The sequence below is a fragment of the Chiloscyllium punctatum genome, chromosome 5, assembly GCF_047496795.1.
Source record: "Chiloscyllium punctatum isolate Juve2018m chromosome 5, sChiPun1.3, whole genome shotgun sequence".
Classification (NCBI taxonomy): Eukaryota; Metazoa; Chordata; class Chondrichthyes; order Orectolobiformes; family Hemiscylliidae; genus Chiloscyllium; species Chiloscyllium punctatum.
This window is the reverse complement of record NC_092743.1, coordinates 127,022,957-127,282,630: the sequence shown is the minus strand read 5'-3', so window position 1 is coordinate 127,282,630 and position 259,674 is coordinate 127,022,957. Positions and strand designations below refer to the sequence as shown.

The following is a 259,674-nucleotide window of genomic DNA, read 5'->3' as shown; positions in this document are numbered from 1 at the left end:
GATATGGCATCAAGGAGCCTAAGCAGAATTGGTAAGCAGCAAGGAAAGTGTTCCATTGGTTGGATTTATACCTAGCCCAAGGGGAAGTGTTTGTGTCAGCATCCGTGGAGAGAAAGCAGGGTGAACATTTGGGGTTCAGTATCCCTTCTTCAGATACTTTTCAGCTGTGAGACAGAAGCAGGATACAAGTCAGATCCTTAAGAATGGTCACTGGACTCAAAACATTGAGTCTGCTTTCTCTCCACAGATGCTGCCAGATCTGCTGAGCTTTTCCAGCAATTCCTGGTTTTGTTTCTGCACCTGCGGCTCTGTAGTTTTTTTTTTAAACGTGGTTATGGCCATTCAAAGTCAATTACTGGTGTCCCAAAACATTATTGCAGATGTCCTCAATCTTCATCTGCTTCTTCAATGACCTACCCTCCATTAAACATAAGAAGTGGGGATGTTCAGTGATGATAGCATGATGTTCAGCACCACTTGTAAGTCCTTAGGCATCAGCAAGACTTGGCCGACATTCGGGTTGGATTGGTAAGCAGCAAGTAACATTAACAACATTCAATGCCGGGAAATGACCACCTTCAGCAAGAGAGAATCCAACCATACCCTCTTTAATATTATTGAAAGGCATTGCCATCACTGAATCCCTCACGATCAACATCTTAGTTTTACCATTGATGAAAAACTGAACTGGATTAGCCACATCAATTCTGGGCTACAAGAGCAGGTCAGACACTGGGAGTTCCTTGATAAGCAACTCATATCCAGGCAAAGCATAAGTCAGGATTATGAGGGATTATTCCCCACTTGGTTGGATGAGTGCAACACCAACAACTCTGAAGAAACTCAATGCCGATCAGGACAAAATAACCCACTTGCTTGGCATCACATTAATCACTTTCAGCACTCACTCCCTTTATCACCAATGCACAATGGCAGCAGTGTGTACCAGCTACATGATGCACTACAGACATTTACCATGTCTCCATCAACTGCAATTTCTAAACCCAGGAACTCAACTACCTAAAGATATAACAGCAGCAGATGCTTGGGGACACTATCACCTGCAAATTTCCCTCCAAGCCATACACTATTCTGACTTGGAGCTACACAACCGTTCTGCATTGTTGCTTTGTCAAGATGCTGGAACTCCCTTCCTGGCAACACTATGAATGTGCCTACACCCCAAGGAACACAGCAAGAAGACAGATCACCACCACCTTCACATGAGCAATCATTGCTCCACTAGCAAGTGATGTCCAAGTGCCCTTAAAAGAAAAAAATAACATCTATATGGAAATGAGCAAAAGAAAAAATATAAAGATGTGAGGATTTAGCATGAAATTATTCCTCCCATGTGGGGAAAAAGACCAACAGGAGAAGAGGAAAAGGAATTAAATGTGCAACATGAAAATATTTGGCAAAGGAACATCAGAGAAGCAGACATAATGGAATTAGGTTTTTATTGTCATTCTCACTCGTGTTTTGGGATTGAGAATAATCTGAATGTGAGTTTTATAATAAAATGAAAGGACGTTAAGAAACAACAATGTAGCAAACTGCACAGTTTACCCTGCCTTTGTGTCGTCTTTGAAATCAAAAATGACCAGTCATTTGTTATTAATTTTCCAGACATGTATCTATGATCCACTTCTCCAGTGAATCAGAAATCTGTCTAGTTCCTTTCAAAAAATTTAACTGATGCATTACTATGAATCTATGAAGGGCTCATGCCCGAAACGTCGATTATCCTGCTCCTTGGATGCTGCCTGACCTGCTACGCTTTTCCAGCAACACATTTTCAGCTATGAATCTAAGTAGCAGTTTATTCAAAAGTCAAAGAATTCCAAATATAGAATTTTGCTTCTTCAGATAAGACTAATCAGAGTTTTTTTCTGTTGGATACTCGTGTGCCAAGATTTTGTTATTCTGTTTTTAGCTAATTATTTCTTTACATGCCTATTTAACTTGTTTCTTTGTATGGGATAACTGTATCTTGTAATGACCTTTCCTATTTTCTGAGAAGATCAAAAGATGACTTGGTGTTTTTAAATTCTGAATTGCAATGAGGAAGGGTACAGGATTAAGTTTATCCTTTGATTAAATAATAGAAGAGCAAACCAGGAAGCCTAAAAGTAGGATTTTTTTCGAATGAATATGTCACACATTCTAAAAAAAAGCATTGATCAAGTATATAAAAATAGAATTGTGTACGTATTTGGCTGAGATACAGCTTACATATATATATAAAGAATGCCAAAGATGATTAAATGCTGTGTGAAACATGTGGTTCATTTGCCTCTGGCAGAAGTGATACACCTAAGTTGGCCAGTGGAGTTAGTAAACTTAGATACTCTGGAGTTCAGCTTGATTCCCCTCAGGCAGGAGGGCACTTTCTAAGAATTTTACTGTTTATAAGATTACATTATTTGAGAACTTCGCTGGGAATATTGATTGAGTTGGACACAATCCATGACCAGCCAAGTTGTGCATGATTCATTGAAGGAATATATTTGATGGTCAACCTTTATATGCCTTTCCTCTTGTGATCACTTTCTTTATCTTCCCAATTGTTAGAATCTGGACTGAGTCATCTTATTGATGATATGTTCTTCATTGTAGAATATTTGATATTTTTTAAGATCAACATGTACTGCCCTGTATTTCTTGATACTTAACACAAGGTGTAAATTATCTTCCCTTTCCATGCCTTTTCTCGCAACAAATTGATTAATTTGTAAACTTAAACAATTTACTCAACACAAACATTTTAAACTGTAATTTGAATAGCAGAGACTCAATTTTGACACTTTATCTTGCTGGTTGTTCATCAATCTTGTGCATTTTGACCTCCAGCTAATTTTTATCCAACCTTCAAATTCTTCCTTTAAGTTCAGGGTTTTAGTTCAAGCCATAAACCTTCTAACTAGCTTTATAAAATATATTTTTAAAGTTCAACTATATCTATTCTACCAGATTATATACTTCTGCTTCTTTTTTTAATGAATAGATTTCTGTCTTGACCTTCTTTTATAAAGTCAGGTTAATTTGTAATTATTTTAATGTTACATCTTAGAAAATTATCCGAATATTTTAAAAACCGTAAATTTCTATTTTTCTCAAATTTGTGTTTCCAATCTTTTATTTTTACACTAAAATGTTAATTATATTCCTCATCTAACTGAATGCATGTATTGGATAATACGATGTCTGAGTCAATAAAGTGTGATGCTGGAAAAAGCACAACAGGTCAGGCAGCATCTGAGGAGCAGGAGAGTTGACGTTTCGGGTATTACCCTTCATTGGGACTGATGAAGCATTATGTCCAAAATGTTGACTCTCTTGCTCCTCAGATGCTGCCAGACCTGCTGTGCTTTTTCCAACGCCACACTTTATTGACTCTACTTCTCCAGCATCTACAGTCCTCACTATTTCCAAATTTCTTACAACTAATAAAATAAATCAGATAACAAGAAAGGCAATGAAGGCAGGTCTTTCTCATACCCCTGTATTTATATATAGTGATTTCAGGATTTCAATATCTAGGAAAGAAGATCATTTACAATATCAGTACCTTATAAGGCTTATTTTCATTTACAACATCAAAAAATCTGGAAATCACAGTAGGTCAGGCAGAATTGTGGAGAGAGAGCGAGCTAACTTTTCAAGTTTAGATGACTCCTCATCAGTGCAGCTCATTCAGTATAGATTCCAGCATCTGCAGGAATTTGCTCTTTTTTTTAACTTTTATATAATTTTTAATTATGTACTGTCAAGGCTGATTTTGTCAGCTTTATCAAAGTTGTCTGTGACATCCAATGCGTAACAACTTGGAGAATCTGTTCTGTATCTGCTTCAAATGGGCCAGTGTTATGTGAAGTTGCCACTGTCTTAAAATATTATGTGTCAGATTACCTGTTGATTAGTCAAAATTGTACCTTCTCATCTCAGAAGTGATTTGTTATCAAAGTAACTTCGTAGAAAATTTATGAAAGTGTCAGTCCTCCCTCTTGACCTAAGAGGGGATTGATCACTTCAGAATCATCTGGCACAAGGTATTAGTTTGTTTATGACTTTAACTTTCAATGGCTTGGACCATTTCATCTTCACAGCTCTAGTACAGATTTGATTCTTTAATCATGTTTGTTCTCATCTGGTCAAGATATGTTTGTTGTCCGAATCAACCACAACAGTCTTTTGTTTATAAGAGAAACTATGTCATTCAAACGTGTTCTCCCTTGGGGTCACTCCTCATTCCTTGGTGTCAGCATATTATGGTTCTTTTCCTTAGTTGTTGATCTTTGTGTTACTGTTTACGATGCAATATCCTTTATTGTTAGGTTTATTGAGAAATCATTCATACTTCTAACATTGTTTTAAAATCAAACATTCCATATAGCTGATAAATTTGTCTTTGATGAACTGTATTTCAATAGTATACTCAACTGAACGCAAATGACGCAATGTTCTGTTTCTCAAATTGGTTCAAACAGTTCCTTCAATTATTGTTACATTGTAAATTTTATGAAACCATTTTATTGCATGGGATGACAAGAATGCATAGGAAGGATTTTTTTCACTTTATGTAAATTGGTTTGAAACAGCATCCTCAATGTCTTTCTGCCCTAAAAATGCATTAATCTTAAAAAAATAGTTAAGTAACTTGAACAAAATTAAGACAGGAGTAAAATAGAAGTACAGAGAGAAGAAGAAAGGAATAAGAGAATTGTTTCTCCATAGAATATATTTGGTCCACGATGTTGTGCCGAACATAATGCCCAATCTCCCTTCTGTCTGCCCTTGGTCCATATCCCTCTATTCCTTCCACATTCATATGCTTATATAAAAGTCTCTTAAACACCCTATCGTATCTGCCTCCACCACCATCCATGGCAGTGTGTCCATTGTCCTGCCAGTCTCTGTGTAAAAAACCTGACCCTCACATCTTGTATGAACTTTCCCCCTCTCGCCTTAAATACATGAACCCTAGTTTTAGACATTTCAACTCTGGGAGAAAGGTTCTGACCGTCAACCCTTATCTATGTATCTCATAATTTTGTAAACTTCGATCAAGTCGCCTCTCAGACTCCGCCACTCCAGAGAAAACAACCGGAATTTTTCTAGCCTCTCCTTATGGTTCATAGCCTCTAATCCAGGCAGCATCCTGGTAAACCTCTTCTGCATCCTGTCCAAAGCCTTCACATCCTTCCAGTACTGTGCTGACCAGAATTGAATGTAGTACTCTAAGTGTGGCCTAACCAATATCTTATAAAGCTGCAACATGATATCCTGACTGTTCTACTGAATTTACTGAAGCATGTCATATACCTTCATCACTGCCCTATCTACCTGCGTGGCCACTTTCAGGGAACTATGGATTTGAACCCCAAGCTCCCTCTGTACATCAATGCTGTGCAGGGCCCTGCCATTAATTGTATACATTTCCTTAACATTTGATCTCCCAAAGTGCAGCACCTCACACTTTTAGGGATTAAACTCCATTTGCCATTTTTCTGCCCATATCTGCAACTGATCTATATCTCGCTGTATCCTTTAACAACTTTCTACACTATCCAAAACTCCACCAGTCTTTGTATCATTTGCAAATTTAATAACACACCCATATACATCTTCATCCAAATCATTTTTATATATCACAAACATAAAGGTCCAAGTACAGATCCCCGTAGAACACCACAAGTCAGGGACCTCCAGCCGGAAAACAACCTTCCACCACTACCCTCTTTCTTCTATGGGAAAGCCAATTCTGAATAAGCATGGCCAAGTCACACTGGATCCCGTGCATCTCAATCTTCTGGATGTGCCAACAATGAAGGACCTTGTTGAAAGCCTTACTAAAATCCATATGGACAACATCCACTGCTCTACCCTGATCGATCACCTTCGCCACCTCCTCAAGAAATTCAATTGAGTTAGTAAGATATGACCTGCCTCACACAAAGCCATGCTGACTGTCCCTAATTAGGCCACTCTTTCCCAAATACACAAAAATCCTATCCATAAGAATTCTATCGATCTTGGTCAAGGCCCGCAAGCAATCTCCTTTGTTACCTCTCTCAGTAACTTGTGTAGATTTCATCGAGCCCTGGAGACTTATCCACCTTAATGCTCTTCAAGATACTCAACATCACGTCTAACAGTGTTTAGCAAATTTAATGAAAAATATAAAAATGCAATGAAAAAAAGTCAAAAGGGGAATGGAGTTTCCATTTTGAAATTCATTGAGATGATAAAATAGTCATAGAGTCATACAGCATGGAAAAAGACCCTTTGGTTCAACTTGTCTGAGCTGACCAGACATCCCAATCTGATGAGGTCCCATTTGCCAGTATTTGGCCCATATCCCTTTAAACCTTTCCTATTCATAAACCCATCCAGATGTCTTTTAAATGTTGTAATTGTACCCGCCTCCACCACTTCCCCTGGCAGTTTGTTCCATACACGCACCGTTCTCTGAGTGAAAAAGCTAGCCCTTGGGTCTTTTTTAAATCTATCCCCTCTCACCATAAATCTGTCCCACCTCAGGGAAAAAAACTTTGGTCATTGACCCTAGCCATGTCCCTCCTGATTTTATAAACATCCATGAGTTCATCCCTTAGTGGAATGGGAAATGTGAAATTTTGTGAGGGAGATCAGGCAACATTATGGGTTAATCATAGTTTGTGAAGAGCAACAAGGAATGTATTGTGGAAAATAAGCCTGAAGTATATCAATTAAGAGTATTTGGGTCCAGGAGGATTAGGTCCAGAATCAAGCAATTTTTTAAAACTGGAATAAATTATCTTGGTTGTGAGTTGGAAGTAGGAAGGAAACTAAGCTCAGAATTAAAAATTGATTTGAATCAAAATGAATATCAGTGCCTAACTGAAATTTCTGGATGAGGAATGGGAGGATCTACAATAGATGCCAGTCAGAGGAAATTGCACAACACATACTGTGAAACATAAAATATTCTCTGCCTTTGTGATTTGGATGCATCTTAAACCTCTGTTCCCTTCAACATCTCAAAAACAGTATTGTGGCATAAAGGAGCCTGAGTGTGAGCAGAATAGAGCTTCTTTTCTGCTATCAACTGTCTGAGTGACATTACTACATGAGAAAGCTGGCAGTGGAAAATGTATACTACCCTAAATCATGTCTTCAAAATGATTATTCCGCTAAGACTGGGGTGGAAAGGGACTCTGATTTCCAGACAATTGTGGGGACATTATTTTCAGGAAAATGAGACAGCAGGCACAATGATATCATTAACAAATTTGAATCCAGATGTAATCCAGATGTTTGTTATACCATCATTGGAAATGCATAGAAACACTTGGTTGAGCAATGGATAGCATTCTCTGATGTGCCAACCTATATCCCTGAGTCCTCAGATGATAATAACAATGGAAAAATTACTTTATCGAGGTCAGGTCAATGCAGAGAATACCAGCAGCTCCCAATCAGCATAAAAATGAAGCATGCAATGATTGTAATCGTTGGATGTGACTTGATGCTTTTCTTGCTTCAGTACTGCAGTAGAATGGGGTGTCACATCTAAGGCTGGTCACATTAACATAAATATTATCATCCAGAATAGTAGAACACGGGTGGACACTTCAAATCTTGGTTATATTTTCATGGCACCAGTCTAGGGGACCTGGCTGGGATCACCAAACCATTTCCAGAAGTGAGATTTCTCTAAAATGGCCCAGCACATTAATCAATTGTAAACAAAGACAATGAAGTACAATGCAAAGAAAAAATAAGAAGAAAATGCAGGTCCTGGACCTCCTCCATCCCCAAACCCTTACCACGGGACCCAGCAACAACACGGGATCAATGTGAATTTCACCAGTTTCCTCATTTCCCCTCCCCCTACATTATCCTAATCCCAAGCCTCCAAACTCACACTGTCCTCCTGACCTGTCCATCACTTTTCCCATCTATCTGCTCCACCCTCCTCTCCGACCTATCACCTTCTCCCCCACCTTCATCGACCTATCGCACTCTCAGCTACCTCCCCCCCCCCCCAACCCCACCCCCCTCCCATTTCTCTCTCAGCCCACAAACCTTGTTTCTGATGAAGGGCTTAGGTCTGGAGTGTTAATTCTCCTGCTCCTCAAATGCTGCCTGACCTGCTGTGCGTTTCCAGCACCACACTCTCAACTAAGAAAAAACAGTCAAACAGGTTTATCAGCAACATTATGCTGGGCCAAACTCTGTTTAGTTTGTTAAGTAACCCCTGTTAAGTCATCCCCGTTGACTTCTGGTAACTGGTACCCAGTCTGACGGAGCTGTCCCAAGGATCAGCCAAGCAACAGTCTGGTTCTCACAGAGGAATGTATATAAACCAACACCTCAGTCTCCTCCACTACCATCCCTGATTATACTCTGCCCAATCAGAACTGGGGATATTGTAGCATAGCAAAAATTTTTTAAAAACTTGAATTTAAATAAGCAACTTTTGTGCCCTCAGAGATTCTAAAGAACTTTACCGGCAGTCAAGTACATTTGTAATATAGTAATATGGTTGTAATATAGAAAGTGCAGCAGCCAATATGCACATATCCACATCCCTGATAGGATATGTCACTGTCAGCTTTCTCCCAAATAGCAGAGGATTATCAAGAATAAAATTTGTTCCCTGAGTACATGTTTACTACAGCTCATTACAAATTCCAGATGAAGAATTGGACTCTAATCCTTGCTGCAGCTTTTATCCATTGTGCACACCAGACCTGAAAGACAGATGAAAGGCCAGTTTAGCATCCCTCATATCAATGCAATATTCAAAAGACAAAGGCACCCGGAAGTCTGTGGAAAATCTCGATTAATATTGATCCCAGAAGTGGCATAATAAGTTACAAAGAAAAAGCCTGGAAGCTCAATATTTCCAAAAATAAACATAAACTGACCAGCAACTACCCAACCATATATTAAGAAAAGATTCTGTCAAGAATAAGGAAAATCTTCTGTTACCGGAATTGCTTTCATTACACAGACAGCGGCTCATGATTTCAGTGGTGTCTGACAGTCTCAGGTCATTATTGCATTATTGCAGGAGAACTTCAAGGTAGATTTTTTTGGACTCAACATCTTTCAGCTGTTTCATCAACACCCTTCACCCCATCATCAGATGAAGCATGGGGCTGTTTACCGAGGATGCCAGTGTTCAGCTTGTTTGTAACTCTTGTTACAATGAAGCAAGGCAGGCCAGCTCACAGTAAAAGATGGACTACATCCAGGTTAGGCTGGTTCAGGAAGCAATGCACTCAGCAGACTGCCAGACACCTGCTCAACCCCAGACAATCCCATGATTCCAGCCATTAATGACTTTGTCAAATTGCACAGGCAGGTTTGCCAGAGCACCTGATAAGCTGGATTGAAAGATGGAGGAGTCCATCAACATTATCAGTCCTGTGCAGTCTCTGGTATGCATGCATTTGGCTGCCTCAAAGGACAGGCTGGCCTCCAAGTCCTGGGAATGTAATGTCTGCCGATATGCGGATGTACCTGTGCTCTCGCCATTGTTTGTCAGCATTAACAGTAGGGGAACAGGGACATCGACCTCACTCCAGATGCCCCTTCTTCTCAGGGAGAGCACGTATGCCAGCAGACACCTAAGGAGAAGAGCAACCAAATGCCAGATCCCCAAAAACTTCTTCTAAGGAAACTCTAGTGTTGTACATCCTGTCCACCTCCTCAACTCCCTATTGCCTGACATCCTAAAGCTTGCAGAAATCCAGGCAAAGGATTATGCATCTGCGCCTGGGCAGGACACCCTCAGCGTGCCTGGGCCCCCTTGCCCCAAGAGAAAACCAGCCAAGTCTTCCAGGCTAATGGGCCATCTACAGGACAGACCGTCCAGCCTAGCAGAAGAACTGAAGACTTGCACTTTGAAAATATTTACTCTATTGACACTGATGCTGACAAACCAACCTAAATCGTACCCGTTTGAGAGCTGAGTAGTCTTTCAGCTATCCCAAGGAAGAAAGAATTTCTAATGGCCAAGCATTGCTCTTCTCTCACAAGTCCAACTCCTTAACAGCTGACATCATGGACTTTGAACCGCTGCATTGAAGACTGTAGCCTGGGCCTTACTCTTTAATGTGGCAACACTAAGGCTAAAAGAAACATTCAGGGAATGTGATAGGACTTGACTTTCACAAATCACCCTCAAGAACCAAAGAGGACATGTATGTGCGGAACTGCAGGAGATGGGTGATGTTTTCAATGAATATTCCTCCTCTGTGTTTACCATAGAAGAAGACAAGAAGACTTGGGAACTTGGGGAAGTTAGTGGTGATATCTTAGGGACAGTCCATATCACAGTGAAAGAGGTGTTGGATGTATTAGAATGTGTGAAGATGGATAAATCTCCTGGTCCTGACCAGATATGTCTAAGAACCCTGCAAGAAGCTATATATCTAAGAACCCTGAGGGGACCCTGGCTGATATTTTTGCATCATCATTAGCCACGGGTGAGGTCCTGGAAGACTGGAGGGTAGCGGATGTTATGCCATTATTCAAGAAGGGCTGCAAAGAAAAGCCCAGGAACTATAGGCCAGTAAGCTTAACATCTGCGTTGGGTAAGTTACTTGAGAGGATTCTGAGAGATAAGATATGCATACATTTGGAAAACAGGGTTTGATTAGTAGTAGTCAGCATGGCTTTGTGAGTGGGAGATCATGCCTCACAAATTTATTAGAGTTATTTGCTGAAGTGACCAGGAAGGTTGACTAGGGCAGGACAGTAGACGTAGTTTATATAGATTTCAGTCAAGCCTTTGATTAGGTTCCACATGGTAGGCTGATCTGGAAGGTGAGATTGCATGGAGTCCAGGGGGACATTGCAAATTGGAAACAAAATTGGCTTGATGGTTAGAAGCAGAGGGTAATAGTGAAAGGATGCTTGTCAGACTGCAGACCCGTGACTAGTGGAATTTCTCAGGGGTCGGTGCTGATTAGTAAGTTTGCTGATGATACTAAAATGGGCAGTATCATGGACAGTGAGGAAGGTTATCAGAAATTGCACAGGTCCTTGATCAGCTAAGGAATTGAATTGAATTTATTGTTACGTGTACCGAGGCACAGTGAAAAGCTTTGTCTTGCAAACAATACAGACAGAGCACATAAGTAACATAGATAAGTAAATAATAGGTAAACAGCAGCAAACACAAAAACATATGCATGGGCAAATGTTAAGAGTTTGCGAGTCCATTCAGTATTCTAACAACAGTAGGGTAGAAATTGTTTCGAAACCGGCTGGTGTGTATGTTCAGGCTTCTGTACCTTCTCCCCGATGGTAGAGGTTGTAGAAAAACATTGCCAAAGTGGGATGGATCTTTGAGAATGCTGGCAGCCTTTCTTTGACAGCGGGCCTGGTAGATGGATTCTATAGATGGGAGATTGGTCTTTGTGATTGTCCAGGCCAAGTTCACCACTCTTTGTAACCGTCTCCAATCTTGAATGGTACAGTTGCCATACCAGGTAGTTATACATCCAGACAGAATGCTCTTGATGGCACACCTGTAAAAGTTGGCAAGGGTATTCTCCATCGTGCCAAATTTCCTCAGCTGCCTGAGGAAGAAGAGACGTTGTTGGGCCTTTGTAACCAGTGTGTCCACATGAAGAGTCCAAGAAAGCTTGTTATGAATGACTACTCCCAGGAGCTTGACACTCTCCACTCATTCCACCTCTGTGCTGCTAATGTGTAAGGGGACAAGAGTAACATCCTATCAAAAGTGGGCTGAGAAATAACAAACAAAGTTTACTATCGATAAGTGTGAGGTTTTGCATTTTGGAAAGTCAAATCAAGGTAGGAGTTTCATGGTGAATGGCAAGGCCTTAAGGAGTGTAGTGGAAAAGAGGGATCTTGGTGTTCAGGTTCACAGTTCTCTGAAAGTGGAGTCACAGGTAGACAGGGCAGTGAAGAAGGATTTTGGCACACTGGCCTTCAACAGTCAAGGCACTGAGTATAGACGTTGGGAAGTTATGTTGCAGTTATACTGGACATTGGTGAGGCTGCATTGAGAGTATTGTGTTTAGTTTTGGTCACCTTGTTATCGGAAGGATATTATTAAACTGGAAAGAGTGGAAAAGAAATTTACAAAGATGTTGCCTAGTCTTAATGGTCTGAGTTATAGGGAGAGGTTGGACAAGCTTGGACTTTTTTCTTTAGAGCTTAGGAGACTGAGGGGGGATCTTATCAAGGTGTATAAGATCCTGTGCAGCATGGATAGGGTGAATGCACCCAATCTTTTTCCCAGGATTGGGAAATCAAGGATGAGAGGGTATCAGTTTAACATTAGAGGGGAAAGAATAAAAGGGAACCTGAGGGGAAACTGTTTTTACACAGAGGGTGGTACACATATGGAATGTGCTGCCACAGAAGTGGTTGAGGGGTGCATATTAATAACATTTAAAAGGCATTTGGACAAATAAATGGGGAGGAAAGGATTAGAAGGATATGGGACAAAGTGTAGTGAAATGGGGGTAATATGGATAGATATTTTTAGTTGGCATGGACCAGTTTGAGCCAAAGGGCCTGTCTCAATGCTGTAGGACTCTCTGGCTCAATGACTTATACCCAACTTGTCAGTGAGAGTATGGGATCAGTAATGACTCCACACGTCTCTGCAAGCAAGTTGTATTCTACCTTTCAGTTTTTCAAGGGAATGCACTGCCTTTCGAGGCTGGGAGATATATAATGGGAATTTCCATTTCCATTCTCCTTCGCAGCCCCAGTGACCCGCTGAGGGAAGCTACACACAGTGCTAGCCCTCTCAGGTTGAGGGCTCAGAATGCTTGAGCATGTTCGGATCATTTGGAAGTCACTCGTCGCAAACTCTGAAATGTTGATAACTAATTAATAATGGAAAGGTGGAAAGGAGGAAGTTGTGATTGTCTCAGCCTGTTGCCTGTCATGAGAGGCTGCACTTCACAACACTATACACTGACTGAAGCTTTAAAACCTATCTAACCTCAGTGCCGTACAATGTTACTGCCCTATGTTACTGACTGCTGCTTTCTCCCTGAAGGCAAGGAGAAATTCAAGTCTCAATACTTTAAGTTGCAATCAGCTATTGGTACTGTGCGTACAACCATATGGATAAGAACACATTTATTTAATGACAGAAAACTTTAAGGAGAGCAGAAACAACCAAGTGCCTCACACATGAGACTGTCAACGAACTCCTTGCCTTATAACCAACAGGAAGTCACGCAATGAAAGGAAGCTTTAATTCAAATCTTTCACCTGTGAGGAAGGTCTTCAGTTAGGTTCGTCTGATTTCTCATGCTCAACAATACATTGTACCATCATGCTGTCTTGGATGTTCTTTCTCATTTAATATCCAGATCCTGATCCTCATCTTCATCTTTCGAAGATTTCTGTTCATCTCCCAATTCCCTGATATCCAGGATGTCCCTCTTTCATTGCTTCCAGTTGTGAAGGGCACAACATGCCAGAAAGATGACCCATCCTGTTTAGGTGACAATGTGATGCTCCACTGGAGTGGTCCAGTCATTGAAACTTCACCTTGGGGAGATGTGTGATCTATTCGATTATGGTCTTGTTGGAAACATGGTTGACTGATGTACTCTGATTGATGTAGTCTCAACTTTGGACTATTTGTACTTGACCTGCAGGACTGACTGTGCCTCAATTCCTGGAATGAAAGATCATGGATTTCTGGACTCTGGCAGTGGTCAATCCTTTGGGCTGGAATTGGATGATCCTCTTGACTGAGAGTGGAGTCATCCTATGAGTAACGATAGTCCCCCGTAGGCACACCAAGGACTGGCCCTCTTTGATTTTCAGAGATGGCGTGCGGTTGAAGAACATGCAGTGTGTTTGCCTTGTGAGCTGTTGGACATGTTGTAGGTGTGACACTGACATACTTTGGTGCTATCAAGAACACAGCCACCACCTTTGACTATTCAATATTCCCAACCATGACAAGCAGCCTGCCATTCCCTCTGAACTAGCAAGCAATGTTGACCACAGAGGCTGGAAATCTCCAAATAAAGACAAAGTGAGTGACTGCTAAGAAAATAAGTGAACATCCATAAGAAATATCTTGTGCATAAGATGCATGCGTGAATGGCAAAGATATGCAAGTCATAAATGCCCCTGAGCTCCAACATGAAGACGTGAGAGGTGAACTTGTTTGTGAGTTGTTTCAAGAGCAGCATTTTGGGAACTGAGGCCATCTAGTTTGTTAGGAAAGGAGACAAATTGTGATCTGCACAGGAATGAGGGGAAGTTAGCTATTAATGTGTTGAAGTTGCTGCTCAATAGCAGGATATAATTATAAAATAATATAATAATATTATAAATGCACAATTATTATTATAGTATAGCAATGATACAATAAATAATGTAATTATGAAATAAATGATCATAAAGATAACGAAGAGTAGACATACTCTTGCAAATCTTAGCAGGACTTATACAGGACTTAAGGTCCTAGAGATTGTTGCTGAACAAAGAAATCTTGGAGTGCAGATTCATAACTTCTTGAAAGTGGAGTCACAGGTAGATAGGATAGTGAAGTAGGCATTTAGTATACTTTACTTTATTGGTCAGAGTATTGAGTACAGGAGTTGGGAGGTCATGTTGCGGCTGTACAGGTCATTGCTGAGGCCACTGTTGGAATATTGCGTTCAATTCTGGTCTCCTTCCTGTCGGAAAGATGATGTGAAACTTGAAAGGGTTCAGAAAAGATTTACAAGGATGTTGCCAGGGTTGGAGGATTTGAGCTATGGGGAGAGGTTGAATAGGCTAGAACTGTTTTCCCTGGAGCGTCAGAGACTATGGGGTGACCTTATGGATATGTGTGGATAGGATAAATAGACAAAGTCTTTTCCCTGGTGTGGGGGAGTCCAGACCTAGAGGGCATAGGTTTAGGGTGAGAGGGGAAAGAAAAAAAGAGACCTAAGGGGCAACGTTTTTACTCAGAGGGTGGTACATGTCTGGAATTAGCTGCCAGAGGAAGTGGTGGGGGCTGGTATCATTGCAAGATTAAAAAGGCATCTGGATGGGTATATGAATAGGAAGGATTTGGAGGGATATGGGCTGGGTGATGGCAGGTGGGACTAGATTGTGTTGGGATATCTGGTCGGCATGGACAAGTTGGACCGAAGGGTCTGTTTCCGTGCTGTACATCTCTATGCCTCTATAGCATCGAGGGAATGGAAAATTGCACCCAAAATATTTGGTCGTACTCTTCAGTATTCACCATCAGCTCAGTGTGGATGAAGTACAACTGCAGAAATTCAACCCAGATGTATACTTTCACCCATCAACCAACTCTCACTGAGAACATGCAGAGGAACATTGTCATCTCATAATTCTTCACCAACTCATATTATTTTATTTGAATACAGGTCAATGTCATGTTGTTGCTCATCTTGTTGCTCATCAAAATTCTGGAAAACCATTTTGGAAGGAGAATCACCACAAGAACTGTTGCACTTGAAGTAAAAAAACTGACCAACGTCTTCACAGCTAATGATGCACAATTATTCAATCTTGTCAGTATCATTCATATCCAGTTAATAAAAATAGAGTGGCTGCTGATGTAACCTGTTGTATTCTTGACTTCTTTGATTCAGCAGTGCACCCTCCAATGAATCTAACAATTTGCTGCTTCAAGGAGGTTCCCTTTGTTCTAAAGATAAAATTCAATGGAAGCATCAACTACTAAGGAACAAACAGCCATTACTCATTGTGTCTGTGAACACTTTTTTTTCTGAGCCATTTCATTCCCTTTAATGCGAAAAAGAATGGGGAAGAAATCCTCTGGCTGTGAGATGTCTATGGAGACAACTGTTATGAAAAATAAAGTTTAAACTCCACAAAGGTTCCATGTAAGTTCATCAAAACTTTAACACTGAGGAGATGCAAGATGGCAGTGATCCAGTAGGTCTGCCCAAGAACCCAGACAAAGTGATGCATTCACCCTCCCTTTCTACCCATTGTGGTGCAATTCGCTGATTCTAGACCCCTAGAACTGCCATTTACTAGTTTCAGGAGTTTTCTTTTCAAAAGGAAGGGGAAAAAAATGACTAAGGGCAAAGGACCATGAGGATTGAAACAAGCAGAGCATTCCCCTGCAGTACAGGGTACACCCGTGGCTGAGGCATCAGCCTCCACAAATGCTCCCGAGGGCTTAACTGTTGAGCAGAGCCTGGTCTCAGAGTTCGTAAAACTCCAAGAGAAGATCAATTCAGCAATGGAGGAGACCCTGGCCAGGCTGGAACCGATCTCGGCCATGCTGCAGACGCATGACCTGGAGAGCCAGCATCTCGGGCAGCGCTTTGTGAAGATGGAGCAGCGGGCCATGTCTTCCGAAACCGCGGTGGAATCCAGGTCCAGGCCCTGGAATGGCAAATATGGGCCTTAGTTAAGTAGGTCGATGACCTCAAAATTTGAGGCTGTCGCCAGAATATTTGCGTTAATCTTTTTGGGTTCTTATGCCTGCCTGACCCCACCCCCTCCCGGGGCAATAATATTGGGGTCCCTCCGGATATCCTCTGCCAACGGCTCAATCACCAATGTAAATAGCAACGGCCTTGTCGGCTGCCTCTGTCAGTACTAAAATTGTTAGACCTTATACCATGAGTGAGAACCATTGCTTTAGGGTCACTATATAACACTGTCACCCACCTGGGAAACACCCCTCCAAGACAAACCGTTCCAGGACAAGGAAGAGGCATGGTCACTCTCCTTGGTCAAACACTTTCTCTGCATCCAGGGAGACTATCAAGCCCAGAATTGACCCTTACTGGCACATCTGGACCATATTTAGCATTCTCCTAATATTATTAGAGGACCTGCAACCCCTAATAAAACCTGTCTAGTCCTCCTTTACGATAGAGGGCAAGACACTCTCCAGCCTCAATGCCAGCATTTTTGACAAAGTTTTAAAGTCCACGTTTAATAACAAAATGTGCACATATGAAGTGCAATCCTCCGGGGTATTCCCTCTCTTGAGAATAAGAGAAATATTTACTTCTCTCAGAAAGGATGGGAGGCAATCCTGGTTGTACATGTAATTGTACTTATCCAACATTGGTCTGGCCAACATGTCTATAAAATCCTTATAAAACTCACTCCAAAATCCATCTGGGCTGGACGCTTTACCGCTCTGGAGCTGCCTCACCACTTCTTGTATTTCTTGGATTGTCAGAGGGGCATTCAAAAGAGATGCCTGCTTTGAAGTTACACCTGGTTTAATTTAGTTTCTTTTTGTTTTGATTTAGTTATTCATTGATTTGTAGTCTGTGTAGAGTCTTTGTTTCTCCTAAATTGTTGGTGGAGTAGTAGTTTACTTACTGTTATTGTTGTTATATTGCAAGATTGTTCTATTCTTTTGTCGTAATTTTATATTTTTTGTAAAAAATTCAAAATCTTCTTCTCAATAAAAATATTCACTCAAAAATTAACACTGGTTGGATCAGATAAATCAAGCATTTTGTGGTTGATTTGTACAGGTTTAGATAAAGGACAGATTGCAAACTTGTTGCAACTGAATCAGAGCATCAGCAGGAATACAAATGACACTTTGATGTAACCAGGATTTTACTGGTTAAATCTTAGTGACTCTTTTGGAATCTTGTTCTCTCGTTTCCAAGTCATCGTACACCATCCGAACGTGAACATCTGTTCTTGTCTGGAGAGAGGCAAACAGACAAGCTGCTCATTTGTTTCCATCTGCCCATGAAGAGCTAGCTCATCTTAACTCACTCATCATCTATCCATTCATAAAGTTACAGGCTGAAATCTGTGAATTCCATTTTCAATTTCAAGATCAAATTTTTTATGTTGGCCATTTAAAAAAGTGAGATGATGTGATGAGGCAGATATCCAACAATCCCAAGTGTAATGCCCCTGAGCAACTAAATAGAATTACTTCCTTTAATTGTTTGAAGTTTTAATTTAATGACTTTTGAATTGAGAAGCCAAGTTAATGAGCAAAGGCCAAAAGTATCAAAACCAATCTATAAATTAATTAAAATGTGAAAATAATTTTAAAATAATTATTTCAGTAATTGCTATAAACAGATCTTCTTCCACAGTTTCTTGGGATGAAAAATGACTTGCTTCCACTTCAATTTGATTAATTCAGTTATTACTGATACATTCAGTGTGTGATTTGCAAACTCTGTCACATGTGGGTTGTTTGAACAGTTGGGTAAAAAGGTCGTTTGGATGTTTGTTCATACCCTCTGAAACCTCTAATTCATCTCTGCCTTTCCCAACAAAATCTCTCAGTACCCAAGGTTCCTGCTGCATATTCCAGGTGAGGTAGCCATTTACCTGCACTTCACTCAATCTAATCTACAGTATTCACTGCTCACAATGTGGTCTCCCCTGCACTGAGAAAGTGAAATGCAGACTGGACACTTTGTAGAATGACCCTGAATTTTCCAGTTGTCAGCCTTTTCAACACACCACCGTGTTCCTTAGTCAACATTTCTGTCTCAAGTCCACTGCAACACTTTTAAATTAAATTACTTACAGTGTGGAAAAAGACCCTTCGGCCCAACAAGTCCATACTGACCCTCCGAAGAGCAACCCACCCAGACCCATTCCCCTACATTTACCCCATTACCTAACACTACGTGCAATTTAGCATGGCCAATTCACCTAACCTGCACAGTTTTTGGACTGTGGGAGGAAACCAGAGAAAACCCACGCAGACACGGGGAGAATGTGCAAACTCCACACAGACAGTTGCCTGAGGCAGGAATTAACCCGGACCTCTGGCGCTGTGAGGCAGCAGTACTAACCAGTGTGCCACCGTGCTGCCCAACACTCTAGTGAAGCTCAGTTCAAACTGGAAGAACAGCATCTCATTTTCCAATTGGCCACCCTGCAGCCTTCAGGACTCAATATCGAGTTCAATAATATTTGAATCTGAACATCTCCTTCCATGTCCCTTATCTACCCCCACACCCCTGGCTCTGTCATTGCACGGGCTGCTTTCAACACAGCCAGCCCATTTTCACCTACTAATGGTCACCGTTAGCAACTTCTCTTTCTTCCTAGCTTACCATTATCCACCTCTTTGTCTGCTTAATTAAGGGCTATGGGGAGAATGCGGGTAAGTGGAGTTGAAGTGCCCAGCAGCCATGATTGAATGGCGGAGTGGACTCGATGGGCCGAATGGCCTTACTTCCACTCCTATGTCTTATGGTCTTAATTGGCTTTATATCCCTTTGGGCTCCATTTCCACCTGTTGCTTATGCCTCAACACCTTCAACCTTTGTCTTCAGCGTGTATACCATCTTTTCCTAGCCACTACAAGTTCGGAAAAAGGGTCACTGGATCCTACACTTTGGAACGTTACAGCGCAGTACAGGTCCTTTAGCCCTCGATGTTGCGGCGACCAGTGAAAATAATCTGATGCCCATCTAACCATTCCATTATTATTCATATGTGTGTCCAATGCGCATTTAAATGCCCTTAATGTTGGCGAGTCTACTGTTGCAGGCCGTTCCAAACCCCATACTACTCTCTGAGTGAAGAAACTACCCCTGGTATCTGTCCTAAATCTATCACCCCTCAGTGTAAAGCTATGTCCCCTAGTGTTAGTCTTTGCTATTCGAGGAAAAAGGCTCTCGCTGTCCCCCATATCTAATTGTCTAATTATCTTATAAGTCTTGATTAAGTCACCTCTCAACCTTCTTCTCTCCAACAAAACAGCCTCAGTTCCCAACTCTGTTTTCTCTGCACAAATGCTACAAAGTGTGCTGAGTTTCTCTAGCTGAGTTTATCTGTTTTTGTACCCTCTCAGAATGTTCGGCACCTTCACAAATGCAGCTTCTCTATTTTCAAAAGTCAGCTGGTATCCTTGATCTCTTCAGGGATGCTTTGAGAACATGCTTGAAATGTTTCTGCCATTCTCCTGGAAGTCTCCTTAGTATTAAAAGATAATAATGCCTTTATTTGTGAGACTACACACAAGATGATAATAATAGATAAGAGCAAATTACTGCAGATGCTGGAAACTGAAACCGAAAGAGAAAATGCTGGAAAATTTCAGCAGGTCTGGCAGCATCTGCATGATAATAATAGCACTTGGTGGATGAATAGATATATGTTTGAGAGAACATAGAACAAAAACAGATGTAAAAATCCAAGGAAGTCTGGAACTTAAGTTTTGGATCTTTTGTTCATGTCACATTGTTTAGCTGTACTGTAAACAACCATCAAAACATCCCCCAAATTCCACTTCAGGAAAGTAAATTTGGCTTTGGCCTATTTAAGCTTTTAAGACACTGAATCAATAAAACTTATTATAGAGCTTGCAGTTGACTGGGGAGGCCTCTGCCCCCTCTATGTTCAACAATCACAAAATATTTCATGATCGAATCAATGATTGCCTCTTGATTGCAATGATGTAAGGACAAAAATGAACAATGGTAATATTTTGGATGTGCTGGTGCTGTCTTTAAGGATGTGAATAACAGAGTTAGTTTTTTAAAAAAACTGAACTGTAAGAACTGAGATAAATTTGTGGATAAAAGTGGAATTGACAATTAGGATGCTGGGGCCAGTCTATGAGATGAAGGAATTATTGAAATTATCCCCTTCTTCTGTCATCACAAGTTTTGTGAATAATGATAACTGTCCCCTTTGAATTATGAAACCTCTTAGCTGAACAAATCATGTCCAGTTGGACAGCAAAAAGATAAAGTTGGGGGCAAAATTGCACCAGATCATGGGATGTTTTACTAATTATTTCTGTCCTAAAAGCATAAGAAATAAACTGACAGAAATTCTTATGAAGAGAAGTATATGCTGCAACTGAAAACTCTGACCTCACAGACACTGGAACAAATCACATTTCTCCATCAAACTTTCTTAATATGTACAAGGGCTATGTTTGTTCACATGGTGTCGGAGCAAAGGATTAGCAGTGGAAATTGTTATTTGTCCCCTCAATGATGAACCTTCATTCTGGAAGGTAGTTGAGCTGTTTAATCTCAATCAAATAAATTTTGCCCAACAAGTTTTGTACAAATAATTGTTCTAGTTATTTATAACCAAAGATCCAGAACATTGGTTTTTAAGAAGAGTCATAACAGACTGGAAATAGTAACTTTATTCTCTATTCACACAGACCTATTGTATCTCTCCAGTACTTTATATATTCATTTCAGGAATTGTACCCTCAGGAGTTATAGCCTGTGCACTTTTCAACTAATCTGAGACCTGACTGAAGCCTGCAGCCAAAAGGGATATGGAATACTTCAGGTAGCCCCATGGTTCAGTAATGTCTTCATGCAGACTCTCCTCTGGGCTCTAGAACAAGGCTAGAAGTGCTGTTCTCCTCAATGGGCAGATAAGACTGACCTGCTTGACCAAGCAAGAAGCCTAAATTGAGTTTTTCAAGGAAGTCAGCAGCCGTAGTATTACCCGATGAACCTGGATCCAGCACCACGATTGGGTGTTAGTTTACACCACCTGAAACAGGACTGCATCTCAAAGAGAGGCACCCAATTGTCATTTCTGACCAAGACAACATCAGTTGAGGGCAGCCATATTCATAGACTTCTGGGTCCTCATCAGTTTAAGTTCACCATGTGGGGAAACTAACTTCTCTTTGGTGGCTTGCAAGGGAAGAAGCCACATCTAGTAAAAGAAAGAAGCAATACAAGGATAGAGGGTAGCATGCATCCACATCCTGAGCCTCATGTAGGGGAGGTGTTGTGAAAGTGGCAGAGAACAGAGGTGGTTACTTCATTCCGAATGATGAAGCAATAGTGTCAACACAAGTGAGTGACTGAGCAAGTGGAGGGAAAAAAGATGTGCTTCTGGTGCATACAAGGCAGAGTGCCAATATGTTCATTGGACAACAGAGCTTCACAGTAGGGATCCTTCAACTTATATGTTCTCTCATGCAGGTCAGGGTCACATTGAGGATCATAGACATGGGGAGACAAGGAGATTGTGGACTAAACAAAGGTGAACATGAGAATGAGCAGATTGGAAACAGAAGAATTCCAAGGAGGTGAAAGAGAGATCCTCGGAAGGTGGGATGTCACTTCATTCTTTCACACTTTCCACCAGTGCAGGGACTGTCAGGTCAGTGGGCACGTGTTTGATGTCAAACTCAAGTCTCCAAGCTGGTGAGCACACCATGGAGGCACACAAACAACTGACCAAGGTTGTGACAGCTGAGATCATTGACTACAGGTTGTGGAATGATTAGCCCATGTTGAATTCCAGGATGATGATGGGGTTATCTCCAATGAAACTACAGCTGTAGTGAAAAATATGAGAACATCTGGCAAAGGTGTCAGAGGTGCTATGTGGATCATGGAAGAATGCACTCAGGTGATAAATATTGTCATATCTCTGTCGTTTACATGCACAACTCCCTCCAACATAAAGTTGACGAATTTCATACAGAATCCAATCCAGCAGACCACTCAATGGACCTCGGGTCTGAGTATAGACCTGCATTCCATTGCCATGCTTTGTCTTTCATATTGGTTGAAATGCAAGTAGTCTGCAAGTAGTTTGAGTTCTATATAAAATTGACTAACATCAACATTTCACAACTAAGTTGCATACAATTTTATTACACTGTGACAATGGAATGATTTGTAACATTAGGCAGATATCAGGCAATGTTGGCCTGGTATCCACTGGATGATGTTTGAGCCATTTTAGAGGCTGTGCATCATTTCCATATTTCCAGTTGGTTATAAATTTTAGTTCCACCACTAATAGGGAATTTACAAATGTGGATAAGAAGTGGTAAATATTCAGATTTTTCTGATGCAAATCAAAGGCATTCATTTTCTCATTGTGGATGGAGAATTCTTCTGAGAGGCAGGTGGGGAGGAGTGGTATCCTAGAATGTGTGTGGAGGGAGAATGGCCTGTAGAAGGCTTGGCAGCAAGCTGGAAAATATTCAGAAGATAATTTTTTTAAAACTCAAGCCTTTTCAAGAATGACCTGCAGAACTAATGTCACACATCAATGGAACAGGCTTATGGGAGAGGGCAATACACACCTCATCAGCATCCTAACGTTGTGTGGGGGTCTTATTTATGTAATAGGAACTCATTAATACAGGGATTATTACAATTTTTTTTTCAATATGCACAATCCAGTGGGACAGTAAGTGGAGAGATCACTTTCCTCAGTCTTTTTCTGTCTCTATTGCTTGCCTTCCATTGTTAAATTATCAATGTTCAGAGAGCAACTGGTATATAAGACAATACAATTCCTGATGAAGGGCTTATGCCCAAAACATCAATTCTCCTGCTCCTCGAATGCTGCCTGACCTACTGTGCTTTTCCAGCACCACGCTCTCGACTATAAAACAAAACAGCAAGTTTTGGCAAGACAGCCATTTTACAGAACTTGTTATTTGGCCCAAGTATGACCAACACAACAAAAATCTACTTTTCAAATATTCGGTCACATCCAAAACAAAGAAGATCCATTCCAAAAACTGATTCAGACTTTAAACTAATGCAAGTCAGTAGTCTGAGTAATCTAAGGTGGACAATTGGCACCAGCAAAGACCTGTCGTAATGCTTCAGCTTACTGCCACCATGTTTTAAACGCTTTGAAATACCAATCAGCCCTTTAATCCTCACCCCTCACCACACATACTCTCCATGCCTCATCCATGCCTACTCCTTCCACTTCATGCACCCACCCACCCTCCCACAGCCAATGTCCCCCATGATAACCTGTGTCTCTGTACCCAATCCCCTTGACATTTTAAAATCCATGTCTATCACGGCACTATCCAACAAACATGGTCTTTTAAACCACCACACCAACTTAGTATTACTTCATGTTAACATATGCACCTTAACTACCACCCATTGCCCTTACATCTACCATGCCACGTTAACATTTGGATACTTTAGGACTTATGCAGAGATGAAATAAAATGAAACTTTTATGTTTTATTTTGAAGAACTTACTATTTACCAAAAAATATTCTAATTGATAAAATCCACTTCCTAAACATAATTTCTTTTTAGTACTTTATAAAAACAAACATTGGGATTCATAGTCCTGCTTTAAATTATTTATAACCCCTTGGACCTGTTAACCATACAGTAAAATGACAGGTAACTCACTGTGAGGATGGAAGCTTGTGAAACCAGTGATGCAGCAATAATCCTATAATAATGACATTAGACAATATGGCAACAGGCAATGTGAAATGGCAAGCACTGATTCCTTTTAGCATAGCAGGAGTTCTCAAGTCTTTATAACTTGTCAGTTTGCTTTGAAATTGCCAGGTCGTATCCTCTACCTGTCCTCACCTATCCTCACTTCATCATCCTGCTGCTGCCACCCTCTTTATTTGCAGCTCCCCTTAAATCACCCCCAGTCCTGAAGAAGGGTTACACCCAAAATGTTGATTTCTCCACCTCCCGATGCTGTCTGGCTTGCTGTATTCTTCCAGCCTCCTGCTTGAAATTGCCTTTTGACAATACCCTTTGATAGCTCCTTTTGACATCTCCTTTTGACTGATCCTATGACAGTTTCTCATTGTCATTCCTTTTGACATTTGTGTTGATAATTTTACTTTGTTTGACAGTTCCATTGAGATGAATCCACCTTTCATGCATATTCATTTCCACTTTTAACAATCCCATAAGTCATCTTCCCTCTTTCAAAGGCACCTGACTCGTGCAAATGTTTCTTGGGACCATATCAAAAAGTATTTCTTATCTCTCTAACAGGATACCCCTCCTATCCAAGCAACTCTACAAAGTTTAACCTGTTTGTACCAGGTCTTTTCTGCATACTCTATATTTTCCACACCTTACCATTGGAGACATTTGCTGTTTCAAATGAACTGTAGCCTCCAGATTAGATTCATAGAATCTCTACAGTGTGGAAACAAGCCCTTTGCCCAACAAGTCCACATCGACCCTCTGAAGAGTAACCCACCCAGACTCACTCCCCCTACCCTATACTTACCCCTGACTAATGCACCTAACCTACGCACCCCTGAACACTATTGGCAATTTAGCACAGCCAGTTCACCTAAGTGGCACATCTTTGGATTGTGGGAGGAAACCCACGCACATCTGGGGAGAATGCGTACGCTCCACACAGAGAGAGTTACCTGAGGCTGGACTCGAACCTGGGTCCCTGGCACTATGAGGCAGCAGTGCTAATCACTGAGCCACCATACCCCCTGAATCTATGAATCCCCACTTTCTCATCATCTTTTTCCTCTCCTCTTCCCCCTTTGCTACCCTTCTCCCCGTTTTCCTTTTTGCCTCTGCTTCACCCATCCCCCCATCCCCCACATATTTTGTCACATCGCACTGGCTTCAGCCTTGGTCATTCATAACTCCTAATCTCCCTATAATCTCTCTATGCACTGTCATTATCACCTCTTTTTTGCTACCTTTGCTTCTGGAGCCATGACTCACCTTCTCTCAGCCTAGTATAAATACCTCCCTATTTCTTCTTTTTTTTAAGCTTTGACAAAGGGTCAGCTAGACTCGAAATGTCAGCTCTTTGCTCTCCTTACAGATGATGCCAGACCTGCTGAGATTTTCCAGCGTTTTCTCTTTTGGTTTCAGATTCCAGCATCCGCAGTAATTTGCTTTTATCCAGAGTAGAGGGCACACATTGGCACAGAACAAGATAATGAATTGGAGGTCAGACCATATAGTAATTTGTAAATCATTTGAGGATTTGGAATTTCAAGTATTGATGGTTGAAACCAAAAAATATGGGTGATAATATTACTGATGTAAAAACAGAATAAATCAAACAGGAAATGGCAACCGACTATTCTGGCCCCCAACCACAACTCCTTCTCTAATATATTGATTATATCATCATTGCAGCTTCCCCCTTTCATCCAAAATTGGAAAAGTTTATCAATTTTGTTTCCAAACCCCATCCTGCTGTCACCTTTACTTGGTTCATCTCTGACTCCTCCTTTCTCTTCCCTAACATCTCTGTTTCCATTTCTAGAGAAAGCATGGCCACCAATATCCACTGCAAAGCAACTGACTCCCACAGTTACCTTGACATATATCCTTATGTCCTGCTTCCTGTAAGGACCCTATTCCAGTCTCTTTGTTCCCCAGTCTCTGTTGCATCTGTTCTAATGATGCCAGATTTGATAAAGGGCCCCCGAAATGTCCACCTTCTTCTTCAACCAAGGATTTCCCAGCACCACGGTTGAGAGGGCCTGACCTGTCTCTCACACTTCAGCCCTTACCCTCTGCCTCCCCTTCCACAACAGCAAAAGGGATCCCCTTGTCCTCACCTAGATCCCACCAGCATCCACACCCAAAGGATCATTAACCATTTCCATCCCCTCCTGTGGAATGCCACTACCAGACATAGTCCCCTCTCTCACTTGTCAGCCTTCCACAAGGACTGTTTTCTCTGGGATACCCTGGTCTATCTCCTTCACTCTCAACATCTGCCCACAGCCCCATGGCACCTTCCCCTGTAACTGCAGAAGGTGTAACACTCACTTCCCCCCCCCCCCCCCGCCCCCAGCATCCAATGGCTCAAGCACTCAAGCACCTCTTACAGGTGAAGCATCACTTTACCTGCACTTCACTCAATCTAATCTACTGCATTTGCTGCACACAAGGTGGACTTCTCTAACTTAAGGAAAGAAAATATCGACTGGGTGACCACTTCACAGAATATCTATGTTCTGTCCGCAAAAAAGACCCTGATCATCCAGTTGCTTGCCACTTCAATATTTCACCATGTGCTCTGGTCAACATCTCTATCACAGGCTTCCTGCAATGCTCCAGCAAAACACAGTGCAAGCTGGAAGTGCAGCATCTTATTTTCCACTTGGGAACTCCAGAGCCTTCTGGCGTCAATATCAAGTTCAACAATGTTAGGTCTTGTGATATTTCCCAATCCCCTCACACCAGGCCTTGTTATCACATGGTCTGCTATTGACACTATTAACCACTGACCCATTATTAACCACTGACACACCCATTGGCAGCTATTCATTCTCCTAGTCTGACCGTTATCCTCTCCTTTGTCTGACTAACTGCTTTTCTCTCTCTTTGGACTCTATCTCCACCTATTGTTTACTTCCTACCCTCTCTCCCTACCCCATCTTCTGCATAAAAACTGACATTTTCCTAGCTACCATCAGTTCTGAAAAAGGTCACTGGACCCAAAATGCTAACTTGGATTTCTCTCCACAGATACTGCCAGACCTTTCCAGCAATTTCTATTCTGTTTCTGATTTCAGGATTCGCAGTTCTTTTAGGTTTTTAAAATAGAAATCAAATCTGGAGATAATAAACACATGGTTGATAATGTCAGTAAGGTGTTTATGATGCAAATGATTGAAGCAGAGCATTGATGACGGAAATAGGGGTCTCAGTTTGGATGTAGAATTGAAGTTTAGCAATTACTTATCGATTCTTTGACTTTCGTGAAATGTTGTTTGAAGTTAGTGAAGGCACTTTAGTCTACTGGTAGTCACATTGTGAGAACAGTTAAAATGTCAGCTTGTAAAATCATATACTTTGAACTGTCCATTTTGTTCCAGGCTAGGAATGAATTGGGTACTTCCACCTAAAACATGACCCATTTAATTCACATTAGCATGAGAAGGGTGTAGAGGAAATCATTGTAACAATCAGAGTTACAGTCTTTCCTCAAAACACACAGATTAAACAGACTTTGCCAGTTTCCTTCCAGATGAAGGGCTCTTGCCCGAAACGTAAATTCTCCTGCTCCTCAGACGCTGCCTGACCTGCTGTGCTATTCCAGCACCCCACTTTCGACTCTGATCTCCAGCATCTCCAGTCCTCACTTTCTCCAGGCTTTGCCAGTGTCAGGGAGAAAGAAGGAGTAGCTTGAGATTAAAAGTTTCTGTCATTCTGGAGTCAGAATGTAGGTGAACGCTAACATTCACAGTGAAAAGGCTCAGTTCATATGGAGTTAAAACAAGACTGCAAGATTTGCCTAGCTTGTGCTCGAGGGAGAATCTCCAGTAATACTGTCAATGTGAAGGACGTCTGGGACTAGAACTTACAGGTTGAGAACAGAAAAGGAGAGGGTTAACCCTTGGGAGGTAAAAATCAGTTTGGATTCATTGAATGCTTGCATAAAGGACAATGTAACATGCATTTGTGACATTAAATACATCATGATAATGTTTAATCAATAGCCTTTTGTAACAGTAAACATTTCAAGACAAACAAAATTTGTTGTGACTTCCTCGCAACTGTCAACAGGAAGTTCAACTTTCTTTTAAACTTTATTGGTCTTTATGGGGATCATAAAACAATTGCCTGTCTGTTCTTAATGTTTCAAATGTAGCATCCTCATTGTTTGCTAGTCCTTCAGGTTTGGCATCATCAGCAATTTTTTTGAAGTTCTAGTTTGTGTTCCAAGAACCAAGTTACTTATATATGGAAAAAAAAAGGTAGTCCAAGAACTCATCCTTGGGAAACACCATTGCCATCTTATTCCAGTCTGAAATATAGTTATTTACTATCACACAATGTTTTTTGTCCTTGAGCCAATTTTTAAAAATTCAATTGAACACTGACTATCCTATTTCATGATCCTCAAATTCGTTAATCAACCTCTTCGTCAAACACTTTCTTAAAATCAATGTAGATAATGTCTGCCACTTTCCCTCAAATTTATTTGTTATTTCTGCAAAGTGAGAAAATTAAAAGATGCAAGTCATCTTGAAAATAATTTTAGATACTCTTAGTGATTATTTTCTCTAAATATTCACAAGGCAAGACCTAAAGTGTCCCTAATGAAACATATTTTGTCTGTTGTGTGATGTGGAAGGATTAAAGCAAATAAATCCTCAGCATTCGGTCATATTTATTCTAAACTGATGAGAAAGATTCGTGAGAAGACTCACATCATCATCATCAATAGGATGTGAAATGACCCAAGAAAGGATGGATAAATAGGCACAGCAATTACAGACCTATTCAATTTACTTCAATCCCATGTGAAATAAAAATTATCAAGACTAAGTTTAATAGGCTTTAGATGAGAATAATCTGAAGTGACAAGTCTGATTTGAGGAAGTGACAAACCAACCTGATTGTGGTAAACCTGACGATACTGTTTGCTTAAACTTGCAAAAGGCATTTGACAAAGTTCCGTATGATAGATTACTGACTAAGTCCAAAGAAATGGGATGAAATGTAGAAAATAATGGAGCAGAGGGCTGTTAAAGTCTTTAGATCTAGCACTGATATAAATCTAAATTCGTAAAGCCTTATGTTCTGGAAATCAATGGAAATAAGTCAAGTTTGCAGATAAATGAGAGATACATGGAATTGAAGGAAAAAGCTTAGAAGCTATAGAATTATCTCAACAAAATATGTCTCACCAAGAGGAAATTGAATTCAAAACTGACAGACATTATATGTGAAAAGAAGAAATGGACAAGATTTATACTTTCTGAATGGTGTTGAAATGAGATAAAGCTGAAGTTGAAAGAGACACAAGAGTCTTCATGTGCTCAACCCTTAAATACACTGAAATTATCCAAAAGGACAATCAAAGGAACAAACACAACATTGAATTTTACATCAAAGAAAGTACAAAAAAAAGTCAAAAGAAGTTATAGAACATAGAACAATACAGCACAGAACAGGCCCTTCGGCCCACGATGTTGTGCCGAACTTCTATCCTAGATTAAGCACCCATCCATGTACCTATCCAAATGCCGCTTAAAGGTCGCCAATGAATCTGACTCTACCACTCCCTCGGGCAGCGCATTCCATGCCCCCACCACTCTCTGGGTAAAGAACCCACCCCTGAAGTGCCGGGTGTTCGGGACAGGCTAAAGCTTGTATGGTTGTCAAGAATCAAGAGAAACATTGAAGTGCTAGAAACAGGCGGAGAAGAGCGATGAAGCTGATCCCTTGAATATAGTGTCTCAGTTATTAGGGAAAACTGGAGAAACTTGAGATCAACAGCCTGAAAATAATTATTCGGGAGATGATCTCATTGAAGTGCACAAGTGGATTGGAAAAGTTTAATTTGGAAACAACTCTGTTAGATTGAATCAAAGGAGCAGGTCAATAGAAAGTATGATTAGTTACAATGTAAGGAGGCTTCTCTTCATCAAAAGGATTGATGAGCACATGGAAATAAAAGAACTGGTGTTGAATAGCCATCAACAACAATACCTTGTATAATATTCTAATATTATGACGACATTGAAAGACATAAATACCTTTCTCTCTTTTCACTGTTGAGGTTACTACAAGAAAGTTTTGAATGTTTAAAAAGATGCACTTTGTTCAATCCAGTAGGTATTTGACCATTTGTAATGTTATGAAGGACCGAGCTAGACGGATGTCATGAGTTAATCAGAATTAAGAAGTTGGTTTTATTGTAAAGTCACTTAGCAATAAAAATATTTATTATTTAAAAAAAGGTAAAACCCATCATGAATTCCATTACATATGTACACATACTGACATACAAGTAAACAGAATTTGTTACATGGTATGGGGAGGAGCTATTTAAGAATTGTAATTTAGATTAAGCTGAAGAATTAAACATTCTAATGTTGATCTTGAGTTTCTTGAGGGTTTTGGAAAACTGATTGTCCACCTAGAGATAATATTTTAAAGTGTGATCAGTCCTATTTCCAGTGTGAGTGTTGTAGTACTTGAAATTGCTTTTTAACTTTTAAATGATTCATCTCTGTGATGTCTTCTAAATTGTAACATGGACAGGGATCCAACTTGAGATTTACGGAGTGACAGGGATACAGGTGTTTTATTCAATAGGTTTTCTTGTCATTTTACTGCTTTTCTATGGGAATGTGCAGACTCTCCTGCCTGTTTCTCCCTTCTGTAGCAAAACCAAACTTGTAATCATTGCTTCTCACAGGAAGGCACTAGAGAGAGTTGCTGTGTGAATACTAGCTCATGACCCATGGTGGGCAAATTCAAAATTAACGAAGAGTTTTCTTGATAGTCCATTGTCAGTATTCCCCCATTATTCTTTAATATATAGAGGACTGCAATCGTTTCAATCTCCATCTTTGCATAACCAATTTTTGAGCAATTTCTTTATACTAGCAACACCTGTAGTCAAAAGGTGTCATCCTCAGGATGTTTGAAGATCGCATTGTGAGGAATATATTGCAGAAGAACCATTGTAATATCAAGGTGATCACCTTTACATAGCCTTTTCACTGTATATTAGACAGTTTCACTGTAGTAGACAGTCTTGGCCATTTGCCTGCAATTGTAATTCTTTCGCAGTGCTAGCTAGACCTGTAAATTCCAGCTGAATTTGGTAACTTTCAGGTCAAGTGACATTAGCAGCCATTTTCAAATGTCTCAGCTCATTTTTAACTGTTTTCTCACAAGACTCACCTCAATACTTTTGACAAAAACAGAACTTGATGGAAAAGCTCAGCAGGTCTGGCAGCATCAGAGAAGAGAAATCAGAGTTAACATTTCGGGTCCACTGACTCTTCCTCTGATTTCTCTTCATAGATGCTGCCAGACCTGCTGAGCTTTTCTAGTGTTATGAAGATATGGGTGTACTGTACCTTTAAGAGAGTTAAAAGCTAGCAATGGCAGCACCAAGTGTTCTCAATAAGATACAATGTATCATGTACTCTAGCTACTGAGGTAGCTAGGGTAGCTGGTTGCCTGGAAACAATTCAAATTAGACTAATCAGTTTAAATTATACGCTGAAAAATACCAAACTCCAATCCAGTTTGAATTTAGTATATTGACAATCTTAAAAGCTAATGACACAATCTAATGCTTTGGGGGTTATAAGATTGGGGAAAATTGAACAGTTTAGAGGACAATTGCCAAGCCACCAGCAAGGGAAAAGACTGCCTGAAAAATAGCTCTTTTAAAGGTACCTGTACCGATCAGTAAGCTGTGAAGCAAAATCCCCAAGAAGAAGAAAGAAAGACAGGAATACAGAGAAAACTGTAAGCTGCCTGATTTTGAGATAAAACATTTTATTTTGTAAGTCTTATCTGGGGTTTTATCAGACTAGTATTACAGAGGGGAAAGTAAAAGATAGGTCAGAGGAAGGAGTTGTAAATACTTGTTAGTTGATTATTCTCTGGAAGACTTTAAGAAATAAAGATATTAAGTTTTACTTTAAATAGTTCTTGACCTCTGAAATTTTCACAGATTACTGCACAGGATAAATCTTTTCTGTGTTGCTGGTTAAATAAGCAGGAGAGTTTACCCTGTGTCATAACAGCTTGGGGGCTTGTAGTTGGGATTTGAACTGATTTGGACAGATTTGAACAGATTTGGACAGAAATTTCAAGCAGATTGAAACATTTGTAGATTAGTGTCCTAAATCTTTAAATAAAATGTAGGTGAGGCAGTTTGATTACTTTTGGAGACTTTTGGGTGAGTAAATTAAAAGTGAGAGAAATGGCTCTTAAAATTGCTAAAGAGGTTCTGGGATTTGAAAACGATTCTCAAATTTGCCAAGAAAGTTTAGAAGGAAAGAAAAATACCATACTTTTAGTATTAGCAAATAAGTTAGATTTGGGTATAACCAAGGACAAAAGTAAAGCTGAAATTGTAATTGAGTTACTCAAACACTTAGGTGTGTCAGAGAAACAGACAAGTGCAGTAGAGGTAGAAAAACTGAAGTTACAATTGAGGAAAATATAGTTAGAAGATAAACAATGGGAGAGAGAAAGGGAAAAGAGAGAGAGAGGAGAGGGAGAGAGAGGAATGAGAGAGAGATGGTTCTTAGCTGAGCAAAAAGAGAGAATTTGAACTTGAGAAGTTGCAAATTAGTCAGCAAGGTCAAGTTCACAGGATGGAGATTAAAAGAGAAGGTAGTGATATATATATATAAATATGTTAAAACTCTGTCATATTTTGATGAGATAGACGTTGAAACCTTCTTTATTTCATTTGAAAAATTGTCAAGGCAGATGGAGTGGTCCAAGGACTTATGGGTAATGCTAGTTCTGACTAAACAGTTGTATTTGCTGCACTGTCAGATGAGGGCTCAAGAGGTTATGCAGAGGTTAAACAGCCTATTTTAGGTGCTTATGAATTGGTACAAGAAGCATATGGACAGCGGGTCAGAAATACAAAGAAGGAACCTGGTCACACTTATGTTGAGTTCAAAATTAAACATTGTCATTTTGATGGTTTGGTACACGCTTGGAAAATATATAAGACTTTTGAGGTGCTAAGAGAGATTATTCTGCTGGAGGAGTTTAAAAACTCACTTCCAGAGATGGTAAGAATTCCCATGGAGGAACATAAAGTTCAGGAAGTGAGAAGGGCAGCAGAATTAGCAGATGAGTAAATGTTGGTGCATCAGACAAGCCTCCGGCCAGAATTTCATCCTGTGAGGGATAGACTTTGGGAGAAGAGGAGATCCTGCACGACGAAACCAAGAGTAGAGAGCCTTGGTAAGAATTTATCATAGGATAAAAAAGAAGCCCAAGTGGGTGGAAAGGAAGCGAAAGGCCTCAGGTGTTTCCACTGCGGTAAAGTGGGACACATAAAGTCACAGTGCTGATTGTTAAAGAAAGGCGCTGTGGGAAAAGATGTGGTAAAAGAGGCTAAGCCAGTGGCATTAGTGAAGGTCGTACAGGAGACTACAAGAAGAGCCAAGGGGCTGCAGGAGAGTGCAAAGCCTAGGTAGGGGCTCGTATGCAATTAGTACCTGATCGCTACAAAGAATTCACCACCTTGGGTATTTACTCAGAAAGAACAGGGGGAGAAGGACAAAAAGTTATAATTTTGAGAGATACAGGAACTAACAAGTCGCTGGTAGTAAGAGATAAATGAATGTGCACGCTTTCTGATCTGTTACCTGAGAATGTGGTAATTTGTGGGATAGATGGACAGAAATTTAGCATTCCCTTATGTAAGATCAGGTTGGAGTACCAACTCAAGTCTTGGGAAGTTGCAGTGGGAGTGATTGACAGAGTGTCAGTTCTAGGAATTCAGTTTGTTCTCGGAAATGATTTGGCAGGATCCAAGGTGGGAGTGAACCCCTTGCTGTGGAGAAGCCCAAGGAAGACCAAGAAACTGAGGAGCTAGGACAGAAATATCCTGATATTTTCCCAGACTGTGTAGAACCAGAGCCTATTATCATAAGTTGCAACACGGAGCGAAATGTAAAGAGAAAGATGAAGGGGTTAAGGTTTAGTTAGTGGATACCCTGTTTGACATAATGTTGCAAGAAACACCTGAAAAGGCAAAGGGTCAGACAAAAGTGTTTAGTCCTGAAAGGCTAAGGACTTGCAACAACAAGAGAAGACAATATAAGATATGCAAGTGGATGCATACTCTGAAAAGAAGGCAGAGAATATTCTGGAGGGTTATCATCTGAAAGGTAGAATCCTAAGGTTGAAATGGAGACCATAGCAGGTTAGTGCAGAGGAGGAATAGGCTAAAGTGCACCAGATTTTGTTGCCGGTAGCAAACAGGCAGGAAGTGTTCCAGGTAGCACATGAACTATTTGTAGAAGATCACCTCGGAGTATGAAAGACTCAGGCTAAGGTACAAAAACATTTTTATTGGCCTGGAATGCACAACGATGTGGTAAGCTTTTGCTGTATGTGTCATACATGCCAAATGGTAGGTCAGCCACAAGCGGCAATAAAACCAGCACTTTTGTTGCCAATTCCTGCATTTGAAGAACCTTTCATGTGGGTTATAATTGATTGTGTAGGTCCCCTCCTGAGAGCTAAACGTGGGAACGAGTACTTGTTAACCATAATGGATGTGTCTACCAGATTTCCAGAGGCAATTTCATTACGGAGAATCAAGGCGAAAAAGATGGTAGAGGAGTTAGGAGCTTTCTTCACATAGTATGAGCTACCCGTAGAGATTCAGTCAGACCAAGGGTCAAATTTTACTGCTAGGCTGTTTAAAGAGGCTATGGATGGTTAAGGTATACAGCACTTTAAATCCAGTGCATGTCATCCTGAATCCCCAGAGAGCTTTCGAAAGGTGGCATCAGATCTTGAAGACCATGTTGAGAGCTTACTGTCAGGATTACCCGAATGATTGGGATAAAGATATCCCATTCGTATTGTTTGCCATTAGAGACGCCCCAAATGAATTGACACAGTCCACTCTCTTCGAGTTAATATTCGGGCATGAAGTGAGAAGCCCTTTGAAATTAATTAAAGAAAAATTGACAGGACCAAAGTTCCCAAACCAGACTGGACACAACGATTCTGTGTGGATTATCAGAAGGTCAACGCTGTTACAAAACCGGACTCGCATCCAATTCCTAGATTGGAGGACTGTATCGAGAAAGTCGGATAAGCCAGTTACATCACCAAGTTGGACTTAATGTGTGGTTACTGGCAGGTACCTTTATCACAGACAGCGAAATAAATTTCTGCATTTGTAACCCTAAATATGTCGTATCAGTTTAAAGTGATGCCCTTTGGAATGAAGAATGTACTCGCCACATTCCGAAGATACATGAACAGAGTTGTGATTGGGTTAACAAACTGTGCAGTCAATTTGGACGGTGGAGTGATCTTTAGTAAGTCCTGGAATGATCACGCGGTACAGTTGGCAGAGCTCTTTGAACAACTATGAGAAGCAAAACTGGTGATAAACTTAAATAAAAGGGAATTTGCGAAAGCAGAGTGACGTTCTTGGGACATAACATTGGTCATGGAAGTTTGAGCCCACGGAACACAAAGACGAAGACCATCAAGGAATTTCCATCACCAACCTTGAAGAAAGAGGAGCTTTATTTCTTCGGACTCAGCAGATTCTTTCGGAAGTTTGTTCCAAACTTCAATGGCACCATTACTGATTTGCTGAAGGAAAACACAAAGTTTCGGTGGACAGAACGATGCCTGGAGGCATTCGACCATTTGAAATTGACATTAACCACCAAACCACTTGCGGCTACACCAAACTTTTCAAAACCTTTGAAAGTTGCCATCAATGCTTGTGACGTTGGAGTTGGAGCTGTACCCCTACGGAAGATGAGGATGGGATGGAACTGGCAATTGGTAACTTTTTAAAGAAGATCAACATCCACCAGAGGAAATACTCCACAATCAAAAAAGAACTCTTGAGTTTGGTACTGGCCTTACAACATTTTAATGTGTATGTCACGAACAATCTGCCGGAAACGGCTGTGTACACGGATCATAATTTGTTTACATTCTTAGAATGCTTTAAAGACAAGAATATGAGACTATTTTGTTAGAGTCTTATGTTAGAGACTTTTAATTTAAAAATCATACACGTTGCAGGTTGGAAGAATGTAATCACAGATGTGTTATTGCGGATTTAACTGATAGAGTTAAATAAGATTTGTATTTATTTAATGCTATATGTATACAGATATATGGGAAGAAGTTAAGATTAGTTTAAGTTATATTAGGGTAATGTGTTTAACAAAAAGAGAAAAGTAAGAAGCAATCTTTTTGTTATGATGGTTAATTTTTTCTTAAAGAGGGAGATGTTATGAAGATGTGGGTGTACTGTACCTTTAAGAGAGTTAAAAGCTAGCAGTGAAAGCACCAAGTGTTCTCAATAAGATACAATGTAACATGTGCTCCAGCTACTGGCATAGCCAGGGTAGCTAGTTGCCTGGAAATGACCAAACAGATTCAAATTAAGCCAATCAGTTTAAATTATACCCCAAAAAATACCAAACTCTAATCCAGTTTGAATATAGCATACTAACAATCTTAAAAGCCAACAACACAGTCTGATGCTGGGAGTACATGACCGGGAAAATTGAACAGTTGAGAGGAGTACTGCCAAGCCAAGAGCATATAATGACTGCCCCAAAATAGCTCTTTTAAAGGTACCTTTATTGATCAGTAACCTGTGAAGCAGAATCCCCAAGAAGAAGAAAAGAAGACAGGAATACAGAGAAAACTGAAAGATGCCTGGTTTTGAGATAAGAAGTTTTGTTTTGTAAATCTTAATCTGGGGTTTTATTATAGAGGGGAAGGTAAAAGATAGTTTAGAGGAAGGAGTTGGAAATAGTTGTTAGTTAATTATTCTCTATTAAGAGAAACCCGATTATCTGAATATCAATTATCCGAAAATCGGATTATCCGAAGCAGATCTTGAGGTCCCGATGGAAACATTTCACCAAAGACGTGTTTCCAAAAGTAATCGCGTCTTTTGTTTACAATGATTAAACAGGCACCGTTTCCAAATGACTTTCTGCCCACCCTCTCTCCTTTCCCACATTTTCCCTGGAGTTCTACACATGGGTATACCCTAATCCTCACCTTCCAGATAATCTTTCCAACATTGTCCTGTAGAGGGCAAAGGTGGAACTGTCAAAAAGTTGCAGTAAAAAGCTGTGTGTGTGTGTGTGTGTCCGTGTGTGCTATTTTGAGACTTACCTCGCAAAGGCAACTGCAGCAGTCTTGTTGTTGGTGTCCAGTCCAGCTGCCCCAGAGAGGGGGCGAGTGACTTTGGGGTTTGGGGATGGACGGGGAGCAGTGTTGGACAGGGTTGGGGGAGGGGGCTGTTGCACGGGGTCAGGAGCGGGGGCGGGGGGGGAGGTGGGGTGCGGTGTTGCACCGGGTTGGGGCAGGGAGGTATGGGGGGCAGAGGATGGTGTTGCACGGGGTTGGGGGCAGGGATGGTGTTGGACGGGGTTGTGTTTGCGGGGTGTGTTGGGGGTGGGGAGCATGTTGCACGGAGCGGGGGGCAGTGATGAATGGGGTTGAGGGGTGGGGCGCATGTTGCACAGGAGCAGGGAGGCGGGGTTTGTGGGCGTTGGGGGGAGGTGGGGGGGGGGGGGGGGACACGGCTTGAACGCTGTGTGCTGCTGCTAGTCTCCTGAATGGGAAGTAGACTTTAAAAGCTCCGAGCCCCAGAGGAAAGTCATTTGATCAATTAACCAAATAATCGATTATCCGAACGAAATAGTGCCCACCCATCGAGTTCAGATAATTGAGGTTCCCTGTATACTTTAAGAAATAAAGGTATTAATTTTTACTTTAAATAGTTCTTGACCTCTCGAATTTTCACAGATTACTGCACGGGTTAAATCTTTTCTGTGTTGCTGGTTAAATAAACAGGAGGGTTTTCCCCATGTCGTAACACCAGCAACTTTTATTTGTGTGTCTGACTTACAGCGTCCGCAATTCTATTTAATGTTATTTAGTATCCAATGCATTTAAGTTAGTCGACAAGATGTAAGATTAATGGTCCATATTCTACATTATCATGACATCGTAAAATGTCCCAAGGTGATTCGCAGAAGAACTTTCAAACAAAATTTGACGCCACAACAGAGACTGAAGAACAGGTGTCCACAGGTATCTGTAAGTATTTTGGTGGGAGTGGTCTCTGAGTATACCAATCCCTCAGTGTGTCTTCAATGGAACATCATTTAAAATACAGCTGGGGGGAATTTGCTGACTCTGCTGGAGAAATCCTGCAAAAATTCCAGGCAATTGTGAAATTAATGTAAGCTTTTCATGCAAGTGACATGAGACCAGAAGATGGTGCTCTTGCAACTCGGAGCATTGTGTGGCCTTACAGCTCACGGAAAGTATCGATTCTATATTTTATTTCTTTCTGACTTTACATCTTGGGTTTTTGTTGATGGTTTGACTGTCAAATATATTTTCCCCATTTAAATTTTAAAGTGCCGAGATGATACAGAATTTATTTTCTGCCAGTTACAGAGTAACATGAAAGATTTGAAAATGTAAAAAAAAGACAAAGTAAATTGTTTCTTGATTATGGACTAGAGATTAAATAAATATTTGATTTAGATGCAGAAAAGCTCTTGAATCAGATGACTTCTGTTTGGGATTATAGAAGACTCAGCACACGAGAAGGCTGCTCAGACAATCATGCTGATGCTAGTTTTTAGTGGATTTATCTGATTGCATGTAATCCTCAAATAAACTTTGTCACGTTAATGTTATTTTGCTTGAATGTTACTTTTTTGTTGAACCTGTTTTCATGATATACATTTGACATTGTGCCCTGACTGGCACTACGTCATTCTGCGGAGTTAATTATCGTCAGGATTCAATAATCACCGTGACTTTTTTAAAAGGAGAATGTGAGCAACCAAGTAGCAAAATGAGAATCTGAGAGAGAAAGAGGGAAAGAAGAAGAGGAAAAAGGAAAGAGGCATGGAGGGAAATGAAAGAAAGAGTGAGTGAGAGAGAAATACACAAACAGCAGAAAAGGAGACAGACATTGAACTCAACGCTACTCAGGGCTTTAAATATGAGCGAGAAACACCCAGCAATGAGCCTGCTTTGATAAAGAGATCAAAGAAAGTGGTCAATCTGACAATGAAGTTGGAGGTATCTTCACATACACAGTTTTTTCCCCTTTGGGCAAGAGTGGAAAGGTAGTGACAGGATTCCTGGGCTGTAAGAATGTCATCAAAAGGGTCAGCATTTCAGTTATCTCCCATCATTTAAGAAACTGGGCATGGATATTTTGGCTATGGAAATTCTGAAAGAAATTTAACACAACTAACTATCATGTACAAACATTATATTCTACAGACAAATAAGTGATGGGGTTCACATTAAGTTGTTAGTTCACAACAAAGGATCATGCTCCCAGTAGAGTGATCTGAACTGAGATGGAATACAAGATCTGCTCCTATGATGCAGTAATATTATTGTGAACATGTCTCTAAAGGGCTTACTGACTATCAAACATGACACAGTAGGATGTGAACTTGCAGAATAAGCAGGTGAGAGTTTTCAGTCAGAAAGTTACAATGCTAATTGTGGATTATTTGAGCACTTCTCCAGCTTTAACATTGATTCCTGAGGTAACTCCCAATTTATGTCAAATATTTTCTCATAAACTAGTGATTCTCAGGAATGGAAGGACAACTTTAAGTGAGGACTACTGTCTATCCGAAAGAGCTGTGATCCCAATAGTGATTCCTGGGAATGCTGCTCTCCAACTTGCCTCAAGTTTGGATAAAATAACTGTTCACTATCATACATTGCTTTCCGTTACTTCGTCAATTTTAAGCCCTTTGAATTTTTGTTCTAGAGTAGGACATGCAGTGTTGGGCACCTTTCTGGGTCTCCCATCCCAAACTGCATCGCTGTCTGATGCTCAAGGTGATTTTTGATGGGTCGGTCAATTACTGATCAGGATTTGTGTCACCACCCAAATAAGGACAATGGGTGAGCTCATAAGGATAGAGAGTCAATACAGATAGTTCTTCTATCATGCGTTGGTTCCGTTCTTGTGCAACCCCGTGTTATAGAAAAATCACACTTTGGAAACAGAGCTTAAAGTGTTGGTGATATAATCGCATTACAGCCAACACACATTTTAAACGCTTGCACTGTACAAAACAGTACTCCCAATTCGTCAATTGCATTTCAGCGAATTCACGCTGATAAAATGTGCATTATAACAGAATGACTTGTAGAAGCTAATAATACTGACACCTTGGAAAGGCCTTCATCGGTGATCAATGTTGCTCATTGATTAAAGAGACAGTGCCTGAACAAATTTTAATTTGATGTTAAACATGCTGTACTTTTCCACTGTATGGTCAGCAGACACAGCTGTAGTGCAGGCCATATCGGATGCAGGGATGGAGGTTCGCAATTAGATGGACCATTGGTCTTCTCCGATCCATCGGTAGGAGGGCATTTGACCCCTCTATTCCATGGCTGTGTTTCAAGCCTCTGTGGTGACCAAGCATGCCAACTGGAAAATTGTCACTTGGAGACTGGCCTCATAGATCTTTTAACTAGCCTAATAAGCCACAAACACCTGAAAACGCATTTCTGTTATCTTCCAGTCCTCTTGGAATGAAATTGGCAGCCCATTTACCACTAAAACCACCCCATGATCATTTGAAAATTTGGCCCTATACCTCCATTGCCCTTTTAATTCCACAGGCTTTAATTTTGTCAGAAATTACTTAATGTGGAACATTGTCAAATATATTCTGAGAGTCGATCTAAACAATGCCAAATGCACTATCTACAACAATCCTCTCCACACTTCTTCAAAACACCCAAATCAAGTTTCTCAAATGCAATTTACCTTTAATACATCCTTGTTGACTTTTATATGTTGATTATCCTATCCCTAAACATAAGAATCTCTCAGTGTCTAGCCATCACTATACCTTGTGTCTTAATGTGATCAACGTCTCATTCTTTTAAATACCAGAGACAGTAGGTCCCATTCACTCAACTTCTCACCATTAGATGACCATCTCACCCCTGAAATCAAAGGATCGAATCTTCACTGTACTGCTTCCTTTTCAAGAAATATGAAAGCATTAACTGTAGAATTAACATTAATTCCAGGTCCGGTTTCACCATAGCCTGTACATTACTTGCAAGACTTCCTTATTCTTAACCCGAGACCATGTGCAACAAAGGCCAGTATTATGTTGACTGGATCTACATGCTGGCATTCTAAGATCCTTGTAGAGTACATCCAAGTCTCTCTGAACATCAACATTTAAATGTTTCACATCCTTTAAAAATATTCTTTTCTATTTTATTGTGACTGAAGCGAAATGCCTCATATATACCTAGATCATACTTTATCGGCTGTGACATTGCCTGCTCAGTTAATTTGTACACTTCCCTGTGCAGGGAACCTCTTTTTGTGCTCCTCCTATTTTATATACCCACCTAGCTTTTTGTTGTCAGAAAACCTCAATACTTTACTCTTGGTCTCTTCACTGAAATTATGTATATGTAATTAACATTAATTATAAACAATTCATGCAGATTGTAAGTGGTAGAGTGCCTAGCACTGATTATTGTCATGTTTCAGTTGATATGCCAACTTGAAAAGGATTTATTCCTATTTTATGCCTACTCTCTCCTCGCTGTCCCTTAAACAATTCTTCTTCCTAAACCATAGAATTTTACAGTACAGAAGGACATCTTTCAACCTATCAAGTCTGTCCCAATACTTGAAAGTACTATCCAGCTGTGCACTAATCTTTTTGTGTCATGTTTCATGGAAATCGAAATACTGTGTACCACAGCTGCTGGCTCATTTCTACTTATCTAATCGACTGGTTACATCCTCAAAAGCACTAAGAAATTTGACAAACATGATTCCCTTTTCTTAAAGCGATGCTGATATAAATATGCCATAATTGTCTAAGTGCACCGTTAAGACTTGCCTTCAAAATAGATTACAGCCCTCTTCTAGTTGATATCAAGCTAGCAGGCTTGTAGTTACTTGGTTTCTCTCTTCTTGACCTACAGGAATGTCTGAAAGTTTCTTCACAGTGACGTGAAGCAGACTGACCTTTAGCCGCCAAGCATATTCTGCTCCCTTTTCCCAAAGTGGTGGGTGACATTTTCAACTTTCTAGCCCTCTGGTACAATCTTCAAATCCATCATAGATTGAAAATTGCAGCTAGAGATCCCACACTTACTTTTGTGCATTTCTGAGGAATAATGCCTCAAGTGGGTGACTTTTCTATTTTGGAGAATGCCGAACTTTGGAATGCCTGCACTGTATCCTTTATTATTCTGTCCAGTGTTGCCACTGCATCAACCTTTATTACTGCATTGACAGTATACTCTTTCTATTGAAAACAGATGCAATGGGCACATTTAGCCTTGCATATCTCCAAATAATATCTCTATTTTAGACTCTAAATGACTTCTTTATCTGTATCAGAGGATGTGAGGACTGCAGATACTGGAGAGTCGGACTCGAAAAGTGTGGCACTGGAAAAGCACAGCAGGTCAGGCAGATTCTGAGGAGCAGGAGACTCGATGTTTCAGGCATAAGCCTTTCATCAGGAATCCTGTTTCAATTTCTTATAAGGCCTATTAACAACAATGACATGGGCAAGTTGGACAGAAGTGTCAGTTTCAGTGCTGTATCACTCTATGACTCGATAACTCTATATCTTGTGTTTATTTAGCGCCTTCACGATAGCCAAATGAGCTTAGGTACTTCACAGTCACATTATTAGACAAAATTTGACATAAGCCAATTAAAGAGACATTTTAGGAGAGGCAAAGAAGGTTGGTCAAAGTGATATTTTGTATTAAACGTCATAAAGAAAGCAAACAGATACAGAGAGAGAAACATACAGAGAGAGATACAGAGAGAGATACAGAGAGAGAGAGAGAGAAAAACCTAAAGCTCAGGGCAGCTGAAGGCAACATGGAGGAATTCAAATTGGTAATGTGTAAAAGTCTAGATTTGGGGAAGTATGGAAATTTCAAAGGATTGTGGAGTTGCAAGAGATGTAGGGATAGGGACTGGTCGCAGAAGGATTTGAAAACAAGCCCCTGAGAGTTTTATATCAGAGGAACTGATGAACCTCAGTGCTCAATGAGCATCAGGGCAATTGCTGAAAACAGTTCTATGCAGGTTAGAACATGGAGAGCAGAGTTTGGGATGAGTTCAAGTTTATGGAGTGTGAAATATGGGAGGCCAGCCAATAAAGCACTGGAAGTCAGCTCGAGAGATAGCAAAGTCATGGATAAATGCTCCCCCAGCAGATATGCTGAGGCAGGGACATAAATGAGAAATATTACGGAAGTGAAATAGGTGATCTTGGTGATGGAATTGATGTTGCTTGGAAGTTCATCTCAGAGTCAACTGAAATGACAACTTTGTGAATGGTCTTGTTCACAGGCATGATGGTGGAATGGGATGGTTTTAATGACTAAGGAACAGACTTTGTGGCAGGTATGAAAGATTGTGGTCTCTATCCTGGTTTGGAGTTTGCAATTATGAGAGGAATTAACTGATTTAAGTAAGTGGAAGTAAAATTGGGTTGCCCGTTTTCAGACATGTTCTCAAATCCAACAACATTCTGACATTCATTGCACATAGGTGAATAATTGTGCCTGTGAACAGATGCAGGATTCTTTCCTGGAGTTGACCATCTGAACTGAAGTTTAAGAGAATTATTTACATTTATGATTGGTACTCTTATATATGTACGTGCAAGGTTTTATCTGAGAACAAACAAAGTTCCCCTAGTTCTTTGAAGATGGTAAGGATTAACCATATTTCCCAGATACTAGTAGTCGTGATTTCGGCAGTGCTGTCAAACCACCATGAAGGAAGCACCTTCCAGGTTATTTTTGCAAAACAGATGTCTTTTCAAAAACAGCCAGCATGTGGAGCTATTTAGCTATTTTCTTGCTGCAAAGACAATTATCCATCACAGTTCTTATGTCTGCTTATTTTTATTGGCATGGGGGGATCAAGGGCATGAACGTGCTGATTGAAAAAAAATATTCCTCTGCAATGTAAGGATGAGTTTTGAGCATTTCACTCAGTATTGTTGTTATTCAATTATTCTTTATAACTATACACTTTATTGGTGAATGAACAATGTCAGTTAAAATGTTAATTATCTTGGTAGTTGTATACTGTGGATGATTTGTGATTTGATTTTACAAGTAACAAATTACAATTTCCTTGGAATTTTTCTGCAATTGTTTTAAATGTGTGGCATCTGCTTTAAGAATGGGACTTGCCTGTTTTTACAAGATAAAACAAGGTCAAATTAAGGCAAGGAAAATACTGTTTTGCACTGGATATCTATTTCACAAATGCCTCCACATTTTTGCATTTGGAAGAATACTGGAGGCATTTAAAAATGGTATGTGTGACCTGATTTTCGGATTTGAGCCTTTACCCTGGCACACCCAATGCTTGCTGGCACAGCTTTGGGTGTGGCTGGTGATCCCACACCCTGCACTAAAGAGACATAGACATAGGGAGGTACAGCATGGAAACAGACCCTTCAGTCCAACTCATCCATGCCAAGTTTGAATTTACCTTTTTGCCAAGGGGTGTGTTTGTGGGATGTTATTGTACTGGAAGTTAATTGGCAATAATTATTGTGTTGGGTCGGTTAAGTTTTCCAATAGCTAACTTATTCTAAATTCCACTTTCCTAGATACATTTAGTCCCATTTGCCAACATTTGGCCTTTATCCTTCTAAAGCCATTCTATTCATATACCCATCCAGATGCTTTTTAAATGTTGTAATTGTACCAGCCTTCACCACTTCCTCTGGCAGCTCATTCCATACACACCACACTCTGCATGAAAAGGTTGCTCCTCAGGTCCTATTTTTGACTTTCCCCTCCCACTTTAAACCTATGCCCTTTAGATTTGGACTTCCCCATCCCAAGGAAAAGACATTGCTTATTTACCCCATCTCTGCCCCCTGTGATTTTATAAACCTCTTTGATATACTAGGCCAGACCCCCCTCAAAATATTTCAAGAAAGTAGCTTCGACCCTAAATCTTTCTTATCTTGAAGGCAGATGTGAAGTGAGTGTTCCAGGTGTGATGCAGCTGGTCAAACACCCGGCTTTCAATAAAACAAAATTTATCTAAACTCTTCATTGGAAACATGAAGAAAAGAAAGCAGAATTTAGAATAATTTAATGATTGGAAAATTTAAGTGACCCAACACAGTAATTATTACCAATTAACTGTTCCAATACAGGAATATCCCATAAACACACTTCTTGGCGAAAAGATAAATTCAACACCGGTTCTTACAGGCAGGAGGGAACAGCATCCAGAGAGAGATTTCAGAGAATGTCAGAAGAATCTTTTACCTAAACTTCCAACTCGTCTGGACTCACACATCTTGTGACTGCTGCAGCTAAAAACAAACTAGAAAGCCTGAATTGGGAGAACTGGCCACTCCCTTTCCATTGTTAAACTGTTTTTAAAAGAATACCCCAAGGCTTCTTAAAAGCTAGACTCTTTGGTACCTCTGCCTTTACAACCTCTCTTAAAAAAAAAACCAAGGACAAAATAACCTTTTTAATGTGACAGCATCGTCACACCTCTCTAAGATCACCCCTCAGCCTCTGACGCTCCAGGGAAAATAGCTCCAGCCTATTCAGCCTCTCACTTTAACACAAGCTCTCCAAGCCTGGCAACATCCTCATAAATCTTTTCTGAACCCATTCAATTTCACAACACCCTTTCGATAGGAAGGAGACCAGAATTGCACGCAGTATTCCTAAAGTAGCTGAACCAAAGTCCATATAGCCGCAATATGACCTCCCAACTCCTATACTCAATGCACTGACGAATAAAGGCAAGCATATCTAATACCTTCTTCACTATCCTATCTACCAGAAACTTCACTTTCAATAAACTATGAACCCTCCCCAGGAACTTGCCATCAAGTGTATAAGTCCTGCACTGATTTGCCTTTCCAAGATGCAGCACCTCACATCAAAAAGTCCACCTGCCACTCCTCAGCCCATTGTATCATCTGATCAAGATCCCATTGTGCTCTGAGATAACCTTCTTCGCTGTCCACTACACCGCCAATTTTAGTGTCATCTGCAAACTTACTAACCATACCTCCTATGTTAGCATCCAAATCATTTATATAAATGGTCCTGGGTGGCTCCATTAAAGAGGTAGGTATCTTCCAGCTTTCAATAATTTTAATGGATTGAGGTCTGCTTCTCCAAAGACTTATGTTTCATGGATCTCAGAGAAGTTGTGAACTCTGTTCTATAATGAAGTTGATCTGAAAGGGTTAAGTCAGATGCTTTAGATGAGATACAACCCTTAGAATATATAGTGCCTCTGTATTGGAGCCAGTCAATGTTGTTCAGTCTGCTCCATTCTGTGGCCAGTCTCAGTCATCTGTAACCATATAGCTTAGACAAAGTCACTGTCACATGGATGACTGACTTGTAATATACTTATCTAGTCTTATTCCACTATAACTTGTTATCTTACCAGTACATAATGCATTTTTTGTTACTCAAGAATGTGGCACTTCTGCTGAGACTTACATGTGGTCATCTTTCACTACTTAATGGTCATAAGTCTTAGACCTGTAATACAAAAGTAGTAGCTTTTTACTCAATATCTTCATTTATCTTTAAGATGAATATCTATCAGAGCTCTCCCTTAGAACAAAGTACCAAATGTTGACATCTCTTACAACAAACACTAGTGTAGACTTGGGCACATTTTGAAAGCTAAGTTGAAAATGTCCCATGATCCCCATGTTCCCTTCTTGCCAACTTATGCCCTCCATCTACCTTTCTGGCTTCTTATAGCTCCCCGCCAACCCATGCCCCTGCCTCCAATAGTCCCTTGTACCTTCCATGCGCATTCACCCTGTGTACACTGCGTACAGAATCAATTCACTCTGTAGCAATAACAATATGTCTGAACCAGCTTAGGAAAGTAGCACCAATTTGGAACACTAATTCTTGAAAAGAACTGTTTATCCTATAATACTGTAGGTGATCTTTCATTGCCAATACCAGAAGATTTATGCAATTATCTTTTAAAAATCTTATCCAAATAAACATTGAAGCTTGTCAAAAGAGATCACAGAAGAGCTGACTGAATATAATCACATAAATATGTCCAGTAAACAAAGTCAATAGTTTTCTTCAGCTGCCTAAACAAGCTCACTCTCATAAACAAAATCAGAAAGTGCTGGAAATATATGACAGGTTGGGCAGCATCTGCGGAGAGAAAACGGAGTTAATGTTTTGGGTCCAGTGACACATCCTCAGAATTGGAGGGTGGGATGGGCTCTACTGCTCAGCCCATAAGGACTGACAAACGATAAAGCTGAAGTATTCACAGCAATATTCAGCCAGATGTACGGAGAGGATGATCCAAGTCAGCTTCCTCCAGTGGTCCCCAGCATTACTCGTCTTGAGCCAATTTGATTCAATCCCCATGATATCAAGAAACAGTGGGAAACACTGGATAGAATAGAATAGAATAGAGTAGAATCCCTACAGCGTTGAAACAAGCCATTTGGCCTAACCAGTCCACATCTACCCTCCGAATAGTAACCTACCAAGACCTATTGCCCTACCCTAATACTCCACATTTACCCCTGACTAATGCACTTAACCTGCACACCCCTATGGACTATTTAGCATGGCCAATTCAACCTAGCTGCACATCTTTGGATAGTGGGAGGAAACCAGGGCACATGGAGGAAGCCCACGCAGACAAGGGGAGAATGTGCAAACTCCACACAAACAGTCACCAGAGGCTGGAATTGAACTCAGGTTCCTGCTGTTGTGAGGCAGCAGTGCCAACCAATGAACCACCATGCCATAAAGTCAACAAGAAAATATCCCACCATAAAGTCAAGAATAAATGAGACAGTAGTATTACACATGAATGAATAACAAAATGAGTAAAATTGATAGAAAAAGGCATGCAACTAAATATATACATATTGAGAAGATGATCAAAAGAATACAAAATAATTCCAACAGACATAAAAAGGAATGCAGAGAGAAGCTAACAGCTAAATCTTATCATCTTTTTGCAACGTACAATTCTCATTGAGTTTCACTGATGGTTTCTGTCTTGAGGCTTATCATCCTGTATTTGCTTCATTAACTGCGTACCAAGTCCCTGTGGTGCACCTCTCATCCAAACCTAACTTAGTTTTCTCACTGGCTGTACACAGGGGTATTCACCACTGTCAGGATATCCTGGGATATCTGTTGCTGATGCCAACTATAAAATACCATTGTAAATCCAGTCAAGCATTGAGAGTCCGGACCTGCCCTCATGTCATTTAGCCGGATATGGTAGATAAGGGGAAATTGTCACCCCACTTTGCAGACAGAGACCCTGAGAGACTGACCTTACACTAACCTCACACACCCCTTTCTGAGACCTAACCCTGATTCCCCCTCATTGGCAAGATGTGACCTAATACCTCACATGCACATACTACTCACCTATACTGCTAAGGCCACTGCTATGAAAGAACTGTCAGAATGGAAATAATCCTGATCAGAATCTCTTCTTAGAAGTGCAGCGCTTTCTTTTTTTTTTAAACAATACAGCACAGAACAGGCCCTTCGGCCCACGATGTTGTGCCGAACTTCTAACCTAGATTAAGCACCCCTCCATGTACCTATCCAAATGCCGCTTAAAGGTCGCCAATGATTCTGACTCTACCACTCCCACGGGCAGCGCATTCCATGCCCCCACTACTCTCTGGGTAAAGAACCCACCCCTGACATCTCCCCTATACCTTCCACCCTTCACCTTAAATTTATGTCCCCTTGTAACACTCTGTTGTACCCGGGGAAAAAGTTTCTGACTGTCTACTCTATCTATTCCTCTGATCATCTTCTTTCTTTCAGAGAAATGGCTGGCGTGGCAATCTGCCTGAAATTGCCACTCCTGGAAAATTTGGGGCTTATCCTTTCTTAACCTAGATCCAAGTTAGCAGCACAGAAATAGGAAAAGGCAAATCAGGTTCCATTTGGACCGTGTCTAATCCATATCCTAATTCCAAAGAGCTCTCATACTTTGAAAATGCAGCTCCAATAAATCTACATAGAATGCAACATAGATAGCTTACTATCAAGGAACTCAGATAGTGAATTTTGATCATAATTGATCAGTATCTCAAATACTCTGCCTTCAAGCGATATTTCTTAATAAACTTCGGAAAGTACAGTAAAGGCAGTCAACCATTCAACTCCAATGTTGAATTATATACTAGCTGATTTGTATCTGCTTAGCCACCGTGCTTTGATAGCTCACAATACATAATTAACATGTAATTAAGAATTTAGATGGATTTTTCACTTTACCTCACCAAAAACTGCTTTCCCAGATTTTTCTCTCCACCCAATTTACTATTTTTTCTGTGTCTGTAGGGAAAACTTATAAGGGGAGGGGTTAGAGTTTTAACCAGTAGTTATTTTTTGATGGTTATTTACCTCTTGTTATGAAACGTAGTCATTACGAAGTTCAGAAAGCATGATGACCAGGCAGATACAAATCAGCTAGTATCTAGCCACAGTCCAAATGTCAACTTGGGTCTAAAAGATAGGCAAATTGTGAAATTTTGAGTACTTTGATAAAATTGTTAACTTTTGTGATGATTCTGGGAATAACAGGAGTGAATTTCCATTGTGCTACCCCAGTGAGGCGTGACAGAGTTAAGAGTGAGTACTTTGACATCAAGGTAACATTTATATAAAACTAAGAGCAAGAGAAAGTTATTTAGCCTGTCGAGCTGCTCCACCATTTGATATGATCATGGTTGATCTCACCTTGGCCCCAAATCCACTTTCCATAACCATTCAACCTGTTGTTAATTAAAAATCTCTCTGTCTCCTCCTTAAATTTATTCAATGTCCCAGCATCCATCACACTCTGGAGCAGTGAATTGCACAGATTAACAATCCTTTGAGAGAAGCAATTTCTCCTCATCGCTGTTTTGCAACTGCTGTCCCTTATCCCAAAACTATGACCTCTCATTCTAGATTGCCCCACACATGGAAACATCCTTTCGACAGCAACTTTATTGATCCCCTTTAGCACCTTAAATACTTCATTAGATCTCCTCACATTCTTCTAAACTCCAAACAGTATAGGCCTCAACTGCTCAATCTCTCTGTATAAGACAAACCCTGCATCGCAGGAATCAATCTGCATACAATCTTCTCTGAATTGCCTCCAATACAATTACATCTTTCATCAAGTTAGGAGACCAATCTTTTCTATAATACTCCAGGTGTGTCTCACTAATGCCTTGAACAATTGCAGCAACTTTTCCCTACTCTTAGAAATAAATGTCAAAATTCCTTTTTCTTTCCTTATTACCTGTGCACTACTTTTCTGTGACTCATGTACAAGGACACACCAAAGCATTCTGAAATTTCTAAACACTGAAAGAACTGCGAATGTCTGAAATTTCTCCTCATTTAGGTAATAACTTGCCTTTCTATGTCTCAAACAAAATGGGTAAGTTCACACTTTATCCACATTAAACTGCATTTGGAAAACTTTATCCAAAAGTGCTATTAGTGGAAATTAGGAGGATACTACTTCACTGCTTGGAGTCACACCTAGCACAAAGGAAATGGTTACATCATTAGACACCAATCATCTCAGCCATGATATTGCTGCAGGCATTCCTCATGGGCAGTGTTCAAGGACTAGCCCTCTTCAGCTACTTCAGTTATGTCATTTCCTCCATTCTAAGGTCAAACATGGGAATGGCTGCTCTTGATTACTCCATGTCCAATATCATTTGCAACTCTTCAGATACTGAAACAAATTGTGTCCATATTCGGTAAGTGATTAACATTTATGCCACACAAGTGCCTGGCAATGTCCATCTTCAATAAGAGAGAATCTAGCCATTTCTCCTTGATGTTCAATACCATGATCATCACTGAATTCCTAGTACAACCGCTCATGCCCGAAACGTCGATTCTCCTGCTCCTTGGATGCTGCCTGACCTGCTGAGCTTTTCCAGCAACACATTTTCAGCTCTGATCTCCAGCATCTGTAGTCCTCACTTTCTCCACCTGTCAGTACCCCTACATTCGAAAGACTGCAGCATTTCAAGAAGCCAGCTGACCACTCGCTTCTCCAGGGCAGTTTGGCTGGGCAATGGAGATTGGCTTTGTCCTCAGTGTGCACATGCCAGAGACAGAGTCAGAAAATTAGGAAGGCAGAGTTAATAAGGCTAGGCCAAGAAATGAGACTAGAAACAAAGAGAAAATTCACTGCAGTTCATTTCCAGAGGAATAGGATTGAAAAGCAGAGAAGTTCTGGTCAAGGTGGATGGAACATCAATGGGATTCCACGTAGGGTTGTGAAGAAGTTCTTGATCGAGAATGAAGACCATCCTCAGCAAACAGATTTTGACATTCTTGACAGTGTGGATGTGACTTTGAAAGCCATACAATTATTGTAATAGGGTCTCAAGGAACGTATAGCATAGGGAATTTAACCACTGTAAGCATTGCCTTCTTGGATTGAAGAAAAAGAAGCTTCAAGTTGACAAATGGTAGGGTAACAAAAAAGAGCTGAGTGGGAAGGGTGGAGGAGCAGGTGCTGCTGCCTTTGCCCACATGAAAGATGTGGAGTGCCAGTGTTGGACTGGGGTGAACAAAGTCACAAGTCACACAACACCAGGATATGGTCCAAAGGTTTATTTGAAATCACAAAGTTTTGCACCGTACCCCCTTCACCTGATGAAGGAGCAGTTGTCCGAAAGCTTGTGATTTCAAATAAACCTGTTGTAGGAACAAATTACTGCAGATGCTGGAATCTGTACTGAAAACAGCAAAGAATGGAAATTACAGTGGGTGAGGCAGCATCTATTGGGAAAGAGCAAGCTAACATTTCGATTCTGTGACCTGGAGGTGTCGGTGTTCAACTGAAGTGGGCAAAGTTAAAAACCACACAACACCAGGTTATAGTCCAACAGGTTTATTTGGAAGTACAAGCTTTCGGAGCGCTGCTCCTTCAGACCAGCAACCTGACTAAGGAGCAGTGCTCCGTAAGCTTGTAAATCCAAATAAACCTGTTGGACTCTGATCTCCAGCATCGACAGTCCTCATCCTCACTTTGTCCCTTTTGGAATATAACCTGGTGTTGTATCATTTAGGTTCTACAGTCACCTAGACTCGAAACATTAGGTAGCGCTCTCTATGAATACTGCTGGACCCACTGTGATTCTCCAGCATCTGTTGTTTTCAGGACTTGAAGCTGGCGTCTTGTGACTTCTGCCCACATCAAAGATGGCGACGGGAATTTGCCCAAATATGAAGGCGGGGGGTCTGCCCATATCAAAGATGGCGACGGGAATATGCCCATATTAAATATGAAGGCGGGGGGTCTGCCCATATCAAAGATGGCGGCGACATATTCCCCCTCCAGTTGAGGGGCCCCTAATGCACATGCGTCGTTTCGCTCTCCTCCCTGCCCCCCCCCCCCCCTCAGTAGTTCCCGGATTGTGAACAACACCGAGAGAGAGGGAAAAAAAAACCCGGTTTGATTAAATCTCCCCGGTACCGGCGGATTTCTGCCCCTAACCCCTGGGATTGCAGCCACCTCCCGCCTCGCCCAGGCCCCCGCTATGAGCGGCTCCAGGAATAACCGGGTGATGATGGAGGGGGTCGGGGCTCGAGTGGTGCGGGGCCCCGACTGGAAATGGGGCAAACAGGACGGCGGCGAGGGGCATGTGGGCACCGTGCGGAGCTTCGAGAGCCCCGAGGAGGTGGTGGTCGTCTGGGACAACGGCACCGCCGCCAACTACCGCTGCTCCGGGGCCTACGACCTGCGCATCCTGGACAGCGCGCCGACAGGTAAAGCGGAGCGAGGCCAGAGCCGGGCCCGGGGCCCGGGGCCCGAGCCTGGGCCTAGACCAGACCAGACCAGACAGAAGGCTGGCCGCCTCCCATTGTGTTCCTTTAGGCCTGTCTGAGGCGGTGGGCTGGGCAGGGGAGGGAGGGAGGGAGGGAGGGGATGATAAACTGGGTGCAGGCCCCCAATCCCGGGAAGGCAATCACCATCCGAGAGCGACACCGCCGATTGGGAATGAATCCGCTCATTCGGGAAAATGCCTCCCTGTTAACGGCACCGCAATTGACGCCTGGGCAAGTGGATCGTTGTTGTCAGGGGCTGCGTGATGGGCACTGGAGGGGCATCACCGTGTGAAGAGAGACCAGCGCTTTATCAAAATGCGACCTGGCTCATGGAATTGATTTGTCCAAATTATACGCGAGTTTTTTTGGCGATTAATTCAGTCACACGTAACCGTTTCCTATAATCGCTGCAGTTTTGTGCTGCCTCTCCCCCTATCCACTTCCTCCGTTAATCGTTTTCATCACATCGTCTCCGACAAATTGTTCATTTTTGTGTTGTGTGTAGCACAGATTCATTCACGTGTGTTGTGCTCATGTGTTTACAGGCGTGATTAGTTGCATCACTTGATGTAAACAACTGTTTCAATATGGAAAACAAGCTGTGATTGAACGTTATCATTTACTGATAGAAACGTACTCAAGGGAGATGCTTTCACCTACAGTTGTTACGGTTTAATGATCTTGGAATGTAGTGCACGCATGAGTTGAATATCTTGCACGTAATTTAAGCAGACGTTCAATTTTCTGGGCCATGCTACGGTTCTCATCTATATTCGTCTTGTGATTTACAGCAATGCTTGGTTATTCTGGATCAGATGTAATAACTGTCTAAGAAAGTCGTTATCTAGAGAATGTATTTAGTGATCATTGTTATTTACCTAAAGGTCAGTGCAACACATTATATATCCACACTACTTGCATGTTATTACTAGCATCTGATGCAATAAGAACTCTGCAAATAACTTGTAATCACTTGAACCCATTGGAAATGAAACTATTTCTACAATAAATTGTGGTCTCTGTTTGAATTGAAGATTGGAAACAACATTTTATTTTTTAAATTGTTTTTAATAATCAATACTTATGCACACACTTCTGTTTGAAATTTATTCATCTTTTTTCTATCAATTATATTTCGCTTTGAATATATAGCACAGGAATAATGTGCATTAAATTACTATGCATTGTTAAGATAATATGCAAAGATAATCACAAACCTTGTTCCTAGTTTCCTAAGTAAAATTTAATTCAGCTTTTAAACAAAACTTGATATTAATTTTTGAGTGTTTAGTTAAATTGATAAATAAACCTAAGCAAGAATGTTTCCAAGATTAGACTGTCTTGGAACAGCTGCTATTCTGATTCATGAATATATTGCTGAGACAATAGAAGTCATCTTGAACTTAACCTACCGTCTGCACTGCTACTTCTAATAACTGCAATGATACTTAAACCTTTATGCCAATGGCAGTCTGACAGTTTAGAAATGTAATTTTACCTTAGTTAGCTTGAATAGATTTCTGTTAAAACTAGGAGCTGTCAAAGTCAACTTCAGAAGATGCATATGTATGAGATACATTTACAGCTTTTTGCATTCGGCTTTCCAGTATTCTAATTGTTGCTGAAAACAAACTGCATTATAAACAGGCAAGAAGCATTTAGTTGAGCCTAGTATGCTTTGAACAGGTGACATCCATGCTGGGAATTGACTACGTTTCACCTTCCCTTAACAAAGTGTGCCCACTATAGACATCTGGAAAGTTCAATGGCTCAATCACATCAACATTGGTAGCACAAGCAGAAGAAATACTAAGTGTTCTGTACTGAGTGGCTCACCTGCTGAACTCTGAAAGCCTCTCCTCTATCTTGCGGTCAAAAGATAAAGGTGTTCTTGCCAGTTGCGTGTAAAGCTGCATCACTTGAATCTCAACAGAACATTTATCATTATTGCAGGATCCTGTCCCTGGATTCGAACCATCTCTTCCACCACTGGTGCACAAACATTGCAATATATAACATTTATAGGATGCATATCACTAACTGGCCTAGGTTTCTGTTAAAAAAGTTCCTTTTCCCTCATGACCCTTTTCCAGTTAGCAAGCTAGAAACTCTATGACATAGCAACACCATTTGCTCCAAGCTGTATATTAGAGGCACACTTTCTAAGGCAAGACATTGTCAGAGGCCAATAAATCTTTGAATTTATTACCTGACATTATGGAAAACTATAATCTCAAGAACAACACCAGCTCAAGGTGGCACACTACCAGAACTCCTTGGGAAGTGTGGAAAATTAGGCATTTCCCGTCATTGATCTTCTCAGAATAAAGGGTTTGTTACAGTTTTTGCACGGTATTTTGTAACTATCATTTACAAAATACCGTGGAAGAACTGTGACAAACAGGCAGAAAGCTAGCCACCAGGATACATGAACATCAACTAGCCACAAAATAACATGATCCTGTCTCACGAGTATCCTTATGTACAGATTAGGAAGGACACACTTTGACTGGGCAACACATTCATTCTAGGACAAGCCAAACAGAGACATGCACCTGAATTCCTAGAAGCATGGCATTCCAACAAACACATCGAGTTAGACCCCATCTACCACCCCTGAGAAAAGGAACAGGAAATAATATCACCAATCCAAGGCAACCCAAACATATAAATAGATAGCAGGGAACACCAGCAGTGCTTCGCCCGAAGGCTCACTGAAGATGTTACCTAGTATGGTGACAAAACATCTGAAAATGAGCCTTCCAGCTCAGCGAGCAAACCTATATCCAGAACCTCAATCTGAGCTACAAATCTTCTCAAAACTTACTTGAGATTCTTCAAGTTAAGAACGTACATTTCTGAAATGTCTTTTTGAAAATCTAGTCTGGCTACAGTATGTTTTGCTTTATTGTTGAAAGGAATCTCTGATGTTGCAGACAGCTTGATATTGGCCATGGTTTATATGATGTGGATTTTTATGTGTTTATGACAAGAGTGTAAATTGAGACACCACAGATCACTGAGAACCACAGCTTCAATTTGCAATATAAAGTGGCTTTAGCAATTTTACAATGCCTGTTCTAAAGATTAAATGGTGCTGGAGATGCAGCTTGCATCTTGTAAAGCAGAATGGTGGACGCTGCTTCATGCCTACTTTGGGGAATAGCTCATGCCAGCAATAATGCTGTGCTTGAAGGCCAGGAAAACTGAAAACAGTTGCAGGATTGCTCTCTGACATGTCCCGTCAATTGGTCATAAGAAGCTCTGAAACCGGTGATAATTTAGTCTTATTTCCCTAACTGTTTCCATATTTATGATGGTCAGTTATACTAGGACAACCAGAAAAGACTTGATAGTTGAATGGCTAATTGTTTTGTTAAATTTGCAATTGATTGGTACATTGGACAATTTGGGAGAGGTGTATTTGAGTCCAAAACATTTCCGGAACTAAATGACCTTAAAGTTATAATTAAGACACATTGTTAAATTGTTTAGTCTTGAACTCATCAGGACAAATGCAAGAATGCCAAATTTCAAAGCGAGCAACAACTTACGCTGCCTGAGAAAAAGGTGCTGATTTGTTGCCAAGTCTAATTTGGTGAATTGTTTCTATGGCGAGTGCACCAGGGAATATTTTTTTCCATGTAGCTTTTAATTCAAAAGTGATGTAATGACTGGACATTTTCCTTTTGCTCGCAAATGACAAGTTTCCACATATGAATTTATGTAGCTTCTAGCAAGTGAAAATAGATTAGATTGAGTGGTGGGTTTCAATCAGTGTAGGCTATTGGGGTGGGGGAATTGTCTGTTGAATTGAAGTTTGGTGTCGTGTCAGGTAAAAGGTTAGTTGGGAGTGTCATTGTAGGTTATTTAGGTTTCAGATTGAGTGCAGAGTGATGAGTTCATGTGAGTGGCAGGTTTGTTAGGATAGGTGTTGGGTGTCAGGGCAGTAGGTCAGCAGACCGTGTCAGGTTGGGTGACAGTGGATAATCAATGGTGAATTGAATAGAGATTTTGCGGTTGGGTCATCAGTCATGTCTGAGGATGGAGTGGGATGGTGGATATCAAATCAGGGAGGGGAATGGGGATGGATCACATTGAGGATGTGGATATTGGTTATTAAATTGGGTTTGAACGTTAGGTTGGCATCGGTTCAGACTTGGAGCTGGGTGTCACGGTGTCAGAAGAGTTTTAAAGTTAGGTTGGGGTTGGTTAAATGGATGGGTGTGGAGTTAGAGTGGGATTGGAGGTGGTGGGATAGTGTTTGATGCCTACTTGCCCAACAGTATGGAGTGATTGGGAGGGGAGCATTTGGGGCAGAATGTGGAGGCAGTTTGGTTATATTGGGGGCAAGTACTCGGCTGTCTGGTAGAGTATTTTGATTGTTGGGTTGTACGAGTTGGGGTAGCATGGGCGTCATGATTGGGGTGGAGGTTGTGTGCTGGGGTTATGGGGCATGTTGGGTTGAGAAATGTGGTCAGTGTTGGGGTGAGTGTGTTGGTGATGGATGGCTTGGGGTTAATGGGGGTTAGGTGCTGTGGTTAGTGTTTGAATGTTGTGTTGCAGGGCTGGTGTTTGGAGTATGAGTTGGATGTTACGTGGTTATGGGGTGGGGTCATGTCAGAGTTGGATGCAGGAGGCATTGGAAAGAATGCGGTTTGGGCATGGTGCTGCCTTTTGCTGTCAAGTCAGGGGTAGATTTTGGGTTGGAATTGGAGAATTGAATCAAGTTAGGACATGTGGGATGAATGCTTCATTGGGTCATTGCGTGAGTGTTAGATCGGGCCACCTGGATTTATTGGTGGATGGAGGTCAGTGGTTGGTCAGGAGTAACTGTAAGGTCAGGCTGGAGAAGTGGTCAGGTCATGAGTAGTTTAACAGTGGGTTGGGACTCAGGCTGAATTGGCTCAGAGATCGAATGGGCCAATATTGGATCAGAATGAGTTTCCAGGCAGGAGAATGTGGGTCTAGGGAGACCAAGGTGTTGGTATCAGATTGGAGTTGGTGTTGGATATTCCGCAGTTTCGGATCCACGTCCTTCTGGTAGTGTGGCAACCAGAACTATACGCATTTTCCAAATATGGCCTAACTAAACATTTATACAGCTGTAACATAATTTAGCAACTTTGAGGGATCTGTGGACCTGTACGCCAACATCCCTCTGTATGTCAGTGCTCCGAAGGGTTCCACCATTTGTTGTATAATTTGCGCCTGAATTTGATCTTCCAAAATGCATCACCTCGTATTTGTCTAGGTTAAACTCCATCAGCCATTGCTCTTCCCAAATCTGCAATGTATCTATACTCTGCTGTATCCTTTGACAATCCACCTCACTATCTGCAACTCTGCCAGTTTTGGTGTCATTTGCATGCTGACAAATCAGAGCATCTACATTTTTCGCCAGATCATTTTTACATATAAACAACAAAGGTCCCAGCAGTGACCTCTGGAACACTGCTAGTTACTGATCTCTATTTTGAAAAAAACCCGACTACTGCTACTCTTAGTCTTATATAACCAATCCAGTTCTCTATTCATTGAGCCATTAAACCCCAGATTGCGCGAGACTCTATGTTTTGTACCAGCCTACCATGAGGTACCATATTGAATGTCTTAGTAAAGATATGGACAACATCCACTGCTCTTCAGTCATTTTTGTCACCTCCTCAAAAGCTCTGATGTTTGTGAGATATAGCCTTCCCTCCACAAACCTATGCTGCCTGTCCCTAACAAGTCCATTTGCTTCCAAATGTGAATAAATCCTGTCTTTTAGTATCTTCTCTAACAGTTTCCCCACCACTGATGTCAGGCCTCCCCGTCTTTAATTAGCTGAATTATTTACGTTTCCTTTCTGAAACAAAGGAAGAACATTGGCCATTCTCCAGTCCTCTGGAACCTAGTCTGAGGCCAAAGAGCATGCAGTGATAGCTGTTGAGGCCCCAGCTACTTCCTCCCTTGCCTCCTTCAATATCCTGGGATAGATTCTAACTAGTCCTGGGTACTTGTCTACCTTAATGCATTTCAAGACACACAACACTTGCTCCATTATGTTGACTTGCCCAAGAGTATTCACCTTTCCCTAACCTTGGTATCCCTCACTTCTCTCTCTTGGTGAATACCGATGTATTAGAGTCATGGAGTCCGAGTCAGAGAGATGTACAGCACAGAAACAGACCCTTTGGTCCAACTCGTCCATGTCGACCAGATATCCCAACTCAATCTAGACCCACCTGCCAGCACCCAGCACATATCCGTTCAAACTCTTCCTATTCATATACCCATCCAAATGCCTTTTAAATGTTGCAATTATATTAGCCTGCGTCACTTCCTCTGGCAGCCCATTCCACACACTCACAACCCTCTGCGTGAAAAAGTTGCCCCTTAGGTCTTTTTTATATCTTGCCCCTCTCACCCTAAAACTCTTTCCTCTAGATCTGGACTCCCCCAGCCCAGGGAAAAGGCCCTGTCTATTTACCCTATCTCCATGACCCTCATGATTTTATAAACCAATGTAAGGTCACCCTCAGCCTCTGACACTCCAGGGAAAGCAGGCCCAGCCTGTTCAACCTCTTTCCTATAGCTCAAATCCGCCAACCCTGGCAACATCCTTCTTAATCTTTTCTGAACCCTTTCAAGTTTCACAATATCCTTCCAATAGGAAGGAGACCAGAAATGCATGCAATATTCCAAAAGTGGCCAAACCAATATCCTATACAGCTACAACATGACCTCCCCACTCCTGTACACAATACTCTGACCAATAAAGGTAAGCATAGCAAATGCCACCTTTACTATCCTATCTACCGTGACTCTACTTTCAAGGAGCTATGAACCTGCACTGCAAGGTCTCTTTGTTCAGCAACACTCCCTTGGACCTTACCATTAAGTGTTTAGGTCCTGCTAAGATTTGCTTTCCCAAAATGCAGCACCTCTCATTTACCTAAATTAAACTCCATCTGCCACTTCTTAGCCCATTGCCTTATCTGAGATCCCATTGTAATCTGAGGTAACCTTCTTCGCTGTCCACTACACCTCCAATTTTGGTGTTATCTGCAAATTTACTAACTGTACCTCTTAAGCTCACATCCAAATCATTTATATAAATGACAAGTAGTGGACCCAGCATCGATTCTTGTGGCATTCCACTGCTCACAGGCCTCCAGTCTGAAAAACAACCCTCCACCACCACCCTCTGCCTTCTACCTTTGAGCTAGTTCTGTATCCAAATGGCTAGTTCTCCCTGTATTCAATGAGATCTAACCTTGCTAACCAGTCTCCTTTGTCGAACGCTCTACTGAAGTCCATATGGATGACGTGTACCACTCTGCCCTCATCAATCCTCTTTGTTACTTCTTCAAAAACCTCAATCAAGTTTGTGAGACAAGATTTCCCACGCACAAAGCCATGTTGACTATCCTTAATCTGTCCTTTCCAAATACATGTACATCCTGTCCCTCATGATTCCCTCCAACAACTTGCCCACCACCGATGTCAGGCTCACTGGTCTATACTTCCCTGACTTGTCCTTATCATCCATCTTAAACAGTGGCACGATGTTAGCCAACCTCCAGTCTTCCAGCACCCTATCTGTGACTATCGATGATACAAATATCTCAGTAAAAGGCCCTGCAATCACTTCCCTTGTTTCCCACAGAGGTCTAGCATACACCTGATCAAGTCCTGGGGATTTATCCACTTATGTGTTTCAAACATCCAGCACTTTGTTTTTGGACATTTTGTAAGATGTCATAATCTATTTCCCTACATTCTATATCTCCATGTCTTCTCCACAGTAAACACTGATGCAAAATGCTCATTTAGTATCTCCCCCATCTCCTGTGGCTCCATACAAAGGCCGCCTTCCTGATTTTGAGGGGCCCTATTCTCTCCGTAGTTACCCTTTTGTCCTTAATGTATTTGTAAAACTCCTTTGCATTCTCCTTAACTGTATTTACCAAAACTGTCTCATGTCTCCTTTTTGCCCTTCTGATTTTCCCTTTTAAGTATACTCTTCTAAGGAATCACTTGATCTACCCTGTTGATACCTGACATCTGCTTCATTTTTCTTAACCAAACCTTCTGTTTCTTCCATCATCCAGTATTCCCTACACCTACCAGCCTTTCACCCCAACAGGCATATACTGTCTCTGCACTCTCGTTATCTCATTTCTGAAGGCTTCCCATTTTCCACCTGTCCCTTTACCTGTGAACATCTGCCCCCAATCAGCTTTTGAAAGTTCTTGCCTAATACCGTCAAAATTGGCCTTTCTCCAATTTAAAACTTTAACTTTTAGGTCTGGTTTATCTTTTTCCATCACAATTTTGAAATTATTAGAATTATAGTCACTGGCCCCAAAGTGCTCCCCCACTGATACCTCCATCACCTGCCCTGCCTTATTTCCCAAAAGTAGGTCAAGTTTTGCACTTTCTCTAGTAGGTATACCCATGTACTGAACCAGAAAATTTTCTTGTACATGTTTAACAAATTCCTCTTGATCTAAATCCTTAACACTATGACAGTTCCAGTCTGTATTTGGAAAGTTAAAATCCCCTACCATAACACACCCTATTATTCTTACAGATAACTGAGATCTCCTTACAAATTTGTTTCTCAATTTTCCTCTGACTATTAGGTGGTCTATAATACAATCCCAATGGAGTGATCATCCCTTTCTTTTTTCTCAGTTCCATCCAAATAACTTCCCTTAATGTATTTCCAGGAGTGTCCTCCCTCAGTACAGCTGCAATGCTATCCCTTATCAAAAATGCAACTCCCCCTCCTCTCTTGCCTCCTTTTCTATCCTTCCTGTAGCATTTGTATCCTGGAACATGAAGTTGCCAGTCCTGTCCATCCCTGAGCCACATTTCTGTAATTGCTATGATATCCCAGTCCCATGTTCCTAACTGTGCCCTGAGTTCATCTGTCTTCCATGTTAGGCCCCTTTGCATTGAAATAGATGCAGTTTAATTGATCAGTCCCACTTAATTCTCTGCTTTGTCCCTGCCTGCCTTGGCTGTTTGACTCGCTACTTTTCTCAACTGTACCAGTCTCAGATTGATCTCTTTCCTCACTATCTCCCTGGGTCCCAACCCCCCACTTAATAGTTTAAATCCTCCCGAGCGGCTCTAACAAATCTCCCTGCCAGTATATTAGTCCCTTTCCAATTTAGGTGTAATCCATCCTCCTTGTACTGGTCACTTCTACCCCAAAAGAGATTCCAATGATCCAAAAATGTGAATCCTTCTCCCATATACCAGCTCCTCAGCCATGCATTCATCTGTTCTATCTTCCAATTCCTGCCCTCACTAGCTCATAGCACCAGGAGTAATCCAGAATTACTATTCTTGAGGACCTCCTTTTTAAATTCCTGTCTAACTCTCTGTATTCTCCCTTCAGAGTCTCAACTTTTTCCCTTCCTATGTTGTTGGTTTGAATATGTACAAGAGCCCTCTTCCCCCTTGAGAACATTCTGCAGCCTCTCTGAGACATCCTTGATCCTGGCACCAGGGAAACAACACACCATTCTGTTTCTTTCGCTGTTGGCGCCAGCAACGTCTATCTGTGCCTCGGACTAGAGATTCCCCTCACACAATCAATCTCTTGGAACCCAATGTACCCCTCATTGCATTAGAGCCAGTCTCAATACCAGAAACTTGGCTGCTCACGCTCCGTTCCCCTGAGAATCCATCACCCCCTACATTTTCCAAAACAGCTTACTTGTTTGAAATGGGGATAGCCACAGAACACTCCTGCACTACCTGCCTACCTCTCTTATCTTTCCTGGAGTTAACCTATCTATGTGACTGTATCTGCGACTTTACACCCTTCATATAACTGCCATCCATCACACCCCCCTGCTTTTGTAGATTCCTCAGTGCCTCTAACTCATGCTCCAGCCATTCTATTCAATCTGACCGGATTCGCAACCAACGGCATTTGTTGCAGATATAATCCTCAGTAACATGTAAAGTCTCCCTAAACTCCCACGTCCGGCAAGAGCATGTCACTCTACTAAGGACCATTTTTGCTGCTTCCATCTGCAGAACTAGAAAATAGTCCCGTCTTATTCCTCGACAAAATAGCTCCAGGCTAACTTATTACTTATGGCTTATATTTTTAAGTTTAATCAAGAGATATACCTCAATAAAACATATAAACAAGAAAGGACCCATTCTATTCACTGCTGCAGACTTACAGCAAGGACTCAAGTCCACACTTGAAACTTATCTGCTTCTGTGCTGTAATCTCTCCCAAACAGGTTCCTCCAAGATCTGTTGTGAATTTCATTGTTTGTTAATTTTCCCAGATGCACTCCGATGTCCAGCGATACATGAATTCAACAGCAAAGGCAGTAATTTGCAGGTTCAGTACTGTGTCAATTAGCAGGGTGGGTTTCTTTCTCTTTTTCTCTCTTGCACTGACCTCACTATGTGCTGCCTTTGTCTATACCTCTCCCTTTTAAAACTGTTGTTGTTTTGACTTTTTTTTTCCCTCCGAAGTTCCAAAACAATGCAACAGCATATAAAACAGTAATTGCTGCTTCTGGAATTGGAGGAAATCACCTCCAACACCCAAAATACCTCAAAAAAGGAGCAGCATGTTGCAGTCAGAAATTTTTCCCATCCTCCATCTTGGATTTCCCAGATCTCACCCATTTCCTTTGGCTGCACACACAACCTCACTCCTTTTATCCTTGAGTGGACCTACTCTTTCCCAAGTTGCTCCTGATATATGTATAAAACGGCTTAACCTTGCTGTCCACGAACATCTCAAGGTCCTTTTAGCTGTCCTGCTGCTTTCTCTGTATTCTTCAAGCATTTTGTTTTTAGTTGTGTCGACCTTGCGTCTGCTTTTTTTTGACTAAGCTGACTATTTCCCCTGTCATCCAAGTTCCTAAATCCAGCCATTCCTGTCCTTCATTTTCATAAGAATGTGCTTGTCCTGCACTCTAATCAACTGGTCTGTAAAAGACTCCAAGAAGTGGATTTACCCTCAAACAGATGCTCCCAATCCATATTCTCCAATTCTTGCCTAATTTGGTTATAGTTAGCTTTCTCCCAATTTAACACCTTCATTCACAAGGTCTATCCTTGTCCTTATCCATAAATAATCAAAACATGCGGAATTATGGCCACTATTCTCAAATTGCTCCCGCACTGAAACTTTGATCACCTGACTGATTTCATTTCCAAATAGCAGCTCCAATCTGGCCCTTTCTGTCATTAGACTATTCACATACAGTTTCAAAAAAACCCTTCTGGGGACACAACAAATTGCTCCCCGTCCAAACCCCTGACACAAAGGGAGTTCCAGTCCACGTGGGGGGGGACATTAAAATCGCCCACCAGAACAATCCTGTTATTTTCACATCTTTCCAGAATCTAATTATACATACAGGGGAACCTCGATTATCCGAATACCAATTATCTGAAAATCGGATTATCTGAAGGAGATCTCTAGGTCCCGATGGAACCATTACATCAAAGATGTGTTTCCAACAGTGTTTGCGTCTTTTGTCTACAGTGATTAAACAGGCACTGTCTCCAAATGACTGGGCTCCCACCTTCTCCCTCTCTCTCTCCCCACACTTTCCCTGGAGTTCTACAGAGGGGTGTACCCTAAACCCCCCTTCCCCTGATAATCTCTCCAACATTGTTTTGTACATGGCAAAGGTGGAAACTGTCAAAACGTTGTGTGTGGCTGTGTGTGACTTACCCCACAAACACCGGGAGCAGTAGTCTTGTTGGTGTCCAGCCCAGCTGCCCTGGAGAGGGGACAGGGGTGTACTGGGTTGTGGGGTGGGGGTGTTGGATGGGGTTGGGAGCGGGGGGAGCGACGTTGGAAGGGTTGGAGGTGGGGGCGGTGTTGGACAGGGTTGGGGAGCTGAGGGGGTGGTGTTGGAGGGGTCAGGGGGCAGTGTTGGATGGGGTGAGGGGTTGGGTTTGGTGATGGATGGAGTTGGGGTGGAGGGGGGGGGCGGTGTTGGGTGTGGGGCCTTGCACGCTGTGTGCTGCTGCAGTCTCCTGAACTAGGAACAGACTTTTAAAACCCCGAGCCCCAGAGGAAAGGTATTTAATCGATTAACTGAATATTGATTATCCGAACGATATAGTGCCCGCCCATCACGTTCGGATAATCAAGGTTCCCCGTGTTGTCTTCTATCTCCCGCTGGGAAGTGTGTTGTCCAATCCCAGCGTAATGATTGCACCCTTCCTATTCTTGAGCTCTACCCATAATTCCTCGCTGCAAGATCCCTCCACAGTGACCTCCCTCATCACAATTGTGACACGGTCCCTTACGTGTAATGCAATTCCTGCACCTCTTTTGCTTCCTTCTCTGTCTCATCTAAAACATTGATATCCTTGAACATTAAGCTGCCAATACTGTCCCTCTTTCAATTGATTCCATGTCTGTGTGAGAGCAACAACAACATAATTGCAAGCATTAAACCAGGCTGACCGGTTATACCTTTTGCATTGAAGCAAATACCGTCCAAGCTTCCAGTTCTGCTGAGCTCAACAATGTCTCCCTGACCGCTCTTCCTGTTAGCTACATTTGTTTCAGTCTCAAGCTCTTCCCCAGTCTTTATACTTAGTGACCTCCTGTTACCCTTCCCGCCGCCGCCCCCCCGCCACGCTCGTTTAAACCCTCTTGAATTGTAGTGTCAAACCTCCCTGCCAGGATATTGGTGCTCCTCCAGTTTAGCTTCAAGCCGTCCTTCTGCTACAGGTCCCACCTTCCCTGGAAGGCATCCCATTACCGGAGGTCCTTCCCCCTACACCAGCTGTTTAGCCACATGTTCAATTACACTATGCCTCTGTTCCTCAACTCAGTAGCACATGGCACGGAAAACAAATCCTGAGATTGCTAGCCTAGAGGCCCTACTTTTTTGTTTACTGCCTAACTCCCTGAATTGTCATTGCAGGATCTTGTTACTCTTCCTACCTCTATCATTTGTCCCAAAATGGATCATGCCTTCCTTCTGTTTACCCTCCCGTTTCAGGATGCCCTCTACCAGCTTAGAGATATCCATGACCCTGCTATCCAGGAGGCAACATGCCATTCTGGAGTCTTTCTTGCTGCCACAGAAGTGCCTATATGTGCCCCTGACTATCACCTCTCCAATTACTGGTGGCCTATGCTTCGTCCCTCCCCTCTGTACAGGAGGGCCAGCCATGAGACCACTGCTCTAGCTGCTGTCACCTGATAGCAGTTCACCCCCCCCCCCCCCAAAAGATATTCAGTATCCAAAATGGAAAAGTTAGAGCAGGTATTTAATCTTCAGTTTTCCTGAGTAATAAGCTGAAATGAATTACACCTTGCTGACTTTGAGCTATATTGGAGGGTTCCAGACTCAGGGTATTGCTCATCAAAATTTTGAGTTTCCTGGGCAACTCCCATGTAGTTAATTGAATCTAGGTTTACAAATGGTCCTGATGTGCAATTCTAGTCTACCATCGTTGGAATATTTGGGCCAACAATTCAACTTTCATGAATGTGCAGTTTTAATAGTTAGATTAAACTGCTTTGCAATATTGACCTCAGTAGTTGCTGTCATACAGTATTCTCCAATTTTGCCCTACTCCATTAAATTGGATATTTAGTGTGAACAATCTCAAAATAGAAGTGTGACTACAAATAATTAGTGTTTGCATTAATTTTAGAAGTTTTGTTTCCTAAGACTGTAGACTTTCTTGTTCAGCTGAGGTGTGGTTTTTTTTTTGGTATTGTGTGTCTTGATTTGCCTTGTGCTTCAGAAATTGCTAGTGGCCCTGAGTTTCAGCTGTGGCAGATGTGACATGGAAATTTGATTATAACTGAAGTTAATACATTTGCAGCAGTAGTTGTGGTATGGCAGTGTCTTTTTTTTCCCCCAGGACATCTGGATCTTTTTTATTTTGGAAGGGAATGTATTAACGACAAGTCTAGTTCATGATCTGAAGAAATAAAGACAGTGTAGTCGTGTTGTTAAACTAAAGAACTTTTGGTTAGTGTAGGAATTTCAATTGATTCCATTCTCATAGAACTTGAAGAAAAATATTCAGCCCTGTAGCGTTTCAAGCCTTCTCATTCCAAGTTTAGTTTTGTAATTACTTTCTTCAACAAAGTCAATATCTGCAGATGAAGTTTGTAAGACAGGTGAAATTTCTTTACCCTTCCGTCTGAATACCTAATTGAGTGTAAAGTCCAGAGTTTGCATCTAACTTTACTCTTCCATTACTCTATCTGAAGATATGTTTTCCTGATCTTTTATCGTTACTGACTTCCAATTCATCAAAAGCTTTTGTAAACCACTTCATTGCCATGATATTCTGGATGGTATCAATGCAAAGAACTGCTTCCTGGAAAACCTACTTATAAAGTTTTGCATATTGTGGGAAATTTAGTCTGAGTTAGGATTTTCAAACTGCAATATTGTGCCTTGGTTGAAACTCTGTCCTTGGATGATATTTTCATTGGCTTCCTACCTAGATTGAGCAGGCTTTATGTTAATATCAATCCTCCGCACAGGGGGAAAAAGATTCTTGACTTGTGGACTAGAATCAGTAATTGATAACATGAGAGATATCAAACCTGCTTTTAGGTGGCGTTAACCAGAACTGCACTTCTGACTCCAGAAATGCATCCAATTTTAGTAATCTCTTATTCTGAAAACTACATTTATTTAAGTTGGAAGTGCAAAATTGTTTATTCCTCCATCCTCCCAAAGTTTCTTCTCATCTCCAACTTACCTCTAGTATTAATCAATTTGTTTGCTTTGCGATTAGAATTTAACTTAAATGAATTGTTTAATTTTTCATTATTGAAGTGTACTTTACAAAAATCTGGACAATTCTTTGTAAATAACATCTGAAAGAACTGGGTTGAGTTTCTGCAGTGGAAACAAACCCAGTTCACCACCACACTTTTCGTCGGATTCTGCATAACTAACTAATGTCTCAAATGGTATAACGTCAAACATGATTGGGCCTAAATCTGTGCTTTCTTATTTTTCTTTTTTTTGTTTGTGCAATCTTTGTGAAAGGTAGCTTGAAATAAGCAAGTGCTGTAATATATGGCTTGTGATTTAAATTCTACTTTTACTAGTTGGAGGGATTGGATAGTAATAGAAATAGAAATCCTGGGAACTGATATTCCCATGAGTTCTTTCTGGTTAATTTCCTTTCCATTCCATTCCTGGACTTGGTAAATGTTTTCAGTACAGACACCACTATTTAAGAAGGGTAAGAGATAAACTAATAAATTTATGGGCCTGTTTGATGAGGAGAAAATTGTGGGAAAGTTGCTAAGATGTTTTTATTTGGGACAGTGTGACTGAACAGACCATGACTACTTTTTTGAGGAGGTCAGCTGGTAAATGATAAAAGTACATTTGTCTGGATGCTGCAAATCTGAATCAAACAAGGAGAATGCTGGAGGAACTCAGCAGGTCTGGCTGAATCTATGGAGAGAAATAGTTACTATTTTGAACTGTTCTTCAGAACTGTTTACACTGTTAACACTACTGTTGTGACCCTGTTAACAAACAGTAGAGTATGTTGATTTGGGGTATCCTTTTGGTTCGGGGTGTGAAATTAGTGGGGGTTCAGCTGATAGAGTCGCAATAATGAGTATGTACTTAAATTATAGGATATAACTAATCATCCACCTAATGGTATGTTTTGGGACCAATGGTTTTTCTTATATTTGATTACTAAATATGAATTAGTTAGTTGTGTGATACAGTCAATAATGTACCAAGTATTGGAACATTCCATGGTGTGGTTGATAGATTAAGTGGACTGGCAGATGCAATTCCGTGCAAGCAAAATGTGTGATCAGTCACTTTGGACGCATCCTGACCAATACTTCTAAATAATGAGCAGATGCGAACTGAGGGTCCTTGAGATTGAGATGTTCATGTATAAAAGTCACCAAAAGCTATTGGACAGATTCCAAAACAGAAAGTTTAAAATGTTGTTGGACTGTTTGTGCTCATCTCATAAGGATCAGAATAAAAAAGGGATAGATGTTATGCTACAACGGTACTAGTCTCCGATCTTATCTGGAGTATTGTATTGCATTCTGGGTACTGCATCTCATAAAGGATTTACAAGTCTGTGTTGTGCAGAATGCAGTTGTGACAAGAAGGGTTAAGTTACGAGCATTGTCTTGTGTTCCTTGCTTATTGATGGAAGGATGATGAGCACAATTCTAATTGAATTAAAACCAATTCCTAGATTCTTTTTAGTTGAGGATGCTAAGGGTTGCAAAACATTTGAGATCCTTTCAGACCTTATTGAGTGGCTTGAAGGGCTCAATGAACTGCTTATTTTACTGTCGTCCTATTCATGAGGAGAACCATCAGGTCCAATAAAGTGTTTCTGGACACTTGGACATAGGACTAGACAAATTTTCTTAATTTACACTGAAATTTTGCTAACTTCCTTTTATTTCTTTTAAACAAAAGGGATCAAACATGATGGGACAATGTGTGATACGTGTCGTCAGCAACCAATTATTGGCATTCGTTGGAAGTGTGCAGAATGTACTAATTATGACCTTTGTACAGTTTGCTACCATGGCGATAAGCACCATCTGAGGCACAGGTTCTATAGGATCACCATTCCTGGTAGTGAGAGGTAAGTTTACAGAAGGATTATGGGTCCTTTACTGTAGGAACCTTTACTGTTTACTCTGATAATTTTCTTGCCATGCAATTCAGCATTCTGTAAACGTGGTTTGATGGTTAGATCATAGCATTATTTTTGTACTGAAATGAGTGGAATAGTTTGATTATTACTTGATGAGTTTATTTAGTGAGTGACTATTGTATACCAGTGTCCAAGGTTTGATCGCTGACATGTTAAGTTGGCAGACCTTAGTTGGTATTAAAGTTGGTGATTTGGCCCTTATATTCAGCTTTAGTGACCTTTGGTTAGGGGAGGGGAATACTGACCAAATATTTGTACACCTTGTCAACATTTATCCACTATATTTGTAGTATGCACATGTTGGATGAGACAGGTTTGAGGTCAACTCTGATGTGACCTTCCATTTCTTGTTGCATAAGTTGTCAATACTCATTAATTATGTTTGCATACAGATAATGTCTACTTAGGTATTTGATTCATTCAGGTATTGGGATGCCATTTATTGCCTATCCCTAATTGCTGTTGAGAAAGTGGTAGTAAGCTACATTCTTGAACTGCAGTCCATTTGCAATGGGTAAACCTGCAATGCCATTTGGGAAGGAATTCCAGGATTTTGATCCAGCAACTGTATCTGATGTGATGATGCTTAATGTGAAAGCTGTGTGTACTGTTGGTCAGAGTTATTAGTGCAACTGACTTCTCACCCAGGTGATGATCTGAAATATCAGCAGTAATTCATATTTTTAAAAAATTGTCCTTTTTCAGAAATTACTTGCATACATTGTCATTGTAGATCTTGGTATGTTGCTATCCTATTGTGGCATTCATTCTAAAATATATTGGTAAACCAACTGAAGTTTCATTTTAGTTGACATTGCTAAAAATGTGTGATATACTATGTTAAATTAACTTACCTAGTATCCATATAGAAGTTCTTCGTAATGAAGTGGGTACCTGCTTTTTAAATGAATTGTTATTGCCCCTGGCTAAGACTTAAAATTGGCCTGTCAACCTGTTCTGTGTACAAGAGTCCAGGATTAATGCATCCAGTCCATCACTTGTTGAAGAAATATGGTCCACTTGAGCACGTCATTTTATTTGGATTCAGGGGATCAGAGTTAATTCACCTTTTTAACACATTTTCATATTTCAAATTGATATGAAGTTATAGAACAACTGTCACCAAAAAGATCTGTTTTAATCTGAATGCGTAAGATTTAATGCATGCTTATGCCTGAGCAGTAAAAATAAAAAGCATTATCATTGCACCCTCGGTAAATGTAGTTATGATCTATATATTGTCTTGTCAGTGAATGCAATATATAATACAATTCCTGTGGTTGGACAATTCCCACTTTGATGCACAGCAAAGCCTTTGGAATCTGATTTCACCCATTTGTTACCTTGCTATTATTTGAATAACACATTGACGAAATATGCGATTTAATCTTAATGCCCAAGCCAGGTCAAATTTTCAATCTGTAGCTTCTCATGATCCAACTCTGATCAGCTCTGAATTGTTTTGTTGCTGATGGCTGGCAAAATCAAGGAAAGCATGGTGACCTTAGCATTCAGTTATTTTGTCTTAGCTCATATTCGCGTCTAGGTTTTTGAGATGTGACTGTCAAGGTGTCAGTATTTCCTAGTTTTTATACAACACGTCTGTTTTGACACCATGTTAATTTTTGCTGGATGACTTTTTTTTTAAATGATGTGGTGCCTTTCTAAACCAACTAGTTGATGTACATAGTTTGTAAAGGCCTCAACTCTAATTTCCTTCAAGTTGCACCTCAGCCACTGGAAAGTTTAAACTTCCAATGGGCAATTACCCAGCATCTGAAACCCTCTGAAACAGCCTCTCACCTGACTTAGGAGTTAAACACTTCAAAGGGTTTATACTCACATACGCTGGAAATGTTAGAGATTAAAACCTGTCGTAACTTCTGGCAACGATAAAACTAACCTTCCTGACTCACTCCTGACACATGCATACGCACATCCCTCCCCCTAGTGTATAATTGTGCAGTCTGACTCCTCCTTCTGCTCCCTGAACCCACCTGCCACAAAACCCAATCAATTACTGACCCACTCAACTTCTGTCTGTAATTTGTGAAAATGCTTCTGCTAACTTTAAACCCTGGAATACAGCAGCTACTGCTGTGAAAATAGAAAGGCTTCCAATGATGAATCTATACTGTGATTGAAAAATTGCATATTAAGTGCACTCCTCATTAATGGAGACACGTGGGTTGGAACTCCTACCTGCAAAAGCAGAGCTCCTGGGCAGGGTAAGAAACAAGTAATAAAGTGGTAGTTCAAATGTAAATGTCATTCCTTGAAATATTTGGCTGTTGGAGATACCAGAGGACTTGAACATGACTGTTGCATATGATCTTCCTTCTCTTTCAATGAATGGCTTTTAGGAAGCTGTGTAATAGCAAATTGCAAAGTAGTGTCAAAAAGGAAGGAAGTTTCACGGAAAAAATATCCTAGTTATAATATAGAACAGACAGTAGAGAAACCGGCCCTGACGCCATTCTAAACTAATCCCATCTGCCTGCACCTGGTCCACATCCCTCCATTTCCTTCCGGTTCATGTGTCTGTGTAAATGCCTCTAAACATTGCTATAGCCTTTGCTTCTCCCTCCTCCCCTGGCAGCACATTCCAGGCATCTGCCCACCTCCATGTGAAAAAGCTTTCCATGTACATCTCTTTGGGAATTCGTGTCTCTCAGACTCGCTTGAGGTTTCTGAGGACCTGTGCTGGGAGAATAATAAGGGCAGAACAGTAGGTGTTTGACAAGATTGTGCACGGGAGATTGGTTAGTAAAGTTGGTTCACATAGTATCGAGGGAGAGCTTGCCAATTGGATACAAAATTGGCTTGATGGTAGGAGGCTGGTGATGGAATATTGGGTTTTGGACTGGAGGCCTGTGACTCGCGATGTTCCGCAGAGATCGGTTGGGTGCACTGTTGTTTGCTATTTATATAAGCGATTTGGATGAGAATATAGGAAGCGTGTGGATGACACCAAGATTGGTGGTGTGATGGACAATGAAGAAGGTTATCTGAGAGTACAACGGGATCTTGATCACCAGCGCCAGTGAGCCAAGGAATGGCAGATGCAGTTTACTTGAGATAAATGTGAGATGTTGCACTTTGGTAAGACAAACCAGGGCAGGACTTAATTAGTGTCAGGGCCCTAGGGAGTGTTTTTATGCAGAGAGACCTAGAGGTTCAGGTATATAGTCCCTTGAAAGTGGTGTCACAGGTAGACAGGGTGATGAAGAAGGCGTTTGGCATGCTGCCTTCATTGGTCAGAGCACTGAGTGTAAGAGTTGGAATGTCATACTGCAGCTGTACAGAATGTTCGTGAGGTTGAGGGGTAACCTTATAGAGTTTTATAAAATCACGAGGGACATAAATAAGGTGAATAGTGAAGATTTTTTCCCAAGGGTGCAGGAGTTCAAAACTAGACGGCATAACTTTAAGATGAGAGGAGAAAGATTTAAAAGGGACCTCGGGCAGCTTTTTCTCTCTCACAGTGGTTTGTATGTGGAATGAATTGCCAGAGGAAGTGCTAGATGCAAGTATAGTTACCACATGGAAATGACATTGGCCAGATGTATTCGTAGTGTAGTGCATAGCAGGTCAGGCAGTATCCGAGAATCGACGATTCGGGCATACGCCCTTCATCAGGAATCTGAATCTCACTCTAAGGTCCAGCATCTGCAAACCTCACTTTCTCCAAGATGCATGCATAGGTAAGGCTTACAGGGATATGGGCCAAACGCAGGCAAATGGAACTAGTTTAGTTTGGAAAACTTGATCGGCATGGGTGAGTTGGACTGAAGGGTCTGATTCATGCTGTATAACTCTGACTCCTTTAAACCTGTCAATTTAAACCTATGCCACCTGGTATTTGACATTTCCAATCTTGGAAAAAGAGTCCCAACTATCCGCCCTATCCATGCCCCTCCTAATTTTACATACTACTGTCAGGTCGCCCCTCAGCCTCTGATGCTCAAGGGAAAGCAATCCAAGTTTGTCCAAACTCTCCTTAAAGCAAATACACTCCAATCCAGGCAACATCTTGATAAACCTCTTTTGCACCTTAACCAAATTCTCCACATTCTTCCTGCATTGTGGCAACCAGAACTGCACACGACTCAAAATGTGCCCTAACTAAAGTCTTATACAGCTGCAACATGACTTGCCCCAACTAATGAAACCAAGAATGTCATACTCCTTCACCTTGGTAAAAACAATGACTGCAGATGCTGGAAACCAGATTCTGGATTAGTGGTGCTGGAAGAGCACAGCAGTTCAGGCAGCATCTAAGGAGCTTCGAAATCGACGTTTCGGGCAAAAGCCCTTCATCCTGATGAAGGGCTTTTGCCTGAAACGTCGATTTCGCTGCTCCTTGAATGCTGCCTGAACTGCTGTGCTCTTCCAGCACCACTAATCCAGATACTCCTTCACCTTATCTACTTGTCTTGCCACTTTTAGGGAGATATGGACTTGAGCCCCTAGATCCATTTGTATATCAATACTCCACAGGTCCTGCCACTTACAGTATACTTTCCTCTTGCATTTGACTTCCTAAAATGCATAACCTCACGTTTGTCTAAATTAAGCTACATCTGCAATTTTTCTGCCCAACTTTACAGTAGATATATATCCTGCTGCATCCTTTGATAATCTGCCTCACGATCCATAACTCCACAAACTTTTACGTCATCTGCAAACTTGCTGTTGGGGATTTTCTGCATGGCAATATGCGGGGGAGGTCTTGTCTCATACTTGATTAAATTTTTTGAGGAAGTGACAAACTGATTGACGAGGATAGGACAGTGGATGTTGTTTACATAAACTTTGCAAAGCATTTGATATGGTAGGCACGTCCAGAAGATTGAGTTGTATAGAATCCATGGTGAAATGGCAAGTTAGATATAAAATTGGTTTGGACGTACACAGAGGGTAGTAAAGGGGTGTTTTTCTGACTTGTTTGAAAAAGGCATAGTTTAAGATGCCAAGGAAAGCTAAAATTAAGAGCCAGATATGACATTAATTTGGATTTGGCCTCATTGAACAGCATTTTAATTATGTTTGTGATCTCTGGAAACCTAAAGAGAAGACCTTGATAAATAATGGGGTGGCTTAGTAAGGCGAGTGGAGTAAGAAGGGATGGGTTGTATGGAGATCTATATACATTTTCTTAAGAATATGTAAATTTCTTAAGCATTTAATCTTCATTTTCCTTTTGATTAGAGTTTTGCTGGAATCTCGACGGAAGTCAAAGAAGATAACTGCAAGAGGGATTTTTGCAGGTGCACGAGTGGTACGTGGAGTGGATTGGCAGTGGGAGGACCAGGATGGGGGCAACGGACGTAGGGGAAAGGTGAGTGTTTGGATTGGGTGACTGCTCAACAGTTTGGATTATGTCAGTGTTGCAAGAATTATGTGCTTACTTGAAAGCGGCGTCATTTTTCTTGAAGAGTTAGTACTAGAGTTGGAGCAGAATGATTGTGGATATATCAGTTTGCTTGACGCTATGACATATTTTCCACATGTGGAAATCAATTGTAATGTAACTGATGAGAGCAGTTAAGATTTATGGTGGTACAACAAGCATTGCATGAATATGAATTGACTGAATATTTTTGGATGCATTCTCCTTGAACAGTTCTTGAAAAAAGAAACTAAGATATAGAAGTCAGGTTATGATTTGCTTTGTACCTTTTTTTATTGTTTGATTTCAGCGAGGTTCGAGGTGGTGACCGATAGGGGTTGTGATGTTACTCTTGCGAAATCAAACTGAAAATTTTCTTTACATTTCACAATATAACTGTCTTAAATCTTATCCAGAATATACCTGTCATATGCCTGTGACAAACGGTAGTTCACAGAATCTCACCTCAGATGTCACATTTCTGGGGCTAAAATATTACCTTTTTTGTCAACCTGTTCAGAAATGTTGTTACACACCTCTGGAGCAATTGGGACCTGAACTCAGTCAGGACACTACCAATGCACCACTAGAGCCCTTTCAAGCTATCTTCAATTACTTAGGAGTAAAGCAAAGTTAGGCTGAAAATTGTTTTCTCAGAGGATGAATCTTCAGGTGCCTGACACTTAATTTGGTGTATTTGCTTGAGCTTTATCTGTTGAATTGGCTATTGCCTTTTACTTGAAATGATTTTCATTCTTTTACGTTTGAGTAATTTAAGTAGTACCCATCTGCTATTCTTTCGCTGCGTGTACCGTCTCAGTTGGGGGGGGGGGGGTATCTGGCTTGACTTAATCTCTCAATGTTTTGGCCTCAGGTGTTTCAGAATCCTTTAGACTTTGGCCAACCATGGCACTTGCTTGTGCTGAGCTTCTGCTTGTGTTGTATCTATTTGTGGTTTTCTCCTCAGTTAGAGCAGAATACATAGATCTGGAGTACTTGTGATTAGGCTGAAAGTGTAATAGCTATCAATTTACAGGTAAAGAAATAATTTGTTTCAGAGCCAGTTGTGAGATGTTTGGATTGAATCCAGGTGTGTCATTGTAAAGATCTCCTGGTGTCAATTTTTCTGGCCTCTCTGCTTTCAATGTGCAGCCATTGCAAGTATTTCGTGACTCACCTATTTAACTTCCTCTTTGTCCAAATAGTTTTTCTGCTTGTTGCCTCAAGTGAATTATGACAGTTCTCTTTTCTTATTTGTTAATGAGGTGAGCGTTTGCTGGTGAAGCCGATAATTATTGCCCATCTCTAATTGCTCAAGAAGACGGTGGAAAGCCACCGTCCTGAACAGATGCACCATGTGTCGGGTACGTGCTGGTTGATTGCACAGTGGGGGCTGGTGAGGTGGAGGAAGGAGAGAGCAGAGAGAGTGTTTCAGCGTTGTAAGACCATCAGAAATAGGGAGAGGTGTAGGACATAAGATTCCTTGATCTGCTCTACTTTTCAGTAAGATCATGGTTAATCTTGGTCTCATGTACATTTTCCATGTCTTCCTGACAACTTTTGAGTCTATTCATAAGTCATAGATTTGTGATGCACAGTGAAAAGTTCCTTCTCAACACTGTCATAATTGGGCAGCTCCTTACTCTATGTCCTCTAAGTCTAGAGTGCCCCAGGAGGGGGAACAACCTCTCCCCATCAAGCTCCCTCAACTGCATTCTTTTTAAACTTCAAATGATGATGAGCTCAGCCTTTTCTCATAAGGCAGCTCTTTCCTCCTCTGAATTGTATCAGCGATCCTTTTCTGAACCACGTTTGATGTGATAACTCAGAGTTATAAGGGTTGTAAGTTTCATGATTAGAGTGGTGCTGGAAAAGCACAGCAGTTCAGGCAGCATCCTGCTCCTCGGATGCTGCCTGAATTACTGTGCTTTTCCAGCACTACTCTAATCTAGAATCTGGTTTCCAGCGTCTGCAGCCCTTGTTTTTTTACCTTGTAAGTTTCATGGTCCACAGGCAGAGAGAGACAGGGTGACTGCTGTACAGCCAGGCAGGAATGGATAAGGTAGGGGTCCCCAAATGCACTTCCCCCTCTAGCTGGTTTTCAGTTCTTAAGAAAATGATTTGATATGATAAAATTGATCAAGTAATAGCTCCTCAGGAAAAAGCAATCAGAGCCAAGTCAACAGCATAGTATAAAGTGGGGAGAGGAAGGTCAACAAGCAGCTATGTTATGGGATTGAGTAGTGATGGAAATAAACATGACTTGAGCATGGTACGTTCACTCCCTGATGTCAGGGCTGTCACGGAACGTATGCTGAATTTTCTTGGATTAAGGGCAGTGACAACACAAGGTCGTAGCCCATGTAGTACTAATGACATGGCTTGAAAGTGGGGTAAGGCCTTCCCTGCAGATTTCAAGGAGCTAGGAAAGAAATTGAAAATTAGCATCTCAAAGGCAGTATCTCTGAATTACACTTAGTGTCATGTGCAAATGAATACAACACAGAAGGACAGTGTGTGTGACTGAGTGGCATGGTGCCGCGGGAAGACCTTTCGATTTGAGGGGCTTTAAAACTAGTTTCAGCGAAGGTAGAACCTAACTGTACAGTTGTACTATTTGGAGTCCTATTCAGTAATTTGTGGTATACCTTGCAAGACAAGGAGTGGAGTGAGAAAGGCAGGTAAGCTGAGGTCACAGAGATAGGATATCAAGCAATCACAGCAAATTGACTGAAAGAAAAGGAAAGACATCTGAATATTACTGCTTACTGGGTTCCAGGTGGGATGGGTAGATTTCAATTTTACAAAGACGGGTGTGAGATTCTTACAACCTCAGTTGCATGAACAATTCCCAGTTGTAAGGGGAGTCATCAGCTGGAAGCAGCACCAAATGAAGCCTTAAATATTGAACTGAGGAACCAGGGATAATCCTATTGTTGGATACTGATGTACCTTTTAGGACCTCTGAACAGTTTGAGAAAGATAAAGAAAATATGATGGATAATTGCTGAGGCACAGAAAAAGGAGGGCAATAATTGAGGCTTTTTAACTAATCTAACAACTGATCATAAAAGGTAATGAGCTCACAGAATTCTTCATGTATTCAGAACGTTTATAGCCATTAGCTAAGTATAACAAATGGAGGGACTATTTTGGCCTTAGATTCAGGGAATTAATCAAAATCATAAATCAATCCTTTGCATTTGACAAAGGTAAATGTTCTCTCCTTCTACTGCTCAACCTGTCTGCAGACTTTAATGTGATTGACCACATCATCCTCCTGCAGCCTATCAGAGGAGCTAGGAGTATCATTGTTGGTCTGCAGACCACACTACAGGTTTAGATGAAGTGAATAGGAAAAACCAATTTGTTATTAGAGGGGGTCAGTAACTGAACTATAGGTGTATGAGATGAAAGTAAAGGTTTTTTTTCAGTCAAGGTGGTGAAGTTCTGGAACTTGATGAATCATAGAATCCCTAGATTCTGTGGAAACAGGCCGTTTGGCCCAACACTGTCCACACAGACCCTCTGAAGAGTATCCCACCCAGACCCATTCTGCTATTACTCTACATTTATCCCTGACTAATGCAACTAATCTACACATCCCTGAGCACTATGGCCAGTTCACCGAACCTGTACATCTTTGGATTGTGGGAAGAAGCCAGAGCACCCAGAGGAAATCCATGCAGATATGGAGACAATGTGCAAACTCCACAGTGACAGTTGCCTGAGGCGAGAATCGTGCCCGGGTCTCTGGTGCTGAGAGGCAGTAGTACTAACCACTGAGCCATCTTGCTGCATTTGCAATATGCCTTTGTTTGTGAGAAATGAAAATCCCCAGAAATTATTTTTAAAAATGGATATACTGCTTTAACTGAGAGAACTATGGATGAAGAGCTGGAAGATGCGGTTAAACTGATACACTTTTGTGACCATAGAAACTGTAAAAATGTTACAGCACAGAAGGGGGCAGTTTGGCCCACCTTGTCCATGCCAACCCATAGGCAGCTAGATGCCCTTTCTAATCCCATCTTCCTACATATTAACCATAGCTCTTCAGCTTACAGCTTTGAGGGCACAGTTCCAGGTACTATCTTTTTGAAAGAGTAGGGTTATTAACACTGCTTTGATTGGCTAATTGTTCTCATTCTGCATGCTTAATTATTCTGTACTTCTGATTGTATTTTGTTTTAAGCTTGAGTGCATTAATTTGGTGAGGGGGAAGTTCCTGTCTTGCAAAACATTGTGCCTGGATTTTCTCCAAAGTTCTCCAGCAATTTACCACTCGCCTCTTTAGATTACTGTCAGAATTTTGCCCCTTCTATAGTCAGACTGTAAAATCTGATCTCTAGAATTTAGGTCAAGCTTCAAAAAATTGTTTTCTCTTGAATTCCTCTGCTTAAACTTTATTTTGCTGTCATTAATTATAGCCAGAAGATGAAAGTGGATTTTGCACTATTGGAGGAGCAGAGTGATTTATATTCTTGCAGGAGAAAGTATGAGGATAATCGTCACAGTTAATTTGTTTTGGATTCATTGTGCTATCATTGCACATGAATATAATGTGATGATACTGTGGTTTTAACATGTGCATTCTGTCTTTTTTCTAACAATGCAAGGTTGAGTGATAATAAGCAGTCTGTTCAGAGCCAATAAAATAAACAACTTGTGAGGCCTTGGGTTTTTTTTAAGTTGGAACAATAGAAGCAGCCTGAATGGGCCAGCTCAAACTCCCACAGAATCAGGATTTTTAGTCTTACTGTTTCCAGCAGTAGTTGTTGCTGGGGTTTTGATGCTTGATTTGGAAGCTGTTTTTCCTTTGTCTGTTATGGCGAAAGGCAGGAGTTGTCTTCCTGCTGCTTAAATTGTATGTGAGACAAGCTAATTTACTGAATTTCCCTTTGCCAAGCATGTGATCATAGTGTGTTACTATATTGGAACAATTACTGTTTAATGGTTAAATAATCTTGTTATTCTGATAAGTTTTCCAATAGAATTAAGTTATTCCAATTTCTTTCTTCCTTTTGTTGTCTTTTAACTATACATGTGAATAAGGTGTGTTTTGCTTCAAGAAGAGTAGTTTGACCAATCGAATTACATGTGGAATGTGATGCCTGGCACTTTCCTTAGGAGCATAGTAGGCCATTTGGCTCCTCTAGTCTGTTGAATTGCTTTGTAAGGTAATGGCTGATCTGATTGTGGTAGGCAGGAATGCGGAATTGAAGCCAAAATGAAGTTGAAACCTTATTGTGGTTTTGACAATTAAGATTTCTTTCAATAGACTCAGATCCTTGTGAGCTAACTTTATATGAACATATTAAGCTCTTGCATATCCTTCACCATCACTCTCAATCATCAGCAATCTTCTTGCCATAAAGCATTTGAGCATAAGTATTATACATCTTTACTTCTGGCAACAGCAGAAAGGACATTACATTAATAACTATATGCTTCAGTTGTGCAAATTTGTCTGATGTGCATGTCTGAAGTGTGTCACAAACAGCAAGTTTATCTTATTGTGCCTCAGGGTTGAATTTGTTAACTTTGTGCAAATTTAATGAATGTATATTTACATGAACAAAAAGACTGGCTTTTCTCAATTCTTATGGTATATGGTATCCACATTTTTGAATGAAGATTTACAAAACCTCAGAATTGTTATATATACCGCTGTCAGTATATTGAATTAGGCATGAAAAGACATGAGATTTATAAAGGTTTTATTCATTTTGCCCTCTAGTTTTATTGTTTGCTCTGTGTGGAGCAACTTCTGAAAGCAGATGTCACTATGTTGTGCACGAGCAGTGAATGAGAAACCTTTGAGTGGCTGCTTGGCTGTGGAGTTTTGAGGGAGCATTGGATTTTATATATCTGTAGTCTTGAGCAAACATTAATTTCTGTTTTTCTCTTCCCTATCCAGAAGCACTCTGGGGTAAAATGCACTTTTAAATAGACTACGTATCACCAACTCTGTAAATTCTGTAGCTGATCTGTTTGACCCTTACAACTCTCACAGGCTCCCTTTCTTTTAAGAAAACAAGTTGTATTCATAAAAAATTCCATAGGTAGAAAAATCTCAAGGCGGAAGTTAATGTTTGTTCTAGACTACAGATTTATAAAAAAACAATGCTCTCTCTGAGCTGCACCGCCAGGCAGCCATTCAAAGGTTCCCCACACACTGTCGTGCGCAACATATTCCCACCAGTACATGATGAAACATCTTTCTTCGTGAACCTTCAGCAATTTTTCTGTTGAGACATTCCTCTTATTGAAGTGATCTGACAGCTGATGACTAGTGACTACCCACCCAACTTTCGTGGTTTTTCTCTCTCGAGCATCTGCTTTTTAAAAATATATTTTTATTGAAAAAATAGATTTTTTTAATATTACAAAAAGTACAAAACAGTACAATTTTAAACAGTGCAAAAAAACCCAAAATAAATCCCCAATCCACCCTCATGTACACATGTATAAACATATATAGAAAAGTATAGAATGAAAAAACCCCAAACTGGCTATTTAACTAATAAATAAATAAACAACAACAAACTAATAAATAGTAATAACTCAGCCCAGCCAAACAAAACACTCATACGTTCACAGTTCCTCCTCCCTAGATATTGGGCTCATAAAACACATTCGTTATGGCTACATAAAAGCCTTTTTTAGTGTGGCAGATAAATTTGTATCAAGGTATTCCAAAAAGTTTGGCTATGTCTTGTAAAAATTCTCAGTTTTGTGGTGTACCATATTTGTGAGAAAATCCAAAGGAATATGCTCCATAACAATCTTCCGCCAACCTGACAGGCCGGAGAATTTTTGGATATCCAAGACATTCTTTCTTGCACAGAACGCGAGGATATTGAAAAGTTTAAACTTATGCGTGTCTGCAGGAAATACAGTGGGCAAGCCTTCTCCACCCTCACACCCAAAATCCTTTCCATTGCGCCCACCACAGCACTCCAATATGTTTGAAGCCTATCGCAAGACCAGAGACAATGGGTAAGAGTGCCCGTGCAGACCTTGCGCTTGGGACCTGCTGAAGATACCCCTGCTTTAAATTTTGACAAACTGCCCAGAGCCAAGTGGACCCTGTGGAGAATCTTCAACTGTAAAGCATGGGTCCTATTGCAACTTGATATCTTCTTTGCATTATCTCAAATATCGTTCCTTGCCTCTGAGGAGACTTCAACACCCAGCTCTCACCCACATCCTGCAGAATCAATCAAACTCATCTGAGGTGGCACCCCCCAATTGATGATATAAAGTACTGACAGCAAGTGTACTCTTAGCACTTTGCATGTCGGATTTGTAGCGATCAGTCAAAAGTGTGACTTTTTTTTGAATAAGATCCCTAACTTGAAAAAAATGAAAGCGGTCTGTATTAGATAACTCGTACTTCTATTAACTGTTCGAAAGACATCATTACATCTCCCTCAAATAAGTCGCCTGTGCAAGGCACACCCGTAGCTGCCCAATGTTTAAATCCTGAATCTATCATCCCCCGTTGAAAACCCAGCATACCCACTAAAGGTGGAAACAAAGATGTTTTGCCAATATTGCCTTCCCTCTGCCGAATTGCCCTCCATGCTTTTAACAGTATTGATGACTATTGGTTATGGCAATATTCCCTAACTGTCTTCGTTTTGTCCAAAAACAGGAAACTGATAAGGGAGCACCTTGCCTGGGAGACTTTGATATTTAGCCATATTGAAAGAGAATGTCCACAAACCCAATCACTCACATAGGTCAAAAGCAAGCTTAATTGGTAATTCTTAATGTCTGGAAGATCCACTTGCTCCAAGCTGTGAGGCAATTGCAGTTGGGCTTATTTAATGTGGGCCCGCTTACGATGCCAAATAAATGAGCTGAACCAGCCATTCAGCCTCCTGAGTGTTTGCTTATTGAAAATCAGGGGGACTATCTGTATAGAGTATAGCAAACAGGGGAGAATATTAATCTTGTTAAGCACTTTCAGACCCAACCACGAGACTGGAAGTGCTTCCTATCTTTGGCGATCTTGTTTAATTGGCTTTGAACAGCCGATCCAGAACTGGAGTAATGAATATGCCCCAATACACAAAATCCCCCTGTGACCACCTAAATGGGAATCGATAGTTGCCCTCAAGAGTTGGCTCCTTCATAAGACCACCCATAGGCATGGCTTCTGATTTATCTTGTACCCCACAAAATTAATCTTGTACCCCACAAAAGCACCAAACTTGCGAATGCTTTGTATCTGGCGAGGCTCTAAAACTGCTGGATTTGTCAAAAAAATTAGGACATCATCTGCATAAAACGAAATCTTATGTAATTTTGACCCCACTTCTGGAGCTGGTATATAGCGATCCCCATGAATGGCCTCCGCCAATGGTTCAATCACCAACGTAAAAAGCAATGGTGAAATGGGACAGCCCTGCTGGCCGCCCCTAAAAATATTAAAATTGCTTGATCGTACCCCATTGGTGATGACTGCCGCGAGAGGGCCACCGTAGAGAAACGTTACCCATTCTCTGAAGACTTCGCCCAAACCAAACCGCTCTAGAATAAAGAAAAGGTACGGCAACTCAACTCGGTCAGATGCCTTCTCTGCATCTAGAGAAATTACCAATCCCTGTATTGACTGTTGTTGGCATGCTTGAATTACATTAAGCCTCCTGACATTACTGGATGATCTGCGATCCTCTATGAAGCCTGTCTAGTCCTCTTTAACAATAGAAGGTAACACCATCTCCAGCCTTAACGCAAGAGTCTTAGAGAAGATTTTAAAGTCTGCACCTCAGAGTGAGATGGAGCTGTATGAAGAACAGTCTTCTGGGTCCTTCCCTTTTTTAAGGATAAGTGAAATATTGGCCTGTCTCAGAAATGGTGGGTGACCCGGTCAGCCCTCTCTATCTTCAATCCTCTCATGCCAGCCTCCAAGTCAAGGAATTTTGGAAGCCAGTCCTCAACAAATTCTGCAAGCCGCTCACCTTCCTTACCCTCAGGTAGACCAATGGTCCAAATGTCTTTTCTCCTGTCCCTGTTCTCAAGATTATCTATTTGGTCACGCAAATTACGGACCTGCATCTCCAGGACTTGGATCCTATCCTTGGCTGAACTGGCATGAGCTTCCACCACTGTGACCCTGTGTACCTCCTCAACCGTCCTCTTCTCCAGGTCTCCCAGCTGCTGTTCATGCTTCTGCAGCATGAGAGAGACTGGAGCCAGCTTCTCTTCAATCTGTATTCCCAGCATCTCACATGATTTCGCGACTCGTTCACCAAGGCCTGGAAAATAATCGATTCCGAGGATCCTGCAGGCTGAACTGCAGGCCCGGCCTCGGATGTTCCTTTCCCCTTTTTCGGCATCTCTGGACAGCTGGAAACACAGGTAAGTTAATTTTTAGACGTTTCTTGGAACTCCAAGATATCACGATGGCCTGAGTTTGGCAGGTGAGAGGTTCGTCCTTCTTGTGCTGCAATGCGGAGCTTTGCTTAGATTGCTGCCATCTTGGATCCCCCCGAAGTGTCTGCTTTAAACTTATTGTATCCATTGCATTTTCGTAGAATGTACATTATCCGCAAAGGCTATTGATGTGTGTACCATTCTGTTGTGTTGTTGTCGAGACCCTTTTACACAGACCATTTCTTGTAAGATCTTAAACAAATAAGATACCACGTCAAAAGCATCAATGAGAGAGCCTGAGTTTCAGCACCTAATGTGCTCTCCACCACTAATTTTCTTTATCTCTCTTGTCAAGGAGCAATATGTCCCACTTTATCCCAAAGCAGTATTACACATCTTTTTGCATTGGAAAATCCAAGAGTTTTGTCTGACCATTATTATAATTCACAAAAACAGAAATTACTGGAGAAATTCATTAGATCTGGCAGAATCTGCAGAGATAGAAACAGAGTTAACATTTCGAGTCCAGTGACCTGAAGGTGGATCTTCAGAACTCTTCCGAAGGAGAATCATATCGAACTCAAAATGTTAACTATGTTTCTCTTCCCAGAAACACCGTCAGACGTGGGTTCCTCCAGCCTTCTGTGCTTGTTTCACATTTCTAGCATCTGCAGTATTTTGAAATTAATCTAGTCTGTCACAATTTCATGAATCAGCAACTAACATACCCATGAAATGATTTCAACCATAAACACAATATCACTTCATGTGAATCCAAATCATATTTACCCTCTGACCTATCTGTTTCGTAACCTGCTTTAAATACTTGACTCCTTATTTACAGATAATTCCTGACATAGTGACGTTGAGTCACATGAGAAACATCTTATTTTCTATTAGCCATTTGATTTCTAGGAACACCTCTTAAAATAAATGAATAGAGTAAAAATCAAATATTGTGAATGCTGGAGATCTGAAATTAAAAGTAGTGCTGGAGAAGCCGAGCAGGTCTGTGACAGCAAATGTGGAAAAAGAAACAGAATTAAAGTTTTGAGGCGAACAATCATATCAGCTTTAGTGTTGGCTGTTTCTCTCTCCGTGTGTTGCCAGACCTCCTGACTTCTTCCAGCATTTTCTCTTTTACATATAATGAGAGTCTGAGTTATGGCTAACTTTAATGATATTCTTTCACGTGTGTTTAAAATGTTATTTTGATTTCTGATTTTTATTTAAATTCATTTACAAGATGTGGGTGTTGCCTTTTGTGAAGGTGATGCTGAGCTTCATGGAGGCTTGACAAAATGTCAGAAACTGTGACTGGATTTAAGGTTGAATGAAGTTGCTGCAGTTGTGGATCTAGAAGAATTTGCAGTTGGGTTTGTAGGGGATTATGCACTGAGTAGGGTGCTACTTTGCCATAAGTGACTGAAGAATGGAATACCGAAGTAGTTGAATAATTAAAATAGTGGTCTGAAATTAATTTTATGTTTAACAAGTTTTCTCATTTTGAGTAGGTTAAATAGTTAGTGTAGTGTTCAGTGACTTGCTCCATGGCATCACCTGGTGACCAAAGCCTGGAACTGCATAATGATCATCCCTGTAGAAAATGTTTTAAAGGTGCTGGGTATTGGAGAAACATGAAGAAATACAGCCATAGATCTCCTAATCGGATCTAGATTCAGTTCTTATGTAGTTGTTTCATGTTGCATATGTGTAACCATGACCACCTGGAAATGCCTAAATGGATATTAGTGGTTAAATCTTAGTAGTGGTTTTAAAAAAATCAGTCTAGACAAAATTTTGTTGGCTTGGTATAAAGATTAATTTCTGGCTTGTGATCCTGCGTAACATATGGTTTTAGTATTTAAATCCATTCCAAATTAAAGGATGGCTGCACAAAGCATAATAATGTATAGTTACTCCCAGTGCGAAGCTTTTCATAAAGTGTCTAATGTTGCTTAGTTTTGACAGATGCTAGTACCTTTTATTATCTCCCTCAAATGGGCATACTTGAACCTTTCTCTTAATAATATCAATCATATTGGAAGAGTGTCTCAAAGATTTTCAAACTCAAACAGAAAACAAATCTGCTCCTCTCGTCCACCAGCCCGCCCATTTTTAATCTGTCTGCTTTTGTTTGAGTTTGTTGAAAAGGGGAAACATCCTTTCACCAACCACCCTGTCAGGTCTTGATACATTTCACTGAGATCATCTCTTATTCGTCTAAACTTCAATGGATTCAGGACCAGCCTATCCAATCTTTTCCCCCACTATTTTAGATGTTTATTACTGTAAACTGAGCACTTAGGTTTGAAAACTGAACTTCAGAGTTAAAAATACATTGACCTTGATTTCAGTGTGGCATTGATAGTGAAACCGTTAGTGTGTTTTTTAAACTGTGGGACTTTGGATATGTCATCCCATTATTGTAAACTCGTATCAGTTGAAGCAAACACTCGGAAATACAGTATAGCTTTACATTCTTTACTTTTATTCCGAGCCATGGAGAGAGAGTGATCACCCACGCCCACAAAAACATGAGTTCTCAATCTTTCCTTGAACAGCAGATTCTTAAGGAATTACATCATCACTTATAGGGAGTAGAATCCAAATAAGGTGATATCTATATTGATTAGATTAGATTAGATTACGAACAGTGTGGAAACAGGCTCTTTGGCCCAACAAGTCCACACCGACCCGCTGAAGCGCAACCCACCCAGACCCATTCCCCTACATGTATCCCTTCACCTAACACTACGGGCAATTTAGCATGGCCAATTCACCTAACCTGCACGTTTTTGGACTGTGGGAAGAAACCGGAGCAAACCCTCGCAGACACTGGGAGAATATGCAAACTCCACACAGTCACCTGAGACGGGAATTGAACCTGGGTCTCTAGCACTGCTGCCTCACAGCACCAACCACTGTGCCACCGTGTGATTGGGTGACTGTTACAATCAGTAAGTACCAACAGTAAAGATTAAGTCATCTGGCATTACACAATGATATTCTTCACTTCATTAACTGGCATTGCACAATGGATGTTCTTCACCTCGATAAACCTTGCTTCCAGCACCTCGTTATTTACTGCAAGTTCTTATCTGGTCAAAGTCGTGCTAGCTGAGCCTTTGTCCAGCAACCCTAAACTTAACTCTTTCCCTATCTGATGAAGGGCTTTTGCCCGAAACGTTGATTTTCCTGCTCCTCGAATGCTGCATGACCTGCTGTGCATTTTCAACACCACTCTAATTTAAACTCTGGTTTCCAGCATCGGCAGTCCTCCCTTTTGCCTCTTTCCGTACCTGCTCATACCTTATACACTTTCTCAGATATGTGCAGAATAATATGAAAATTCAGAAGTTGTCTGTTAGTTTTTGCTTCCCTGTACCAAGTTCCATAGAGTTTCCCCACAGATTGTAGTTTGCCCTTGCAATTGTTCCCTTTCCAAAAACTGACTACTGACACTGTAATTCTGTTGAACATCTGTATTGCCCTTGAGAAGCTAAAGTGATATAAATTTGGTTTGCTAGTGATCAAAAATTCCAAGCTATTTTCAACAGTTGTCAATAGAGTTTCTTTAGTTGAAAATTTAAATCAAAGTTGATAATGATGTGATTTTAACTTTCTGTTTACGATACGAGCAGTTCAGTTTATCTTGTTGCTTTGCCTTTTTTAAAACATTCAGTACTGTTGATGCCAAGATATCTTTTGATTAACTGCCAGTGGGAGACAGTACGTTCCCACCACATTGATTCTAGATATTTGTAGTCAGCAACTGCTGACTTCAGGTTATAGTTCAACAGGTTTATTTGAAATCACAAACATTTGAAGCGCTGCCCCTTCGTCAGGTGAAGATGAAAGGCTGTTCTTGTTATTTAAAGCTTGTTATTTAAAATAAACATGTTGGACTATAACCTGGTTTCATGTGACTTTTGACTTGGTCCACTCCAGTCTAACACCAGCATCTCCACATCACTTGCTGACTTCAACACTGAGTGTCCCTACTTTGTCCTGAATCTTCAAACTGGTGCAACCCACCTTCAGTGATTAGTGCAATGCAAGGAATTACAAAGATAATTGATCAGTCAAGAGAAGTGTGTACTGGCACATGCAACTACTTGGCTAGAGATTGTCTAATTATATGCTGAAGGAGCGACTGTGATTGCTGGGAAAAGGTACACCGACATGCTGAGATAAAACCTGTTCTCATTTCCTCGAAGCCATAATACCCAATTTGGCAAAGTCGCATTAATATCAAGCCATGCGACTGAAATTGCCTAATGGGGTGAGTTGTTGAAAGAGAAGAGTCGTGTTCAATTTAAAACCCTTCAATTTGTTTATTCTAATGTCCCCAAAAAATTGTGGAAGGTTTGACTCAAGTTAGAGTCTCCCATGTGCATATGGTTGCAGCATTTAAGGACTAGCCTGTTTGAGGGACTGATTGATTGTCATGAGGATGTGGGAAGTACGTTCTTTTCCAGATTCCCTATCCTTCCTGTATGTTTATTGCATGGCTGGTAGCTAAATTGCTTTAACCTTAGATTTCAAAACAGAGACACTGAGATGTGAGAAAAATAATGTAATGGTGGAAACTGTCAGTGAATTATAGAGGTGGTTGCTTGGTGTCAACACAGACAAGTTAGCACCTGACCAAAATAGTTTCAAAGCTTCCGCACCCAAGTTAAATGCAATATATTTCTTTTGAATGGCGTTTCTTCTTGTTGTTGAAGATATTTTTACATCTAATCTCTAAAGATGGATCTATGGCAGTATCAAATTTCGTTATGATACATGCCTCTTGTCGGTATCCTCTGAAGACGCACCATTAAAACCAGCAGCTCTGTTTTGCCACCGTCACTTTCGGCTCTTCCACTCGTTCTAATTGATCAGACTGCTGAGCTGACATCCAGTCCTTGGTATGCTGAAATATTTTCCTGTTAAGTAGGCAAGACTGCCACTGTGGGCTTTGCTCCTCAGTCTAAACTCTGTTCTCGTAGCTATTAACTCTGTTGTTCTCTCTGGTCACACTGAGACTAAGACAGTTTGTTAGTAATTTTCCCTGAAAATGTGTTGCTGGAAAAGCGCAGCAGGTCAGGCAGCATTCAAGGAGCAGGAGAATCAACGTTTCAGGCATGAGCCCCTTATTCAGGAATCCTGTGAGTAATTTTGGTCGTATTTGATCCTAAGATGAGTATCAAATCATGTATTCATGTCATCATTCGAACCAACTAATCCACTTTGATTACATTATCTTACTTTGCCCCTGCTACTGAAACTCTCATTCATGCTTTTGTTTCCTCTATTTCAAGCTACTCTTGATTAATCTTCAAGATTCAATTCTGTCGAAAGATGAAGTCATCCAAAGCATTGCTGATTGTCTTTTAACTTGCACCAAGCCTCATTTCCCTATCATCATCATGCTCAGTGTATTGTATGTTGCTTCCTAGTCAAGGAATATTGAACATCTCATCCTTCTTTTTCAATCCTTGTTCATCTCTAATCGCTTCCAGTCTCTCAATCCATCAAGATGTTTGTGCTTTTTAAATTCTTGAACATCTTTAATTGCTTCAGCACCTTCAGTTGCACAGAATCTTAGCTCTCGAATACCTTCCCTTTATGGTAGCATTAATATCAAGCCATGCGACTGAAATTGCCTAATGGGGTGAGTTGTTGAAAGAGAAGAGTTGTGTCCAATTTAAAACCCTTCAATTTGTTTATTCTAATGTCCCCAAAAAATTGTGGAAGGTTTGACTCAAGTTAGAGTCTCCCATGTGCATATGGTTGCAGCATTTAAGGGCTAGCCTGTTTGAGGGACTGATTGATTGTCATGAGGATGTGGGAAGTACGTTCTTTTCCAGATTCCCTATCCTTCCTGTATGTTTATTGTATGGCTGGTAGCTAAATTGCTTTAACCGTAGATTTTAAAACAGAGACACTGAGATGTGAGGAAAATAATGTAATGATGGAAACATTCTCCTTCAGTTGATATCTTCATATGATACTTCATAGTCTACCATTTTCACCAAACTTTTGGCAGCATTGGCGCCACACAAGTACCAATCAATGACCATCTCCAAAATAAAAATGAATCTAATAATCGCTTCTTGACTTTTAATGGCATTATCATCACCGATTTCCTGACCTTGGTTCATCAGCCTCAACATGACACTGACTAGAAAATGAATGAAAAGAGTAATATAAATCCTGTGGTTATAAGATCATTGGAACTATTAAATAGGGCATTTCTTGGAAACCACATGGTTCAAGATAATATCTAATCTTGATTGCTTGAACCCAATTGGTAGCAAACACTGAATTTGTGGTGGTTCTGTTTGAACAGTTTTTTCAGTCTTGGATTTTGTGGTTGGATTTTCAGTTGAGGTAAGCCTGCTACAGAGCAATCTGCTTAGTTCGTGTCTCCTGATTCTGAAATACCTTTGCGAAGAGATCAGATTAAAATGTGATTGTTCCTTTGAGTGACTCAGCGTGATTGAAATAATTTCTCAAGATTGTATTCCTGAGCAAGCTTTGTTTGGCAAGATCCTAGAGTCAACAATGTGTTGTTATTGACTTGACCACTTGCAAGGATGCCATATTGTCCCACTTTGTTTCTTACTCTTTTTGCCTTCAAGAGTAACCATTGTTGGCCAAAAGTGTTTTTTAATGAATCTCTGCAGAGGGGAAAAAAAATGTTTTTCTCCTTTTATTCAAAGTTTGTTTTTTGGGTTATTTAGAGGGGTAAACATATATACTTTCACATAACAAGTTGTGTTAATTAACTCTGCATCTTACTTGAATGGGTTTTTTCCATAAAGAAATGATGATCTTGCATTATTTAAAGAAATCTGGTTGTTTGCATACCTGAGCAGCTGGGTAAAATATTTTTGCTTTTTGTTATGACCCACGGAGGAGTGGGTTTACAGTGATAGGGCACTCTCCCATCTTGATGTTAACTCAAAGCGTTTGTCCAATGTGAGTAAGAAAGGCAGAATAATGAACAACTCTGCCAAATCCAAACGATTATGGCCAGAAAATAGCCAAATGGAAGAATCCAAATGAGGGACAACGTCAGGGTTTGAATTTGTTGAGGCTGAGTCCAGAAGGCTAGAAAGAAGGAAAGATGCATTTGGTAGTTAAATCAGGCTCGGGTGTTGATAATAGTGGCAGGTAATCGTTTGAATTGATAGAACAGCAAGTGAGGGCAAGGGGAGCCTTCCTACCATGTCTTCCCCTCCTGTGTTCTGACAGCCTATTGATGAAACAATTCCTCTGTGATACTCTTCTTCCATTTTGCAAAACCCCATCTCTTTCTAGTGTCACCTTTGGTGCAATTTGCGAAGGCATGGACGGGTTGGACCGAAGGGTCTGTTTCCATGCTCTACATCTCTGACTCTATGACTCTAAGTATCATTGGCCCCTTTGCCACCTCTCTTCTCACTATCCAAGACCCCAAAACTCTTCCACATAAAGCAATACTTTACGTTTATCAGTATTCATTTGGCATATTGTATTCATTGCTCAAAATGCTGTCACCTGCAAATTGGCAAGACTAAAAGTAGAATGTGTAATCTCTTTATGCAGCACTTCTGCTAAGTTATATCCCTGTTCCTGAATTTCTGGTTGCTTTGCCCAATTAATTCACTATCTTTATGTCAAGTTTCTGTCTGCTGCACTGTTCCAGTGAAGCTTAATGCAAGCTCAGGGAACAGCATCTCATCTTCCTGTAAAAAGTTAACTTTGTTTTTCTCTCTCCCTATTTTCAGTATTCTGTTTTTAATTCAGGTTTACTGAGACACAGTTGGAACAATCTGTTGACATGGAATACAAGCATTTAATCTGTTAGCATTGGATATTTTTTCTTGTATATAAGCTGAGACGATAGAGTAAGGGTTAATAAGGTACTATCAGACATCATTCGGTGAAGAGAAATATATAGTATTGTTTCCAAAATTACTGAATCTGTACACACAACAAATATTCAGGGAATGGATCATTTTCCAGGGGTAAAATTTAGGGGCAAGAACATAATATTGCTGCACATTGATAGACAGCACTACTTGCAGATTCAGAAAGGATTGTAAAAAATATTGCAGATCAAGTAAAATGTAGGAAGCTTACACTATGGTTTGAGTATAAGCACTGAGAGGACTAAACTAGTACAGGTAAAGGATTTCGAGGAGCTAATGCTTCCAGATAAACCTGTTGGACTATAACCTGGCGTAGGTAAAGGAATACGTTGGAAGAAACTAGAGTGAGGATTGAAGTTGATAGCATTGCACTGGAAGAGATAGGTAAGTTTGTCTACTGAGGCCAAATGATACCAGAAGATGGCAGATGTGATGGAGATGTTAAGAGAAGAGTGGAGTTATGTTGGTTTAATTTTGTGAAAATGAAAAATGTAATCGCAAAAAAGGGCAACATGGTGGCTCGGAGATCAGCTCACAGCGCCAAAGACCAAGGTTCGATTCCAGCCTTGGGCGACTGTCTGTGTGGAGTTTGCACATTCTCCCGTGTCTGCATGGGTTTTCTCCGGTTTCCTCCCACAATCCAAAGATGTGCAGGTCAGGTGAATTGGCCATGCTAAATTACTCATAATGTTAGGTGCATTAGTCAGGAGTAAATATAGTATAGTGGAATGTTTCTGGGTGGGTTACTCTTTGGCGCGTCGCTGTGGACTTGTTGGGCCGAAGGGCCTGTTTCCATACTGTCGGGAATCTAATCTATCCTAATTAAAAACTCCAGCTTGTAAAAAGGCAAAACAAAAAAAGTTCTACTTTCTTTTCACTTTGCTGTATGTGTCAAAAACCCGGAGAGTAAGTAAAGATCTACAGAGGAAAATAGAGGGTTTTATATGTATGCCAAGCATTCCACGTCTAGACTTTAAGATGAATAAAGAAGTCCTTGAAGTTGTAAGAGCAAAAAGATAGCAAGAAACTAAAATGTCAGTATGTTGACGATTCAACTGAGATTTCTTCCAAAAGGCAGGGGGCAGCAGAAAGAAGGGTCACCCCAGCTGTGGTTGCACAACAGATATCGCAAAGTGGTTGGACATGATGTATAGTGGCTGCATGAGAATTGAGTGTGACATGCCATGAAAGCAGATCTTGTGGCAGCCGTAACTGCAAGCAGCAGCAAAACACTATTGTAGCTCAAATGTAGGAGCAAATTTGTAAATTTGGAGCTGTAAGTAACAGACTGTTAGTACTTGTGCAAATAGCAAGGTGGTACATGGTTAATCTTTTTCCAGGCAACGTTTGATGATTGTTCCTTCAGCAGAACTAATATATGGTTAAAAAGTGTAATTAGAGCCAAACATCTGCATGGAATTGAGGTTTTCTGTTCATATATTGCACAAGTAAACTCTTCACACCTGACTGCATGCAAAACAGATGTGTTAATTTTCACATGCTACCTAGAATTTAGGCCAAATATTTGTAAATAATAGACTTCAGAAGGAATATTTTGTTTCTCTATTTGGTGAAACCTATTGGTAGAGGTGTGCAATGTCATTGGGAGTAGGCAGGGCCACACTGTACATGAAGATAGACCAAATCACCAATATATGTGGAAAACCAACCTTCAGGTTTTGGATTATTGCAGGAGAAATAACAATTCTTCAACTTCACAGACAAAAATTCTTAACCTATGAAGAATTTTTTCGGTCTAATATTTTTATACAGCTGTATATTTTCCATAATTCCCAAGAACACACTTGGGAATGCGTGCTTTTCTAGTTGTTTTAGAATATGGTTTTTGGTTTTGGGAATTGAAGTCTTAACTGTAGAAAATTTGATCGTTGAAATTAAGGAAAGGTTGAAGTTTCTTACATTAAAAGATGGGGCAGTGTTGACTCAAGGTTAACACCTAAAAGGTTAAGATCATGCAACTGCAGGTGCCTTAGGCTCCTTGGAAAGTGGACCTGGGCAATAGTTATGGGGAACAGTTAATAGCAGAGGAGTTACAGATATTTTGTATCGGTCTTTACAGTGGAAGATACTTTGAATATCTGATAATTTCTCCTCTATATTCTTTATTAATTAAGTCCAATCGCTATCACTGGAGAAGCAATATTAGTACCATCAGACAAGCTAATGGGGCTAAATACAGCTAAGTTCCTTGGCTTGCATTGTAGGAGCCTAAAATAAGTTGCTGCAGAGATAGTGAATGCATTGCTTGTAATTTTCCAAAACTCCTTGGTTTCTGGAGGAGTAGAGGATTGGAGAAATGCTGCTGTGACAACCCTGCTCAAAAAGGGAGGAAGGCAAAAAGCAGGCTGATTAATTTATTGCTGGAGTTAATTATTAAGGAAGTAATAGCAGTATGTTTGTACAATCATAATCTAATCAAGCCAAGTCAGCTTGGCTTCATGAAGGGGAAATTGCATCTGACTAACTTATGAAGAATTTTTCGACAAAGTCTCAACCAGATTGGATAGAAGGGAACCTTAGATGGGTTTTAATTGAACTTCAAGAAGGTATTCAACAAGGTATCTCAGAAAATTAAGTCCTAAGATAACAGGTGGTGTATTGGTGAGGATTCATGGGTGGGAAACAGCAAGTGGAGAGAAGGGATTCTTGTTCAGGTTGGCAACCTGTAACCGGTGGGGTTCCACAGAGATCAGTGCTGTGACTGCAACTGTTTACAATATATATTATTCTCTTAAAAGAAAGAAATGAATGTACTGAAGCCACATTTGCAAATGTCACAAAAATTGATGGAAAGGCAGATTGTGAGAGGAATGCAGTCAGTCTACTTGGAGAATTTGATATGTTAAATAATGGGCAAGTAGTTGGTAAATGGAGTTTAATGTGGCAAAATGTGCCATTGTTCATTTTTGGAGGACAAAGGAACAGTAGTATTTCAATTGAGAAAAACTGCAGACAGCTGCTTTAAAAAGGGACTTGTGGACACTTGTGCACAAAGCACAGAAAGTTAGCATACTGGTGCAGTTGGTCATCAGGAAGGCTAATGGAATGTTCGTCCTTATTTCAAGGAGGTTGGAATATAAGAGAAGTGAAGTCTTATTATAACTGTATAAGTGCTGGTGAGGCCACATCTGGAGGTACTGTAAGCAATTTTGTTCCTTACTTAGGGGAAGATATTTCGTTTGAAGCAGTTCAAAGAAGGTTCACTGGAATGAAATATCCCATGAATATGGCAAGTACTTTGTCCATGGTGGTGTTGCCCCTGTACCCTAACAACGTCTGTATCCTGAACCTCTCCACTGATAGGAGATTTTGAAATTTGGTGAGGAATCAAAGCTGGGAGATTGCTGAGACAAGGAACTCGAACAAGGGACTGAAGCATCTGCAGTCAAGAGGTAGTAAATGAGAGTTTTGCCTCTGAGAAGAGCTGAGCTGAGAAGAATTCTCATTGACTGTGGCCCTTTGGGTTTCCCTACAGAAGTAAATAGCTTTAAGAGATTCAAGTGTCTTCTAAAATAATTATTGTGGGAAGTAAGGAGTAGACATCAGTGCATAGCGTAAATAGTTCAAACCATGTTGATGGTTTTGTTTATTTTGTTTTGTTTAGAGTCATGGAGTCATAGAGATGTACAGCACAGAAACATACCCTTTGATCCAACTCGTCCATGCTGACCAGATATCCCAACCCAATCTAGTCCCGCCTGCCAGCACCCAGTCCATATCCCTCCAAACCTTTCCTATTCATATATCCGTCCAGATGCTTTTTAAATATTGCAATTGTACTAGCCTCCATCACTTCTGCTGGCAGCCCATTCCACACATGCACCACCCTCTGTGTGAAAAAATTTACCCTTAGGTCTCTTTTATATCTTTCCCCTCTCGCTCTAAACCTGTGCTCTCTAGTTCTGGACTCCCCCCACCCCAGGGAAAAGACCTTGTCTATTTACCCTATCCATGCCCCTCATAATTTTATAAACCTCTATAAGGTCACCCCTCAGCCTCCGACGCTCCAGGGAAAACAGCCTCAGCCTGTTCAGCCTCTCCATATAGCTCAAATCCTCCAACCCTGGCAACATCCTTGTAAATCTTTTCTGAACCCTTTCAAGTTTCACAACATCTTTCCGATAGGAAGGAGACCAGAATTGCACGCAATATTCCAACAGTGGCCTAACCAATGTCTTGTACAGTCGCAAGATGACCTCCCAACTCGTGTACTCCATACTCTGACCAATAAAGGAAAGCATACCAAGCGCTGCCTTCACTATCCTATCTACTCCACTTTCAAGGAGCTATGAGCCTGCGCTCCAAGGTCTCTTTGTTCAGCAACCCTCCCTAGGACCTTACCATTTACTTTGTGTGCAATGCAGTTTGTTTTGTTTCAGTAAAGTGAAACCTTGTGGCATAGTTCTTTTGGTTAAAACAATGTGTTTAAGCTTTGCTTTAAATGTTGATAGTTCCTAACTGGATCGAAACATGATAAATGAAATTGTAAGTTTCTCATCATCTTATCATACAATTGTAATGATGACAATGAAACTATTTTGGATTGTCAAAAAAACTCATGGAGTTTAGTCATGTCCTTTTGGGAAAGAAATCTTCTTTCCTTTCCTGAACTGTCCACTGTCATGTCGGACCAAGCCCCTTAATTATACCAAGTTGCTAAAAAACTGAAAAAAGGAGTGAAAGCAGACCCACCACCTGACTTTGGACGAGGTACTATAAATGACAGTGGCAGTCTTGATTCAGATTCCATAAAGTCTTATGGCATTGGGCCAAACATGGGGAAGGAAACCACCTGTTAGTTACTGTGCACTGCTGTACTAATGATTATGTTGGAAGTAAATGAGCCTGTCTATTCTGGTCTAAATTTTCCATTGTGGGAAAGGGGCATAAATATTCTTCCACCTTTGTTTAGTCAGTGTGACAAATGCCTTTCCGTGGTGATTGCTGCTCCCCTGCCCCACCCACTTGTGTATAGTCATTTCCATCACTGATAGGAGGTATTCCTTGCATGTTGAAATTCTCCAGTGTACCACATCTCCCTTGTCCTCCCAGTAGCAGAGCCTAATGTTGCCTGTACCTGGGTTTCCTCCGGGTGCTCCGGTTTCCTCCCACAGTCAAAAAGATGTGCAGGTTAGGTGGGTTGTTCTTCGGAGGGTTGGTGTGGACTTGTTGGGCTGAAGGGTCTGTTTCCACACTGTAAGTAATCTAATCTAATCTATCCTCTGATTTAGCATTGAAATTCTGCTTGTTTTTAATTTAGTAGTCTGATAATGTGAATCTTGCTGGTTTCTTAGGTGACTGAAATCCAAGATTGGAGTGCATCTAGTCCTCACAGTGCAGCATATGTTTTGTGGGACAATGGAGCAAAGAACCTATACAGAGTGGGGTTTGAAGGCATGGTAAGTAGGATCAGAATAATGATGCAACATCTGGGTACATGTTTGGATACTCAAAGTGCTGCAGTACGGTAATTGTGAAAATGAGAAAGGAGCTTTGTAAATGAAGGTAGCCATGCATCTTTGTCAATGCAGAAATCATTAATGTGATCTGAGTTTGTCGGTACCAGTGGTTGTTATTTAGAATAAAATGTTCCGTATCTGCTAATTTGAAACACCAAATACACTTGCCTTGTCATTTAAGTTGACTCTCATGTATTCAATTACATTTTTACAAATAATTATACAATGTAGATTGAAATACAACCAAAACGTTACATATGGGAACCACAAATATGATTTAAACATATAAAGGAAACATTGAGGGCCCTTCAGAACGTCTTGTGTTATGAAATAATTCACAAGTGGGGAAGTGGCCTGAGACATTCTTTCAAACAGATGTGCATTGTAAAATATAATGGCTGGATTTATGGTAGGTATCATAGTGGGCCTAACAGTGCTCAACATGATAATGGAAATTTATAATTATTAATAGGCACGTTTGCAATGTGCACATCTGCTTAAACATGGAAATGCAGAATTTAAAAAAAAACTACCTGTTTCAGTGGAAATTCCTCTGATTGAGCTGTTTCTTGCTGTGCTCACAAAAGCCTTGTTGAAAGAGTTATATTGGAACATTTCTTAAGCAGCGAGGCAGGTTTCTGGAAAGTAAGTGGTGAACACTGTCAATTCACCACTGACTGCAAGATCCAGTCCAGTATAAATTTTGTAATGTTCTGTGGTTAATGAAACTAATGTCTTGTACAACCGCAACATGACCTCCCAACTCCTGTACTCCATACTCTCACCAATAAAAGAAAGCATACCAAACGCCACCTTCTCTATCCTATCTACCTGCGACTCCACTTTCAAGGAGCTATGAACTTTGTTCAGCAACACTCTCTAAGACCTTACCATTAAGTGTATAAGTCCTGCTAAGACTTGCTTTCCCAAAACGCAGCACCTCACATTTAACTGGATTAAACTCCATCTGCCACTTCTCGGCCCATTGGCCCAGCTGATCAAGATCCTGTTGTAATCTAAAGTAACCTTCACTGTCCACTACACTTCCAATTTTGGTATTATCTGCAAACTTACTAACTATGCCTCTTATGCTTGCATCCAAATCATTTATATAAATGACAAAAAGTAGAAGACCCAGCACTGATCCTTGTGGCACTCCACTGGTCACAGGCCTCCACTACCACCTTCTGTCTTCTACCTTTGAGCCAGTTCTGTATCCAAGTGGTGATTCTCCCTGTATTCAGTGATCTAACCTTGCTAATCAGTCTCCCATGGAGAACCTTGTCGAACACCTTACTGAAGTCCATATAGATCACATCTGCTCTGCCCTCATCAATCCTCTTTGTTACTTCTTCAAAAACCTCAATCAAGTTTGTGAGACATGATTTTCCACGCACAAAACCATGTTGACTGTCCCTAATCAGTCCTTGCCTTTCCAAATACATGTACATCCTGTCCCTCAGGATTCCCTCCAACAACTTGCCCACTACTGAAGTCAGGCTCACTGGTCTATAGTTCCCTGGCTTGTCCTTTTACTACCTTTCTTAAAGAGTAGCACCATGTTATCCAACCTCCATTCTTCCGGCACCTCATCTGTGACTATTGATGATACAAATTTCCCACCAAGAGGCCCTGCAATCACTTCCCTAGTTTCCCACAGAGTTCTAGTGTACACCTGATCAGGTCCTAGGGATTTATCCACCTTTATGCGTTTCAAGACATCCAACACTTCCTCCTCTGTAATATGGACATTTTGCAAGGTGTCACCATCTAGTTAGCTACTTTCTACATCTTCCATATCCTTTTCCACAGTAAATATTGAAGCAAAATGCTCGTTTACTCATTTTCTGCAGCTCCACACCAAGGCCGCCTTGCTGAGCTTTGAGGGGCCCTATTCTCTCCCTAGTTACTCTTTTGTCCTTAATGTATTTGTAAAAACTTTTGAATTCTCCTTAATTCTATTTGCCAAAGCTACTTCATGTCCCCTTTTTGCCCTCCTGATTTCCCGCTTAAGTAAACTCCTACTGCCTTTATCCTCTTCTAAGGATTCACTCGATCTATCCTGTCTATACCTGACATATGCTTCCTTCTTTTTCTTAACCAAACCCTCAATTTCTTTAGTCATCCAGCATTCCCTACACCTACCAGCCTTTCTTTTCACCCTAACAGGAATATACTTTCTCTGGATTCTTGTTATCTCATTTCTGAAGGCTTCCCATTTTCCAGCCGTCCCTTTACCTGCGAACATCTGCCCCCAATCAGCTTTCGAAAGTTCTTGCTTAATACCGTCAAAATTGGCCTTTCTCCAATTTAGAACTTCAACTTTTAGATCAGGTCTGTCCTTTTCCATCACTATTTTAAATCTAATAGAATTATGGTCACTGGCCCCAAAGTGCTCTCCCACTGACACCTCGTCACCTGCCCTGTCTTATTTCCCAAGAGTAGGTACATCCACATACTGAATCAGAAAATTGTCTTGTATGCACTTAAGAAATTCCTCTCCATCTAAACCTTTAACACTATGGCAGTCCCAGTCTATGTTTGGAAAGTTAAAATTCCCTACCATAGTCAACCTATTATTCTTACAGATAGCTGAGATCTCCTTACAAGCTTGTTTCTCAATTTCCCTCTGACTATTAGTGGGTCTACAATACAGTCCCAATAAGGTGATCATCCCTTTCTTATTTCTCAGTTCCACCCAAATAACTTCCCTGGATGTATTTCTGGGAATATCCTCCCTAAGTCCAGCTGTAATGCTATCCCTTATCAAAAACGCCACTCCCACCCCCCCACCCCCCTCTCTTGTCTCCCTTTCTATCCTCCCTGTAGCATTTGCTTGTTGGTACATTAAGCTGCCAGTCCTGCCCATCCCTGAGCCATGTCTCTGTAATTGCTATGATATCCCAGTCCCATGTTTCTAACCATGCCCTGAGTTCATCTGCCTTGCCTTTTAGGCAAAACCTAGAGTCTAGATTAGAGTGGTGCTGGAAAAGCACAGCAGTTCAGGCAGCATCCGAGGAGCAGTAAAATCGACGTTTCAGGCAAAAGCCCTTCATCAGGAATGATGCAGGGCTTTTGCCTGAAACGTCGATTTTACTCCTCAGATGCTGCCTGAACTGCTGTGCTTTTCCAGCACCACTCTAATCTAGACCCTTGCCTCTTTAGGCCCCTTGCATTGAAATAAATGCACTTAACTGATTAGTCCTACCTTGTCCCTGCTTTCCCTGATTGTTTGACTTGCTTCTGTTCTCAACTGTACCAGTCTCAGATTGATCTCTTTCCTCGCTATCTCCCTCAGTCCCACCACCCCCCTTAGTAGTTAAATCCTCCCAAGGCAGCTCGTAACAAATCTCCCTGCCAGTATATTAATCCCCTTCCAATTTAAACCATCCTTCTTGTACAGGTCACTTCTACCTCAAAAGAGATTCCAATGGTCCAAAAATGTGAATCCTTCTCCCATACACCAGCTCCTCAGCCATGCATTCACCTGCTCTATTCTCCTATTCCTGCCCTCACTAGCTCGTAGCACCGGGAGTATTCAAGATATTACTGCTCTTGAGCACCTCCTTTTTAAATTCCTGCCTAACACTCTGTAATCTCCCTTCAGAGTCTCCACCTTTTCCCTTTCTATGTTGTTGGGTCCAATGTGGACAATGACCTCCTCTGGCCCCTCTTCCCCCTTGAGTACATTCTGCACCCTCTCTGAGACATCCTTGATCCTGGTACCAGGAAAGCAGCACACCATTCTGATTTTTCTCTGCTGGCCGTAGCAACGTTTGTCTGTACCTTGGACTGGAGAGTCCCCTAACACAATTGATCTCTTGGAACCCGACGTACCACTCGTTGCATTAGAGCCAGTCTCAATACCAGAAACTTGGCTGTTTGTGCTGCGTTCCCCTGAGAATCCATCACCCCTTACATTTTCCAAAACAGCATACTTGTTTGAAATGGGTATAGCCACACAAGGCTCCTGCACTACCTGCCTACCTCTCTTCCCTTTCCTGGAGTTGCCCCATCTTTGTGACTGTATCGGAAACTTTTCCCCCCTTCCAATAACTGCCATCCATCACATACTGTTGCTGTTGCAAATTCCTCGTTGCTTCTAACTGTCTCTCCAACTGATCCATTTGATCTGATAAGATTCGCAACCAACAGCATTTATTGCAGATATAATCCACAGTAACCCTTAGACACTCTTTAAACTCCCGCATCGGACAAGAAGCGCGTATTACTCTGCTAAAGGCCATTTTTGCTCCTTCACAATCTACAGACCCAGAAAATAACACCGTCCTATTCCTCTACAAAACACTGTCCAAGGTTAAATTAATAGTTATGGCTTATATTTTAAGTTTAATCAAGAGACATATCTCAAAAACTGTTGGAATATTGCGTGCAGTTCTGGTCTCCTTCCTATCGGAAAGATGTCGTGAAACTTGAAAGGGTTCAGAAAAGATTTACAAGGATGTTGCCAGGGTTGGAGGATTTGAGCTATCGGGAGAGGCTGAACAGGCTGGGGCTGTTTTCCCTGGACCGTTGGAGGCTGAGGGGTGACCTTATAGAGGTTTACAAAGTTATGAGGGGCATGGATAGGGTAAATATGCCAAGTCTTTTCACTGGGGTGGGGGAGTCCAGAACTTGAGGGCATAGGTATAGGGTGAGAGGGGAAAGATATAAAAGAGACCTACGGGGCAATCTTTTCATGCAGAGGGTGGTACGTGTATGGAATGAGCTGCCAGAGGAAGTGGTGGAGGCTGGTACAATTGCAACATTTAAGAGGCATTTGGATGGGTATATGAATTGGAAGGGTTTGGAGGGATATGGGCCGGGTGCTGGCAGGTAGGACTAGATTGGGTTGGGATATCTGGTCAGCATGGACGGGTTGGACCGAAGGGTTTGTTTCCATGCTGCATATCTCCATGACTCTATGACTCTAAGTGGATGTGGAGTAAAGTGAATCAGTAATCTGATTTATATTTTCTTGAGAAAAAAAAAGTAAAACGTTTTCTTTTCCTCGAACGGACAACAGCTTTGAGAGTTTAAAGTTGAATATGGCACAGGCTTGATTGGCAAATTCTTAAGCAAATTAATACTCCCATTCATTCAGCCCATTCCTTGACAAATCTGAACTTGTACTCTTCCTGCAAGAGGTAAGGAATGTAACATGCACATAATTTTAACTCTGGATTATTATATTAATTGCACGGTGCCATCAAAATTTATACATTCGGTATCATTTAGCTCGCTGCAGGGCTCTTATTCCTTGAGTTTTTTTCCATGTCCAAGTGATAAGAAAAAAATTAAGAATCGACAGCTTTTATCATTTATGTCTTGTGGTAGATTAATGCATCTAAGAAGATTGGTAATAAAATTAATTTGTGAATTCATGCCCAAGATGATGTTACGTATATAATTTTCTGATTGATCAAATTGGTGACCCTCCACTCTGACCCTGGAGACCATTTTGCCTGAGGAATTGAGATTAGCTAAATCAGCTCTGAGTAGTATTTGGATATGGAATCTTTATATTTCATTGTACTTGGTCATTATTTTTTATTCACTCATGGTGTCACATATAGGCCAGACCATGTAAGGGCAGCAAATTTCCTTCCCTAAAGCACATTAGTGAACTAAATGGATTTTTCCGGCAGTCGACAGTGGTTTCATGTTCATTATTAGACCCTTAATTCCAGACTCTGTCATAGCAAGTTTTGAACCAAGGCCCCAGAACATTAGCTGAGTTTCGACATTAATAGTTGAGCGATAATACGACTAGGTCATTGCCTCCTTTTTTTAATGTCATACTGGATGACATTGCTGAAACATTTTGAAAATGCTCACCCACTGTTAACTGAAATGAGCGAATGTATCCTTCAGTATTGACTTCGGTTTGTGTTAGTGTGAGGTAGATATTGTTTACGTGCGCATTATTTAATCTGATCTTTTTCACCCTTTTCACCAGTCTGATTTGAAATGTGTCCAGGATGCAAAAGGAGGTTCTTTTTACCGAGATCATTGTCCTGTGTTGGGTACGTAAAGTCGCAATCATTGTTAAGCATTCAAAACACAAATTAGATGAATGTGGTATCCACCTTTGTAAGCTGATATGCTTCTGATCGCTTCACACATCCTGCCATCATTTGTGATCGCCAATCTTAATGTTCCCTTTGACATTCCCCAAAGTTCTTCTTTCTTTGATGTTATGTTATGGCCTGGATAGATAATGCTGATTAATTACTCCTCTAAGGACAGTGAAAACTTGTAATGCTAAGGGATTGACAGCTGTTTGGATGTTGAATTGGTCAATCAAGGGAGGCCAGCAATTACAGAGAATGTTAAAAAAGAAAGAAAAAATAGCCAGAACTGGTACTGACTGGGTTTTGGGTGGCAGAAAGTTTTCCTTCAGAAGCTGCTGGGCTGGCGAGCTTTTTTCATGGTTTTGCTGTCTGCAATCATTCTCCAATCATCAATTTGTTGAAAGTTGTTCAGTTGTAAGAAGTAAGTAATAGACAGCAGAGATCTGTGGAAGCTGTTTGTATTGAGCAGTGGCCTTTGAATTCAAGCAAGGTATCTGGTCCTTATGCGTACAATACAACCCATCATCAAATGATTTCATGAAGGCCTGGTATTCATTGTTGAAACCATTATCAGACTGACAAATTACAATTATTTTTACTTCCTTTTTTTTAGTTAATCCCTTAACTTCAGTCAACACTGAAACTGGGGTTTGTGCTCATAAAAAATTGGACTTAGATTGTCCATGTTAATTGTTTTCATCTGTGTTCTACTACGTTACATGATTAATAATAAATTGTTAATTTTTGTTTGTTATAAACTTGGTGTCCAAGAACTGTTATTTGCCAAATCTAGTTAGGGACAATTAAGCAATTGTTGAAGTCATTGAATGTTTTAATTTCATTTCACTTCACTGCAGATCCATTGACAGGAGGCTGATTTGGTTTGGTTTGCTTTCCCTGTTGTAACGGGATTAGTGCAGTATTTCCATATGAACTTTGAAGGTTGAGCAGCTTTCATTGTTAGAGACAATTTGTTAGAAAATGTATTGATTTCAATGTAACTGTACTCAAACCTGTTTTGTATCATGAAGTGCCTATCGCCATTGCAGTATTTCTTGGTTGGAATGAAATTGTAACCACCAGGTGGTAGCATTGTAGACTTTATTGTTCAGACTTTCCATCAAACATTACAAGTCTGAGTTTTATTTCAAGAGTTTTATGCTTTTTAATATGCTAACCATTTCATTTTTCTCTTTACAACAAATGATACTAGGTGAACAAAATGGAAGTCGCAACCCTGGTGGTTTACAGATTGGTGATCTTGTAAATATTGACCTGGATCTAGAGATCGTTCAGTCATTGCAACATGGGCATGGTGGTTGGACTGATGGTATGTTTGAGACATTAACAACCACTGGAACAGTCTGTGGCATTGATGAAGATCATGACATTGTAGTACAGTATCCAAGTGGCAACAGGTATGTAAGACAAAAATCAGAAGAGAAAACTGCATAGTACTGAAGTATGGCAGCATTAATTATTTCCAGCTTATAGAATTTTGTTTCTTGAAGTGAAACGTCTGAAAGATTTTTTATGCCCCTAGGTGGACATTCAATCCTGCAGTACTGACTAAGGCTAATGTGGTTAGAAGCGGGGATGCAGTTCAGGGAGCAGAAGGTGGATCTTCACAGTTTAATGTTGGTGACTTGGTTCAAATCTGTTACGACTTGGAGAGAATCAAGCTTCTTCAGCGTGGTCATGGAGAATGGGCTGAAGCAATGCTCCCTGTATGTTGATATGAATTTTTGTAGCTATGTTTTAAGAGTGCATTCGCACTGGAATTTTCATGTTTGTTGTACAATTTCTGTTTGCTTACACATGCTAAACCTGGCGATATAAACCCAGAGATGAGGAATAACCTGAATCTGGCTGACAAGGGGAGAAAGTTCTTTCACACTCTGAATTTGGTCCCTTTAAAAAAGAAGTGAACTCTGTCAGCTTCTTAAATGCTTTTTTTAGTTCCTTGCAGTTTTTGCCTTTGTCTTTACATCCTTTTTACTATTTGAAATCAAAACTGAATTTGCCAATTACGAAAGCATTACTTTATGTTCTGAGAGGTGTGTGCTTGTTAAATTTCAGTTAAGCTTTTTAAAGCTATCAAAATGTTCCAAGAATTTTGTCTGTCATCAAAAGTGGAAGAAACGAGAGACTTAAAAGTTGTTAAATCTGTAAGTTTTCATTGAGACGTTGTGGTTCTGTTCGCCGAGCTGGGAATTTGTGTTGCAAACATTTCGTCCCTTGTCTAGGTGACATCCTCAGTGCTTGGGAGCCTCCTGTGAACCTAGTAGCAGTGGAGGCTCCCAAGCACTGAGGATGTCACCTAGACAGGGGACGAAACGTTTGCAACACAAATTCCCAGCTTGGCAAACAAAACCACAACAACGAGCACCCGAGCTACAAATCTTCTCCCAAACTTTCATTTAAGACGAAAATTCATCAACCTTAAAAGTTAATTCTGTCTTTCTCTCTTTCTATGGATGTTGCCAGACCCTGCTAAGTGCTTCCAGTATTTTATCTCTCTTTCTGTTTCTAGTTTCCAGCATGTTCTTCTCATTTGTTTTAAATCTTCTTTAAGGTATACGGCACTGAAATGATGATCAAGATGTAGACCTTACAGCAACTTAAGCCAATGGTAGCATTAAACTCTTGTCACATGACAAGAGAGCTTGAATGAGAGAATCAAAAAATAATTAATCTGACCAGGAATCTATGAAGTTTACCTGCTATTGGTTATGGGTGCAAATTAAATGCAATGTTGAAAATAGTGAATCGATCCACAACCCACTAACACCTGACCATACTAGCATATTGTCTAATCTATGAAATGTTTTTGTTTTTAATGCAGACTTTGGGAAAAGTTGGGCGTGTTCAGCAGATTTACTCTGACAGTGATTTAAAAGTTGAGGTTTGTGGGACTTCATGGACGTACAACCCTGCAGCTGTTACTAAAGTGGCATCAGCTGGATCTGCAGTGTGCAATGCATCTGGTGGTACATATCAGCCTCTGAAAAATGTTTCTCTTGTTGTTTTTGTACTGCACATCACCAGTTATGCTGGATGTTGGTGTTGCTCACTGTACTGAAAGGGCAATATATTTTTGTCCATATTATTTTGACACAATTTTTATCACTTTCAGTTTTACACTGGAAAGTACCATTTATTATTATATGACTGAACATTTGACTTTATCCATTTTGAATGTACTTGTGCCTTTTGCCTACGTAACATTTCACTCTGCCCCTCAGTGTTGCCAGCATACTAACAATCACTGTAAATAAAGTGAGATTTAGTCTTCAGGGTGTAAAGTGCAGGCTTTGGGTGTAAAGAGAAAATAGTGGGACAAAAAACCAAAAATAATTAATGCAAGGAGGCTGAGATCAGTATGGAGTAGACTGGCTGGGAGAGAGCTAACGGTTGGAATGGGCTGTGGAGAATGTTATGAAACTATTACTTGTGATCAAGGGTCAGAAGTGGCTGAACAGCCAACTAGTAAAAACAGAGGATGAGTGAGAGGAACTTGGTGGAAGTAAAGAGTAAGCAAGATGTGAAAAGTTGATCCTAAAACAGACGCATTTAGCTGTGAGCGGTACTGGCAAAATGTGCGAGTTGAATACGAAAATTATTGTTCCCCTGAATAATATTTAAGGTAAGCTGTCTCCCTGTAATATGAATGAAGTCATGTCCATAACCAGTGTTCAACTTGTGTATCAATTTTCTAGATTTTTTTTTAAGAACAAAACCATTGAAGCAGTCACGCCATGGGCAATAGAGACTGAGCTTTTGTTAGTGTTTGATTTGAATCCCTGTTTCTTTTTTAAGTAAACAAAATAATTAGTTCCCTATCAGCCACCATTACAGTAATCATGCATGCTAACCAAGAATTCATAACCTATCTGTAATAGCTGGTGTTATGCTCACCTTCTAAAAGGCTTCAAGCACTACTTTCTACATCTTGCTTCCTGATTTCTGGGACTCGAGTATGATGGTACCACTTTGTTACGACTTTTCTTCCCATCCTATAATTGTCTTTGGCCATCATAATTTCTTATTATTCTAGGCAAGTAGTGATCAAGCTTAATGGTGAGCCACTTTTGTTCTTAGTTTCGGGAAAATTGACAGATCTTAATTGCTATTACTCAAATGAGAGTGTCACGCAAAAGTCACATTTGAACAACTTTTTCTTTTTAAAGGTTCTTACATAAAGTTAACTGTCACTTTCTTTTCTAAGCGCAGGGTTGGCTTTTTGTTTGGAAAAAAAAGTCCCTGATGTATAGAATAGGACAACCATCAAAATAAGTTTGAGCAATCAAGATTGGGAGGAGCAGGAGTCCTTAATGAGCTGTAGATAACCAGTCACGTGGCCTTGGTCCATAATTAACATTGAATTAATTCTCGGTCTTGATGGTGCAGTTTTGTCTTTTTCTGGAACTTTGCTTCATAATTCATGAGCAATATTACAGCGTCATGAAAAAAATCTTCTAAAATAAATTAAGAAAATGCATTTTTTTGTTTTATTAGATTGGAGGGTGTACATTATTGTTCATTGTTCTGTTCACAATATTTTGTTTTATCAGAGCGTTTGTCCCAGTTGTTGAAAAAGCTATTTGAAACTCAAGAATCTGGAGACATCAATGAAGAGCTGGTTAAAGCTGCAGCCAATGGTGACGTTGCGAAAGTGGAAGAAATAATGGCACGACCCGATGTTGATGTGAGTCTTAAACATCTTATTCCATAGTGCCATTTGCATTGACAAATTACTTTTGTGGTAATTGGAACATGGGAGTTCAAAAAAAATCCAAGTATTTCCAAAATTTTAAATCTTACTGATACTTTGCAAAATGTAGCATTTTAAAAAAATCATTCACAAGATGAGGGTGTTGTTGGTTAGGCCAGCATTTATTGCCCTTCCCAAATGGCAGTTAAGAGTCAACCACATTGCTGTGGGTCTGGAGTCATGTATGGTCCAGACCAAGTAGGGTTCACAGTTTCCTTCCCAAAAGGATATTAAATAGGCTTTTCCTGACAATCAGCAATGTAAATCCCTAATTTCAGATTTTATTGAATTTAAATTTCAATATTTGCTGTGGCAGAATTTGAACCTGGGTCCCCAAAACGTTACCCGCTCTCTGAAGTAACATTTCCAACGAGAGTGCCACTAGATCATTGCCTTTCCTCGTCTCTGATCGATCAAGTGAACAATGTGGTTACCTGAGCAAAGTAGTAGACACATTTGAGTTTTGTACAGCTAGGAAAAGAAATTGGATTTGTTTTAATTCCAAGTGAATGCTTTGCTTTTCATGTTTTTTTTAACATTTTAAGAGTGATAGGCAGTTTACATATCAGTATGTAAACAGAGGATGAGGATGTTGAATTACAAATTCTAACATATTGTGAGATTTATTTTGTCTCAGCATTACCTAAACTGCTTTCTTCATTCTCACTACAATTTGAACAAGTTATTTTATTAGCCCTTTAGTAATTACAAATGCTTGTCTTTCACTATTGTCAGCTTCAACAAAACGTGATGAGGAAATGGATTTTATATTCTTATATTCGGAAATGGGTTTAATTCTACAATCTTGTGGCATGTATAAGCTGTTACCAGGATATTTTGAATTTATTCAACTCTGTCTATAACTTCAATTCAAATAATTCTGAGATAGTTTTGTATAAACATGAGACGGAATTCAATTTTGGGACGTTGCAGCTGGTGTGTCATTTGGTCTGTCAAATGATATTCCAACATGGTACTTGTAGTTTGAAATTACTACTTGTTTTGGGTTTTAATAAGGAGCAAATGGTTCAGCACTGTTTTATTTCAATTTTTATTGAATTTTTTACTAATTAAATTTATGATCATCTTTATGTTAACACTCTAGCGAGAATGCCACTCGATCATTGCCTCCCCTTGTCTCTGATCTACGATATGAATGATGTGCAAACTGCCTTTAATCTGTTTGTTGAAGCAAATTTACTTGAAATATCAAAGAATGAAATGCTTAGTTTTCTTGCTTTGTTACATAATTGACATACAGTATGTCACTAAAAGTCTTGATCAGTTTTGGCTGAGTTGTGGAAGAGTATGATGAGTGGCAGTGTCTGTTTCAAGCTAAGTAATTTTTTTTAGAAGTATGGATTTTTGTTGTACTCAAGGTGAAGAATATTATGCAATAAACAATACCTTTTATGTTTCAATGTTAAAAATCACACAACATCAGGTCATAGTCCAGCAAGTTTATTTGGAAGCACTAGCCTTTGGGAGTGCTGTCAGTTTCTTGTGTTTTGTCAGATCTAATTTTGTACAAAAAGATATAAAATCAAATTGTCCTGTTCTGCTTTAAAGTTATGACTTTTGATTGTGCCTTATACCAGAAGACCAGTTTTCCATTACTCATTCAGCCAACTTTTGGCTTTTGGGTGCTGTTAACAGTAGATCCCATGTTCATTCAAATTGTGGGCCCACATATGATATGGAATGGAATAAGACTGTAGAAAACAATTTCATCTTATAGCCAGTGTAGCAAATGGCATTAACCATCATTTTGCCTCTCTGCCTCAACTTTTGCATAAGTTTTAATGTTTCCTTTGTTTTAAATTCCTTATGCACACTTCTCTCTAACTTATGAAATTGCTATCAGCCTGTTTTAGATAGCTGATGTACAGAACTTTTTTGTGCAGGAGCTGCTTTATTTGACTGGATCTGCACTAAATCAGCATTTTGTTTTTAACAATGTAGATCCTTAATTGACATGACTGTCTCTCAAGTTCCCAGCACAGTGAGTTATTAGACAGTGACTTAGTAACATGTGATTAAATTATTCACCAACACACAAGTGGACATGATACCGGTGTTTCTTGTGTGACTTTGTGAATATTCAAAAGCATGACCAATTTCATTAAAGTCCCGACTGGATGTAGATAAGAGTTGCATACCATTATTTAATTTAAGTAAAAACGTAACTAGCAATAACATGATATTGTGTGAAATGTATAATTTAAGCTGATTTTGTTTTGGGTGGTAAAAGTATGACATGATTAAATTTGAGGGTCTCTGAAAATAATATGATTGATATATATTTGTAAAAATCAAATTTTGAAGACCATTTTTTGAGTCAACTTTAAGGCGTCCACTTTTACATAAGTAGTATTTTTGACTGGCTTGCCTTGAACTATATAAAAAAAACTGCCTGGTATGTAGAGTGTGGCTGTTAAAAAGAAGCCCAAAGGTAATGGTTGAAGTGATCACACACCAGCCATTTATTCTGTTGTGTTCGCTTTAGTGCATTTTCCCTCATTCATGCTCCCTCACTTTGCTTTTTACTGTATGTGTCTGGCTCCTTCTCAAAGGTTTGCTGTCAGAATGTGTAATACTGAAGATCCCAATTCTTGGCCTAGCCCTTGGTGAAGGGTGATTGCATTTCGGCAGTCGTGAGGCCTAAGCCTCCATATCCTTCCTCTTCCCAGAAAGGCTGATTTTGATAGTTGATGACTCAAGGCCTGAGATTTTATTTATTTAATGTTTGCTGTGTAAGTTAGTCTCTGCACACTGTTTTCATATGCACTGTTTACTACTCTTCACTCACTTCTCCATCTCCATCTCCCCTCCCCCAAAAAAAAATTGATATATGTTCTTTCAGTCTTCATTGACTCTTAGAAACTGAAGCAAATATGTTTAAAGTAACATTCTTACTGAATTAAGCTTTTTGTCTTCACATCTGCTTGTGGTGTGTCGGTAAATTATGATCTTGCAGACCTGAGCCAACCTTTATGTGAGATCATTTTTTAAGAATATAACATAACACAATCAAGCAGATTAGAATGGTTATATGAAAGGAAAGTCACGAACATGCTCTAGGGCCAGTACATCCTTCCTGAGAAGTTGGGCCCAAAATTGCGCACAATACTCCAAATGTAGTCTGACCAGAGCCTTTTAGACCCTCAGAAATACATCCCTGCTTTTATATTCAAGTCCTCGCAAAATAAATGCTGTTATTGCATTTGCCTTCCTAACTACTGACTCAACCTGCAAGTTTACTTTGAGTGAATCCTGGGCTAGCACTCCTAAGTCTCTTTGCTCTTCAAACTTGTGAATTTTCTCCCCATTTAGATAATAAAATGTTGGGGTGCTCTCTGTTGGGCACCTTCTCACCTTTCAATGTTGTTGCAGGAGTCCATGGCACTATTGGAAGAAAAACAAATTTTTAGCCTCTCTGCTAGCTACTATGATATTTTAAGCAAAACTAGAAGACAAAAAAAAAACAACTGGTCGTTTGTATCATTGACTCCAAAACTGATGTTGCATTTGGTTTTGTGATAGTTGATGTCCATCAGAAGTAATGTTGGGAACTTGTTTCAGGTGCTGCTTTCAAAGCAAATTTAGTGAACTGAAGGTGACCAAATGTAACACTAAAAATGCAATGAAGGGTGTTATTATAACATTAATTTTCCATATAGTCATTTTATATTCACATTTCAATTTTGCAATTTTATTTTTGAGTTGGGATAGAATAGTATTTATGAACTTAAGTGGTGACAACCAGTTGTTTTTATTGCAGGTGAATGGTCAGTGTGCAGGACACACTGCAATGCAGGCAGCCAGCCAGAATGGACATGTGGATGTTTTGAAGTTACTTCTCAAGCATAGTGTTGACTTAGAAGCTGAGGTAGGTTCTTGAACTGCTTTAAATTATTGACATTTGTACTAAATGGCTCCCTACTTCAATCTACCAAATCTGTTTTGATAGTAATGTAGAATTTTTGTGAATATTTTAGTGGTGAGAAAGCATTGTTTATTTACCAACATACTTGTAAAGTAGTTTAAAATGTTATTTGTATATGTCTATTATTATGAGCATTAAATACAGCATTGCAGCATTTAAATTGCATTTTCAACTAAATTTTAAGAAATAGCAATTAATGTTATTGGCTAAATAGCTAAATATTATTAATACTGGCCACCCCTAGGTTAGGGTCTCATGCCAAATTAAGAATTTTATAACATACACAATACTGTATAAGAAATAAATATAGTGGCTCCTCCCCAACCCCGCCCCTTCCTGCAGGGGATATGTTCCGGGACCTACTGCAGAAGGGTGAAAGTATGGATAAGAGCAAACCCATTCATTTAAATAGGAAACGTACCTTCCCGGCAACCTCCTGGTCCCTGGTTCTGCAACATTCCCTTTTATATGATCAGACTGGTGGCAACTGAAACCATGGAAAATGATTCTGTTGATATGGGGGTGTCCCCCTTTATTTAAATATGGAATGCAATATATAAACTCAGTGTTTTGAAGCTCAAGTACATTTTGATGGTATGGCGTGGCCATTGTTGAAATATGGCTGCAATCTGACTATGATTTGAAGTTGAATATTCCAGGTCATAGTAGTCTGTGTTTTGCAGTCAGCAACAAATAATGCTCACTGTTCCTTATATTTACATTTACCCACAGAATTTCTGTGGATGGTTGAATGGCAATTTATGGTCAATGTGTATCAGAAACAGCGGAGGGTATTCTGCAGGGGTTCAGAGATCTTGTGAAAGGCAAGGAACAGTTGTCCTACCTCCTTAACCACCAAGATTGAAGAATTCTCACTAAGACATATGGAATCCTAAAGTAGGGTGAGCAAGAATTGAAAAACAGTCAGCAGAAAATGAAATGGGATGAAAGATGGGATTAAGAGAATGAGACCAAAAGTAAGTTAAGTTCATTTTTAAAGAAAGAAAAACCTTCAGAAACTAAAATCTGAAGTATTGGAGTTCAACACTCCTAAAAGTTAATTTTCATTCCCAGTGATGTTGTTTGGCAGTAGTTAAGATCTATGGGGCTGTTCAAAATTAATGCTCGCATAAGTGAATAATCTGTAACATTTTCTGCTGTGTATCTACATGGATATCTATGGAACTTCACAATTTTTAATGTATTTTAACATCAAGTCTCTCAGCCAGGTATTGATGCAGCAAATTGTGGCACGATGGCTCAGTTGTTAGCACTGCTGCCTCACAGTGCCTGGAACCCAGGTTCAATCTCAGCCTCGAGCAACTGTCTGTGTCTGTGTGCAGTTTGCACATTCTCCCCTTGTCTGTGTGGGTTCCTCACAAAATCCAAAGATCTGCATGTTGGGTGAATTGGCCATGCCCAGCTACCCATAGTGTTCAGAGATGTGTAGGTAAGATGCATTAGTCGGGGTACATCTAGAGTAATAAGGTAGGGGAATGGGTCTGGATGATTTACTCTTCAGAGGGTTGGGTATGGACTTGTTGGACAAAATTAGCTTATTTCCACACTATTGGGATTCTCTGAAAGCTTGTGGGGAATAAGATAAATTAGAGTTAACGTTCTGAATTCTTTCTACTCTAAGAATGGTAAATGTTGAAGCTTTATCATTATTTTTCTGTCAAAATCCAAGCCATGGTCTTTTGAAAGAATTGGAAAGTAAGAAGAGAGGGAGCAATAACCTCTCTTTATTAAAGGTTATAAAATAATCAAGGATATAAGTTAAGGAAGATGCTCGGTGAAAACTCTTTGGACTTGAACAATGAAAGGATTTAAAGTGGTTTCCTACGTGTCCTGAATGTCTCTTAGCAGCAGAAATTAAATGGCAGAATATATGAATTCAGCAGTGTAACAACAGACCTTTTTTTCCAATGGAATACTTGAGCAATATGTTCTTGAACCAATAAGGAGGTATACCTAGCTAGATTTAGTAATCGGAGGCGAGCACTAATTGTTTGGCAGTTGATGTGGACAGCATTTATTGTCTTTCCCAAGATGCCCGTGAGAAGGTGGTGTGAGCTGCCTTCTTGAATAACTACAGACTACCTACTATGGTTTGACACAGTGCCGTTAGGCAGGGAATTCAATGAATTTGACCCAGCGACAGTGAAGGATCTATGTATGATACATTTCCAAGTCAGGCTAGTGTGTGGCTTGATGGGTACTTGCAGGTGATGGTGTTCCTATATCTGCTGATCTTGTCCTAAATGGGAGTGGTCGTGAATTTGGAAGGTGTTGTTTGAGGATCTTCGGTGAATTTCTGCAGTGCATCTCCTAGATATTACACACTGCTACGACTGAGTATTGGTGGTGGAGGGAGTGAATGTTTGTGGATGTGGTGCCAATCAAGCGGGCTGCTTTGTCCTGAATGGTGTCAAGCTTCTTGAGTGGTGTTGCAACTGCACTCATTGAGCAAGTAGGGAGTCTTCCATCATAGTCCTGACTTATGCCTTGTTGATGATGAGCATGCTCTTGGGAGTCAGGAGGTGAGTGACTTGCTGTTCTATTTCTAGCCTCTGACCTGAGTTATACCACTGTTAATATGGCGAGTCCAGTTGAGTTTCTGTGTTTGGATGGTCTATCCCTTCCAGTCTCGTTCTGGTTATCATTAACTAAATTGTTGCCTTGCAATGGTGCCATATTCTTTTGCTTTGTAAGCCTACATTTGCCATCTTCTAACCCCTCAGTCTACCATCTACAATTTCCCTTCCTATTTCCCACTGTTGCTGTAGCATTTACTGTCTTCTCCAATTTGTGTTGGTTAAGTCATTTTCTTCTATGCATCGCTCTTTTCTAATCAATGAACTATTTTTCTATTCGTTTATTTTCTCTGTTTTAACAGTGAAGCTAATCTGTCACTGCGCCCTAAAGTTTCTTCTAGTTTCTGGTGTTAACAGATTTTTTTCCTGTTTGTTACCCAAAACCAATTCAGATATTGCATTTCTTGATGCATATTGATTCAGAAAAGATTCATGAGTGCATTCAATATATCACTCTCATTTTATCTTCCTGCTGAATTTTTTTGTTGCAATTTATCTTAAGCAGTTGGTAATAGGTTTTAATTACCCAGTTTGTTTTCTACATGTTTTGCTGAACTTTCTGCAGTTCTGCATGATTCCAAAAAAAACACCTTTTCAATGATATTAATAGAGTCCTAGAGATGTACAGCATGGAAACAGACCCTTCAGTCCAACTCGTCCATGCCGACCAGTTATCCCAACCCAATCTAGTCCTACCTGCCAGCACCAGGCCCATATCCCTCCAAACCCCTCCTATTCATATACTCATCCAGACGCCTTTTAAATGTTGCAAATGTACCAACCTCCACCACTTCCTCTGGCAGCTCATTCCATACACGTACCAACCTCTGTGTGAAAAAGTTGCCCCTTAGGTCCCTTTTCTATCTTTCCCCTCTCACCCAAAACCTATGACCTCTAGTTCTGCACTCCCCTACCCCAGGGAAAGGACTTTGCCTATTTATCCTATCCATGCCCATCATAATTTTGTAAACCTCAATAAGGTCACCCCTCAGCCTCCGACACTCCAGGGAAAACAGCCCCAGCCTGTTCAGCCTCTCCCTATAGCTCACATCCTCAAATCAACTAGTATGTAGATACAGCAGGTAATAAGGAAGACAAATAGAATTTTGGCATTTATTAATAGAATCGAATACTAAAGTAGCAAGTGTTGCTTCAACTGTTCAAGGCATTACTGAGACTGCCACAAAATCAGAAATTGCTGGAAAAATGCAACGGGTCTGGCAGCACCTGTGCAGACAAAGCAAAGGTAATGTTTCGTTGCAGTGACTTTTCTTCAGAACAGATGATCTGTGCTGAGAGATTGAGCAGTTTAGGCTGATACTGTCTGGAGTTTAGAAGAATGAGAGGAGATTTAAGTGAGCTGTATGATGCTAAAAGGGTTTGACAAAATAGTCATAGAAAGGATATTTCCTCACTTGGGACAATTTAGAGTGAAGAGTTCATAGTTTTGGATAAGGAGTAGCAGATTGAAAACAGAGATGAGGAGAAATTACTTTTCTCAAAGGGTCATAAATCTGTGGAATTCACTATTCCAGTGTGTGGTAGATGCTGGGACATTGAGCAAATTTAGACAGGAGATTTTTAGCTAGTAGTGGGTTGAAGGATTATGGAGAGAGGACATGAAAGTAGAGTTGAGGCTAAAATGCGATCAGCTATAATTGTAACAAATGTCAGGGGCTGAATATTGCCTACTCCTGCTTCTAGTCCTGACGTTCTCAAATGCTTTAAAATCTCCAAAAATACTTAAAATTAGAATAAGTGTGATTCCACATTTTTAAAAGTAAACCTCTATTGCAAGAATGATTGTTTTCTCAAGAATTGAATCCTATCGAGCGAGAACAAATTAATTTACACCTTTACAGAGAAACCCTAACATCTTTTGGTGTGTTCAATTGGTCTCTAGTGGGTAGGTACTGCAAGTTAAGTCCATTGCAACTTTGTAAACCTTAAAACATTATGATCGAGAACTCTGTACGATTCTTACATCATTGCCTGGATCATGAGCTGTATTTTCTCAGAACCATGGCGAAGGTAAAAGTGCATTGGTATGGTACGTATCTCTTTCTTTGACTAAAACAGAGTAAAGAGAAGCAATTATTGAAATCAAAGCCTTAGCTTTACCTGAGCTTATGAAAACATTTATTGACTATGTCCACGGACTTCAGTTCACAATCAAGACTGACCACAAACATTTGACTGAATTATTAAATGCTAAGGAATTAGCAAAGATGCTGCCAGAAGTACAGAGATTTTACATTTGTAGTTGAAGAGATTAGATGCTACAGCTGAATATGTGCAAGGGAACAGGCAACCTATAGTGAACACTATGATGTATATTCCTGCCATAAGGGAATATAAATTCTCATAGAATCATAGTATCCCTATCGTGTGGAAGCAGGCCATTCAGCCCATCAAGTCCACACTGACCTCCAAAAAGTATCCCGACCAGACCAATCCCATTTCCCTCTCTCTGTAACCCTGCATTTCCAATAGTTAATCCACCTCGCGCATCCCTGGATGCTATGGGCAATTTAACATGGCGAATCCACCTAAGCTGCACATTTTTGGACTATGGGATGAACTTGGAGCACCCAGAGGTTTCCTACCTTTCAATTCTGTTTGAGATGTGGAAACCTTTACCTCACTAATAATCAACATCTACCAGCAACAATACAATGTTTAAATAGGATTGAAAATACACAAACGTCAAAGAACATGCTTAAAATCGTGAAAACTCCATCAAAGGATGGCCAACATATTTTCTGCACAATCCTACTCTGAAGCAATATTTTGAACAAAGAAGACATCTCAGTAAAGTGGAGAACTGTTGATCCATATTGAGAAATTGGTCATAGCTAGAGTTCTCAGACTCAACACAGCATGGTCACCTCTGTTTGGTGAAAGCCAGTAGTGGAGGTGATTTTTAATTGCATTATTTCTGTTGTTCATCAGCAAGAGCAAAGAAAACCATGCCGATAACTTTCATTTTCATCTGGAGTAAGTGATGAGGACAAGTACCATTCTAATAAAAATGTTTTAATGATTGCCAAACCACTAGAACTCCAGCTGAGGAGCAAGGGTGGATTTGTGATCAAAATTGTCAAGGCCAAGCTCTTGAGAAAATATGACTGGTTGAGAATTTGTGTCCTGTTCACACTGGTCTCTGATCTTCTGAGGTGGTCCCACATTGTTTTGGGTCTCAGTTAATTGGAAGTCACAGTTCAAAGCTTGCAAGCAAGAGTGAGTGTTATGAACAGCTAAGGCCATTGTTTTTCACTACTGAGCACAAATCCAAGACATTTTTATTCTGATTTTGTGTGATCTTGGTTTTTCAGTCAGTAATCAACTTTACAATATGGGCTCCCTGACAATGAGATGGAGGAGGACTTGAGGAGGACTTTATCATTTTCCTGACCCCAGTTGTTTCCTGTGTAACCTGTGCAATGTTTTACCAGGATAAAGGCAAGCACAGATTCATACTCTGCATACACCAGAAGGCTTTGATTCAGCATAATCCCGATGTTACTCAACACAACTGGCTGATTTGATTCCAATTTTTGCAATAAGTTTCATGCAACATCCTCATTGTTAACTCAAGAGGAAAAATAATGAAGCTGCAAAATGGGCCCTCCAGTAAAGTTGTTTAGAAGTTGCCCAGTGGTTGATCAGGTATCTTTTAAGGATATTTTTGATTTGGTTTAATATTGTCACATGTACCTAGGTACAGTGAAAAGTTTTGTTTTGCCTGCAGTACAGGCAGATCATACCATACAAAATGCAGAGTGAGGAATACAATGTTACAGCTGCTGAGAAGGTGCACACAGAGTGAGATCAACATTTAAATTTAAAATTTGAGCGGCCCATTCAGAAGTCTGATAACAGCGGGGAAGGAGCCTTCTTGAAATTTGTTGGTACGTGTGATTAAACTTTTGTATTTATGTCCAACCTCTTCTGTAGTGTAGTATTTTGTGAATTCATGGAATGCGTTGCCAGCTGTGGTGGTGGAAGCAGAGTCATTGGGGACAATTAAGCAACTGCTGGACATGTACGTGGATAGCAGTGAGTTGAGGGGTGCATAGGTTAAGTTACTATATTTTACATTAGGATTAAATCTCAGCACAACTTTGTGGGCCAATAGGCTTGTTCTGTGCTGTACTTTTCTATGTTCTATATTCTGGAGTCACAGAGTCATAGAGATGTACAGCATGGAAACAAACCCTTCGGTCCAACCCGTCCATGCCGGCCAGATATCCTAACCCAATCACGTCCCACCTGCCAGCATCCGGCTCATATCCCCCCAAACCCTTCCTATTCATATACTAATCCAAATGCCTTTTAAATGTTGCAATTGTACCAGCCTCCACCACTCCCTCTGGCAGCTCATTCCATACACGTTCCACCTGCTGTGTGAAAAAGTTGTCTCTTAGATCTTCCCCCTCTCACCCTAAACCTATGACCTCTAGCTTTGGACTCTCTGACCCCAGGGAAAAGACTTTGCCTATTTACCCTATCCATGCCCCTCATAATTTTGTAAACCTTTATAAGGTCACCCCTCAGCCTCCGACGCTCCAGGGAAAACAGCCCCAGCCTGTTCAGCCTCTCCTTATAGCTCAAATCCTCCAATCCTGGCAACATCCTTTTAAATCCTTTCTGAACCCTTTCAAGTTTCATAACCTCTTTCCAATAGATTGTTGCATTCTGTTTTGCAATCTTTGTCTCAATTATTAAGGGAGTTATAAAATGGCGTTGAGAAAATTATCCAATTAGGCAGAGTTAACATGGTTTCACCAATCGTAAAGGGTGTTTGAAAGATTCATTGGCAGTGCAGATAAAGGGATAAATGGAAGTATGGCAAACATTATTAAAGTGCCACGTGAAAGATTATTGCATAAAGTAAGCACTGATGGGGTTGAGGCCATATGTGAGCATATATAGAGGAAAGTTGACAGAAAATAGTAGAATTAAATGTGTAATTTTTGGGTTGGACTCTCAACAAATGGAGTGTTGCAGGGATTAGTACCGTAGCCTCAACTGTTCATCTATCTTTATGACTCAGATGAAAGGATTAACTGTTTTGAATCCAAGCTTGTTGATTGTATAAAGCTGGATGTGAATTTACGCTACTAAGAGACACAGGGTCTGAAAAAGAATGTCAGTGCGTTAAGTGAGAAGCAAGAAGGTAGAGGATGAGTAAAATTTGGTAAATGTCAAGTTTATCAGTTTTCTGGAATAAAAAAACAACTTTTTAATTTGTGCAAAACTATTAACTGTTGATGTTTAGATGATTTGATTGGTTTTGTACAAGAAACAAAGCTAAAATCCTGTTGCGGTGATTTGTTAGAAAGTTAAATGTTAGCCTTTACTGTGAGGGGCTTGGAGCACAGGAGTAGAGACATCTTGCTGCAATTATACTGAACTTTTGTGAGATCATACCTGCAGAACTATGTGTATGTTTGGTCCTAGTACTTCAGGAAGGATATGCTTATATTGGAGTGAGTATGTCATTGGTTCACAGAATTTTCTGATTTGTTCCAGGAATGAGAATGTTGTCCTATGGGGAGAGATGGAGTAAAATGGCCTTATAGTGTTAGAGCAGTTTTAGAAGAATGCACGTTAGTCTTGTTGACCCATACAAGATCATGATTATGGTAATAGATTAGGAAAGGGGAGGTGTGACAGGATCTGAATGTCCTTGTACACCAGTCACTGAAAGTAACTATGTTGGCAGTGAAGAAGGCAAATAATATTTTGGCCTTCATAGTGAGAGGATTCATGTGCAGGATCAGGGAGCTCTTGCTGCAATTGTGCAGGGCCTTGATGAGACCACACTTGGAGTATTGTGTCCTTATTTGAGGGTATATGTTCTGGCTATGGAGGAAAGACTAACTTACCAAGGAAGACTGAATTGGTTATGCCTATATTCAGTGGAGTTTAGAATAACGAAGGTGGAATCTCATAGAAACCTGGTAAATCCTAATAGCATAAGATTTAATAGTATAAGGTAAATGCAGGATGGATGTCCTGATGACTGGGAGTCCAGAACCAGGGTTTACAATCTTAGGATACGGAGTAGGTAATTTAGGACTAAGATAAGGAGAAACGTTTCACCCAGAGAGTTGTGAGCCTGTGGAATTCTCTGCTGTAGTTAGCGGTGGGCTAAAGAGATCAAAGGGTATGGGGAGTTAAGTGGGCCAGGGTACTGAGTTGGATGATCAACCATGATCATGTTGAATAGCAGAGCAGGTTTGAAGGGCTGAATGGCCTAATCCTCCTCATTTTTTTCTGTTTCTCTGAGAAGGCTTGATAAGGTAGATCTGAAAGAATGTGCTAGATGGAGAAACTATAACATGGTGACGTGGTGTTAACCATTTTGGACTAAGGAAAGGAGAAATTTCTATAGAGATTTATGTAAATCTGATGGTTTCTGCTGTGGATTCTCAGATATTTAGAGGGTATGGAGATTGATTCTATTCTAAAGATTAACCGTGATTTTAGTAAATGACAGAGCACTCCCGAGGGTCATATGGTAATTTGGTGCTGTTCCTTTTTGTACTCTGAATATCTGTTTTGCTTTTGAAGTAATATTTGAGCTAATGCCCTGTTCGTATGAGTGTATTGATCTAACTAACATGTAGAAGAAATTGAGATACAAGAGGATCAGTAGCTTTTGCTGTTCGGTGGAATTCCAACTTTTGGGAAATAAATTGGCTTTTTTTGAATCACCAGTCTCTGCCTAGTCCCGGGAAGCTGTCACTCAGCTTATATCTATTGAATCTGCTGCTGTTTTGACATACTGTTGTTGATTGGAAAGCAGCAAAGACCATGTTACTAGTAGTCACTGCCTTCATCCATTTGTTAATGCTGGAGGTGATGCTCTTGATCTTGGGAAAGAATATTGGATGAGGGTTCTTGTCATTCGAACATAGGACTTACAGCACAGGAACATACCTTCGTCTCATCTTGTCTATGCCGACTGTGATGTCATCCTAAACTCATCCGTCTACCTGCATTTGGGGTTCGTATCCCTCTTTTCTGTCTGTTCATGTGTCTGTCTGAATGCCTCTTAAAATTGGATATTGTATCCTGACGGGAGGTTCCAGGCACCTACCACCCTTTCCCTTCCTCGCACATCTCCTTTAAACTTTCTTCTCCTCAACTATGCTCCCTGGTATTTGTCCACACTGGGAAAAAGGCCTCTGACTATCCACGCTGTCTGTGCCTCTCAAGGTTTTATACACTTCTATAGGGTCACCCCTCAGCCTCTAAAGCTGTAGTGAAAACATTCCAAATTTGTTCAACCTCTCCTATAGCTAATATACTCGAATTCAGGCAACATCCTACTCTTGCACCATCTCCAAAGCCCCTACATGGGAGGCATTCAAAAGGGTGATAATGAGAGTTCAGAGGCTTTACGTTCCTTTCGAGTGAATGGTAAGACTGTAAGAAAAGTCGGAAACAATGGATAAATGTGTGGGTTTAAACTAATTCAGCAGTGGATGGGAACCTAATTTGTAGTTCAGGTATAGAGGAGGTTGAGAGTAGGGAGGTCTGAAATAAGGTTACAGGGTCGCAAAAGGGCACCGGAAAGCCAGAAGTTGGTTTCAAGTGTGCCTAATTCAACGCCAGGAGCATCTGGAATAAGGTGGGTGAACTTGCCGCATGGGTCAATATCTGGGATTTCGACATTGTGGCCATTTTAGAGACATGGATAGAGCAGAGACCGGAATGGTGGTTGCAGGTGCTGGGATTTAGGTATTTCAGTAGGAACAGAGAAGATGATCAAAGAGGTAGGGTGTGGCATGTTAGTCAAGGGCAGTATTACGGTGGCAGAAAGGATGTTTGACGACTCGTCAACTGAGGTAGTATGGGTTGAGATTAGCAAGAGGAAAGGAGAGGTCATCCTGTTGAGTTTTCTGGGGGCCTCAGAGTAGATGTAGAGGGAAGGTTAGCAAAGATGATTCTTGAAAGGAGCAAAAGAAACCGGGTAGATGTTATGGGGGACTTCAGCTTTCCAAATATCGACTGGGAATACCATAGTTCAAGTATTTTAAATGGGTCATTTTTTGTCCATGGTGTACCAGAGGGCTTTCTGACACAGTATGTGAACAGGCCCACAAGGGACGAGGCCACATTAGATTCGGTACTGAGGAATGAACCAGGCCAGGTGTTAGATTTGGAGTTGGGTGAGCATTTTGGTGATAGTGACCACAATTCAGTTATGTTCACTTCAGCGATGGAAAGGGATAGGTATACACCGGAGCAATTACGATGTGATTAGACAAGATTTTGGATGCATAGGTTGGGGAAGGAAACTGCAGGGACTGGGCACAATAGAAATGTGGAGTTTATTCAAGGAACAGCTACTGGCAGAGAGAAAGTTGTCGAGCACAGGAGCCATGGTTTACTAAGCAAGTCGAATGTCTTGTCAAGAGGAAGAAGAAGGCTTATGTTAGAATGAGATGAGAAGGCTCAGGGTGATTGAGAGTTACAAAGTAGCTAGAAAACACCTAAAGAGAGAGCAAAGGTGTGCGAAGAGGGGACATGAGAAGTCATTGGCAGATAGGATCAGGGAAAACCCTAAGCTTTCTGCAAGTATATAAGAGATAAAAGAATGACGAGAGTAAGATTAGGGCCAAACAAGGACAGTAGTGGGAAGTTGTGTGTGGAGTCAGAGCAGATGGGGGAAGAGCGAAATAAATATTTTTTGTCAGTATTCAGACTGGAAAAAGACAATGTTGTCGAGGTGAATACTGAGATACAGGCTACTAGACTAGATGGGATTGAGGCTCACAAGGAGGATGGGTTAGAAATTTTGGGAAGTGTGAAAATAGATAAAGCCCCTGGGCTGGATGGGATTTATCTTAGGCTTCTCTGGGAAGCCTCTGAGGAGATTGCTGAGTCTTTGGCTTTGATCTTTATGTCGTCATTGTCTTCAGGAATAGTGCCAGAAGACTGGAGGATAGCAGGTGTTGTTATCTTGTTTAAGAAGGGGAGTAGAAATAACCTTGGTAATTATAGGCCAGTGAGCCTTACTTTGGTTGTGGGTAAAGTATTGGAAAAAGTTAAACGAGAATGGATTTATAATCATCCCGATAGGAAAACATTGATTAGGGTTAGTCAACATTGTTTCATCAAAGGTAGGTCGTGCCTCACAAACCTTACTGAATTCTTTGAGACCAAACAGGCGGATGAGGGTAAAGCTGTTCATGTGGTGTATATAGATTTTTCAGTAAGGCTATTGGTAAGGTTCCCACGGTAGGCTACTGCACAAAATACGCAGGCATGGGATTGAGGGTGATTTAGCAGTTTGCATCAGAAATTAGCTAGCTGAAAGAAGACAGAGCATGGTGGTTAATGGGAAATGTGTATCCTGGAGTTTAGTTACTAATGGTGTACTGCAAGATCTGTTTTGGGTTCACTGCTGTTTGTCATTTTTATAAATTACCTGATGAGGGTGTAGAAGGATGGGTTAGTAAATTAGCGAATGACACTAAGGTTGGTACAGTTGTGGATAGTGCAGGAGGATGTTGTAGGTTACAGAGGGACATAGAATTCGGCTGAGAAGTGGTAAATGGAGCTTAATGCAGAAAGATGTGAGATGATTCACTTTTGAAGGAGTAACAGGAATGCAGAGTACTGGGCTAATGGTAAGATTCCTGCTGGTGTAGATGAGCAGAGAGATCTTGGCGTTCATGTACATAGATCCCTCAAATTGCCACCCAGGTTGATAGGGCTGTTAAGACGGCATACAGTGTGTTAGCTTTCATGAGTGGAGGAGTCAAATTTCTGAACCACTAGGTCATGCTGCAGCTGTACAAAACACTGGTGCGGCCACGTTTGGAGTATTGCATGCAGTTCTGGTCACCGCATTAGAGGAAGGATCTGGAAGCTTTGGAAAGGGTTCAGAAGAGATTTACCAGGATGTTGCCTGGTATGGAGAGACTGTCTTATGAGGAGAGGCTGAGGGACTTGAGGCTGTTTTTTGTTAGAGAGAAGGAGGTTGAGAGGTGACTTAATTGAGACATGTAAGATAATCAGTGGATGAGATAGGTTGGACAGTGAGAGCCTATTTCTTAGGATGTTAATGGATAGCATGGAAGGACATAGCTTCACATTGAGGGGTGACAGATATAAGACAAATGTCAGAGGTAGTTTCTTTACTCAGAGTAGTAGGGGCGTGGAACACACTGCCTGCAATAGTTGTAGACCTGCCAATTTTACGGGCATTTAAATGGTCATTGGATAAGCATTTGGATGAGAATGGAATAGTGTAGGTTAGATGGGCTTCAGATTGGTTTCACAGGTTGGTGCAACATTGAGGGTGAAAGGGCCTGTATTGCACTGTAATATTCTATGTTCTTTGAATAGAAACATTTGGGGTTCTGGTCAAGAATAAGAAAGAGTCATATATTTGATTTAAGTAAATGGCATCAAATGAATCTTGAAGAGTTTAAAGGGTAGAGGGGCATTCTCAACAGGGAAACCAGGAGGGCAAAAAGGGGACATGAGATAACTTTATCTGCCTATGTTAAGGATAATCCAAACCAACTCTATAAGTATATTTAGAGCAAAAGAGCAACTGGGGAGAGAACGGGGCTCCTTAAAGATTAATAAGGTCATCTATGTGTTGACCTCAAGAGATGAGAGAGACATTATTTGAATATTTTGTGACAATGTTGACTGCGGAGAAAGAAATGGAGGTGAAATAAAGATTGATGTTTTATTAAAGAACAGCAAGTGCTGGAGGTCATAGAAAGCATAACGGTAGATACATTTTCAGGACCTGATCAAGTGTACTCAGGACATTGTGGGAAGTTAGGGAAGAAATTGCCTGTCACAGAGATATTTGTATCATCAATAACCACAGGTGAGGTGCTAGAGAATTAGAGGTTGGATAATGCTGTGCATTTAAGGAAAAGCCTAGGAACTGCAGGTAGACATAATAGTGCAGGAGGCATTTGGTACGCTTGCCTTTATTGGTCAATGCGTTGTGTATAAGAGTTGGAGGTCATGTTATGGCTGTATCGGACATTGGTTAGACCAGTTTTGAAATACTGCGTTCAAATGTGGTCTTCCCACTATAGGAAGGATGTTGTAAAACTTGAAAGGGTTCAGAAAGATGCACAAGGATGTTGCCAGGGTTGGAGGGTCTGACTACAGGGAGAGGCTGAATAGACTGGGGCTATTTTCCCTAAGCCGTTGGAGGCTGAGGGGTGATCTCAAAAGAAGTTTATAAAGTCATGAGGGGCATAAGGTGAAGAGCCAAGGTCTGTCTTCCAGGACAGGGAGTGTAGAACTAGAGGGCATATGTTTAAGTTAAGAGGGGAAGGATTTAAAAGGGACTTAAAGGACAACGTTTTCACGCAGAGGTGATGCGTGTATGGAATGAGCTGCCAGAGGAAGTGGTAGATACAGGTACAATTACAACGTTTAAAAGGCATCTGTATGGATATCTAAATAGGAAGTGCTAAGAGGGATATAGGCCAAATGCTGGCAAATGGCACTAGATTAATTTAGGATATGTGCTCGGCATGGATGAGTTGGACCGAAGGGTCTGTTTCCATGCTGTATAACTCATTAAATCTATAAACCTATGAGTCTGACATCGCTGGTGGATAAGTTGTTGGAGGTGATTCTGAAAAATAGGATTTACATTCATTTGGAGAGGGAAGGAATCATTCGGGATAATCAGCATGGCTTTACACATGGAAAATTGTGTCTCTCAAACTTGATTGACTTTTTTGAGAAAGTAACCAAAATAATTGAAGGCAGAGCGATAGATGTTGTTTACTTGGTCTTTGACAAGATTCTGCATGATAGACTAAGTAGTAAAGTTCGATCAATTGGGATTCAGAGAGAGCTTGCCAAATGGATGCAAAATTGGCTTAACGGTCAGAGATAGAGGGTAGTTTATTTTTGGACAACAAGCCTGTGACCATTGGCGTTCCACAGGGATCAGTATTGGCTCCACTTTTGTTTGTCATTTATATAAACAATTTGGAGGGGAATTTAGGAGGTATGGTTAGTAAGTTCGCAGGTGACACCAAAAAGGTTTCATTAGATTACAAAGAGATCTTGATCAATTGGGCCAGTTGGCTGAAGAGTGGCAGATGGAGTTTAATTTGGATAAATAAGAGTTGTTGCACTTTGATAAAGTAAACAAGGGCAGTACTGATACAGTTAATGGTAGCACCCTGAGTAGAGTTGTAAAACAGAGTCACCTCGGGGTTCAGGTTCATAATTCTTTGAAATTTGCATCACATATAGACAGCATGCTTGACTTCATTTCTCAGATCTTTGAGCATCAGAGTTGGGATGTCATGTTGAGGTTGTGCAGCACGTTGGTGAGGCCACTTCTGATGTACTGTATATAGTTCTGGTCACCCTGTTATAGGAAAGATATTGTTAAATTAGAGTGTTCAGAAAGGAGTTACCAAAATGTTGCCAGGAATGGAAGATTTGAGTTGTAAAGATAGGCTGGCATCTTTTTCATTGGAGTGTAGAAGGCTGAGGAGTGATCTCGTAGAGGTTCATAAAATGAATAGGGGCATAGGTAAGTTGAATAGTAAGGGTTGTTTTCAGTTGGGTCGGGAGTTCAAGCCTAGGGTGACATATTTTTAAAGTGAAAGGAGAAAGATTTTAAAATGACATGGGCAACGTTTTCACACAATGGTTGGGATGTGGGACAAACTGCCAGAGGATGTGGTGGATGCAGACGCACTTGCAACATTTAAAAGGATACGTGTATGAATAGGAGAGGTTTGGAGGAATATGGGCCAAATACAGGAAAGTGGGACTAGTTTGATTTGAGAACATAGTCGGTGTGGACTAATTGGACCTAAGTATGACCTATGATGTCCCTCCTGTAGTGTGGCAATCAGAACTACACACATTACCTCAAATGAGGCCTCACTGAAGTCTTGTACAGCTGCAAATATCTTGCTAGCTTTTTTACTCAATGACCTGCATAAAGGCAAGCATGCCATCTGACTACTTTACTGCCTTATCCACTTGTGTTACCACTTTCAGGATCTTTGGACTTGCACCCCAAGTAGCCCTGTATATCAGTACTCAGAAGGGTCTTGCCATTTACTGTATACTTTCCTCTTGCATTTGACCCCCCCCAAAATGCATCATCTCACACATTTATGGATTAAACTCCATTTACCTTTTCTCCATCCAGTTTTCCATCTGACCTGTATCATGCTGTATCCTTTGATAACTTTCCTCACCATCCACAACTCCTCCAATTTTTGTCATCTGCAAACTTACTAATCAGACCACCTACTTTTTAATCTCAATTATTTACAAATGTACAAACAACAGAGGTCCCAGTGCTGATCCTTGTGGAACAGTAGACCTGGTGGTAGACCTCCAGTCAGCAAAGCACCCCTCCACAACAGCCCAACCCCCCCAAACAGCCACCCACACATGCACGCACGCACATCTTCTATGACCAAACCAATTTTGTATCTGACTTGCCAACTCTGATACAAAGCGGACGTCAACATGCCTCTGATAATTAAAACAGAACCACCCAGAAAATATCACCTCTCAATGTGATAAAACAAGTCTGACAAGTGGTATAACCTATCTCTTAGCCTCCAATCTGTTATATAGGGGTGGTTAAATGAAATAGAATCCTTTCACCCACTCTGTAATTAACAAGTAACAATTTATCTAACTCCAACAGTGAATAAAATAACAGAATTGCTAACAAATAGAATAAATCTCTTCTAACCACTGCTTATTCCCTTCCTGAATTAAATTCTAATAGGCATGCTATTTTAGTAAAACAGGTCCATTTGTATAAATCCAGTTCATAAGAATAATGAATTAAAACTTAATCTCTCAAAGTTCACACTGGATTTGTCTTCCAGAATGTTTGTCTGTCCTTTTTAGATTACTTACAGTGTGGAAACAGGCCCTTCGGCCCAACAAGTCCACACCGCCCTGCCAAAGCGCAACCCACCCATACCCCTACATTTACCCCTTACCTAACACTACAGGCAATTTAGCATGGCCAATTCACCTGACCTGCACATCTTTGGACTGTGGGAGGAAACCGGAGTACCCGGAGGAAACCCACGCAGACACTGTGAGAACGTGCAAACTCCACACAGTTAGTCGCCTGAGGCGGGAATTAAACCCGGATCTCTGGCGCTGTGAGGCAACAGTGCTAACCGCTGTGAGGCAACAGTGCTAACCACTGTGCCACCGTGCCGCCCTCTCCAGCCTTTCTCCTCTGTCTCTCCTGATGTCTTCCTCTGATCGAAATGCCTTCTCAATCTGCCGAATTCTGGTGTCTAGAATAAGAGATTAATGTGCCATGGTATCGTTGATGGATAGATGGTGCTTTTTTTTTTAAGAGAATGTGGAGATTTCTTGAGCGAGCCTGGTATTTCTTTCTCAAATGGCACTTTGCTCACACCTTTCAGATGGCAGTTGGCTCTCCCTCTCTGTCTAATTGCCCCTGTGTTATATACCCCTATCCATGTGAAATTCTGATCGTGTGATTGGTTTCAGTTTGTCAACACCATCAGATTTGAATTTAATTAGTCCTTAGTTTCCAAGTGCCTTTTTAAATTAATTGGCTGAATTTAAACTGTTGCTTGAGTAAAAATGCTGCTTGGTCCTGCCTACTGAACAGCTTTTTGATACATTGTGTCAATTCAAGCACCTGCAGCTCCTTACCTACAAACATTCATTTTTAAAACTCTAAGCTTTCTAATCGCTGTATCTTAAAGGGATTATGCCATGCTTTCCCGAATTTACAACTTTACCATTTTTACACAATAGCTTTGTGAAAACGCACTATGTGGGATCCCACAGTGGGCTGGCCTACCATGAGAGACCTTGTGAAATGGCTGTAGTGAACTTCATGTTGGCAACATCCACTGCCCTATCCTCATCAGTCATCGTCATCATCGTCACTTCCTCAAAAAACTCAAATCAAATTTGAGAGACAAACTAAGCCATGCTGACTATCCCTGATAAGTCCATTCTTTTCCAAATGCGTGTTAGCTCTGTCCCTAAAAATCTTGTCAAACAATTTCCATAACACTGATGTAAGGCTCAGCAGCTTATTGTTTCCTGGATTATCCCTGTTGCCATTCTTTAATAAAGAAATAGCATTGGCTTTTCTCCAGTCTTCTGGTACCTTGCCTTTGGCTGCAGAGGATACAGGTCGGCCCCAGCAATCTCTTCCCTTTGCTCCTTTGTATCCTGGGACAGATCCCACCAGACTTTGAAGACTTAAATACCTCGATCAAGGCACCTAACATTCTTCTCAATATCCACATGCCCTAAAATATCAACATGCCCCTCCCTACTCTTGCCATCATCGATCATGTTCTTCTTGGTGAATATTGATGCAGAGTACTCATTTAAAGTACTCACCCACTTACTCTAGCTCCACATATAAACTCCCTCCTTTGTGCTTGAGTGGACCTTCCTTTTCCTTAGCTACCCTTTTGTTCCTAATATATGTATAAAATGCTTTGGGATTCTCTTTAATCCTACTTGCCAAGAATATTTAGCTTCCTGATTTCATGTTTTCAGTTCTTTTCTGCTCCCTTTAAATTCCTCAAGGGTTCTGTCTGATTTTTCCTAAACCTTAGGTATGCTTCCTTTCTCTTTTTGACGAAAATTTTCATGTTTTTTGTCACTTAGGATTCCCAAATTTTCCTATCTTTATTCTTCATCCTCATAGGAACGTGCTGGTCCTAAACCGGCTTTTAAAAAAGTTCCCACATTTCAGATGTGGATTTCCATGATCTGCTTATATCTTTGTTCCTCAATTCCTCTTAAATGAGGAATTGTTGATGGTGCAAGAATACAAAGTACTTTTAGAATTTATAAATCATTCATGATTTATAAATCTCTCTGCAAATGTTGAAGAAAATACTTTGTTGAATCAAGGAAAGGACCTGTAAAGAGCATTAAGAAATGTATGGTTTAAAAATACTCAACAAATCGTGATTTGGATTTCTATGCAGTTCTGCCGTGACCGTACATTCTCTGATGCAGCTGAGCAAAAGTCAGGGGAACAGTGGTCAAACACATTATTAGCTACTGATTGATTGCACATGTGGTTATGCTGAAGTCATTTTGACATTTTGCATCCTGCACAAGGTCAGTATCATTAAACAGTGGATTATTAACCATTGGCTGTCCCTATTATCCTTCATACTACAAATCTGTTGATTGAAAAATGAAATTCTGTCATGTTCTGAGGGCATCTGTGCTGTAGGGCAAAACTTTATTATATTGAATTGACTTGAATCATTTATTGTCACATGTATTCAATAAAAAATACAGTGAAGTGTGTGTACCGTCACCATGTATGGCTCCATTCACATTATAGAATCACAGGGTCATAGCGATGTACAGCACAGAAACAGACCATTCGCTCCAACCCATCCATGCCAACCAGATATCTCGACCCAATCTGGTCCCACCTGCCAGCACCTGTTAATTTAAGATAGCTTAGACAGAGTCCAACATTTCCTCCTCCACTGCTACAGTGTCTCTCTGGGCTTCACTGGCCCATGCCGTGATATCGCCAGAATCCCTGCTCCGAGTTACACCGGCTCACACCGTGCTGCTGCCAGAATCCCCGCTCCCAGCTACACAAGCCCACGCCATGTCTCCGCTAGAGTCCCTGCTCCGGGCAACACCGACTCGCACCATGCTGCGGCCAGAGTCCCTGCTCCGGGCTACACTAACCCATGTCATATATCTCCTCCAGAGACTCTTCTCCGGGTTACACTGACCCATGCCTCGTCTCTGCCAGAATCCCCACTCTGAGCTACACTGGCCCACGCCATGCCTCTGTCAGAGTCACCGCTCTGAGCTACACCAGCTCACGCCATGCTACCACGAGTGCCTGCTCTGGGCTATACTGGCCCCGTCATGCTGACGCCAAAGTCCCTGCTCCAAGCTACAATAGCCCATGCCATGCTATCGCTAGAGTGCCCGCTCCGCACTACACCAGCCCACACCCTGCCCCCGCCAACGTCCCCACTCTGGGCTACACTGGGCAACACCATGCCTTTGCCAGAGACTCTGCTCTGAGCTACACTGGATTACGCCATGCTGCCACCAGAAACCTTACTCTGAGCTACACCGACTCATGATGTACCCCCACAGAGTCCCTGGTCCGGGCTGTACCTCCGGCTGATTCCTCGCACTGGGCTATACCAGCCCATGCGGTGCTGTTGCCAGCGTCCCTGGGCCACTGCCAGGCGGACATGAGAGTCCTGCTTCAGGCTTCACAGGCAAGTCGACTCTGTAACCACACTGCCTCTGAGCTGCAGCTGCTCTAGAACCCATGGAAGCCACCTTCCTGCTGATGAACTCTTTATCAGATAAATTTGAGTGAATGCTAAATAAAACTGAGAAAAGACGAAGGGGAAAAAAGAAAAAGCGGAAAAAGAGGAAAAGCCTTGACATAGGATCCTGGACGCTGTCTTCCCCACTGCCGCACCTTTAGCGGGAAAAACTTACAGCATGATCTTACGTCTAAATTTAGCTAACTTTTTATTTTAATTTAGAGCCATAGAGTCATAGAGATGTACATTATTGAAACAGGCCCTTCGATCCAACCCTTCTATGCCAATCAGATATCCAAACCCAATCTAGTCCCACCTGTCAGCAACTGGCTCATATCCCTCCAAACCCTTCCTGTTCATATACCCATCCAAATGCCTCTTAAATGTTGCATTTGTACCAGCCTTCACCACTTCCTCTGGCAGCTCATTCCATTCACGTACCACCCTATGTGTGAAAAGGTTGCCCCGTAGGTCTCTTTTATATCTTTCCCCTCTCACCCTAAACCTATGACCTCTAGTTCTGGACTCTCCGACCCCAGGGAAAAGACTTTGCCTATTTACCCTATCCATGCCCCTCATAATTTTGTAAACCTCTATAAGGTCACCCCTCAGCCTCTAATGCTCCAGGAAAAACAGCCCCAGCCTGTTCAGCTTCTCCCTATAGGTCAAATCCTCCAACCCTGGCAACATCCTTGTAAATCTTTTCTGAACCCTTTCGAGTTTCACAACATCTTTCCGATAGGAAGGAGACCAGAATTGCACATACAATAGTGTCCAACAGTGGCCTAACCAATGTCTTGTACAGCCGCAACATGACCTCCCAACTTCTGTATTCAATACTCTGACCAATAAAGGAAAGCATACCATACACCGCCTTCACGATCCTACCTACCTGCGATTCCACTTTCAAGGAGCTATGAACCTGCACTCCAAGGTCTCTTTGTTCAGCAACACTCCCTAGTACCTTACCATTAAGTGTATAAGTCCTGCTAAGATTTGCTTTCCCAAAATGCAGCTCCCCTCATTTATCTGAATTAAACTCCATCTGCCACTTCTCAGCCATTGCCCCATCTGGTCAAGATCCTGTTGTAATCTGAGATAACCCTCTTCGCTGTCCACTACACCTTCAATTTTGGTGTCATCTGCAAACTTACTAACTGTACCTCTTATGCTCGCATCTAAATCATTTATGTAAATGGCAGAACGTAGAGGACCCAACACTGATCCTTGTGGCACTCCACTGGTCAAAGGCCTCCAGTCTGAAAAACAACCCTCCACCACCAGCCTCTGTTTTCTATCTTTGAGCCAGTTCTGTATCCAAATGGCTAGTTCTCCCTGTATTCCACGAGATCTAACCTTGCTAATCAGTCTCCCTTGGGGAACCTTGTCAAACGCCTTACTGAAGTCCATATAGATCACATCTACTGCTCTGCCCTCATCAATCCTCTTTGTTACTTCCTCAAAAAACTCAATCAAGTTTGTGAGACATGATTTCCCACGCACAAAGCTATTCCTAATCAGTCCTTGCCTTTCCAAATACATGTACATCCTGTCTCTCAGGATTCCCTCCAACAACTTGCCCACCACCGATGTCAGGTTCACTGGTCTATAGTTCCCTGGCTTGTCCTTACCACCCTTCTTAAATAGTGGCACCACGTTAGCCAACCTCCAGTCTTCTGGCACCTCACCTGTGACTATCGATGATACAAATATCTCAGCAAGAAGCCCAGCAATCACTTCTCTAGCTTCCCACAGAGTTCTCGGATACACCTGATCAGGTTATGGGGATTTATCTACCTTTACCCGTTTCAAGACATCCAGCACTTCCTTCTCTGTAAATGGACATTTTGCAAGTTTGGTCTCAGCAGGAGTATTGCATCTATATCTAAACCCTCTCGTGAAGGAATTGGAGACAATGTACAAAACATTCATAAGAATGATTCCAGTGATGAAGAACTGCAGTTATGAAGATTATTAATTATGTTAGGACTATTTTTCTTGGAGAAAAGAAGGCTGAGAAGAGATTTTGGCAAAAGTATTCAAACAACGAGGGGTCTAGACCAGTGAAAAGGGAGAAACATTCCATTAGTGAAAAGAACAAGATGAGAGAAGGTAGATTTAAAATAATTGACAAAAGAAGATAAACTATATGAGAACAAAGTTAAAAATCACACAACACCAGGTTATAGTCCAACAGGTTTAATTGGAAGCACACTAGCTTTCGGAGTGTCGCTCCTTCACCAGGTGATAGTGGAGGGCTCAATCCTATCACTCCACTATCACCTGATGAAGGAGCGTCACTCTGAAAGATAGTGCTTCCAATTAAACCTGTTGGACTATAATCTGGTGTTGTGTGATTTTTAACTTTGTACACCCCAGTCCAACACCGGCATCTCCAAATCATGACTACTATATGAGAACAATTGTCTTTTTGTATGATTTTGGAGATGTCGGTGTTGCTCTGGGGTGTACAAAGTTAAAAATTACACAACACCAGGTTGTAGTCCAACAGGTTTAATTGGAAGCACACTAGCTTTCAGAGCGCCGCTCCTTCTTCAGGTGGCGCAACACTCCGAAAGCTAGTGCTTCCATTCAAACCTGTTGGATTATAACCTGGTGTTGTGATTTTTGTCTTTATGTAGTATGTGATTCTGACCTAGTGTGTGGAGGAGGCAGTTTCAGTTGCAGCATTCATAGGTGAATTTGATTATTATTTGTGAAGGAACAACGTGCTAAAGGGAAGAAAAGAAGGCAGGGGATTTGCTCATTTCGAATTGGGATCTGGTAAGGAGTGGTACAAGAGAAGTATAGGCTACCAAATTTCAAAAGATATGCTAGTTGATCTTTGAGAACTTTTTGGAAAATGATATTTATTTTCTAAAAGCAACTTTTACCACTACAATCCAGTTATTTGCAGTTATGATGAATCCTTGGACTCATTTTGTTCCAGGAGTCTAGAGTGGTGCTGGAAAAGCACAGCAGGTCAAGCAGCATCCGAGGAGCAAGAAAATCGATGTTTCAGGCAAAATCCCTTCATCAGGAATAAGGACAACGTCGATTTTCTTGCTCCTCAGATGCTGCCTGAACTGCTCACCACACACGTCTTGACTCTGATCTCCAGCATCTATAGTACTCTCTTTCGCCTACATTTTGTTGTATGCCCAATGCTGTTATCGTATAATGTTTGCAGCAGTTCCCACATTGAAATTGGCAGGTGGACTTAGATGAAACAGAAATAATGTGCTGTCATATAGCGTCTATCTTGAATTCATTGCTGTTGAGCTAATTTCTGTAATAAACAGGCTCGGTGTTGTTTGAAATACAGATTTCAGTGCTCTGGATTCCTATCATCAAGAAGAGTAGTGGGCAAAGGCTGGCCATGTGGCATGGAGTCAGACATCTGCTTTTCTGTCACATCTGTAAATGAATTAATCTCTCACCTATAAAATGTTTCTGTTTATCCATCATCAATATCACTAGTTTTCCACTTCAGCTGCCCAACCTCAAGGCATCGTGGAGCAATTTAGTAGCATTGAGAATGGAGGTGCTGGGTCAATGAATGAAAAGTTTTCTGTGGAAAGATGGTGTAGTGGTGGTGGAGGAATTGGGAAGGTGTGTGTGTGTGTGAGGTTGGGGGGGGCGGAGAGGTGGTGGTGAGAAAGATGAGCTGATTGCCAAGTAACTGAGCATGTGAAAGACTTCACTCAAAATCTGTCATGGTGGAATGTGGAGAGTTTAGCTGAATCCTAGCTGAGTATACAAAATATTTTGTGTGTGGTAGTTTAAACCCACAGATTTTCATATTTGTGTAATGTATTATTTTCTGTTGATCTTTAATGTGCAGACTTCAGTCATGTACTAAATATTTTGATGCTGGTGCCTGGAAATTTTCAGTAGCTGTTTCTGTTCAGTCATGCGATGTGGCCATCATTGGCAAGGCCACTCTTTGTTATCTGTATCTAATTAGTCTTAACAAAGTGGTAGTGACTTAAAATTCTGTCACATTGGGTAATAATTCTCAAAGCAAAAATGTCCATAATCCTGAAGCAATGTGTTTTGTTATTAGTACAGTAAGTTCTCTATCCATCAGATCACCAATTGCAAATTTGTCTATCTGGGCCAAAATAAGTAACAATAAAAGTCAACACCCACAGGCAAAACCTGCATATTTGCGATTTATAACCTCTCTTTAAAAACTCCACACTCACAAATTTCATGATTTGTGGGGTTCTCAGGAACGGGACTCTCATGGGTACAGAGGGATGTCCATCATTGTTTATTTTAACTGCACTGTCATGCTTAAGATCACTCTGGTAACTGGACATGTTGGTCCACAATCTTGAAGATAATGAAGGTAAATGAATGAATACTCATGTTTCTGGCTGTTTGAAGTCTAATAGTTTCACCCATTTGAAAAGGCCGAGAAGTATTTGCATTTCACAATATCATGACAAGTGCTTTAATTACTTGATTGCTTGTCCAAAAAAATACTTTCGGACCTTTTTTCTTTGTCTACAAATTTTCAAATGTTTTTGCATTCAGTCCCCTTCACGTCTGGGCATCAGCTTTAGTGTTTTACACAATTTGCATTCACTTTAAGAACATAAGCAAGAGCAGGACTTGTGTTTGTTTTGGGAAATTTTGAGTCAATTTTCTTTTTGATTATGTTAGAAATATCAACTTGGCTGCTGTTTCAAGCACTAAAATGTCTCGGATGGGATTAAAGCAATTTAGGATAAATGACCACTGATTGAAACAGCTGAAGTCCCAGAAGTTAGAGTATATTTTGCACTCTAGGGCATGGCTTCTTTGCCCTTCTTATATGATTGGGTGTCTTTCTTCAAAGGATAAAGATGGAGACCGAGCCGTTCACCATGCTTCGTTTGGGGATGAAGGTGCTGTAATTGATGTTTTACATCGAGGAGGAGCTGATCTCAATGCTCGGAATAAGCGAAGGCAGACTCCATTGCATATTGCTGTAAATAAAGGTCATTTGCAAGTTGTTAAAACTTTGCTTGACCTTGGATGCCATCCAAGCCTCCAGGTGAGGAATAGAATGTTTGATCACTGTTAAAGTTAAAACTTTAAATATTGAAGTTTGCTAATTTTCCACTTTGGCTTACACTTAGCATTTATGATTTTTTCTACCAAATTCAGTCGTTAATCATTCTAAATATTCATATTTTTACAAAATAAAACTAAATGAAATTCATTTCAGGCAGTTTTGAATATTGCTGAATATTTTGCACTTAACTGCAACTGATTTAAAAAACGACCAAAAGTAAGGTTTAAAGGTGCAAGGCAGAGATAATGCCTGTTTGAAGAGAGAAATGCAAGTAAGAATAAAGGCAATAGCATATTAACATTTTTTTTAAACCTCATACAGACACTTTGATTAATCCTATTTTATGCTGGAATAATTGCAGGTGTATTTCCATAATTTTTAAGTCATGACTATACCAACTATAATTGAAGCTATTTTTTTCCCCCTAAACTTTTACTCCATTTTTCACTGTGGTGATCTCCACAGAAATTACATTATGTTAGAAAATGTCAGCCAGTTTTTAAAGCTTTCCTTTATGAAAATGAAATATTTGTGATTAATGAATCTGTCTTTGAGAACTGAATGACACTCATAATGTTTGGAACGAATTGATTTATGATTTGCTCATTCTGAATTCTGTTATTCAGTTCAGAATAATGTAATTTAGCATGAGCAGTCATAGAGAATTTGTGTTCGGTGCATTCTCCAAAATGCTGGAGACATCCAAATTAATGAATATGATTCAAATTTTAGGTATTGCATTTAGGTAGTTTTTGTAAGTTGTATTTTTGTTCTATCTTCATCTGCTTATAAAATGTCTAGATTATTAGTTTATTTTGACATGATCTTCTTTGAACTTAGAGGGAGGGAAACTTATTGCTTTTAAACTTATTTTAAATTTATGTTGTGTATCCCTGCAGGACTCTGAAGGTGACACACCCCTTCACGATGCAATAAGCAAAAAACGCGATGATATGCTCTCTGTGCTGCTAGAATCTGGTGCAGATGTGACAATTACTAACAACAATGGTTTCAATGCTCTTCATCATGCTGCACTGCGAGGCAATCCCAGGTATTCTTAGATATCAATTCATGTGGGAATTTTGAAAAAATCAGTTGTAATGATTTGATTATTTTAACTGTGAGATGGATTTTGTGTTGTTTATTCACTTTTTACTCTGTAAAGATTACACATACTTTTCTTGAACTCCACTCAGTGGAATGTCCAGTAAAGCTAGTTTAAATATCTGGTCCCAACAAACTCATTGAGAGAACCTCAAACCACATATATCTCTTCAGCTATATCTTTCAACTTTTCCTTAACATTCACTCCACACAAGTGCGAGGCAATGACCATCTCAAAACTGAAAAATCTAACCATCGTTACTTAACTTTCACTGGCATTAGCATTACTGAATTTCCCACCTTCAACATCCTTGTCGTTTTTATTAACCTGCAACTGAGCTGAACCAGCCAGATTGTTACAACTGAAATTGGAGAAATGCATATTTCTCCAGTCGCATTACTGCACTGGTCACAATATATGTATAAGTTCTTTCGCCCATCAGTGATGTAGCCAAAGTGTGCTTCATTTATATTAGATTTAGAATAAAATGACGGCAGCACAGTGGCTCAGTAATTAGCACTGCTGCCTCAGTGCCCTGGAGGTGGGTACAATTCCAGCCTTGGGTGACTGTGTAGCATCTGCATATTTTCCCCTGTCTGTGTGGGCTTCCTCCAGGTGCTATGGTTTCTTCCCACAGTCTACGATCTGCAGGTTAAATGGACTGACGGGACTGCAATTGTCCGTTGTGTAGACTAGATATATTAGCCATAGAAAATGTGTGGTGATGGGATTTGGCAGAACTGGGTCTGGGTCAGATGCTCTTCAGAGATCTTGTATGGACTCGGGCCAAATGGCCTCCTCTCATGCTATAGGGATTCTATGAAAACAAAACAGGTTGCTTTAGAAAATGGCAAATTTATTAATTTATTCTGAAAATAGTATGTATTCAACCAAATTGTAAAGCTCATTAATATAGTTTTAAATCTAAAAGTATAAATATTTACTCTTCTAAATAACCACACAGGCATATATAAAATGTGCAAACCAGTTAAGAAAAAAATGAAGAACCTTCCCTACAGAGAATAATTTTAAGAAAACAATTTTAGTTGAATAATGGTTAGTTATTGAAGGAATAAAAGGGTAGATTAAAGGATACGAAATGTTCAAAATAATTGTCAATCAGTTTCCTGGCACATGCAGAAGGGTGCCATGAAATGTGGGCAATTTTCACTGGGACTTTTACAAATGCAATTCCTTCAGGAATCACCAAGAAAACTTATTTTAAGGGCTTTCTAGGACAACAGGAGGGTCAGTATTATATCCATCACACTGAGCCCTCAAAGTGTTCACTCCAGAGAGGATGTTCTGAGTAGCTTTTCTCTCTCTACAGGCTGTAGCCCTCCTGAACTCAAAAGAATATCAACACAAAGACTAACTCCTGGCAGCCATAAACTGAGTGCAATTTTGAGCAAGTCCAAGCAATTAGCTTAAGCCATGTGACTTCCAAGAAATTTATATTTAAATGTCCCAATGTCCCAATGTCCTTTTCTTAAACAATCAAAGTAACTCAAGTGAATCACTATCCACAATTATTAGGTATTAATCCTCAAAAGAAAAGAGTCTTCATAGCATTACAAAGATATAGATATAAAAGCAGATCAATAGCTAGGAAATCTGTAGTGAGCAACTGACTTCCTGACTACCTAATGGCGTTCTTCATTCAAAAGGCACAAATTAGGAGGGTGATAGAATCTCTCCACTTGCTTGGATGAGTACAGCCCCATCAACATTCAACTTTGACATCATCCAGGGCAAAGCAGCCAGCTTGATTGGCACCCTATCCAGTGCATTCCACATTTACACCCTTCACCATCAATGCATAGTGACAGCAATATGCACCTTCTGCAAGATGCACTGCTGTAATTCAAAAAGCTTTTCAACAGCATTTTTCAATCCTGTCATCATGACCTGCAAATCCCTCTCCAAGCTGCTCATTATTGACATTGCTTCACTGTTGCTTGGTCAAAGCCTTGAGCTACCTTTCTAAATAGCTCTGATGTGGAGGTGCTGGTGTTGGATTGGGGGTGGACAAAGTCAGAAGTCCCATGACACCAGTTTATAGTCCAAAACAGGTATATTTGAAATTACAAGCTTTTGGAGCACTGTTCCTTTATCAGGTGAAGTAGCCTTTGACAATAACTGTAGGATACCTATAGCAGAAAGACTGCAGTGGTTCAAGAAGGCAGCACTAGGGCAATTGGGAATGGGTGATAAATACAGTCTCAGCCACAAATTGCTGCATCCCATGAATAAGTTATAAAAAAGAACAAATTGCATGGATTTGCATTGTGCTATGAATTTGCCAGGATTCTACATAAGGGTTACATTGTTACTGTACCAACTGGTTAACCTAGCAGCATTCCCCATGGGTTCAAACACCACTCTTATCAAAATGTAAGGATGCCAGTTCATTGTAGTACTGACGGTATGCTGCATTTTTTTTCAACATGTTTAGTGCACTTAATTTGAAAACTTTCATATCTGTCTCGTGAGAATTTCATTGAGAAAATGACTAGCTTTAGGTGATGTGCCAGTAGGTAGTGATGTACATGTAGCTAGTACTGTGAAAGTAGCTTTCTAGGTTCCAAATGTCATAACTTAGCTGTCACTTAATCTATGACGCTGAAAATGTGTTGCTGGAAAAGTGCAGCAGGTTAGGCAGCATCCAAGGAGCAGGAGAATTGACGTTTCGGGCATGAGCCCTTCAGGAATGAGGAACGTGTGTCCAGCAGGCTAAGATAAAAGGTAGGGGAGAGGGGCTAGGGAAATGCGATAGGTGGAAGGAGGTCAAGGTGAGGGTGTTCTTCCTAACCATATTGGAAAAATACACTAAACAAACAGTTCTTCCTCGCCATAACAGAAATGGATCCTTCGCTCCACGCTTGCAGCCATGCGCCGCTACCTACATTCCCTGCAACAAGACCTACCCCAGCTCAGGACAACACTCACGGACCTGCAAAGGACCTCTACGCTTCTTCATTCACAGAAGAATCCATACACTAAACAAACAGTTCTTCCTAGCCATATCGGAAACCTATCACCCTCACCTTGACCTCCTTCCACTTATCGCATTTCCAACGCCCCTCCCCCAAGTCCCTCCTCCCTACCTTTTATCTTAGCCTGCTGGACACACTTTCCTCATTCCTGAAGAAGGGCTCATGCCCGAAACGTCGATTCTCCTGCTCCTTGGATGCTGCCTGACCTGCGCTTTTCCAGCAACACATTTTCAGCTCTGATCTCCAGCATCTGCAGTCCTCACTTTCTACTTAATCTATGACATCTGGTAGTGTCTTGTGGTGTGCAGATAGCATCCCTACCTTTGAGCCAGCAGGCCTGAGTTCAAGTCCCACCTGCTCCATAGGTATGTGATAACATCTCTCTAGAGTTTGATTCAAAATTATCTAAATGACACCTGCCTTCAATGATGCCTCATAGTAACTGTTGTTTACTGACAAGAATACTAAGGAATGTGAGTCTGCATGCTCTCTCTCTGTAGAGTTTTGCTCTGAAATTTCACTCTCGCTAACAGCAGTAGGTTATTAACACTTTAATTGTTTTTGTACTCGATACTTTTGTTTTGCCGCTATACATTTTCTTTATCCAGATGTTATTTTAATTATTCAGTGAATATTTGATCACCTCAAAGTGTCAGAAATATTTTAATAACTTCTCCACAACCAATATTCTGTAGTCTGTAGTTAACCTGGTTTAAGATTTTCCTCCTTTCTTAAGTAATGACGTGAGATGTTGAGAGCGTAGCGACTACATCACCAGACTAGTATTCCAGAACCCGAAGGTAAGCCTCTGGTGAGACAGCAAGGTGGTAGAATTTTAATTCAATGGATAAATCAGCAATGGACACCTGTTCTCAGTATAGTGACCATAAAACTTGTTGTTTATTGCAGAAGCCCATCTATTTCACCAACATCTTTTAGCACCTTACCTCTGTGTGCCTTCAGACCCACAGCAATGTGGTTGACTTGTAACTGCTGTCTGAAATGGCCTAGCAAGCCACTGAATTCAAGGACAGTTAGGAATGGACAGAAAATTATGGCCTTAGCTGTGACCCCCACATCGCATGAAATATTATTTTTAAAAATTACCATGTTAGAAATCCATTGATGCAATTCCTGAATCTGAACCCGAATTCTGATGATAATCTATGTCCATAAAATGGGATATAATGTTCGGTTTGGGTTTAGCATTGAGTAAATGACCTAAGATGTGAAGAGAAAAGAAAATTGTGAAATACTGATCATCCACTGAAAATACAGTGAAGGAGGAATTCAAAATGACTGAAAATTAGCCTGTTTCAGGGACTTGTAAATTGATTAGGAGAAAACAATGGCAAACCTCAACAATTAGTAATGAGAGATTTACCAAATGAAAATTTAAATACATCACAAACAGCAGTGGCAGGGATACATTTTTAAGATAGCGTTTACAAAAAAAAGTACAGATTATTGGTTCGTAAAAGAAAATAAATTTATTGAACAAATAATACTTCAGCAATGTTAGTGGAAGATTACTGAAAAGGATTCTCTAATTGAGACCAAGAGAAGGAAGCATAAACTTATAGAATCATAAATAGATATAAGCACAGAAAAAGGTCCTTCAGTCCATCACGTTTGCACCAGGCAAAAGTACCCATCTAACTAGTTTAATCCCATCTTCCAGCCCTACACCCATGGCCTTCTATTCCTTGTTATCGCAAACGCACATCTAAATACTTCAATGTTTTGAGGATTTCTGTGTTTCCCATCTTTAAAGACAGTTTCAGTTTCCTACCAACCTTTTGGGTGAAGAAAGTTTTCCTCACCTCTCTGAACCTCCTGCCCTGAACTGTAAATCTATCTCCTGGTCATCGATCCCTCCATCAAGGAGTGAAGCCTCTCCTTATCTATACCCCTCATAATTTTATTCATCTCCATTGTGCCTCCTCTCAATCTCCTATGCTGGAAGAAAAAGAATCCCAATTTGCTCAACTTCATTTCATCGCTAAAACACTCCAGCTGAGGCAACAATTTCTTAAATTTTCTCTGCACCCCCTTCAATGTAGTGAAAGCCTTCCTAATGTGAATTTTACTCCTGCACACAATGTTACCAACCAATGTCTTATGCAGTGCCAGCATAATTGCTCTCTGTTCAACTCTATGCCTCAGCTAATACAGGATATGAAGAGTTTTTTTTGAGAAATTTTCAAGCAGTCCATTAACATGTAATAGGACTAAAAATAGAAACATTACAAGCCTAGATGGGAATAATGAAGGAATTTGGTTTTAATCGTGAGCGTTTAAGAAATTCAAGAAATGAGAAGTTATTCCCTGGACAGAACTGAAGGGTGGTAAAATTAGATTTTGTTTTTAAGTGGCTGAAGGAAAAGGCAGGACATAAAAATGTATTTATTCTTGCTTAACTGGGAGGAAAGCTTAAGTTTGGCATAGAGTGGCCTTGGTAGGTATTTAGAATATAATGGTAGTTAAAGTAGTCAAATATTTATCAAAGGCATGTTTCTGAATTTGTTTTGGAAATATCTGAGTATTACTATTGCCATCTATTTTATGGTTGATATGAATACTTTGGAGGTAAATTTTGGTTTGGGGAAGTTTGAAGATTCACCGTTAAGTAAAATGCTGGACTTCAGAAATTGCCAGAATGCCTCACATTAAGGCAGTTCAAAGAATCCCACATGTAGTGTGAGGTCAGAGAAAGGAAGGTGAAAACTATAGGAATGGCATGTAGTGTTCATTTAGCTGGCAATGTGCCTGAGGAGAATTGCCCTGACTTCATTAGAAATTTAAATTATTCAGATGGATCGAAAATCTAAGGTTTGACTTTGAAGCCAAAGGTAAGTTCATCGAAGGATTATTCTCACGTCTCAATTGATGGGTGTAAGTCCAGACTTCAACAGACCAAAATGGGAAGAGTTTGCAAGGAGTTATAAGGCATCTATAGATTAGAAAAGAATAATAACAATCAGCAGTATGCCTCTAATGGAGGTGCAATGCAAGATTGCAGTGAAAACCAGCCACATCTAGAAATCAAGTATTTAAAGTGAAATTTACTGTTCTATTTCAGGTATCATTTGCCTGAACTTTCATGTTTAGTTTATGTTGATTTTGATTAGTGTTAAAGTTGGAAAAACTGGAGATAAATCTTGTTGGTAATTTCGTCAATTGGGGGTCATTTCATTTTTTTTTGATTTATGATTTCCTCAGGGATTGTAACATGACATTAGGTAGTCATAATACAATTAACTAAGTCAGCATTGTTCTTTGAGGATGGGACAAGGAAGATAGACATCAACGTCTTGGAGAGTTTCAGACGTGGAGCAGTCTCTTATTTCAGTGCTGTTTATCATAAACAAGAAAGTAAAGACTGTAACTGAGTTATAAAAGTATTGAACATATTTTTGGAAGAAAGTATTGGGAAAAATGGTAGGTACCATGTTCGTATTTAGAAGGGAGTATTGGAAAACTTCCTTTTAGTTTTGGGTTAGTTTCGCATCTAACTCAGCCATACTACTTCAGCTGCCAATGATAACTTGGTATACACAGAAGGCATAAGCTGGATTTTTTTTTCAAATTAAGTCTGTTATTCATAGCTGTGTTTATTGTCAATACCATTACTAGACAGCATAGTGACTGCACATGCACGAAACTCAAGTTTGTAGTGCCACGTCACTTTAAGCAACAGAATGGCAGTTCGCAGGACCAAATTTGGGTTAGAAAGATGAATGGCAGTGGTACCCGTGAAACTCCATTTGCAACTTTTTGCTAGCCTGAGCAGTTCCCCTGCGCATCTACATTATGCTACATTATTTTCGTTTCTCTTGCCTTTTTGTTGACTTTATATGGTAGCAGTAAAGGCAATCAGCCCTCGCTCTGCACATTGACTTGAACAGACTCATTGTATGAATGTTGGAATTGTTTTGCCAATACACTGGCTTGCTTAGTTTGACACTGTTTGCAAAACAACAGATTTACATTGACTTTAAGTCCAAACCTCTTGTACAAATTAGAAACAGCAATAGTTCAACACTAATGCCTGGGGACCAGCACTCTCACCAACAAAGAAATGTGTGTTTCTTTAAATATTTGTTGCTAATTTTATTTTATGCTAAATATTTTATGCTAATTTATTACTAATCTGAACACCAGTGATAAGATTAGGGTTACCCTAACCCTAACTCAGTTTGCGAATTAACTTTTTTTGGATTTGTGTCACTTACTTTCAGGAAGTCTAAATATATCATATCCTCAAATTTGCCACAGTCAGCTTTGTATGTAACCCTGTTCACTAGGTTGGCTAGATAGGATCCTTCCCTTCTGATAAGCAACTATATTGGTTGCTGTCAATTAAGAATATTTTTTTCTGGTGATCTTCAAATCTGCATCTGATAAGTAATTCCATTGTCCTCTAGAGCACTGAACAAAAGTCCCTGGTTGGTACTTATTCTCCTGTCCCTTTCCCATATCCATGACACTATCATCATTCTTCTGGTCATTTTGATTGTGCAGTTGAATTTGGGGAATCTTCTTTATTATTAAACATTTTCTTTTTAATTGTAAACCAAACCATTTCATCCATCATATATATTTTATGTACCCACAGAATGTATCATTTGAACCAGTTGTTTAATTTAGTTCTGACTGGCATAAGTTGTACAGACTTCATAAATGCTTTATTGGTGAACTGTCAAAACAAGATAAGCCATACCATGTAATTAATGAAGCTGTCTTAATGGTTCACATTTTACTGGAGGGAGGCAGCACACAATGTGCACATTATTTCGACTGTTTCCAGCACTGAGTAGCTCTCGCGTTTTTTGCCCTTTAAATTTCTGAGGGTTTAAACTGGTAATGGCATGATGAGGGCTTTGGGATACTTGGGACAAATGACTTACCTTTGCTAATGAGATTTTATGTTTTAAAACAAAGTGAGAACAGTCAGAGAATGGTAAATTGAGGAAGCAAAGCAAGAGCAGAAAGATGTATAAAGACAAAAGAATCATGATTTTAAAAATAACTCTTTAAAGAATGATTGCAAACAGGAATGAGATACAGCTCTTTAAGCTATTGCCTTTTCAATATTTCATGAATAATTTTCAGTGACGGGATACTTGCGCTAATGCATGCAAGCCCAAACTTTGTACCGTGAGTTTGAGTTTGCTGTACAAATCCAGTAAGTTCTTATGAGTAATATGACTCTGAGGATTAGTGGCTGCTTGTGAGGTGCAGCATAATTGACAAGCAAATTTAAGCAATTCATAACCCAATGTATTTCCTCTTTGCCTGAACTTGCTGATAAATGTGCACTTTAATGATGGCATTCATTGTGAACTCGGGTATTTCTCTTTGTAGTTGAAATCTAGAATGATGAACATTTTTGTTTAACATTAAATTTCAAGTGCACTGTTTTCATTGCTACCGAACTGCGATTGCTATCATCTAATTCCCTAATGTGCTGCGTTTAGTTCCTATTCTGAGTAATGAATGCACTGTTCAACTTGTGTCAGTCAGTAACTGTAACTGCATTGCAGATATGAGAGTACCTCTATGAAGGTGACTAAAGGATGTTCAAGGGTACTGCTGTACAGTCAAACACAAATTCACCAGAGTATTTTTAAGCTGCCATGTCTGATTACAGATACACAAGCAATATATTTTATCTTTGTTATACTGTATCCAAGTACATTTTTTCAGTGAAGAGAGCAGAATTTTAAATTTCATGTCGTGTATGTTTTTGGCTGAGACATTATTGCAAAATTTAATTTAACAGTTTCTAACTGAGCTCGATGCAATCTAACATTTTAGTGAGTAATACATATAATTTTCCAAATCAAAAAGAGATTTTCTGAATGAGTCTGTAACTATTATATTTATGAATATGTTAACGCTGACAGTTGACTATACTTGGAATCAAAAGCATGTTACAGGCAAATTTTTTTCCTGAATCAATTTTTTTAACAAATTATATGAAAATTTTTATAAATTAATCAAGTTATGGAGCTATTAAGTCATTATAATAGTGTACAATTTTCAGGTTATATATTTTCCCCCGTGTGTTGAACCATCAAATGTAGCTTTTTCTGTTAGTTTTAATCCTTTTGAAACAATAGCATGATTTACATGATGTTTACTAATTGACAAATATTTCAATACCTTGTAAAAACTTCAAGTTGAGATTTTATTTTAAGTTCCTTTTTATTTAATGGAATACAGCAACAGTATTGAATTGTTCACGATGGCATTTGATGAAAACCATTTCATGCCATAAATTTTACCTTCACAGTTCATATCAGTTAAAATACAATGCAACAGTACTTTCAGTACAAGTAGATATACAGACGCGTACTAATTGCAGTGAAATTAAAGGACAACATTTTGAGTTTAAAGTTATGTCCAATTTAAGTGGTTTGACTGTTATCTTTATATCAAAGTCAATTTTTTCAGAATATTGTACATTGCATAATTCATTTTCTAACCAAGGTGTCTGGGTTGATGAATTGGTGACATACCAGTGGTAATGGCAGTGAGTGAGTATTGTTTTCACTCTTCTTCCTAGTTGTGATCAATGCATAGCTACAGCTGGTTGAAGGGGACCAAATCCATTGAAAAGTTGATTTGGTTCCATTTTACCAGCTTTAGCAAAGCATTGGCCAGTGAAAATCTCTCTCAAGTAGCAGCATTTCCATGTACTCTTTCTTTCAGTTTGCTTTTCCCTGTATTTCCACCCTGAAATTCTTGGTGTTTTAATCAAAAATATTGAAATAGTATCAGTCACTCGTTAATTATGGACACAGTGTACTGAATCATCTTATTGGCTTACTTTTGAATATTAGTTTGTCACTTAGTTTTTCTACAAAATTGTTTGCTTGTGAAAGATTTTTTAAAAATTTGTTGCTCCCTAAATCTATCTCGCATGATTTAGCAAGGAAAAGTACTCAAGTGTCACTTCTGCATTTATCACGTTAATTTCCAAAAGGTGCTTTGATAAAAGATGAAGGTTATACTGTGGAAGAAAATATTGATTTTAATCAAAGAAATTGCAACATTCATGTATGAAGAATATGTAAGAAACATTTGAAGAATTATTTCAATCAAATATGCAAAATTAAGATTGAATTTTTAAAAATATAAGGTGAGGAGACAAAATGAATTAGAAAATCTGGTACGATGCAAGAACCAAGACATGGTAGGACTTAGTGACACAGTTTTGACAATTTGCATTTATGTTGGGTTTCTTGATTTGTGTCTTGTAATGCTAGTTTGAAAAGTGCACAACCAGCAGCAAAAGAAATTTCAAGAAGTATTCAGAGGGAAGAAAGTAACATTTTGGAGAAGTGACAAAATGCCTTAAATATTTGCTTCAAAGATGACACTTATGCTCAAGGTTCCATTTCCAGTGGCTACCTCAAATCCATGTCCATATAATCTTATTACACAAATGTTTTAATATAATTGATGGGTGTTACTAACAATCACAAAATCCCAGCTACTTTTATAATTACACTTCTGTAATACAGTAATGTTATGTTTCATTTCAAGAATTTAAAAATGCACATAGGATCAGGAGAAGCTTATTGAACCTGCTCCATCATTTGTTACAATAATAATCTTTGGCTTTCGTTTCACTTTCATATATAAACGTAATGCTTTATCCTCCCTCTCCACACTCTCAACCACCTTTTGGTGAAGCTGTGTTTATATTCTTGGCCTTGAATTTAATTTTATTCAAACAGACTCATCGTTAGTGGTTCTCGGCTCACTTCATTTTTTTTTTGACAAGATAAATAAAGATGTCATGTCCTTTGTAAATCTTGGTATCTTTTAGAGTTGTTTTCTGCTCTGGTAAAATGTACATGTTCTTATATTCAGTCTTTTGGCATGATATTGCTGCCAGTTGATACAAGTGAATTGGAGTTGGAACAGTAGTGACAAAATCAGCTGTACATTGGTGCTATTAATATTCACTGTGGTACTGTTCTTGGGTAGTTTAGACCGTTGAGTGTCTGTATGAAGAGCTGTATGCATGAAGAGACATTGGAACATGCAGTGTAATACTTGAATGTTGATGTGCCCACCATGTTAGTCAGATGGCTGATAACTTTTTGAATTACCAAGATTCATCAAATGTGAAAATAATTTTAACTGTTGACTGAGTCAAGCTGGTTAGGCTAAGAGATGTTTAGTTTTGGATACTTGATTTCAGCAATAACGAAGTAAATTATCCCAAAATAAGAATATCCCAATTCCTGATGAAGGGCTTATGCCCGAAACGTCAATTCTCCTGCTCCTCGGATGCTGCCTGACCTGCTGTGCTTTTCCAGCACCACACTCTCGACTCTAATCTCCACCATCTTCAGTCCTCACTTTGTCCAAAATAAGAATGCCCTCGTCTTTCAAGCACATTCATAAATCTAACTCCTGTAATTTCATGATCTTTCAAATTACATTTTGTAATCGTTTTCTGTAACTGTTTTGTATTACGTATCAATAAAAAAGTAATTTTTACATTATTTTGACTTGAATACAGCCAGAGTTATAGAAGGACTTTGAACAAAAAAATCCCCAAAGAACTACAGATGCTGGAAGTCGGAAACACAAACAGAAATTTCTGACAGAGTTCTGCAGGTCAGGCAGCATCTGTGGAGAGAAAGCAGAGTTAATGTTTCTGGTTTTACCAGCAATTTCTGTCTGTGTTTGAGGTTTTGAATCTACTTTTCAACTAATGTGGTCAATTAGAATGCAATTGTTACCTATGCAATTAAAATCAGTCAATGTTGTGTTGTTTTTCTGATGCAGAAGAATCCTCCAATATGAACAGTTTTTTTGTTAAATTCACACTAGCAGTGTTCAGTGTTCCATTACCAAATGAAGTAAATTCTTACAAATAATATCTTATTTATTACGAAGCTTTAGAGAATATCAAAGTTCCACTCAAGTAAATGGATGTAACTAAATGTAGAAAGCTGATAAATACTTCTGCACGCAATTCTTTGTTGTTTAATATTTTGGAGCTAGCTTATAACAATATAATTTTGCTTTCTATTTGGTGTTTTAGTATATTTATCTAGAGTGCACATAGTCTTGCATAAACAAACACCAATGAACAGGAACGTAGGTGGGGAAAGATTTGTTTAGATGTTTTTAGGATTTTCTTATTAGGGTCTTGAAACTTTACTGTATTTTTGCTACAGTGCTTAGATAGACAGGTCAGATATCATTATGCATTTGTTTACTACTACTTACCCAGTGTGCTTAAGGACTTGCCATCAGTGGATGAAGTATTAAGAGAATTTAGCTTGTGACATAACCATTTAATGGCCCATTCTTGCAATATTCTTCTCTGAAGGTTGATATGACAAATTTGGAGCAATACTTAGTGTGGATATCTTTATTGAGGAGCATACTTTACTGGGTATGCAGGTGGGCTATGCAGTATTTATCAAATTAACAGTCTTGTGTTTCTGTTAACTGTTGGTTGTACTGTATGATTTGATTGAGTCAGTGGCAGCAGTTGGTATCCTACATTTTTGTTGATCTGTGAGCTATGAACAGTCAGATTAGTTGGCTGACAAACATGGCCTGGAAAAATCTACATTGTCAGTGAGATAAAATAGGAGTGGGTGAGGGAGGACAAAAAGCTGTATCTGCACCTTTTTTTGTTAATTGGGCTTAGTCATTGAAACATTAAGCAAGGTTTAATGGAAATTGCTGAATGAGCTTTGAAAACGATAAATAGGAGCAATGTAATGTTTTAAACCACTTAAAGAATCTTATCCTGCTGCAACTGAACTAAATTGCTTTTAAAACCTTTTGGTTTTAAGACTGTAGAGCCGTTATTATTTGAATGGATTTGGCATTAACTTTAAACAATTTCAAACATTTCTGTGAAAATGTAAAGTAGTGTTTTAACCTTATGGAAAGAATAATTTGAGAAACTGGTTCAATGCATGTGGAAGTCTACCCTGCATGGTTTTTGAATCCCTCAAGTAATTAACTCAATAAGTTAACTTGATGGGAAGTTTTTACATTTTTAGATATTGTAATTTCTATGTACAAGGATATTTTAATTTAAAATATATATTGCAACTACGCTTATGTTTTGCAAAATTTGTTCAACTTTCAGAATTCGAATTGCAGATGTCATGAATCTTTTATGTACTTTAAAAACTGAGATATGATACAATATCAGCAATCATGGTATGTTCACACTATGGCTTTCCATGAAATGCAGTGGTGTTTACATTTTGGCATTTTTTTAATGAGCTTTGCAAAACTATTAAATTCACTGCTTAATCTGTTAAAATACTGAAAGCACCACAGCTCTTTGTAGGTGCTATGATTAACATTTGATATTTTCCCCATTTTTAATTTCAAAACATTCACTACACTTCTGGAACATTATATGACCGTTTGTGTTTTAGGAACTATCATTTTTCCATAATTTTAAATTTAAAGCTGTGAAATTTATTATACTATTAGAATAATAATTGATGTGTAATGGTACATTAAAAGTAAACTGAAGTGGCTAAGTCCAATGTAGTCCCTGAATGTAAATTAATTAGAAAATTGTTTTATTTCACCCACTGAGAATTACTGGTCTTCATGTTGTGGTGATGATCTGTGTTCTTTGAAGTCATGTTTTCCATGTTTGCTGTAAAAGAAGGGGCACAATCCTTCTAAGTATTCAACAAGCAAGAAAGACACCAATTTTAAGGGCTCAAGAACTAAAAAAGTGCTGTAAAGGTATATTACAACTGCTCAAGTTAATGTCATTGTCCAGTGCATAGTTTATCAGTTAGTTAAAAGCATAAAGTCTGTTTTAACCGGTTTCTCAGTGTTGCATTTTCAGTGGAATTTAAGTGTGATGGTACTGAAATGGCATTCTTCTTTCTTAACTCAATACTTGTTAAAATTTTAAGTCCATTGGTTGTTTCATTTCACATATTGCAGTCAAGTTAACTGTGGAAGAGACTGCACATTTCCAATTCTGTGTTTTGTGCTCAAACATCTCATTTTTAACATTTATGATTCTTTATTTTGTGTGATTTTAAGGAGTAGAATCAATTTGTATATCTTGTGGTAATCTTAGCTACAATCTTCAATTACTTATACAACTTGCATACCCTATCTGTGCACCCAGGACAGTCTTCTAGCTGATTTAAAGTGTAGTGCTTCGATGCACGTATTTCTGTTATGTCTATTTTTAGTGGCTTGATTCTTAAAACACAAACTGTCATATAATGTTCCAAAAGTTTAGTGAGCGTTTTGGAATTAAAATAGGAAACCTTTCAAATGTTAATCAGAGCATCTGTGAAGAGCTGTAGTATTTTCTGCATTTTAACTGATGAAACAGTGACTTTAATAGTTTTGCAAAGCTCATACATTAAAAACCAGTCATGTGTTTGCTTTAAAATCTTTTTCATCCAAGTTTGTTTATGTAGAAATTGTGTTTAGAATTTTGATAAATGAACTTTAATAGAAGATCTTGTTTACACAACAGCCATGCAAGTGCCTTATATATTTCCCATTGTATTTTTTGGTCCACCTTATGTGCCTTTCTGTTCTTCATGGTTGTTCATGGCCCACCAGAAATACATACTTCTTTACATTCCATAGTTTTTTAGGAGCATATGGGCATATAAAGAAGTATGTGTTCCAGGCAGGAAATACCATTGCAGTTCATTGGTCTTGAATATAACTGCTTAAAAACAACGCATCTTGTAAGATTCACCTGTTTGCTGAAGCAGAATTAGGTCAGTTTTGAAATGCTACTAACCAATCTTGAGAAATTAAAAAGCTGCAAGTTACATGGCAGAAATAGGAGAGAAGATATAGTTTTAAAAAATGCAACTTGCCCCAAAGTAATTTTGTCATTACCTGAAAAAGTTTAAGGTGAACAAGTTAAACTTTCACCAACTCAAAATCAATCCCAGCAATTGTAGTTTGTTTTCTGTTGTCTGTATCTCCAAAATTGAGTACCACTTGGTGCAACAGTTAGCTTGTTACTTTTTAATGCATTTTAAAATTCCACTGATTCTGCGGCCTTGTTTGAAGACATCAAAACTTAATCGTTATCAACTTGTTTTTCTTCTTAACATTCGCTGTTGCTATGTTCATATAGCACAATTCATATGCAGATTTTTTTAAAGTCCTTTCAGAATTTGTGGAGTTATATCTTTAGGAAATATGTCTTCATTTTTTTGCTGTTAATATGAGTAACAGAATCAATCCATTGCTGATCAATTTTTCTGTTTTCTCCTACCCCTGATACCAAGCTTCAAACATCTTGCAATTTGTTATTGCTGGTACTATTTGAAATGGTCACATGGAATCAGAAGTTAATTGTGTTTGGGATTTAAGCTACAAGCAAATTCGATGTTGCAGGGAAATTTGCTGCTAACTCAACATTTCTTTAATATTTCAGTTTTTTCTGGACAATCACTGCTGTGGGAGTGCATTAAGAGGGAGGTGCAAGAAGCATGCATCTATTCCAGGCTTTCCATAACAATAGCATGAAAATGTGAAATAAATGGCATGCTGTTATGAGTTTTTCTTGAATTACACAAGTAGCAATTCTCTTGAAGTAATTATTTTTGCAGTAATCATGTGAGAAACATAAAATTATGAAGTGATGCCCATGTTCAATGTGTAGTTCAGGCATACTTGAAATTTATCAGCCATTAAACTGTTAAGAGTGGCATAGTGCTTTCAGATGTATTATTTATCTAAATACCTTCCACATGGCTGGATAATGGTATCACATTCAGAAAATTTTACCAGAGGTGGGATAAGCATTGAAACTAAATTCATGCAGCACAACGTAAGTTCAGTGGTTGAACAAATCTGTGTTGTAATTTGCAGGGAAGCCAAAGCACTGCAGCATTTTTAAAAATCTAGTAGGCAGTCTGCGTATTTAAAATAGGTTAGTCCTTTCACAGCCCTACCTGTTAGTTTCATGCATATAAACTGAGTTATTTAAAAAAGAAATTCAGACCAATTATTGTTCAACGTTGATGCAGGTTCAGACCCTCTGTTTTCTGTTTAAATTCCGATTTTGTTTGAGATTGATATTACTGTTGACTTGGAAACTCATTTTTAAAAGTGTTTTAAACTCAATCCAAATCTTACACAATTAAACTTACAGCTTTCCATTTGCACTTGAACAGGGAGGACATTTTCAGGACACATGCACGGAGCTAAAATCTGCTGCTGATAGCACCATATTAACTTCCTTCCCATATAATGACTTTATGACACTACAATGTAAAATAGATTTGCTAGAAACATGCAGTATTTTGCAGTTGAACAAATTAACAAGGAGGGACGCAATCATTCATCCACAAGTATTTGCTGCTGTTAAATCGGCCCATTTTTTGCTGGGTAAAAGTACAAATCAGTTAGACACTGATGTAAAAAAAATGCAAAATGATTCCGTTATTAATGCACCTAAAAAAATTTAAATGGGCAATTTGTACAAGCCTTAACAGCTTTCTAAATAAAACTATACAGTTCTGCCTGCATTATTGGGAAACAAATACCTTTCACTTGCCCTGTCAGAAGTTGAACACTGCAGGGTGGTTGTTCAGGTGATTATCAGAGGCTGAGAAGTAGATATAGAGAGAGGGAGAGAGAAAGAGATGCTGAGAAAGGTTCGGCACTTTAGTTGGAAAGATGGATCTTCTGCCTGCTTCGACGCTGCACTGCGTCACTTCTCACTTCTGGCTTTACGTATAGATTGAACATCTGTTGGAGACTACTGTGGTCCTTTAGAGGTCAGGTCTGCTACTGAGGTCAGTGCTTCCATACACGCGAAGCTGCTGGACACATTTTATACTCGGAAGAAAAAAATGAAACTGCTCTAGCTTTATAGTCAGCTAAGCATTTGAAACATGCACTGCCAGGCAACCAGGCTCTCCAGTATCGCTCCCTCCCTGACCATATTTAGTCAACCATAGCAAAAAATAGCCTTTCAGCTGTCGATTGTCGATCCAAGAACTGGAGTAGTTTTATCATGTGCTCAGCCTATCGATTGCTTCTCCTGCAGATCCCTGACGAGGCTGTGCCATTTGACTTCTATTTTTAGTTGAGCCAAATAAAGCAGTCTCTCATGTTTCTACTAATAATTTCCTGGCTTTTCAGTGTTCCTCTGCTGCACATGGTAGAGTCTGATGCAATCTGCACTATTGTTAGCAGCATTGCAGAGGATATGAATTCTAGAACCAAGGAATTCTGTCAACTGGGGAAAAAGTGGGGAAAAATCTATAGCAAAAATGTAACTTGATTTCTTATCATTATAAAGTAATAAAAAGCTCAGGGGAAAATATGTTTGCAGAGAAAATGAAGAGTGTGTTAAGTCATTTGTTTGTTTAAACAATTCTTTTTTGAGAAAAAGAAATGTGGCATATATTTAGTATTGCTGTTTCAAAAATTCTACTGGCTTTTTCAACATTTTGAAAATCTGTTAAGAGCAACGTATCTCATAAATCAACCAGTCCAAAGTTCTTTTGCATTTTAAGTATAGAAAGATGTTGGCCCATGATTTTCCCTCAGGTGTGGATTTAATCATAATGTTATCAGAGATTTGATGGTCATAAAGATATTTGCAATATTTCACTGTTGAGATGAAGACATTTGTGCTGAAGGTCATAAATACATTGAGTGCCAATTCATCAGCTGCTGTCTATGTGGACAAGTCCAAACCAATATTGAAAAGGTCCTTCAGATTATATTTAACCTCTGAAAATTCTGTAATATTAATTTTGATTTGCCCACAGCGGCCCAAGATTTGCTCTTCTATAATAAATTTTATTATAAATGTTTTAAAATCCTAGCAGAAGGAATTTGAATGCTCAGCATAAATATGACTGAACAGGATAAAGGTTTTCTCAATTTGTATTACCGCCGGTTTATTTATAGGAGAGCAAAGAACTAAAGACAGCATAAACTACCTAGTTGTACACTTTAATAAAATTGTTAACTTTTGTGATGTAACAGTTTAAAGACTTTTCCCTTTAAAATAAACACTAAATGGAAACATACTGCTTATGAGGTCAACAATTGTAACTAAACCTTTTGTTTATGCTTTTCTTTTGGGTAATAACTTTAAGGTGTATCTTGAAAGGCAAGGCTATATGCATGAAATGTTTGCAGTGACAATGTTAAAATGATGTTTTGACAAAATTTAGTTGATAAATAGAAATTAAATTGATACCAATGATTTTCAGTTTTTGGATTTTTAAAATAAAATTCTACTTACAAATATAACAATACCTCTGCACTGATAACATTTTTCTGAAGTTCTTTTTTACTTTGCCATGATAAATCAGATTACCTGGTCTGGTTTTTTTTTGGTGACCTAGATGTTTTCTTCCCAATTGATACGTTTTTCCCTTTGCATGGATGGAACTACTGACCTCAGAAGTAGGCCCAACTTTGGGGGAATCACAGTGGCCTCTAACGTAGTTTTAGTCTGTAGATAAAGTGGACCTGCAGGTTTGCAAGCAGGGTGGGTGGCTCTGAAATTCCTTTTGTGATCTACCTGCTGCCACCCCTGCACCCATTACCCTCTCCTGTCCATACTTGAGAAGAGACAGGGGAGGCCCAGAACTTGCTGTCAACTGTCACCCCAATACTGGGCACTGATATTCCATTTACGTGCCCTTTCCTATCTGGTCTTGTCTTTGGTACTAATCAGAAGTTTCTCGGAGTGGTGCGGAGCTTAGCAGGTCACCTTCCCATTTTCCAAAACCACCTTCCACCCACTGCTGCCTCCCACTGGCCTCTCCATCAAGAAACCCCTTCCCCCAAACATCAAGACCCACCCTCCTCCTCTCTGACATGCCTTCACTCATCTAGTTCAGTGGTCTGCTTAAAGTCTCAATTTTGGCCACTGTTGCCATGTGCTGTTGGGATTACATAGCTGTCCTTTGATTTTAAGGGTGACTCCACCACCCATAAAATTTTCCCTAAGGATGAGAATTAGTCAGTGATAAGGCAACTCAATCTTCTTTGTTGTATTTCTCATTCAGTTTTCCCCTCTTCATCCCACCTTGGCAGTTATCTGTTCTACTGTCTTCATTTTAGTCTCCAGAATCCTTTACATTACTATTATTGCATCTCACTGGGGTAGAATGCTGGGAATCAGGCCCTACTTTCTCTGGAGTCATCCCAAAAGTAAACTATTTTATCAAATATGCAAAATTGCAATTTACCTGTCCTTTAGACTCCAATTGACAGAAAGCATGGACTAAGTTTCTGTATTTAACAAGAATGATTATTTATTACTTCACCTGCATTATATAAGTCCACTAGTTAAACACTAACCTCCTTATAAAATGCCCACTGCATACAAAAATAGACATCTACAAAAAAAAGGCATGGGTTTTATGGACGGTTGGAAAGGCTTGGAAAAACAGTTCAATGGCCCCATTCCACACGGCTCACTGAAATGATACTTTTGGATTGTCAGGACCTCATGCTCCTCCATCTTCCTTGTCCACGTGCTTGCACTTGGTGCAGGAGGCACAGAACAACTGGTTCACAACTTATAAAGTCTCTGACTTATTGGTTAAAATCCATAGTTTGTAGCAACTGATGAGGGAAATAAACTGGCTGGTTTCAGGTGTTTCTACCGTTATCTTCAAACACAAACTATTCAGCCACCTAGGAACCACTTGCAAAGTAGTTGGCAGGCAGAAGACCTTTGTCCCTTGCTGCTGGCTGAATCTCCCTTTCTACATTGTCCTTGGCTCCAGCATCTCAGTTGCCCACTGCTTGAACATATGTCTTTGTGAACAGCATTTACAGTGAGTGCCAGATTACTTGATTTGTAAAGGTGCAGTGATTCTCTTCACAAGCGGTTTTGCTAAGAGCCCTGTTTACCAATTTTACAAGAAAACAGAAGGATATAGTTTTCAAACTGTGCTTTTCACCCTTTTAGCAAAGGTTTCAAGCTTTGTCTCCCTCTTTCCAGTTCAGAGCCACTTCAAGGCCTAAATATTTTTCAAAAGGTTGTTTTTTAATATAAATGTTGCATTTATTTAGCACCTTTCATGCTATTGAGACTTCTCAAAGCTGCTTACAGTTAGTGATGTACTTTTGACATTCAATTACTATTGTATGGAAATGAAACTAATTGGTGCAAAGTGATATTTCAGAAGCAATCATGATAATGAATAAATCATCTGTACTAGGTGTTGGCTGAAGGATAGCTAATGATCAGGACCACCAAGAGAATGCCTTGTTCACCACATGGTGCCAAGGGATCTTTTACATTTGCTTGAAGTCACATGGCATCAACTTGCTTCATCCCAACCGTGCCACCTTAAGCAATGCAGCACCTTCTCAACTATACACGGAGTTGTCAGCGTAGATGTTGTCATCAAGTCTCTGAATTCGGACTTGTTCTCGCAACCTTGTGATTCAAGCAAGGATATTACTCATGGAGCCCCAGCTTTTATGGATTTTATGTGAAAAATATGGGAGGATTTCAGTTGGTTGTAAAGATCTCTGTACTGCCCTCTAGTAATTTTGTTTGGCAGCTCATGGAAACCTAACTGGGTATTTATTCCGATCTGTTATTTCTATGTCAATTTTGGAAGGGAGTTGATCATTTTGGATGAAAAAGCTTAATTACTTTTGATTATAATACGAAAGCAGGGGGATGTCATGTGATTCAAAAAAGCCTGTTTCACCATTCAGTAGCGTTGTAGATGAACTGCAACAGTGACTGCTTTTACACTTGGTCTCCATATCCCTTGACTCCTATTGAGCACAAAACTCTGTTAATCTCAGCCTTGAATCTCCTTATTAACTGGGCATACATAGCTCTCCCAAATTCATCCAACAATTCCTAACCTGCCAAATGAAGAAATTTCTCATATTTGTCTGCTTATTGAGATTAGATACACTACAGTGTGGAAACAGGCCCTTTGGGCCAACAAGTCCACAACTACCCTCCAAACAGTAACCTGCCCACACCCATTTCCCTACATTTACTCCTGACTAATGCACCTAACACTATGGGCAATTTAACATGGTCAATTCCCCTGACTTGCACATCTTTTGGAATGTGGGAAGAAACCCATGCAGACACTGGGAGAATGTGCAAACCTCGCACAGGCACCTGAGGGTGGAATCGAACCCGGGTCCCTGGTGCTGTGAGGCAGCAGTGCAAACCACTGAGTCACCGTGCCCCTCCCAATATTCTGAGATTATGACTGCCCTCAGCTCAGGGAAGTTAAACTCTTTGCATCTGCAGTACTGTATCAACTCTTGTAAGAATTTTATACATTTTAATTCAATTGCTTTTCATATTTTGAACTTAGAACCTAGGCACATTTTTATTAAAATATCGATGTTTCCTGCTGCAGCAGGCTCAGTGACACAACCTGTAAATTTAACCTTCCAGAATCCTGACCTTGCTTTACTTTTGATTATGTCATATTGAAGATAATTGGTGAGTCCTTGGCATGGTCATTGTTTCCCAGCATTTTTACAAATATATAAATGGGTTCAATGTAAAGTCTAAGGTGTGTGGGGGAGAAAAAAGTTTTAGCTACAGCAGTCATCAAAATCACGAATCCAGCTGGACCATTCCAATTTAAATCCTAGAATCCCTAAAGTATGGAAGCAGGCCATTCAGCCCATCAAGTCCACACTGACCCTCTAAACAGCATCCCAATTAGAGCCACCCTGTCTACCCTGTCCCTCTAACCTAGTATTTCTCATGAAATCCACCCACCCTACACCTTGCTGGTTCGGATGGGCCAGTTTAGCATGGCCAATCCACCTAATTTGCACATCTTCAGATTGTGGGAGGAAACACGCACAGACCTGGGGAGAATGTGCAAACTGGCACAGTCACCCTGGGGTGGAATTGAACCTGGGTCCCTGTCATTGTCTGAACAATAACGGCCAAAATGACGTCACAATGTTGGGTAATGTGTCATGACCTTAAGTACGAAGAATGGAATAATCACCTAATTATGCTTGAGAGTCACTGGACCCAAAACATTAACCTCTGCCTTCTCTGCACGGATGCTGCTAGATCTGAGTTTTTTCCAGAATCTGTGTTTGTTTCTGACTTTCTAACATCTGCAGTCTTCGGTTTTTCAGTTACTGGGAGTGTTTTTTCTTTCTGACAAGTTTTTGTTTATCTTCCTTGGCCATGAGTAAGATATGTTGTAGTACATCCAACACTGCTGCCTTTTGTTTTCAGGCTCAGTTTAATAAAATGGCATTTAAACTAACAACAGAATTTGTTAATTTGTTAGCACTTATTAATCATATTTGGAGTGAAAACAAAAAACAAAATTCATGCCAATTTTGTTCAGTTATTGGCTTTCTCATAGAGATGTACAGCATGGAAACATAGCCTTCGGTCTAACCCATCCATGCCGAACGGATATCCCAACCCAGTCTAGTCCCACCTGCCAGCACCTGGCCAATATCCCTCCAAACTCTTCCTATTCATATGCTCATCCAGATGCCCTTAAATGTTGTAATTGTACCAGCCTCCACCACTTCCTCTGGCAGCTCATTCCATACCCGTACCACTCTGTGTGAAAAAGTTGCCCCTTACTTCTCTTTTATATCTTTCCCCTCTCACCCTAAACCTATGCCCTCTAGTTCTGGACCCCCCATCCCCAGGGAAAAGACTTTGCCCATTTACTCTATCCATGCCCCTCATGATTTTATAAACCTCTATAAGGTCACCCCTCAGCCTCTGACGCTCCAGGGAAAACAGCCCCAGCCTGTTCAGACTCTCCCTGTAGCTCAAATCCTCCAACCTTGGCAAAATCCTTGCAAATCTTTTCTGAACCCTTTCAAGTTTCACAACATCTTTCCGATAGGAAGCAGACCAGAATTGCACGCAATATTCCAACAGTGGCCTGACCAATGTCCTGTACAGCTGCAACATAACCTCCCAACTCCTGCACTCAATACTGTGACCAATAAAGGAAAGCATACCAAAATCTCATCTTCATGGTTGAAGTTTGAAGCCTCAGTATTGAGCATGAATTGACAATTCAGTGCAGCTTCAAGTGAGGGCTGGATTGTCAAAGCATGAACTCATCTCTTGTTCAAGTGGACACAAATATCCTGCGATATTATTCAAAGAGCCAAAGGTTCTTGTTCAATCAAGGCCATCAGTTTAACTAACTCATCTCATTTGCTTTTGTGAACCATTGCAGTGTACAGTGGCTTCCACATTTGCTTATCAACATGATCATACAGTAAAAAGAAAAACACAGTCAGTGCATTAATACATGCATAGCTGTGTCAAGTCAATTCTTTATTTATTGTGAGTTACATTTCATCTTGTAAGTAGATAGGGCACATTTTGAGCAATAAACTATCAACACCCATATTTCATCAATTAAGGAGGCACTTCAACGTTTTGCTGATGCAATCCTATAAATAAATCAAAGATATCGTCTTGAAGTAAAATGAACAACTCTACTGTGTTCTTTGTTTAAATCATCTTGCGATGGCATCTGTGCAGAAGTGACAAAAGAGAAGTTAATGATACATAAGGAAAACAAAGAGAGCTTTTGGAGGCTTTTGACGTGAGAAGGGCATTGGTATTAATGGAACAGATGGAACAAGGAACTGGTGTTGAACAACTGACACCCACATGGGAGAATTGTAGATTGTCAGATATTGTTGAGCCTTGGCTCACTCCATTTTGAAGAAATGGACTCAAGTAGGATTTGAATGGATTCCGGAGCCTTATGTGCAATATTTAGGATGATGTGTTACTGAGGGAATATTCTGTTGTAATTTTTTTTAATGCATGAGATGTTCAGCTAAGGTACATCTACTCTTTCAGGTGAACATAAAAGTTCTCATGACATGTCTTGTGTAAGAATAGAGAGTGCTATCTTGTGTCATTGTGCATATTATATTTTGATCATTAACACTAAAATAAATAATCTGATCGTCATCTCATTGCTGTTTGTGGTACCTCCTTGTGCTCAACTTAACTGCTGTATCTCTATTATACAGAGAGGTTGTTTCCCTTTGTCTGTTCACCCTTCTCTCCTCCGCATCTACCCTGTCAAGCCTCTTCAGAATCTTATTGCTTCAATAAAGTTGCCCCTCATTCTTCTAAACTCCAGTGAGTACGAGCATAACCTACACATCCTCTCCTTAAAAGACAATCCCTTTTTATCTGGGATCAATTTCGTGAACATTCTCTGCACAAACTCCAATGGCTGTAAATCATCCCTTAGGTAAGGGAACCAACACTGAGCAGAGCATTGCAGCTGTGGTCTGATTAGTGTATAATTTTAAAAAGACATCCCTATTTTTATATTTCATTCTTTTTAAAATAAAAGTATTATGGACCAGGCCAGATCCTCTCAAAACATTTCCAGAAAGTAGCCTGGACCCTAACTTTGCTAGTTGTTTTAAGCAGGTGTGTAGCGGATATTTCTAGGAAGGATGCAGCTGGTCAAGCCACTTAGTTTTAAACTAAACAGAATTTATTTTCAAGATTACCGAATGAAACCCAAACAAAAGAGAACAGAATATAGAATAACTTATCCGAAAACCCAACCTATCCCAACTTAATTATGTTGTTCCAAGTACTTGGAATCCCCATAAACACCCCTTGGTACAAAAGGAAAAATCAAATGCAAGTTCTTACAGGAGAGATGCCAAGGAGAGGGGGAGGATCAGCATAGGCCTGCTTCTTTGGGTCCAGCAACTTTAAAACTGACTGCTTGCTACAACCAAACCAAGTCAGAGAAAAGCTGAGCTGGGAGAACTAGCCACTCCCTTTTCATCGTACAAGATTTTTTTAAAACTTGAAAGCCTTCCCCCTGAGGCGCTATCTGTTAGTTTTAGTCAATTTGGCTCTAAACCCCTTCAAACCTGGACACCCAGAACCTGTGTCTTTATGACCACTCTGGGGGAAGAAAAAGGACAACATAACCTTGTTAAGGAGCATCATCATCACAAATGTTCAAACTGCCTTTTTAATAATTTACACCGTAATGGCCACGTTTACAGATGACCTAAAATAGGTGGGCAGGCAAATGGTGAGGATTATGCCAAGAATTTGCAGAGGGATATCAACAGTTTAAATGAGTTAGGTGAGTGGACTACCTTATTTTAAAGGGAATTGAGTTTAAAAGTTGGCAGGTTTTGCTAAAGCTATACACCGGACTAGTCAGACCACAGCTGGAAGAACATGAACACTTTGGGCCACTTATCGAAGGAATCACTTATCAATTCTGATAGATGCGGAATGGTTATTTCCCCTTTTGTAGGAGTCTGCGACTGGGTTGCATAATCGCAGAATAAAGGGTTGTACATTAAAGACAGAGATAAGGTGGGACCTCTTCTCTGAGGTAGTGAATCTGTGGAATTCTTTACCACATAGGTCTGTTGAGTCTGGGTCTGTAAGAATATTCAAGGCTAAGACACAGATTTTTAATTAATAAGGCAGAAGGCAAGAAAATGGAACTGAGGATTGCTAAAGTAGTCATTAGTTAAAAATCACACAACACCAGGTTATAGTCCAACAGATTTAATTGGAAGCACACTAGCTTTTGGAGCGATGAGCCCTCCAATACCACCTGATGATGGAGCAATCTAGGATTGAGCCCTCTATTACCACCTGATGAAGGAGCGTCACTCCGAAAGCTAGTGTGCTTCCAGTTAAACCTGTTGGACTATAACCTGGTGGTGTGTGATTTTTAACTTTGTACACCCCAGGCCAACACCGGCATCTCCAAATCATAAAGTAGTCATGATCTCATTGCATAGTGAGCAGCCTCAATGGACTAAATGGGCAACTTCTGTCCTGTGTCGCACAAAAATCTGGAGAATGCAGGCTTCGTTTTCCCAGTCTCCATCCCACCATGCTGGGACCAATTCCAATTAAAGTTTGCTGCACTCCCTCCACGACAATAATACTTTGCCAAAGATGCCCAAAGCAGTGCATTGTATTCCAGGAGTGGTCTCAACAAGGCCTTTTACATTGTAGGAAAACTTTGCTCTTCCTGCATTCAAATGTTTAACATGTCATTTGGTTTTCCTATAGCTGGCAGCACCTATGTATTAGCCTGGGTTGGCTCATTGATGAGATTCCTTTGTAGATCTAAACTTTGTCATTTCTCACCATTTCCAAAAATACTGTGCACAACTGTTTATTCCAAGAAAGTGGATAACCTTGCATTTGACCACATTGTACTTCTGGGCAAAAGTGAAGACTGCAGGTGCTGGAAACCAGAGTAGAAATCAGAGTGGTGCTGGAAAAGCACAGCAGGTCAAGCAGCATCCAAAGAGCAGGAAAACCGACCTTTCGGGCAAAAGCCCTTCAGGAAGGGCTGATGAAGGGCTTTTGCCCGAAACGTCGGTTTTCCTGCTCCTCGGATGCTGCCTGACCTGCTGTGCTTTTCCAGCACCACTCTGATCTCCACATTGGACTTCTGTATGCCTATTCATAAAGTCTGTCCAATCCTCTTGAAACTACTTTGCATCTTATAGCATACCTTCGCATCTCGCTTTCAGGCATCTGTGAACTTAAAAGTACAGTGTTGGATCCCCACATCCAATTATTGATACGTATTAGCTACTGGGGTCCAAGAGCTGTTCCTCTCAGTACCCACTAGTCACAGCCCTCCAATGTGGAATGACCCACTCTGCTTTCTGCCTGTTAGACAATCTTTCATCTATGCCAGCATATTTATCTTGCCCTTTTATTTTGTTACCAATGCTCATGAGGTAATTTCTCAAAAGCTGACTGAAAATGCAAGCATTTGTCTACTGACTAATACTTAAATGTAAAGTCCATTGAAATATTGTGAGGTCTTGAAATGTGACAAATCAATGTAAATTCTTTCTTCAAGGTCAATTTAATGCAAGTTAAACTTAACGCCTGAATTTTTTAAACTTAAGTTATTACAGGCAGAAAGATACAGAATGGCTGTGAGAACCTGAACGATTAACTGTTCAGAGCAATATATAGCTTTAAGTTGAAATAAGGCTTTGCTTTTCATGTGGAAAGAAGGAGAAAGCATTTTTTAAACTTTAGGGTTTGGTGCCGAGGCGTCTGAATTTCTGTTTTATTTACTTGCATATTAGTAAGGTCTTTTAACCTTGACTTGAGAACTGGGGAGGTTACCAATTCAGTACATCGAAAAAAGAAGTTGTACTGCTGACAACTGACTCATCAAATATTTGGTGACATAAAGCAATCCTGAAAGTCAGTCAGCCTGTGTGCAGATATCATAAGAGTATCATAGAATTCCTACAGTGTGGAAGCAGGCCATTTGGTCCACACTGACTCTATGAACTGCATCCCACTCAGACCCATCCCCCTACCCTGTCCCTGTAATCCTGCATTTCTCATGGCTAACCCACCTACCCTGCACATCCTTGGACACTCTGGGCAATTTAACATGGCCAGTCCACCTAACCTGCACCTCTTTGGAATTTGAGAAGAAACTGGAACACCCGGAGGAAAACCCACGCAGGCGCAGGGAGAATGTGAAAACTCCATACAGTCGCCTGAAGGTGAAATCGAGCCTGGATCCCTGAAGTTGTGAGGCAGCACTGCCAACACCTGAGTCACCGTGCCGTCGAAGGGTGAAGGCATGGCAGCTGATGTGTTTGCTCTGAAGCATAAGTTGATAGTGAGTTTAGTTTGCACTTTAATTTTGGTGCCAGAGGGAGGGACAGAGAAGTAAAGAGAAAAAAATCTGGTGACTGCAGAGAAGGAAACATTGCAGCTGTCTCAGCCTGAGTTTGAGCAAGGAGCTATCATGTGGAGACAGTGGGGACTCTTCACTTAGGTTTTAGTATTTGTCAGGATTTGTTTTGTGATAAAAGGGGTACTGTTGTATCTTTTTCTGATGTCCACAGTGAAATATTTCCAAGCTTTCACTTTGTCTAGTGGAATATTGCTTGATTTTCCCTTGTTTAATTAATTTGTTTGTGTTAAGAGTAAACTGGCAGCCTATTGTGAATTGGTTCAGTAACTGACCTCCTCAGAAGATAATAGAATTAGAAAATAATGAAGTTCTGAACTGACAAGCCAGGTTTTACTCTGGGACTTGACTTATTCAGTATTAACATCTTAAGTGCCAATAATACTATCTAATGTTAACTATCTTTTTTTAAAACTCTGCAATTACTGGAGGTTTGGCTGTTGGAGGAGAAAATTAGAATGTTAAAGCACAGTGACCGATTTGCGTTAATCTTAAAGCACATTTTTCATTCTGCCATAATGCAGCATTCAGTTTCCCTCAAAGCATAAATGCAAATTGTTGTCTTGTAAAGCAAAACAAAACTTGCTTGAATTGTGCTTTCTTTACACTCTGCTGTTCAGAATCTGAATTGAGATGAGAGCAACAGTTAATCCTGTCTTCATATGTTCGTAAATCCACATGAATTAAATAACAAATTGTGACTACATGGTGTTCAGACTTCTCACAAATGCATGATTTGACACACAATTCTTGAAAAGCAAGCCATTGCATGGAAAGTGCAATACAAAATGGCTGTCTGTATTAGCCTTTATTCTATATAAAAACAAACAAATTATATCAACATGATTCAGAATTATTGCAGTTGAAATTATTGATATGCAACACCATTTGGAATTGAAGAACGAGCCCATTTATGTAAAAGCTGTGGGATTTTGGGGACGGGGTGGACAGTGGGCAAAAAGATACTACTTATTTTCTAGCTTTTGAAATTATCTCCCTTCCAAATGGCTGCCCTTGTTCTATCCAAGTGCAACCAGCTTTGGTACTGTGCATGATTGTGTTATTTTTAAATGCTCCCACTTGCTGTTTTTCTCCCCGTGTGAGGTCTTGGGAGAAGTGCAGCGCAGCAGGAGCAGTTTTGAAAGTCTATTTCAAAGAAAAAGGACTGTAAAAGCCCAAGCATTTCTAAACCATTGGGTCTCTCACTTCTACAATGTCAGAACTTCTGCTTCAGGTACAAACTGCACATTGAATGGGAGCCTAAGTCCAGGATGGGGGAAGAGGGCATGACTGGGAGGGTGAGAAGGAGTAAGTGGCTACAACCTGCAGGCCAAGGATTGGAGAGAGGCAGCAACTCTCAGACTGGGGAGGGAGAAGCCTGAAACTTGGAAATTGCTTTACATAGGAATCAATTTCAAAATATATCTCATAACCAAAGAATACAAGTGCTCGAACTTGCTGACATAAAAGCAAAGCAACATTAAATCGGGACTTAATGTAGCTAAAAGGCAACAAGTAAGCTGCTGTTCGTGAGACGGCGAAGTAGGGCAGCTGAGAGCGGAATTCTGGGAGACATCACCGCAGTCATCACTAAATGGGAGACCTCCGCAGCGCACCCTCTCTCATCCAATCACAGTGCAGCAAAGACATCACTGAGAGGCATTCTGGGAGATGGTACTGCAGTCACAACGATTGGTCTGAAAATCGCAGAGGGACTAGAATGAGGGAGTGATTGATAAAGAAATGTATGAAGCATGTAAGACTGGAATGGCAATAGTCAAGGAGGGCTTCGACATGCACATTGATTGGCCAAATCAGGTTGATAGAGGCAGTCTTGAAGAGGAGTTCATAAAACTCATCCATGATAACTTTCTTGAACAACATGTTACTGAACCTACAAGGAAGCATGTGCAAGCTTTGATTTGGTCCTCTGTTATGAGACAGGTAAAATTAATGATCTTGCAGTTAAGGATCCTCTCAGAGTGATCACCGTATGATCGAATTTCAAATACAAATGGTGGGTGAAATAGTATTATCTAAAGCCAGGATGTTATGCTTAAACAAGGAAGACAATAATAGCATGAGGAAGGAGTTGGCTAAATTAGATTGGGTGCACAAGTTATATGATGGAAGAGTTAAGGAACAGTGGAGGACTTTCAAAGAGATATTTTACAGTGCTCAAGGAAAGTATATTCCAATCAAAAATAATAATAGAAAGGGTAGGGTGAGCCAGCCTTGGATAACCAAGGAAATAAAGGAAGGCATCAAATTAAAAGCTCAAGTTTACAAAGTAGCCAAGAGTAGTGGGAAACAGGAAGATTGAGAAAACTTTAAAAAGCCATAAAGAACAGCAAAGTACGCAAGAAAGAAAGGAAAAATAGATTATAAATGCAAACTAGCAAAGAGTGTAAAAATAGGTCTGAAAAGTTTTTGTAAATGTATAAAATGGAGAAGAGTGCATAAAGTGGATGTAGGTCCCTTGCAGGATGAGAAAGGGGAATTAATAATGGTTAATGCTGAAATGGCTGAGGCGTTGACTAACTGTTTTGTGTCAGTTTTCACAGTGGCAGATGTGTCTAACATGCTAAAGAATGACACTAAGGATACGATGGGAGGTGAGGACCTCAATTCAATTGTTATCACTAAAGGGGTACTGTTGAGCAAACTTGATGGTCTAAAGGTAGATAAGTCCCCTGGTCCTATGGTGTCAGTAATAATTTACCAAAGTTGCTGGACTCTGGACAGGTCCCGGCAGACTGGAAGACAGTGAATATTATGTCGCTGTTTAAAAAAGGGTGTAGGCAAAAGGTAGGTAACTATAGGCCAGTTAGCTTAACATCTGTAGTTGGGAAAATGCTGGAAGCCATCATTAAAGAAGAAATAGTGAGACAACTGGATGGAAAGGTTTCCATCAGGCAGTCGCAGCATGGATTCAGGAAGGGAAGGTTGTGTTTGACAAACTTACTGGGGTTCTTTAAGGATGTAACAAGTGCCACGGGTGGTGGAAAACAGGTAAAAACAATGACTGCAGATGCTGGAAACCAGATTCTGGATTAGTGGTGCTGGAAGAGCACAGCAGTTCAGGCAGCGTCCAAGCAGGTGCATGTTGTATACGTCGATTTCCAGAAAGTGTTCGATAAGGTGCTGCATAAAAGACTTATCCCTAAGATAAGAATGCTTAAGAGTTGCAGGGAATGTACCAGCATGGATAGACGACTGGTTAACCAATAGAAAGCAGAGAGTTGGGATAAATAGGTGTTTCTGTGGTTGGAGATCAGTGGTGAGTGGGGTGTCGCAGGAGTCTGTGCTGGGCCTGCAACTGTTCATGATATATATAAGTGATTTGGAAGAGGAGACTGAGTGTAACATATCCAAGTTTGCTGCTGACACTAAATTGAGTGGAAAGGTAAACTGGGCAGGGGATGTGGAGTGTCTGCAGAGAGATTTAGATAGGTTAAGTCAGTGGGCAAGGGTCTGGCAGATGGAGTACAATGTTGGTAAATGTGAGATTATCTACTTTGCAATTAAAAGTAGTAGGTCAGAGTATTATTTAAATAGTGAAACGTTGCAGCATGCTGTTGTACAGAGGGACTTAGGAGTGCTCAGACATGAATTGCTAAAGGTTGGTTGATTTACAGGTGCAACAGGTAATCAGGAAAGCAAACGGAATATTGGCTTTCATTGTAGAGGAATTAAATTTAAGAGCAGGAAGGTTCTGCTGCAATTGTACAAGGTGTTGATGAGGTCACACCTGGAGTATTGTGTGCAGTTGTGGTTTCCTTATGTGAGGAGGGATATATTGGCTTTGGAGGCAGTGCAGAGGAAGTTCACCAAGTTGATTCTGGAGATGAGGGAATTACCCTATGAGGCAAGGTTGAACTGTCTGGTACTCTACTCCCTAGAATTAGAAGAATGAGAGGGGATTTTATAGAAACATGTAAAATTATGAAAGGGACAGAGAAGATAGAGGCAGGCAAGTTGTTTCCACTGATGGGTGAAACCAGGACTGCGGTACGTGGCCTCAAGATTAGGGGAAGTAAATTTAGGACAGAGATGAGGAGCAACTGGTTTTTCCAGAAAGTAGTGTTCTGAGGAATTCTCTGCCCAAGGAAGCATTAGAGGCAGCTTCATTAAATATATAATAGAGGTTTACAAAATTATGAGGGATAAATAGACAAAGTCTTTTCCCTGTGGTCGGGGAATCCAGAACTAGAGGGCATAGGTTTAGGGTGAGAGGGGAAAGATATAAAAGAGACCTAAGGGGCAACTTTTTCATGCAGAGGGTGGTACGTGTATGGAATGAGCTACCAGAGGAAGTAGTGGAGGCTGGTACAATTGCAACATTTAAGAGGTATTTGGATGGGTATATAAATAGGAAAGGTTCGGAGGGATATGGGCCTAGTGCTGGCAGGTGGGACTAGATTGGGTTGGGATATCTGGTCGACATGGACGGGTTGGACCAAAGGGTCTGTTTCCGTGCTGTACATCTCTATGACTCTATTCAAGATGCAGTTGGATGGGTGTTTGCATGGTATAGGAATTGAGGGTTATTGGGATAATGCAGGTAAGGAGGAGACAATGGATAGATCAGCCATGATCTTAATGAATGGCAGAGCTACTCCTGCTTCTGTGAACCTAATTGGTACTTAGGACTTCAGTCCTAGACTATGATGGCCACTCTCCGATAACACTTATCATTATGCTTGAGTAAAATCTTGATAACCCTATAATTTGCCACTGCTTTTTGTGGCTTCAGGAGCAGTTCAGGTAGCCTTGGTTGTGACATACTGAAAACAAGAAATGCTGGAGATCACTTGGTCAGGCAGTATCCGTGGAGAAAGAGCAAGCTAACATTTGAGTATATAACTCTTGTCAGAGCTGATGTGAAGTGTGGAGGGGCCAACATTTATGCAACACTTGTGGTGGGGGAGGTGGTGGCATGCTGGGGGAGAAAGGGTGTTGATAGAGCAGATTAACTGATCGGAATGTGAGATTGGCAGAACAGCGTGTCTAATTGCCATACTGGAAAGAACAGACAGTCTCACTGGGGTGGGGGAGGAGAGACAGAGGACACGGTAACAGCATTTAACAAGTAAAGCTAAAAGAAAGGAAAGGAATGGGAGTGGGTTCACAATCTGAAGGTGTTGAACACAGCATTAAGTCCAGAATGGTGATTGTAATGTACTTGTTCTTGAGTTGTTGTACCTCTGCCCTTCTGTAAAGTGTTTAACTCAAGCCTAGTGGGTTTGCAAGGGATGCCAGTTGGCTTAATTGAAATATTTTACTCTTTTTTTTATTCATTCATGGGATGTGGTGAGGCCAGTGTTTGTTGACTGACCCTAACTGCCAAGACAGCACTTACAAGTCAACCACACTGCTGTGGGTCTGGGGTCACATGTCGGTCAAAACAGATAAAGATTGCTAAATGCTTTCCCTAAAGTACATTACTTAGTCATATTGGTCTTATGTCACAAAAACAGAAATTGCTAGAAACGCTCAGCAGGTCTGGCAGCATCTGTGGAGGGAGATCAGAGTTAACGTTTTTGATCCAGTGATCCTCAGAATACCGGACCCAAAATGTTGCCAGACCTTTTCCAGCAATTTGTTTTTGTTTCTGATTTACAGCATCCACAGTTCTTTTGATTTTTGTTAGGTTTTATGACAATTGACCATGGTTATATGGTCACCATTGGGCTAACTTTTTATTTTTTTTTCCGATTCCAATTTCACTATCTGCCATGGTGGGCTTCAAGCTGATGTCTCCAGAGCATTGGTTTGGATTTCTGAATTACTAGTCCAGTGATGGTATCACTATGCTACCTCTCTCCTATATACTGTTTAAAGGGTACTTGTATCAGATAGAGATGTGTGGCATTGGTTGAATTGCATTTTCCATGTAAGCACTCCAAGGTTTTTGAGTGCCATGTGAACAGAATTGGATATTGATTCAGAGATGGATTTTAACAGGGCCCTTAACTAAGGAGAGGGAGATGAAGTGATTTATGTATGGCATTCCAGGCTGCTTAACCCAGACACTTTAAGCCATAACTCTCAATAATGGGGTCACAATGTGACAGTAATGAAAAGTTTGGTTTCAGGTGAGTTTGGTTGAGATGATTATTAAAGGTGGTTAAAGAAGGAAATAGCTATGCAGCTATTTGAAAACTTAGCTGAGAATTTTAGATGCAGATTAAACTGAGACAGGAACAAAAATATGTCAGTGAACACTGGGATACTGGTTGAGCAGAACATGATTCAGGATACAGTCGAGTTAAGTGTGCTGACATTTACAGTTGGTGCTAAATAGGAGGCCAATCAGGATAGCATTGAAATAGTCCAATACCAAAACTGTCCAGTTTCTTTCCATTACTGGACTTTGATCATGAGTACCAAATGTAAGCTGTTTGTGCTGAGACCATGTGAAGGCCAAAGAAATTTACAATCCAAGCAGAGGTTACTTGTTGATATAAGTGTGGAAGTTGACATCCATCACACAACTCATCAATCTTTAGTAATTTGATTTTAAACGTTTATTAAAGCTGTGGAATGGTTATAGTACAAAATGAGGTCACTTCACCTTTTGTTTGTGCTGCCTGTCTGCCAGAGCAGCTTTGTTTCTTCGACTTCCTGACTTTGTCATATAGTCATACAGCATGCAAACAGGCCTTCAGTGCAACCAGTCTGTGCTGAACATAGACTCAAACTAAACTAGTCCCATCTGCCTGCTCTGGGCCCATATCCTTCCAAACCTTTCCTGTTCATGTATCTATCCAAATGTCTTTTAAATGTTGTAATTGTACCCAAGTCCACTTCCTCAGGGAGTTCATTGCACACACAAACCCTCACACCCCCATGTGTAAAAACAAATCTGCCTCATCTTTTTTTAAATCTCTTTCCTCTAACCTTAAAAAATATATACCCCCAGGTCTTGAGAACCCCCATCTTAGGGAAAAGACAACAATGATTAACTCTATCTATACCCCTCATAATTTTATAAACTATTATCAGGTTGCGTCTCGACCTCCTACACTCCAATGAAAAAAGTCCCAGCCTTTCTTCATAATTTAAACCCTCCTTACCCTGCAACGTCCTGGTAAATCTCTTCTATATCTTCTCCAGCTTAATAATATCCTTCCTACAACTTGGCGACCAGAGCTGGACACAGTTGTCCTTGTAAGACAGCTTTTTTTCTTCAGATAATTATCCAAATCGCTTTTGAAAGGCAGTGTTGAATCTGCCTCTGTCAAACTCTTAAGTCCATTCTAGACCCTATGCACTCAATGCTTGAAATTGTTTTGTCTCATGATGTCCTTGCTGCTTTGGACAATTATTTTAGTCCCCGTTCTCTGATTTTTTACTCTTCTGTGAACAGAAACAGTATTACCCTGTCTACTCTATCCCAAACCCCTTGTGCAAATTTTCTGACCAAGTTGTATTGCCCTCATCATCCAGATATGTTGATTCTAACTGAGAATGTGAATATTTGAAAGATTAGATGAAATTGTATTTCTTTCTCTGGAACCAAAATGTTATGTTTTGGTGTGCAGTTTTTTTTTGCTGAGTTTTCCTGTTATTAATTAGGCTTTATTATGACTTACTTATTAGTTAGTCACTACCGATGAGGAGAAATTAAGGATCAATTGGCTCAAATTGCCTTTAGTAAGTTTTGCCAGGAGTGCATGATAACTGTTTTGAGGATCCTTTCCAGCTGTGAAACAAAGCCTTAACCAGAGTGAGCACCTTGTGTTTTCAATTGTGCAAGGGCACTTTCTAAGTGCCATCTGCCACCACAAGTGGTACGCCGGTATGTATTTCACTAAAGCAGCTGTGGCACGTTATTCAAATATTCAGTACACAATCCCAAGGTCAGACTGTTCCTGACCATTTTTGCCACCTAAATGAAAAGCCCCATCTATTGGGTTATTTAGGAATTACTTGAATTTCAATATCAAGTGGGAATCCAAGTTGGTGATTTGAATATTTATTCCTGAAGTGGTGGGGTGCCAAACAAGTCTTTCATTCAAATCAGTTACGTAAAATGCAGTCACAGTATTGCATAACCGGTTCACTTGTGAGACAATAAGCTGCCAATGTTATGATGTGATTTGCATTGAGTTAAATGTGCAAACTGCTTTTCAATCGTGGAAATGTTTTTCGATTGTCTTGTGTTGCTTGTTTTGTTTGTACAGGTTTTAGACAACATGTAGGTTCAAAATAATATGAATACTGGCAAATGATCAAAGTTTGTGAGAAGATTTGTAGCTCGGGTGCTCGTTGTTGTGGTTCTGTTCGCCGAGCTGGGAATTTGTGTTGCAGACGTTTCGTTCCCTGTCTAGGTGACATCCTCAGTGCTTGGGAACCTCCTGTGAAGCGCTTCTGTGATATTTCCTCCGGAGGAACACACATTCCCAGCTCGGCGAACAGAACCACAACAATTGGCAAATGATCTTTACCACTTAATCCATATTGGGGTCTGAACTTTATACCATATTCATTCATAGCTTAATTCAAGAACTGAAAGTTATATATCCACATTTGATACCAAATGAGAAGGGATAATAAGTTGGCTGGATAGGAGAAGAAAATTACAAAGTTTCAGATCACACATTTTATATCTGAGAAGACAACTTTATCTAGTTTCTTCATGTTCAGAGACTACAGAAGAACAAAATAACTTTTGTTTCATGTAGACGTCATCACTAAAAGTTAGTCTGCAGGTTTTTAAGTAATCAAGAGTGCTGCAGAACATCAAGCATTGGAGGCTCAAGTTTCTCATCTTGCATTTTTTTTCATCTTCCACTTTTCTTCCGTATCTCCTTGTTGTCAGCTGTCTTCCAGTTTCTCACCATTCTTAGTCTGACTGACCGTGACTGAGATTTTTGATTTAACGGAATCAAAGTTTCCAGTTCACTTGAGAAAACATTATTATACCAGCTGTGATATTGGCTGTTGAATATAAATGAGTTGAGATATCTACTTCAAAATAAAGATAATATATTTTGATAGTTGTGCTGACACTTCAGATTATTTAGCAATGGTTGTTAAAGTGCCTTTATTTCTCTGACATTGAAGTGACCTTTGTTTTCATGAGTTGGCTTCTGTTTAATGTATCCCTAGCTGACTCAGCAGACAGCTGATTCCTATTTTAATGTGTGACAGTGATGCCTGCACTTAACCCATATGCCTCACATGCGATGTGTGCTGAAGATTTGTGTTCTAATCTACAACAGATTATTTCCTGCTGTTCTGAAATGTCTTCACAATGTAGATACTAGTGTTAACATTATGAGTTAAAGCATCCAAATTGTATACTTTTGGTTTGTGCTACAAATGCATATTTTAGCAAGAAAGCAGCACGAATCTCATTGCTATTTAAAAACGGTCTTAAAATTATTTGCTCGGTGTAACAATACATCTTAAAAGTTTTAAGTAATTCAGTGTTTTTTATTGACACATGGGACATGGGCGTCACTGGCTGGCTAACATTTATTGCCCATTCCAATTTGCCCTTCAGAGTGCTGCCTTGAACTGCTGTAGCCCATGTGCTGTAGGTTGACCCACAATGCCCCTAAGAAGTGAATTCCAGGAATTTGACCCTGCGACAGTGAAGGAATGGTGATATATTCCCAAGACAGAATAGTGAGCGGCTTGGAGGGGTACTCGCAGGTGTTGGTGTTTTCATGTATCTCCAACCTTGGCCTTCTCGATGGAAGCGGTTGTGGGTTTGGAAGGTGCTGTCTAAGGATTTTTGAATTTCTGCTCTGTATCTTGTAGATAGTACACACTGCTGCTACTGAGTATCAGTAGTAGAGGGATACTTGTGCATTTGGTACCAGTCAAACGTGCTGCTTTGTCCTGGATGAATTCGAGCCTCTTGAGTGCTGTTGAAACTGCAGGGAGTAAGACATAAGACATACAAGCAAAAATTAGGCCATTCAATTCATCAAGTCTGCTCCAACATTCGATCATGGCTGATAGATTTTTCAACCCCATTTTCCTGCTTTCTCCCTGTAACCTTTGATCCCCTTGGCAATCGGGAATTTATCTATCTCTGTTTTAAATATATTCAATGCTCTGGCCTTCACAGCCTTTTATGGACCTGAGGGGACAGACTTGGAGTAAAAGCAATGAATTCCAGAGATTCACCACTCTCTGGTTAAAGAAGATTTTCCTTATCTCCATTCTAAAGGGTCTTCCCTTTACTCTAAGTCTCTCCCCTCAGGTCCTCTTCTCTTCTGCCAATGAAACATCTCCTCAATGTCCAATCTGTCCAGGCCACTCAGTGTTCTGTAAGATTCCCCTCATCCTTCTAAACCCCATCACATATAGTCCCAGAGTCTTCAGATGTTCCTCATATGTTAAGCTTTTCATTCGTGGGATCATTCTCGTGAACCTCCTCTGGATTGGGTCCAGGGTCGGTACATCCTTTCTGAGTTATGGGGCTCAAAATTGCTCGCAATACTCCAAATGTGGTGTGACCAGAACTTAAGAAAGCCTCAGAAGTACATCCCTGCTTTTACATTCTAGTCCTCTTGAGATGAGTGACAGAATTGTATTTACCTTCCTAACTACTGACTCAACCTGCAAGTTTACCTTAAGAGAAACTTGGACTAGGACTCCCAAGTGTCTTTGCACTTCAAAGTCCGTGCCTCTGTTCTTCGTACCAAAGTGCATGGCCTCACACTTTTCCGCTTTGTATTTCATTTGCCACTTCTTTGTGTTACGACACAATGGTGAACCCTTCGATTAATTAAACCAAACATCCAGAAAAGCCCACCTCACCTCATAATCTGTTAAATATGAGTGACAGAAAATACCCAAGTTCCACCACTTAAAGAATATTAATTTATTCTTCAACTCTAAGAGTGAACATTAAACAACAGCTGTTCAGAACTCTAAGTCTCCCTTTCTCTTAGCTGCTTATTATCTGCCGTGATCTCTATAATAATATACTGTTCCAATAAAACATTTACAAAAATTACGTCAATTTGCTGTCAAAACCATATAGTGGCTGTCGTCACTGGTGTCTTTCTTCTTCTGGCTGAAGACCTCCTCAGTTGTTGTCTTTTTTTGATTGCGAATATGTCTCATATGAAAAGGTACCTTTGATAGAGTGTTTCAAATGGCAGTTGCTCTGTCTGACTTTCAAACTGCCTGCCTTTTCTATTGGCAAAATATTAAATTCAAACTCAATTGGGTTTTAGTATCCTGGGGCATAATTTAAACTGGTTGTTGTCAAAACAGCAATAAACTCAGGTATCCATTTCACAGCCAAATGTTACATATTTTTAATTTTCCAGTACACTCAAAGAGCAAGCTAGTCATGTAACAGATGTTTGTAAGTTCTCTGTACAAAGCAATATTCACTCTGTCTTAAACTTACAGTACACGCCCTCAACTTTGTAACATTTTCCCACTCTCCTAACCTGTCTAAATCTTTCTGCCTGCTCAATACTACCTGCCTCTCCACCTATCATCTGCAAACATGGCTAAAGTGCTGAGTTCCTTCATCTAGGTCGTTAATGTATAAAGCAAAAAGTTGTGGACCCAATACTGACCTTTGTAGAGCACCACTAGTAATTGGCTTCCTTCCTAAGAATAACCCTTTTATCCCCGCTCTCTGCCTTCTGCCAGACAACCAATCTTCTATTTGTGATAGTACCTTGAGTCTGATATCATGGGCCGTTCTCTTACTCAGCAGCATCCTGCATGGCACCTTATAAAAGGCCTTCTAGAAGTCCAGATAGGTAACATCCATTGGCTCTCCTTGGTCTAACCTGCTCATTACCTCAAAGAATTCCAACAGATTTGTCGGGCATGACCTCCCCTTGATGAAACCATGCTGACTTTGCCCTATTTTACCATGTACTTGCACATATTCAGAAATTTCATCCTTCACAATGGGCTCCAAAATATTACGAGCAACTGAGGTCAGGATAATTGGCCTATAACTTCCTGTCTTTGCCTTACTCCCTTCTTATTTCGTCAGGAGATGAGTTACTCACTGCAGTCTCTAGCCTCTGACCTGCTGTAGTAGTCAGTATTTATGTGGAAAGCCCAGTTGGATTACTAGTCAATGGTAACCCTCAGGGTGTTGATATTGGGGAATTTGGTAATGATAACACCATTGAAAGTCATAGGGCCATGGTTAGATTGTCTGTTATTGGAGATGAGAGTGTGGTTCTGGAAAAGCATAGCAGGTCAGGCAGCATTAGAGAAGCAGGAAAATCGATGTTTCGGTCAAAAATCCTTCTTCAGGAATAAGGCTGGGAGCCTCGGGTGGAGAGATAAATAGAAGGGGGTGGGGCTAGGGGAAGATAGCTGAGGGTGCATTGGAGTGTTATTGGAGATGGTCTTTGCCTGATTTTTGTGTGGTGCAAATGTTACTTGCCACTTATCAGACCAAACCTGGATATTGTCCAGACATTGTTACATTTGAACATGGACTGCTTCAGTATCTGAGGAGTCTTGAATGGTGCAGAATATTGGGCAGTCACGAGCAAACATCCCCCACTTCTGACCTTTTGATGGAGGAAAGGTCATTGAAGTAGCTGAAGATGGTTGGGTCTCTGATACTATCCTGAGAAACTTCTGGAGCAGAGATGACTGTCCTCCAACAACCACAGCTGTCCTCCTATGTTTCAGGTATGACTCCAATCAGCTGAGGGTTTGCCCCGATACCCATTCATTCCAGTTTTGCTTGAGCTCCTTGATGCCACGCCTGGTCAAGTGCGGTCTTGATGTCACAGGCTGTCACTAACGCTCGCATATATCTGTTGCAATCTCTGTTAAGATAAGGCACATGAAAATTTCAGATTTCTCTTTAAAGCTAACAAATCTGAAATACTTCAGTTGACTGCACGGCTAGTTTTTAGTGCATAGTGATGCCAACCGTGTGCGTTAAATTCCTGCAATGACTGAGGATATAAAGAAGGACTCTCCTCATTCTCTTCCCTCTCCTGAGGTATTCCAAGGTCTCATTGTTCAGCAACATTCCCTAGCAGCTTTACCATTAAGTGTTTAAGACCTGCTAAGATTTGCTTTCCCAAAATGTAGCACCTCATTAATGTGAGAGCTACTTCATGGTCCGGGAGGATGGCAACTTTAGTTTTTCATAGGGAAGAATGTAACTTAATCTGAAAATGGTTTCTCTCTCCTCTTTCCATGTAAATACAATAGCTTTGTATAAAAATAGAAATGTTAGTTGTTTATCCTTGATCCCAATTTCCTTCAGTCTTAGAAATGAAGAGGTGAATTATGATACACTGTTTACAGCTCGCTACCTATGAAATCCTTCTGGGACACTGGGAGATTTAGGATCTACTCCTGATATACTCAAAGGCTGTGATCATTATCTCAATGTAAAAAGCCTTGCACTTTCAGTTCAGCGATTCTGCCTTTCATTTCCAAGGCTCATTGCCAGGCAGGCTACTGAACAGATCACACAATCCCCTCATGCAAAACAAATTTAAAGTCCAGTTCCAAAATGTGATAATTTTACAAACCTCTTAATTGTAACTCTAAAAGTGGGGATAAGTATTTTCGTAAGCTGAAAGTATGTAACATATAAACAGAAGTGTATATATACTCTGGAAGAGACTCTGAACAATTTGTAAGCTTTATTTAATACAACACTCATTCTTTGCAATATGAGATGGCTAGGAGTTCTCAGCTAATACTCTTAGTTTTAGGTGAGTATGATACAGAATTGGGTGTACAATAGTGGCTTTTCCAAACTTGCCAACAGTAAAAGTACCAGTTTTAAATTCTTGTTTCAAATCTGTCCATGACCTGTCCACTTCCTAACTATCTAATCTCCTTAAACACACAACGCATATGTTATTCATATCCCTTTAATTCTGGTCTCTTGAGTATTTTGTATTTCAATTTACCCACCATTGTCGCTGTATCTTCAGGTATAAGAGAGAGGGTGGTGGTGGAGGGTTGCTTTTCAGACTGGAGGCCTGTGAGCAGCAGAGTGCCGCAATGATCGGTGCTGGGTCCACTACTTTTTGTCATTTATATAAATGATTTGGATGTGAGGTATAATTAGTAAGTTTGCAGAAAATGCACCAAAATTGGAGGTGTAGTGGACAGTCAAGAAGGTTACCTCAGATTACAATGGAATCGTGAAAGATGGGAAGTGGGCTGAGGAGAGGCAGATGGAGTTTAATTCAGATAATTGTGAGGTGCTGCATTTTGGGAAAGCAAATCTTAGCAGGTCTTATACACTTTATGGTAAACTGCTAGGGAGTGTTGCTGAACAAAGAGACCTTGGAATGCAGGTTCATAGCTTCTTGAAAGTGGAGTCGTAGGTAGCTAGGATAATGAAGGAGGTGTTTGGTATGCTTTCCTTTATTGGTCAGAGCATTGAGTACAGGAGTTGAGAGGTCATGTTGCGGCTGTACAGGACATTAATTATGCCACTGTTGGAATATTGCGTGCAGTTCTGGTCTCCTTCCTGTTAGAAGAATGTTGTGAAACTTGAAATGGTTCAGAAAAGATTTACAAGGAGTTTCTAGGGTTGGGGGATTTGAGGTATAGGGAGAGGTTGAATAGGCCGGGGCTGTTTTCCCTGGAGCATTAGAGGCTGAGGGCAACCTTGTAGAGGTTTATAAAATCATGAGGGGCATGGATAGGATAAATAAACAATGTCTTCTCTCTGGGGTGGTAGAGTCTAGAACTAGAGGGCATAGGTTTAGAGTGAGAGAGGAAGGATATAAAAGAGACCTCAGGGGCAACTTTTTCACTCAGAGAGTGGTGTGTATATGGAATGAGCTGCCAGAGGAAGTGGTGGAGGCTAGTACAATTGCAACATTTAAAAGGCATCAGGATGGGTATATGAATAGGAAGGGTTTGGAGGAATATGGGCCGGGTGCTGGTAGGTGGGACTAGACTTGACTAGATTTAAACCTGCTGTTTCCAGATCTCCTCTCTTGTTTTGGGAGTAAAAGCAATTTTTTTCAACCGAGTACTGAATATTAGACTATTAAGCTAGATGGAATTCAAAATAATGAAAACCAGTATCATGTTTTTTAGATTCCCTACAGTGTGGAACAGGCCCTTCGGCCCAACCAGTCCACACTGACCCTCCGAAGAGTAACCCACACAGACCCATTTCCCTCTGTCTAATGCCCCTGACACTATGGGCAATTTAGCATGGCCAGTTCACCTGACCTGCACATCTTTAGACTGTGGGAGGAAGCTGGAGTACCTGGAGGGAACCCACACAGACACTGGGAGAATGTGCAAACTCCACACAGTCACCCAAGACTGGAATCGAACCTGGGACCCTGGTGCTGAGAGGCAGCAGTGCAAACCACTAAGCCACCGTGCCATGTTGTTGAATTACCTTTGGAAAATGAGTGCAGTCAGAGTAAAGCAAAAGTGTGTCTGCAGGAATGAATTTGTCTGCAGTGTGTGCTGCATAATTTTAAATTTCTGTTATTACTAGTCTAACTAGTCCAAAGGTGTATATGATAAAATACTGAAAAATCAGCTGCTATTCGATTTATTTTTGATTAAGAAATTCGACAAAATATTGGAAGCTAACAATGAAAGACATTTCAGAAATATACACATATTAAGTTTTCTATTAATAATTAGTATAAGTAGCTGTATTGCATTAATGTATTGAGTAAATCAAACAAACTCAATATGAAAGTTTGCAGATAAAAGAGATTTTTTATGTTTACAGAATCTAAGCCAATTTAAACAAAAATATCCTTGTGTTAATGCTGGGATTTTATAATGTTTAATGTAGTAACCCACAATCCTCTTCAATCAACGCAATGGTATTGAGACACTAGTTTCATTATATTTTGCTTAAATTGATAATATGTATGTTTTCTTATCCCTTTCTGGGTATATTTTGAACATTAGAGATGGCTTCATGAAAAGGCTAAATTAACTTGGGTATTTAACTTTTGGTAAGTCATTTTTACAACAGATGGAGTAATGTTTCAAAGTTGACCTATGATAGAGTAGTACAGATGGGAAGCCATTATTTGGAAATTTGTCATTTTCAGGAAGAATATGTGTAAGTCATGATGATACAATGACAGAAAAGTAGGAAAGATGATACAAAGATAGATGGTGAGGCAGATGGTAAGGATATCTCCAGAGGTACATAGATTGAGCAAGTGGGCAACAATTTGGCAGATGGAATATAATATGGGAAAATGTGAGGTTATGCACTTCGGCAAGAAGAATAGAAGAGTTGAATAGTTAAATGGGGAAAGAATGCAGAAAACTACAGCACAGAGGTATTTGGGAATAAAGAAAGGGGCACTCTTAGGAGTGTAATGTAGGCTCCCAAACAGTTAGCAGGCAATTGAGCAGATCTGCAGTCAATTCAGTGAGGCATTAAAAAGAATAAAAGGGTTATTATATTATGGGATTTTAACTATTCTAACATTAATTTGGATAACCATAGTGTAAACGAGAGGGCATAGGTTTAATGTGAGAGGGGAGAGATTTAAAAGGGACCTGAGGAGCAACCATTTCACGCAGAGTGTGGTGTGTGTATGGAACGAGATAACAGAGGAAGTGGTGGAGGTTGGTACAATTACAACATTTACAAAGGCATTTGGATGGATATATGAATGGGAAGAGCTTAGAAGGATATAGGCCAAATGTTGGCAAATGGGATTAGGTCACATTGGGATGTCTGGTCGACAAGTTGGGCCAAAGAGTCTGTTTCTGTGCTGTATGACACTATGACTCTGTTTCAAGCCTCTCAACAGGCTCAAGTTAAGGCCAGTTGCAAACACCAGAAAGAGCCTGGAAATCCAAACTGGTCACCCGTCCACTTCAAACACTACCTGCTCGCTTGTTGTAGGGGGAAGAAGCTGTTCTTTAATCTGTTGGGGCGGGCATCTTCATGCTTCCCCTTGCAAAAGTATTTCCTCATTCACACAAAAAAACTCTTTTAGTTTGAAGAAAATGGTTATTAATTAACTGTTTTGTATTCTCTCCTTCAGTGAAAATAGGCTGTGCATCTCTCATCATCCTTGTGATAGTTTATCATCCTTGGTGTTCTCTTTGTAAATGCAACTGTAATACGTTTTATAATACAATGCACATTATGTACATTGTATTATTGTCTGTTTTTAATTTTGTTCAGTTTGTTGGATATTAGTCAAAAATAGGAAACTATGATTTTTTTTTTACTCAAATACCTTAATTCTGATGCTGATTAGAACTTTCTAACTGCATACATAACTAATTCAGTGCTAACCAGAGATTTCTTAGTTAATGAGCTGTTCAGTGGATAAACTTAATGAATTATGAAGTGAGTGAAGTTGAAGATACTTTTTTCTTCTTCTACTCAGGCTTACTGAGTTATACTTTTTCATAAATTGGAAAAGGTTGAGTAGTTGAAAATGCATGTTAGAATTTTCTCTGAAATGGAATGTAAAGAAGAAAATGATGACTGAATGAATACTTTTAACTGATTTTCTTTTATTTTAGTGCCATGCGTGTATTACTTTCCAAGCTCCCAAGGCCATGGATTGTGGATGAGAAAAAAGATGATGGATATACTGCTCTGCATTTAGCAGCACTTAACAATCATGTTGAAGTAGCAGAATTACTGGTACATCAGGTAAGCTTGCCATGGAGTTTATATTCGGAAATGTTTGTCTCACAATGCAAAAAAGCTGCTGCAATTCAATGAGGACAATTTATACCTGCAGATTCACTAATCTCATGATGTGTTAACCCTAAATTACTTACTTTAACCTTGTGTAGCTTAGAGCTCTAAATTTTGGAACAAGTGGGTTCGAAAACAGTTGAGAGCAGCATGGCCTCACAAAAGAAGGAAATGCTAATCTGTTGAGATATTTCAAATTATTGTGACTGCTGCTATTTTGTCAGTTGTAGGTGGTTGTACCATTGGTAGTTAGAGTCTGGGAGAGGTACTTGAAATGTGGAGGCTGAAGGTGGGTTGATAATGAATTGCAGGAGTGGTGTGAAGGTGTTATTTTAGATTTTTTGCTCGAAATTCTGGTCTACGAGAAGCTGAATGTTTTTTACGTCTATTTGTCATCAAATGGATTTTTTTGAAATGTAACCTGTTTTATTTTTCTAATGACCCTTTTGAGAGATGTTATTGTGCACCTCAGGAATAGGCAGGAACTGAACCTGGGCATACCAGTCCAGGAGTAAGTGTACAAGAAGGCCCAAGAAGTTGCTTTGTCTTCTGGTCATGCAGTAATTTCACCCGAGTCTCCTTATTCCTAAGGCTGCTCTTCCAATAATGAACTGCTGTTAGATAATTGGTATGATCCATCAGTCAGGACACAATGTTTAAGTATTTGATTCACTTTTGTTTTAGGGCAATGCTAACCTGGATATCCAAAATGTAAACCAGCAAACTGCATTGCATCTCGCTGTTGAGCGTCAACACACTCAAATTGTTCGGGTAAGAAAATCTGTTCAAATGCAAAATAATCTGTGTAAAATGTGATGTGCGGATAATTAGTTGACTGTTGAGGAAAATGTTTTTTTGTAGAAAAAAATATATCTTTGAATGCTCAGTGCCCTATTCTGCAATAAGAAAATTTATACAAATTTTTATTTGCATAACTGTTTAATATATTGTGACAATTTCTTTGTTCAGTTAGAATATGACTGAACACATACAAAGTTTCCACTCAAGTCTTGATTAAGAGGGCTAAGAATCGTCCAATTTAGAGTTTAGACAAAATGGCATTATTAAACCAATTGCTCTGTGAGGGAAGATGATAACCAATGGAATTTCATTTTTTTTAAAAGCTACTAGTTCGTGCTGGTGCAAAATTGGACATCCAGGATAAAGATGGTGATACACCTCTCCATGAAGCCCTGAGACATCATACTTTATGTCAGCTCCGTCAACTGCAGGATATGCAGGATGTGGGAAAAGTTGATAGTGGCTGGGAGCCCTCCAAGAACACAGTAAGAATATTTTACTCCTTAATTGTTAGTTTTGTGGTGTACTATGTGCATCTCAACATTTTTGCTTAATATTTATATAAATGGCTGTTTTGCATTTACAGTACTTGAAAGTGATGTTGTCGCAGTCATTTTGGGACTGTTGGGCTGCTGTTTTGTTATAGAGACAACTGATGGTAGCTTATCTACATCAGGCAAGGGAGAGGTTGAGGAGTGTCTTCATGGTAATCTCAACCAGTGCAGGAATTGCATAAGCATGCCCTGAACTTCCTGTTGCTTGCCATTCCAACATTTCCATCCTGGGCGTCTGCAGGAATAGTACTTCATTTTCTTACAAACTTTACATTCCTCTCGCCACAATATTGAGTTTAACAACTTCAGTGCATAACTTCTGTTCTCTGGGGCAGCACAGTGGCTCAGTGGCTAGCACTGCTGCCTCACAGGTTAGATTCCAACCTTGGGTGACTGTCTGTGTGGAGTTTGCACATTCTCCCCGTGTCTGCGTGGGTTTCCTCCAGGTGCTCCGGTTGCCTCCCACAGTTGAAATATGTGCAGGTCAGGTGAATTGGCCATGCTAAATTGCCCATAGTGTTAGGTGCATTAGTCAGAGGGAAATGGGTCTGGGTTACTGTTTGGAGGGTCAGTATGGACTTGTTGGGCTGAAGGGTCTGTTTCCACACTGTAGGGAATCTAATATTGACAGCAACCATTATACCTAAGCTGCACTGTTCTGCCACAGCCTGTCCAATAGCCTGAGTTCTGTAATCAACATGCCAGGGCAGTTCCTTTATTGATTTCTGATACTATAAATCACTACTGCACATAATATTTGGAGGTCCATGCAGTGGGAAAAACAATATTATTGGGAGCCCTGCTTGTAAATCCCTATCACCACCATTGCTGGCTTTTCTCTCAGCAAAGGTGACCATTTTTCTCCTATTCACACTGGTCATTTATACATCATCAGAAATCACTCGCTAACAAGGATGAATGCCCATCAAGGAAATCTGCATTATTGATCATCAGTTCAGTTGGTTCTTACATGATTGATGAGCTTGATTCTAGAGCTTCATCTCTGACCACACATTTGGCAAATGTTTCCAGGAGTTGGAATTGAACCTTGACGTTGAAATCAGTGGCATTCCTTTCTCCAGATACTTTGCCGTATTTCCTCTTGCCAACTGGTTAAAGAATTGTGTCCTTTCTTACAGCTTCATTCAAGTCGGTTTCTTCTGAGAGTCTCCCACATATTGATGTCTGTGTTGCATTTCTTGAGGGAATCCTTCAGGAAGTCATTGAAATGCTTCCTTTGTCATCCTCTTGCCTTTCTTAAGCTGGACGAAGGTAATTTGCTGTTGAAGTCAAAACACAGGCACCCTAAGCAGGTGGCCACCCAGCGGAGCTAGTTTCAGATGATCATGGTCTCAGTGCTGGTACTGTTGGCTGTGTCAAGGATACTAATGTTAGGATGCCTGTTCTCCCAGCTGATGGAGGCAGTCAGACTCAAATAATGTTGATGATGTTTCTCGAAGACTTCAAGTGGTGTCAATATGTAATCCAAGTTTTGGAGCCGTATGAATTAGCATGGATGTCATGGTCATTGAAGATGCTCATCCTTAGGCATCCAAAGATAGCTTTTGCAGATTGGAGATAATGTTGAAACTCTGTATCGATGTCAGTCTTAATTTAGATGTAGCTTTCCAGGTGATAGAAATGTTTGGGAGGCTTTCTCCATTGCTCTTAATGGAGGGATGGACCAGACTGTGACCTGAGAGGTTAGTGAGGAATTGAGTCGTCTTGAGGTTGAGGCTGAGACTAGTTTTTCATTATGCTTTTGTGAATGCATTAAGCGAGGCTTCAAGATTCTCTTCCAAGAGAGCAGAGGTGCCATCCATGTGCTGAAATTCCCCAAGTGAGGTTGTTGTTTTCTTCTTGGATTTCAACCGGTTGATGTTGAAAGATTTTCCATCCATCCTGTCCACACCACTAAGGAGCTTGTTCTTGACAAGGTGAAGGATGATGATGATGAAAATGGAGAAAAGAATGGAGGCAGTGTTACATCCCTACTTGACTGCTGTCTTGATCTCAAAGGATTCTGTCATATTACCATCGGTGAGAACTGACGCCAACATCTTGTCAAGGAGGAGACAGGATGTTGATGAATTTCTCTGGACAGCAGGCATTTGACAGGTTTTCCATTGCGCGCAAAGATTGACTTAGTCAAAAAGTCTTGGTTAGATGGATGAAGGTAATATAGAGTGGTTGATGTTGTCCCTGGCATTTCTCTTGGAGTTGCCAGGCAGTGAAGATCAGGTTTGGTCAGAAACTACACTGGCTTTCAGGAAGGATTTCGTCAGAGACTGGCAGAAGGTGCCTAACAAAGATTCGGTAACTACCTTCCTGGTGTTGAAGAGTAGGGAGATTCCTCAGTAGTTCGCATAGCTCACTTTTTCTCCTTTCTTGAAGACGACAACAGCAGAATCCCTGGGAGCAGCAGGGATTTCTTTTTTGTCCCAGATCTTCAGGAACAGTTGATGGAGTTGATGTGTATGCTCTGCTCCTCCAAGTTTGAAGATCTGCTTTGGACCCCAGTCTACACCTACAGCTTTTGCGTCTATCATGTATCTAGTGACCGTGTCAACTTCTACGCTAGTTGGGAGTCCAAGTTCATCTTTAATGAGAGTCAGGAATTTCTTCAAACACATCCCCGCTAACAATTGTATCGCAGTTTAGGAGTTCTTTTGAAGTGTTCTGTTCATTTGAGGTTAATGTTTATATTTACTGACATCACACTGATCGTTTATGCATATTCTACCCAGTAGTCAGTGGTCAAACTACCTTTGTTCTTTCTTTCAAGTGAATGAGATATTGGTAAGGTTTGATGCAGTGTTTTTAAAATTCTCACACTATGTTTTCCTTTCAGAAATAGGAATAGTAATGTTTGACGTTGAGAATTGCCATTTTGAACTGACCGTACAGGTTGTTCTGAGATAGGTTGTAACAGGTTTTGGGAAGGAAGACTCTGTGTCTACAGTTACCTGGGTTTGGTCGTATTGAATATAAAAAGGCAAAAAATTTGTTTCAAGGTGAATGAAACAAAAGCAAATTGTTGGAAAAGCTCAGCAGGCCTGGCAGCGTCTGTGGAGAGAAATCAGAGTTAAAGTTTTGGGTCCAATCACCCTTGCTCAGACTCTTTCTCTCCACAGATGCTGCCAGAACTAATGAACTTTTCCAGCAATTACTGTTTTTGTTTCTGGTTTCCAGCATCCGCAGTTCTTTCAGTTTTTATTTAAAGCTGAATGAATCGCCATCATATTTTTATCTGCTCAATAGACTTTTCTAAAGTTAAATCTGATATTACACTTATTAATTAATGTTTCCTCTAATATTAGCTCATATTTATCAAGTCAGAAGCGGTGGCATATGATTGTTCAGATATACTCTGCTGTGACTGTTAGATTGAGTCGACACCTGAAGCCAGAAGATTTTTATTTGTAATTTACATGTTCTACAAGACAAAATTGGATTGCTCTTTGATTTACTTTAATAATCTTAGAACTTTTACATGTGAAGACTTTTGTCTTTTTAGAAGTAACTCTCCAAAAATATAGCACTTTGATCATTTGGGTATGTCTTGTGCAAATTTGTAATACATTCCTTTTTCAGTTACTAATGGGTCTTGGAACGCAAGGAGCAGATAAGAAGAGTGCTGCTTCTATTGCTTGCTTCCTAGCTGCAAATGGAGCAGATCTTGCTATTCGCAACAAGAAAGGACAGTCACCACTCGATCTTTGCCCTGATCCAAACCTCTGTAAAGTCCTTGCAAAATGTCATAAGGAGAAAGTCAGGTCTGTATGTCAATATTAGTTCATCACTGTTGGTGTTGCAGGCTACATTCATTTTATCAACTCATTGCATATTAATTTTTAATATTAGTGAAGCTTAACTTGTAGGGGTTAATGGTAATTTGTTTTAAATCATTCTTTTAGCAATTTTTAGCAAATGTGCACTGTTCAGTGAGCACTAATTAAGCACTCAGTAATAAAGATGAAGCTACCTCATGGCTCAGAAGATTTATTGCGTAGGAAATTTCCAGTTTTGCGCAGGTCGTTTAGCAGGAAGTGGGGAAAGGCTACCCATAGGAATGCAGAATTTTATACATAGTGTATATATTCTTGTCTACCGACTGCCATAAGCAGCGTAATTGCCAATAGCGTTACCTTTTAGATGCCACACACTGGTTCCATTTTATCATTTCTCGATAACAATTAGTACATGCCTTAGAGAAACTAAGGGAAGAAAATAAGGGTTTTTGTGTGTAGAATATTTTTGAAAGGATTCTGCCCAATGGATTAATGCAGTGAAGAGCTGAAGTAGGCAAACCTGGAATGGTCTCAGGTTTGGCCTCTAATCTGTGCTGACAGATATTCTGCTATTGAGAGTCATATGCCTAAAATTGGGAATGGTTAATTAATCTCTGTGGTTGCAAATGATACCTTCACCTGCTGTCCGGTGTGTGGTCCTTTCAAGGTTGTGGTGCAGCAGTTTAATTGTCAGTTTGTATTTTATCAGAAATGGTGCATGTTCCCGGCCTGTCCACTCAGTGAGATTATCCATAATACTAAAACCACTGCCATACATACATAGTTGCAGCTCTTGACTCTGACTGCAGGAGGCTTCTGCAAAATGCATCAATGACATCAGACCATTCCATGCAGGGTGATGTCATTACCAGTGCAAGCACGGCTGGCAAGGGGGCCAAGAAGTCAAGGTGGAGGCTGGGGCTCAGCATGATGTTGGACAAGGGCTGGTGCTGGAACTGGAACTGGGATTAGTGGGAGATCCTGCATTGAAAATGGGGTGAACCGGTTGAAATTTCATCAATTAGATTTTATTTTTAAGAACAATTTTAAAAGTTTTCAAATGTTTCTAAACATGCACAGTTCCATCTTTAAAACTGGCTGCTGCTTTGTTTTGCTTGCCAGTGGCATCAGTGTGCTCTTTGCACCATCTACAGGTGGTGTTTATATGGATTACAGTCATATGTACTGTACAGAGAACAATTCTGATTGCTGCATGCCCATGTACATGTGCAGCAAAGAGGGAGCATTGCTGATGACTATGTTGGAAGTATGCATGTCAAGGTTCTCAAATAACTGAAAGCCACTTAGCCAAGTACCTGCAACTACCTTCAAAAGGGATGGGTTGAGGAGATCGAGAATAGGCAAGTGCTTTTCAGCAATCCTTCAATGTGCTTGATGTGTCTTGAATTTGAGGATTTGATTTTAAAATTCAGTCTCAACAGGGAGCTGATACACTTCCTGTAGGCATAGTTAATAAGGATCTTCTGTATTTTAGTGGACAGGTTGGATCACGTAGCCCTTCGATGATTAACAATGACACAGAGACTTTGGAAGAGTGCATGGTTTGTTCAGATATGAAGCGTGACACTTTGTTTGGACCTTGTGGACACATTGCGACTTGTTCTCTCTGTTCACCGCGTGTTAAAAAGTGCCTCATCTGTAAGGACCAGGTTCAATCGCGAACAAAGGTAAAAGAAACATTTCTCTCCCTTTTTCTTTACAGTTGCAATCTTTATTGCCATTTTCTTCTCTCAAATAAATTTCCTTGGACCTTCAATTCCTGTCCTTTCATAAACCTAATTAACTCCCAACATTGATACTCTGAATTAAATCTTTGATTGCTGGTGTGGGCTTGTATAATTGGAATAAATTGAGCATTGCCCAGTCTTTCCTGAGCAAGTACTCACTTTTACTATTTTCTGTCTTCTGCCTTCATCTCTCCACTTTGTATTTTATTATCCTGAATGTGAATCAAGTTCAAATTTGGCAGTATTAATGCCTTAGCAATTTTGGTTCACCAAACTGCACAACTTAAATTGTTCTTTTTATCAGCATAAACTGCATTAAATTGATGCATATACTTTTGCATCTAATTGTACTTCTAAACTTTTTTTATCGCAGAAGTAGGTGAGATTGTTAGGAATTGTCATACAAACATGAAGTAGGAGCAGAAGTACACCAGTTGGATTCTCAAACCTGATCCACTATTCAATGTGATTGTGGTTGATCTGTTTGTGTTTCGCATTCCACATCCTCAACTACACTGGCAATCTTTGATTGTCTTGCCTAATATAAATCTTAAAAATGTTTAATTACCCACCTCCACTACCTTCGAACATAGAGAGTCCCAAAGTCGGACAAGAATTTCTCTTCATCTCTGCCTTAAAAGATCGAATTCTAACTTTAGAATAGTTCCCCCGATTGTGGACTGGCCCACAAGAGGAAACATCCTTTCCAGATCAACCTTGTCAAGACCATTCTGAATTTTATAAACGTTAATCAAATCACCCGCTTGAAACTCCAGTAAAAACAAACCCACCTGTCCAACCTATCCTCCTAAGATAACTGACTCAGTACAGGTTTCAGTCGAGTAAACCTATTCTGCATCATCTCCAGCGCATTTATAGTCTTCCTTGCATAACGGGACCAAAGTACACTCAGTATTCAAGATCTGGTCTCACCAATGCCCTTTATAACTGACAGACAGCATCTTTTCATGTTCAGTTCCTCTCGTAATGAATAATAGTATCCCATTCTTGATTGTGTGTTGTACCTACATACTAACTTGGTGATTCATGCAGTAGAACACCTAAGTAGTTCTGCACCTCAGAGTTCTGCAATGGTTTTGCTTTTATGTAATACTCTGCTATTGCATTCTTCTGCTATTGCCAAAGTAAACAACTTCCCGTTTTCCCATGTTATACTCTATTTGCCAGACATTTGCCCACTCAGCCTACCTATATCCATCTACAGCCTCCTTTTGTCTTCAAAGCATACTTTCCTACCTATCTTGATGTTATCTTTAGTTACTGTGCCTTCACTCCCATCATCTAAGTATATATCTTTCTGACCTGCATTAGTTTTTTCATGCAAACAGTGGCAATATTTTAATCTGATTGACGATTAAATGATTAAAAGCTACAATGTTTTGAGTTAATTCATGATGAGAGAAATTCCAGTTACATCTTAATTTTCAAAATAACGTAAAGTGTATTCAATTACCCACAGATTGAGGAGTGCGTGGTATGTTCTGACAAGAAGGCAGCAGTCCTTTTTCAACCCTGCGGTCATATGTGCGCCTGTGAGAGTAAGTGACATAAATATTCATTCATATTTCAGATTCCAGCAACTGCAATATTTTGCTTTTATTAATTGATAATCTTTTGGATTGACATCATCTACTGTTTATATGCTACTGTGGATGTAAACTAGACAATATCTAGAATGTTCTGCTTTTTCATTGAAATTTTAAATCACTAAAACAAAATTGTGATATTCAGGGACCTGGGTTCGATTCCGCCCTCTGTTGGCTATATGGAGTTTAGTTATTTTCCTAGTGTCTGAATGGGTTTCCTCTGGGTGATTGTGTTTCCTCCCATAGTCCAAAGATGTGTAGGCTAGGTGGATTGGCCATGCTAAATTGCCCATAGTGTCCAAGGGTGCGTAGGTTCGGCAAATTAGCCATGGGATATGCAGGGTTGCAGGTATAGGGTAGGGTTGTGGGACTGGGTAGGATGACCTTTGGAGGGTCAGTGTGCACTTGATGGGCTATAAGGATTCTATGATTGTTGCAATGTCCACATGTCAAACAAAAACAGATGAATGTGTATTGTCAGCTATGACTCTACTGAAAGCATCTTTGCCTCAAAAGTTTGTGGATTTGAATTTTGCTCCAGAACTTGAGCACAACAATCTCGGCTATCACTCCATTGTAGTATTGAAAGACAGCTGCTCTATTAGAGCTGCCATCTTTAGGATAAGATGTTCAACTGAGACCCTGTCTGTTCTCTTAGTTCCTGTGGTAAACATTTGAAGAAGAGCTGGTAAGTTCCCTGCAGTGTCTCAGTTGACATTTATCCTTGAATCAAAGTCACATGATTGGATCATGAAAAAATTGCACTTTGTGGTAGTTTGCTTTGCCCAAATGGACCGCTACATTACAACAGTAACTGCAAAGGCCTTTCATTGGGTGTAAAGAACTGTGTGCCGTCCAGTGATCATGAAAAGCACTGTATAAATGCTTGATTTTTTGATTTTTTAAAAAATATCCACAGATTGTGCAAGCCTGATGAAAAAGTGTGTACAATGCCGGGCTGTCGTCGAGCGAAGAGTGCCTTTTATTATGTGTTGTGGTGGGAAAGGTACGGAAGATTCCAATGATGATCTTAGTGAGTGACTTCTTACCACCATCCATTTTTTTAAATTTTCTTATGATTTTCATTGCATTTAAATCTAGATTTTTTTTTCCTCAGTATAGATTTGGTTTGTGCACTTAATCCCATTTTTACTTGTGTGACAGCTTGCTTACCTGTAAAAATGTATATGTAAGATCATCTTAGAACTATATTGTCAGTACTGACTTGGAGCTATATTGCCATTCCTTTACTATTACTGAGTCAAGATCCTGGAGCTTCCTTCCTGACAGCATTGTGGCTGTTCTACACCTAGCAGACTGCAGTAATTTGAGAAGTCATCTCACCATCATAATCTTAAGGGCAATAAAAGATCGGCTATAAATGCTGGCTGAGCCAATGATGCTCACATTCATGAATGAATCACAAACAAAATTGGGTTACTTTTTTAATGAACGGTTAAAAAAAATTCCAATTTGGACAAGCAGAATTAATACTTTGTTTCAACAGCATGAAGAGAAGACTGGACTTAGCCTATTTGCATACATCATAAATTCAAGTATAAAGGTTTAGCAAATCTCCTTAAATGTGGAGTGTTTTTTAAGTTATGCCTGATAAAGGTACCATGTGGCTCTGACAGAATAATTATTTTAATCACAGAATCTACCACGGAACTTAAAAGGCATAAATTACACTATATTTATGTTAATACCTCAGTACCAGTGTATCAAATGGATATGCAATATTCAAAAATAATGTAATTGTTTACCCTCCTGTTCTGAAGGTTGTAGTTTGATGTCCTGATTGAGCCTAGACAGTGTCATTAGAATATTCGTTTCCAGTGGGCTTCAGAGCTGAGCTTAGTAATATTAGTACTTATTAAGCATCCATAAATGTGCAACAAATATAAGTCGAGTTAGCAATGAAGGGAACCTGGGATGATTCTTTCCCCCTCTTCCCATAGCTATGATATTTGATGTTGTAATTTCATAGCTACGCAAGAAAGCATAAATTTGTCACAGTGAACAAAATCTGGATGAACCTTGTTAGAAGTATTAAAGATGATGGTTAATTTTCTGCTTTCATATTCAATGTTAAACAGTGCCTTTCAGGTATGCCCATCAAAATGTGAGAATAAGAGAACAATGGAATTTTGAATGGACAGAAATCAGGCAGGCTTTATAATGTGCACTATCCTTTATACCAAGGTGATGTGATATGTACACCTGATGCATGTTACACAGCATTTACATATACATGATTGTGCCGATATATTCAGGTTGATTAACTACATGCCCCAGTAAGTTTATAGTTTCAAATAATTTTCTACTGCCTAAGTAGCTATTAAGTAATCTTACTGTGAGTTTAATAATAATTGCTGCTTAACATCATAGGCTTCACTGTACCTCTATGTGCCAAACCTTGTGAGAATTATAACTTGTGCTATCATAAGGCCTACATGGATTGACTCCATCCCCTACAGCAGATCTCCTGGATTACATCACCCAGTGTGGTCAAACTGCTGTTATTGTCCCAAATTACAAGCTGCTACTACTACTTCTGACAAGAATTTCATGATATACTAAATTGTTTGTCATTGGTTTAGTTTTTCATATCTCTCCAGTGTTTTCATCGCTGGGTAAATTAATTTTCCATTCATTTTATTCAATTATTTATTGGCCAGAAATTGCTGTTATGCTTCTCTAAAGTGCTTCATGAAGTCTTTCTAAATATTAATAATTATGTAATATATGAACACATCATTGGCATTTGTTCACTTGAGTGCCACCTCTCATTCAACAACATTGTGGGCGGCACGGTGGCACAGTGGTTAGCACTGCTGCCTCACAGCGCCAGAGACCCGGGTTCAATTCCCGCCTCAGGTGACTGACTGTGTGGAGTTTGCATGTTCTCCCCGTGTCTGCGTGGGTTTCCTCCGGGTGCTCCGGTTTCCTCCCACAGTCCAAAGATGTGCAGGTCAGGTGAATTGGCCATGCTAAATTGCCCGTAGTGTTAGGTAAGGGGTAGATGTAGGGGTATGGGTGGGTTGCGCTTCGGCGGGGCGGTGTGGACTTGTTGGGCTGAAGGGCCTGTTTCCACACTGTAAGTAATCTAATCTAATCTAATCTAACATTGACAACAGACTACATTTTGACACCATGATGTAGCAAAATGCATCACTGGATAATTTCTTTATTTGTTCGCAGGCATTGGAGGCTAGGTCTATTTATTGGGCACCTCTCACTGCCCTTAAGGAAATGTTAGCCACCCGCCTTGAATCATTTCATTTCAGGTGGGGTTGGTATGCCCACAGTCCTGTTAGAAAGGAAGTTCTGGGTTAGTGCAGGAATGGTGATATTGTTTCAATCAGGATGGTATACAGCTTGAATGGTAATTTGCAGGTGATGTGACCTCGCCCTTCTCTGTGGTAGAGGTTGAAGGTTTGAAAGTTGCTGAGGAACTGAGATTTCTGAGGTTGAGATATTGAGTTGACACCTTGTTAAGTGATGGTTCATCTATAGTTATAGAATCTTTTTAAAGTCTATCCAGTAAAAAATAATCACCCCACTCTTGTGTAATTAAGTACTTGAAAATTAGCCAGTAATGTTTTGATGTGACACTGTTTAACTCTGAAAAACTCTAGTTTTACATGATGTGCTCCTAATTTGACTTGTTTTTTTCAGTCAGCCTTCTTATAGACAGAAAAACCTTGCAGACTGTTCATTTTACAGGTCCTTTAGTTGGAAATAATGTTAGAAGGTCACATTTTTAAAACAGTCAATACCATATTCCATTAAGTTGGCTTTTGGGCAACTTTCTTGGGTAGTTTGCTAGATTTGTATGTTTTTGCTGTTCAAAAATCTTGATTTATTTTAAAACATTAGTCTGGTGGTCAGGCTATTAGATGTACTCACCCCTGGAACCTGACTTTGGTGACCAGTTTCTGCTTAACGATAAATAGTTTCTGAAAATGTAAGTATAGTTTATTTTGGTTCTGTTGTAAGCTCATTGCACAAATTGTCCACAATTGAAGAACAGATTAAAACCTCATTTGCTGGGTATAAAAATGGAAAGTGTGAGAACAGTAGAATTCATTCTGGTGTACCATTCTGCGTTCAGTTAAAAGTTAAACAAACTAAAATGAGCTGCAGCCTAGGTTCTGCATCAGTGCAAATCAAAGGAACATCCAGACCAGTTGGCCCTTCAGGCAACTCATTAATAACTGGGTTAGTTCCAAATTTATGTAAACTGTTGTGTGATTGCCTACTCAATTATTCTCCTAAAATCATGTTTATCATCATGTCTCCAAGGCTGCTGCTGCTTCTTCATCCCTGGAGACGGTCCTGTTCATCTAGCAGGACAAACCCAATAAAAATGGGTGCACAGCAGTATGTGTTCAGTATCTTTGTTGACTTAAAATTGCATGTCATGACATCTCATTGTTTCACATTACACATAAGAAAGGAAAACTTGTGCTGATGATTAAATATTGTAATATTTCAACTGATGAATCAGTTTTCTTCCATTGAGCAAGCACTAACAAAAGCAAGGCACACAGTACACTCTGTATGGTTCATTTCAATGTCCATCACCGTACTGGCGGAGGTCTGATGGATGTATAAGGTGGTGGGAGAAACGACATTAGGATATAACCTACTTGAAGTTGCTTTCACCAGTCTATCTATTGCAGACATGTCTGCCTATGACATGATTGGTAGGTCTGAATTCTGCATAGTTGTGGAATTCCATGTTCTGCCTTCACATGTAGGACACTGTCTATCGTATCATTTGACACAACCATTACTTTCTGTGCGAACAGCTCAAAATTGGGCATCTGTGAGGCAGGCCATCAAGAATAGTAGAACTATTTTCCAACCCAATCTACAGTGCCTTTGCCTAATATATTCCCACTTCTCAAAAGCTGTCAAGTTAAATGGTCAAATTAGTTCAAACAGCATTCCATAACAGAGGAACATATCGAACAATAGATGCAGGTAGAGTTAAAGCAGGACTTTTTCTAACCCTGTATTGGAGAAATGGAAACTTGGTTTGGTGACTAGGGAATAAGTGGGCAAGAAAGTATCTTCAGAGCAATGGGCAAAAGCTTTTCCAGATTTGTACTGGACTAACAAGACCTTAACTATGTTGATGTTTGAGTTGAAAGGATTTTCATTTAATTACTTGGTACTGAGTAGAAGTAATAAGGATCTTTAAACCCGTGACCAGAGCCATATCCAGTGAAAATGAATAGCAGGGGTATTTCTTTTAAGATTTTTTTGAATAAAGTCCAGCATTGATACTGGATAATATTAGATAGCAAGGTAAAGAAATCAATATTTAAACTGTTACCAGATTGTTTTATGTCAGTGATACATGACTGGCAATGATCAAATCAAGTATGTGTCCATTGAAAATTTTACACTGTAATGGATTTCTCAGGAGCTTGCTTGTATTACAGGTAGTGGAAACATTACTGCTCTTCAACGAGACAAAGACAATACCAACGTCAATGCAGATGTTCAGAAGCTTCAGCAACAGTTACAAGATATCAAAGAGCAGGTACAATGCTGACAAGGATAAGACACTGATCTGAGGTGCAAATTCTGCTCGGTGAACATAAAGGAAATGGTTAAAATGGATGAGAACTAAGTAGCAAATAAACTGCAGATGTACTTTTGTCATGCAGTACATGTTCTAGGTTGATTAGAAAGTTGCTGGAGGTTCCTTTCAGACTGCCACCTGTTAATTCTGCATTCAGCCTCAGTCCTCATTGTTTACAGGTTTACCTTTCATCTATTTTAATAGTTTTGAAGGAATTAAGCCATATTTTATTTCTTTTAATAGAATTTAGAGCGCAGAAGTAAACTATTTCGCCTATCTTGCTATAATGCTTAAGTTTTATTGCAATGTACTGATTTGCAGAATTGCAAGTCGATGGCTATGTTAATAATACATATAGTAATTAATAAATATTTTGCTCAATGTTTTGCTGAAGGTAGGAAAGGCAAGATCAATATTTGTGCTTTTCTCTGAAGTGGGAAAAGTGAACTCTATGCCACCGATCACTTGTTACCTGACTTAATGATCCAAAAGCAGGTTGAATATGTAACACCTTGACTAAATAATGCATTAAGATAGAAACACATTGCTGGAGAAACCAAATAGAATATTAGAAAATGTTTATATATTGCTGACTTTGATCTGGAGTCTAACCCTGAATTTAATTCCAGGGAACCTGTTTAAATGGGATTTTTATATAGTAAAGTCTCATTGTCCACTAGCTGCTCGCTTATTAGAGAGAGGTGACTGGTGGTGGGTTTCACCTGAGCCTCAGGTAAAGGGAAAGGTTGAGAAGGAGAGTCATCACGATGACTTCAACAGGGGTGGGAATTGAACCCATGTTACATCGTAAACCACGAGTTAAGACCATAAGACATAGGAGTGGAAGTAAGGCCATTCGGCCCATCTAGTCCACTCCGCCATTCAATCATGGCTGATGGGCATTTCAACTCCACTTACCCGCATTCTCCCCGTAGCCCTTAATTCCTCGAGACAACAAGAATCTATCAATCTCTGCCTTGAAGACAATTAGTGTCCCGGCCTCCACTGCACTCTGCGGCAATGAATTCCACAGGTCCACCACTCTCTGGCTGAAGAAATGTCTCCGCATTTCTGTTCTGAATTTACCCCCTCTAATTCTAAGGCTGTGTCCACGGGTCCTAGTCTCCTTACCTAACGGAAACAATTTCCTAGCATCCACCCTTTCCAAGCCATGTATTATCTTGTACGTCTCTATTAAGTCTCCCCTTAATCTTCTGAACTCCAATGAATACAATCCCAGGATCCTCAGCCGTTCCTCATATGTTAAACCAACCATTCCAGGGATCATCCGTGTGAATCTTCGCTGGACACGTTCCAGTGCCAGTATGTCCTTCCTGAGGTGTGGGGACCAAAACTGGACACAGTACTCCAAATGGGGCCTAACCAGAGCTTTATAAAGTCTCAGTAGCACAACGGTGCTTTTATATTCCAATCCTCTTGAGATAAGTGACAACATTGCATTTGCTTTCTTAATCATGGGCTCAACCTGCATGTTCAATTCCCGCCTTGGGCAACTGTCTATGTGGAGTTTGCACATTCTCCCAGTGTCTGCTTGGGTTTCCTCTGGGTGCTCCGGTTGCCTCCCACAGTCCAAAGATGTGCAGTTCAGGTGAATTGGCCATGCTAAATTGCCTGTAGTGTTAGGTGAAGGGGTAAATATAGGGGAATGGGTCTGGGTGGGTTGCTCTTCGGAGGGTCGGTGTGGACTTGTTGCGCCAAACGGCCTGTTTCTACACTGTAAGTAATCTAATCTAATCTAATCTAATCTGAGCAGCATAATAGAACTTCAAGTTCCAGGGAAAAATCATATCGGACTTAACTTCTTGTTCCTCTCTCCACAGGTGCTGCTCAACCTGCTGAGTTTTTCCAGCACATTGGTTTTATTTTCAGATTTCCAGCACCTGCAGTATTTTGCTTTTGTTTTCGTAATTCTGGTATTTTCTGTTTCAGACCATGTGCCCAGTATGTTTGGATCGCTTAAAGAATATGATCTTCCTCTGCGGGCATGGGACATGTCAGCTTTGTGGTGACCGAATGAGTGAATGCCCTATTTGCCGTAAAGCCATAGAACGCAGGATTCTCTTGTACTAAACATAAACATTGTCTGAGTACAAAGTGAAGCACTACAACCACACCTGTATAATATTTGCAAATAAATTATTTTGGGTAGCTTTTTTCCTGTTTTGGGCTATAACATTTGGATCCTAACCTCTAGAGTCTTTTCCATGGCATAATATTATCATATGAAAAATCTTAAATTTATATGCATCATCATCAAACCTGTTTGGAAAGATTCTCCCAGCTTCATGCTTAGCTCCTAATGTACCTGATTGCATTCCTAGCACAGTTAGAAGAGTTCTTCGGTCAAAATAGGAAAGCAGTAAATAAGGTCGTTGTCTCCTCGGTGCAGAAAATAGAAGCTGACTCTTTAAACTTTGTTCAATAATAATTTGTTTATTTTCAAACACATTTCTGTTTTACGTTTCTGACTTTTTTTTGCAGGTTTTGAACTTAGATTGCATTGGTTGAGACTTTTTCTGTGGGTAATCATTTATAACGCATAGGTAACAGTACTTCCTTTCTAAAGTCCCACAGCTTGGGTAAAAAGCCTACAAAATTAAATTGGCTTTATAAATTCAGAATTCAACAAATCAATTAATTTTTGCAGTACCTTATCTTGCATGCATGTATTCAAAGTGTGTTGTCTGAACCTGAATTGTTTGCCGATTAAATCAGTGCTATTTTGTACTACATGGAGAAGTTTAAATAGACTGAACTCTGTGCATGGTGTGGAATTTTAATATTGCAGTATTCTCGTCAGTGCTACTACATCAAACTGACATAGATTAAAAAATGACTTTATATTGCGTTTCCAAAGCATTTTGTAGACTGTCCTCCAAAGAAACATGATCGTGTGCACAAGCTTAAGTAGCCCTTGGGTTGGCATGGTAGTTTGGCAGTTATCAGAGTTTGGTACAAATATTAACAGACAAAATGAACAATTGTAGGAAGAAGCATGAGCAATGTGTGCTGCAAAAGCCAGCAAAGTGATTTGAGGTTTATTGCAATTGAAAACTGAAAGGAGTTGAAAGCTTTGCTCGTTAGAGTTCAAGATGTGTGGGAGAGTCTGAGCTGACAGGCAGTAGTTTGACGGATATGGAAATACTAAATGATGCTGTCAGTTTCTGACGGTGTTTAATTGCATGTATGTTTGCATGTTCAGGTGTTCTAACATACTTTGAATTCTAATCATGCATATATTGATCATCATGGAGTTATTTTGAAGTTTAATTTATTTGCAAACTTCAGATAATGTAGGTGTGCAAAGGCAGATATTCCTTTCTCCTTTCTGGTAAAGTGCGCAAGCCATTTCATTAGCAACATTACATAACCTGGCTAAAATCAGGAGGTCAGTGTAAAATTATAGTTGGCAGTCCAAATCCCAGCAGTGAATGGTGTTCATATACTTGCACCAGTGGATTGCTGAAACAGCAATGAATTTTGATCTCAAATCATCTTCTCTGTTGCCAGTAGCTGTGACTTTTTAAGCAAGAACTAAATTTTTAAATATGCAGGAATGCATTAATAAAATTTTGTTGAGTTTAGATAACTGTGTCCTCATTTTCATGTTTTTTTTAATGTGGTTTCCTATTGACATTGATACATTGAGTCCAAATCAGATTTTTAAATACCTTTCTACAATGCATTGTGGCCCTAGTTATCTTGTATGCATTGATATATGTGATTTCTGTGACAAAAACAAACCGTTAAATTCCTCAAGCAACTGTTAAAACTATTCTGCATGCTAAAATCAGATAGGATATCTTGGAAATCTAACATGGTAGGTTTCAAGGATTCATTTATTTGGAATGAAGCAATTTTGAATTAAAATGGCAATTGGCAGGGAAAGCAATGCACATTAAAAAAATGATCCAATAAAAATTCTGAAATGAAATTAGAAGATATTTGCAATTAAGTAAGATGGCATTTACATAAACAGTTTAGCCATTTTCTTTACTTTGAAGTCTCTGGGGTGTGCAAATATCTGTAGTTTGATTCTGGCAAATCACGACACAGGGTCACATTGATAGAATTGCTAGGTTTAATTCTTGAATTTATTTTGAAACCAAGAGCTTCTTCTCCACACCACAATAATTCTAAACATCTACGGAATGCTTAGGTCCAGATTGCACAGCTTATCAACGTTTAAATTTAAAATCCAAGCAGAACATTTGTCCATTTTACTTGAGCCTGTCTTGTCTTACTAATGTTTAAGGTTTGTTTTATTTGTTTCAGATTGTACTTTGGTACATCCTCAATTGTTTTGCCATAGTACAATAAAATGTTTGAATATTGTACTAATTTTTTATAAACATAATTTACAAATTAATTCAGTGATAACAAGAGGACTTGTACAGCAATATTTCTTGTCAAATTGCATTTCATATTTAAAATTAATGATTTCAGATCATTAGTGTTAAGCTTTTGGCTTTGTGTGGTAATCTGGAAACCCTGAAGTCAAGGAGGCCACACAACTTTGGGTTGGTCTCGGATAGTCATGAACACGTCTTGCTAACTTGTACTAAAAGTTTGCATTTATCATTATTTGAAGATTGGCACCATTCCAACTTTTCTCCACACTATCTGCTTGTATTCCGTTTAATTCAGGAATGAGAAAATAGCTGATCAACCATGCCTCTGTTGAGCCTGAGAGTCTGTCTGTATTAAGCATAAGAAGGAAATGGACTGGGACAAAGTAAAGAAGGAAATCCTAGTTTTTACTATGTCTTACAATAGGATGCAAATTGGGATGAATTGCATTTTGCAAAATAAACACATGTTGAGTTTGATTTGCCTCTGTTTGTAATTGGTTCATCAACAATGCAACTGGCTATAGAACAAGATTAGCTACATTGTATTTATCTTATTTATTTAGTACTTTGCTTTAATTGCCAGTGGCATAATACCTTTTCTGTTGGGTCCTTATTCTCCAAGAATAAGGCTCTTGCACTAATATGGACTTGCTTTAATTTTACAATAGAATAAGCCAGTGTAATTTTTGAAAGTTATTCTTGCCTTACTGACTGTTCTGTTCAATATAGCTTTGTAGTAGTAAGTAGGTTTGCTGCTTATTGTATGATGAAGTTTTTGTAATGTTTATGCGAATTGCATTTAAAGCTATTTTGATTTATCAAATCACTTCACATTTTGTAAGTCAAATGCTTGTTACTAATGAATAAGTGGACATTTTAACTTTAGTTGCCCTTAAATGTTGAGTTGAATATTTTATTGCCTTTGTCTTTTATTTTTAATGGAAAATTGTCCTGCTTTAGACATCAGTGCAACTTAGGTTTCTGGGACAAAATCTGAGAACATGCCCATTACAGGGGATGGTTGCTGACCAAATTCTTTCTTCATTTTGTTAACTGTATAATGTCTGAATGCAGCTGTATTGTGCTTTGTCACTTAAAAATTGCACAACCAAGTTAAAGCTTTAGAAATAAAAGCTCATTTATATTCATTTGTTAACCACCTGAAGTGATTTAAAATCTGAGAAAATAAAACAAATGTTTCAAAAATTAAATGCGACATGACCAACACTGCTCCCACATCACAAGTGTGGATTCTGTGAGCCATCTTGAGGTTCCACTAGATACACAGGAAAATGTTTGTTTACAAATATGACTTTAAGAACAAGCAATGTTTCCTTTCAGATGGGATATGTTTGTGTTATAAGTAAAAGTAGGATGTTTGTTTCAAAATAGGATTTAAAAACTTTATGTAAAGCACCATGCTTTAGTTTTGTATGATTGCAATTATTTTCCATTGCGAATGTGCCAGCACTTAAATCTGTTTGTATGTATGAACATGTAAGCTTAATTCATTTTTTTTTAAACCATGGAACAAATGTGAAGTACTTGTTTTAATTCAGCCTGTAATCATGGCATATTTTATTAGGAAATTACAGCATGTCCCAGAATGAAGTGAAATCATTATTCAGTTAATGCCTTTTGATTACTGACTAAAGTATGTATTTTCTGAAATGATCCATATTTAACCTTCTATTTTCATGTTTTATAATTTGGTTTGTCTCCACAGTGTTAAATTATTTGCATAATAGGTGAACTTGTTGGATACCAATCTCAAAACAGTTAATGCAATGTATTATTTTGCTTTCAAAGTACTTAATTTGGAACAAAATTTAAAATTCTTGCAATTTAGTTTAACATTTATCTAATTATGTAAAGATGCCACAAAATAAATCAATCCATTTTTTCCAGCACAAGTCCGCATCCTAACATTTTTAGTTGAGAACTAAATTATTATTTACAATTAGCATGGTAATATTGATGAATCATATGAGAAAAAATAGTCTTATCCTTCTGATGATAAGACTTTATTTGGCCTGGGAGTGTGTAATATATTGCTGGTATTGTTGCCATGAGGATAAGTGTAACCAAAACAATCAAATTTGCTGAATGAACCCCACATGAAACAATTGCCAACAACGTTTTGCTTTTTGCTTTTATTTCAATATAACTCAGTTGCTCCATAGAAGTGTTCTCATAATTTGCGATGCCACCATTCTGATAGAGATCTGAGGCATGGTGCATTTAGCATTACTTGGCTAAGTTTCTGCTATACCTTTTTAATTCTTCATTTCAATAATAGCAGCCAGGGTTCAAACAATGTGCCTGTAAAGGTGCAGCCCCAAAAACACTTGAAGTTAGATAGCATCCAGAACAAAGTTGCCAACTTGCTTTTACATTCAGCTTCACCCTTCATTCCTTTAATCAGTGAAGGACGGAGGCAACAATAAGTACATTTATAAGGTGCACCGCAGTAACACAACACTTTTAACCAAACCTGCACGTTCTGCCACCTAGAGAGACTAGGTGAACAGATACATGGGAGCATCACCATTGCAAGTACCACTTCGAGTCACATGCCTTCCTGACAGCATTGTGGATGGAACTGCAGTAGTTCAACAAGGCAGTTTGCCACTTTTTTGAGCAATTTTGTGAAATAAATGCTGGCCTAGGCAGTGCCAACCACATTCCTGGAATGAATATAAGATAAAAATAAAAGTTTCTTTATCTCTGGTGTCTTCCAATTAATTCCAACATTATTGCAATGAAGTGTCAGGAAAACTTTCTATAAAATAATCTTCAAGAATACTTTGCCAATTTGGTTGTCACAGTCTATATGAAGATTGGAGTCATCCATTATTATCACATGATCTGTTGGGTTTTGCTCTTGCTTCATGTCTAACATCCATCCCAAAGATCTTCAATTTACATTTCTTTCTTGTCCCGTTCCTTAGAGGTAAGATCACATTACTTGGGAGGGGACTGGAAACACTACAGAGCTTAGGATACAAAGCTGGGTTGTCAGAAATTAGTTTGTAAAGATAAGTTTAGATTGCAGATTCTGAACTGTAATTGACTTTGGATTTTGCCACACAATTGCAACCTCCAAATTTTATTCCCCTCAACCAAACAAAAAAACGCGCACCAGAAAAGGCCAGAACATCTCCGTATTCTACTGTTCTGGCCAGAGACTGTAACGAGTGGCATAGCAGATTTAAATTCCAGGATTGGGAATCATAATATTCAGTTGATGTCCTGTGGGTTTGCTTTAATGGTGAATTTATGAACACGTATTTCTCAGAAAAAATTGACAGCATTTCGAAGGAAATTATCAATGTTTCAGGTCTAAACTGTGATCATTCCCCCATCTCATTTAAATACTGATCTCTCAGTCCTTGTGCATTACTATGCAATATCCAACTTCCTCTTTAATGAACTCAAAACCTAACTACTGATCATTTCAATTGCATAAAGCACAAGTGTGAAAGGATTAATTTTGCATGAATCTGTCAGAAATTTTGATTTCTTAGTAAGGCATTACTCACAAATTATTTGCTTGCAACTGAGGCATTATTTGTTAAAATTAATTACTGGCATGATTTCTGAGAAAAGCAAACCACATGATTCCAAAGTTCAAAACTGTACAAATAATTCCTGGAACCTTCACCCTTTACGGTCTGGTGTAAATGGCATATAGAGACTACTCATGGACACAATAGCGAATTGTATTGTTTACAGCTGAATTCAATCAATTTCAACTGATATAAAACTAACCATTTGACATTAAAGATGCATGATTACACTTGATTACTGTAGTTGCTTATACATATACCTGTCCAATTGTTTTTAATGCAACTATACCTACATCTGCCATTTTCTCCAGCTGTTCAGTCTATACATGAGCCATCCTCTGAAAAAAATTGCCCCCAGTGTTGTTTTTAAATCTTTCTCCTCTCACCTTAAAATTATACCCCCAATTTTTAAACTCCCTCAACCTTGTTTACCATCCACTCTACCTGTTGCAGCTTTCAAAGAACGATGTACCTGAACCCCTCGGGCTCTCTTTGACAACACTGTACAAGGCTCTACCATTAACTAATTAAGTCCTCTGTTTATTTAGCCAAAATGCAACACTTAACATTTATCCAAATTGAACTTCATCTGCTATTCCTGTGCCAATTGACCCAATTGATGAAGGTGCCTGTGTAACCTTAGATAACCTTCACTGACCACTCTACCACCAATTTTGGTGTCATCTGCAAACTTACCATGCTTCTTACATTCTCATTCAAATTGATACATAAGTGGCAAACACTAGAACACCCAACACTGACCCCTGTGGAGCACTGCTGGTCAAAGGCCTCTAGTTGGAAAAATAATCACTGAATCTCCTACCATTAAGCCAATTTTGTATCCATCTAGCAAGCTGTCTCTGAATCCCATGCAATCTAACTTTAGTAACTAGTTGGCAATGTAGAACCTTATCAAAGGCTTTACTAAAATCCATATGGACAATGTTTACTGTTCTGCCTTCGTCTATCATGGACAGATCCTCAAGAAACTTAAATCAAGTTTGAGAGACAGACAAAATTTCCCACCGAGAAATCCATGCTGACAGTCCCTAATGAGTCTTTGTCTCTCCAAAGGTCTGTAAATCCTGTCTCTCTAAAACCTCTCCAGCAACTTCCATACCACTGATGTTAGACTTACCGGTCTGTAGTTGCCAGGCTTTTCCTTACAGCCTTTCTTCAATAAAGGCATAATATTAGCCACCTTTCAGTTTTCCAGCACCTCACCTGTGGCTGGAGGCTATACAAACACCTGCTAGGGTTTGTGCAGTATCTTCATTAGCTTAAATGTATGGCAAGCATTTCTCAACATGGAGAGGTTGGAAATGTATTCATATCTACATCAGGGCCCCACAATGCAATTAGAACCTTGATTTTAAATTCAATAGCTGTGAATCCAGACAACAAAACAGATGGAAGCTGCTGATGCAAGAAGCGTAATGAGTCTATTTGGAGCACTCCTTATGGATGAAGAGAAATGGCTGTGCTTCCTTAAGTCCCTTGAGCAGATCTACAACAGGAGTTCTACTTTTTTCATCCTCCCACACAATGATCAATGACTTTATCCATCTCTCCCTGCACCACTTATAACCAACCTCATAATTGTGATTGTTGGAGACCACCCCCATCGTTACCTGGGTACAACTTCCTGATGGTGAATATTATGGTCAACTAGTCAGGTTGGTTGACCGGTGAGTGGGCAACTGAAGGTTACGTTATTTCCTGTCTCTACGTTTCTTGGTGCTTCTGGTCTTGTCATGTTCTGCCCTCATGACTACTTGTTTCCTCAGCCATTCATCCCAATAAGTATTGAAGCCTTTTACTTGTAGAAACACAATGGGGTTGAATTTTGTCTATAATGTTATGGGCTGCGAGACTCCTTAACACCCAAAACAAATGGTCTAATGGTGCTTTAAAATTATGCTTCTGGTATCATTAAATTTTATGTGTAAGATACCAAGACTTCACAGATAGTTAGGACAAAGAAACCGTAAGATATGAGTATAATTAGGCCATCCGGCCCATTGTGTCTATTCTGCCACTCAATCATGGCTATAGAGCCATACACATATACAGCATGGAAACAGCCCCTTTGGTCCAACTCATCCTTGCCTGAATAAACCTAGTCCCATTTGACACATATCCCTCTAAACCCTTTCTATTCATGTGCAACTGTAATTGCACAAGCCTCCACTACTTCCTCTGGCAATAATTTCATACACATACCACCGTCTGCATGAACATGTTGGACCTTAGGTCCTTTTTAAATCTTTCCCATTTCATCTTAAACTTATGTCCTCTAATTTTGTACTCCTCTGCCCTAAGGTAAAGACCTATTTACCCTATCTATGCCCCTCGTGATTTTATAAACTTCTATAAGGTCTACCGCTTAGCTTCTAATGCTGCAGGGAAAATTGCTCCAGTCCATTCAGCTTCTCCCTATAGATCAGATATGTTTATCAACCCCATTTTCCTGCCTTCACCCCATAACACTTGATCCCCTTACTAATCAAGAACCAATCTATATCTATCTTAAATGTGTTCAATGACTTGGCTTCCAAAGCCTTGCGCAGTGATAAATTCCTCATCTCAGTTGTGGAGGGTCAACCCTTCAGTCTGCAGCTGTGCCCATGGCTCCTATTCTTATCCACAAGTAGGAACATCTCCATGTCCACTTTATTCAGGGCTCACTGTATTCTGTAAGTTTCAATCTGAGTCCTCAACCTCCTAATATGGCAAGCAATTCATCACCAGATCATTTTTGTAAACATCATCAGCACCCCCTCCAATGTCAGCACATCCCTTCCTTAGATACATGCCCAAAACAACACTCAATATTCCAATTGTGGTCTGTCCAGAGTCTTATGGAGCCTCATCAGTAATCTCTGCTCTTGTATCCTAGTCCTTTTGAGGTGAATGCCAACATTTGCATTTGCCATACTAACTGCTGATTGAACCTGCATGTTAACCTTAAGAAATTCCTATACTAGAACTCTCCAAATGCCTTTGCGTTTCAGATTTCTGAAGTTGCTCCCATTGAGAAAGTCTTCTCTAATCATCCTACCAAAATGCTGATTCCACATTTTCTGACATTATTAGATTAGATTACTTACAGTGTGGAAACAGGCCCTTCGGCCCAACAAGTCCACACTGCCCCGCCGAAGCGCAACCCACCCATACCCCTTACCTAACACTACGGGCAATTTAGCATGGCCAATCCATCTGATTGGCAGCCAGTGACAAGTGGAGTTCAGCAGGGATTAGTGTTGGGACCACAGCTGTTCACAACTATTAACCATATGAACAAAGGAACTGAGAACATTGTTGCTGAGTTTGCAGATGATTTAAAATAGGTAAAGGGACAGGTAGTGTTCAGGAAGCTGGGAGGCTGCAGAGGACTTGAACAGGCTCGGCTAGTGGCCAAAGAAGTGGCAGATAAAATATAATTTTAACATTGTAAGTAACATTGTACTTGCCACTAAAGTTAGGTTTCAGAAATATGCTGGTTTCAGATTTGAACACCGACTGCTGCATTGGAAGAATTATATACTTGGGGGGCTGTGTAATATCCTACTGTGTATATATCCCAAAAATTGAGAGATGTGAAAAGATTATTTTTTCTGTCAGGCAAGCTGGCTTGATTTCTTCTTGGTTTTGTCTATTTACAGTATAAGTAACAATAAAGCAAATTCAGCTTCATAAATCAATCTCGGCAATAACAATCCATAAGAATGGGCCTGAATTTTTTTTCCTGTTTTAACTTTAGAATATATTTGTTTATGCATTGAGTAATGATGATACTGGGGTCATTTTGATCTTGAGAAGCTACTGAGGCTATGTCAGTAGAGATACTTTTGTTAAGTGGAATGCTTAACTATGTATTCAACCCACTCATTCTGTCCAAGACAGATGAACTGCTACCAACTCTCGCTGGTACAAATATTTCAAAACATCAGAAACTGGGAAAGGGGTGGGTGGTGTTCTGGTGAAATAGTGCAGTAAGTAAATTTAAGAGGATCACAAAGATATAAAAAGAAAAATGTTGATGTTATATCATGCACTTCAAAATGTATTTTGCACAGTCTGCTACTTGAGCTACAGGGAGAGGCTGAACAGGCTGGGGCTGTTTTTCCTGGAGCGTTGGAGGCTGAGGGGTGACCATATAGAGGTTTACAAAATTATGAGGGGCATGGATAGGATAAATAGGCAAAGTTTTTTCCCTGGGGTCGGGGAGTCCAGAACCCGAGGGCATATGTTTAGGGTGAGAGGGGAAAGATATAAAAGGGACCTATGGGGCAAAATTTTCATGCAGTAGGTGGTACATGTATGGAATGAGTTGCCAGAGGATGTGGTGGAGGCTGGTACAATTGCAACATTTAAGAGGTAGCTGGATGTGTATATGAATAGGAGGGGTTTGGAGGGATATGGGCCGGGTGCTGGAAGGTGGGGACTAGGTTGGATTGGGATATCTGGTCGGCATAGACAGGTTGGACCGAAGGGTCTGTTTCCATGCTGTACATGTCTATGACTCTATGACTCTATTAAACGATTATGCCAAATGATACAATAAAAGCTATATTTATTTCACCAAACCATATATAATATATAATGCATTTGCAATAAGAGCACCCCTCCCCACATTCCCCATGCTTGTTAAACATAATAATGTTTCCGAGCCTTGAGGTGAAGATTTGTTTTATTTCTCAAATGTCTGTAACAATCATAACTATCCAAATTGGACTTACATTTGAGATGTAAGAAAGTTGTGCTTTCCATACATAAAACCATGAGCCATGCAAGCAGAAGTAGGTTTCAGCATTTGCTACTTTCCCTTTTAATCTTATTGTGAAGGCAAAAGCTGATTCCTTCTAGGACTTTTTAAAAAATGTGCCTAATGTCTACAACTGAAAAGGTGAATGGACTCTGGGTTATAGGTGTTGCAAACTGCAATGTGACTTGTCAAGTCTATGAAATTATTACACTTAGATGCAGTGCATTTCTAGGGAGATTTATAGCTTCTTATGGTCTATAATGAATTCCGGTTGTAAACCTTTGTTGTATCTAAAAGCGGGTGGGATGTTGAAAACCTTAGAGATCTTTTATGATGTAAGAAACAATTCAAATAGCGGCAATTCGATTTTGATCAGTTGCCAGGCCTTAAATTGTGCATCGTTTATGTTGCAGTTACCAATAACACAAAAACAATGAGTTTTGTTTTAAAATCCTGTTTCTCCAACTGTTCTTACAGTATGAACGCTAGAAAAAAATGACTAACAGCTTTCTAAGTGGTGCCCTGAATCTGCTCATGTGTCAAGTGAGGCCAAACTGGATTTTGAGATGCTCATTGACACCATAACTGATTTTAGGGCTACTGCTACTGATAGAAAAACAGGGCAAATGCAGCATTTATGTTAATAATTTTGAGAAAACTTTAACCTACTTCATCTGAATATGTTGTCACTTTCATCTTTTTTTTCTCTGAATCAGATTTTTTTTTAAATTTCACTGTTTAGAGTGAAGTAGCAACTGTTTGATCAGAAGTTACGTAAACTTCCTGGAAAGGGAGTTGTATTTCAAGTAGCAGTCAGCAGAAAAATCATGGAAATTTTTATTCTCCCTAATACAAGAAGAGTGATGCCAATTGAGTAAAGATAAACAAAGATATAGAGTAAATAATGCCTTATCATGTCTTTCAGAAATTGCCTCTTCTTATTGAATTAGCCATTTTGAAACCAGGGGACCATTTTAATGTAAATAAAAGTCATGGTCATTTCCACATGGCAAAATCTTCCAAACTAATGTATAATCCATTCATTTTCTAGATTAGTGGTGCTGGAAGAGCACAGCAGTTCAGGCAGCATCCAAGTAGCTTCGAAATCGACGGAAGGGCTTTTGCCCGAAACGTCGATTTCGAAGCGACTTGGATGCTGCCTGAACTGCTGTGCTCTTCCAGCACCACTAATCCAGAATCTGGTTTCCAGCATCTGCAGTCATTGTTTTTACCTCAATCCATTCATTTCTCAGTCTTTGTTTTCCTCTGCTTTGTTATAAAATTATTCATATATGTCAAATATTATTTAAATTAATTATTACCTTGCACGAATTTTTTGACCATTTTTCCATTGATAGCTTTTTAATGGTATCGGTTTATCTTTAAAATGAAATTTAGTGGCCCATATTGAAAAAGGAGGGTGGGAGATATAAGTAAAATGTATTTAAAAGCCTAACCTTAATATGATCAGCAACAAAGGGGACGTTATAGAATCATACAGCACGGAAACAGACCCTTCAGCCCAGGCTGACCATAAACCCAAACTAAATATGTCTCAACTGCCTATGTTTGGCCCTTATCCTGCCAAACACTTCTTATTCATGTATTTTTCTAAATATCTTCGAAATGTAACTGTACCTATATCCACCACTTTCTCTGAAAGTTCATTCCACAGACAAACCACTCTGTTTAAAAAAAAAGTTGCCCCTCTTATCTTTTTTACATCTTTTTCAAAAATATCCCTCCCTAGTATTGAAGTTCTCAACCTTAGGGGAAAGACATTGAGAGTGTGTTGCTGGAAAAGCACAGCAGGTCAGACAGCATCCGAGGAGCAGGAAAATCAATGTTTCAGGCCAGAGCCCTTCATCAGGGCCTAACCTCCTGTACTTTTCCAGCAACACAGTCTCAGCTCTGATCTCCAGCATCTGTAGACCTCACTGTCTCCTTAAGGGAAAGACACCTGCCATGCATCTTATCTTTGCCTTTCATGATTTAATGGACTTCTATTATAAGGTCCCCCTCAAACCTTTATGCTCTAATGAAATAAAATACTAGACTATCTGGCCTCACCTTATTCCTGGCAATACCTCAGTAAATCTATGGTCTCATCTTTGTTTGATTTTTGCATGAAACCAAGTTTGAGTGTTGTTACAGGTTCCTGCCATCCAGAAAATTGGACTGGTTAGAAACCAAACTCCAGCTTATTGTGAAAATAGTAAAGAGGGACTGAAGGCTTACTTCTTACCTAGGAAGCTGAACCACAAAAACTTTTTAAAAACTGGAAGATAATAAAATTACTTGTTCAATACTGGTAGGACTACCTAATGATGTAGGAAAGTGTATTCTTTATTTTATATACTTACAAGGAAATATATTGCACTAATTGTGAATCTGATCATAATTATTGCTCTGCTCATTTTACGATGAAATAAACAATTCATTGATGTGTAGCATGCCTCATATATTGTTAGCTTTACTCTTGGCCAGATCAAGACATTTAAAGTGTTCAAAAAAGTTCAGGTCACATATTATTGTTTCATCTTCAGTTACATTATCATAGAAGTACATGGTAAGTCAACTCCCCCAAAGTTAAGATGCCAGCCAAATTGTGGCCAATGAATGTTTTTCCACAAGATTTGAATTAAAAAAGCAAGATTTACTAAAATGGTTGAACAAAATTTGGACTTGGCACATTCTTGATAGCTGAGGTCCAATGCCGCAGCATTACCTAAAACTCTCTCTCTCTCTCCTCACATCATGTACACTTGGTAATCCCCCACTCCCACTTGAGGTATTTACTTGAACTCACAATATACAGACCTAAACACAGACATTCATACATGTGTGTGCGCTCCTGTTTTTAGATTAGATTGAGTTATCAAGAATGCTAGGTTACAAAAGAGAAGTTTCACAATAGAAATCCATCAGAGACACCTCTGACTACATTTGCACATGCCCCCTGATACTGCAGAAAAGGAACATGAACGATCTAGAAGCTGCTCCTTTGTTTTCCCTTGATATTGAGACATTGTGTCAAGTCAGTGGTATACCTAAAATGGTAAAGAAATTATTCCAATTCAGAGTAAAATTAATACAGTCATACAGCATGGAAACAGACTCTTTGGTCCAACTTATCAATGTTGACCAAGTTTCCCAAACTCAATTACTTCTACTCACCTATGTTTGGCCCATATCCGTCTAAACCTTTCCTATTCGCATAGCTGTCCAAATGTCTTTTAAATGTTGTAACTGTACCTGCATCTACCACTTCCTCTGGAAATTCATTCCACACATGAACCACCCTCTGTATGAAAAAGTTGCCCTCAGGTCCCTTTTAAACCTTTCTCCTGTCACCTTAAAAATATGACCCTAGATTTGAACTCCCTCACGTGAGGGAAAAGACTGTTGCTAATCACATTGTCAGTGTCTCTCATGATTTTATAAACCTCTATTAAGTCATCCCTCAATCTCTACACTCCAGTGAAAAAGGACCCAGCCTATCCAGTCTATTTCTATAATTCAAACTGTGCTGTCCAGCAATGTCCTGGTAAGTCTTTTCAGAACCCTCTCCAATTTAATAATATCCTTCCTATAGCAAGGCAACCAGAACTGTACGAGGTACTCCAAAAGTGGTCTCACCAAGGTTCTGAACAACTGCATCATGGCCTTCCAATTCCTACACTCAATGGTCTGAGAATTGAAGGCAGGCATGCTAAATGACTCCTTAACCATCTTGTCTACCTATAACGCAGCTTTCAAAGAACTGTGTACCTGCACCCCTTGGTGTCTCTGTTTGACAGCACAACCCAGGACCCTGCCATTAACTGTATAAGTCCTGCCCTGCTTTGTTTTACCAAAATGCAATACCTTGCATTTATCCAAATTATACTCCATCTGTCACTCCTCTGTCCATTGGCCCAATTGATCAAAAGGCCTTTTTAATCTTCGATAACTTTCCTCAAACTATACCCTCCAATCCTGAGATCAGTCATGAACATTCTCTGGAGGGTGTTATCAGCAAACTTACTAACCATACCTCTTAAATTCTCATCCAAATTCTTGAGGTAAATGACAAACTACAGTGGACCCAGCACCAATCTGTGTGGAACACCACTGGTCGCAGGCCTCCAATCTAAAACAACACTAATTTCCACCTTCCCCCTCTGTCTCTTACTGTTAAGCCATTTTTGTGTCCAACTGACAAGCTCCAAGCGATCTAACTTTATTAATCAGTCTACTGTGTGGAACCTTGTCAAAAGCTTTCCTACAGTCCAATAACGTCTACACCAAAGATTTTACAGGTATCCATAAGGGGGATTTATAGACAGATTTAAATAAGCATGTCAAACCTTAGAAAATTATTCTTATTCATTTTTATTTGGCTCAACAAATTGTGAGAAATGCGGAGGAAATCCCTTTTTGTCCAGGAGACCTTATTCCTAAACTAACTCTCTCAGCTGAAACTCTGTAAGGGTTTATTAGTCTATAATCACTCATTTGTAAAAGAACTGGCCTTGAAGAATGCAATATTGAGAGACTGTCGCCATGTGCTTGATTCCCATACATTCTAACACGCTATTTGCTATGGGTTCCACATGATGGCAGTGTCATCAGTCCTTCTGGGTACTTCCAAGCAGTTATGCCTCGATGTACTTTTGCACATAAGATTGGACTGAAGTGGCACTTATGACCTGAATAGGATTTAAACTTCATTTGTATCTAAAAATACATTCGGTTGATATGCATTACACAGGTTTGGATTTTATTTGCCTCAACTGGAGTTTGATCCTTTGACAGTTGGAACCTGTCGTTCATTCGAAGGCTCCCACGATCCTGTGCACTTAATGCACAGGGCAGAGTTCCAAATGGCTAATTGCTCTCGGCTCCAAAAACTTACTAGTTAACTGATGATAAGAGAGTCGGGAAAAAGAGGCGTAAATTTGTTTTTCCACATACACAGCTTCAAAATAAGTACTGATAAGTGGGTCAAAGGCAAGTTTAATCCATTCAGGTTTCCAGTTGAAAGTGCTTATTGAATTGATTTTTTTAAAAAAATGCATCAACTCTGCAAACAGCAAAGGTAAAATCAAAATAATAACATTCTGCAAAAGGAGAAAGTTCATCCAATTCAGTAAGGGTTTATCGCAATTTCTGAATGTATTGCAAAGCAAATTCTGTTTTTTCAAGTGGTTAAAGGGTGTGTCAGTGACTACCTCACAATGGTATTATGCAGGAAAAACAGCTTCGAGATCTACTGCTGTTGGCTAGTTTCCAATGAGGTGAGAGATAAGTAGGTAGGTTTCTCCTGCCAGTTCGGAGCCCCTGCACCACCACTCTCTCTCATAGTGACACATAGCAATTAGGAGGGATCACCAGAGGTGTCATATGTAACATGTAACATGCCCTGAAGTCTACCAAGTAGGTCCCAGCTATGAGTTCCTGCCTGCAAATCTGACTTAGATGGCTGGAGTAGACCTTTCTACTTAGATGATGATCCCCTTAAGTAAGCACCTTCCATCTAAATCTGTAACCCAGCAGGTTCCAGATATAGCAGTTTCTGCTCTTCCTCTGGATTCCACACATAAAACCCCAAGGAAGAAAAGATGCTGGTCAGCTCTCTATTTCCAAATCATGGGCAGCTACGAAGCTACAAAACAAATTGAAAGTACACCATACCTTTGAGGGCTCAAAGGCAGAAATGCCTACTCCTGCTCCTAGTTTGTCAGTTCTTCATAATAAATGGAGAGACACTTTCCACTGAGAGAATCTGTATGTGACTTGGGATTTCATGGGTTGTAAATTCAACTTGACTCATGTCAGGATAGGTCAGTACTGGTTGCCTCTGACCAAGGGAGGGATCACTGCATTCTCTCAGTCAGTCATGATGAAGGAGCGGTGCTCCGAAAGCTCGTGCTTCCAAATAAACCTGTTGGACTATAACCTGGTGTTGTGTGATTTTTAACTTTGTACACCCCAATCCAACACCAGCATCTCCAAATCGTCCCACAGCAAACATTGTCATTTTATCAAAGCACAAAGATGATCGAGGGGATAGCAGAAACGTTGTATTATTTATATGTAGAACAGAATTTTACACTGGATGAGAATGAAATGAAGATGATAAGGATATTCTCAGGTAAAGATATTAATTTATAAGTATTTTTAATACCATTTTTCCACAAGGTATTTGAAAATAAATGATTTTTCCTATTGTTTAAACAAAATGCATGTCCACAAATTTTGTAAAAAGATGCCTTAATGAGAAATGGTTAATATTATAAACAAGTTGCTTTCTCCACTTTGGCCCATCAGTCTTGTGTGTACAGAAATCAGAGGAAGCAGGATTTCAAACCTGGCAAAATGACTGCAGCTTGTTAAAGGTTATGAGGAGATGGCTGTGGTGAAGAGTTTATAAATGCTGGAGATTGTTAGAAGCCATTAATCACACTGTGTATCAAAGCATGCTGCTTATTTTATACTGTGTAAATTAGTTGTAACTTTGAAACAAATAAGGTGGATCATTGTGGCTATTCTGTTGGCTTACCTTGCTGTGAAATACTGATTTGATTTTTGATTAATTAGTTGATTTCTATCAAACCTCATTTCACCAAATTGTTTCTCAGTCTGCTTTCCAACAGATTGAATTCTAAACGGTACAAATATCCATTTCAAATCAAACGCAAACGCATTAAGAGCATTATCTGTTACCTTATGGTGTAAAGAGGTAAAGGGAAATGTGAGTCAATTGCAGAAAGCACACATAGTGTGACTGATCCTTTGAACCTGAGAATGTATATCTAGCATATACACACACCAAAAGTTATACAGAAGATCAAATGATGTATATCACGTATGTTTATTGGTTTGCCTTGATACAAAACGTGAACTTACCTTATTTCAGGCTCCAGGAGAAAGTGAGGACTGCAGATGCTGGAGATCAGAGCTGAAAATGTGTTGCTGGAAAAGCGCAGCAGGTCAGGCAGCATCCAAGGAGCAGGAGAATCGACGTTTCGGGCACGAAGGGTTCATGCCCGAATCGTCGATTCTCCTGCTCCTTGGATGCTGCCTGACCTGCTGTGCTTGTTTCAGGCTCCAACAAAGATTCAATTTTGAGTAGGATATGAGTGCCGACACATAATGAGACAAGGTGCATATGCTCTGTGCCACAAAACCATAAGATATAGGACAGAATTAGGCCATAGGACCCATCGAGTCAGTGCTATCATTCGATCGTGGCTGAGATTACCAATCCCATTCTCCTGCCTTCTCCCTGTATCCCTTGATTCCCTTACCAATGAAAAATTTATCTATCTCTGTCTTAACTACACTCAATGACTTGGCTTCGACAGCTCTCTGCAGCAATGAGTCCATAGGTTAACCACCTTCTGATTTTCCCTTCACTCTGAGGCTATGACCTCAGGTCCTCCTAGTGGAAACACCTTCACAATGTTCACTCTATTCAGGCCTCTCAGTGTACTGAAAGTTTCATTCAGATTCCCCTCATCCTTCTAAACTTTATCAAGTACAAACCCAAAGTCCTCAACTGCCCCTCATGTCAAGCTCTTCACAGAATCGTAGAATTCCCTACATTGTGGAAGCAAGCCATTTGCCCTATTGAGACCACACTAGCCCTCCCAACAGCATCCCTCCCAGACCCACCCTGCATCTCGCACAGCTCATCCACCTAGCTTGTGCATCCTGAGACAATACAGGGCAATTTAGCTTGGCCAATCCACCTAACCTGCACATCTTGGGACTGTGGGAGGAAAAGGGAGCACCCGGAAGAAACCTGCGCAGACACGGAAAATATGCAAACTCCACACAGACAGTCATCTGAGGGTTGAATTAAACTTGGATCCCTGGTGCTGTGAGGCAGCAATGCTGACTACGGAGCTACCATACTGTCCCTGGGATCATTTTTGTAAACCTCCTCTAGACCGTCTTCAAAACAACACATCCTTCCTTAAATATGGTGCCAAAACTGCTCAGATTATTCCAAATGTTGTCTGATGCAGAGCTTTATACAGCCTCAGCAGTACATCTCTGCTCTTGTATTAGTCTTCTTGAAATGAATGCTAACATTGCATTTATCTTCCTAATCACTAACTGAACCTGCATGTTAACTTTAAGAAAGTCCTGAACTAGGACTCCCAAGCCCCTTTGTGCTTCAGATTTCCAAAGCCTTTCCTTATTTAGAAAGTAGCCTACACCTTTATTCTTCTAACCAAAGTGTATTACCTCACACTTTCTGACATTGTATTCCATCTACTACTTCATTGCCCACTCTCCTGCCTGCTGAAGTCTTTCTCAGCATCCCCACTTCCTCAACACTACCTGACCCTCCACCTATCTCTGAGTCATCTACAAACTCAGCAACAATGCTCTCAGTTCCTTTGCCAAGATTGTTAATGTACAATGTGAATAGTTGTGGTCCCAACATAGATCCTTGTGGATCCCCATTAGTCATTGGCTGTCATCTTGAAAAAGCCCCCCTTATCCTCAAGCTCTGCCTTCTGCCAGTCAGCCAATCCTCTATCCAGGCAGTATCTTGCCCCAATACCATGGACTGTTAACTTATTTAGCAACCACTTTGTCAAAAGCTTCTGGAAATCCAAATGGATCACGCCCACTGGCTCTCATTTGCCTGACTTGCTCATTACCTCCTCAAAAAAGTCTAACAGATTTGTCAGGGATGACCACCTCATGATGAAACCAGACTGGCTCAGCTCTATTTTGCAGCAACGTCCAAGCATTCTACAATCTCATCCTTAATAGTAGGCTCTCAAATCTTATCAGTGACCGAGCTCAGGCTAACCAGCCAATAGTTTCCTGTCTTCTGCCTCTCTCTCTCTTCTTAAACAGGACTGGTACATTAGCTATGTTCCTGTCCTCTGGCACCCTCCATGACTCTAGTGATATCTGAAAGATCATCACAAATGCCTCCATAATCTCCTCAGTTACCTCTTTCAGAACTCTTGAGTGTAGTCTATCAGGTCTAGATGATTTATCCACCTTCAAGCCTTTCATCCTCCCCAGCACCTTCCCCTTCTGTTAGCCACTGCCCCAGATTCTCTTGAAGTTCTGGTATGCTTCTCGTGTTTGCCACTGTAAAATCTGATGTAGAATTCCTGTTCAGTTCCTCTGTCATTTCTTTGCTCCCCATTTCTACTTTTCCAACCTCATTTTCCAGTGGTCCAATGTCTTCAAAACTGAAGATCCCCTTCATCATAGAGTCATACAGCACAGAGAGAGCTCTTCATACCATCGAGTCTATGCTGTCCTATCTATACTATCACACTTGCCAGCACTTGGCCCATAGCCTTGAATGTTACAACTTTTCAACTGTTCATCCATGTCCAAGTTTGTGAGGTCTCTTCAGGCTTCTCTTACATTTTGTAATTCTAAAGAAATGTGTTAATTTCTTGTATAATAATAAGACAATATCACATGAATTTCTGTATAGCTTAGGTCAGTTCCCTGTATGAAGAATTTGGGATTTGAACTCTGCTTGAAAATTTGATACCTTTTATCATTGACATTATTTCTGACTATTGTTGTTTCTCTTATTTAAATTATTTACTTGAAAGCTGTTTCAGTGATTTTCTGATTTTATTCTGTGGATGTACATCTTGCTGATTTAACCATCCGATGGTTTAACTGGTTCATTCAATCCAATCATATTAAATATTGAATCTTCTTCAACAAGTTTTCTGTAGATTGTAATTATTTCTTTTATTGCAGGGTAATAAAGTATAAAATTTTATAAGGCCCTTTCCTTAAGGAATTTTAACTTTTGTTTTCTCTTAATCTGAAATTTTTTAAAATTTCTGTTAAAGTTGATAAAGATTTGACTGACACAACGTGATCTTCTCTGCATTGCAGCGGGGAGATGCAGACCAGGTGATCACTATATAGAATTTCTACGCTCTGTCTGAAAAAATGATCCTGAGCTCCCAGTTGCCTGCTACTTCAACACATCATCGTTTCCCCACCTCAATGTTCTATCACCAGGTCGACTGCAGTGTTCCTGTGAGCCTCAACAACTCGAAGAACAGCATCTCATTTTCATTTGCGATACAGCAGTTGTTAGGACTCAATATCAAATTCATTTAGAGCTTGATTATGTCTTTCCATGTTTATTACCCATCCCTCCACACCTGGACCTACCTTGACATGGATTGTTTTCATCACTGCCTATCCACTCTCTCCTACTCTCAGATCTCATCATCACTAGTTCAGCTTTACTTCTGTCCTGTTTATTATCAATAATTCCTTTGTCTGCCTATCTCTTTCATTATATCTTTCTCAGCTCTGTCTGTATCCATCCAATCATATCTACATCACCCCCAACACTCCCACCCCTATATTCAGCATAAACACCTTTTCCTAATTGTTATCAGTTTGGATAAAATCTCATTAGATTCAAAACATTAACTCAGCTTTCTCTCCACTGATGCTGTCAGACTTGCTGAGTTTCTCCAATGATCTCTGTGTTTGTTTCCGATTACCAGCATCCTCAGTTCCTTGATTTATCCAACATAACAGCCCTGTTCTTACAACCTATGTAACAAATACCTTAACCATCCTATTGACCTGTCTGGCCAACTTTGGGCAAGAACACAACATCCCTCTGTTTCTCTGAGCTCCCCAGTGTCTCACCATTCATTAAGAATTCTCTCATTTTGTTACTACTTTACCTCACACTTATCAGTGCTAAGTTTCATCTCTCACTGATCTGCCCACCTGATTAACCCATCTGTATCTTCCTGTAGCCAAAGACCTCCTTCTGCAGTATTACAACCTGATTAATCCTGGTGTCATTTGCAAACTTACTTATCATCTCCCCCCATATTCTCATCTCTAATCGTTTACATACATCATGAACAATATACCTGGAATAATTCTCGTATCTTTCATGCACTATTTCTAAACTGTCCACATCTTTCAGAGTGCTGTGCCCTGATTTGGACTTTGGGTACCCAATAATTCAGCTGAGTCTGGAACAATTCTATAAAGCTGCATCATAGCTCCTTGCTTTTGTACTGTGTACCTCTGTTTATAGAACCCAGGATCCCATCTTTATCACTGCTCTGCCACCTTCAACAAAATATGCACATGTACTCCTGGTCCTTTCTATTCCCACGCTCTATTCAGAATTGTGTACTTTACTTTGTATTGCTCCCCCTTATTCTTCCTATTAAAATAAATAATTTCACAATTCTCTGCATTAAGTTTCATCTGTCACGTGTTTGGTCATTCCACTAGTCTGCCTGTTCTTTTTGGAAACCATCAAGATCATTTCCACAAACCATACTTTCAAGTTTTGTGTTGTCATCAAATTTTGAAATTATGTTCTGTACATCCAAGTCCGGGGATAGTGATAGTGATGGATGTTTTGCAGCAAGGTTTTCACCATCCTGGGAAGTGATGCTTGGCCAGATTCCTGATGAAGGGCTTTTGCCCGAAACATCGATTTTCCTGCTCCTCGGATGCTGCCCAACCTGCTGTGTTTTTCCAGCACCACTCTGATCTAAACCCTAGATTATTGTTCATGTTTATTGTTGCAAAACTTAGTAAATTTGTAAAAATTGAAATTTTTTGACATTCAATTTGAGAAAGAAATTAGAATATGAGTTTATGTATCATTCCTCTGACACTTACGCATTTTTATTATTAGTCTTTACTACTTATGGATGTGCCAAAGGCATGGCCTTTCATTCTTCCAGTTCATTATTGAATGGCATCAGGACAGACTGCAGGAAGGACACATAGATGAAGCTAAAGGAAGAAAACAAAACAAAAAGAACTGTTGATGCTGGAGATCTGAAATGAAAATAAAAATTGCTGAAGAAACTCGGCAGATCTGACAGTATCTATGGTGAGAAAGCTGAATTGTCCACAGTCTAAAGGTGTGCAGGTTAGAGTGAATTGGCCAAGCTAACTTGCCCATAGTGTTCAGGGATGTGTAGGTTAGGTGCATTAGTCAGGGGAAAAAGGAAAATAATAAGTAGGGGAATAGGTCTAGGTGGGTTACTCTTCGGAGGGTCAGTGTGGACTTGTTGGGTTGAAAGGGCTGTTTCCACACTGTAGGGATTCTAGTTCTAATTCATTCATGTTTTGAGTCCAGTAACACTTCTTTAGAACGGAGAGGAATAAATCTGATGTGCACTTCTCTTTAGAGGTTCTGATGTGACTCTAGCTTGGCAGATTGAGAATTGCATTCCGATGCTCTGGGCATCTTACCCTGACACACATGAATGACATGGCCAGGAAGGGACATGGTGAAGCTAAGGGGTATAGAACCTTATTCCGCACTTTAACTTGTCATTAAGGAACTGTGGTTTGCTGTGTGGTTTATGTCATTGAACAAATATGTTGATGTGATTTACTGTCTTAACTGTCCTATGTTGACCTTTCAGCATACAGTTCTGGTCGCCACATTACCAAAAGGATATGGATGCTTTGGAGAGGGTGCAGAGGAGGTTCACTAGGATATTGCCTGGTATGGAGGGTTAGCTACGAAGAGAGATCGTGTAGTTTAGGACTATTTTCATTAGAAAGATGTAGTTTGAGGGGGGACCTGATTGAGGTCTACAAAGTCATGAGAGATAAAGACAGGTGGATAGCAAGAAGCTTTTTTCCAGTGTGGGGGAGTCAATAACTAGGGTCATGAGTTCAGGATGATGGGAAAGGTTTAAGGGAGATATGTGGAAATTTCTTCATGCAGAGGGTGGTGGGTGCCTGGAATGCACTGCCAGGGGAGGTGGAGGAGGTGGGCATGATGTTGTCATTTAAGGTGTATCTAGACAAATACGTGAATGGACAGATCCTTAGAAAGTAGGCGACAGGTTTAGATAGAGGATCTGGATCGGTGCAGATTTGGAGGGCTGAAGGGCCTGTTCCTGTGCTGTAATGTTCTTTGTTCTTAAACATAAACTACAAATCTCCATCAGGATCTGCACAAATTACTGAATTAATCCTTTCTTGACAATTATCAATATCAGAAAATTAGCAATTATTTATCAACTAAAGAACGATAAATGATGGATGAATATGGTTACAAAGGTAGTTCACAGCAATTCAGCAATAACAACATTCTACTTTCCAATTTAATGTTTATGTTATTGACTAAGGTTGACATTAATTGGTGAAAGTCATTTCTGGTTACACTTTATAATATGATAAGTTTACAGTAAGTAATGAGACTATGGAAATAGATGAAAAGCTCTGTGTTTGTAGTTAGAAATATTTCCAGACCTTGTATAATGTCCATCAGTGCTCTATGATTGAAACTCTTGTCTCATGATCCAATGGGAAAATGGTGTTATCCTTCCGAAACAACAACAAAAAAAATCACTTGTACTTTCTGTTTCTGGTAAAAATCACCTCCCACACTCATGCCTCTGTGAGGGTAATCTGTCTTAAATCACATCCACCCAAAAGAAACTGAACTCAATGTATCATACTGTCTCTCTTGTGATATCACTGCCCTCCGAACCACTCCTTAGCCCGTATCCCTTAACAATGCATCCAAATGTGGTTTTGACATCTCACGTGGTCTCACTACTTACATTGGGTACCAATCAGGAGTAAGACCATCTCTAGTCACTTCCTTGGATCGTTCTCCACTCCCATATATTTTCCCCAAACTTACTTCCTTCTTTCTCCCTTCCTGAAGAAAAACAGAACTCTTTCCCAATTCACTTCTAACTTCATTTTCAATATCCCAGCTGTTCTGTCACTGGCCTTTCTTTCAGTACAACATTTCTGCAGTTAACAATCTTCTCCATCACAACCTCACCCCCACCAATACTGCATTATTCCTCAAGAAAACGTTACTCTCTTTCTAGCCCTGCTTGTTTTTCCTGGTCCTGCCTCCAATTCCAATCCTTTAGCTCTAAAGGATGGAGAATTAAACCATCCTTCAGATTGGTCTGGACTACATAAAGCACTCTTGAATCATTCCCTTCCCTGCACAAACTGCTCATCAATGCAGGATGATCTTGCAGTGGTGTTGCACTGTTGGTGTTGATGGTTCCTTGTGCAGATCATTTTCAGATTGCTATGTTGAGAATTTGTATTCATTGATGTAAGTTACAGACTTGCTGATGATCCACAATATCCTCTCACTCTATACTTCCCAATACCCAAATGGCCTTTAACCTTCCCATCATTTCAGTTGAATCAGTTTTATGTTTCCACCAATGTACACATTTTACCCCCAGAGACCCTGACCAGCGAGGTCCTGATGCCCTTTCTGCCACTGTGATTTCTGTGTCTTGAGGTCAGAGTGAGTTGACTTTTCTTAAACTCCCCCCAACTCCAAGACCACCCAATCCCCTTCCCTATCCTACCAGATGCTACCCTACTGTCTTCAATTGACCCTTCCCCATTCCATGACTGTAACTATTCCCTCAGCTAGTGAATACAACTTACTCAACCTCCAGTTTCAAGTTACCTACAACTTCAGCGACACTCGTAGGAACTCCCAAAAGATAACGTACAGTCCCTTCCCCACTCCCTTCGCACCTTAATGGCAGGCCATACCCGAGAGAGTCTTTGCCAGACAACCCGACAGACCAGACATCATGGAATGGGCTTGATTATGCTGAACATCCATCATGGACACAGGTCCAAGTCTAGACTGAAATGGAATTGATCTCTAGATTTGATTTGGCCCAACCTGACTGACTGAGCATGGCCTATCCTGCTGACAAGAAATGGTCCAGCCTCTGGACTTACAGTAACAATATTCCCTACCTGACTGAAGTCCACCCTTGGCCACCTCTCGCAAATGTCCTACTTGCTTCACACATTGCTATGCTGTTAAGCACATAGCACTGGGTTTGGCCCCTTAAAGTGCTGGACCATGCACCACCTCTGATACGGATGCAGCATCGAGCAATACAGCAACATGTCACATTGACACCTCATCGTTTGCTGCAGTCACATGCTCCTGATTCGCCTCCTGTACAAAGGTCTTCCACTCTTCTGTGAACTGCCTGCTTTGCTTGCTGTGCTAAGATACCATCGGTGAAACAAAAGCTGCTGCTTTACTCTGTCTACTGACAGGCCACCTCTGAAGCTTAGTCTTTTGCCATTCTCCAGTTGGGTGGAACAATGAATGAGGGACATACCCAGCCTTAAATCCCAAGGAGGAACCTACAGCAGTTGTAGAGGTTACAGCGAAGTGAAGACAATAGCCATTGAGAAAGGTTCCAACAGAGGAAACTGCATACTCACCCAGACTGGAGGCAAAAGAGTAAAGTTGAGAGGTACACCCTTGGTTTCAGCAGCCAAGTTTCTGAAGCATCAAGTATCTCTTGGGCAGAAGTTAAATGGGAAGAGCAAGTTAATCAAATAAGCAGGGTCATTAATGAGATGCAAATACATGTATATCAGCTTCTCATGATCTCGTGGCTGGACTCAGGTCTGAAGAGCAACAGTTTTTCTCAATTGCAATAATCTGACTGATGGTTCCTCACCTGAATCAAGTCATTGCACTCAGTGTTACTCTCCCAGCTCAGGGACCCTTTGAGAGTGAAAACAACTTTAGTCACAACAATATACTTTGCTTGTATTAACCTTCCTGGTTAAATTAGCATTAATTGTTTTGGGGAATAAAATGCAATGGTCGAATCAGAAAGGCGATCAATCAAGAATAGATATATTTTCTAACAGAAATCCTGAGCGGGAGTGTTTGATTATATCCTGGAGAAGTCACAGTAATCGCCTGGAATTAAGGTTCAACTTGGAAAAGATAAAACTTGCTCGCATTTCCTGGTAGCAGAATTTCCCAAGCTGTGGCAAGAATCACCATATGAAGGAATATGAACATGGCTGCCAAGTCTCAAAAACAGATGGGGGTGCGCTTTGGACTGGTGTTGGGCATGTAAAGAGGGGAGCTGTCTCCAATAATAAAACCATTCAATTTGTTCCTGCTCATGTCTGAAAATGGGTATAAGGTGCCTGACCGGGCTATGGGTTCTCTATGTGTGTGAGTTGCATGCAGTATATCCGGAAAAGATGACCTGCAAGTCTGGAGGAACTGGTTGTGACAAGGACACAGGAAGCATACATTCTTTTCCAGAATACTTATCTTGCTTGAATTTCTATTGAATAACCGGTAGTTAAATTTTTTTGCATAATGAATTGTTTTACATTTAGGATTAAATGTCAAAACAGAGACACTGAAGAGCTCCTTTATGAAAAAAAACAGTTTCTATCATTGCTTGCCGTTATTGTTATCGGTACGGAATAATCGAGGTCATTGTCTAGTGACATTAATGGGGGCAAGTTAGGATCTGACTAAAATAATTAAAAACTTCCCCACTTAAGTTACATGTAACAACTAACTCGCAAGTTCCATGATGTATTTTTCATTGATAAAAGCATAAATATATTGATGCTAAACAAATCTTCAAGACAATTGTAACAAAAGCAGAGGTTACCCAAATGCAGTCAATCTAACACACACTGCAACTTAAGAGAACAACAGTTACAATAAAAATAGATCAGAGGCAGTAGTCATGAGGGTAAAAGCATCTGTTACAAGTGTCCCTCTCTCACTATTGTAGAAATACCAGAGTTATTATTATGCTGGTATTTATAGAGTGCTACATAGTATTTACAGCACAAAAAACAGACTAATGACCCACACAAGCCTCCTCATGTAACTTGAACAAAATAACCTACTCTTTTCTCCTTCATGTGTGTACCTTACTTCCATTTACCTATACTCATCAATTCAAGTACTTCATGTGGTAACACGTTCCATATATTGTATAACAAATTTTTCTTCAATTCTTAATTGGATTCATTAATTACTATCTTATATTCATGAACTAGAAATATTTCCTCATGTTTGCCATACTAATCCCTTTCATAATCATCCCTCAACCTTTTCTTTCCTAGAGAATGAAGTTCCAAGTCTGTTTAATCTTTGCTAGGTATATACTTTCACTTCTGGGTTCAGCTTTAATTATTTGTTCTGAATAATGTGCTGAATTTACAGACATAAGTTAAAAACAGAAATAAGGCATACGTGCTTTTGAACATTTTCTACCATTTGGTAATATCTGATCTGTCTTCAACGCCACCTTCCTGTTTCCTATAACCCTCAATTCTCTTATAGTTCAACAATCTATCTCTCTCCGCCTTGAATATGTTCAATGGTTCAGCCTCTGGGGTACAGAATTCCAAATATTCACAACCATTTAACAGAGAGGAAAAAAAACTCTGTCTTAACCTTTCTCTGAAATGATGCCACCTAGTTCTGATTGATCTAAGGGTAAAATTTCTTCTCAGCATTTACTCTGTCAAGTCCTCTCAGTACCGAAGATAAAATCACCTCACAGCCCCTTTAACATAATAATCAGCCCAGTGAAGTTTACATGAACTGTCTCCTTAAATCAGAAGACCAAAACTGCATGTAGTACTTGAGATCTGATTCCACCAATGCCCTGTTTGATTGCAGCAAGAGTTCCTTACACTTGATATTTTATCTCCATTGCAAAAAAAGTCAAATATTACAATTGCTTTACTATTTGTTTTTGATATCCACAGATAAACTTTCTTTGATTCAATTATCAAAATAGTTTCGAGTGCAACAATATTTTATTGTCTATCCCCATTTAAATAATATTGTTTTTCTATTGTTTCTACTTGCTTCCCAGATTATGCTCCATTTTGAAAACCTTTGCTCAATTGCAAATATTCCTTTGCTATTCGAGACTCTTATGCCTTCCATGGCATTTGCTTTCCCGTTTGTATGGTCCAACGAATTTGATCATATTTCACTTGGTTCCCTCATCCAATTTACTAACATAGACTACAAATAATTAAGTCTCCAGCATTGATTCTTATGGCAGCCCACTGTTGTTGCAATTTGCCAACTGGATATGACATTCATCCCTGTTCTTTGTTTTCTGTTACTTAGCCAAATCTCATTACATTCTCAAATTAATAAATCCGTCAGACACGATTTAGTTTTCTTAAAAGCATGCTGACTCTGCTTCATTGCAGTTTGATTTTCTAAATGTCCTGATACTGCCTCATTAATAATTGATTCTGGAATGGTTTTAATATCAAATGTTGGACTAACTGGCCAAGAGGTTCTTGGTTTCTGCCTCCTTCCATTCTTCACTTGGGATCTTACAGATACTGGGTTTCAGTCTGATTGCTGGCCGGTACCACAGGATATAGATTTAGGAAACAATCCCAAATAAGATGATCTTCGTTGCCAGTTGGTTTGTCCAGTTGTTTCCAATGTGGTATCAGTCACTACAATTCAAAAAGTATTTCATTATATGTAAAGCACCTTTGGACCTCTGATAATCATGAACAGCAATATATAAAAGCGAGCGTTTCTTTTTAAGATCAAGATTGAAGTTGCCAGCATTATTGCAAACCGTGTCTTACAAGCCTACACTATTTCTTGATTATGTTCTGTCCAAAGCGCAGCTACTATTAGGGAAACTACTCTCACTCGGTACTTCATTCCTTTGCTATTTCTTATCTCCATGCAAACTAGTTTTACATCTTTCATCCCTTGATCTTTTGAGCTCATGAGTATGTTGATTTCATCCTTTATCAAAAGAGATACCCCAAAAGAGTTTCTACCATATTCCTGAAATGGCAAGTATTCTATTCAGTCCCCACCTTGACGGTGTTGCGTCATGTCTCTGTAATAGTTATATTATCCATTTTGTGTAATCCATTTATTTCTATTTTTCTGTTCCTAACTGAAGGGAGATAGAATCATAGTAGGAATGTTACTGGAATAACATAGCAGCTGGCGGCATTTCAATTCAAGTAGTTTATCTACAATATAAAATTACTCTGAGTCACAGTGGCCACAATAACTAACATCAATTATTGCAAAAATCCATCTGGTTTCCTCTTGTCCTTTCAGGAAAGTAATCTGCCATTCTTACATCAGGAAGCAAAGCTATGTGGTTCATTATTACCTGACCTCTGAAATACCCCAACAAGCAATTCAGGGATGGGCAATAAATACTGAATCTCCCAGTGATGTCTCCAGCACATGAAAAAAATGTGAAAAGTCAATTAACCTATTTTCTATGAATGCTGCATGAATTCAGATTTTAAAAAATGTTTGATTTATTCCTTCATCCATTTTTCCTGACACTGACCCCACTTGCTGGTGCACTCTTATGTTTGGACATTTTATTCCTTTCAATCACATTTAGATCATGATACTTCTCTCTTTGTTTTTGCTTGCTAAATTTCAAATTGAAAAGCAAATCCATTATTACAGGAGAAGTTAAGATTCTTTGTACATTATATACTTCTTCTATACCATCTTTTTCAGGTCTTCTGGATGGTCATCATCTTCATACCTCCGATAACGTGCCAAACTTCAATAACAAACAAATGGGCTTCTGCTGAGTGGGTTTATTACATTCTACCATGACTCTACTGCAGGAGTTGCAAAACCTGCGCCCACACCTCACCACCTCATCTCCATCCAAGGCCCCAAAGGAGCCTTCCACATCCATCAAAGTTTCACCTGCACTTCCACACATGTCATTTACTGTATTCATTACTCCCGATGCGGTCTCCTCTACATTGGAGAGACAGGACGTCCATTCGCAGACCGCGTCAGAGAACATCTCCAGGATACTCACACCAACCAAACCCACCGCCCCGTGGCCGAACACTTCACCTCCCCCACCCACTCCGCTAAGCACATGCATGTCCTTGGCCACCTTGATCGCCACTCCCTAACCATGAGACGCCTGGAGGAAGAATGCCTCATCTTCTGCCTTGGGGCCTTCCAATCCCATCAGTTTCCTCATTTCCCCTCCCCCCACATTATCCCAGATCCAATGTTCCAACTTGGCACTACCCTCATGACTGTCCCATCTGTCCATCTTCCTTCCCACCTATCCGACCCACCCTCCCCTCTGACCTATTACCATTAGCCCCACCTCCATCTACCTATTGCAATCTCAGCTACCTTCCCCCCAGCCCAACCCCCCCCCCTCCCATTTATCTCAACACCCCCTCAGCTCACAGCTTCATTTCTGATGAAGGGCTTTTGCCCAAAACATCAACTCTCCTACTCCTCGGATGCTGCCTGACCTGCTGTGCTTTCCCAGCGCCACACTTTCGAGTCTAATCTCCAGCATCTGCAGTCCTCACCTTCGCCTATACTTTTCAACAGTTCACCCATTTCCAAACATGTTAACTATTGTGTCAAAACTGAATGTTCTTTGGCTAATCCAGTCCACAGCTACTGGAACTATTGGTAACAAATAAGTCTGAATCACTTTGTTAAATAGTGACATTAATCTATAGAAACCTGTTTTAGGATTAGACTAAAAATGGGCTGTCAATATTCAGTTTTCAGCATTTAACATTAATATTTCATACTTTCATAGACTCAGAGGGACTTTTGAAAAGGAAAGTACTGCCCTAAAATGGCTTTTGTGAAGACCAAGCAACCCACATGGAATATGTGAAACTGGCTATGCCATAGCTACCATTTTAATCAAGAGGTACTGACAGTCAGTAAGATGTTCTGAAATTCGCACCTGTTGGTTTACTTACTGTTTTGTGATAAATTCACATATTGAGACACGAATGGTTGCCTACAGCTATCGAAGGTTTTTGGATCAGAGTGGTGCTGGAAAAGCACAGCAGGTCAGGCAGCATCCAAGGAGCAGGAAAATCGACGTTTCGGGCAGAAGCCCTTCATCAGGACAGCTATCCAAGGTTTGAATGAAACATAGGATCACTATAGCAACAGCAGTCTTTGAGCAACAAAGGAGATAGGGAGAAGAATGAGCTGGTAACAGCAAGGACACTGACAGCTCCTTTCTCACTGTCTATCACAGTGCGGTTGGAAAAGCAATTTGAAAAAACGTCCATTCATCGAAAAATGATGCTTGTCTGCAAATTTCACCACTTCTGAAAAACAGGGTAACAAGGTAACTCAAGATTCACCCTTGTAACCCAAGGACTCTTAAAAACTTCAAGCTCAAACTGCTTTTACCTACCTTTCTGTACAGACACCTTTCACCCCAGTCAGTTCATTTCAAAAGGGATTAGCTGTGCTTGTGTATGTGTTTGCTCTCATACTTACTTATTTTTCTCATGTCTAAAAGATAGGAAACAAACATTCTCTTTCACTCAAGACCAGCTTGGAATTTGGGTTTCTATCATTTTTTTGATCTGGTTTTCTAAGTTAAACTGAAGTGTGAGAGCTGCATGTTAAAAAAAATTGAATTATAAATATTCATTGGGACCAAGAGCAGTTAAGAAGAAGAGAACTGATCACCCCTTCCTCAACAGGTCATAACAAATTTAGAGGTCTGTGGTCTAATTACAACCCACTGACTAATTAAAGAATTCGAATGGAGAAAATAAATCTTTTTTTTAAAGCTGCTTTTAATAAATGTCAAATTATTTTCTTGAGCCTCTAAGATGAAAATTATTAAGATAATGATGTTTTCATACACCAGAACAAATGAGAATTTAAAAGCCTTATCCTTAGAAGACTTAAAAGGAAAGGTAGAGATCAGCCAGGAAGCCAAATTTGCGAAATGGATTTCAGACCTTCTAAAGTAGAAACTAAGAGAATAAAACAGTCAAGTTAAAGCTGGATCAGCCAAGAATAGAGTTAAAATTCCAACAGAAAAAACAGGAAAGAGAATTCCAGGAACAGAATGGAGAGAGAAAGACAGAGAGAGTCAGGAAAAAAGGAAAAAAGAAAATTCTGAAAAAGAGAGTTCCAACTGAGACAGTTCAATCTGAGAAAATGGAATGAAGGCAGATTGGAGTGTGCTTCACTCAGAATTAAGAGCTGAAATATTCAGGTTTGCCCATTAAATCCCTAGGTTCTGATGAAGAAAAGGTGGACAGCTTCTTCATCCCTTTTGAAAGATAAGTGCAGCAGTTAAGGTGATCAGTCCACTGTTAGCCACTGGTGTCACAGAGCATGCAGACAGGGAAAGCTCATAAAGTTTATTGTCACCAACTGAGGAGTATGTCACTGGCTATTAAACAGAAAAAGGAGCTATTTTAAATGCATACCAGTTTGTGCTGTTAGCATCCTAACTAATATTTTATTGTTCGAATTTAAATTTGATAAAATAATAAAAATAATCAGCTGGAAATGACTGGTGAACTTTGGGACAATTTGTGACAAACAGAAACGAACACATTAAACACGTTTTTTGTTTGTTTCGGAGGTCAGGCCTGGAGGTTAATTGCAGGCTGGGCCTTGATTTAAAATGGTCTAATAGGCACAGCAACCCAGGAAGAGCATTGTATTTAAACAGATAGCAAACGTTGGTTATTTATTCATAAGATCAGTACCTGGAAATTGGTTCTGGCAAGTCTGGAAGACACCCCAAGTTCAAGCAGATGAAAGTTGTTGAATGGTAATTGAAGCCTGAAGAAGAGGTGATCAGGATGGAACCAGAATTAAAGGTGTTTTTTGTCAACTATGTTTTCTGCGAGATGGTTCTGGGTTGCTGCTGAGACAACATGAAGATTTATAAGTTCCCTGCCTAATCTTTTACACCAGCTTCCAGAAGCCCAAAGGGAGAAAAGCTAGGTTAGAAGTATTCATCCCTTTGCCAGGGTGAAATGAGAAGATGACCTTGATCAATATTTCAGAAAAGCAGCCAAGAAGTCTACATTTCTTAGGATCTCTGCAGTGTGGAAACAGGCCCTTTGGCCCAACAAGTGCACACCGACCCTCTGAAGAATATCCCACCCGAACCCATTACCCTGACAAATGCACATAACCTATACATCCCGGAACACTATGGGCAATTTAGTATGGCCATTTCACCTAACCTGCATATCTTTGGATTTTGGGATAAAATCGGAGCACCCAGAAGAAATCCACACAGACACAGGGAGAATGTGCAAACTTCACACAGTCTCTTGAAGCTGGAATTGAATCTGGGTCCCTGGCACTGTGAGGCTTCAGTGCTAACTTTTGAGCCACCACTCCACCCTGTGAAACCTATTTATACATGTGAAACAGTGTAATGTGAAAGCTATTTCAATAATCTAGCTTGTTTTTTTAAAATTATCTAGTAATTGTGCTTGTTTGTATGTCTTTTGTGTGAAAGGCAGCTGAAAATAAATGTTTAAAGCACATTCATTAAATTAGCTTAATATATTGTTAATTTTCAATCTGCTAAAGGTATTGTGTATTTCATAAAAAGTTAAGCTTTTGTTTGTAGTACAAAATCTGGAAAATAATTACTTGCAAAGTCTAGGATTGGTAATTAAAAGTATGTTTAGAAACCATTGCAGTGACTATATGGGAGCATTCAAAGGTTTAATTTTACTATGTTGCAAATACAGAGGTAGAAAGGCTGATTTGATTTGGCTATCTGTCTCCATGTCATAACCGTGCCAAAAGCAATGTAGTCAAAATTCCACATGCTCAAGCGATAGCCTGACCAGGCCTAGAATGCAGTAAGCAGCTCACTTTTGATCTGTGGATACAGACACTTTAAATTGAGGCCACCAGTGAAAACCTTAATGAAGTAATTGTCCTCGATGAATTCGAAAACTCCAACTGAGACTTACATACAGGAGCCGAAGGTAGCAGTGCCAGAATGGCACTGACTGATGATTGACACAGGGAAGCTGGGGTCTGGAAGCTGTCACAGACCATAGAGAGAGGCAAGCATGAGGTAAATATTCCCGAGACAACCTTCAACAGAAAAACAGACTACATGTTTTTGGCACTGTTATTACATGGAGTCATGATTTGCAGATGCTGATGTTGGACTGGGGTGTACCAAGTTAAAAATTACACAACACCAGGTTATTAAAGGATTGAAAGATTATCAGAGTGTTCAGGAATGTAGAGTTGAGGTTAAGATTGGAATAGCCATGATCTAATTGAATGGTGGAGCAGGCTTGATTCATATGGAGGGCCCAGAAATTCATTACTCTTTTGAAACACCTGAGCCACTGCTTGATCGCCAACTCTAGCTGTCTGCTCTCGGTTATCAATCTCACTGAGTTGATCCACTCACAGAGATTTCAAGTCCTTTGCAGTTCCAGGTATTGAAACTTTAATGAGTCTGGATGATTAACACTTCTATTACCACACTCATGTATAATAAGTTTTTTTTAAGATAATTGAAACTCATCAATGAATTACTTTGTTTCTTGAGTGTTCTTTTGAAACATCCTTTGGGTCCATTGTTTCTATCGAGGGTATTGTGGGTGAATGGGTTGTGCTCATTCACAATTATTTATTTTATATGTTGTGACACGACAGAATTTGCATAGTATTTTACTTCAGGAAGAAGCTTTGTATGTCAATGAGCTTGCTGATGATGACCTACATAATTAATTGTAGAGGAGAAAGTTCCTGACAGAAGTTTAAATAACATATTTTAAGTTTATTTGATATTTTCAATGAAGGCTTTTCCTGATGACTAAACAGCTTTAAGATGAAGGGCACAAGGTTTAACTGAACAAGCAGGTCTTTAGCTGGATTAGAATTCTGGATTGGTCAGAACATTTCTGATTGCTTTATTTAGCAATTAAATGTTTTTAAAAACTCATTGTATTCAGTTAGTACCAGAAAGGGTTAACTGAGGTTCCATCCACAGGACATAAAGTAACAAGCATTTATCCAAAATTGTTCAGAGTTCTGTGCTTGTTACCAATTCTGTATGAGAATATTTTAGTTGCTGAACTGTAAACTCATGCTCAAAATGAGCCCAATGTCTCAAGTGGTAAATGAAAGGAAAATTCTGGACTGAGAAGCTAAGAGAAGGTTTAATTGTTATAATAAGCAAAAAAAAAGGATTGTCATAATGTTTTTTGACTTGGAGGTGCTGAACTGGGGTGGACAAAGTTAAAAGTCACACAACACCAGGTTTTCGTCCAACAGGTTTATTTGGAAGCATTAGCTTTCGAAGCCTGGCTCCTTTGTCACATGGCTGTGGAGCTGCAATTCGAAAACTAGTGCTTCCAAATAAACCTGTTGGACGATAGCCTGGTGTTGTGTGATTTTTTGAACATAATGTTTTTGTCATTTTGAAAAAAGCAGCAATTACTGCAAGGAAGTTTTCTTAAAGAAAAGGAGACACATTGAAAAAATAAGGCAAGTAACAATATAAACAGACTAATGAGCATGGAAACTTGAACACAAAAGAAGAGTTCATTTAAAACACTTTGGAAGAAGAAAATAAAACTTATATTGTTGAACTGTAAATATTTCTTCAAGAAACATTAGCAGTGTGATGTTTTTCAATGCAAAATGGGGAAGAAACTGAAAGGGCTCAAAGTTGTGACAACCACAGAGGTTGGTCAAAAGGAAAAGATTTTCCTCCAGAGCATCTGCAGTTTAAAGAATTTCTCTATCTATATATGATTGAAAGCAATATTTACTGCAAAAATGGGGGACGATATTGAAACAGTCAGAACTTTTCAACTTTAACAGTAATTAAGGGAAATGTCTGATTAAGAGATGGTAAAGCTTTATTACGATGATTTGGAGATGCCGGTGTTGGACTAGGGTGGACAAAGTTAAAAATCACACAACACCAGGCTATAGCCCTACAGGTTTAATTGGAAGCACTAGCTTTCAGAGCGCCGCTCCTTCATTGGTGATTGTGGAGTACACGATTGTAAGACACAGAATTTATAACAAAAGTTTACAGTGTGATGTAACTGACATTATACGTTGAAAAATACCCTGATTGTTTGTTAAGTCTCTCATCTGTTAGAATGACCATGTTAGTTTCACTTCTTTCATATGTAAATCACAAAACTTTTTTAAAAAGTTACATTCTCGGGTTAACTTTAACAATTGGTGTCATTCCAGATAATGTGTTGAAGGTGTTAGCCCCATGTGTGCTGTTGTCTGTGCCGTAGCATTCAGACTGATTCTAATAAAAAAAATGAGTTAACAGAGTCTTACATGGATTCATGTAGTTTTTGAGCAAAGTACAATTTAACTCAGCAAGTACAAATTCACCCCATAAATGTATGTGTTGTATGTGTGTGTGTTACACAAAAAATTCAATGAAGAACAGTCAATACATTTAATTTTGTCGGTCTTTTTACAGACCATGTTTTAAAATGAGAAAATGTAGAAGAGACAGATACCTTTGATATTGTAAGAACATTTGACAATTACTCTATACCAAGTAAAAATAATTTAATAGAGACAGTACAATTTAACTAAAGAATACAGCTTCTTGGAGAAGCTATTGACAATGTTTTTAATCACCTTCACAGAATTGCCATAATTTTGTGATGATAGCAATATGCAACCAGATTTCAACTTGAGACAGAATTGTCATTGGAGTTTCTGACATATCGCTTTCAGAGATCTAAAGGATCTCACATTGGAAAGAATAATCCAGATAGTACTAGAAGTCGAGATTTGAAAACACCACAAGTGACTGATGGGACAGAAGCCAGCTTGCTCAAGGACACGCATAGAATCCCTACAGTGTGGAAGCAGGCAATTCAATCCATCAAGTCCACACTGACCCTCTGAAAAGCATTCCAACACCCCTACGCCTACATTTTCCATGGCTCGACCACCTAGCCTGTACATCTCTGGGCACTGTAGCTAATCCACCTAACTTGAACATTTTTGGACTGTGGGAGGAAACCCATGCAGAAACAGGGTTTCTGTGCAAACTCCACAGACAGTCACCTTTAAATCTCTTTAAATCTTTTGATATTAGAAGCTACTGTTCCAAATATGAAAAGACACAAGCAGAAGCAATGCTCAGCTTTATCACACCATTGCAATTTTTGTAAAAAAGTGGGACATTTCCAGAGAATGTGAAAAGCTCAATGAATAACTATTGAATCACAGAATTAATAACGCTGATGTGCCTAAAGAGTTAACACCTAACAGCAAGTGTTTTTGCAAGAAAACCCAAACATCCTATCACCTTTCAAAGATACAAATCAATCTTTTTTTAGTGGTTATAGATAACTCATCCTAATTACATTTGTTTCTGCATCATTTCGTACTTCTGCCCTCTCAGATTTTGCTAACGTCCTTTGGTTTTTCCCATTGCTTTCTTTAAATGAATTTTAAGAATAGGGAGAATTCAGAACATTCTTCAAATACATGCAGCCAAGTAAAGGCTAGTTCTAGAGATAATTGCTCATTTAGAAAGCACTTAAGTAGATTTCAAGCATCAGTTCATGTTGATTAGTCTAAATGGGGGCGCTAGAGAGAGCAATCTGCTCCACAGAGATACAGAATGCACATCAGAGGGCGATAACAGAGAATGTGTCTTGGAATTAAGAGTACAATTTTTAAAAAAAATCTTTTATACTTTGCATTGCAGTTTCAAAATATTTTTCTTCAGCTCAATTTGACTTTAAGATCATGGGCATATAACAGATCCCCAATATATTGGGCCATTTTTATTAACAAATGGAATCTACAACCACCTACCTTGCGACCCTTTTCCTTATAGCAGTTGACAGCTACCATAGGAAATACTGCACAATTTAATAAAACTTTATTACTTGGTATTTAATTAACTAATGATTAATCTTGTGTAGGCAAGGTGTGGATTCAGAGTTTCCGTTGCATTATATGGTGATACGCCTTCATAGTTACAATTATTGCTTGATTTGAAATGTTAATGAATGTGACTGCACGCATGTTTAATATGTTCTAAAAATGTCTTTGCCCTGGTGGCGGGAAACAGAATACATTTGACACCCTCCCCCTCCTTAACACTGGACCCAGTCCTTCTAAATTTGTACTTTTTCCACAATAATGCACAAACATAACAGTGGGAACCGATCAAGTGCACAACCAGATTTTCAGAAGTTTAAAACAAGTTCCACAGATCCACATGCTGACAATGCCCTTTGCTTGAACAGTATTTTTAGCTTTTTGTTTCATTCGATAAGACTTTCTTTGAAAATGCTTGCCAGTTTTGAAAATTAAAATATGGAACATAATACATGCCTTTTAATAAACACAAGTATTATGTTCCATATTTTAATTTTCAAAACTTTTAATAAAAGGCATGCACATTAAAACAATATAAAGGACACAAATAAAGTCAATGCAGCTAGCACAAACTTAAAATTAAAACATTCTTATCAGTTCGGTTTTGTTTTCTTCGAAGTGCCTTACTGACCCTGCCATAGTTTTATACCCAGAGCACTCAGGTATTTGTAGAATGACTATTGATTTGGGTACAGCCCCATGGCTATAAAATTTGATAAATATGTTACTTATTAACTTCTCTGGAGGTCATTTGTTTGTTTCTCATAGGTTATGTTAAAAGCTCCCACAAATCCTTAAATCAGCATTATTGATTTTTTTTTGTTGAAACTCTAATCATGATGTGTCAACCTTAAAGTAGGCATGCCAAGGTTAATAGTTCATTTATGCTTTGCATTCTGGGAATGCAAAGATTTAAGCTTCTTTGTGTTTTTAGGGGATATGTATTTCTTTGCTGTCAAAAGTAAAAATGCAATTGTATTACTTAATTCTAGCTGCTGTCACAATTAGCTTTTTGTGTAACTTTGCTTTTGCAATCACTTTTTTAAGGAGTATGATTTGGAGCCTGCGCATAGTAAGGCACCCTGCATTGTGGCTGTTTATTCCACCACTTCCACATGTGATTTGCTAAATGTTAACACAGAATGTCAGGGCAATGGCACAAAATGTCCACAAATAAAGCTTGTTCAATATGATTGCCTATCATAATGTTAGACTTATTTTTCAGCCTGATAGTTATCAGAGAACTGTCTACCTCTGCTATCTAAGAATAGAATAGTTATTGAATCTAAGAATAGAATAGTTATTGACCTGTCCTACTCTATGTGTAATAAAAAAATACGAAGAAATGAACGAGAACATATTGAAACAGGTAAACATCTAAATGGAATTTTATAGAAATGGGAGCAACGTAAAAACAAATAATGTTATTAAATTCCAAAGATGTTTGGCCACATAAGTCAGTTAGTATCTGTAGTAAGACAGTCAGGCCGGCTGCTGGCAGGTGGAACTAGATTGGGTTGGGATATCTGGTCAGCATGGACAAGTTGGATCGAAGGGTCTGTTTCCGTGCTGTACATCTCTATGACTCTATGACTCTAATAGGTTAACCTTCATGATGTATACCCCCATTAGATTTGAATATTTAAATAATACACAAACATTTTAGTTATGTAAAGATGGTCAGAAGATAGAAACAGCAGATATTCAATGACGGAGCAACGAATGCTACAAAGTAGAAGGAGGCTATTTGTCCCATTGAGTCTGTGTCAATATTGTCGAAGATCAATTCCCTTAGTCCCACCACCCCATTCCTTCTCCATATTACAGGAAATTGTTCTCCTTCTTATGTTTATTCAATTCACTTTTGAAGTCTATTGCTGAATCTGCATCCAGAAGGGAAAGAGAACAGGGATTTTAAATTCAAGTGGCTTGATCAGTATACAATGTTCAAGGTAAAGGTGCCAAAAGTTTAGGAAGACAGACCACAGGGTGTTGTGGTGAGAGCCTCACCATACTGTGCAGTGCTTTGGGTGAGGCAGGTGGTGAAATAATAGCCTAGAGGGGTGGTATCACTAAAAGGAAAGGTCTCTTCACCCAAGTTTCTGTCAAGATGACAATAATAAACTCATTGGTGTCAAGAGAATTGCTCACAAGTGAATTAATGTTCTGGAGGCAGAGACTGTGACTCAGTCTGTTCGTTCCGTTTTACTTACTGAGACACTAGGGTAGAGCAGAGCCAAAAAATATATTATGGGTTGCTACTCAGAATGAGGAGGAGGTCTTAAAACTATAAGACATGGAAGCAGATGTCAAGTGTTTGACCCCTTGAATCTACTCCTGCATTCAGGATCTGAACATCTCAATTCCACTTTCCTGCCTTATTTCCATAATAGAGGGGAACGGAAGTATTATTGAAATTATTGTGGTAATTTCATGGTTAGTGCCTTGCTGAGAGCATAGGAACAAAGGTAGGGTTGAAATGCTAAAACTGATTCTCTGATCCACAGTTCTTTCACATGTAGCTCTCTGTTGCTGGAAGTGGAGTTATACAATTATCCTTAAAAGGCATTCCATAGTGCTGCAAAAAGGAGATAGATAATTGGGACCGATGCAGATTCTCATCAAATGTCTTGTATTTAGTGTGAGTGAGGAATTCAAACAGATTTGCACAAACTGAGAACAAATTCAGCTGAGGGTGGAGGGTAAATGCACCATAGAGTTGAACAGCACAGAAACAGACCCTTCGGTCCAACCAGTCCATGCAGACCATCATCCAAACTGAACTGGTGCCACCTGCCTGTGCTTGGCCCATATTCCATTTCTTATTTGTGTATTTATCCAAATGTCTTTTAAACATAATTGTACCCGCATCTACGACTTTCTCTGCAAGTTCATTCCACCCACGAACCACGCTCTGTCAAAATAAAATTGCCCCTCATGTCTTTTTAAAATCTTTCTCCTCCCATCTTAAAAATATGCCCCTAGTTTTGACATCCCCCACTCTAGGGAAAAGACACCTGCCATTAATCTTATCTCTGTCCCTCATGATTTTATAAACCTCTATAAAGTCACTCCTCAACCTCCTATTATCCAGTGAAAATAGTCCCAGCCTATCCAGTCTCTCCTTACAATTCAAACCCTCCATTTCTGGCAACATCCTGGTAAATCTTTTCTGAACTCCCTCCAACTTAATAATATTCTTCCCATAACAAGTTGATCAGAACTGGACACAGTACTGCAGAAGAGGCCTCATCAACATCTTGTACAACCTCAATATGATGTCCAGAATTTGATTCTGTTCAAGTGGCAAAAGACGGAAGTGGAGTTACAATTGCAGGTTGGTACAACTGAGCAAGAGGACAAAGGATACAGTCATGGTGATCGCATATTAATTTGTCAAGACAGCCTAGCTAACTACAACTTGTTTCCTAGCACTATTGGTACCATCTCAGTTCAAACATAGGCACCTTAGTTATGACCAAAAGAGTTGGAAGGGAAGGCAAAAATATTGTGGAGGAATTTCTTACTTGTAAATTTTTCTTGGTTTTAATTTGTCTCAAATGTTTAGGTTCTTGAAGTTTGATCATTTTGTTCAACTTGTTCAAATGTATACCATTTCGGACTAATATATTTTTCTTGAAGGTTATTGTCCAAGACTGCATTCCAGATGGGGCCTGACTAAGATTCTGTACCATCAAGCATCAATTCCTCATTTGAATTCCAATGTCTCTATTTTTAATGGCCAACAGTTTACAAGTGTTCTGGATTACTTTTTGTAGCTATGCAGTGCTTTATGTTTATGGATGGCCAGACCCCATTGCCCTGCCTCAACAATGAGACCTTCACAGCGAAGCAAATATTTTAATTCATATTCAAAGTGCAGGATCTCACAGTGAACCTTATTCAGTCATAGTTTTGGCCACTGCCCTGCTTCATCTACATCCCTATTTAACTTCCTGATGCTATCTGCACAATTTATTGCATCTCCTAACTGTGTGACAATGGCAACTTGGATATACAACTTTCTGTTGTTCAAATCGGTAATATACAATGGCCCAGTAGAACCTATCATATTCTGCTGAACAGAGAACATATCCCTTCACCCAAACTTTTTTATTTCCTGCCTGTCAATTATCAATCTTTGGCAGAAAGTAGCTTTTAGTTATGTATTTATAGTTTTACTAATAATCACATGTGTGGAACCTTATTGAATGCCTTTTACAAATTGATACAGATAACATCCATGGACAATCTCCTATGCACCATGCTCGTGATCTCATAGAATCATAGAATCCCTACAGTGTGGAAACAGGCCCTTCAGCCCAACAAGTCCACACCTAACTGCCGAAGAGCAACCCACCCAGACCCATCGCCCTACCCTATTATTCTATATTTACCTCTGACTAATGCACCTAACCTATACATCCCTGAACTCTATGGGTAATTTAGCACAGCCAATTCACCTAACCAGCACATCTTTGGACTGTGAGACGAAACTGGAGAACCCGGAGGAAACCCACGCAGACACAGGGGGAGCATGCAAACTCCACACAGACAGTCACCCGAGGCTGGAATTGAACCCGGGTCCTTGGCACTGTGAGGCAGCAGTGCTAACCACTGAGCTACCGTACCGGCCCAAAATGCTCACCTAAATTAATCTGACATGATCTGCTACTCACAACTCTATGCTGACTCTCTTTGGCCAGCTAACACCAGATCAAACTCTCAGTTATTCCACCATATTGATATGGTCCAATAACTTTCCCCATTCATGCTAAACTGGTAAATGAGTAGTTATCTAGTTCTATCTCTCTGCTTTCCTGAGTATTGGTATGGCATTTACAATCTTCAAATACAAATCTGGAGAGCATTGGGAAAGCTATGACTCATGCATTTGTGATTCACTTACCTGTTTCCTTTTGATGGCTGGAAACAAATGGATTTGTGATAAATCACAATATTTTCTTTCACCTTGAATTAAATACATTTGGTTTCTACACAGGCTAATTTTAACATTCCTGTGAAGTGAGGGTATTTTGTTCTCGCCAGTGTGAAACAGATATAAGCTAACATTTAACAAGTCCTCTATTTTCTTATTCGAGAGTGTGGTGCTGGTAAAGCACAGCAGGTCAGGCAGCATCCGAGGAGCAGGAGAATCAATGTTTTGGGCACAAGCCCTTCATCAGGAATGAGGCTTGTGGGCCGGGAGGCTGAGAGTTAGATGATAGGAGGTGGAGTTGGGGGGGGAGGTAACTGAAAATGTGATAGGTAAATGAAGGTGGGGGAGAAGGTGATAGGTGGGGAGAGGAGGATGGAGCGGATAGATGGCAAAGGTGATGGACAGGTCAAGAGGGTGGTGCCGAGTTGGAGGCTTGGGATTGGGATAACGTTGGGGGGAGGTGTGGGGGGAGAAAGGACTTCCACATCCGACAGAAATGTACCTGTACCTCTACCAATGTCATCTACTGTACCTGTTGCACCCAATATGGGCTCGTCTACGTTGGGGAGACAGGACCAACTTGCGGATTGTTTCGGAGAACATCTCTGGGACACCCGCACCAACCAACCCCACCGCCCCATAGCTGATCACTTCAACTCCTCCTCCCACTCCATCAAGGACATGCAGATCCTTGGCCTCCTCCATCACCAAACTGTTATCACCCAATGCCTGGAGGAAGAAATGCCTCTTATTCTGCCTTGGGACCCTGCGACCACATGGGATCAATGTGGATTTCACCAGTTTCCCCATTTCCCCTCCCCCAACATTATCCCAGTCCCATGCCTCCAACTCGACACCACCCTCCGGACCCGTCCATCACCTTTCCCATCTATCCACTCCACCCTCCTCTCCAACCTATCCCCTTCTCCCTCACCTTCATCTACCTATCCCATTCTCAGCTACCTTCCCCCCAGCTCCACCCCCCCCCCTTCCATTTATCTCTCAGACCCCTGGCCCATAAGCCTCATTCCTGATGAAGGGCTCTTGCCCAAAACATCGATTCTCCTGTTCCTCAGAGGCTGCCTGATCTGCTGTGCTTTTCCAGTGCCACACTTTCTTCTTCTATTTTCTTATTCTCCATTATAGACTAACTGGCACTTGACTTATCAGTCCTCATTTCCCTTTATCTCTCTCGCTCTTTCTCTTTCTATATGTATAAAGTAAATTTTAATTTTTGTTTTTTAAGATTTTCAAGATTTTCGTATTTATTTTTGCACATCATTAATTTTCTTTGTATCCCTCAGTTGTTATTTATTGTTCTCTAAGTTTGCTAGTTTTCTACTTTACCTTGAATTTATGTAAGCCCTTGCTCTGAGCATGATAATGTCTCATTTCACGGTCATATTTGCTTGACTATACAAGTGGGGTCTTTAACCGCTTACACAGTCCACATAGTCATCTGGCCTGAAGTTTCCTGGATCTATCTGATGATCAATACATTAGGGAGCTGTACTGCTCAAGAGAATTTGTTGCTGATTACTGCAGTTTAAGTATTAAGGTTTGTGTTCTTCTTCAGAGGAGTAATGCTAAGAAGCAACCAAAGGAATATGGACGATCTGACATGATAGGCTGGAACTTGTTTTGGACCAGACCAAAACTCCATCAAAATTTATTAGGAAGATAGCATGGACCCTACCTTTTTCTTACTTTAAAGGCAAGTGCCAGGCATTGCATTCTGGATGCGATTTAATTGGTCAACTGTTAACAAAAGAAAGAGTTAATTGAAATAACCTAACTGCATTGGAAACCTTAACAGAAATATATATTATTTAACTACTAAACAGTCACTGTTCCAATATAATAACATCCCATAAACCCTTGGCAAAGGCAAATTCAGTGAAATAGAGCGTCTCACATGCAATTCTCTCGTCGAAGATGAAAAACACCAAGAGAAAACTTTGAGAGAGAGTAGCAGGGGGAGATCTTCCAAACTCAGCTTCAAAACCCTGGCAGAAATTGAAAATTTTGGTACTATGGGAGCTTGACCACACCCATTCAGGCTGTTTCTATTGTTCCAACTTGCAAGCAAAAAAAACGTCTCGCAAGCTGTTTACTTTATTGGCTCAGATTAGATTGATCATCATCCCTGTCTCAAACTTTTTCATAAAAAAGCCAGGACAAAATACACCTCTTAAAGCCATACTATTGTCACAAAATGTCACTAATTTGCAGAGCATTCTGCTCCATCTTAGTGAGGGTCATGTTACCGGCCTGATACATTAGATTAGATTACATTAGATTAGATTACATTACAGTGTGGAAACAGGCCCTTCGGCCCGACAAGTCCACACCGACCCGCTGAAGCGCAACCCACCCATACCCCTACATTTACCCCTTACCTAACACTATGGGCAATTTAGCATGGCCAATTCACCTGGCCTGCACATCTTTGGACATGATTCTCCCTGAGTCCTACTTTTTTTTTGCACCAGCCTGGCCTGTAGCAAGACATTAAGAATTAGTGAATGATATTGAAAATGAGGATATGTGGGACTTCTGTTTGCAGTCCTTGTACAGAGAGGGAGAAGGAGCAAAATACGAGCAGAATGGAAAATGTTGAATGGAAAGTAAGCATCTGGAATGTGAAGTGCAGACAAAGACAACATATGAACGACACAGTTGGAATCTTGTAATTAATGTGAAAATTACAAACAAGATATATGTGTGTCTGTTTGATGTGTGAATGAGAGGTGATTATAATATGGTCTTTTGGTTAACTGTAAAGAATATAAAGCAGATGAGGAGAAGAATCATTTCTAGGCATTATTGGGAAGGGTAAACATGTAGAGAACTGCCCCCACTCTTACTGTTCTTTTCAAATCATTATAAAGTTTCTTATATTTCATATAGATACCAGAAAGGAGTACCTAAAATTGACCACCTCTATCATCTATCTCCAGATTGGGCCTAAGCAGGTCTTGACAATCTTCTTTCTACTTCTTAGAACCAGAATGCCCTTCCTGCTCCTCAAACCTCGTACAAAGACCCCCAAATACAAGAGGACATGGGACAGGGAGAGCAGGGAGCCTTCTGATCCAGTGATGAGAATCTCCATTTATTGCAGAATTATTCATCTCCAATCTTGCATTAGTGTGTGCAGTCATGCCAGGATGAGTGACAGTATCACATTCAATAGGTTTATAGATGGCAACTGAAAATCCCAGATGTAAACAGGATGCACTGATTGTTTGTGATGTAATCTTGTAGGCAGCCCACCTATTGCATGTAAACGAGTACCAGGAAATGAAATAGTCCAGCCCTCAAATTTTCACATCAAACAGTTTGGCATTCAGCTAGATTTCTTCCAGCAAAAGTGGTTCACAAATAAAAAGTGATTAAAGTTTCGCATTATGGCAATAAAGAGTCGTATTGGTCTCAAAACTTTACCTCTACTATTCTCTCTGAAATTGCTGCCAAACCTACTGAGTTTCTCTGGTACTTCCCACATGTATTCTTTGGCGAGCTTGAATTACCCCAAATTGCAGTATTTAGGCGTCATGTGTTGTACTTCTGTGGTACTGTTGTGAACTCTGGAGCTATTTCTTCTGCTTAAAAATTACTTAAGAGGAACTTCACACACCCCTTCCCCTCACCACCACCAACCCCCCCCCCCCCCCCCCCCCCCCCCCCACTATCTCAGTAAAATACCGAGAAAAGTAGGCATAAAACTAAAACAGAAAGTTTGAACACACTTACAAATAGAAGAAAGGCTCTGTTTTCTTGTAGAAATAACTCCTACCTGAAGGAAACACTAAATGTGCAATTAGCATTGGACTGTCAAACAATCATTTAAAGTGTCACCGTGCTTTTTTTTCCGCGTATGGGAATGTGAACAGTTTGAAAATGATTCCATTACATTAATTCAGTACCGAATGATCTTTTAAATCTGAGGATTTTTCCAATCTTTATTTTGGTGCACACCTTGACCTAATAAATCCTCGCCCTTGCAGCTTTTCAAAGTCTTCAAATACTGTAGCTTGTGAGTCATTTGGCTGAAGACAGTCTTGCACTCTTATCTCCTCGATGGAAGCGTCAGTGACTACTGCCACATATACCAGGCTTAACTATAGCACTCCATCCTTCCCCATCACACTTAGGTTAGCTTTGGGTTGAGAATTCAGTCTATTTGATCTTGGGCTATGTAAAACCATGCTGTTTGGTCTGTTTGTGTGATTGGCACATCATTATTAGTTAATGATCACTCTGAACTGTCACCACAATTGCTTTGACAAGGTGACAGTGATGAATTAGGCTGAAGAGGGGAGGGTGCAATTACTATATCTAAAACAAAGTTTATTTAAGGCTTTTACATCCAAGCTTCTAATTGTTTTCTAAATTTAAACTTTGGTGCTGCCAGCCAGTGAAATGTTCCCAGGACACTCATTTTTATTGAGTGAGAATTATTAAGAATGAGTAATTCCAAGTGTCTTCCTTTCAGATGAATTGGCTCTTGAAGTAGTAGCAACACATCAGTCAATTTATGTAAAATGCATTTCAAAATGATTAGCATGGACACATCTTCAAATTTATAATGATCATTCTCATGTAATAAGTAGTGGAAGAGTGCCACAGTATTCTTCTGAGCATGCTGAATTCTCAGCTTCAGCTCGATATAGAGGCCAGGTAAATCAGTACAGAAGGCTTCCTAGACTGTTGCTGTACATTTCCCAGTCACTGGGTTTCAATAGCTGATGCCTTTCAGCCTGGTTGTAATTAGGATCTTAACTGAAAAAGCCTAGCTGGCAATGAGAGATAATGGAGTCTAATTCTCACTACTTGAAGTTGCTTTCTCACTAGAATATGTGAAGTGCGTAATCTTTTCCATGAAACAATGCTGGGGGAAAATAATTTTCAAATATTTCAAATTAAGCAACTTTGAACATAAAACCAAAGATCTGCGGACGATGAAAAAATCAGAAACAAAATCTGTAACTGCTGGAAAAAGCCAGCAGGTCTGGCAGCATCTGTGGAGATAAATAGAGTCAACGCTATGGATCCAGTGACCTTTCTTCAGAACTGAGTTCTAAACCAGCCCTCTTCAGTTCTGAAGAAGGGGTCGCTCGACCCGAAACATTAACGCTACCTACAGTCCACAGATACTACCAGACCTGCTGGGATTTTCCAGCAATTACTGATTTTGTTAAGCAACATTGAGCTCAGAGAAGTAGATGTAATGTTATAATGCATCAAAAGTGTACTGAAAACAAAATACTTCAAACTCACTTTCAAAGTTTATACAAGAAATGAGCTTATCATAATCATATGTCTTTATCATCTTGGTCTATGACAAGACAAGTGCGATAAATTAATAAATTACTTGATTATCAGCAATTTGTATGGTAAATAATTTCTATCTACAAATGTTTGATCAGTACAGATCACTATCAAACAACATAATCCGGGCCAAATATAACCATATCCTTTACTTGTTTGGCATATGCCACAAATATCCTTTGGCCTGAGAATGAACATGGTTTTTGTAGCTCGTCTTCTTCCAAGAAATACATAGGAATGAGCTACAGGCTTGGTTACAAATTGTATCTCACTCTGGAACACACTGTGCAAAGAATTGTGAATGTGAATTTTTGTTTAGCTGCTCAGTGGCACAATGCCTCTGTGCCAGCACAGTAGATCAGCAGCCTGCCTTTCACAGTGAATGGAAAATGATAAGTGCAAGCATGAAATCTCCCACTGAAAGAGCTCAGAGAGTGTTTGCTCATGCAGACCATTTCACATGGCCTGGCTCTGCAGCAAGTTAAAGTGTTAATTTCTATGGTATTTTCAGTAGATCAGTAGGTTTGAGTTACCTATGAACTTCTCTTTATAATTCAAGCTATAAGATACAAGGCAGAGGCAATATGCACAATACCCTTTGTCATATTTTAACATATTACTGTTGCCAGTATGTGGTACCCTGGTTTGGGGAGTTCTCACCAGTACTCTTTCCCCTGTGCTGAGTCTAGGACTTGTTAATTATCAACGATAAAGGATCAACCACTGGAGAGTTTAAACAGAAGAGGCACTTGCATTAGTCATGGCTTGCATGGTAGCAATTGATATGGTTTATATTAACTTGTGAGGCACAGTTACTTAAGGACTATGCAGAATACCATTGCTCACTTTGCTCAAAAACTGCATGAATTCATGTAAAACTCTGTTATCTCACTTTTTAGATTAGAATCAATCTAAACATCAGGTCATAGACAGAGAACACAGGGGGCTAACACCTTCAACATATTGTCTAGCTAACACCAATTGTTACAGTTAACCTGAGAATGCAACTTTTAAAAAAAGGTTTTGGGACTTACACATGGTAGAAGTGAAACTATCATGGTATTTGAACAGATGAAAGACTCAACAGATAATCAAGGTATTTTTCAATGTATAATTTCAGTTACATCACACTGTAAACTTTTGCTATAAATTCTGTGCCTTACAATTGTGCCCTCCACAATCACCTGACGAAGGAGCAGCGCTCCGAAAGCTAGTGCTTCCAATTAAACCTGTTGGACTATAACCTGGTGTTGTATGATTTTTAACTTTGTACCCCCCAGTCCAACACCGGCATCTCCAAATCATTGTTCCCTTCAGTTGCTTGTGCAGAATTTGGCTGTCTCCACCCAAGACTGCCTGACCTCATCAGAATGGGTGATGCTCAATGTAACATGAATATTTACTCTTTAGAGTCATTACATTAGAGTCATATAGAACATACTTAATCGAACCTCTATGCTTATTAACGACATTACTTATCAAATTGTAGCCATAGAATTGCCTGCAACAGCTTCTTATCCCATTCCACCAATGTTAACTGTGGCAGCCTTATGGATCTATCCTTGACTTCCTACTATTTGTTGTATACTTGCTGTTGTCTCCTGTTTTTATCTGAAGATGTGACGGGAGGTGGTAGTGTTATAGTTGTGGCTATTGGACTCGTGATATATTGATGACATTCAGGATGAACTTTCCATGGAGCAGCGATTGCATACAGATTGCCATTCAGGCTTTCCTTTATATGAAAGAAAGAAGCTTTGAAGTCATGAGAGGAGACTTTGTTCAGGACTCCCTCAGAGTTCTGACAGATCTTTTGTAGAGCAAGAATGTTGCAGGAAGTGAGAACCACGTTCCCTTTACATAGCAGTCAGTTGCTGTGTTCTGGCATCTAAAGGACCTGGCAGCTATTGTAAGGACATAAAGTAGATGTGACGTTAGGATGTCAGATGTGTAGGGTGGATAGGGTGCTAGGTTCACAGGGTTCCAGCTGGGTAAGGTGCTAGGTAAATAGAGGGCCAACTGGAGAAAGGGTAGGGTGCCAGATGAGTAGTCGAGAGTGTGGTGCTGGAAAAGCACAGCAGGTCAGGCAGCATCCAAGGAGCAGGAGAATCGATGTTTCAGGCAAAAGCCCTTCATCAGGAATGAGGGTTCTTGCCCGAAACATCAATTCTCCTGCTTCTCGCAGGCTGCCTGACCTGCTGTGCTTTTCCAGCGCCACACTCTCGACTCTGATCTCCAACATCTGCAGACCTCACTTTCTCCTGCTAGATGAGTAGGATTAGGGTGCCAGGTGGTTAGGGGATAGGGTGCCAAGGTGGAAGATGAAAGCTAAGTTATACAGTGTTTAGAGTAAGCTAGGGCAGGTGGGAGAAATCAGGTCCAGCCAGGGACTATATTGTACTGGCTCACTTTGGATCTGGTGGAGCTGGGTGGAGGATCGGGCAAATTGGCTTGGGTGGGGTCCAGCAGTGGGGATGGGAAGTCAGGTCTTGGTAGATGGTGGGGGTCAGGGGTTGGATCCTGATCTTTGGCTTAAAAGGTCTGGGAAAGGTGTAGTTGAGGGAATATGATGTAAGTATAGGGTCAGCTGATTAGTTACTCTGGAGTTCGACTATGTATTTAATAATCTGACTTTTCCTGAGTATCTAGTTCACTTAGTTTAGTTCATTTGAAGTCCCCAATTTAAATGGAGACTTTCAGAGGTTTCGAGGCAAGTGCAATTTCCTCCATAATTTCTTCAGAATCTACTACAACTGAGATTCTGCAGGGCCCCCATGCTTAGTTCCTATCAATGCTGGCATACTGACAGGCAGTGTGGACCATGCGTTCAAATCCACGATGACAAATAGTGAAATTTATATTCAATAAAATACAGTCAGAGTCTGGATGTACAGCACAGGAACAGATCCTTCGGTCCAACTCATCCATGCTGACCAGATATCCTAAATAAATCTATTTCCATTTGCCAGCACTTGGCCCATATCCCTCTAATCCCTCCCTATTCATATACCCATCCAGATGCCTTTTAATGTTGTAATTGTACCAGCCTCCACCACTTCCTCTGGCAGCTTTATTCCGTACACATACCACCCTCTGTGTGAAAAAGTTGCCCCTTAGCTCTGTTTCAAGTCACCTTAAGCCTATGCCCTCTAGTTTTGGACTCCACTGCCCTGGAGAAAACACCTTGACTATTTACCCTATCCACGCCCCTCATGATTTTATAAACCTCTATAAGGTCACCCCTCAGCCTCTGACACTCCAGGGAAAACAGCCCCAGTCTATACAGCTGCTCTCTACTGCTCAAACCCTCCAACCCTGGCAAATTCCTTGTAAATCTTTTCTGAACCCTTTCAGGTTTTACAACATGTTTCCTATTGCAGGGCGACCAGAATTGAATGCAATATTCCAAAAGTGGCCTAATTGGAATTAAAAGCTGGCCTAATGGCGAACAACATTGTTGGTTGTTGTAATCCTGATAAAACTGATCGAATACAATCTAGGAATTGCTGTTGGTACACAGTGGGTCTGTCACCATCTCAATCACGGAACAATACGCTGATTCCTCAGGTAGAGACCATTGGTCAAAATTAATCCAAGTACAGGTTTATGTATATTGCTTAGCATATATTTTAGTTATATTACTTATTGCTTAGACTTGAAAGAGATGGGAATCCATTCAGGAGTATATTGGAATAATCAAACTTAGAGATAAGAAAATCATGGGTGAGGCTCATAGAACCGATAAACTGAAGCAGTAGCAGAAAATCATGTTACTCTGGTAATGCCAAGTGGTCTTGAAAACTATTTACATTGGGTACTATTTTATTGGTACATTGAGGAGTCTTAGGAGCATGGAGGGCTTGTACAGCTGCTGAGATCGCTGTTTCACTTCATTTTCACTTCATAGAGAATGAAATACGAGTTTGTTTTAGGTTATTCGCTTAATGCCCTAGGTTTAACAAGAGCCAATGGCAGAGTCTTGCTACTCATTGACTCTCATGGGACTGAAGAGACTAAGGGTCTCCATAAGACTCAGCACAGCTTCCTGGTTCAAAGCCCTGTCATGCCTCTGTTGTTATCACTTAGGCTTCGAAATTGCACTCTACACTCCATCCCCCTGCCCCCACTCCCCCAGCCACAGTACTTTCCAGGTCCTTATGCTTACCAACACAGATCATGTAATCCCATTAAACTTTTACATCATAGTATAAATGATAAAAACATAAGTTAACAATGCTTTGAGTAAAGCGTTGTTCACATGTTAGCAAGATTACGTTACTTGTGTAAGTTATTCTAATGTATGGGGAAAGCGCAGAGATATTTAGATGACACAGGCAGTTTTCTGGGGCCTGTATCAAGTTTATGCTCCACATGTAATCCCGTTGTCAGTGTCTGCTTACTTTACAGCTGGAGACTGGCTCCCAGGGAGTACAGAGAGGCAGCTTTAGGATGTGTGAATGCAAGCTCTGGGATTCAGAGGTCTTAGATCCAGCCCGAAGATTAAAACAACAGTTGATGGTGAGTGAAGCTAGTATGTGCTGTCCTGAGGCTGGGGTCAGTTGCAGGTCATTCTGAAGTGAGTATGTGTATTCTGCTCAACTGGCAAAAGCAAGAGAGGGGGTGGGGATGGAGAAGGTGGCAAAGGTGCAGGAGAGACCTCCTCTGCTTCTTGAGCAGTGAAGGTGTTTATCAAGGACAAATCATGTACAGGTCATGAACCATGCAATTGCAGACCTACAAAGACATTACCTTTAGATCCAGGGGTGGATTTCTCCTGGCCAGTGTAAACAAACACAGAGGAGTACAAAAACTACTGTTAAAACATCTGAAGACATTGTGTGCACGGTTACAATATTCTGTGTTAAACTAATACTGTTTGTTGTCCCAGCAAATGAGTATATCACAAGTGTGAGCAGAGAGTGCACATACATTGTGAATGGTGCTTTCGGTTATCTGATCGACTTGAATGTAATCGTAGTCATTCAAACTGGCAAGGGGCTGGGACAGAGATAAAACAGACAGACTACAGCAGGAGAAGGGGGTGGAGGGCAAACAAACAAAGATTTTATTTGGCTTATTTAGAATTGGATGTAAAAATTCACATAAAACCACAAATTTCCTGAAAAATAAATTTACAAACTCTGTTTCAAAGTTACTGAAGTAAATTACATTGTCGGGCTACTTTCCTTTTTCTTAACAAAAAGCTGTAAAATAATCTAGTAACTGGAGTGGCTGCATTGGTCTTTGGATGAGTTTGCAATGACGCACAGTTGTGTCCTGACTTTATCAGTCTTATTCTTGGGTGAATTTTGTCAGTTTTCAATAGACTATAAGGCAGCATCACACAGTAGAAAGCTATTTCACTTGCGGAATTGTGTCTGATGAAGGGAAGATGCTGGTTCTCTGAGGCTTTAATTGGATGGATACATTATTGAGCTGATCACAGAATTGTGCTCACAGCACCAGTGGATCCACACATCTCAATTTTCACATCATGAGCTGGAGGAAGTTGGTTGCAAAGACAGCAACATTCTAACTTATGATAGAGTGACATGATAACATGGGCTGACCTAATCTACCTGATAGACTTCACCATCTCGTTTCAATATTTGGCATGAGCTCTCCAAACATGCAGTCCCCTAGAATTAGCAAAATAAAAAAAGAAAAATATGGATCACTTTGTCAAAAAACTTCTCTTAGAAATTCCTCTTTGATCACCAAAGGCAATTAATTGACAATTAAGCAATCAAGGGGTCTCTGTGGAGCTGAATCAAGTAGTCTCGGGTGATTGTCTGTGTGGAGTTTGCACATTCTCCCCATGTTTGTGTGGGTTCCCTCCGGGTGCTCTGGTTTCCTTCCACAGTCCAAAGATGTGCAGGTTCGGTGGATTGGCCATGGCCAATGTGGGGTTATGGGGATAGGATGGGGGCTAGCTCTTTGGAGAATTCATACAGACTGGATGGGTAAAATGGCCTCTATCTGCACTGTAGGGATTCAAGGCTGCATATAACTGAACATGCCTTCCACTTGCATGAACTTATCCAGCTCTACTTTGAGCATTTGTAAAAAATCCAAAAACCTTGCACAGTCGAGCAATGCCTTTGATTACTCAAACCAAACTCAATATAAGGATGGATTTTACAAATGCCCAGTTTTTTTTTGGGAGGGGATGTGGAGGATGTGGGGGTAAGGGGGATGCAATTGGTAAACTATGTCAGAGGAGCACCCTATCATAGTCTCACTGGTGCTGAGGTTTTGCAGTAGTGATCTCAGAGATAGATAGCTGCCCATTCCATGGAGGCAAGCAGTGGTTTGCTTATGTATGTCTTACTTTATGGGAACTTTGTTGATGGTTACTTTCCCACGTGCAGTGGATCATGGATACACTGTCTCTGATGGTGCCTGCACTGCCAAATGAATGCTGCCTCCCTGAATGACATGGGTATGTGTGGGCAAGACTGCCATTGGTAAAATGCTTTGAAAATGGCTCATAATTGGGGGTCTTGCTTGGGTGGATTGATAGGGGTAGCCCATCTGTCCTGTAACCAATTGCTGGAGCAAGGAGCTGTTGCGACATTTGCCCTTCTTATCTTACTTGACCTCCAACCTCTATTCCTGTGACAGATGGTCTGGGAAAAGTCAGCTCGATATTTCCCTCATTTTGCTATGCTTGGTAAACACTCTAATTATCGCCTCACACTACTGGACATAAAATGTCAGCATCTCTTAAAAAGATCACCTCCAAATGTCCCCCCGCTTCATATTAATCAACATCTGAATGGGATCCATTCTCCCAGAATCAACCTACATCCTGTTTACTTCATCCAAAATCTCAGCTGCTAGACACACCTTTGTTCCATCAGCAAACTTAAGGATTGTACTTTCCCAACCTAACTCAGAAGATGGCAAATGGTTAGGGCATGAACAAATTTACAATTCAGATTAAAATGAGATTGTCAATCCCCAGAACTTATGTATGCTTAATATATTTTTTTAATATAGGATTTTATTTTGGAAGCCAAATACACAATATCTATTATTAGCTGTCATTGTTTGACATCATCAAAATTCCTGAAGAAGAGCTTATGCCCGAAACGTCGATTCTCCTGCTCCTCGGATGCTGCCTGGCCTGCTGTGTTTTTCCAGCACTACATTTTTCAAACCATCATCAAAATTAAAGTAAGATAGGATTCCTTTGGCATAAACTATGTTGAGAATTCCTGATAATTAGTTCCCTTTTCAACTGGATTATAGAGCTCAACTCAGTTCTGGGGAAGGACTGGAAACATTAACTTTGATTTCTCTTCATAGATACTGCCAGACCTCCTGATCTTTTTCCAGCAACTTCTGTTTTTGTTTCTGATTTAGAGCATCTGCAGTTCTTTCAGTTTTCACCTCTGATAATGCTTTATTATAACTCCTGCCAAGTTATGTGGGTTATAATTCCTACACTCTGACTTAATTCTCTTATATAGCGACACTTCATGGCTTCCATCCAGCGCTAGATTTCAACAAACTGAAAAGTATGTGAGCATGTAGCTGATACACTATTCGACGTATTTTGTTTGTATTCAAGGGTCAACACCATTAGAGGAGAAACCAACTCTATCTTGAGAATCCTAATCTCAGTGGGCATTCATTTGGCTATTATAGCATATTCATCTTGCTATTACAAGGATAAATTCCAATGCAATTTGACCAGTTGTTTTTGATCCACCCTCCCATTACAAGTTTAATTTACCAAGATTTACAGAAGCATGTAATGGATTTGAAGGCTGCTGGCTATTCTGCTTCTGATGTCACTGATTTAGAACTACGCTCATTGTTACATACTCCCCTCAATTCCCCGGGTTCGTTTGCAATGGGAAGCTTAGCAAGCAGAATGATGTAGATTATAATGTGCACTGGTGACTGCAGTATCTCAGGATATTCTACATATCATAGCAATGATAAGATTGCTTAAACACACTGAATTAATTATTCCCCTGCCCCTTCCCTTTCTATCAATGGCAGTACCCTCTAATCAAGATTTCTGGATTCAATCAATATTTCTTGTCTTAAAAGTAAGATACTCTAAACCAGAAAGGGAACTGAAATAACCCCTCGAGAGTTGGTATCCTGTCACCAAGACGCCCTTTATTTACACGTATATAGTACATGACACTGAACAGCTAGCTCATAGCTGGCTCCTAGAGTGAGCAGAACCTGTGACGCTCCTGCTTATATGTGCCAGCCTGATCAGACCAGGTTAACAGCCTCAGTCAGAGATCTCATGTTCTCTGAGGTCCACCTAGCTGACATCATTCAAATTACTACAGGAACATAGTGCAAACTCCTAGTGTAATGTAGTTTGTCATATTTAATTTAACTCATTATGGAAATAGATTTCATTTGTAGGGCTTATGACCCTACAATGGGAGCTTCCATTGCTTTTCAGCCAGAAAGTTTCATAGTCTTTATAGCTTTGGCATTCCAGATAAATGCAGTCAAAATAATCATGCTAATAATAACATTGATAAAAGAAGTACAATAGTCTCAAGTATGTCTAGTCTTATTCTAATCCATTGTTCATAATCTCTCCAATTACAGCATAAATTACCCTAACTGTACAGGAATCAGAACAGATTTGCTACTTTATTTAATTTGAAATTTATAAGAGGCCAATGGGAAATGGATACCACAGTTCATGGACATCTTTGGTGACCTCAAAACCAAAATAAATGGAACAGTAAATGTCGGAAATCTGAAGCAAAGAGAGGAAATGCAGGAAATAACAGTAGGTTAGTCAACATTTAGCTAGTCTGCATCTGATGAAAAAGAGGATTTAAAGTTTGATGTATAAACTGAATTCTAATAAATGTTCTTCCAACCTTTCCTCAGAGCTCAGTTCACAGTTGAAATGTCCACTTCTTACTAATCTGTTATGATGTTTTCTTGTTTTTATTTAAGTCTCCAGTTCATGACTTTGAAGTTTTTTAATTATATTTTCTCACTCTAGTTAGTCCAATACAGAGCTCCAATAGTCACACTTGAACTAGGAGGTTCACTTTTTGCCTACCTGTAAATATTCATAACTAATTGCCAAACGTACCACTTCATGATATAATTGCTTTCGAGGTCTTAGTGAATACAATGCGATGCATTATTCTTGTGTTGGTCACTGGACTGTCAGCCCTTCACCCTGTCACATTTCCTTCCCTATTGCACCTCCATGACTCTTGCTGAATAGCCATTCCTCTCTCAGATCTACCAGTTCTGCGGCACGTTGGCACAGTGGTTAGCACTGCTGCCTCACAGCGCCAGAGACCCGGGTTCAATTCCTGCCTCAGGCGACTCTCTGTGTGGAGTTTGCACATTCTCCCAGTGTCTGCGTGGGTTTCCTCCGGGTGCTCCGGTTTCCTCCCACACTCCAAAGATGTGCAGGTCAGGTGAATTGGCCATGCTAAATTGCCCGTAGTGTTAGGTAAGGGGTAGATGTAGGGGTATGGGTGGGTTGTGCTTCGGCGGGGCGGTGTGGACTTGTTGGGCCAAAGGGCCTGTTTCCACACTGTTAAAAATAAAGTTCTGATGCAAGGTCATAAATCTGAAACTTTAAGTCTCTCTGCGAGTATTGTTTGCCCCTTTGGATACTTGTGGGTGATTTCAATTTTTATTTTGGATTTCCAGTATTATAGAATTTTTCTCTTGTTTTATGTTTATGCTAAGAATATGATTGTCTTTCAATTTCACACAGAGGGCTGAATCTTATGTTTTTCTAAGATACAGTTTTGTTGCGTTTTTTTGGAGGGTTTCTTGTCACAAAGTTAGATGAAATCTATTGCCATAACTCACCTCATTAATTACCTATACTGCCCCTTGGTGTTCCTCCTGCTTGATTCTAGCCTAATATCACTCAGTGTCATTTGTGGAACAACTCTCTGCTGAGATATTCCAGAATTGACTAGCATCTCTGGTGTGGTATCATCTTTAAAAGGCCGTTGTACACCTGCATGATCACAGAAAATCCAGAGGTACCCTGCATGGTTCCTGACATTCGCCCCAGACAGGGCAGGCATGGAAAGTTTGGTTCTCTGCTTTGCAGGCAGTGTCCTGGAGGTGCTGCTGGATGGGGTAAGGTAGACGCAGGATGCCTTCTTCACCCAAGACTAGCAACGGAGGCAACCCACTGTCAACCTTGGCTGAGGTTGCCACCCAGGTCAGTGCAACCTCAGATGTCTGGTGGAATGCACTGCAATGGAGGAAAAGGGTAAATGACCTTCCCCATTCCACCAATGTAGCCGTCACCATTCTGCTCTCTGCTACCTCACATTCAATCCATCCCTGTTACTGCACACATCTCCCACCACACATCTGCTAATCTCATTATTACCTGTAGCATTTTCCCTCATTTGTTGTCAACCATACCAACCCCTGACACCATTAACACCGTATGCTCTCATTGCTGCCTACTCACTTACTCAGGACGCCTCTCCCCCACTTACACCAAGAATAACAGATAGGCCACCCAATTATGATGGACTGCTCAACATTTTCCTCCTCACCCTTAAGTAGAGAGCATCCTGACTCTGACCATTCCAAGTGGCTGACTGACTGGGTCTAAGCCCCTGGACTGATATCAGAGGCTGCCCTGTGCGTGGTTCCCCTGAGCAAAGGCTGATGTAGAAATACAGATAACCCTGTCAAGCTTCCTGCCTCTGCATTTGCACTAAACAGCAAAGCAATTCAGCAGTACTGTGTGAGCCTGATATCTATGGCTGAGGGGGCAAAGTGCAGAAAAGGCAAGGCAGAGATGCTGTGAGCATCCAGG

The 259,674-nt window shown here is 40.0% G+C and overlaps 1 protein-coding gene and 1 long non-coding RNA gene across 4 annotated transcripts; one reads left to right on the top strand and one right to left on the bottom strand.

Moving 5' to 3' along the window:
- The first annotated feature begins 52,693 nt into the window (after positions 1 to 52,693).
- mib1 (MIB E3 ubiquitin protein ligase 1) lies at positions 52,694 to 203,897 on the top strand. 2 transcript variants are annotated; one of them, XM_072571274.1, is made up of 21 exons: positions 52,694 to 53,075; positions 69,587 to 69,758; positions 75,042 to 75,171; positions 97,832 to 97,936; positions 103,956 to 104,022; positions 105,284 to 105,488; positions 105,614 to 105,797; positions 106,916 to 107,060; positions 108,645 to 108,778; positions 112,626 to 112,733; positions 137,567 to 137,764; positions 138,685 to 138,836; positions 184,096 to 184,228; positions 184,961 to 185,047; positions 185,401 to 185,562; positions 189,226 to 189,407; positions 190,918 to 191,110; positions 192,651 to 192,729; positions 193,697 to 193,783; positions 198,234 to 198,334; positions 200,327 to 203,897. In XM_072571274.1, exons 1-21 carry the CDS (start codon positions 52,847 to 52,849, stop codon positions 200,465 to 200,467), a joined length of 2,994 nt encoding a protein of 997 aa, XP_072427375.1. In that variant the 5' UTR covers positions 52,694 to 52,846; the 3' UTR covers positions 200,468 to 203,897. The 2 variants fall into 2 exon arrangements, with proteins under 2 accessions (XP_072427375.1, XP_072427374.1); XM_072571273.1 differs by having other exon boundaries at positions 193,697 to 193,810.
- On the bottom strand, positions 148,078 to 155,808 carry LOC140477417 (uncharacterized). 2 transcript variants are annotated; one of them, XR_011960720.1, is made up of 3 exons: positions 155,440 to 155,786; positions 152,486 to 152,552; positions 148,078 to 150,538 (listed from the first exon to the last, which is right to left on the bottom strand). It is a non-coding gene; the product is annotated as an uncharacterized lncRNA (long non-coding RNA). The 2 variants fall into 2 exon arrangements; XR_011960719.1 differs by having other exon boundaries at positions 148,078 to 152,552; positions 155,440 to 155,808.
- Positions 203,898 to 259,674: the final 55,777 nt, after the last annotated feature.

What these genes read in the sequence shown, in the direction of transcription:
- mib1 (XM_072571273.1), top strand. Translation starts at nt 52,847, where the DNA reads ATGAGCGGCTCCAGGAATAACCGGGTGATGATGGAGGGGGTCGGGGCT. An exon ending in AGTGTGCAATGCATCTGGTG is followed by an intron (nt 107,061 to 108,644) that starts GTACATATCAGC and finishes TTGTTTTATCAG; the next exon opens with AGCGTTTGTCCCAGTTGTTG. An exon ending in TGGCACGACCCGATGTTGAT is followed by an intron (nt 108,779 to 112,625) that starts GTGAGTCTTAAA and finishes TTTTTATTGCAG; the next exon opens with GTGAATGGTCAGTGTGCAGG.